The sequence below is a fragment of the Cetorhinus maximus genome, chromosome 24, assembly GCF_964194155.1.
Source record: "Cetorhinus maximus chromosome 24, sCetMax3.hap1.1, whole genome shotgun sequence".
NCBI classification, from domain to species: Eukaryota; Metazoa; Chordata; class Chondrichthyes; order Lamniformes; family Cetorhinidae; genus Cetorhinus; species Cetorhinus maximus.
The window spans coordinates 30000394-30239309 of NC_135902.1; the positions used below are offsets into that span (position 1 = coordinate 30000394).

Sequence of the window (238916 nt, forward strand, 5' to 3'; positions counted from 1 at the left end):
AATGAGTTTCACAATGGGCATCTCTCTATCCAATATGCCTGGAATAGGCAGGCTAATGGAGGGAGGCCAGGTTATTATGCTACATAAATTTGCTCTTTAGATCTCTCCAAATGGGTCTACAATCTGAGCAACATACTCTACAGTCTTGGTATAATTGTACTCCAAGTGCACCATTTTAATATTAAAAAGTTTGGTATTAGTATAGCTTCTGGCTCTTTAGCAGGCAATAATCTAATTAAATGCTGGAGAGAAACACTATCACAATGGAGAAAATTCTATTGATTATTCCCCAAGATCTTTCATTTTTGGCATTTGTTGCCTTCAACTAAAAATTAATGTTTATTAATCTTTTGTAAAAGCTTTTAAAATGTTAATGTCTTATTTTTAAAATAGTAGACAAATGGGTCCTACAAACGTATACTTCATAGAATCTATCCCAGGTCAAGAAGCCCTGCAGCCCAGCTGCTTCATGCTGGTGTTTATATTTCATACAGGTCTCTTATCCCATTTCCTCCCACATTGCCCCCATATTCTTCAAATTCCTTTTCCCTCGTGTATGGATCAAGCCTTTAAATATCTTAATCCTATCTACTTCATCCATTCCATGTGGCAGCAATTACCACATTCTCATCAGTTTCTGTGTAGAGAAATTTCTCCTACATAATGTTATTTTATTGGTTAGTGGTTATATTTATGCCTCTTGCTGTGGACCGGCCCACGAGTGGAAACAGAGGCCGGAATTTTCTGGCCCCCTTGGTGTCAGATGTCATGGCGGGCGGGGGGGGGAGGGGGTGCAATATGGCAAGAAGGCCAAAAGTCGATTTCGTGCCATTGTGAAACCAGTTTGCGATCATCCGTTCCACCCGTCAATGGCGGGCACCTAATTTCAATACTTTAGCATTTCGTTATAAGCCCTGCTCGCTGGAATCCCCCCACATCAAGTTTACTGCCCACATTGGCGTGACTTCAGAACAGCGTGTTTCACAACTGCCTTTAAAAGGTGTGCACCTGGCGACCTGAAATTCGAGGAGAACTCAGAGGTGAGTGCGCACAACTTTACACAGCACTCGTGAGCACAACCCATAGGACATCAAGGAAGAGGCGCCGCACATTCACAGAGGGCACAGGGAAGTGGCTTTTTCCCAGCTGGTTTACAATGTGGTGCTGGGGCAAAGGCTCCAGTGCGTGCCACACCGGTGGGGGTGGAGGGTGGGGGCAAGGCAGCACAGACTGAAGGAAGTACTCAAGCACATTCCAGGTGGGGAGAGGTGGGTGGTGAGGGAAATGGCCATGCACTTGGAAAACCCTTGTCAAAAGTGAATATTCTTCTGCAGCTGAGACCACTCAGCTGCAGCTCCATTGACACGCTTGGAGTCAGGCCTCTGAAGCTATTCTGCCCAGTCAAGCAACGCAAAAGCAAGAAAATGCCACCTAATGCTCCAGAAGTTATCGCTCCTCGAGCACAGACTGCAAATTAATGTGCGTTTTAGGGGGCAGCAGAGCAATTGGCCAACTGGGCAAGTTGTAGAATCCCTTTGTGAAAGGCCATGGTGCAGTCACTGGTGCAGTGCTCACTGCCCCTTGCAATGTCTTTATTAAGGATTGGGCCAGTGTCCATCATGGTTCAACCTAACAGCGCAGCCTTGCAGTGTGGGTTAGGAGAACCCACCTCCTGTCTCAGGCCTGCGCCTGAGCTGAGAGCACAGCATGCAGTCCAGTGGCTGAAGCTGCTGCCAATCGGTCAAGTGGGTGGGGTTTCGGACAGCCAATGAGCGCACTACACACTGGTCATCCAAGTGGTGCCCAGCACTCTCCTGTATACATGAAGGGGCCTTCAGACTTAACCAAGCGAGGTTCTTAGGACACATTTGTTAACCCACGCATCTCTCTCTTTGATTCTTCAGGAAGAGAACATCAAGATCATGGAACCTGGTGACCAAAACCGTATCTTACAGGTCTGCACATGATTCCCAGGGAGCATCCACAACTCTTGCATCCTTAACAGGTCTCAGATCTCTGGCATCTTCCTGGGTCCAGAGAGGCTGCAGGGTTGGCTCCTCGGGGACAAGGACTACTCACAGAGGACGTGGCTGGTGATGCCCATTTGGCAGCCTCAGACTGCAGCAGAGCAACAGTACAACGAGGCTCACACCGCAACCTGGACTTTGGTGGAGCAAACAATAGCCATTTTGAAAATGAGGTTTTGGTGCCTTGACGGGTCTTGTGGAGCACTGCAATACAATCCACAAAGGATGTTGTGCAACATTGTAGCTTGCTGTGCACTACACAACCAGGCGCTGCAACGGGGAGGACCTGGGTGAGGAGGAGATGGAGGAGCTACCAGTCTCCTCCAATGAGGAGGACATCAAAGGAGTTGACAATGATGAGGTTCTCAAAGGTGAGGATGCCAGTGATGAGGCCATCACCCTGGTCAGACGAGGCAGGTGTGCTCAGGAGGCTCTCATAGCCGCAAGATTCGTGGAGGATGATGACGAAATGCAGTGAGGACAATCCTTACATTCTCACCTTGCATCTGTGAACATTTGACTCCTGTGTGGCTGATGGCAGCTCACATACCCTCAGTGCTCAGGCTCATGTCATGGAGACACAGTGGAGGCCCTAATAGTCACTAGATTGCAGGAGGATGATGACAACATGCAGTGAGGACACTCCATAGATCTTCACATTGCCACTGTGAATGTCAGACCCCTGTCTGGCCGAGGGCAGCTTGTTTGCGCTCTGTGATCAGAGTCATATCATGGAGATACAGCTATGAAGCTTTAAAAGCACCTGATCCTTTGTCAGCCTTCAGCACCTGACCCCTTCTGGAGCACAGCCTTACCAAATACAGATGCTGAAGAGATGGGGGGGGTCAGCCCCGCTTCAAAGGTGCTGAGAGCACAAAGAGAGAATGACGGAACTCTGACGCCTGCCCACGACATTCTGGCAGCAATGACAAGCATCATCGAGGTGCAGGCATCACCAATTTGTCCAGTGAGTGTGAAGCAGGAGCATCACTTTGGTCTGAATGTTACACACTGAACAGGGAAGAGGCCCTGGACTGAGACACCTGCCTTTATCTTGTGCAGGAACCAAGGTTTCACTTCTGAGTGACACGAACACTGCTCACATAACAAGGAGCCATAGGCAAGGAGACATTCTTGAGAGTTTATCTACAATAGTGAACATTATGTACAAGTGATGAACACCCATGCTCAAGCTGTGCAACACTTTCTTGACATTCCTAACCCTACCGCTACATCTTGGTGCTCCCCCAACATCAACAGCGGAACTGGAGGCAGCCTGCTGACAGCTACACTTTGTCTGTCATGACCTCTGGAAGGCTGAGAACTGAAGAGGGCCCCTGCCTGCCCTGGGTCCTGCTGTGGGCCAGCTGCACCCTCCTCGGCCTGTTGAGCTGGAGCTGCAGGGGTCGTAGGAAGAGGGGATTTAGATTGGCCAGACATTCCCGAATCACCTGGGTGGATGGGCCCGGGGTGTCGAGCTGCTTGTTCTCCTCCCTATGAGTGTCCAACGGCCCTTGGCTGACTCGTTGAAGAGAATAGGAAGCTGGAGTGAGATCGAACTGCCCCAGAATCCCTCTCACATTGACACTATTGGAGGCCAACTATGGCGTCAGCGATGGTGTTCAGCCCATGCAGCAATGTAAGGCCGATGTCCTGGACCAAAGTCTCCATGGTGGTTGCCATCCTACCAGTGTTGCCCTCGGTGCATTGGCATGCTGGTGCTATCAGCTCAGACTGAAGGCGGACAGACTCCTCCATTGTGCCTTGCAAGTAAGGAGTGCAGTGGACATCCCTTCCTGATGTTCCCGAGCTTGCCTTTGCAGCTCCAGCAATTGAGGTATGACTGAGTCCAGAGGCTCCTCATCTAACTCGGACTCAGCAAATTTCTGGCCTCCAGTAGTCCTCCGATTGCTGGGGAGCTGGGAAGTCCCTGCCTCAGCCTGATGTGGATCTGCTCACCAGATTGTGACCCTGAGGCTACTCTAGAACTGGGTCCCACCAAGGTGTGTGAGCGCTGTGACGGGTATTTAATTCGGGTATCATCAGGTTCTTCTTCTGAGATGTCTTCAAGGCTTGAGTCGAGGACCTGGCTTGTTGACCCCTTCGGCTGCTTCCCAGATCTGCCTGCAAAAGCAAGGAGAGATAATTAGTGCATGGCAGGGGGACTGTGGAACAGGGGAAGTGACTCACAGCATGGTGGTCTGATGGATGTTGCACTGCTGGATCCTCACTTGGTTGAGCACCGGCAACCTCATTGTCTGGACAGACCAGGTCATCGCCGACCAGCTGGATGACTCTATTTTCAAAGTCTGTGAGGACCTTCATGTTGAACATTCCTCCACCAGTCTGCGCCCACTCCCTGTTGTTGTGTGCCAGCTTGTCCTGCATGAAAACAGATGGAGAGAGTGTAAGCAGGACGCCTGTCAGGCCAGAAGAGAAGGATGCCTGGCATGTGGGTGATGAGTGGTGCCATAGATGGGATGAGGACATGATCCACAGGGCAGATGAAGTGTGTGAGAGAAAATGAGTAGTAATGTCCCTTGAACTGGCAGTGAGTGAGATCCCTGTGGATGTGTGATGTGTTTGTGAGTGTGTGAGTTGAGAGTGATGAGAAGAGTGACTTACCCTGGCAGAACAGAGGAGACCATTCATCCTCTTTCGGCACTGGGTGGCTGTCCTCTTTTGCAGGGCGTTGGTGCTGACCACCACTGCCACTGCCTCGCATGCTGCATTGGTGACCTTGCTTGCTGGTCTTCACCCAGAGCTGGGGTAGAGGACTTCATAGCGGGCCTCGACTGTGTCCAGTAGGTGCCCACGGGAGGCGTCACTAAATTTAGGGACAGCATGTTTCCTCCCTTTTGCATCTTTGACATTGCAGCAGCTTTTGATCCCTTAGAGTGCTAGCTCTGTGCAGGGGTGTTCTCTAACTATGGCGCCTGGATTATTGAAGGCCTGAGGTGATGGCAGAGTGGGCAAATCAGAGGCTGCCCCACCATCGATCCGGAGTGTTTCCTGTGCGTACATTATTAATGAGATGGGACGCGCCAGGAATGGGACAGTACAACCCGCCATTGAGGCCAGTGGGTAAAACGACTTTTTTCACGTCCGCTACCCCACTTAGTGCAAATCAGGGATGATTCCGCCCAGTGTCTCCCCTGACACACTGTGAACGCCTTCATACATTACTGGTCTCTATCAAGTCACCTCTTGGTCTGTTTTCCAAAGCAAAGCACCCAGACTACTAAATCTTTCCTAATTGACATATTCTTTCAATTCTGGTGACCTCCTTGGCCAATCTTGTCTGCACTTCCTCCAATGCTTTAATATCCTGTTTGTAGTGCAGAGACAAGGGGCAAGATTTTTCGTTCGGCATGCGCTACACGCCCGACACACCCGAGTGTAAAATGGCGCACGATGATATCGGGCAAGCGTCTGATGTCATCGTGAACTTGCTAAAGTCAGCAGCGCGTCCACTGGCAATTAAGAGGTCGATTAAGACCGTTAACTAAGTGTGATTTTTCACTGCCCATCCAACCTTACTGTAGGTGGGTGGGCAAATCGGCCAGGCAGCCTTTGGGTTTTTGAGGAAACCTCATCCAAGGGTGGGATGAGGCTTCCAATATTAATTAAAAATAAATAAAAATGTTTGGGCGGAATTTTTATCATCAACATGTTTAGGTGAGTGATTCTTATGGGTGAAAATGTTTTCTGAGATTTTAAAATCTTTATTTAAAGGTTTAAAATACCTCAGCTCCCTGAGGCAGCTCTCCGCCTTCAGGGAGCTTTCATTGTGTGCTTCCCCCGTGCCCGCGCTGACTTCAGCGCTCGCCCTCCTCCCGCCCCCATCCTGGCAGCGCTGAGCCTTTCAGCGCGCCTTTCACACCGGCTGGCCATTAACTGGCCAGTCAGCAGGAAACCACGGTCGGGGGGCCAATCGCAGGCGGCATGCTGTTTCCCAGCTACTCCCAGGCCTGCGCGCCCAATGACCTCAAAATCCTGCTGAAGAACTCAGCCCAGTCATCCAAGTGCGTTCTAACCAAGATTCAATATAAATGGAACATTACCTCACTGCCTTCATACTCTATTACTCTAGAGGTGAACTGCAGTGCTTTGCTTGCAAACTTTATGGCTGTATCATGTTGCTACTTTTCATGATTCACATATGTATCTGAATTCCCAAATCTCTTTGCTCCTCTGCCCCACTTGGTTTCTTACCATCCAAGGACTAAATGGCCTCCTTGTTCCTCCTACCATAATGAACTACCTCACACTTTGCAATATTGAATTTCATTTGCCTTTTATCCACCCACCCTGCAAACCTGCTTCCTGTATTTTGCTACAGTCCTCCACATTATTAAACTTTACCCCCAATTTTGTATACAGGTAATCTTCATTTTTTATACCAAGCCTCCGATTCCTGAGTCCAAACCATTTACGTAAAATAGGAAACAAACAGCGATCCCAGCACGAATCCCTATGGAGACCACTTCCCACTTTCTGCCTGTATGAGATGCTTCCCTTGACACCTACCCTCTCTTACCTATTTTGTAGCCATCTTTCAATCCATGCTACATGACCCCAGAATCCACATGCTCCCTGACCCTTGCTGTTAGTCTCTTAAGTGGCACCTTATCAACATGCTTCTAAATGTCTGGTCCGAGTCGGGTGGAATGCCTGAGATGGCGGCTGCAGCGATGTGTCAAAGCAGTCGCTGAGTAAAGTCACCAAGAAGCCGCCCAGGAAGTAGAGGAAATTTCGCAAGCAGAGCTATTCCACTTATGTGTACAGGGTGATGACCCAGGCCCGCCCTTCCACCAGGATCTCGTCCAAGGCCATGAGTGTTATGAACTCATTGTTGACATTATCGAGCGCATCGCCTCCGAGGCTTCTCCCCTCATTCACTACAACAAGCGCTGCACCATCTCTGCCAGAGAGAGGCAGAGCCCCATCCGCCTCACGCTGCCAGGGGAACTGGCCAAACACGCCGTCTCCGAACGCACCAAAGCGGTCACCAAATACACCAACTCCGTTTAGGTCGATCATTCTAAAGATGATAAAAGTCTAAATTATATCACATGTACTGCATTCCCCATGTCTAGTTCTGTTACTTCTTCCAAGAATTTAATAATATTGATTAAACGTGACCCTCCTTTTAGAAATCCATGCCGATTATATTTTATTATAATTCCTGTCTTTAGATGTTTTGTGATCTCATCTTTTCGGAAAGATTTCAGCATTTTTCTGACATTAAGCCAGCTGGTTCACAGTTCCCTGAATTAGTTCTATCTCCCTTTTTGAAGTGATTAATTACATTTGCGATCTGTCAGTCCTCTGGCACTATTCATTTTTCCATTGAATTTTTACATATGGATACTAGTGCTTGTGCTAGCTCCTCCATAATCTATTTTAATATCTGTGGGTGCAATCCATCTGGACCCAAGTTTTATCAAAGCGAATGAGGGAAAATTAAAACTTGGGACTTGTCAAAATGAGGCATAAATTGATTTAATTGTCTGTTTGTATTTAATACACATAGACACACAGATTCACACATTCATTTCACTGTCATGTCCTTTCATAAATAATTGAAAATATATATAAATTGCTTGTGACATGGCTCACAGCCAGTTGCTGAGAGGAAGTTTTTTTTAAAAAAGCACAAGTCAATGAAATTAGGAGAGGGCACCATCTATTGGTCATTACAGGGAACTGTAGCACACAGGATTTCCAGTCCAAATATACAGTTTTGATATTAAACGTTGACATAAAAGAATGAGTAAAAATTGTGAGAACAGGAAATTAATGAATATACAGTTTCTTTGTATGTACATACACACACTTCCTGTTAAATTTCCTGTTGTCACAATCTTTGTTTATTTTATATATGTAGATACAATATCAGCAAGAAAGTCAGGGATATATTGCTTTGTATATGTAAGCTCGTTCATTTTTTCATAAATTTATAGATTCGATATACTTATCTTGTTACAAGTCTTATTTCCAGTACGTTCAGCTGAGGGTGATTGCGAGGTGAAAAAGTAGTCCCAAAAGATATATGGAGTAAAATGGTGGACTCCCAAATTTTGCTTTTTGTTAGCTTTTGTCATTGTGATGATTTTTGGCTGGTTGGTTCCATACATCTTCAGTGGTGTTTTTGGAAGTTTATGTATCCACTTTGCAGTCTTTTGATTGATGTTTTTCTTTCCAGTTAAATTGTCATTTGTTGCGATTTCATCCACTTGAAATTTTACTCATGCATTTGCAAGTACGATATAGAAATTTGCACATGAACAGGGGTGTACCCTGTTATACCCAAATACAAACTAGACATGATGAAGGAGATCTGGAAGCCTCCCATGCAGGAGGAGCAGGCCCAACCAAAGCTGTGATGCTGTCATATTTCTAAGGGCCTGCCACTGGGAGACAGGAGTGTCCATCTGAGCTGGGTGGTAGACCACCCCCTTTGATATGTCAATTGGGACCATATGATCTACAAAGGACCTTGATTGTCATTTTAGGACTCAGCTGGTTGGAATGCACTGTGCAAGCTCCACACAGTTTCAGTTGGTGTTCCAGACAAAGATGAGCCCAAAAAGGTGAGTTTTGATTTATTTCTCTGGGATCAGGAGGAGCTGGAGTCAAATCCACATCAGCCACTGGCACTTCCTTTGTCAAGGCACGATCCCTTCCCTCAAACCAACATTTCTCTGGCCCAGAGGCCAGCCAAATATTGCAGTGCACTGTTCTAAGACATTTGTCGGCAGTATATTAATGAGGCCTGATCCTCAAAATAGACCAGGTGCCCCATCGGGGTCCTTTGGGCAGTTGGTTGGCGCGCTCTGCCAACCCACACCCCAAACACTGAAGAAGAGTCATACAGACTCGAAACGTTAACTCTGTTGTTCTCTCCACGCATGCGGCCAGGCCTGTTGAGTTTTTCCAACATTTTCTGTTTTTACCCCAAACACTGCACTGGGGGAGAGAATCTAATGCAGTCCTTTTACGTAGACTTGCATCTCCAATCGCATTACTTGTGGTAAATCAAAGGATGTCCTGTTCTATATGAGCAGGAACATTATACAAGTAATCACAATTAATTATTCTGCTGCTAAAGTTTAAGCAGGTGCCCTTTAGGGTTGTTAATTCTAATTGATGCTAAGTAAATGCAACAAAGTTAATTCTAAGGTTAATTGCTTTTCATGTCACAGGCTAGAACCAATCCTTTGTTTTTGGAAGAGTCAATTACGAGCCAGGAGACATTAAGGCTTTGGAATTCACTGTTCCTGTTGATTTTTTTGTACATTGCAAACGATTACTTTTGTTTCTTTATATAATTTTGAAGTGTGACACAAGCGGCCGGTGCGTGGAATGTGACATGCGAGGCAGCCTAAATCATGATGGATAGGAAGTGTGTGCAAATGTAAAGCTTTCATGATATTAAAGATGGATCTTCACTCTCAAAATAATGCAGCTCTTCAAATGAAAACTACAGGTATGTTTATTTCTTCACAATTGACCTGTACTTGACTTAGTGGGGGTAACTTCCTGAGCATGTTCCTGGTGAGGAGATTCTCCAACTTAGGCATCTATTGGAAATTTGGGCATACGCTTCCCATTAGTAAACACAGTGCATTCCCTAATTTTCACTGGGACAAGGTCTTTGGCAGGAATGCAAGGTTGGGAAATTGCCCCTAATATCACCTCATTTCATCTTTGATTGGTCCTTTGGCCAATTTCCTCGGTAGTAATATCTTTCTGACAGACAAGTTAGATTGACTGGTAAACAAGCTGTGACAAAAGGGCTGATTTTAGCAGTTCTTACCAACCATTGAGGTGTATCAGGAAATCACAGATAAGCCACCAGAGATTTTCCAATACACGCTGGTGCAAATTAAAGTGCCCTACCACAGGTAAAAACTCTCAAAATCTACCCTCCAAGGTAGCATTTTTCCATAATCTATTTTTATATCTTTGGGTAAAAACAGTATTTGCTTAAATAAATAACCCAGTCTGAGAGCTGCACATCCAATTATGTCTGAGTGAGAGTTCTCTTCCTAAGTTTATCGTCAACTAATTGTGGAAATTTGTTTGTCAGTAAGATTAAATTAGCCCACTAACAGTGTGACACATTAGGAGAAGTATTATGAAACTGAAATTCACTGTAAAGATTATCCTCTACATTCACCTATTACATGTATCATTAACCGACTTGCTGCTTTGTCTCAGAAGAGTGTACATCAATCCACCTCGTGGAAGATAGGAGAAAAGTACATGGAGACATCTGTGTGATTACAGTATCCAGTTCACATAACCAGGGGTTTCACTGTTACAAACTCTGAGTCATACTATTATAGGAATAGATGACAAGCTATAACAGAAAATCCCCACAATTACCTTGACACAAAAAGTTTCTATTTTCTGACTGTACATCCAGGAAGTCATTGTAGAGTGAACCATTCAACCCTCTTAAGGAGGTAGTTGTAAATAAAGCGCATGAGTTGCGAGCAGAGATAATAGGAAAATAATTCTGACATAAGCTACCCATGATCTTCTATTTAAAAAATTCTGAAACAAACTTTAAACAACAGCAAATGCTTATATCCCTACAGTGTCTTTAACATAATAAAAAGTCCCAGGTCTCTTCACCGGAGCATTATTAAATAAAATTTAACTCCGAGACACATAAGGAGATATTTGGGCAGATGACCAAAGGACTGGTCAAAGAGGTAGGTTTTAGGGAATGTCATAAAGGAGGCAGAGAGACGGAGAGGTGTAGGCAGGGAATTCCAAGCTGCCGGGGTCCTAGAATAGAAAGCACCCCAGAAAAATGATCAATCTCCAAATATGTTTTGTCTTATCATTCTTGTAGCCTTTTACCTAAAGATGTTGTTCATGTCAGCAAAATGAATAAGCATACAGGCAAGTAAATTTACAACCTTTTGTGTGGATCAGTGTAAATAAGTATCTTTTTTTGAGAAGGGCTTTTTCTCTCAAGTTTCCGCTCAAACTCATTTGCATTTGAACATAAAATCTGCAGTGACCAGTGCAATTGGGTAGCGTTTAAGACATTTCTTTTGTTAATTGTTGATTTTAAAAATATTCCTGGGCCAGGATTTTGCCCTCATCGGGTGGGCTCAGCGGGGGCGGGCGGGAAGCTAACCGCTGCCTGCGATCGGCACCCGACCATGATTTCACGCTGGTGGGCCAATTAAAGCCCGCCCAGCGTGAAACACGCGCTGCCTGTGGGGAGGGGGTGGAGAGGAGGGCAAGAGTGCAAGTTCGCGCGTGCGGGCAGGTGTGCGCAGGAAAAGCTCCCTGAAGGCACAGGGCTGCCTCAGGGAGACGAAGATTTTTTAAATTAAAAATAAAGAACTTTAAAATGTCACAATTTGACCCTTGTCACAAGAGCAGGGACCTGTTGTTAATGAGATGTTAACATTTTTATTTCATTTTTAATTGCTGTTGGAAACCTCACCCCGTCCGTGGATGAGGTTTCCTAAAAAATCCAAAGGCCGCTTGGCTTTTTCGTCTGCCCGCCAAGCATAAGGTTGGACGGGCAGCGAAAAATTTAACTCGATTGTTACTTTAATGGCCTTAATAGGCCTTTTCGGTGTTAGTGGGCAGGCCTGCTGACCGAAATATCGCACGAGGGCACGATGACGTCAGGATGCTGAGCCGACATCGTCGCGCGTCATTTTACGCTCATTCGGATCAGGTGCACGTCCACCCAACGAGTGGAAAATGCTGCCCCTGATGTATTAAAGAGCGGTAGCTTGCTGCAGCTTTATAAATGCAGCTGAAAATTAATTTATTATTTTTTTAAAATAAGCATTTTTAACCAAGTTTATTGTGAGAGGAATTGAATACAAAAATAGGGAGGTTATGCTTCAGTTGTTGGTGAGACCACATCTGGAGTACTGTGTACAGTATTGGTCTCCTTATATAAGGAAAGATGTAAATGCATTAGAAACAGTTCTGAGAAGGTTGACTAGACTAATACCAGGAATGGGCAGGTTGTCTTATGAGGAAAGGTTGGACGGGTTAGGTTTGTACCCACTGGAGTTTAGAAGAGTAATAGGTGACTTGATCCAAACCTTTTAAGATCCTGAGAGGTCTTGACAGGGTGGATGTGAAGATGTTTCATGTTGTGGGAGAATAGAGAACTAGGGGTCACAGTTTAAAAATAAGGGGTCATTCATTTAAGACAGAGCTGAGGGAAATATTTTTCTCTCAGAGGGTTGTGAGTCTTTGGAACTCTCTTCCTCAAAAGGCAGCAGAAGCAGGGTCTTTGAATATTTTTAAAGCAGAGCTCGATAGATTCTTGGTTATCAAGGGGGTGAAAGGTTATTGGGGGTAGGCGAGAGGATACAATCAGATCAGCCATGATCTTATGGAATGGTGGAGTAGGCTTAAAGGGCTGAGTGGCCCACTCCTGCTCCTAGTTCGTAGATAAGTGTCTGGTTTCCCATCTGTGAGTAACCCAACTTTAAATAACTGAAAATGGCATGAAAAATCTATTTGGAACCATTTGCTAGTCACATTGGTATGCAGTAGTCAGTTTCTTAGTAAGTTAAATATATATATACATATCAAAAGCTTTTGCAATGTGCCCATTAGTATCCTTGCACCCAGAAGAACCAGTCTGATTTGAAGAGCCTCTTTGAAAGCCTGCAAACAGGTACAATTAGCGTAAACTCACAATGGTAATTAGTTTGGTTTAGACACGTTTCATGGGAGGGGTCAGCTTCTAGTGCAATGTTTTTTAAACTTTAATGCAAAGGACCAAGGAAACTCAATTTGTGCTGGATGTAATTTGTGCTGGAAAATCCGCAATCTTTTGCACTGCTTTGACCAAATTCAGGCAAGTTGTGCTGAAGAGAGAACAGCGCATCCTAGTGGAAACGCCAGGCCTGGGACTCTGGTTATTGTCAAATTTGCTGCAAAAGTAGTAAGTTGGAAACATTGAACTGACGTTTTATTTCGGACTGTGCAGCATGTAACATAAAAAAATACATCATTACAACAGAATAGGTCTTTTATTTTAAAAATTCTGAAACAAACTTTAAACAACAGCAGCTGCTTATATTCCTATAGTGTCTTTAACATAATAAGTCCCATTGTAGGCATAAAAATATATCCCCCTTCTCCTGCTGCTCCTATTTCAGAGAAGCAAAATGCAGATAAGTGACATATCACTCAAATGTTATACAGACCAATAATTGGACAATTGCTATAGAACGCTACTAGAATATGATAAAAGACTTTGATTCTTTCTGCAGTGAAAGTTTTGTCTGAAGCTTTCCGTAGAGCTGTCTCATGTATCATTTAACTATCAAACTTAGTTATCAACCTCAGTGCTCTTAACTGCAGACTGGAATTGTCCAGTGCGTACACAGAGTGAAAGTTTAATCATTTACTAGGTCGGTGTTGCTTACTAACCAAAAAAAGTCATTCTCTCTTTATGTAATTGTCTCTCAGCTTATTTTTTATTCTTTAATTCTTTGTTTCCTCACTCTCCCTATATTTCTGTTTGTATTCCGTTCTTCCTATCTCCACTGTTTTCTCACTATGTGTCTATGAGACACTAGTTTTGAGCTTCCACTCCTAGCCAACTGTTCTTTCATCATAAACAAGCGGTCAGGAGAGGAAAACAGACAGATGTTCCATTATGCTGGAACTCTGCCCCGCTTTCATCGCTACCTCTGTGTTGTTCTGCGAAAACTCACTCAATTTCTTTTATTTCACTAAAGAGTTCAGCTCACTGAATAGCACTTCCCAAAAAATATCCCTCCCACCCTCAATATGCCAACAATCCCCCAATCTTTACTGCGACCAACATTGTCCAGCTTAACGAACCTTACTCTCAATTCTCCACAAGTATAAACACCAGCATCAAATCCAGAGCATAAAAATATCAAACAATGTAATTTCATCCTTATCCAACAGTTAACTGATATAATTAGGAATTTTTTTTTGCAAACCCTTGGTGCCTATCTCATGTGTTTGTTTATCTATGCTATACTGTATCTCAGGTGTGAGGTCTGGGGAAGTGAGAGTTTCAATTAGTAATGAGAGCAGAGGGTGCGAAATAGAGGAGGAGATGGAGATGGCATGAAGTGTGTGGCAGTGATTGTAGGAAATGAGGAAAGTGGAGGAAGGGAGTATTATTATTAGTGTGGCCACAGGGGGTGCCAATGTGAGGAGGGAGTAATTGATGAGAGAATTATTGCCAGGTAATTTACACAGGAATATCAATGTCCTCTGAGCCCTCGCTCTCAGGAGCCTCTCCAGCACCTGCAAAATCAGCAACAAGCAGAACAAAATCTACTCCAAGGTGCTGTTCGACCTGGTAAACCAGCACCTACATATTTCTTCAGACAAGATGGATGTACATCGTCTTCCACAACCTGGAGGCTGCTAATGTTGGCTGGAATAGCAACACCTTCGCTTAGGTTCTGATCCAGAACATTCCTGAATGATCACTATATTAAACTTGTGGCTTGTGCCTTCATCAGTATTAATGGCCACTGAGCCAGAGAGAAGATTCGGGAAATTATGTCTCATCTCTGTTTTAACAATAAAGTAGATTCAACAAATGTCAAAAAAAGAAATAAACTCACCAATATTTTCTCAGCAAATTCTGGGCCAATAGGTGGTAAGAAATTACTTCTGCATCTCCCTTTGTGTTTTTTTTTTCCATCTATTAGTGAGGCATCGCGCAACCTGACGTGTAGGTTATATGCTTGACAGTGCCTGAGGTGAAATCATGTTGAACAATGATCAGGTATATCATAGAAAAGAATTGTAAATTTACACATTACTTACAGTACTTGAAGTTGAGATTGGCACGACCCAAACAATAGAATGCAAGACATGAGTGAACTGTCTACATTTAACCAGTGTGTAAAAAACAATGTATAGGCAGATTGTAATTTGACAAGGTTAAATAGCCTCATCCCTGTCTGGAGGTTTAGCTATAATAAACAAACAAACAAACAATCAATAGGTTTTCTGATATTAATGAGAAACAGTGTTGAATAGCATTTAGAATGTCATAAAATCAATGATCGGGTGCAATGGTTCAGGGTATCAGCTGTCAGACAGAAAGAGAGAGTTCTGACATTTTAAATATAATCTGAGCATTCACCCGAATTCAAGTGACATTTCTTCTGAGAGATAGCTTAAACTATATCTTACATTCTGTTAAATGCTGGACCAAACCAAATAAGGCATCAGTCAAGTAAAAAATAGCTACAAAGAGTAAAAATACTGCAGTACTTCTCTCTCAGGTCTGTGATTTAAATTCACGTAATGCATGAATATTTGATGCAGAAGTCATGTTACAGTTGGAACTTGTACAATTTACATTTCAGGTGCTTACTTTAAAAGAACTCATTCAACTGAGGTTTTTATGGTAATAGACCATAAAATCTATTTACTAGTTTTTAACCTCATTTTTCTTCTACGTTAGGTTACACTTTGGGAAGTGTTCACCATCTGCCCAGAATCTGCTTTATAAATTTGCATTTACAGCACTTCCTGTATATCATGGTTGCCCCCACCAGCCCCACAATTGGATCCTCTCCCATGATCAAACCCTTCCCCCCCTCCACCCGACTTCTAACCCACGCACACAGTCACTCCCACCCATTCACTATTCTCCCTGCCTGTTGGACCTATCAGCTCACAGCCCAGCTCAGCTGAAACCTGGTGGTGCAGCCTTTCCCACCGGACTAACAGACAATCCGTCAGGACTAATAGACAATCAGTCAGGGCTAGCAGAGAGTCTGGACTGGCAGACAATCAGTCCGGACTAGCAGACGTTCCAGGCTAGCAGACAACCCGGACTGGCAGACAATCAGTCAGGACTAACAGACAATCAGTCAGGGCTAGCAGAGAGTCTGGACCGGCAGACAATCAGTCTGGATGAGCAGACAGTCTAGACTGGCAGACAATCAGTCAGGCTGGCTATGGCTGGGAAACACACAGAAAAGTTTGAAGGTCTGCTGAACACTCATAAAAGCCAATGCTTCCATATTTCCCAACCTCCAAACAGCCATCCTCATAGAGACTCATGGAGGGGGTGGGCAAAGGAGACTGTGTTGTGATCAGTCATGAGGGACTAGGGGAGCTCATTGAAAGACAGTCATAGTCCCTAGTCTGGGGCCAACAGGTCATATTGAGAGATTAAAGGCAGTCATGGGGCTTTGCAGGCCATGCTACAGGACAATGCATGGCACGCATGTTGTACTCTGCTCCAGGGAGAGGCAAGGCCTGTGTGCTCAAACGAGATAAGGCACAACTTGGTTTCTGGGGCATGTTCATAGTCAGTGGTGATGGGTTTACCTGTTCGGTACTGGGCTGCAGATGGGATGGTCATGATTAGGGGAGGCATTTGCAGCCTGTAAATGGGGAAAGTGTAATAAATGCAGGATACACAAATCTCTCCAGGGGGTGCTCTTTGTATGTGACCATGCACACAGCCTCGAGATGGGGAGGGGTGAGGTCCATTCGGCACATGGGGACATCAACATTGATGGGTTCGGGGAGGGTGGGGTCGGAAGTCCACCACAACGACAATGGGATCCAGGGTTAATGGGTGAGGCTGGAGAATAACTGGACGGCTATCTACCTACACATCATGAGGTTCCAGGAAAATTGGAGGGACCCGAACACTGATAGGTAGAGGGTAGAAGCTGGTCTCAAAATAAAAATGGAGCACCACCATCTTGAAAGTACAAAGTAACAGCACAATTTGAAATCAAAACTGGAGAAGAATCTTCACAGGAGGGGTCTGAGGCAGTATGGGAGGAGTGCACGGCTGGACTAAGGGGCCCTTTCAGGGGCCACTCTCAAACTTCTTAAAGTCACAACATTGAAATAGAGTCAGAGCTGAGAGAAAAGAAGAAGACTTCCTTGAGAAGGTGCCTTTGGAACCAATTCCATTTTTTGCGATTAACGAGAGACTGAAAGAGTCATTGGCTTCACATAGAGTTGCTCCATTTGAGCATTAACAGAGAGGAATGTGACAATGGAAAATGTAGGCAACTGTTAAGGAAGTACAGCTGCTGCATATCTTCCGGATCATCAATGAAAGCCTCTAATGTGCTTTCTCCATTTGGCATGGATAACAGGCTAAAGGGCATCCGGTCATTGCCGAAGTGCAAGTTGAGCTTAATCAGTGTATACCAGATCAGAGATTGCAGGAGTGCCTATGGTAAGGTGGCACATTTCACGAATGCATCCAAACCTCTTCCAACCTCTGTGGGATTGAGATGTTAAGAATCAGGTTTGGTATCTTGGTCACCTAGACCTGTGAGTTTGCACCTCAGCTAAAAGGCTGTATCAGTGAAAAGCTAGTAGCACAGACGCAGCTCTAGGGCATGACAGCAACTTTCTGTTAGCGAGTGGGAGGTTGACTTTATTTGCCCAGTATTCATCAACCTGGTGGATCTATCTATCCACAGGGAGAAGGAGGCTTGAATAATGGAGCCTGCGCTCAATGCTGCCTTCTTGATGGCAGATCTGATTGAGGAAGAGGAGGGCCTGGCGCTGCCTAGTGCAGCTTCAAGAGGAGATCAGGCCTGGGGTCCATGGTCCAGGGGAGCCCCAGTAACACCCAGAGGATGAGGAGGTTAGACCCATCCCACAGAGGTGATGCGCATGACCAAGGGTCTATCGAAGAAGACTTTCTTATCTGGAGATGAGTGAAAGACAATGCTACGCATGTCTGCACATGTCCAGAGATGTGGTGGATCATATCTGCCACATTCTGTGGGAGGATCTAACACCCCGTGGACTGGGAGGACATCCCCTGCCAGTGCCCTGGAGGTCACCATCACGCTCAATTGTTTTTGCCTGTGGATTGTTACAGAGATCCACAGGTGACCCTATGCAGCATCTCACAGTCCTCCACACATAAATTTGTCAGGGAGATGATAGATGCCCTCTACATTAAGGCTCTTCATTATGTGAGGTTCACACTGGATGAAGCAAGCCAGGCAGCTAGATTCCTGGATTTTGTGGCTATCTCAGGCTTCCCTGGAGTACAGGGTGCAATTGATTGCACACATGTGGCTTTGAGAGCTCCATGGCACCAGCCCCTGATGTTCATTAACAGGAAAGGGTTCCCCTCCCTGAGCGTTCAACTGGTGTGTGGTCATCAGAAGTGCATCATGCACATTTGTGCCAGGTACCTTGGGAATTCCCATGACTCATACATCCTGAGTCACTGCTAGGTGCCTCACATATTCGTAGGGCCTCAGTGATTACAGGGCTGGCTGCTTGGGGATAAGGGACACCTGCTCAAACAATAGCTTGTGAAATATGTGCATTGAACTCAGAGTGCCTCAGAGGAGAATTAAAACGAGGCACATAGCTCCACACGATCCATCATCGAGCAGACCATTGGCATCTTGATGATACACTTCCAATGTTTGGGCCACTCAAGCGGGGCTCGGCAATACTCTTCACAGAGGGTGCCCTGCATAGTCGTGGTCTGTTGCATCCTTCACAACCTGGTGCTCCTAAGGGTGTGATCCTTTGCCAGAGGGAGCCTTGAGGGAGGCTGAGAGCACCTTGGATATGAAGAGCAGGAAGGGCAGGAACCTGAAGAGGGAGATGAGGGTCAGCTTCCACGTGAGGATGCCATTGAAGAAGCACGGCATGGATGACGTGCCCATGCCACACTGATAGCCACAAGATTCCAGGAGGAGTTAGATACAGGCAATGGGACAAGGCCATATTCTTTCTGTTCCTTAGTGCCATACCAGTGTAGTGAAAGGCCTTTACAACCAGTAACATCAAGGGCAAGTTCAGTATTCAGGCTTGTACCTTCAACCCTCATGATTCACCAGGCCCTAACCTTTGGAAAGATCAGCGGCGAACCCTGTATCTGTGCACTCAGGGAAGAAAAAGTTGGCACAACAGCGCAAACGGTGCACTTAAGGACTTGATGCAGTCGCTGCCATCTTAATGAGAAACTTTTAGCGGACACTGAGATGCGTGCATGGTTGGAGAGACCATCATGACTGCAGGTCTTGTGCTTTGGCACTGCCAATGAAGAGATACAATTACAGTTAACCCTCCAAGGCTATTAAGCAGGCCTAACTCCGTGTTGTCTTGTAAGGGGCAGAAGTTCCTAACGCATTTTGCAAACAATTCAATAAAGGGCTTGCCACATCTCCCTGACATAACACAAGGATCGAATAAATATCATAAGTCAGGTAGACATCACACCAATGTGAGGCTCACAAAGGGAAGCGATCACTGAGTGGAACCATGACTCACCCTCTCAATAAGAGGGCACATAGATGCACGTGCATGACACTTTCAAATGACGAAACCATTCTTATTAACAGGAAATGTATGTGTGATTGAACACCCATTACCCAGAAGTGATGTCAAAATTTCTTAATTTTTCTAAACCTACTGCTATGCCTGGGTGCAGCCCCGACACCCGCAGCAGAGGTGGAGGCAGCCTGCTGACTGCTACGTCCTGATGTCTGTGACAACCTTGGCAGACGTCCTCTGGAACCCCGAGGCCTGGAAGGCCCCAGCCTGAGAAGGGTTTCCTGCTCAGAGGCAGGTGCACCCTCCCTGGCCTGACCAGCTGGAGCTGATGGGGTCACAGGCAGAGGGGAGTCGGTGTCCTGTGTGAAGGCCCTTTGTGTCCTCCAGAAAGTGACCCAGAACCTAAACTAGAACTATAACCCACCAAGGTGTGTGTCCCTGCGCTGGTGGAGGCTGCAGGTGAACTGTGATGGATCTTCTTCAGATGGCTCCTCAGCATCCTCCCCCTGACGTGGGCTGAAGACTGGGGCTTATGTTGGCCCTGCTGGTGTGCCTGGACCTGCTGGTGCCTGTGAGAAAGAGAGGATAGATTTAGTTCATGAGAAGGCAAGATTGCATGTCACTCACTGTGAATGTGATCAATTCATGGAGGGATCATCATACTGGATTGCTGGGAGTGGCTGATCTCATCTTCCCCACAGGAGCGATCTCTGTCCTCCCCTGCCACATCGACAGCATCCTGCTTGAAGGGATTGAGCTCCTGGACGCTGGACTTTCCTCTTCCAATCTGGAATCCCCCCCTCTTGTTGTGGGCAAGCTTGGCCTGCATGAAGATAAATGGATGGAATGTGATGAGAAGGGATGGAGCAGAGGTTGGGAAGCATGGACGCCTTATTTTTTAAAAAACAAAATGGAGTTGAGAGCTCAGGTAACCTTCTTCCTTTATGTCAATGCACATGGAACTACACAAGGCCCTGGAAGCTAGATAGTATGCCTGGACAAATCAAATTTTTTGGCCTTCACATTTAGAAGTCATTAAAATGCAACAAAACTCTCCTGTGGATTAATGACTCCCCTTATCTAAATAATTGCAGAAACTGAATCACAATAGTCTTACAGACTTATCGGCTTCAGAGTGAACTTTCAAAGAATGGGTGTAGAATAGGTTTTTCTCCAACACAATGATACGTGAATGGGTGAAATTCAGACCGTATTGTGTTTCAATGGCCAGGTCATCTGAGATCATTTGTGAGGACCATGAAAAAACGGATACTATGGCCACACAACAGAAACCTAGTTTATGATAAGGCACATTTTTGGAGCAGGGAGAGAGAGAAAGTTCCAGGTCACCAAAGGAAAAGATCCATCAAAAGGCAGAGATTTGGGTTAGCCTTTTCTTACCTGTTTGAAGAACCAAGCCAGGTTTTCACTGCAGAAATTCGACTGCACCTCAGCTGGAATGAAGCCAGAGAAACCTGCTGCTGCAAGCAGTAAGCCACTGCAAATCTGTTTTCATAAGCCTCCAATGCCTGTTTCTTCAGTGAATCAAAAATGAATCATAGGTCTGCAGCCTTTCAAGACTTCATCTCTGGAGAAGCAAGTGTGACTGTGAATTTTTGGACTTCTAAGAACAAGTGCATGCTACCTCTCTTGTAATCACCATCTTTTCTTAAGTATGTGTATGTGTGTCAGTATGGATTTGTGAGTGGCTGTTGTGAATACGTTTCAGGTGCTGAATAATAAATGTTTATCCTTTTTAAAACTTGTGAGAAAACCTGTCATTTGTCTATTCTTAACAGTCACAGCACTCGGGGTCAAAACACTTTTGTTCTTTTTAATAATATATCTGTCTTCAGTCAGCCAAGAGATGAAAAGGGCGGGGGGGGGAGAACTATCCTACCATCTTGGCCCTGTCTGTTACGGCTTGCAATTTTTTCAAATGCTGAGAAAAACAAAACAAGTTAATTATTTTAACTTATTCCAAAATAAGTTAAAGCAGGTAATCATAATAGCTAGAGTTTGAAGGGGTCGTATACAGTCTAAGGGGGTACAAAATAACTTTGGAGCAAATGTTACTCCTGTTGGGATGGCAGATCAGTTTAATGGAGGACATGATAGTATTATATGCTCAACAATATGTACAATGACAATGATTTCTTCTACCTGAAGTTTTGCAAGGCTGGAAGCGCTCCACACTTTAGCCAAAATGGAGCCAGAGGCCCGATTCTGGAAGTCACAAGCCCCCCGCCCCTACCAACTCCAAACCCAGCACCCACCCATTTCACCGGGGTGGGGGGGAACGGGGGTGGGGTTGTAGTTTGCAGGTAAGTGCAAGTGTACATTCACATAAGTGTAAAAGTGCAGCTACCTTTAAACAGATGCAGTTTTTGTTACTGGGATGTCTAAAACACGACTCATGGGCTGTAACATTTGAGGAAATGGTCTAAAGCTGCTGGAGCTATTTGGAGAGGTAAGATATTCTTTTGGAGGAGTCTGGGTGCCCTTTAGAAGAAGTAAGATGCCCTTTTGGAGAGGTCTGGGTAAGATATCCTTTTGAAGGGTCTAAATACCCTTTGGGAGAAGTGAGGCACCCTTTGGAAGAGGTAAGGCCCCTTTGGAATTGTTGAGAGTAGACCTGAGAAAAGTAAAAAGTGGATAAGCTCAGTGGAACTGTCAGGCTGTCATCATTTAAATCCATAAGCTCTTTAATCTTTTGAGAAAGAAACAGCCTTCTGTGACTCTGCTTGCAGCTGTCTGTTGATATAAGCCTGAGGGTTATCATTATACAATTAGTGCTGTTTGACTACTTCTACAACCTATCATTATCACAGTGGGGGGGCCTGTTCACAGTTTGTCAGCTCAAAGTGCTACTAAAGAGATTTGCTGCCTTTAATGTGGAACAATAAATACAATTTTTTTTCATAAGGGAATAATTTCCTGAAGGAAATATTTGTTTTTAATCAGGGATTAAGTACTTAAAGGAGTCTAAATGTATTGAATATGTTTTTCTGAATTAGTGTTTTTCTAAAAATAGTGGTCTGTAACTTAGAACTTTTTTTTATTTTATCTCACCATAGCTCATGAGGTTCTCCCATAGCAGTTACTGGGTGAGTTGGCATGGAGGGTGTAAGGGCAAAGGGTGGTGGGCAGGGAAATGCATTGGCATGAGTTGGAACAAAGCTGCATGGGGCTATAAAGGGCCATTGAGGGTGGGTGTGGGGCATCAGATAGCATCAAGGCTATGAGGAGCTGTGGGGAGATTGGTGGGGGGCATGAGATGGCATAAGTTGGTATGCATGGGGCATAGGGAGTGTATGGGCAGTGAGAGAGTGTGAGGCTTGAGGACTGTTTTTGATCCTATTGCTTTTTTTTTACAATGGGGACGAAGTCCCATAGCACCAAGCTGGGCCTTTTAACCAGCCTACCTCGGCACCTGGCAGCTCCTGTAGTTGCCTCCAAACTCTCGCCCAAACCCCCCATCTCAAATGAAAATCAGGCCATGTGAGGCACTTTCTTCTGAGGTGGGTTAACAGTGTTGGGAACTTTCCAGAGTCTGCATTCCTGATTCGCGAGTGAAAGTTTGGCCCTTCGATTCAAATCAGGAGATTTCCAACAGGGGCTATTAATGTAGCACAATTGACATGGAGAAATATCCCAGGGCACATCAGAGTTATAATCAAAAAAATAGATGGATGTTGAGCCAAAAGAGGAGGTATAGAAAGGGTAGCTGAAAGTTTGCTCAAAGAAGCTGGGTTTAAAGAGGGTGATAAAGGAGCGGAGGGTGATAGAGAGACATGTAGGTTTAGGCACAGATTTTCTGAGTGTTGGATCGTGGAGACTAACAGCCCAGACCCAAATGGCATAGCAAAGGGAGGAGAGAATTCAAAAAATGTTAGAATTGGAGAAGGGGGGAGTTTTGGATTGTAGGTGTGGAAGAGATTACAGAAATAGAGAGGGATGAGACAATGAAGGGATTAAAATGAAATATTTATTGAGTAAAATAATATTAATTCACCTGGAATTTCCACTGGAATTTTCCAAATGTACTGCCATAATTTTTGTGAAAATGATTGTTTGCAATATTTCCCCAATACCCTCCCATTGGTCTTACTTGTTAACTGTAATTATTTAGGAGTGACAGGGGAAGGATTTCTCTGAGCACTTTATTCCTTTTCAGTAGATTTTGTTACACATAATGCATAGACAAAATCTTCTCACATGGTTGGTTAATTTTTGTATCCATTTGTGCACAAAAAGCTGTTCTTTAGCTTTCAAAACATACACTACCTTCCTCCAAAAGACATCTGCAAGGTGATTTTCTCTTAATGTCTGATTAATTTAACATTTAAACTGGAACTGCTTCCAGCAGCTTGGTTATTTGCACATTTGCTTGTAAGCCACATTCTCAGTTTCTATGTTTCTGGTTGCAGATTTGCATTCAGGACAACATTGCAAATATCCACATCACTGCCTACCTGAATGGGCCCAGAACCCAGTTCAGTCTACTCACATGTGTCGCTATATGCAAGATATTGCCAACAATTATGTTTGTCACCTAAGCAACTAGTGCTGCCCATTGTCTATTGTCGTCAGAGATGGACACACTTACAGTTGCCATACTGTACTGTAAATGCTGAACAAGTGAAATACGGCGAAGCAGAATTAGAGGAATGCAGCCAGGAAGTACTGGAGTTCATTAATGATCCTTTATTAAATTCACAATTTCATCCACTGGATGCCAGGCCTTGAAATTACATCCAGAACCACATGAAACTCCTCGGGTCAGTAATTTAATGCAGGCATCAACCCATTTATTTCATCCCATTATTTTAAAATTAAACTGGCAGACAGAAGAATTCCATAGAAAGGCACAAACTATTCATATGTCACAGTGTAATTTTAAGGTGCAAGTAACTGTCCAGAGGAAGGAAGGCAAAATGAGAAGAAGCACCATTCCTGAACTTTACCCTTGTGTGCACTCCAGGAAATACTTAAAGAACTATTTTTAAATGTATAGAATCAAACAAACTTTATTAATTCACTGTAACCATTCAGAAGGAGGCCATTCATCCCATCATGTATGTGCTGTCTCTCCACAAGAGCAATTCTCCCAATGCCACCCCCCTGCCTTTTCCCTGTGGCCCAACAAATATTTCCTTTTCTGAAAATCTTGGATTTAAACGTTCTCTGACCTTAGTTTGAAGAAACAGGTGGCAGTCCTACACCTGGCTTTTCACAACCTTTGACCAGCAGAATTCTCAGAACGTTTCAAGGGGCTGATAACCCTATTTATCAGAGAGTATTTCTTAAAGCATTTTTCAAAAGAAGGAAAACTAGGTAGACTTATCTTAATGTCATTGTAATAATTCATAGCATATCATCAATTCAATAGTTTATTTTATTGTCATTACCCAAGTTTGGTTTAAGAGAGCTATGAAAATAGCAACAATGACCACAAAATGTTTGAAAGTTGGAAGTGTTTGAGGTTTTAATACCTAAGTCCCACCACTAGAGGACCTCACTGATAGAGCTGGTATAATATAGACGTGTCAAGCCTTTACAGCTTTCTAGGTTACAAAGACGTGTACAATAGAGTCTCAGAAGTCCATATATGTCACTTACATTATTGGTCCTATTCATTTTCATATATATTAGAAATTAGAAAAAGAAAAAAGACTTACATTTATATAGCACCTTCTATGGTTTCAGAACTTCCCAAAATGCTTTTCAGCCAGTGAAGTACTTTTGAAGTGTAGCCACTGTGGTAAAGTTGGAAATACAGCAGCCAACTTGTGCACAAACAGCAATGTCATAGTGACCAGATTTTTTTTTTTCTCTCTGTGATGCCGGTTGAGGGGTAAATATTAACCAGGACACCGGGGGTCTCACCTCTGCTTCTTCAATCCAGGCATCTGGAGCCTGGGTTTAACGTCTGATCTGAAAGGTGACACTTCTGACAGTACAACACTCCCATAGTGCTGCACTGATGTGTCAGCCTTGATTCTGTGCTCAAATCTCTGGAATGAGACCTAAACCCCCAACCTTCTGACTCGGGGGGGTGAGAATACCATTGAGCCATCTCAGTTTTCTCATTTATAAACTCTTCACCATAAATTAATTGCATATACCAAACCTTCCAGCACATAGCATTTAAATAGGCCAAACCATCAAGATTGGCCTGGTGGTTAATAGTGAGGTTGAATGTCTTGGGCTACAGGAAGATATAGACGGAATGGTCAAATGGGCAGATAAGTGGCAGATGGAATTTAACCCTGAAAAGTGTGAGGTGATACACTTTGGAAGGAATAATTTGTCAAGGAAGTATTCAATGAACGGCATGACACTAGGAAGTTCTGAGGAACAAAGGGACCGTGGCGCGTGTGTCCATAGATCTCTGAAGGCGGAGGGGCACGTTAGTGGGGTGGTGAAAAAGGCATACGGGACACTTGCCTTTATCAATCGAGGCATAGATTACAGAAGTAGGGAGGTCATGTTGGAGTTGTATAGAACCTTGGTGAGGCCACAACTGGAGTACTGTGTGCAGTTCTGGTCGCCACATTATAGGAAGGATGTGATTGAACTGGAGATGGTGCAGAGGAGATGATTCATCAGGACGTTGCCTGGGATGAAACATTTAAGTTATGAAGAGAGGTTGGATAGACTTCGGTTGTTTTCGTTGGAGCAGAGAAGATTGAGGGGCGACTTGATCAAGGTGTACAAGATTATGAGGGGCATGGACAGGATGGATAGGAAGCAGCTGTTCCCCTTAGTTGAAGGGTCAGTCACGAGGGGACATAATTTCAAGGTAAGGGGCAGGAGGTTTAGGGGGGATGTGGGTAAAAACATTTTTACCCATAGGGTGGTGATGGTCTGGAATGCGCTGCCTGGGAGGGTGGTGGAGGCGGGTTGCCTCACATCCTTTAAAAATGTACCTGGATGAGCACTTGGCACATCATAACATTCAAGGCTATGGGCCAAGCGCTGGTTAATGGGATTAGGTAGGTAGGTCAGGTGTTTCTCACGTGTCGGTGCAGACTCAATGGGCCGAAGGGCCTCTTCTGCACTGTGTGATCCTGTGACTGCTGCCAGGAACCCAGAAACATTCCTGCTGCTTGTGCTGTCTGTGGTTTCAAACCAGCTCTACATTTAGGGAGTGGAATTCCTTTTGGTTAGGTTGATTAGCTAAGTTGGTAATCAGGTGCACGCAGGACAATGTAGGTGCAGCTTTTTTTATTCTTTAACAAGACGTTGGTGTCGCTGGCTAGGCCAGCATTTATTGCGCATCCCTAGTTGCCCTTGAGAAGGTGATGGTGAGCTGCCTTCTTGAACCGCTGCAGTCCATGTGGTGTAGGTGCACCCACAGTGCAGTTAGGGAGGGAGTTCCAGGGTTTTGACCCAGAGACAGTGAAGTATATGACACTTTGTGCCTTCGGGAAGCTTGTCATCTGGGCCAAGTTTGGTGCGCTCTCATCCTGCTTTGCTCTGCCCATGGGGAATGTGTTATAGATGTTTCTCGTGGTGTACAAGGACTCAGTGATCTCCCTGATACAGCAGTGACTGTGAAGTGTGATAAGTTGCTGATCTTACCAGCTGCAGCCTGAGCCCCTTAGGTTCACAGTCACAGGTTGTGCTGTCCATGCCCCTGGTGCAAGATTTGAGTTGTGGCTTTCGCAGGTGACATAGCTCTGTGACGCCTCCATGTGAGGTGAAGGTGCCTCATACATTGCTCCTTATTGGTGTTCATGTAGAAGCTCTCCCTAAATATATACATGGCCTCCTCAGCAGTACTCTCTTCCTCCCTCTTATTGCAGCCTCTCCTACTCTCTGGTGTCTCCCTCACTGGTCCCCATCCACCTTCAGCTTCAAAAGCAGCCCTAACAGGGCACACGAATAAAGTTAAACAATTTAGAACGCAGCCAAAAAATGCAACATCAACAAAATCTTCTGAGCAGTTAACTGTAACTTTCTGGGGCCAGGATTGAAGATTAAAAAATATGCCCAGAAGTCAACCAAAATGACAAACTAGAAATTACCTTTTAATTACTGCATGACCCCCCTAAACAGTGCGGCCTGTAAGGGCAATGAATTACTGCATGAGTTTAGCACGTGGCAAGTCAGGCACTGGGGGAGACCAAAATAGGAAAAGGTTCCTCCAGCAAGTGTAGCATCCTTATTTACATCACTCAGTCATTGAATTCAGTAATGTTGGTATATACTCTGGGTGCCTTGAGAAGCTCAATCCAATACGGTGGGCAACACACTTGCAGCTCAAAATGAACAGACCGCTCCTGTTTAGTGCATGAGAGATTAGCACAGCCCAATCAAATTTTTAGGCCAATACATTGCTCCATGCTGACATGCAGATATTCATTCACCTCTTACACCCGACATGTTGACTGCATATTGGCTGAGCCTTGTAAAATTACTAGTTGATGCTTTAATACTGGCGTAAATATTTCAGGCTGCTATTATTTTCACATCAGCCACAGGTCGGAATCCTCCCAGGTTTGCACTAAGTGCCGTAGCGGGTGTGAAAAAAGCTGTTTTACCCGCCAGCCACAATGGTGGGTTTTCGTGTTGTATCATCCCCTCCCAGCCTTATTAATACTGCATGCACGGGAGACTTGCTGGATCACTGGCAGGTCAGCCTCTAGTTTGCTTTCATCACAGGCCTTTAGTAATCCAGGCACCATATTTAAAGGGCGCCCCTGCACAGAGCTCTCTCTCTCTAAGGCATCGGAAGCTGCTGGAAAGTCATGGCTGCCAAAGGGAGGAAACATGCTCCCTCCAAATTTAGTGACTCCTCCCTCGAATGCCTAATGGACACAATGGAGGCCTGCCGTGAAGTCCTCTACCTCTGCTCTGCAAGGTCACCAATCCAGCGTGGGAGGTGGGTGGCAGCGGTGGTCAGCGCCAACGCCCTGCAAACAAGGACAGCCACCCAGTGCTGAAAGAGGATAAATGGTCTCCTCCATTCTGCCAGGGTAAGTCACTCTTCTCATCACTCTCAACTCACACACTCACAAACCCATCACATATCCACAGGGATCTCACTCACTGCCAGTTCAAGGGACATCGCCACTCACTCTCTCACACACACCTTCATCTGCCCTGTGGTTCATGTGGTCATCCCATCTATGGTACCACTCATCACCCACATGCCAGGCATCCTTCTCGTCTGGCCTGACAGGCGTCTTGCTTACACTCTCTCCATCTGTATTCATGCAGAGCAAGCTGGCACACCAAGAGGGAGAGGTCACAGACTGGTGGCGGAATGCCCAACATCAAGGTCCTCACAGACTTTGAAAATACAGCTATCCAGGTGGCCGGCAATGACCGGTACTGGTCCTGAGCTGACAGTGAGGTTGGCGAAGCTCAACCAAGTGAGGATCAAGCAGTGCAACATCCATCAGACAACCATGCCGTGAGTCAGTTTCCCTGTTCCACAGTCGCCTGCCATGCACTAATTATCTCTCCTTCTTTCACAGGCACATCTGAGAAGTAGCCGAGGGGGGTCCATCACCCAGCTCCTCGACTCAAGCCTTGAAGACACCTCAGAAGCAGAATCTGAAGACACCCTCATTAAAGACCTGTCACAGTGCTCACCCATACCCCCCCAGCGGCTCAGAGATACACACCTCAGTGGGGAGGGGGGGGGACCTAGTTCTAGAGTAGCCTTGGGGTCACAATCGCACTGTCTGATCCACAGCAGGCGGCAGCAGGGACTTCCCAGGTTTCCGGCACTTGGAGGACTGCTAGAGGCCATAAATCTGCTGAGTCCAAGTCAGATGACGAGCCTCTGGACTTGGCTATAGCTCAGTTGCTGGAGCTGCAAAGGCAAGCTCGGGAACATCAGGAAAGGGATGTCCGCTGCACTCCTCAGATTGCAAGGCATGTTGAGGAGTTCGTCCGCCTTCACTCTGAGATAATAGCGTCAGCATGACAATGCATCGAGGTCAACACTAGTAGGATGGCGGGCCCCATGGAGACCTTGGTCCAAGACATTGGTCCAGCATTGTTGCAGGAGCTGCACTCCACCGCTGAGGGCAGGCATCAATTAGTATCAACTCAAGAGGTGGGCGAGGCATCTTGAGCTTACTCCAGCTGCCCCTTTCTCAAGGAGTCAGCTGGGGCCCTCAGGCACCCATAAGGAGGAGGATCAGCAGGTGCACACCCTGGGGCCATCCACTCAGGTGACTCTAGGAGTGTCCGCCTATCTGAATCCCCTCTTCCTGTAACCCCAGCAGCTCCAGCTCCATAGGCCGAGGAGGGTGCCACTGCCACACAGTAGGACCCTGAAAGCAGGCCAGGACCCTCCAGGTCTCAGCCCTCCAGAAGACACCCACCAAGGCCCTCGCAGATAGGGCGTAGCAGTCAGCAGGCTACCTCCACCTACACTATGGATGTCGGGTGAGCACCAAGACGTAGCAACAGGGTTAGAAAGGTCAAGAAGATTTACTTGCATAACCTGGTCACAGGTGTTAATCACTTGTACTTAATGTTGATCATTGTAAATAAACTCCCAAGAATGTCTCCCTGCCTATGGCTCCTTGTTATGATAAGCAGTGTTCGTGTCACTCAGATGTGAAACCCTGGTTCCTGCACAAGATAAACACAGGCGTCTCAGTCCAGGGCCTCTCCCCTGTGCAGTGTGTAACCTTCAGACCAAAGTGATGGTCCAGCTTCACACTCACTGAACACATTACTGATGCCTGCACCTCAATGGTGCTTGTCATTGCTGCCAGAATGTCGTGGGCAGGCGTCACAGAGTTCCGTCATTCTCTCTGTGTGCTCTCAGCACCTTTATGGTGGAGCTGGCTCCCCATCTCTTCACCATCTGTGCCTGGTGAAGCTGTGCTCCTGAAGGGGTCAGGTGCTGAAAGCTGATAAAGGATCAAGGTACAGTTAAAGTTTCACGGCTGCGTCTCCATGATATGACCCTGATCACAGAGCACAAGCGAGCCGCCCTTGGCCAGACAGGGGTCAGATGTTCTCAGAGGCAATGTGAAGATCAATGGAGTGTCCTCACCACATGTCGTCATCATCCTCCTGGAATTTAATGACTATTAGGGCCTCCACTGCGTCTCCATGACATGAGCCTGAACACTGAGGCTATGTGCGCTACCCTCAGGCACACAGGAGTCAAACATTCACAGATGCAAAGTGAGGATGTCAGGAATGTCCTCATTGCATCTCGTCAGCAATCTCCATTAATCTAGCAACTGTGAGGGCCTCCTGAGTGCGCCTGCCTTGTCTGGCCAGTGCGATGGCCTCAATGACGATATCCTCGCCTTCGAGGACCTCATCATTGTCATCTCCTTCGACACTCTCCTCATCAGAGGAGACTGACAGCTCTTCCATCTCCTCCTCAGCCAGGTCCTCCCCCCATTACAGCACCAGATAGTGATGCAAGCAGAAGTGACGATGATGCATACCACCCTCTGGGTACTGTATTGCAGTGCTCCACCAGACCAGTCGAGGCACCGGAACCTCGTTATCAAAATGCCCATCATTTGTTCCACCAAAGCCCGGGTCAAAGCCTCAATACACCATCACTCGGCAGCAGTCTGAGGGTGCCACACGAGCGTCATCACCCACGTCCTCTCTGCGTAGCCCTCGGCCCCGAGGAGCCAACCCAGCCACTTCTGTGGACCCTGGAAGATGTCAGGGGTCTGAGACCTGCTAAGGATGCAGAAGCGGTGGACAGTCCCTGGGAGTCATGCGTAGACCTGTAGGATGCATTTTTGGTGGTCGCACACCAGCTGTACAGTCCCCTGCTTGTTGCCATGGAGATCTAAGCACCACGTGAGTGCAGTCGATGGCATCCTGCACCTGTGGAAAACCAGAGATCTGCGCAAAACCCAATGCTCTTGCTTCCTGGCTTTCCTGATCCCGATCGAAATGCAAAAGTTCTGTGCCTTTGCGGAGATGGCGTCTGTGACCTCCTGAATACACTGGTACATGGAGGCTTGTGAGATCCTGCACAGGTCACCTGTGGAGCCCTGGAAGGAGCCACTGGCATAAAAATTGAGTGACATAGTCACTTCCTCGGCCACTGGCAGTGGATGCCCTCCATGTCTCAATGGCATCAAATCCTGCAGCAGGTGGCATATGTGAGCAGCCAATTCCCCAGACATGCACAGTGTTCAGCAACACTGGTTCTTGGTAATCTACAGGAATGACAGGTGCCTTTTATAGACCCTGGATCTAGTGAGGCTCCTACGAGCGATGACTTGCTGTGGATCTTCAGCTGGGTGCACAGCAGGGCCTGCCACCCCTGCATCATGCGGGAGGTGCTGCTCCCTTTGACAAGCCAGGCACCTTCGCCTCACTCTTCTTCTTCTCTGCTCCCTGGAAGCCATGAGGCATACCGCTAAATCACCTGGCCCCATGATCCTGATGTTCTCCTCCTGCAGGATCAAAGAGAGAGACACGTGGGTTAGCATGGGAGTACTAAGAACCTCTCTTGGTTAAGTCTGAAGGCCCCTTCACACATGCAGGAGTGTGCTGGCCACCACTTGGATGGTCAGTGTGTAGTGCGCTTCATGGCTGTCCGAAACCCCACCCACCTCCGCCCCATATCACTTGACCGATTGGCAGCAGCTTCAGCCACTGGACTGCATGCTGTGCTCTCAGCTCAGGCACAGACATTCTCCTAACCCGCACTGCAAGGCTGCACTGTTAATTCGAACCATGGTGGATAATGATCCAAACCTTAATAAAGACATTGCAAGGGGCTGTGAGCACCTCCACCAGTGACTGTGCTATGGCTGCCTTTTGCACAACTTGCCCAGTTGGCCAATTGTTCTGCTGCCCCCCAAAATGCACATTAATTTGCAGACTCCGCCTGAGGGGTGAAAAGCTCTGGAGCATTTGATGGCACTTTCATGCTTTTGCATTGCTTGAGTGGGCAGAAAAGCTTCAGAGGCCGGACTCCAAGCATGTCAATGAAGCTGCTGCTGAGCGGTCTCAGCTGCAGAAGAATGCTCCCCATTGACACTGTTTTTCCAGGTGCGTGGCCACTTCCCTCACCCTCCCCCAACACCCCCACTCAGCACGTGCTTGTGTACTTCCTTCAGTCTGGACTGCAATGTGCATCCACCCCCCCCACACCCCGCAACCGGCCTCACCCGCACTGGGGCCCTTGCTCTGGCATCGCAGTGAATGCCAGCCGGAAAAAAGCAACTTGCCTGTGCCCCCCCAAATGCACGGCGCCTCTTCCTTGATGTCCTACGCGGATACTCATGAGGGCCTTGCAGGATTGTGTACACTCACTTTGAAGTTCAGGTCACCAGGTGTATGCCTTGAAAAGGCAGCTGTGAAGCACCTTGTGCTGAAGCCACGCCCTCTTGGGCGGTAAATTTGAGGTGGCAGGACGATTCCGGTGAGCAGGGCTTATAATGAGATCCTAAAGTATTGAAATGAGGTTCCCGGCATGCAGCAGCGGGAACGCAGCCCACCATTGATGGGCGGAGTGGACAATCGCAAATTGGTTTTGGCCTTCTCGCCATATTGCCCACTCATGCCCACCATGATGCCTGTTGCCAACGGGGCCAGACGATTCGACCCACTGTTGCGCGCACAAGTGATCTGGGTCTGACAAGATCTGCTCTTTAACAGCTGGAACCACATGGAGTATTGTTCACCTGCAAGGTCATAGTAGCTTTTATGGGGCCACAGATCCAGATGTTGACATAATTTGATTGTGGTACGGTGCACCTCCTCCTGCATTGCCTCTCCATCATCCCTTCCATCTGATGCCCTGCTCTACTGATCATCAGCATCCGGTACTCATATTTTACCCATTGGAAATGGCCTTGCAAAATGTCTGCTGAGCTAACTCTACATACGCTTAACATAGATTTCCTCCTTAACATGTCCTCTGCAAAGCTTGGGCAACATTAAGATACATTTTCAACCTGCTGTTCAAGTGTAAAAATGGATGTGGTGCAAAAGCAATTGAAACTGCCCAATTTTTGTTTCTGCATTCCACCGGAAGTAAAGATTTAAACTAAAGAAGTACAAATTGGATGATTTTGTAATGGGTAGCTGATACACAACGCCAGTTTTACTGGGTAACAAGTTGAAAAGTTCCCCCATTGCTTTATTTTATCTTGTACCCAGCAAAAATTCCAATGGGCCAGAATTTTCCGTCCCATGCTCGAGCTGATCGGGCCTAAAATAGCGCACGATGACGTCGGGCAAGCGTCCCGACACCATCACGCACTTGCGGTCTGGTCTCTGCCTTCAGGGAGCTTTCATTGCGCGCTCCCCTGGGCCTGCGCTGACTTCAGTGCTCGCCCTCCTCCTGCCCTCACCCCCTGCCCCCTGCCCACCCCTCCCCCCCCCACCCCACCCCCGGCACCGCTGAGCTTCTCAGCGCGTGTTTCATGCTGGCTCGCCGTTAATTGGCCAGCCAGTGTAAAAACAAAAAGCTAAAAGCTACTGCAGATGCTGGAAATCCAAAACAAAAACAGAATTACCTGGAAAAACTCAGCAGGTCTGGCAGCATCGGTGGAGAAGAAATCAGTTAACGTTTCAAGTCCTTTTGTTAATACCATTTTGGCCCTTTATTCCTTTGGGGAATTAATGAAATTTCTTTAAATGCTTTGTTTTCCTACATAACTTATGGTGTGGTATGGTATGTGTGTTCAGCCCAAAGACAGGTCCTTGGCTCATTGTCTGCTGATGCTTCATCCTGAGCTGATTTCTTGCCAGTATTTGTCAGTGGTGGTTTACATATACTGCGTTCAAAAGTATTTCCAAGCATTCTGAGAGCTGCAATGAGACATTATGTAAATGTAAGTCCTTCCTTCTACATTCTTAACATATGATGAATTTCCACAATGTTTAAGATTTTTTTTAAACTTCATGCATTAAAGAAAGTATTGGCTAATAACTGAAGATTCGGTTTCAAAACTATTTGAATAGAATCTATGCCACTGTGGTTTTATCACAGGAGTCAGGGAACTATGTCTATTGGGTACAAAAGGCATCCTTTTTTCCCCTTTCAGATAGTCAGCAAATTCTTGACCTCCAAGTCTTCCCAGTTGTCTTGATCCATCTTTTCAAAAGAAATGAAACATGTTACTCTGAAACACTGAACAACATGAGGGATTTTAGCAGAACAATATAACATGTGGGACTGCTAAACACTCAGGAATTAGTATTTCTAGGGATTACATGGTTTATGAATCAATGACAGAAAACAAAGATTAACGAGTGACCTAGTGTGCATTCCTTCCCCATCCTTTGAGTTCTGTCAATAATATAAATCTGCTTCAAAAACAGCAAGGAATGAGAAGTATAAACTGCAGGGCCAGAAAGAAAGAGAAAAATTGGTGAGATTTTTAAGATTTATTAATGGGAAGGTCACCACTTTTTAAGATACATTTTTTCAACTGAGTCAAGAAATGCTGTGTGATAGGGCTTCCAAATGTCAATACTTTTGCAAAGCACAAACGTTTTGCTGGCCAGCAGTAAGGGATAGTTAAATGGATTTTTTACTTGACTGCATTGTCTGGTAAGGCACCATTAACTCAAAAAAAAAACACGTGTCTAAAAAAAACAAATATAGATGGTATTACACCACTTGCACTCAACATAAAATGAGTCAGTCGACCTTGCTTTCAAATCTTATATAAAATTGGGTTTGTTGAAAGAAAAAAGGATTATTCCAGTGCAGTGGCATTCTTTATTTTCAAAGTATTTTTTTTTATCATGGGACAAACAAGTCTGCAGTACCTCAAAATAAGCTGCAACAATTAGCGTCCACGAAGAACTATCAGTACAGATAGCGTACCCCTACATATATCTGTGTAATCTTAAGGTTCTATTCAAAACTATAGAACTCAGCGGCATTAGCCAAACATTGATGATATCACATGAAAGGCAAACAGGAAAAATACCATCTATAATTTGTGTGCCTGCATGTGCTTGTGATTCTGCATATAGAGAGAGGGGATGGAGAGAAAGAGAAGTACCTCTAACTGTATTAGTAATCATATTATAAATCATATTTGTCATTTTTAATCTATAGACTCTGTCATTCCTAAAATCAAACCTAATTTGAATATACTTTCCAATCTATTTTTCAATGATCAACACTGATTAGCAAAACCAGTGAGGTTTTTGATACCTGGTCACTTTTTTTTATAAGAACATGAATTCTGATATTCTGCAATTTTATCAATCTGTGGATTGGCCTGACTTAATCTATCACCGTGCTTGGAATGTCAATCTTTATAAGATCATGGCGAGACAGAGTCATAGGAATTGCAAATACTTAAGCCTGACATCTGTGCTTCTGCAAGAATACTGCAGCTGTTGCAGCTGCATCTCACTATTCAGTGTCAACCCAAAACGTCTGCACAGAGCATCAACAGCATCAAAATTTCTCACATTTCTCCTGTCTGACAAGCTCACTCTCAGTCAGTCTCATCATCTAAATCTTTACCCCATGTGCGGAGGTTCCCAAGCCCAGTTCTAACCACCACTTGTTGATAGAAGAGCCCAAACTTTAACTCAGAGTGTGCAGGGGATGAAGCAGGTGGCAATCTGTCCCAACACGAGCCTTGCGATGTTTTAACTCTGCATGCATCCAGTCAGTTTCCCTAACAGGAAACAGCAGCTGGCTGGTGGGCCGGAGTACAGTGCCAGCTGGCAGGAGGTCGCTGCCAGGGAGGAAGAAACTGTCACTGGCATTCGGGCAAGATGCTGGGAGGGAACTACAGCAGAAGTTCATGATCATGCTGAGGAAGCTGGGGGGCCAGGGGAGGCCTAAACATTTCCCTGTGAGCCTCTTAGGATCACTCCTACACCCCTAGGCCCTGGAAGGAAAGTAAAATAAAAAGGCTTTCCTTTTTGGAGCTCCATGTCCCAACTGTTCCTCTCATTAGTTAGGCAAGGCAGGAAAGCCACCATAGCTTCCCCAAACTGCATATTTAAAGCAGGACCCCACTGGGTTGTCCTTCTTGCCTGCTCAGAAGATTAGGATAAAGTAAGATCCTGTAGGATATGTCCAGTTGAGTCCCACGGGCAATTTTATTTGCCCATTCATGCAGTTTCCATAGGATTTGTAGGGTTAAAATAAGCCTTAGGATTTCTAAGCAAAGCATCATGCCAGGATAAGGAGCAGGGTTAGTCCTTTGGCAGCACGCTGCTAATGTTTCCATATTGAGCAGTCATTAAAATCAAGTACACTTGCCATTGGCTGTCCTTTGTCCTTTCACCGCTTAATACATAAAGCATTATGTAAGATCTCAAGAGTAACAATGTTATTTCCAGTTTGTCAGGATCAGCTGGGATTTTCCGCTCCTGTTTGCGGTGAGCGTCATGGCGGGTGGCGGGGGGGAATTCGGCAGGAGGGACAGAAATCGGTTTCACACTAACGGGATCATCCGATGGTGTCCACCATGGCGGAATGCAAATCCCACTGGAGGCCAACATGAAACCGATTTGCATCCCACTAATGGGATGCAAAGTAAGGCCCAACCAGAATCATCCCCACCCATGCCAGATTTACCGTTATACTGGCCCAGAACACATCTGGGCAAACGTGACGTGCAAAGCTCGGAACTTACCTTTAGAGCCTGGCTCAGATCCACGGACATCCGAGGAGAAGATGCTGGAGGCCTACAGCTACCAGACCCTAGAGGAACACGTGCATCGCATGGTGGGTGGATCCTCATTCACATGGCTCCACTGCCAAGCAGCTCTTGCAAGGTGGGAGGTCTCCACACAGCAGCTTTGACTTCGTTGAGACTTTGGGACTTCACCACAGGCTTGCACCATCTTCCAGTGTCCTCACCCCACGGGCTCGCACCATCTTCCAGTGTCCTCACCCCACGGGCTCGCACCATCTTCCAGTGTCCTCACCCCACGGGCTCGCACCATCTTCCAGTGACCTCACCCCACGGGCTCGCACCATCTTCCAGTGTCCTCACCCCACGGGCTCGCACCATCTTCCAGTGTCCTCACCCCACGGGCTCGCACCATCTTCCAGTGACCTCACCCCACGGGCTCGCACCATCTTCCAGTGACCTCACCCCACGGGCTCGCACCATCTTCCAGTGTCCTCACCCCACGGGCTCGCACCATCTTCCAGTGTCCTCACCCCACGGGCTCGCACCATCTTCCAGTGACTTCACCCCACGGGCTCGCACCATCTTCCAGTGACTTCACCCCACGGGCTCGCACCATCTTCCAGTGACTTCATCCCACGGGCTCGCACCATCTTCCAGTGACTTCACCCCACGGGCTCGCACCATCTTCCAGTGACTTCACCCCACGGGCTCGCACCATCTTCCAGTGACTTCATCCCACGGGCTCGCACCATCTTCCAGTGACTTCACCCCACGGGCTCGCACCATCTTCCAGTGACTTCATCCCACGGGCTCGCACCATCTTCCAGTGACTTCACCCCACGGGCTCGCACCATCTTCCAGTGACTTCACCCCACGGGCTCGCACCATCTTCCAGTGACCTCACCCCACGGGCTCGCACCATCTTCCAGTGACTTCACCCCACGGGCTCGCACCATCTTCCAGTGACTTCACCCCACGGGCTCGCACCATCTTCCAGTGACCTCACCCCACGGGCTCGCACCATCTTCCAGTGACCTCACCCCACGGGCTCGCACCATCTTCCAGTGACCTCACCCCACGGGCTCGCACCATCTTCCAGTGACCTTACCCCACGGGCTCGCACCATCTTCCAGTGACCTCACCCCACGGGCTCACGATGATTTCTAAGAAGAAACCTCTTTTGTGAGAATATTGAATACAAGAATCATCCCTTCAAGGATTAAGGAATTTCATTCAAAATGCAGTTTATTCAATGATTAGCGATGAGAAAGTATGCTGAAGGGATTTCTATTTTACTATTTGCAGGGATGTTCATTTTTGATGTTGTGTATGGTCAGTTTTATAAAATAAACAATAGAAATTGAAGAACTTAAATTGTGGGACCCTGGAACCTGCATAAACATTGAAAAACATTAGCAGGGATCAGAGATAGAACTACAACATTCTAATCCCAAATCCATGCCTTCCTCCCCCATCCACTCAGATCTTCCAGGTTACATGCCAACAGTGGACCCTTGCAAGTTTTCCCAACTATTATGCAATAAGTGAATGATGGGATCATTAATCTACATGAAACCATTTGCTTTATCTTAATTTTGTCAGCAAATATTCCAGTCATTAAAATGAAAAATATCAATGCTGGACAGTAGAATATTTCTTCAAATTTTGCCATCCAAAGTTAGCATTAAACAGTCCTTGATCAACCTCTGGACATTCAGCTGCAGAGAACAGTGCCTGTTTAATCTGCTCCAACAATACAACTCCGGTCTAACTTCCTTCAAGCACCTTGACTTCACCAGTATGACTATTTCCAGCTTTTACGCCAGTGATGTATTTTTGCTCCCCTCTGTGAGTTTGCCAATTTAGCCACAAATTATAAAATAATGCCAAATGAGGGGTAATTTTGCACTGTAGGTCTATATCCATTGGGAACTGAGACTTAGAAATATAATTTCACACAGGATGTACAGCTAGCAGACAAACACTTCTATCCCATCAGCGCAGGCTGAACTTAAAGCCAGTGTCTAACCCAATGCACTATGCAATTCCTTTGCAAATATTTTCTTGTCATATACAGTACCAGGGATCAACAGCCTAATTTTTTCTTCAAACAGCACCCTGGATCATGTACATACTCCTGAGCAGGCAGCTAGGGCCTCATTTAATGTTTTATTTTAAGGAAATGTCACTATTTTGTCCTTCATTTTCCTGTTGTAACAGCCAAGGATGATTGGGCTGAGGACACTTCCTTGAGAACTGCTGCAAAAATGCCCTGGGCTGCAATGATTGGCCTCCAACAACCATGACCATCTTCCTTTGTGTCATATGTGACTTCAGCTACTGGGGATTTTTCCCTTTAACTCTCTTTCTGCAATAAACACATGATATAATTAGAAACTGTTGTTGTTGGTATAATAGATATTTAGCCAAGAATTATATGTCTGGTTCTAAACTAATAAAAACATCTCAAATTTTCTTCTGTATTTTCACACACATAATATGTAACTTTTTTCAAATACGTTGGGTTGCTATTGTCATTTTACAGAACAGACATCCTGGCCATTAAGGTTTATAATTCAATGAATTCTATAATAGCAAGTCTGAATGCTAAATAAACATAGTTTCATGTTCGCCCTCACAGAGTATTTCAGCAATCAAAATAAATAGTTATATAAAAGAAAAGTTACATTCAAGCTACCAGGATTGACCTTAGGTGTTGATGCAGAACCTGAAGCCAGTGGTTTACGTAACCCTGTGACCTGCTGAATAAAAGTTGATCTATCCCTCAGAATTCCGTGAAAGGATGTGAGCTTTTCGTGTGAGCTGGCAGAGTTTACAAAAATATCTCAGGACCTTACACCTGGCATATAGAGGTGCCAATTACTGCACATCACACTTTGAAGATAGAAGCTGAAGTAGATTTGTTCTCTTAAGCCACGTAGATTTTACTAAACAGCACATTTCCTTATTTGAGCTACAATAGGTTCCACTGAAAATTGTTGAACTTGTCAACAAACAAAATGCTTAACTCTTTAGGACTGTAGCACCAAACTCAGCTGTGAAGCTATCATATTTATTTGTTTTACAAGGATATGTTGCAATTAACAAATCATTGCTAGTTTATTATATCATCAAACTAAAAATCGTGCTGAATATAAGCATATATGGGTAGTGTACAACCATATTTGATCAGGAGTCAGCAGTGGTTCAGTGGTAGCATTCTCATCTCTGAGTCATGGGCATGCTCTGAGTTGTTTTCTCTGCTCGGTAAACCTGCACAAGCTCACTGTTGATTTAGTTACACAGAGTTTAGTTAGTTTCCAGTGTACTGACTTACCAAATGATGGAGCTGGGATCCACCTGGAATTCAGGTCTCTGTCATGGCCTGGACCCCCAAAGAGAAGACAACCTTTAAGATATTTCTGCCCCTTACATTGAGGGGTCAAGGGTGCAGCTGCCTCTTCTTTCTGGGGAGGGGAGCAGGACCATCCTTTAATCCCCTAACCCCCAGATTAGGCAGCTGCCTCTTATCTCTGTAGAAGAGAGAAAACAACAATCCATCCCCTGGACCAGGCAGCCCTAAAGAATTCCAAGGCTGCCAAGTGAGAAGTTTGAGAAGACACAACTAAAGAAAAAGGAAGAATAAAAACAAGAGAAGTACAAAAAAAGGAGTACAAGTTTGAAGTGTCACATTACAATTCTCAGTATGTTCCCTTCAGCTTAAATAAGTCGTGCGTTTTTGTGAATAAGAAAACATACATTATAAGGGCTTTAAGTGTGACTTAAAGATTTTTATTTCTGGATGACAACAATGCTTATTCATAGGAACACAAGAAATAGGAGCAGGAGTAGACCATTCAGCCCTTGAGCCTGTTCTGCCGTTCAACTAGATCACAGCTGATCTTCTACCTTAATGCCACTTTCCCACACTCCCACTATCGGGAGGTCTTGAGGTGCACTGGTAGCGTCCCTACCTCTGAGCCAGAATCTCCAAGTTCAAGTCTCACTCCAGGATTTGATGGCCACAGAAGGTGCATTCATAAAGTGGCCAAGCAGGTTGATTATCAGCCTGTAAATCCTTCCAATACGCCTGATGGCAGGTGGTAAAGGGTGAGAGAATTTCCTGGTCAGCCATACTGCAGAAGGCAACAGCAAACCACAGCAGTACTTTGTCAAGCATAATCATGGACCAGTACAATGGGAGTCCACAGTCGCCAATGCCCTCTTGGGGCATGGTATGAGGAGGAGGAGAATCCCCCCTTGATGTCTTTAATATCTAAAACTCCATCAATCTCTGTCTTGAATATAATCAATGACTGAGCCTCACCACCCTCTGAGTGAAAAAAATCCTCAACATCTCAGTCCTAAATGACCTACCCCTTATTCTGAGACTGTGCCTCTGGTTCTAGACCACCTGCCAGGGGAAAAATCCTTCCTATATTTACCCTCTCAAGCCATGTAAGAATTTTGTAAGTTTCAATGAGATCATCTGTTCTAAACTCTACAGAATACAGGCCCAGTCTCCTCAATCTCTCCTCATAGGACAATCTGGCCATCCCAGGGATCAGTCTGGTGTATCTTCGTTGCACTCCCTCTAAGGCAAGTATATCCTTCCTTAGGTAAGGAGACTAAAACTGTACACAATACCCCAGGTGCGGTCTCACCAAGGCTCCATACAATTCCAGCAAGACATCCTTACTCCTGTACTCAAATCCCCGTGCAATAAGGGCCAACATACCATTTGCCTTCCTAACTGCTTGCTGCACCTGCATGTTAGCTTTCACTGACTCATTAGGAAGGACACCCAGGTCTCTTTGGACATCAACACTTCCCAATCTCTCACCACTTTAAGAAATGCTCTGCATTTCTGTTTTTCCTACCAAAGTGGATAACTTCACATTTTTCCACATTATGATCCATCTGCCATGTTCTTGCCCACTCACTTAGCCTATCTAAATCCCCTTGAAACCTCTTTACATCATTCTCACAACTCATGTTCCCGCCTAGTTTTGTGTCATCAGCAAACTTGGAAATATTATATCTGGTTCCCACATCTAAATCATTGATATAGATTGTGAATAGCTGCAGCTCAAGCACTGATCCTTTCGACACCCCACTAGTCAGTCTACCAACCTGTGAATGACCTGTTCATTCATTCTCTGTTTTCTCTCCATTAACCGATTCCCAATCCATGCCAGTGTATTGCCCCCAGTCCTATGTGCTCTAATTTCATTTACTCGCCTCTTGTGTGGGACTTTAAATTCAAATGCGCAAAATCCACTGGTTCCCCCTTATCCTCAAAAACCTCTAACAGATTTATCAAACATGATTTTCCTTTCATAAATCAATATTTACTCTGCCCAATCCTACCATTATTTTCCAAGTGTCCAGCTATCACATCCTACTAAAATAGATTCTAAAATTTTCCCTACTATTGATGTTAGGCTAGCAGGCCTGTAGTTCCACATTTTCTCTCTCTTTCCTTTCTTAAATAGTGGGGTTACATTTGCTGCCTTCCAATCTGCAAGAACCATTCCAGAATCTATAGAATTCTGGAAGATGACCATCAGTGCATCCACCTCTTTCAGCACTGTGGGATGTAAGTCATCAGGTCCAGGGGATTTATTAACTTTCAGTTCCATTAATTTCTCCAGTGCTACTTTTTTACTAATACTACTTTCTTTCAGTTCCTCATTCACTCTAGTTCCTTGGTTCTTGAGTATTCTTGGGAGGTTTATTTTGTATCTTCTTCCATGAAGAAAGACACAAAGTATTTATTTAGTTTCTCTGCCATTTCCTTATTCCCCATGATAAATTATCCTGTCTCTGCCTGCAATGGGCCCACATTTGTCTTTGCTGAGCTTTTCCTTTTTACATACTTATAGAAGCTTTTATGGTCCATTTTTATGTTTCTCGTTAGTTTACTTCCATATTCTATTTTCTCTTTCTTTATCAGTTTCTTAGTCCTCGTTTGCTGAATCCTAAAATGCTCTCAATCCTCAGGCTTACTATTTTTTTGGCTATTTTATAAGCCTTTTCCTTTGATCTAATACAATCTTTAGCTCCTCTTGTTAGCCATGGTTGGAACACCTTTCCTGCTAGGTTTTTGTGCCTCAAATGTAAATTTGTTGTATTAATTCTTTAAATGTTAGCCATTGCCTGTCTACCATCATACTGCTTAATGTAGTTTCCCAATTTTCCCCTCATACATTCATAGTTGCTTTGTTCATATTTAAGACCCTGGTTTTGGATTGAACTATACCACCTTCAAAATTAAAGTAAAATTCCATCATATCTTTCATTCTTCCCTAGAGGCTCCTTTACAATGCGATTATTAATTAGCCCTTTCTCATTGCACAATACTAGATCTATAATAGCCTATTCTCTAGTTGGTTGCTTAACATGCTGTTCTAGAAAAGCTTGTGCACACATTCCAGGAATTCGTCCTCCACATCATTAGTGCTAATTAGGTTTACCCAGTCTAAATGTAGATTGAAGATCTCATGACAACTGTATGATTCTTGTTAAATGCACCTCTGAATTATGCCATACCCTACATTACCACGACTTTTTGGTGTCCTATAAACAACTCATACCAATGTTTGCTTCCTCTTGCTGTTTCTTAGCTCCACCCAAACTGATTCTACATCTTGACCTTCCAATCTAAGATCATCTCTCACTAATGTACTGATCTTATCCTTTATTGACAGCACTACCCCACCTGGATTAAAACCAGCTTGTCTGGGTGCTTTGATGTAAACTATTTTGCGATGTAAGAGAGGTAGAGTGTATTTGCATTTTGTTGAATAGAGCATTCAAAAAACAGGAGTGAAATCTGGCACATAGCTAGCAGAGACCAAGCAATGTTTATATTACTAATAAAATTGGCACTATGAAATGAGTTTTATTGTTTGAAGAGGTGGAGTCAAAGGGGCTGGTGATACAATGAGAATTTACAGTCAATGAGATGTGCTGGGTATAACCGAAAGCAATTTTGTCTATGCAGGGCAGAGGCAATGTAAGATCAAAGCCTGTAAGCCTACCACTGTGTCTGCAAAGGAACCAAAGTGAAAGGAACTTCATTTTGAACTTGTACAGTGAAAATGCTTCATCTGGTGTCTGCTTAAAGTCTATGGGTTGCTGTTGCCTTAGTGGAGATTAATTTGGGAATTTGTTAAAAGTTATGATAGTAGTAATTTGCAGCCATGTGTATATATTTAACTTGTGTAAATTAATAAACACCTCACGTAATCTAATATAAAAACCTCTCGAGAACTGGTGGTCTGATTCCTGAATTTAGAGCTGCAACTCAAAACACACCAATTGAAAATATAGGTTATGACAGTTGTTTAAAGTTTCCCTCTGGGATTTTTAAATAACTCAGCTTTACCAACTGCTGTGTCATAACAATTGGGGGCACTAGCGGGATAAAAATATTTCTAATTCCTTGATGGGTTTGGAATTGGTGAATCTTAGGGTTACGAGTACAAGAAGCACTTTGAATTCAGGAGTTGGTGAGACTACAAGATGACTTTGGCAATTGCTAAGACTTGTCTGGGAATAGAAGAGATAACTCTGATTGGGTTAGAAAAAATAACCAAAAGTAAGTTAACAGAGTTCTCAGATAAGTTAAAATTGGGGTTACCTGAGGAAGCTAGGAAATCCAATATGTTTAAAAGTATAGCACAGGATCTACAGATGGAAGTAAAGTCTGGTACTGGTGAATCACAGCTGGAGAGAGTGAGACTTCAGTTACAAATGAAGACGCTTGAATTTGAACAAGCAAAAGGATTGAAAAAGCTTGAATGAGTAGCAAAGGACAGAGGAATGGCTTTTAAAAGGGAATTAGAAATTGAGAAGATAGAGAAGGAGGAAATAGTAAAAAATGAGAGCGAGAATTCCAACTGAAAGTGTTGGCAGTTAAAAAAAGATGCCAATAGGTGAGGATTGACTTATCTGCAGAGTAGAGCCCAGTGGGGAGGTGTTTAAATTTTTACAAGCTCTTCCAAAGTTTGAGGTAAAAGATATTGAAGCATTCTTTATTTCAGTTGAGAAGCTAGCTAAACAGATGAAACGGCCACAGGAAAACTAGACATCATTATTATAGTCTAAGTTTGTTAGATAGGGCACATGAGGTATATGCTTCACTATCAAAAGAAATGTCAGTGAATTATGATGTGGTGAAAAAGGCTATTCTGAGTGCATATGAGTTTGTTCCTGGAGCATACAGGCAGAAATTTAGGAATATGAGAAAACAGTCTGGGCAAACTTATATTGAGTTTGAAAGAGTAAAGCAAAGTAATTTTGACTGGTGGATACGGGTGTTAAAAATAGAAACAACCTATGCAGCTCTTAGGGAAGTAATTCCTTTGAAAGAATTTAAAGATTCAATCCCTTCGGTAGTGAGAACTCATGTGGAGGAGCAGAGGGTTGATTCTGTAAGACAAGCAGCAGAAATAACTGATGATTATGAGTTAGTTCATAGAGCTAAACCTTTTTGTTTTGCCACCCTTTCAAATTGGAAAAGGATAAAAAAAGTGGGAATGTGAAAGGAAGGTAGGTAGTCAGGGAAGAGAAGGAGTAGCTGGAAGTTCCCAGGAAGTTTTTTCTCAGAATAAAAAGGAAGTTGCTGAAGGTAGAAGTGACATTCAGAAATTGAGGTGTTTTCATTGTAATAAAGTGGGGCACACAAAGTCAGTATGTTGGAGATTGCAGGAAAATTCTGCTGGAATTGTTGGGGCATGGGAAAGCTCTGGAAGTAAAAGTACTGTGTGTTCTGAAGTTCAGGAACAGGAGAAACCAATGGTTTGGTACAGGTGAAGCAGGGAGAATCAGTGATAGGTGAAGAAGTGGGAATGTGTTCACAGTTTACTCAAGAGAATTCCGAGGAGCAGGTTGCAAAAATGTTTAAAGACTTTGTGCACGAAGGGAAAGCCTTTCCATGTGTACAGGGTGGAGTACGTAAAGATGTTAAAATTTTAAGAGACACAGGGGATATTCAATCATTAATGTTGTGGGATAGTGATGTTTTTTGTTCAAAGGGAGTATTGCAGGAGCAGGTAATAATAAGTGGGGTTCATGGAGATGCTAAATTTTTTTCATTGTGGAAGGCAAATTTAAAGAACAAATGGAAGTCAGGTGAAATTATAGCTGGAGCAGTAGAAAAATTGACCATTGCAGTGGTTCAATTTATTCTGGGTAATGATCGCAAATGTGGGTGATGCCTATCATAGTTGAGCAGCGTGTAGAAGTGTTTTTAACAGAGGTGTTACAGAATGAACATCCTGGATTGTTTCCTGATTGTGCTGTAATGAAATCAAAGGCTCATAAGGAAGAACAAGGAAAACAAGATAAGCAGGCAGTTCAAAGACAAGAGAAGGTGTTGAAATCCAATTAGCTGGCACTGTATTTGATAATATTGTTCAGGAGGAAGGAATACAGGAAAATTCAGCTGAAGTGTTTAACTCAAAGAGTTAGTGGAGTTATAGAAAAATGATTTGCAAATTAAAACAATTATATCAGAAAGCTTATTCAGAAACAGAAGCAAAATGTATTCCAGTATGTTATTATCTTCAAGGGGATATCTTAATGAGAAAGTGGAGGTCGGATCATGTCTCAGCAAATGAAAGCTGGAGGGAGGTGCATCAGATTGTTATCCCAATAAGGTATAGAAAGGAGATTCTGAGGATTGTCCATGAAATTCTAATGGGGGGAATTAGGAAAACACAGGAAAAGACGCAGAGGTATTTTTTTGGCCAGGATTGCATTGTAGTCAAATTCTATAGAACCTGTTATACATGTCAAGTAACAGGAAAATCACAAGCAGCGATTAAGCCAGCACCCTTAATCCCAATACCAGCATTTGAAGAACCTTTTACCAGGGTCATGATTGATTGTGTAGGACCCCTCCCTAAGACTGAAAATGGAAATCAGCATTTACTGACAGTAATGGATGTGTCTACCAGGTTTCCTGAAGCGATATCTTTAAGAAATATTACAACTAAGAAGGTTGTGGAGGAGTTAATTAATTTTTTTTTTACAAAATATGGTTTACCTAAGGAAATATGATCAAACTTCATGTCACAGCTGTTTATGGAAGTAATGAACAGTTTGAGGATAAAACAGTTTAAGTCAACAGTTTATCATCCGGAGTCACAAGGAGCTTTGGAAAAATGGCATCAAACATTAAAAACTATGATGAGAGCATACTGTCAGGATTATCCACTGGATTGGGATACGGGAATTCCATTTTTGTTATTTACCATTAGAGAAGCTCCAAATGCATCGATTGGTTTTAGCCCTTTTGAACTAGTTTATGGTCATGAGGTAAGGGGGCCACTGAAATTGATTCATGAGAAATTGGTGGGTCAAAATTCAGAAACAATTCTCCTGGATTACGTATCAAATTTCAGGGAAAGATTGAACAGAGCATGTGAGTTGGCTAGGGAACATTTAAAGACACCACAGCAAGTGATGAAAGTGAAGGCAGATAAGAAAGCTAAAACTCACAGTTTTGATTCTGGAGAGAAAGTATGTGTTTTGGTACCAGTACTAGGTGATTCATTAAATGCAAGATTTAGTGGGCCTTACAGGATTGTAAAGAAATTGAGTGAAGTAAATTATTTAATAAATACCCCAGTTAGAAGAAAGAAGCAGAGGGTGTGTCATGTAAATATGCTTAAAAAGTACTTTGACAGGGAAGAGGAACAAAAAGAGGTATTAGTGATGGTGGATGATGAGAAAGAGGTAGAAGTGAACTCTGAAATTGATTTTCCTCTAATCAAATTGGATAATGAGGGGGTGCTTGAAAATTTAAATGAAAGAAGTGGGTATTTGTTCAGCTTTCTCAAGCGAATTCTGAGGAGCAGGTTGCAGAAATGTTTAAAGACTTTGTGTGTGAAGGGAAAGTCTTTCCATGTGTACAGGGTGGAGTAGGTAAAGATGTTAAAATAAGATGCAAAAGTCGGAAGCGTGCCCACAAAGTAAATTATTGCAAGTGCGCGATGACTTCAGGATGCTCGCCTGACATCATCTCGCGCAATTTTTCGCCTGATCGAGTCAGGCGCACACCCAACCGCGGGACATAAAATTCTGCCCTTGGAAATATATCCCGTTCCTTCTCTGTTGCTGGGTCAAAATCCTGGAACTCCCTCCCGAACAGCACTGTGGGTGTACCTACACCACATGGACTGCAGTGATTCAAGAAGGCAGCTCACCACCACCTTCCCAAGGGCAATTAAGGATGGGCAATGAATGCTGGCCTTGCCAGCGATGCCCATGCCCTGTGGAAGAACATTTTAAAAATACAGCCATGCAATTAATTCAGGTTCCCAATGGCTGAGTATTTACACTCTGGTGTGTTAGAGTTTGTAGTTGGTAAACATTTGGATGAATGTAGAACTTTGCAGTAGCTTTATGGTGCTTTTGTGTTTATGGAGATTTGCATAGGCGGTGGCAACTGCTTTGAGTGGAGCACACAATGTTGTGGAGGACATAGTAATGCAAAGACGCTGCTGCCATATAAATCACAGGTACTGAAATTGAAACTGATACAACTGCTGGTTTGGGGAGATGGGCATTTCGTTCGGTGGTCTCAGGATGAAGCGGCGGGAGAGTGGGCTTCATGAGAAAACAGCGTCGGACCCGAATTTGCTGAACCTCCACAAGTGTTTTTGAAGACTTCAATCCCTCCGTTTGTACACAAGTCACAATAAGCGACGCCCTCCTAATTAAAGAGTTGAGCATTTGTTCAGGGTCTGGAAAGGGATGTTAGAGACTGACGGGACGAAAGTTCTTTATATAAACCAGAACCGTTTCAAATTATATTGGATTCGTTGGGGTTCAAAGGAGCTTAAGACGTCGCCTAACGTAAAATTCTCTTTAGACCCTTTCCGCCTGTCTGTCTGGCTGTCTCTATTTCCATGCGTCGCAATTTTTTTTACCTTTTGGGCCAAGTTTTACGAAGCGAGTCACGGCTTAAAAGATAAATTGCCACTGCGCGACCAGCAGGAATTTTGCGCCCAACCATTTACATTAAAGTACACGCGTTGTTTAGAAATTCGTCCGTTTCAAAAATTGCTTTCACACCTTCAGAGAGAGAGAGATCGAAGAGAGATAGATTGGACACTGACACCTGGGTAAACACGGGGACTCGCACCTCCCTATTACTGGGCAATGGGATCAGAACCAAACACCAGCACAACTCTCAAGACCGCCTACTAACAAATATCACAGGCAGTGGAAAAGTAGGGAAACGCGTTTTATTGCAAAGCTTTTTTTTGTGGGCAATCGGTGTGTGAGATGTCTAAACAGATTATGAAAATGCCAGTGGTTTATTGATATGCCATTTACACAACGATATTAAACTGAAGGCTTGATCCCAGATTAGAGACACGGTTCCTTTCATAATAAGTATCAAAGTCAAAAAAGGACACAAAAAAGAGGAAAGGCTGCCTTTGTGTTGGTGCCAAGCCGCGGAGTGAATGGATTTGCACTCCTCTCCCCCCCGCCCCTCCAAACCCGCTCCATACCGCAGCCTAATGAGAATCTTTATAGAGAAAGGCAGCTTTCAGTCATACAACTGACACTCATCCAACCCCCAGCAATGACCTGCTACTAACTTTAAACACCGGCCCTGGATGGGAACTGGTTGATGGGTTGACCAGTTTCTCGCTCACGCTAACACCAAGTGATGCCTCAGCCTGGTTTCAGGACAGTTTAATCACCGAGGCCAGGAAAGGCGGGCAAAATGAGCGACATGTCAGAAGCATTTAGTCACACCTTTGACACTCTGCTGTGTGCACTGCGGTTAAAGATAAAGTGCCAAAAGATAAAACAAAATGAACTTTTGATCTTTCCTGTCCAACAACGAGTAGCTGTTTAAAAGTTTATTCTATAAACATGTCAGCATCTCACAAGCCGACATTCTCCGACTTAAACGGCAACGCTTTAGGGAGATCATCGAAGTAATGTGGCATTGGTGAGATATTCTACACACCACAGAGGCTGGACAGAACGAACCGTAACCTCAATGACTGTATCTCTGTCGCTGCGATTTGCTGATTTCAGATCTGGAAAGAATTTGCGGTTGTACTAAAATCATACAACCTTTAAAAAAATAATATTACATAAAATAATCCAGTTTGAAAATATCGGCTAGATTATCGCACCACAGATATCACTTTCCCGCTACGTAAATTGTAACTTTAGTCAACTCATAGGCTCAAGTTCCTTCTCTTGTTGATTTAGACATTACTATGTACCGAACTGGCTGTACAGATTTTAATGTCTTTAAACAATTTAATTTCAGAAACTGCACTAAAAGTTCTACATCTGCCCCCTTAACACCTCTGAGCTCGGTTATAATGTGTACTTTACCCTTACCAAATCGATTGTTTTCAACCATCCTTAACATTCCTGAAAAGTTGCGTTATTTTATTCTAATCTGTAATTCTCCCTTTCACTCAATGTGGCTCCAGTTTAAAGTATAACACACACACAAACTTCCCATCCGTTGTAACAACTTCGACTTATTTTAGTTTCTGTCCCTTCTCATGTCATTTCTTAGGACAATAAGGTTCCTTCCATAATTCATTATTAATACGGCTGAAGCCATGACTGTCGCTGTCCTCTAACCCTACTTCACTTTCTTTATCTGCACGTTTAATAGCTCATAATCCTCGATTTCGATGAAGTGTCACGTATACATGAACATACTGGTGTCTCCCTGTTCTGAAACATTTATTTCTGGACCAGCCTATAAGAATGGTAGAAATCTCGCTCGCTGGCTGAGAATCGAGTTATGGTGACTTCGTCCGGAGTTCAAGGAATGGATGTTTTCCTGTACTTGGGGACACCACTTCTTTTAGAAGAGTATCCGGTCTTAAATCGGGGCAGTTGGAATAAAATATCGAGGGCGCTATGAACTTTCAATGGAGTTTGCCTCAAAATGAGTTTTCACCTGGTCGGGTTTCTCCGTTTATTAGAAAGGGAGAGGCAAACAGTGCAATCCCTCCGAAAACATCGACTTTTTTTTCCCGGTTCACCAAGTTCCTGGTACTTTTGTCAAATTTTACCCATGTCTTTAGTTTCAGCTCTCAAAGAAACAGAGTGCTTGCTACGGACACTTTCCCCCCACCCCACAAATTAACCAAAAAATAACCCAGGTTATCAAAAAATGCAAACAAACTGGAACTGTTTTTAAGGGAAGCAGAACGAGCGTTCAGGTTCCACCCGTCCTGATTATACTGTTGCAAACGTTCACTTTTATTTCCTCCTTTTCGAACCTTTTGTTTGCTGTCCAGCTGGGGCTCAGGTCTGCGGTCAAACTAGTGTTGCCTTTAGTTAGGCTGAGGAACTAAAAACAAAACTGCATCCCTGCCGCTCTTCAGCACTGCTCAGAATGTAACTGAGTCCTTGCCTTTCAGAGGAGACTGACAATCTACAACACTGATTCCAGTTTATCCTGTCAGCCTGGACTGTCGCTCGTTGCTCTGTAAATGCGGTCCTCTTCCCTCACATGAAACTTATAGGAATGTCCCGTAAAGTCCTCAATTCATAAAGTGAGATTAGGGCATTAACCTTTCTTCTGCATGTCTACTGAAGTTCCTGAAACAAGCATTTCACTGCACAACCCCTTCTCAAATTTTCCCTCTTATTCATTTGGCCATATTTGTGAGGTACCTTTAGCTGAATCGCTTCGGGGACTAATCGAGTTTAGCAATAAAACTTCCTTGGGGGCAATATATTTAAAATCATGCTAATTGCTCTATGAACTTGTAAAAGACGGGATTGAAAATCCGACTGAAACTAATAAATGTCTCACTAGGTGGCGCCAATGTGTTCTGTAAACCCCGCAGTTTGGAAAGAATAACATTCCTTCCTTTTCAATATCTATATAGAAAAATACTTTTTCTTGCATACAATGCGTTGCATGTAACACATTTCCCTCATACTTAGTTGATCGTAAACTGAGCGTTTGTTATAAATAGGATATCTCCCCCCCTCATCCCTCCTCAACATGAGCAACGCCACGGGCGATGTGTCAGTTTGTAAACTACGAACGCGAAAGGTTTCCCCATTTTAACCTAAGCCTTCCACGAAATGCTTCAGAAATCGGGCAAATGTGTTTTGCTGCTACAGAAAAATATGTAAATTTAATAAGATTGGAAGGCGAAGCTGCTGCGGGGTTCTATATTATTAATTCGCACCTCCAAGTGTTTGTGGTTTAATCGCACATTAATATTTAAAATGCTTGGACAGAGGCTCCATGTGAAATGGTTTGCTTTGAAACCAATTTCCTTAAGTGTGCAGTTTTTATTGCACAGCATTAATAAACGCTGTTTGGTTATAGCTGAGATGGCACAGCAACGAGAGAACATGAATAAATTGAATTTAAAACTCAGGTTCCAGTCACCCGTATCGGGCCATATGAAACGTTGCTGGAAAAGCGACTCCTGATGAATCATCTTCTGGGACTAAAACTCAGCCAGACTTTGAGCCGCATCTCATACCTTCCATTTCTCTTGAGGTACAATTCCGCAGCAATCCGTGATAATTCTGATAGTGCAGCAGAAAATAGCAAGAATATAAACTTTTCAGGACAATGTGCACACGAAATGTTGGTACATTGTGTGTGATTATAGAATCGTTAACAGCATTAAAATCAGCTCAATGAAACAGCTGGCGAGAATGAGTGGCCCACTGAAATTGTGATTCGGATATTTCTGATCAAACATTTACGCCTATAGGTGCAAAATAAGTCCTGTTTTATCCATTGGCCTGTGGGTTCCCGCTTAAGATGGAAATTATTGGTAAGGACACGGAAGAAATTCGAGCCGCGCTGAAAAGCGACGAGTTCACACAGTTTTGGATTTCAATTTAAAGTCCCAGCGGAACAGAAGAAGGCCATTCGGCCCCTCGAGCTTGCTCCGGGCAACAGGCAACACAGTCAGTTTGTGCGGGGGGGAGGAAAAGGTTAACTGTTAACAGTTCAATCGCGGCTCAGTCTGAAAATAAATCTGGTTTACTGGCCTTTGGAGCCCACCTCCAAATCGAAGCCACATATTATACCTTGCTGTACACAGACTGCCGGATAATGGGACTGCCGGCTTTCGGGGTAGATGCTGAAAGCAAAAAGGGGGCGGATAAAACGGACGGAGTAAATAGGCCGAATCGGGACACGCTCTGTTCGGGGTTCTCCATTTCTTTTGTGGAGACGATGCCAATCTGACCCACTATAAGCATGTATCGATCTGAGCTGTGACTGTATTCTGATTCTCTACCCAAACCTCTTCAACCCTCTCCAAAATTCGCCCTTTCATGTTTTTTTTTCTGCTTCAGCTGCCCGCTCTCTACATTGTGTCAAAGAAAAACCTGGGTGACAGCTGATATTTCAATGCCGTTTGCAACTCTGTGTAATAACAACAGTAAAATCTCTACCTGGTGGAGCCCCAGAATGCATTTTGCAATTATCTGCTTAACTGTTTAAAAGCTGTGTGGCCAACACTAGCCTTGCCCACCCTGGGGTTCAATGACTGGTAACTGGACATGTCTTCTCGCACTTTAATATCGAGGTTGAGGATGCTTGCAGTTATTGAGTGAATCTATCTACAGCATTGCAAACCCATAACACTGCGCCTGTCTCGGCATGATTCCCCGGGCCTTCGCCCTGTTGGGGTTTTTAAAGGCTGAATTTATGCTTTTTTGCTAACTTGAGGTATTGTGTTACTTAACATCAGTTTTACTGTTCCTCAAAGACCGCAAACCAATGGCAGATTTTTGTTCCGGCGGAGCGGTTCCGAGGGTGAGACAGGAACCTTTAAACCTTCTTTTGAAAATGTAGCAGTTATTTCGTTAAACCAGTTTCACCAATGATTGTTTGCGAGTGACTGAAAATATAAATGAATCATTTTAATAAGATTCCCTTCAGTAACAATTGGAACGTGTATTTTCAGGGGATTGAGTTTCAACCCTTTCATTTAAAATCTTATCCCCGAAAAACAATGCGATACACGGACAAAACTCCATGTCCTTCCCCGCCAAAATGATAGGCATTTCCGAACTGTAAATGCGGTCCATGTCCATTGAAAAGTTCCTGCCTAAGTCGGTCACAAGGTGGAAATAGATGGGGTTACCAGTGATATTGTATCAAATAATATTAAATGTGTAAGTCAATTCAATGTTGAGAAAGTGAATAACAATTTCGTATTGTCATGTTCTGTATGACTTGTTTTAGGAGAGATCGTCGATCGATGCCAATCGTGGCAGTGACATTTGTAAAAGCAACGCAGCGCAACTCTGGCGTTGTGATTTCTGGATGTGCAGACACACATTACATAAGCTCAGACGGAAGAACAAGACTTGCATTTATATAGCGCCTTTTACGACCTGAAGAGGTCCCGAAGTGTTTTACAACCAATGAAGTACTGTTAAAGTGTAGTCACTAGTGCAGGGAAAAGGGCAGCCAATTTGCGCATAGCAAGCTCCTACAAACATCAGTATTACTGCTCCTACAAACAGTATGTCTGGTTTTCTGGTTTTTGATAGAGGGATAAATATTGGCCAGAGCGCTGGATAACTCCCCCGCTCTCCTTAAATCACACATACACAATTACACACACACATACACACACAAGTACCCACACACATACACACAATTACAAAGACACACACACAATTACACACACACGCATACACACACAATTACACAGATACATACACATAACACAATTACACACGCACAAACACACAATTACATACACACAATTACACAGATACACACACATACACAATTACACACGCACAAACACACAATTACACAGATACACACATATACACAATTACACACGCACAAACACACACAATTACATACACACATACAGTTAAACATACAATTACACACGCATACACAATTACACACCCAATTACATACACACACATATACACACACAATTACACATACAATTACATACATACACAATTACACATATACAAAATTACACACACACTTCTGTTAACACATATTTAACTCTTACTGGGGTCCAAACTCAGGATTCGTTCACCAGTTAGTTTGGCTTCCAGATGTTGATTTTTTTAATGCAGGTGTATATGGACTTAAAAGACCAAGAATCCCACTAACATGGCGTGAGTTGACTTTTTTGCCGCTTAAAGGGGACAAAGCAGTCTTCATTAGCCGTTATAACAAAAGGGGACACCAAGATTCCATCTGCTTCTGAAGTCATTGCAGCGGAGGTGAGGAGCCTGTCATGCTGTCACTAACCGGTCTCAATTCACCAGCAGCTATTTAAGCAGCAGTTAGGTTTATTTCTAAAGACTATTTTTAAAAAGTTGCGTACGGCAACATTCACACTCTTGAATTAAATCTAATTTTATAAAGACTAAACTTGTCGCCTTGCAACGTTACCTTTGTACAGTATCTGTCTCGGGAAGTTTCTGGGAAGGATAAAGCCTGAGGAAGTCGGACTGAAGTTTCGTTCCGGTTGATTTCAACTTGTTCCCCGGGATGCAGCCCCTCCCTTCTATTAAAATTAAATTATTAGTAAAAACATCGGCCTGTTGACTTTGGCAGGGTTTATAAAGGAGCTCGAAACCACACAAAGACTTGCTGCCAACCACGCTAAAGGAAGGCTCCCCTGGCTGTGTTTTTATTTCTCTGTCCAGGGACGATAGCTGTGGGATTATGTCCTGTGTGTAACTCTGGTGCTGGCTGTACATTTCAGGTCAGTAACGCGTCTGCTTTTCCATCCGTGGGAAGTAGAGTAGAGTTTTGCCAATGTAAAGTCAGTGCATTGGAAGGTATAAACTGGGAAATGCCGATGATCGGCAGCTTTTAGGGGTTTTTTTTTGTGTGGCCTGACCACAAGTTAACCATGTTTAATGTGTGAAGGGTTTGCAGCGATCAAAAGACAAGTCGAAAAAAGAATACAAAAGTGTGTACAATATTAAGCAGAATGTTAAATTATTCAAAGTGCTGAGGCTGTAATCTATGTACCGACTGGTATCTCGACAGCTTTGAAAGTTTAGTGGCTGTTCTGTTTTTTTTAGGGTGGTGGGGGCGTGTTTGTTTAAATCTTTCCCAAAACACATAATTTCACACCGAAGCGTCCTCGCAGAGACCCCTGCACAGAAGCAGTCCCTCGTAATTAATTTGGCATTTCAGAATAGAGACGGGGCTGCATAATGCCCGCATTCATCCCTACAGTCTCATCTGAAAAAATCTTTAAGAAAAGCTTTCAGAAAGCCAGAAAATACCATTCCGTTACTGTTCAAAGGAACTGTCAGTCCGCGGAATAAATCGCCGCCGATTACTCGCTGCTTATTTAAACAGGGCATTCGCGGATTTCCATAACCCTACAATTACTGAGCAGAACTTTTTTTTGTGTGTGTGGGGCAGGAGGGGAGGGGGTGGAGGGGAGGGGGTGGGGTGGTTGGATTTCACACAAGGGTGCATTGCCGTGTGCTCCAGATTGGTCTGCCGGCGAGATAGAATGGGAAACTGACTTTGCATCTGTATCTTAACTGCACCTCAACAGAGCGAACTATCCTGGTCCCAAGGGAGTGACAACATAGCTGGAGTGGTGAAAACATTTCCTGATGTCCCAAAGTGCACTCGACTCCACAACTTTCTGTTCTGCAAGAGTTCAGCGGTCTGTTCGATAGACCTCTGTAAAATGATGCCTGGGTTAAATTTCACCTCTTACCTATTTTTTTTTGCAGACTCCTGTTCAGTGTGTGAGAGAGGGGCCGCCCCGGCACAGAGTGAAATTCGGTTCTGACACGATCCATTGCGCATTTTCTGGGATCTAATTCTTAAAAGGGGGCTGTCAGCCTTTATCTTATTTACCGAATTGAAGTTCACTCTGTCAAGATCGGTTCTTGCTATCGAGGTCTATTGGACTGGAAGTTCGCGCTTCTGATAAAAAAAATGGAAGATAAAAGTTTGTCAAGAACGAAAAAAGAAATGATCATATCTTTTCTTAATTTCGCTTTTATTTTGCGCGCCCTATACTGATTTGTCAGACTTTCCAAAATCCGAGTTTGTTAAAGGGACGGGTCCATTTTTACTTGGCACCTGCTCCGAATCCAGAACACTGAGAAGGGAAGCAATAGAATGAGTGTAAAAGTTAAATATGGTTTATTGAATTGTTCGCTGATAGCTTCTGTAGCCTCTTCCCTGACCCGTGAAATGTGATCGCAGATTAAAGTTTCCATCAATAGTATCTCTTCAAACATCCTCAACAGTCTGACCACCATACTTACCAAATTTAGGTCAAATAATCTTTACAAGGTCACACCTGGATTCGAGTGAATGAAGACAATGAAAATTGTTAAAATATTGTTGGAAGCAATTAAATCAGCTGTGATCTGTTAATCAATTAATCAATAATGTTTATGACAGCGATCTGCAATGAACGCCTTTAGCTAATAAAACACTCTACTATTGTTTACTACACAGTTGCTATCTTGATAAAAGTAACAAAACAGTAAGTGATTTACAGATACAAACCGCCTATCCTAAAAGTGCCATAGATGGGAGGGGTATGTTTTAAAATAAGTCCCCCCCCTCAAGTACCTTTACAAAAATGTCGGCAGTTTGCAACGGGGGCTTGGGCTGCAGCCCAGCTGCCGTTCAGCGCGAGTAGATACAAGTGTTTCTCGGTTCTTCTAATGTCCCAAATGGATATGTGACTATTCCAGTCTCCTCCCACACTGGGAGCCAACACATTTTCAATCACTGCACCGGGAATAAAGCATTCGGAGGCCGAATTAATGGTTCAGGATTTAGTCTCGGCGTTAACTATTCGTTCTTATAGCCCAGGATGAAATGCAAAATGATCCCAAACATAAAGCAATTCCATCCCTACTTATTACAAATAAAAATGAAGAAAAGGCAAGCCGTTTCCTCAAAGTAGGCCGTCCTAATCACAAAACAAAGGTGATGTGCCCAGGGCGGCAGTAAACGCTCTCCAGTCTAAGGTCCCTCTCTGTATCAGTTTTAAGGAGCAATTGTTGAAGATTTCAAAGCTAAAGCCATCAGAATGAAAACCTTGGTTAGTGATAAGTTTGTTGGAAAGTCGTGCTTACTTCTAAAGAGCGGGTTGTGTGTTACAGAACAGGTACACAAAGATGGCCATGAGTTCGGTAGTAAACTGTCATTTTAACCAAGTGTAATAAAAGGAGAGGGGAATCTTATGATAAGACACGGTTGCAGTTTGGTACCAAGTCAATGAATGGAACGCTTTTTAGAATCCATATTACAATGAACTGAGCCTAACTGGGGACACGCCTGTTGTGCTCTGTTTTTGTACTGCAGAAGATTGGAAAATCTTTGAAACTCTTCAATGGTCTTATCATTTACATTAACTTTGTGCAGTTCCAGTTTTTTTAAAACAAGTTTGGCCCGCTTTCCCCAGCAGAACAAACGTTTTGCTGATTGTCTGCAGTTGCAGTGAAGTGCGAGGCTGGAATACACCGTTCAACCAATTCAGTGTTTGGACAAGACAAACATTGTTCTTGCCATCAACAAACTGGAGAGGGGTCATCTGGCTCGTCCCCGAGCTATATTCACTCTCTGCCCCTGAGACCAGACACAGCTGATGTGAGAATCATCCGCTTTGACCGAAGGGACAAAGTAATAGACACTAGATCACATCAGCATGACATGTGCTACCACATCATTGGGACAGAATTGCCTGAATTCCAACGGTGTAGTAGAGTGACTTTTTTAATCGTCTGAAAAGATGCTCAGAACGTTTCCAGACTATTCGCAATTCTGCCTTAATTAATCCAATAATACCAAACTGCTATACCCCTTGACTATAGCAGCCAACTTAATACAGGCGCTTAGGCCCTTTGTTGAATTGCAGTTAGATTTTTTTTCCATTTTCACTTGGAGAAGAGAACTATTTGTTTGGCAGTGTTGCTTTTAGCCCGGAGGTTCAGTGGGTGTTCAATGAATAAACACAAGTTCGATTCGTTCTATCGTGGGCTGAGTTTCTACCGAGGGTAGGAACAAATCATTCATAAAGAATTAATTTGTAAAACCTGAGGAACGTGAGCCATTCAAAACAAAATTAATCGACAACTTGCTCAGTCGTCAGATGCTGAAAGATGGGGACAAGTTGGAGGACAGTCTCTAAACCCCTCAGCTGTTCACACTGGAGCAAAGGGATAAAACTAGTTCGAAATAATTGTAGAGCCCTCTTTTTAAAATCACACTATAGACCAGGTTAAACATGTAACCCCTCGCCACCGAACGGCTTACGTTCTGAAACATGTGCCTAAGGGTTTATTTTTAAATAATGACTTTAAAGTTCGTTCGAAATATATGTATTTGACCCGCTAGCTAGCCAGTGAGTTGCAACAATTGGAAAATGACCTTGTGCTAAAATATGTGCGAGATTGTAATATACTTTAAATCGCTTCAACCTTTAACAGAATTACAAATTTATTATACAAGTGCGTAAGTTTAAAACGACGGAATTCCACCAAATGTAAATAAAGAACAGTGCTCTGAAAAGAGAGCAGTTCATTTCAAATAAGAATTTTTTAATGTTTCATGTGGTCCAGGAGCTGTCAGTTTTCATCTTTGAGGGATAGTGTGTAGTTATTTTGAAGCAATTACCGAAGGCTGAATTCGATGTAAATGATTGCATTGTATTCACAACAAACTATTCGATTATTGTCACAGTAATGTTTTTCAGGTTGGCACAATTAAATTTATATTCTTTAAAAATATTTTAACTGATTACCAAATAACGGCCGGTTTAGAAGTTGCTAATGAAGATATTCAAGAAAAGATAGATTGTTTAAATAGTTAATTGTCGAAACTTTCCATCTGAACTATTTTTTTTCCAGAAGTCAAATCCAGAAGAGCCTCAGAAACAGTTTGACCCGCAGTTTAAACTGGGCTAATCTGTTTAATGAAATAAATAATTTGATCAGATTGACATTACATTGTTCCAAACTATCACCTAATTTATTCCGTACAAAATTCTATCCTTTAATTGTGATGTGAGATAGTGATCTTCAAATATACAGAGATATTGAACTGGTTAAACTTATAGCACGCACAAGTTTGGCTGGAAAAAAAACTTTTAAAAGATCAATAGAATGGACGTGTTTATCATGCAAAGCAAATCAAACTCTTCCTCTCTTTTGCTAAAATGCTCCCTAGTCACAGGTTACTATTATTAGTGTAATGATTTGTCTGCCTCCTAATTGGGATCTAGGTAACGACCCCAATGAGTCCGGGGTGATCGTGTTGTAAAAACGATTTGGGTAAGGTATTATGGGCTATTTCACGGTGAACAGTTAACAAATCCTACAGCATGCTGACAGGGGACAGGCCAGGCTGCTGAGCCGGGGCTTTCCTGCCGGGCCAACGGCTGGAATCCCAAAGCCACCCCACTGAGAGAGCAGGACTGAGGCGAGATTAATCAGGGACTAATTCAATTTACAACAGCCCATTTATTCAGCCTCCCTTTTCAAGCAGAGCCTTGCAGAAGCATTGTGGAAGCAAATTTGCATAGTCTAAATCTGTAGTTGTGTTGAACTGTGATTGCCACTATAACAGGTTTTTGATTTTCTCCCCCTTACTTTGCAACCACGATCATTAGGTTGACAACAATATACATTCAGGACGGGTTGGCTTGGTTTATGTCGATACAGAAAAGCTGCTACTTTTCACACACACACACACACACAAAATTTTCAAGCTTCAAAGTAAAAGCTGGAATCGCCCAACAGATAATTTCTGACACCCTTTTTGGAGCTTTTTTTTTAGGACTGTCTGCACACAGAAAGATGTCCCTCTAGAAACTCGTTTCTTCTTATTTTTGGTCTGGGTTAGCACTTTTTATCCAGCAACCTTTTCTTGGACTGTGGCAGGAAGCGACCCTGCACTGGCTCTAAGTGTCTACAATTTCATTTCGGTCTCAGTCATGGTTTACATGTGAATTTGTGGCAGTCCGTTGTGTTGTCACATAACTGGTGCCGAGTGTCTTCCTCGACCAGTCCAACACCCATTAACATTTTAATTGCACTTTTTGGAGGTGTGCCTTAGTATCCGTTTAAATTCTACACCAACAAATTGTGTTTATAAATCACATCAGGTGGCTTTGGCTATTTTGGCTATTGGGAGCGGGCGATCCCCAGGAAATATTACAGCATTCTTTGAGCGCTGCTTGTTATGTTTCAGGGTGAGGACAGTTAAAGCAGCGACAGGTGTCTGCCGGAATCAAACCATTTGTGGGATTTTTCTGCAAGGTGCTGTTTCCGTGCCCCTCCACCACCCCCACACTCATACACACTATTGCACAGATAATCTGAATATATGTCGTCTCGCCCTTTGTAAAACCATTAAACTGTTGCAAATAAGGACAAATTCCAGTTTTCACAAAGTGGAAAAGGATGGGGCAGCTGAAACAGCAAAATATACACCCAGCAAATGCTGAAGTTTAATGGTGCCTTGCCCCTAATTTTATACAACCCCCAATGTTTGTAACTTTAGCATCTGCAGTATTCTGTTTTTCATTGTCTTACCGCCACAGATTATGTTCGTGAATGTGAACATGCTAATAAAATGTAAATTATGAATTGATCGCCGCGTTGATGGAAAAATAATATACAACTCCCTCGCTAAAGATGAACTTCAAATACAGCCTAACACCACACTGAACCCAATGGGAGCAGAGCGACATGATAGCGTTTATTACACAGTAACTACCTGCCAATGTACTGTTATTTGCGATCACACCTATCATTTTCACTGCACAGGAGTTTGCACACATTTGGGAATGTAATTGCACGGCAGTTTTTTAAATATTTATTTCATTTCGTCCTTGCAATCCCTATTGTTATACATATTGAAGTTCTTTCCTCAACGATCTCTCCTCTGTGAACCCCACACTATAGAATCAAGCTACAACAGTTTGAAGGGGACGTGTTAAATGATTGCAGAGGCTGTAAACAGTCTAATTGGGCTCGTTCTGTGGCTGGAGCTCTATGTGAAAGGATTCCTGCTTGCTATTGATAAACTACCAGTGGATGTCGTTGTTTTGCTCCCTGTGTGTGTGGAATGACACTCTCCGTCAGGGCACAGGATGACCTCGAGCTAGCAAGAGTTGTGCACGTCATTCAGTTTCTATGCAGACACAAGGCGCAGAGACAGAGTCCCAAAGGAAAGGGAGACTCCGCGCTTCTGGGGCACAGGAATGACTGATGCACAGTGTAGAGAGCGGTCTCCTAGCTAAAGAAAGGGGCATCGGTTTTAGCATTGTTCAGCTTTCAATCAAAGCGTTTTTTTACAGGTAACGCTCTCCACAGAATAGTCACCGAAAGAATGCAAAGACATCCGAAAACTTTATGTAGACCAGGTTTGCTGAAGGACTTTTCTTCTGCTATTTTCGTTTATGATAACTGATCTTTCCGTCTATTGTTTTTTTTTGAAAACTAGGATCTTTCGTGGCGAGAACCGAGGCTGCATTGTGAAGGCAGGACAAAATGCTGTTGAGTTTCTGGGAGTTTGTGTGCGTTTTTGTGGGTTTTGGCTGCCTGGTGGAAGGAGTCCGCGGGGGTTATGGCATGAGCATGTTTGCAGCCCAGCAGACCCCCCCAGACCCCTGCTACGACGAGAACAGCAACCCGAGGCGCTGCATCCCCGACTTCGTCAACTCCGCATTCGGCAAGGAAGTGAAAGTGTCCAGCACTTGTGGCAAAGCCCCGACCAGGTACTGCGTGGTGAGCGAAAAGGGAGACGAGCGCTTCAGGAACTGCCACATTTGCGACAGCATGGAGTCCAGAAAGGCTCATCCGCCAGCCTACCTCACCGACCTCAACAACCCCCACAACCTGACCTGCTGGCAATCGGAGAACTATATCCAGTACCCTCAAAATGTTACCCTCACTCTGTCCCTGGGCAAGAAATTCGAAGTCACGTACGTCAGCCTCCAGTTCTGTTCCCCGCGGCCAGAATCCATGGTCATCTACAAATCGATGGACTACGGCAAATCCTGGGTCCCCTTCCAGTTCTACTCTACCCAGTGTCGAAAAATGTACAACAAACCCAACAAGGCTGTGATCACTAAACAGAACGAGCAAGAGGCCATCTGCACGGACTCGCACACCGACATGCATCCACTCACTGGGGGCTTGATCGCTTTCAGCACCTTGGACGGTCGCCCCTCGGCTCACGATTTCGACAACAGCCCTGTCCTCCAAGACTGGGTCACTGCTACAGATATCAAAGTGGCCTTCAGCCGCCTCCACACCTTCGGGGATGAGAACGAAGACGATTCGGAACTAGCCCGGGAGTCCTATTATTATGCAGTCTCCGATCTGCAGGTCGGGGGCCGCTGCAAGTGCAATGGTCACGCGTCCAGGTGCATCAAGGACCGGGATAGTAACCTGGTTTGTGACTGTAAACACAACACCGCTGGCCCGGAGTGTGACAGATGTAAACCTTTCCACTACGATCGACCCTGGCAAAGAGCCACGGCCAGAGAGTCCAACGAGTGTGTGGGTAAGAGAAAATTTCCATTTTTTTTTTACAAAGTGAGATCTAATGTAGCGTGTAGAAAAAAAAAGGTTAATCTAGCTGGGAAACGCAGAGGCTCTGTGAGCAAGGGGAAGCTTTGAGCTCAAGAAGCACCGCAAAACCTGTACTGGAAACTTACCCTAGCCAGGAAGACCTGCGAGTATGCGGGTCATAGTGACCCCTTTCAGTCTCCCAGTAACATCCAGCTATGCTCCCTTAACCCATCCAGGCATAGATTTCTACTATTTAAAATACAAATCTATTCCTTTATGTGCTTGCACATTGTCGCGCTGCCTTGTATGCATTGCAGCAACAGTTTCCGAGTGCATCGTGTTAATTATCTACTCAAAGCTTGACAAACGCTTCTGTTTGATCTTTGTTTTGTATTCATTGACTTTATTATAGGCGAGATATTTTATAAACCAAAGGAGCACCGAGCCTCCATTACCTTATGCACACGGCCCAATGCCTGAGCAGCCACCGTCTGCTGCTCATTTTTCCCAACAGGTTAACAAGAGTTGTTGAGATTCAGACACTGCAGATGTTCAATCGCATTGATTTTCAGGTGGAGGCTGGCAATATAAATGATTTGCGATCTGCAACAACAAGAAATATTAACGATTAGTGCAGAGAGTGGCAAATTGATAATAAATCTCATTACAAATACTCCACAAAGAAAACTGGAAACTAGTCTAGTTTAGCTCAATGCCAATAAGATTCATAGATTCAAAGGCGAAGAAGCTAAATAATCAATATCTAACTATCTATACTAAATCTAATTCCGTACAGTCTCGCTCATTTCAATAAATCTGCCCGTCCCAAAAATCGACCTGAGATCCAATGTTACTATTTATGGATTTATATTCACATTGCATCGAGCCAAATGTTCAGAGGTGAAACCTACAATGATAAAATCTAACACTCTTTATAAACAGGGCAACCATTTCGCTGCAGTGCGACGTAATTGCGTTGAGAGTTATTTCTAAAACTGCTGTGAAACCCGGACCAACAATAACTGGAGAAATTGTTGGTACAGATCACAAATTCGCCAAGTGTATCACTGAAAATTCAACTCCCAATATTCAACATGTGTGGAGCTGAAGCGCTAGATTCTGAAGGTGTGTTGTGTGTGGTGCAGGTTCAAAGGAAAACTCAGCCAAAGTTCAATGCAAGTTACCACAATGATGTAGAAGTTTCAGTTTCAACTGTAATCCAGGGAGGCTGGAGAGATTCTAGCATTGAATAATAATCCCGGTCTGCTTCAAACTCTGTCATCCAGAGAGAGATTCAGACCCACCCTGCCATTTACTAGCGGTCACTATCATGAAAGGATTTATAATTTTACTGCTACTATACAATAAACCGTGTGCCTTTGATGTCTCTTTAGAGTTGATAGGTTTTATTGCCCCCAGCGCAATAAAACCGCGCAATCGAGCTGTTGTTTTCATGTGATATTATTTACTTGTTTATTTTTGTGTAGGGAGTTGCTCATTAAACTGGAGTTTCGATCTGAAACTCTTGTTAGTCTGCCAAACCAGCTCGGCTGTATTTTACTCCATTGATGCTTGTGTGGATTTATCTCTCCGAGTAAAAAGCTAAAGCAAGGCGGTAAAGTTTAAAAGCTGGGCGGGTGGAGAGCCGCTGTTTCGGGCCCTCTTCAGTGATCCCTCGGGAATCTCCGGGGAAGAGAACAATCTAAATGCAACACGTCCTTCAATGTCATGAAGCGGGAAATAGTTATGGAAATATATCCAGAAGACAGCTTCTAACTTTTCTGACATTAAATCATTGGAAATAACTAATAGATAGCCAGTCACTCAGTGCCCCATGACAAAACTGGCAGGCAGCACAGAAGATTCCTGTCTGTTAGAGAGTGCAGCAATGATGATAAGTGTGCTCCCCAAACTGACCTCACTACACTCCGCGCGCTGAAGGGAACTTCCCCCAAAGCGCCTGGCTATTCGTTTTAAATCGTGTGGGGCCATGCGGTCGCAATGTGTCGAGCGATTCGATGTCATGAAGAGCAGAACGAACAGAGTGCGTGGAGCAATGGGGTAGGGGAGAGGTAAAACACAGAAATACTTAAAGACGCCGTTCTTCGCTGACGCTGCCAAATCTACTGAGCATTTCCAGCACTTGCTGTTTTGATTTCAGATTTCCAGCACTCTCAGCGTTTTGCTTTTATTAAAGGGCGAGGGGAACAAAGTGACGAGGGAAACGCATGGATGTGTTTAAGGATAAAGGTGTCTGCTGAGTGCTGACGTCCTGACCAGTGACTAGTCTTGGGGATATTGTGGAGCTGTTCCGTTTCTGTGTAATGTCCTTCCTTCGCACTAATGCTCAGCCGCATGTTTCAGACAAGGGGCGGGGGGGACGGGGGGGGGGGCTCGCTTCTCTGTGGAAAATACAGGCATCAGCTTCATCGATCGCGTTCACTTCAGCAGCAGCAGCAGCAGCCAGGCCGCTTTATACTTACACACACCTTTGCACTTTTACATCACTTTGCAGTCAGGAATAGTGGTGTCTCTTCCTACGCCACGTTATTGATCTGAGATTCAGAAGCAACCCACATTATGAGACTCTATGTGAGTTGTGTAGTTCAACTTTCGCTGGTTCTGGCAGGGAATCGCTTACAAACAAATCCCCAACCGCTCGCTTCTCAATGGTTCCCCAACCGTTGTTAAACGATACCTACCTATAATTGAAACGAGCCGTAAAAGGACGAAATCCATTATTCAATCATTTATGTGGACTGTAACATTTACTATTTCATTTTTATTCTGATTTCAGTTTGGTAATGTTTTGGAAAAATGTTCAGCCGTCCGTTTACGACATAATGTTTTTTAGCGACTGCAGTAAACAAAGCTCCTTTTAACCAGATTTAAACGGCGATGGTGTTTGCTGGGGACTTGTTAACCGTTTGGATCTGTTAGTGTGTCCATTCTGCCTTCCTGAAATCCAGCTGCAAAAAAAAAGACCGGTTACCCCGCCCCAGTGGACGACAGCCTAGTCACAGGCACAGAGAGAGACCTTGCTGGCTTCATACTAACAACTCCAGCCTGGGTAGGAAAGGTGAGTGGGATCTGGTAGTATCCAGTGTCCCGGCCAATGACCAGCGGCTGAAATGACAGCCTGAAATAGACAGGAGCTGACCGGGACACGGGCAGGGGTCTGAGGCTGGCCACAGTTTCGCAGTTCCCGGCGCTGGGCACATAAAGCCACTGCTTTGTAACAATAACAGTGACGCGCAGAAAATAGCTTCAGCTAAAAGGACACTGGCGCACAGAGTGGGTGGAGGTGAGGGGTCATTTTTTAATGCTTGCCCTCGCTCCTTTCGTGGCTCTGACAAAGTTGCGCACGGCCCACGGGTGTGTCGATCAAACTTGAGAATGGAGCGGGGTGGTGGTGGTGCAAGGAGTGCGAGAGATCTGTAAACCGCCTTGAGTTTGCAGCTCCTTCAGTCCTTTTAAAAAGAAACGTACTGGCAGTGTCTCTCCAATAGTCAGGGTGAGAGTGGTTGGAGCAGGTGCCGTCGGCACATCAGCATGTAACGAATGTTTGTGGTTTCACCAGAATCTGTGAATAGACAAACAATCAGATCTGGGTAAACATTGCCTCTCAGCACCACCTTCTCCCGATTTAAACACATATCTCTCCTTTTAAATGTTGTAGAACAAGTGAGCAGTAAAAACAAATAAGATTAGCCAGCTGGTTCACTGTGCTATATTGCTTTTAGGGATCAATGCTTTTATCTCCATATTCCACATTTCTATTTGTCTTTTCACGAGTCAGAGTAACAGCCAGCGCAGAAGGTAATTATAGCCTTTTTTCATTCTCTGGTGGGATGTGGGTGTCCCTGCTAAGGCCAGCATTTGTTACCCATCCCTAATTGCCCTTGAGTGGCTTACAAGGCCATTTCAGAGGGCAGTTAAGAGTCAGCCACATTGCTGTGGATCTGAAGTCACATGTAGGCCAGACCACGTAAGGAGGCAGATTTCCTTCCCTAAGGGGCATTAGTTTTTGTGACAATCGATGATAGTTTCATAGTCGCTATTACTGAGACTAGCTTTCAATTCCATATTTTAAAAAATTAATTGAAGTTAAATGGCAGTTGTTATGGTGGGATTTGAATCCATATCCACACAGTGTTAACCTACCTCTCTGCATTATTAAGCCAGTGACAGTCCCACTACACCACCATCTTCCCCTTAGTGGGGCATATATAAACATAACAGACATTATATAAACACAATGTCATCACCAAGTTCCATTGCACCCAGATTTAATGAAAAGGAATTAGTTAGATTAAATACGGTTTATTTTAGGCCTTCCAGAATGTGGTTCTGGGCAGCTAACCTTACAGTTCCAAAATGTACTGCCCCCATGGAGTTTGATCATTGAGATACAAATGGAGTGGTATGGTTCCCTTCCAATCAACATTCATGTTGATCTAATTCCAATAATGTGGAACATTGGCATCTTCACCGTAAAGATTGTTATTTTTTCTAGAATTTTACTGGCGTTGGCAAATTGAGAAAATCTTGTTTCTAACTGTTTCAACCAAAACAATTAGTAGCTCTTACATTCCATGAACAGCACATTTACTTTACATGCTGCCTTCTGAAAAATGTACCATTTTAATACAGTTGCTACAATAATAGAGGGACCTTTCAATATAGATAGCATCTTATCAGGTCCCTTGAGGCATTCCACAGATAATTGATGACTTTGATCTGCAGTCTCTGCTGTTAGTTGAGAAAATTCAACAGTCATATTGCACATAGAGGATCGCAACAAAACTGAAACACAGATCTAGTTAATTTTTTTTGGGTGGGAAGTCGTTCAAGGATGAGGGAAAAAGTATCTCCTCATGTCACCTCTGGTTCTTCTGCCAGTCATTTTAAATCTGTGTGCTCTGGTTACCGATATTTCTGCCACTGGAATCTGTTCCTCCTTATTTATTTTACCAAAATTGTTCATGATTTTGTACACCTCTATCAAAGCTCCTCTTTCCCTTCTCAGCTCTAAGGAAAAGAATGGCCAGCTCCTCTAGTCTCTCCACATACCTGAAGGTCCATTCTAGCAAACCTCTTCTGCACCTTCTGCAAGGCCTTCAATACCTCCCTAAAGTTATAATTCAGCACAATATTCCAGCTGAGGTCGAACCAGTATTTTACGGTTTTAGCATAACCTACTTGCTTTTGCACACTATGCCTGTGTTAAAATAGCCAAAGATCCCATATGTTTTTTAAAGTAGATTTCTCGACTTGTCCTGCCACCTTCAAAGTTTTTGTATACATGCACCCAAGTTCCCTCCATTTCCACACTCCATTAACATTGTACAATTTAGTTTATATTGATTCTCCTCATTCTTCCTGCCAAAGTGTATCACTTTATGCTTTTGCATTAAATTTCATGAGCTGAATTTTGCCCTTGATGGGTGGGCAGGCCCGACCGACTTGGCGGCGGGCAGCCAATCACCGCTGCCGAAACAGGCCCTTCTGCCATTTTACGTGGGCGGCCAATTAAGGCCCATCCAGCGTGACGCCCGACGGAAAGTGCTAAGCGCTTCCTGTGCGGGTGGGTGGGGGGGATTCCCCAACTGCGAGAGTGCGCTCTTTCACACATGTGCACGAAAGAGCGCACTGCTCCCTGAGGCTAAGTGCTGCCTCAGGGAGATCACTGAAAGGCTGTGAAAGATTAAAAATAGAACAATAAAAAAATCATTAACATGTCCCCCTCATGTGAAAATGTCACACGAGATGGGACATGTTAATGAAGTACACAAAAACTTTATTAAACTTTTTAAAATCCGATATCAAACCTCACCCCGCCACTGGATGAGGTTTGTTAAAAAATCACTTACCCGCCTGCCCATTGGGCCCATGCGCTGAGCTGAAGTTCGCACAGGCTCCTCAAAATCCTCATTAGTTGGAGACTTAATGGCCTTAACAAGGCCTTTAATTAATGGTGGGCATGTGTCGCGCTGCATAGCGCGCCTGCCGACCTAAACATCGCGATGCCGCGTGCTGACGTCGGGACGCTCACGTGACATTTTAAGCGCTGACGTGCAGGCTCCGCCACCCACACGTCAGCCAGAAAATTCAGCCCCATCTGCTTTGTGTCCATCCATTTCAGTCTATGTCCTCCTGAAGTCTATTATTGTCCTCCTTATTGTTTACTACTTTTCCAAGTTTTTTGTCATTTGAAAACATTTAAATTATACCTTGCATGGATCCAAGTCCAGATCATAACTCAAATGTTTGGATGGTGGGTGATGCTGTCTTCACCGTAACATGTACATATGCACATTTACCAACAGAGATTACCAGAGAGCAATCAGGAGTAGATGCCATGGGTGATTGTTCTCCTCCTTCGCCCATGAATGCTCAGGCTAATCCTACACTGGCCTATTAAAATAAGCTTGGTCAGCACTGGTGAGGGATAACATCTGGGACTCTGCTGATATGAATGGGTTGGCACAATAGTAGCTATTGCATTTACCTACAGAGAACCAAATGCACTGCTTTCGTAGTTAGATAAGTTATGCTAGAACAATTGCAATGACAAACTAAAGAATCTTGTCAGGTGCATAACCTGAAATGTGTTTTGTGATGCAATTAGCCAGTTTTAGTTTACTTCCCTATGTCTGCCTGACAAATTACTGACAGCTATATCCAAATCCCATGAATAGGTGAACATTTACCTTGTATATTGAAAGCACCAATCATTTAAACAAGCTTGAAAAATATAGATGAGATAGTATATGATTTGGCGTATATTACCTTTAAAACTAGGGACTGCATTTAATGTCCCCACCCGTAGACCTGTCCACTGGCCGAAGAGGCAGTGGCAACTCAGTCACAGTCCTTTCCACGAGTCCCAATACAATTGAAATTGCAAGCAGATGCTTACCTGCCTACCATCGGGAATCCCGGGATTCAAGACAAGAATCCCGCCTCCAGTCAGAGGAACAGATCTTCAGTCCCAGCAGTACCACTGGGAGTGGTGGTCACTGCAGGAACTGCAGCAGGCCCTAGTCCAGGAGCACGCTGGAAGCCCTGAAACCCGGGTAAGAGGGAGGTGCTGGATGGGTTAGTCAGCAGGCCCTGGCCAGGGGGTTGGTCAGTTAAAGCGTAGGAAGGATCTTGTACCGCGGCGTGGCCCTTGCCACTGGCTGGCCTTCCATTGGGCACAGGTGCCCAAACAGGGAGGACACCTCCTCCTGGGCACTGACAGGCCCACCAGATGGTATCTGGTGCCTGCTCACATGGTGTGGCCCATCCCCTGCAGCAGCAAGAAAAGGCTCTTTAGTGACCATTAATTGGCCACTGAAGGCCTCAATTGGCCTAGGGTCAGGAAGGCAACATCAGCCTTCCCCCTCACCTGAACTTAATCAAGGGGGTGTCGGGAAGGCAACAGGCTCTCCACATCACCCCTGCCTCACCATCCTGACTCCTCACCCTGCCTCCCAGGTCACTCCTAGGGGCCACAGAGGGCCTTAAACTCTGTCCAATCAATGCATATTAACAGAATGGTGAAACCATCTGGCAGTTATACTGATCCTGAAAGCAAATCAGATCTGCTAGAGATTGGCTTGGATTGTATCACAGCCCAGTCAGGTTTTACTTTACTTCAAAAAATGACTGTAAAAAGGTGCTGTTTCGGTTTTGACCCAATACCATTTGGATAATAAAATAAAATAAATTGTATTTTGGTTACAGCATTTCAGAAATGGGCTTGTTCACAACAGAAGAAAACATCTAACTCAGAAATGGGAAGGAGTAAAAATTATTATTCTAGATCTAATTGACCTATCTTTTCTTCCTTGTGAAACTTCAAGTATAATATCTATGAAGAATAATGTGGTCACTATCAAATATTGTAGAGTTATTGTTTCTCGTGCAGTGTAACAGTGGCTTTGAATACTATTATAATGAAAAGACAAGTGATCATAATTAGATTTTTGATTGCATTGCCCCGGTTTCATAGTTGAGTACATGATGGGTTGTTTAGTTTAGCTGTTCTTACATTATTAGCTCAATCCTGCGTTCTGAGATGAGCCAAGGGATTGATAATAAACTGTCCGAAGTTGAGTTATGTCATTGAGATATATGAAGAATAGGAACACTCTTATTTAGTGGCACCCAGAAGTGAGGAGATGGATAATTCAGGGAGAATACAGTTTTGGGAAGTAAGCGGTTACTCTGTGGAGCACTGGTGGCCTCATTAATTCACTCTCATTGTAAATGTGATACAATTGACTAGGATCTTCTCAAATATCTACAAATTTGTTTCAAGTATATGTAGTATGATAGAAGGCACAGTGCTGATGAATATCAAGTCTGTATTCTTCTCATGGGGCAGAATTTTGCCCTCATCAGGCGGGCACAGTGGGCGGGCACAGCGGGCGGGCCCAGGAGCCGTTCATGATGCTGCCCACCGCCCGCAATCGGGCCCTGTCATGGATTTCACGCTCCCACATCCCAGTTAACGGCCAGCCAGCATGAAACACTGGGGTGGGAGCAGGAAGAGCGCAAGCGCAGAAGTGTGCGCACACGTGAGGATGTGCGCAGTAAAAACTCCCTGAGGCACAGAGCTGCCTCAGGGAGCTGAAGATTTTCTAAATAAAAAGTAAAGATATTAAAAATGTTGAAAAAAAAGTCCCCTCATGTGACTCTGTTAGTGATGAGTGCAAAAATGTTTTTTTAAAATCACTGGCCGAAACCTCATCCCACCCATGGGTGAAGTTTCACCAGAAATGCAAAGGCCCCTTGGCCCTTTCGCCCACCCGCCAACTGAACGGTTGGATGGGCAGTGAAAAATTTGAATCAATTACTTCATTAAGGGCCTTAATAAGCTGCTTAAGTGTCGGCGGGTGCACTGCCAACTCCCACACACACCCACTGATCGACATATTGCACAAGTGCACAATGACGTCAGGATGCACGCCTGGCATCATCGTGCATCATTTTACGCTTGGTCGGGTCAGGCGCACGCCTGCCTGACGAGCGCAATATTCTGCCCACGATTAATGAGAATCCAGAACTAGGGGGCACTGTTTTAAAATTAAGGGTCGCCCTTTTAGGGCAGGGATGAGGAGAAATTTTTTCTCTCAGAGGGTTGTGCGACTTTGGAACTCTCAGCCTCAGAAGGCGGTGGAGTGGAGTCATTCAATATTTTTAAGACAGAGGTAGATAGATTCTTGATAGGCAAGGGAATCAAAGGTTATCAGAGGTAGATGAGAATGTGGAAGTCAAAACACAAGAAGATCAGCCATGATCTTATTGAATGGTGGAGCAGGCTTGAGGGGCCAAATGGTCTACTCCTGTTCCTATTTCTTATGTTCTTATGTAATCATAAATCTTCATTTAATGGAAATGAATGTCATTTTACAGTGAGGTTTAAAATGACATTTTACCGTCTCAATTATTTCTTTATCAAAATGGCTATTTTAATGTTATGACAGTTTTCTATTGATACATAAAGTAGCTTTTCCACCTCCAGGTGGAACAGAATCTGATGACCATTTGTTTAGATGCTCACAACATAAGCAGAATTTGTAATGAATATATTTGTATTTCACATGCACCTTCACGATTAACTCATAAATCTGCTAATGGTCAAATCTAAGTCCATCGTCATCAATAAAATATAAATCGCTATTTCAGTGTTTTCTTGCATATCCTCTTTATGACCACCCTGACCTAATGGGGAATAAAGCCATGACCTTGCCGCACTTTTCTGAAAATGCTAATTAGCTACAAGCTCTCAGGAAGGTTAGGTGACTATACATAATTCAGATTTTAATGGTTATCTTGCTTGGGCTATGAATAGAATATGTAAAACATAGCAAGCTTAATGATCAATCATAATGACAGATAGTGATGTACTAAGGCAAGAAATTATCCCAATAGTTTACAAATTGAAAAGTTCGCTGAATGATTGCTAATTATTGCAGAAGTTGCTGAAATTATTTCAGTGGTCCTGAATAGGTCCTTGTGACAAAGTTCATCACTCATTGCATCCATCATGTTGTCATTGCAGTTGCCTTTGCTATGCATTCCTTTCATGTTATGTGAGCAATGTTACCACACACACACCACAAAACATTTGCTTGCTTTGCTTTCCAAAGTAAACAGTGATCTAAAGAAGCCCAGTTTAGACTGATTTAATGAGACACTTTATATGTTTATCAAAGGGCGACATTAATGCTTTACCTGTATTAATCTCGCAGTAAGATTTGAATTTGTAGTAGATCATTTTTTTCAGTGTTTGGCTTCAGTCCTGCAATTGGTGTCAGTGTGAAGCGTTTGATGACAGGGTTTCTAAAAGACAGAGTGCGAACATATTTTGTCATCAAAATAGAGGCAACGATTTTAACAGCTGTTAGTATTTACTAATTGATAGCTGTTTATAATCCTAATTATTTCTCGGATAATTTTCTTCAAGGGGTTTGATTTGCTTGAAATTGTGGGGAAGCCAGAACTCATTTTTCAAAGTCTGCCTTTTGAAAGAATATCGCAGCTTTATTCAGCGGCTATTTCAAATGTGGACTAATTGGACCAACATCAAAGACTGCAGCAAAAACACAAAGTGCTGGAAAAACTCAGCAGGCCTAGCAGCATCTGTGGAGAGAGAAACAGAGTTAATGTTTTGAGTCCCTATGAAGAATCATGCGGACTTGAAGCACTAACTCTGTTTCTCTCTCCACAGATGCTGCCAGGCCTGCTGAGGTTTTCCAGCACTTTCTGTTTCTGTTTCAGATTTCCAGCACCCACAGTATTTTGCTTTTATCAAAGACTGCAGGATCTTAGATAACTACATCCATGATAACTACAGCTGCTTCAAGAGACTATTAGCATAATTGTCCACATTAATACAGGACAAAGAACTATCCACTGCCAATCATCAACAGTTGCCATTTTTAGACAAGATGCTTACTGATGGTGGGTTACCAAAATGGTTGCACTGGTTTCAAATGGAAAGTTTTGCATATTTTTGAAATATAAATTACTTGAAATGTTACCTCAGTAACTCAAATTGAATTACATTGTGTAATTGAAGGCTGGATTTGGATGGATTTCATTAAGATCATAACAGAGTCAGACTGGCTCACCAAAAGTGCCTGGGATTCTTTGGGATTCTCATGGAGAAAGGGATTGGCCAATAATCCAGCATTAGGGAATTTTTCATGGTGGGGGGGTGCCCTTGGAGAAATCTGCACCAATTGTTACCAGCAAGAACATGAAACATCACAACACTCAATTTATTTGGTCAAAATGATTACAGTTTCCATTTTGTTTAATCCTACTGAATATGCAGTGTAAAAAAAACATTTCTGATGTAATACGTTATGATGGAGGTTTCAGCTTGGACCTATGGCAGCAATCTTGCTGCTGAGTCCAATGGTCATGGGTTCAAACTCCACCCCACTCTGTACAGAGATGTGAGCTTCTAATCTAGGCTGACATTTCAATATTCCACCTTTGGAGATGCTGCCTGTTGAATTGATATGTTCAGCCAAGATTTTATCTGCTGGTTGTGAGGTTCTTGGGACTCGAAGCAACCAGAGTTAAAAATGCATGAAGAACATGGTTGCATTTATTACAACAGCTTCTTTGGACTCTTCTTCTGCTTGCAGACTCCCTCTGCTGGTACAATTCTGTATGGTATCTTCAAGTGATCAATATGCACATGCATTTTTCAAAACACTAATACACCACATTAGTGGTCCAGGTGGATATAAAGGATCCCATGGCATAACTGAAAGAAGAGCAGGAAAGTTCTTCAGGTGTCAAGTAAGAATGTTATGCTTCAGTTGCACAGGGCATTGGAGAGACCATCTCGAATACTGTGTGCAGTTTTGGTCTCCTTATTTAAGGAACGGTGTAAATACATTGGAGGCAGTTCGGAGGAGAGTTACTAGATTGATACCTGGAATGAAAGGATTGTCTTATGAGGATAGGTTGGACAGGCTGCGATTGTTTCCACTGGAGTTTAGAAGAGTGAGGAATGACTTGATTGATGTATATAAGATCCTGAATAGTCTTGACAAGATGGACATGGAAAGTATGTTTCCTGTTGTGGCTGAGTCCAGAACATGGGGGCATGGTTTTAAAATTATGGGTCGCCCTTATGGGACAGAGATGAGGAGAATTTTTTTCTTTAAGAGGGTTGTGTGACTTTGGAACTCTCTGCTTCAGAAGGCAGTAGAAGTGGGGTCACTGGACATTTTTAAGGCAGAGGTGGATAGATTCTTGTTAGGCAAGGGAATCAAAGGTTATCGGGTTAGATGGGAATGTAGAGCTCGAAACACAAACAGATCAACAATGATCTTATTGAATGGCTGAGCAGGCTCGAGGGGCCAAATGGCCTACTTCTGCTCCTATTTCATATGTTCGTATGTTCAGGTCCTGGGCAGCATTTACCCTCAAGCAACACCACAGCAACAACAAATTTTTCTGGCCACCTCTCTCATTACTGTTTAAGGGACCTTCCTTTGTGCAGATTAGCTGCTCTGTTTACCCACATTACAGCAGTGACTACACTTCACAGTACTTCACTGATTATGGAGCACTTTGGGACACCCTGAGGATGTGAAAGGTGCTATACAAATATAAGTTCTTTCTTTCAAGCACATGAAAAATTAAATATTTCTGCTTAAAACCTCATAACTTGGTCATGGAGTTACCTGTGCGGTATTCCTCAGTCATACATTATTTTTCCAGAGGCCTAGCTTGGGGGTCTGGGACTCAGCTTTTCTAATCCCCTACAGATTTGCTTTTTCCCTGGGCTTTGTTGCCTCACTGTTAGGTTAGATTGCACATGCAGGCCCTGGGACCCTATTCTCGGCGCATACATACCCTTTCACAGATTCATTTCCCTTCTCACAACTCCTGGTATTTAAACACATGCCCACTCAATGAGGTACAATGTATTTTCTCAGTAACATCTTGAAGTGATCAGATGATATCTGACTTGAAGCACACTGTTGGCAAATACATCCTTTTACTCAAAACCATCCCATCGACAGCTGAGGCAAGAAATGGCAAGGGCAAATGCGGCTTCTCTCACTATAGGGTCCAGCAGCTCCTCCCACCGACAATCCTGCTGGGAGAATCCATGAAAAGGTAATTCTCCACACCCTGTATTCCACCATGGTTAACTGCTTTACTGGCAACTTTTCCCCATCTGGAAACTCTCTACTTCAGCATCATCCCGTGACATCTCCCTTCAAAATCTCCTTAAGATGATCTTTCTTGGCAGTATTTGTGCACCCTCCTACTCTCTTCCTTCCAATATAAGTTAATCATGTACTCCCAAATCAACCTGCAGCTTACTATTAAACAATACTCTGAACGGAGGGGAAAATATGTTAAATAAGTTAAGTAAAAGTCTTCAGTCACAATTCGTTTTTGTTCCCTCTAAGCTTTGCCACTTGTAGTCATCTAAAATATATCTATATTTTAGTTTATTTATACTAACTGTTCAAAATAGTATTGATAAGAGTGGAGCTGACTTCATGAGTGGCAAAGTCACAGGTTCATTGTGCTGCTTGTATTGACTGAATAGTACAATCCCACATCAGTCACCAGAGTGTTCTGATCATTAGCACAGCTTTTTAATGTTTTAATGAACTGCAGGAGTAGTTTGCAGTTAACAAGTTTCATGCCTGATGAAGTGATGCCATGTCATGAAATGTTTTTGTCCTTGATGAAGGTGGTGTTATCACACTGAGGGTAGATTTGCACAACTCGGTATTTGTAGCAAAATTGTGTGTTTTTTATACACCTGCATATGCTGTTGCTGCAAAAAATATTGCCAGAAAAATGTCTTAAATAGCGACGACTTCATTTATTGCCCAATAATAATCGATCATGTAGTATACCTTAGTCACATATAGACTAAGTAGAGGTGGTAAGTTCCTGAAGGACAATCCAGCAGCCTTTAGTAATCAGTTTTGTTCTACAGCAACATGTACTTTTATAGTACCTTAAATAATAAAACATCCCAAGATGCTTCACAGGAGCATTTTAGAACTAGATTTGACACCAAGCCACATGAGGAGACATCAGGGCAGATGACCAAAGGCTTGGTCAGAGAGATGTCTTAAAGAGTGTCTTAAAGGAGGAAAGAGAGGTAGGGAGGCAGAGAGGTGTATGGAGGGAATGCCAGAGCTTAGATCCTCGGCAGCAGAAGGTACAGCAACTAATGGTGGAGCAATTAAAATTGGTATTGCTGAAGAGACCAGTATTGGAGGAGAGTAGATATTTCAGAGGGTTTCAGGGATGGGGGAGCTTGTAAAGATGAGGAAGGTGAGGACATGGAGGCATTTGAAAACAAAAAAAATTAAAATTGAGGTGGTGCACCTTGGAACCTATGTAGGTCAGCAAGCACAGGGGTCCTTGAATGTGTTGGCACTTTCCAAATTTGTACCCATCTTGTCCGGAACTCCATGTTTGAATCCCTCCAAATAGTTTTCTGCCCCTGCCACAGCACCAAAAGAGCTCTTATCAAAATCACAAATGACATCCAGTGCAACTGTGACAAAGGCAAATTATCCCCTCTCAAAGTTTTGCATGACCTCAAGTTTATAAAAGGTAGAATTTGGGAGGCTGGCCAGGGAGGCACTGGAATAGTCAATTGTGGAGATAACATGGATGAGCTGAGATGAGGTTGGGGGGGCGGTGGGGGGGAGCAGGTGGAGTCAGTCATTGTTACAGAAGTGGGAGTAGGCAACCTTAGTGACGGTGTGCATATGTGGTCAGAAACTCAGCTTGGGGTCAGATAGGACACCAAGGTTTTGAGCAGTCTGGTTCAGTCTCAGACAGTTATCAGGATAAGGGATGGAGGGGTGACTAGGGAACAGGGTTTATGGCAGAAAACAAAATCAACGGCCTGGATTTTTGCCGAGTCAGGCCAACTCGGGAACCCTTTAAAAATGGTTGACAGGACCTGGTTTGTGGATTTCCGCCCCCATTCCTGTTTCGGGAATTTTTCGCCGGTGTAAAATAAGAATGCAGGTAGCCTGCCTGTACACAGAACTCCCACCCTTGCTGGCTCCACTGCAGGGGTGGGTAGTCCAACCCCCTCAACCCCTGGCGAAATACAATTTTTGTGGAATTGGGCCATTTCTCTAAGAATATGTCGTTCACAGCTCATCAGATAAGTCATGAATGATGGGGGATCCCCAGTCCCAAGTAGGGAAACCAAAAAAAGTCACCTGATCCTGGAATTCTTTCATTGACATACTATGAAATACAAAAAAAAACCTGTTCTTTCAGTTTCAATAGTTAGATGCTGTATTGTAAGTTAGATGTGTTTTTACTCCAATGATAGATTATAGGGCTCTGCATGCAAACATAAGTTGATCGGTGTTGTGCAAATGTTGAGATGCATTATAGTACTTCTCCCATTTGGGAAAAGTGTTGTTATGCACTCAAAACTGAAGAAAACAGTGCCTTGGGACTCAACATGTCATGATCTGAAGTGATTGAAATGTTCACAACTCTTTAAAATTGAAGAAGAAAACTGCTCCGCAGCCTTACCTTAAATAATAAACACAGATACCGGCTGCCAGAGTGGATTGATTGATAGACTATCTGGTGTAGCTTAAAAAGACATAGCCACCTGTTTTTGCAATTTCAATAGGCTCCATTTTCTGTAAGGTGAAATGGTTTGTTGTGACAACTGATCCCATTATAAATGCTTGGCTGAGTTTCAAAAGCTACAGAACCACTAATCTCAGCAGGGAGCTGATTTAAAGGTTTGATCAGCAGCTTTAAGAGGCTATTAAAAGATTATCTGGCTTTGATGTGGGTTCTGAATAGGTGTTTGTTTTTATAACATTGATATTTGAGGGGATTTAAGTTTTTTGAATGTTTTTTTAATGAGCATGTTTTCGGTATGAAGTATGGTTGAATGACAGTTCTATTAGATTGTTAGAAGTTTAATTTTTTTAAATGTCAATTTCAAAGACATAACTCCTGATCTGTACATGGTGGATACTGGGTGAGTGGCTTTGGAGGATACATAGGACATGGAGGGGGCATAGGAGTATGAGGAGGCATGTAGGGAGAATGGTAGGGTACGAGAGGGCATGGGTGTATGGAAGAGGCATAAGGGGGTATGGAGGGGGCAGGGGCATGTGGGTGGGTGGGGAGTTAAGGGTGAAGGTTTGAAGGCCTGACATTCATCATTGCAACAAGGCCGATGTCCCATTAAATGGAGGCAGGTGTTCTAGCCTGCCATCCTCTCCATCCGCCCACCTGTGTTGCCACCTCAGGTTTGCCTCCAGAGAGCTGGCAGTGAGGTAGAGCTGGGTGTCTTCAGCATACCTGTGGAAACTTACAATATGCCTTTGGATGATGTGGCTGCATGGGAAATAGGAGGGGTCCAAGGATAGATCCTTAGGGGACAGCAGAGATAACATTGCCCGATTTGATGGAAATCACAATTCACCATGAGATTATGAACTTCCAAACTTTGAATTGCTAGTCCAGAACCAGAAGCATTGCACAGTTCTAGCCTTGTACATAAAATACAATTGTGTGAAGCCAATCTATACCTGTGAAAAGCTGCTAGACACAACAAAGATCAAGGCTTACCATGACATTTATTCAATGCCACTGTGACATCGCACAACTCCGATGATCTCATCAGAGCTATGCACAAGGGCTTCATGGTTTAAAATGGAGGCATCAAGATATGAGAACTAAAGAGTAGTGAGACATAACATAAACTACAACAAGTATAAAACCAAAGCAAATGTATCACCAAGCTTCTAGAAATCCATCCTTAAGGGTTTAAAGACCCATTTCAGTGAGGCCCAGTAAAAAAAAAGATGCACAACCAATAAAATTCATTGATGCCCATATTTGGAGACTTAATTTTAACAAACCCTTCAATTAACTTGAAATGACTTGTAGATGATGTTTTCCTGAACCAGAACTTTATTTCAATGGTTATAAAATTGTTGAAACAATTCTGACATATCTAAACTTATCATTGACCTTGACTTCTTCCCCCTGAATTTCATTCCTTAGTCATACATGACAAGCTCAATGTGATAACAGAAAATGTTCCGGGGAATTCACTGCACAAAAATTATAGCAAAAGCAAAAATGGAATAACTTCATTTTTAAAAGGGCAGCATTTGAAATGTTTTGCTGCAGTTGTGTACATCCTTATTGCTGCTTATATGGGGGATTGGCAGACACTGAACGAAGGGGAATTGAGATAGCCTGGAGGAAGTACCTTTATTCCACTTTGTTCTGACATCAGATTTACACTCCAAGTTTAATATGGTGAAACAGGTAGTGTGAGACCACCATTAAAGGTCAATGAACAACACAGTTAAAAAAAGCTACATCAATCATTCAAATCAGTACCCAAAGGGTTTACGGTTTTTGTTAGTCATGTATTGCTGTAATTGAATTTATATGCCATGTTTTTAGTGACATGTCTTAATCTATAATGGGAGTCATATAATTAATAAAAGCAGTCTGCTATGCCTGACTGGCAATATGTAATTTGCTAAACAATAAAAGCCAGGATAATTGGATAACATATTATTGGATCAGGAACTCTACACAATGAGGGTTAAAGGAAAGTGATTTGGTACATGGGGATTAAATGGTAGTTTTATATATGCCTTTATCTGGAATTAACTATATCGCCCAATAAAAGATTCCAAATATCTTTGAATCTTGTCCTTAGAAATGCTTCTAATTGTCTGTATAACCGTCCAATCTAATATTGCATTAACATTACATTTCACAAGGGACCATTATTGGTGCATAATGTAGAAGAGAGCTATGGAAACAGTTTGACAAGCTGAGCTTCTGGGGTTAATGAGTTAACATGTCTATTTACTTTGTTTACACGGTGGAATAAATGTTGTACAAGCTGGTTAAAATGATCTAATTCAACTGCTGATTTTTTAATGGTGTTTTTGTAAAATATATTGAAGTTATGTCATGTGAAAGGGGCAGTGTAATCATTGTTGCACTCTGAGAATTTAATCTTGATTGTGTATTTTAAAAAACGGTGCACAAAGGTCTGGTTCTTTAACACAAGATAACATAGAAACCAGAACATGTATTACATCTGATTAATTTACTGATAAATAGTTTCGCTGGTGGTGCGGTTGTAAATAAAACTCTGAGTGTCACAAAATCAAACAGGGGATTCTTAATCCAGATGATTTCTCAGATTGTGGATATTTGTGTTTTGTGGATCTCAATTTCCCTGTTGAAGAGACTCAAATGGAAGTCAACATAGAAAGGAAGTAATAAGAATAAAAGCAAAGACCTTTGAAATGGCACCGTGTGAATATGAGCATACAAGCACTTCACACATCCATATGACTTCTTGTTGTCTGCCACTTTAATGGACGTGCTAACTCCTTTTAAATAAAATAGTGAACAAAGGAATTTCATAGGAATGTGTTAAACATTCATGTATATTTGCACAGCGTAATTTCAATGTTAAAAAGCAATAAAAGGAGCAGGTAGTTAATAGAGCCTACATTCATGTTTTTGGATGTTTTAATCCAGTTTTGTAAATTAATATTTCTTCCGCACCTTTTTACAAGATGTGACAGGCAACCATCAACAGCTTGTATTTATGTTGCGGTTTTATGCAGTAAATGTCCCAAGATGCTTAAGGAACCTATTTCCAGGCCATAGGGATTCAAAGACAAATACAGATGAAAACGCCATTTAGCATATCTTAACTCATCCGTCCAAGAAGCTCCTACTAATCACAATCCCTCCCTGTGCCTGACGCCACCCCCACCTCCAATCATGGCACCACGTTCTTAAATAATTCCAGGTCATTTATTTCTACTCATTCTCTCCAGAAGTCACTCTGTCCAAAGAAGAAAATTATGACAAAAGTCCTAAAATGTACCTCTACCTTCTCCTTAGAGATCATCTGTGATCATCTGTCAGCCACTTCAGTATGAAGCTGAGGAGCCCAGTTGCTGCTCACACTTCAGTCTTCCGAAACTGAGAATCAACCCTGTCTTGAACTATCTCCATGCACTAAATGTTTTCTTTGTACTTTGGTGCCCAGAACTGAACACAGTACTACTCAAGTGACCAGAACACTCCACGCTTTCGGCATGATGTCCTCTGACTTGTTTTCCACTGTGTTGGATGTATAGTTTGGCACTGTATTTTTTTTGCTGATTGCTACTCAAACTGGGAAATGTGCATGAGAGTATGGAGTGGATCTTCATTCAAATTTCCCTTTTTCCCTTGACGGAGGTTTCTCTTCTTGATGCTTTAGACAGAAAGTTTATATAATCTTGAAGTTCCTGTGTTGCAAGTTATGAGAATAATCTATCTCTGTGGCAGAACATGCTAGCATGTCAAAATTCTCATCTGTGCCATTGGAAGATGAGCTGTACTTTATCAAAAAGCACTAATCATATACATCTAACATTATTGAAGTTTCAGTGCACTGTCATTCAACATATTGAGATTTTGTTTATTGTTCTACATATTCCCTTTCCCATTTCATCAGACACATTTATTGAGTACAAATGCATACGTTGTCTCAGCAAAAGCCTAAAACTGCACATTGTTGATTAGAAACACTGTATTTTGTTATAAGTTAGAGGTACCATTTCTGAGATATTAATTATTGATCTGCTAGAAGATCCCAGAAAATTATGTTTATTAGATGAAACATGGTCAGAAAGTTAAACCAGGAGGCGGTTAGCATTAACAATGATCACTGGTACCTCCCAGATCGTTCATGTTCTAAAGGAATGAGGTGATAATTAAATCTCCCTGTGCCTCATTGGTGCATAATGATTTTGGGTGATGGCACTAACATTGATGAGCAAGGACAGGAATCTTTTTAGCGAGTTCCTCCACAAGGAAATAGAAGCCATTTAAAAGATGAAGAGAAGGAAATCGTTTTTTAAAGTCATCCCGATATGCACTGGCAGCAAATTTGGAGCCTCTAAAAATACCTGCTCACAGAAATATTGGTCTATAAATATTTACTTCCAGCATGCTTGGTACAATCAAAGCCCTGAAAACAAAGATAATGCCTCTGTTACACTCTTGTAACCTGTTTTAGTAAAATTGCTTAACAGGAACATTAAAATGTTGGTAATTTGTTTTCAGGAATAAATCCCCAGTCTGTATATCAACAAAAAAGCTATTATCTGTATTTTTGGGATGAATTTCAAATATTCCAAGATTGTTATCAAAGGATGTAGAAGAATACAGCTGTCAAGGGAAAAACGGCAATGAGTTGTTGTCTAATTCCTTTGTCTGACAATCTATTAGGGACTGAATTCTGAATTTTATTCTCATGTGTGTCTAGGCTTGGATGTTGGCATAAGCTGCCTAAGTCTCTGTGATGTGGATTTCCGCTTTCTTAATGTTAATTTGAGTTTGCTGACAAGTCAAGGGGATCTCCTGGAGTCCAGCAACAATTAAACAGCATTTGCCTTTAGCTCACTAGCAGGAACTGATCACTGCTGCCTTGAATTTGCCCCATCTTTGAAACAAAGGGAACTCTTTTTCTCTCTCTACCTCTGGTTTTATGTCAAAGGGCAATTTTATATCCATGATTTTGCAGCATGAATTTCACATTTGTAAAGAGCACTGTGGTACGACACACAATAAGGATAACAATTTTGTCCAGAGCATTGTTAGTATGTGGAATAATTGTTTCCTGTGGCCAATTATAAGGTATTACAGTAATTTAATTTTGTTGTTGGGAGGGGTGATTCAAATAATATCACAAAGCACGTGAATGATCTTGTGTAGGCTATAACCGCATAAAGCTCATGATTATAGTTTTGAAATCTGTATTTTCATATCAATGATTTAAACATTTTATTTGTGGTCATTTCAGACAATTGATTTGATTTTCCCAGTGTTCCCCTGACTGTCAATATATCACCTTGTCTGTATATCCCACCTGACTTTCATGGTCAGTTAAGTTCTCTGGTACACCACCTGTTATTCAGACCGACAGTGATTATCAACTGACCTCTGTAGGGGGAAATGTGGAGCTTTTCATTTCAGTGTGTTGCTGAGTAGCTGTTTCCATATATGAGTTCTTCACCTGACCAACTCTTTTTTTAAAAACCCCTTCAACTTTGAGTAGGTCTTAATACATTTTCGCTTTCATTGATGCCTGGGATTCTCCAATGTCCCCTGGCATTACAGGCATAACTTTAAGGTAGAATAATTCTAATGACGAGAGATTCATCTGTGTATTCATTATGAGGTTAATGGCACAATTCAATAAATATGTATCCCTCTTTATCCCTCACTATAATCCTCTTTGTCACAAATTGAAGACTCTTGCATTCATTAAACCTTGCCATATTTGGGATTGCATCTTTACTATCATTTAAGACATCCTGCAACATTATACTAAGCAGTTATATGGAAAAGAAAGAACTTGCATTTCTATTGTTGTTTTCACAAACTCAGGAAAGCATTCGTATGTTTGTATGGTCCATCTAACTTATCTATCTGTAGCATTCCTGTGGTGCATTTATTAATAACCTGGAATTCTATTTGTTAACAAGAGCACATTATCTAGGCTGATACAATACTGAAGGAGTGCTGCCCTGTCAGAGGTGCTGTCTTTCAGGTAAGACGTTAAACTAAAGCACTGTCTGCCCTCTCAGGTGAATATAGAAGATCCCATAAAACTTTTTTGAAGAGTAGAAAAGTTCTCCTGGTGCCTTAGCAACGTTCATCCCTTCAGCAACACCACCAAAAACATTATTTGGTCATTTATTTCACTGTTTGTGGAACTTTACTATGCACAAAGTGGCTGCAGCGTCTCTCCACATTGCAGCAATGGCCATGATGCACTTTGGTGCAGGACGGTGGGGGATGTTACATACATACGTACAATACATGCATACAATACGTAGATACAAATTAGGAACAGGAATAGGCCACTCAGCCCCTTGAGCTTGTCCCATCATTCAATAAGATCATGGTTGATCTGATAGTCACCTCAACTCCACATTCCTACCTACCCCCAATAACCTTTCACCCCCTTGTGAATCAAGAATCTATCTAGCTCTGCCTTAAAAATATTCAAAAACTCTGCTTCCACTGCCTTTTGAGAAAGAGTTCCAAAGACTTAAAATCCTTTGAGAGAAACAATTTCTCCTCATCTCTGTCTTAAATGGGTGACCCCTAATTTTTAAACAGTGACCCCAACTTTGAGATTCCCTCAGAAGAGAAAACATCTTCTCCACATCCAACCTTTCCTCATAAAATAATCCTTCCATTTCAGTTATTAGTCTAATAAAACTTCTCTGAACTGCTTCTCATGCATTTACATCCTCCCTTAAATAAGGAGACCAACACTGTACACAGTACTCCAGGTGTGGTCTCACCAATGCCCCGTATAACTGAAGCATAATGTCTCTACTTTTGTATTTAATTCCCCTCACAATAAATGGTAACATTCTATTAGCTTTTCTAATTACTTGCTGTGCTTGCATACTAGGCTTTTGCAATTAATGTACTCAGACACCCAGGTCACTCTGCATCTCAGAGCTCTGCAATCTCTCACCATTCAGATAATCTGCTTTTGTTTTATTCTTCTTGCCAAAATGGAATGTTTCACATTTTCCCACATTATATTCCATTTGCCAGATCTTTGCCTACTTCATTAACTTGTCCATAATCCCTTTGTAGGTTCTCTACCACCTCTTCGCAACTTACTTTCCTACCTATCTTTGTATTGTCAGCAAATTTAACAACTATTCCTTTGATCCTTTGATCCAAGTCATTTATATAAATGGTAAAAAGCTGAGGCCCCGGCACTGATCCCTGTGGCACACCACTCGTCACATCTTGCCAAATAGAAAATGTCCCATTTATGCCTACTCTCTGTCCCCTGTTAGTTAGCCAATCTTACATCCATGGAAATATTTTGCCTCCTACACCGACATTTTATTTTCTGCAATAGCTTTGATGTGGCATCTTATTAGATGCCTTCTGGAAATCCAAGTACAGTATATCCACCAGTTCCCCTTTATCCACAAAGAACTCCAATAAATGGGTTAAACATGATTTTCAAGAGCCTTCTACCTGAAGTGTTACACCATAAGTCTCTGGAATAGGCCTTAGACCCACAATCTCCTGACTTAAAGCCAAGAGTGCTACCACCAAGCTAAGTCTGACACCTGCACATGTGCTTTCCTTAGATAAGTAATTTCATTCTAATGTCACGGACAGAATGGGCAGAATTTTACTGCAGCAGGAGTTTTATTATTATAAAGTCTGTCAGTTTCTTCCCCTTTCTGTCCTGCATGCTTTGGTACTCACCCGTAAGAAACAGTTACCCTTCAGTACCCTTCCTAAGTAACTATTCTTTATTTGATCCCACCAAAATCAATGGAGTTTAGAATGGCATGCCCTGTCCCTGCCGCGATGGGACCATAAAATTCCAGCCAATGTGTGTGTTCCCTTTACCGCCCATATTTGGTATGTTTTGTATGAAGCTGGTGTGCATTTTCCAACCCCTTGGAGTGTGTATATCAATGAAATAACAACTCACAAAAACTTGCTGTTTTTAAATTAAAGAAGGTTATTTATTCTCCCACACTTACCCTGAATTAAACGCAATGTCTCACATGCTCGTTCTCATACAAAAAGTAGATACAGATAACGTAATGCAATTTTACAGATTATACTTATCTCAGTCCAAGTTTTACAATTTATGGCTCCCATGTGGCAGGCATACAGTTTCTTGAATGGTTTTGGTGCTTTAAACTTGAAGCGAGGGTCTTGTAAAAACAAAGGATTCTCAGCAGGCTGGGAGGTTTCCTGTGGTTGAATTCTCAGGAATTTGGTTCTCAGATGAACTTTAATTGGAACAGGTTACACACTCAGGGTGCCAGGTGTCTTGCAGCTTACTTCCGCTCTGATTCACAGACAGGCTAAACTGATGGTTTTGATGGCTTCGGTGGTTCTACCTGCAAACAGCTTGTGCTGTTTTTCCAAAAGCAGACAGAAAGCATAGCTGTCTCATCATGTGACTTTCTACAATTCCAAGCCCTTCCAAAATTAGGGCGGTGTTCATGTTGATTCCAATATCCTGTGTTGTGGTTTAACATTTGAGGGTTTGAGATGATCAGTGTCTTTGCTTTTGATTGACCCATTCGATTTGATAATGCCATTTTGGATTGGTTTCAGGAAAATGCATTGATTCACATTGATCTAGAATGTTCCTTTTGTTCCCTCTTGAGACAGGGGAGTGGTTTCAATCCACAAAATAAGTCAGGTGGTCCTCGGGCAGCCATCTTTTCAGCTTTTTGAGTCCGGTTTTAAAATACAAAAATCAGTTTGAAATTCAGAATAGGACATGCTCCTACTGGACATGACACCTTATGGACCATTTTATTTCTTATATAGCAAGTAATGGAATAATTGTGCCACTACGCACCAGTCCAGTTCTATGCAACTAATTTTTTTCTGTTTCACTCTATGGTATAAAAGATAATTCTAGTGGAATCTATAAGCATCTATGAGGAGTACAAAATTGTTTTGTTTCAGTCTAGGCACTTTCTTTCTACATAGTAAGATATGCAAACTGTCAGAAATACTTTAGCACTTAATGAAGCAAAGTAAGCTGGAGTGCATATTTATGGGAGTTTTATTTTTATAAAATCTGTCAGTGTCTTCCCCTTTCTGTCCTGTATGCTTTGGTGCTCACCCCTAAGAAACAGTTACCCTTCAGTGCCCTTCCCAAGTTATTATTCTTTAGTTGTGAGCCCCGATCCTGAGTGACTTTAAGGACAACACATGATCCTGTCCTCATCTGATACACAATAGCAGCAGTCACTGGGTCATGATTTTAAGGACGGACTCATTCTTGCCTCCCTCCCAAAAATAGGGCTACAAAGACTAAAGGTAATGTTTCTATTGGTGCCTGGGGTATTCCTCTATACACAAAGAAAAATGCTTTAGTTTTGCTAGCAGCCAGACAAGAAGTGGGTTTTGTTTTGTATGCTGGTTGCATGGCCTATCTTATCTTGAGTCACTGTGGTCTGACTCAGGTAGTTACATCCAACTGATTTAATAACTCCATATACAAAACCGGTTACAGAGTAGATATGTCTCTCATAAGTACAGACTGTTCCATCTGCTCCACAGAGTCTCTAGCACATGACTACTGATGTCACTGTTACATCATGATCTACATCACCAACTCATTAGCATAACTATTCTGTTAACCTATTATACTACACTTCCTCCCAAGTATAGTATCAATTTTTTTAACAACAATGTCAAACTGTTTACATCGCATTTCCATAACTTGCTTTTACTGTTACAGATTCTATCCAATTCTATCCAACTCCTACTCCTACACTTCCCCGCCACCTACTAGGCTACTGATATAAGGGATTTAACCTGTCACAGTGTTCTTGGCTCTCTGGGAGCCATCTTGGAGATGTAGACGCTCCTCTGATCCCTGGATGACATCACCGTGGTGAAATGGGACAGCAGCTTTCCACAGCTGCTGGTACTCTGGATGTAATCTACAGGACTGCTGAACTGTAAGGGCCATGGAACTTTTTCAAAGAAAGACTGATCCAAGAGAGAAGACTGAAGGACATCAACACTTGAACTCTTTTGAACTAGAAGAGAAGAAATTAGGACTCTCTCAGGGATCTTCTGCACCCTCGAAACACAGGGGGAAAAGACCTGAGGAGACGAAGGATCTTCAACTCTAATGAAGACTTTCACAGCTGTATCATTCATTGCTGCATTGAGAACGAAACAGGTATTGAAGATCTGAGATTCGAATGAATCTGGACGGTGAGAAGAAGAATGATAAAATTCCTGTCAGCATTGCAAGAAATGAAAAAGAGATGATTTTCCGGTGACATTTTGGAAACGATTTTCTCTTTCTGTTGGCAGTGGTAACATTGTCACTTTCAATGCGAGGCTGCTCCGCCACGGGCAATGGGAAGACTTTGTGAGGTTAAGATAAGACAACACCATTTTCAGCAATGGGATGGATCTCTAAGATGATATCAAGACAAAATTCTTGTACTGGATATTGAAGCTGTAGAAGTTCTGAAGATTTGGCTTCAGTTTCTGCGCTGAAGGACAGCTTTAGTGGGAGGATGAGTTTCCGATGTGATTGAATTGTGGGCGTCACTTACTTTCACCCAAGCTAATACTGTAGGCTGTAGGAACACTCTGACAGTGTGATCCTCTGTGGATCAAGCATTTTGTTCTCCGTTGATGTTCTCTTCATTCTTCAAGGCATTGCATTGTTGGGTTCAGTGGGACTAAGATCTGAATATTGCTCTTCTGCAATAAACACAGCTGACTCCTCAAAAAAGAAACCAGAGACTTCAGCTGCTTCAGCAGTAGATTGGAATTTCGTACCAGCCTCTAGGATCTCTTCTTCCAATGGATCAGTCGGTGCTACAACAGCTTCTTTCTCATTACCTTCACCTATAAAGAGCCACCAAAGGTCCAAAAGGTCTTCTTGGGGATGGCCGCTGTCTGCTGCAGGTTCCTCTGTGTCACATCCTCTGGCTGAGCTTCAAAAAGAACTGAGAGATCCACAATCTCAGTATCCGCTGGGGTCTAGTGGATGGTGCCCCTGTGCACCACAGCTCAATGATTAAACCTCATCAGCAGCTATAAGATGAAAATCCCACTGGTTCTACACATGACTTTTGAAATTCGTCCATGAAAGGCATCCAGTTGACCCATTATAGGTTGTCATCTGCTTTTTCCAGAATGCCCAGTTGTATACAGACATCTCTACTCAATAAGGATATACATTGATTATAGACTAAATAAAAGGACTCAACTGTCTGTCACCCTTTTTAGCGAAGAGGGGTAATTAGCCAACCTTTTACTAGAAGGTTTGCGCCACCTGGACCTTGCAGCTTAATGTCTGATGGATAGAAGGGTATTGACTGGACCCAGTCCAGATGATCAGCTAATATGGTAACACCAGCCTCAGTGTCAATTTTAAAGTCTGTATCAAAGCCTTTAACTTTCAATGTAACTGACCAATAGTCCTGATCAAGACTATTTATTTCTCCCAGGAACTCTGTAATTTCGTGTCAGTTGTTATTTCCAATTTCTAGGATAGTTTGCATTCATAGATATTCTCCTGTCTTCTTCCTCTGTTCTCCTATTAAAGTTGTTAGAATTACAGAAGCGCTTCAAATGTCCTGCCTCTCTGCGCTGGAAACACTCAGTGCCCCCTGCTGGGTAATCTTGGCATCTGTGCTGCTTCTTTGTGCTGCAGCATAAGCATCTTAAGATGGCTGCTGTAGAGTTTCCTGCCCTTTCGCCCATTTTGACGGGCTTTTGAGTGGGTGGAGCTGCTGCCCTTGGGCTTACCCAGATAACAGAGTCATCTAGAGCCTCAGTGTCACGATGATTAGAGCCCGGTTTATCTCTCTGAGTTCGGCCTGCCTAGGGTACTGAGCTACTTGGTCAAGAGTGAGATTGTCTTTCATCTGTAAGTGGTCTGAGAGCTTTTCATCACGGTTTCCGACAACCATGTGACGTGAATAAGTTCATCTTTCGATGCACTGTACTCACAAGAACTAGTTAGGTGATATCAATCAGTAAGAAATAATTCAATGGATTCTGCTGGTCTTTGGGACTTTTGATTAAACACACTCGCTCAATCACAAGCTTTCATTTCGGACTGAAATGTTGAAGGCTTTTCGGACAGTCTCAAAGTCTGCGGAGGTCTCTTCCAACTCGTATATCAAGAGGATATTGCTGGTGATTGGCTGTAGAGTGTAAAGAAATGAATTATCCTGGTTCTTCTATTCTGGCATGCAGGCCTGATGCTGCCCGATGCTGGAGGAAGTGTGTCTTCCACAACTCCCATTTTTGGCCTCTCTGGTGTCCTCGAGACTTTTGAATGGGCGGGGTAGGGACAATGACTGGGCTAGGGACAAAACTTTCCAGTTTTCTTCCTTCTTCGGTAGTTTTGCAGTTTCTTGCCTGGATCAGATTTTCTTCCAGTTTCATGCCGCAGATGTTCCAATCCATGACACCAAATCTTCGTTAGATTGATATCACCACCGCTGCTACCGTGTTTATGCTGGCTGTGTGTCCTATCTTATCTTGAGTCACTGTGGCCTGACTCAGGTAGTTGCATCCAACTGGTTTATTAACACTATATACAAGATAGGATACAGAGTAGGTATGTCTCTCATGCATACAGACTGTTCCAATCTCTCTACAGACTCTCTAGCACATGACCACTGATGTCACTGTTACATCATGATCTACATCACTAACTCATTAGGATAACAATTCTACTAACCCATTATGTTACAAGTTTGTTCCCAAGATTTGGTCCTACATTGTCCTTGAAATGCTCACTATGGCCTGGGGTTAGGCAGAAGAAACCCACTCACCATTTTATTTCCCCCCTGTGCTCTTGTTGTTATACTTTAATGGTACAGCTGGGATCAAGAATTTATGTGCAAATTTACAGCCTCAAGCTCAACTGTAACATTGGCAATGTGCTGATCCATGTACAGGCACTTTACTTAATACACTTTTATATATGAAAAATGAAATCTACAAGTCAAGTAAGTTCAAGGTGTTTTGTTTATACCACTGCCTGCATCACTAATTTAAGGTTAATGTTAGTTTAATTATATACAGTGACGTGTTTTATGTATTATGCTGTTTTATTAAGAGTGCCACAGTTAACCAGTTAGGCACCAAAATAATTTGATTCATTTCATTAATTAAAAAAATGGATTGTAGTGTGACTATAGTATCAAGTATCTTCTTCTGCATCCCTTTATTTGTTCCCACCCCACTCCCCTTCCCCATTTGGTTGCTATCTTATGCCCCATCTCACACTGGTCACTAACTTGTGGCAGATACCACACTGACTGCCCTTCATTGACCAGGATCAGGACTGTAGTGTTCAATTTTTTTGTGTTTGATTATGTCTGTTTACTATTGAGGCTCACTGTGTTCGATTGCTTGAACCTGAGCGTGGACTCAAAAAAAAAGTGAACAAAGCTGTTGAAAGAACTGGAAACCAGAGATGAAGCATGGAGTAGACATTTTAAAAAGCACTCTAAATTTAAAAAACTAGTGTCATCACTGCATAGATCCAACATATAAAATATACAGCAAATACCATCTTGACAATAAGTTACATGATTCTATGTGGTCGCTTACAATTCCTTCACGAAACACATTTATAATAGTAAATGGTGACTACATGTCAAAGATATTTCATTGGCTTTGGGACATCCCAAGGCCATGAAAAACACCACATAAATACACACGGCAACCAAGAGGCTAAAAGCAAAGCATGTATATTAAATTCCTCTGGTTGTTTTAACGGAGGTGCTAACATGTTAAAAAATGTTCCATTAAATAGCAAACAAAAGAAACTTCATGCAACTGTACTAATATCACACAGTGCAATTGTATTTCAATGTATTAATTTGAGCATTGCTTAAAAAAGAGACATGCTGTTGAAGATTTTCATCCTGCACTTATCAAGGCAGATGCAAATATGCCAAATTTCAAAATGAACACCAATTTATACTGCATGAGAAAAAGGGAGAGAAAAGGTCATTGTTTGGCAAGTTGGCTCTGATTGGTCAAGACATTGCAATGGTGAATGCACCAGGGAGCTATTGTACCCCATTCTTTTGTTTATTCAAAAAAGATGCAATGTCTGGACATATTCCTTTTGCCTACAGTGAACAGGTCCATGCACATGAATATATGTAGCTTCCAGTAAGCATACATAAACTACATTGTGAGACTGACTGATAATCTTAAATTGGCCCCCCAACAGGGCCATCTGTCACTTGTTCATATGTTTTGCTTCCACAGAGCGCTGACCTTTGTTCTGCTATTAACACATTCTGCTACCTTACCTTTGTGCTACTATCAGCACCTTCTTTAGTCTTTAACACTACTATTAACACCCCCTTTGTCCTGTGTCCATGACATCTTTGTCAAATTTCTCCTTAGCCCCGACCTATCCCTGACATCCTATTTTGCTCCACTTGCTCCACCCCCTCTTAAACAGTATAAAATCCATCACATTTTTGCAGCACCTGCAGTATTTTGCTTTTATCTTAAATTGGTTGTTAGTGTAATTCTTAGCACACTTAGGATTGTTCAGCAACTGGTGCCCAATTGTGGAATCACATTGAACGTTCAACATTTGTTCTGAGTTTTGCAAGCATGGGTTTGTTGAGTATGGTCAGAACTCTGTCTGTTTGAACAGGTGAAGGGATGTGTTGTTTGATACGATCCACCAGTCATTAGGTTGTACAGGCTGCGTACCCTGGTATCACCCCAATATTGAAATTCATACACCACATTACTCGTTTGTGTGGTAGGCAGAACATCTTTTTGTTTGATGGCAGCATCCTGCTGGATGAGAATAGCACCTGTGCTGCTTCACCCGTTGCTCAAATTTTTGAGATATTTTACTCTTTCAGGCTAATTTGAGGTAACCTGGGCACTTTTCAAGTCTGAAAGTGACAGCCTTAGGACCATTCATGAGTGCATGATACACAGTGAGCAATGACCTGTTCGGCGTAGCCATTATCCTACAGGATAGCTTTGCTGTGTCCTATTTCAGCATCAAGCTTGCACAGTGCGCAAATTGCGCGAGCCCCATTTATTGCCGACAAGGCCATTCTTGAAGCGCGTGTAGCTCTAGAAATCCCAACATGCATATTGACTAGTGAAGGTAGGTTTGTTGTAGACAGTAGCAGAGATCACATTAGCAGGTTCCTCAACTAACATGTCAAGGAATGCAGTATAAATTGTTGTTCCCTTTGAAATTTGGCATCCTTGCAACTGTCCTGATGAGTGCAAGACGAAAAGCTTTGACAGCAAGTCTCTTTTCTCAGAAATACGCCAGTTCTGTACTACCAAGTGGCTAAAAGATTAATTGTTCACTATTATGTAAAAATTAGGTAAAATGTTAAGTTTTGACTTTTAAATCCTGGTGGATATAAATGCACCCTAAATCCTTCATAGGAGGAAAAAAGATTATTCCACCCACATAGAAATGTTATGCTTTGTTGATAACAGTTGCTAATATATGAACATTTATTGACAGAAAAAGTATTTGTGTCTAAAGTTGCCATGATGGTAACTCAATTATTCATTGCTTTCTTAAAGTAGTTCTCCCAAAAAGCATTGTTTGCTCACACAATCTATAATATTTCACATATGCCACATGTTGCCTATACGTCAACAACAACCTGCATTTATATAATACCATTTAACATAATAAAACATCCCAAGATGCTTTACAGGAGTGTTACTAAGCAGAATTTGGCATTGAGCCTCATAAGGAGTTATACAAACAAGTGATAAAATGCATGATTAAAAAGGAAAGTTTTAAAGAAAATCTTAAAGTGGGGAGAGTTGGTGAGGATTAGGGAGAGAATTCCAGACAACTGAAGCCATGGTCACCAATGAATCAGGTCTGCACAAGAGGCTATAATTTGATGAATGCAGAGTCCTTGGGGAGGACTGGACTGTAGAGCTGGAGAAGGTTCCAGAGATTGGAAGATGAGGCCATGGAGTGATTTGGACAAAAGGTTAAAGTTTCTAAATTTGAAGTGTTGCTGGACTGGCCAGTGTAGGTCAGCGAATACAGAGGTGGTGAGTGAATAGGACTTGGTACGAGTTAGGGATCAATCATTAACACAGAAATCTTGGACTATAACACACCAATGCCATAGCAAGCTTTATGTTATCAATTACAAAGAGGCTGAAATGGATTATCCTCTCATTTCATTCCTATTTACCTCCACTTGACTTTCTTCAGCTGGAAGACTGGAAAGCTGTGAATTTTTCCTTAATGCTATCAATACATCTGCTTTGTGTTCAGTCAGCAAGATCCAGTTTAATAACAAGTACAATGACCCCTGTTAATTGTCCCGATCACTTTCTAAAAGTGAGAAGCCTGGCTGTCATTAGTTATTTCATGAAGTAACCTGGCAAAGAACTGACTAGTTTGATCATGAACACAATTGTAATTGTCTGACAGCTCTCTGTCTTAAAATAGCAACCAGGGGCCTTTCTTAGCCTCCGCATTACTGGGCAGACAGAGAGAGCCAATAGCATTGATTCTGTAAACAACACAGAGTAAGTTCAAACTTACGAGAGTTTACAGTATCAACAGCTTATCAACAATGACTATTTAAGCAGCAATAAATTAGAAAGTGCATTATCATCATTTTATCTTTACATGAATAACTTGGCACAAGATGAAGAAATGCAACTCCATGACCAGGCAATTTTGCTTTTTTTTTATTGCAGAGATTGCCTCAGCATTCATAGGTCATCTCTTTCATGTACTCAAGATTTAAAATGAAGTTTAAACAAATACAAATGTGGAGTCTTTAAATAGGTTTCGCATAAAGCTACCAAAGAAAGAAAATCAAAAACCGTGTCCTCGAGTCAAGTCAACAAGGCTGAAAGGCTCCAACAAGATGTTGAGTTTAACAATTTTATCAGTGTAGGAAAAGGGAGGAAAATGAGTCACCAACAGAACTCCCTGTCTCAACAGTATTCCTGTGGAAGTGCGTGCTCAGTTGACCACAAATAAATGGTAGTAATCACTGAATGCTTTTCTCTCTTTGGTTCGCGTTAATGCACATTCTTGCTATGATATGAACTGAGCTTGAGTCAGATCAAACTGACAAAAAGAATGACAAAGGAAAAAACAAGAAATGAATTCCCTGGAAGCACAAGCAGCTGGAGCATTCTAATCATTCAACTCTAACAGGGGTACATTATTTTGCCTGAGATCTGAATGGCTGTGTTTATGGAAGTTAGCCAGAGATGTCACACATAGGTCAGGTTGCTCTGCCTGCTATTGAACACAAGACGTGTCTGGTGGTGCCTGGAGGTTGTCGGATGAGGGTAATGCTCAGTGTGCTTCCCACAGGTAGCCACTGCGCTACCTTTTTGCTGTTACTGCTTTTGGTTAGATCTTTTTCTCTCTGGTTGCATTTGCAACCTCCATAGTTTGGTGGAGTGGAGGAAGAGATGATGCCAAGTGACATCTTCACCCTTATCCTCAGCTTGAAAAGTCTAGGAATGGCATTGGGCAGGGATGGGTATTTGGGGAGTGCAGTTGGAATACAGAGGAGTGCCCCGGAATACATCAGTGACCTGGTTTCATTGCGTTGCCATGATTTTCCAATTGGTCTTGTATGGCATGCAACTTTACTTAAAAGGCCAATGAGACTGTAGTGTGAAGGAGCAGCCCTGAACAACAGATTAAAATAAAAATCCTGATTGGTTTGCGTATACCGGGACCAAAAGGCAGATCGTGAGGTCTTAGGGTTTGGGGGTGGCGGTGGTGGTGGGAGGCATTGGTCGTGGAAGTAGGTGAAAAATTTTCCATTTGCAGGTAGACAGGCACTGGAGATAGACACAGGTGCTCAATGGCCCAAGGCAACTAGATACCTTCCCACTAGCCCAGCAAAATCCAGCAAGTCAGTACTGGAGGGCATCAGCGAGCATGATCCATGAGTAACCTCCAGGCTCATGTCCCATGGGTCTATATAATTAGAATAAAAACTACCAATAGGATATCTTAGAATACAATGGTAGATGTCTCATAGTTCCAGCTTTTACCAGTGGTATTTCATAGCACTTTTTCTGTAAATGCTATCAGCTTTTTATATGTGTTTTGCTGTGTTTATTGAAGCAAGTTCAATTCTTTGAGCACTGAACTGGAGGCCAATAGATCCTGGAATTGAATTCTGGTGCAGTTCAGTCTTTCATGGTGAATAATACATCTTGGAATGGGGCCGAGAATAGGACACTGGAGGAACTGTGTATGGTGCTTTTCATTCTGTCACAAGTACTGTTTTCTGACCCCCCGCTCCCCCCACCAACAATTGCAGTAGAAACAGCTATCAGCACCATTTCAAGCCCAAGGCTAAATTTCCTACCCCTTGCCGGAACAGGGTTGGAATGGAACTTGTGCCCTGCTGCCCAAACACCACCTTGATCTGAGTTTCCTGGGTTGTGGGGGGAGGTGGTGGGGGGTGGCGGGGGGGGAGGGGGGCGGGCAGGGTCATTATCTATGGAGGGCAAGCTCCTGATGGGCAGAACCCACCAATGCCAAAGGTGGTGCAACAGGACATGCTTTATACCACCAGAAGAGAGAGCATTGAGCTGAGGCCTGAAATCATTAGTTTTGATGTTTGTGAAGGAGCCTTCTCACCAGGCCTTCTCCCTCTAAAAAAGGCCTTGGCAGTCCTTAATGGACTACTGCACCCCTCTCTTACTGGTCATAAGAACATAAGAACATAAGAAATAGGAACAGGAGTAGACCATTCGGCCCCTCGAGCCTGCTCCGCCATTCAATAAAATCATGGCTGGATCTTTTTGTGTTTTGATTTCCACATTCTAACCTCAATAACCTTTGATTCCCTTGCCTAACAAGAATCTATCTACCTCTGCCTTAAAAATAATCAATGACCCCCCCCTCCATCACCTTCTAAGGCAGAGAATTCCAAAGTCGCACAACCCTCTGAGAGAAAAAATTTCTCCTCATCTCTGTCCTAAAAGGGTGACTCCTAATTTTAAAACAGTGCCCCCTAGTTCTCGACTCACCCACAAGAGGAAACATCTTTTCGACATCCACCTTGTCAAGGCCGTTCAGGATCTTGTATACTTCAATCAAATCACCCCTCAGTCTTCTAAACTCCAGAGGATACAAGCCCAGTCTGTCCATCCTTTCCCCATAAGACAATTCATTGCCACAGAGGGCTGTGGAGGCCAGGTCATTGAGTGTATTTCAGACCGAGATGGATAGGTTTTTGATTGGTAAGGGGATCAAAGGTTACGGGGAGAAGGCCGGAGAATGGGGTTGAGAAACTTATCAGCCATGATTGAATGGTGGAGCAGACTTGATGGGCCGAATGGCCTAATTTCTGCTCCTATGTCTTATGGTCTTATAACCCACTCATTTCAAGTATCAGTGTAATAAAACTCCTTTGTACTGCCTCCAATGTATTTACATCCTTCCTTAAATAAGGAGATCAAAACTGCACACAGTATTCGAAGTGCAGTCTCACCAATGCCCTGTATAACTGAAGCATAACATCCTTACTTTTATGTTCAATCCCTCTCGTAATAAAGGATAGCATTCCATTAGCCTTCTTAATTACTTGCTGTACCTGCACACTAACTTTTTGTGACTCATGTACTAGAACACCTAGATCCCTCTGCACCTCAGAATTATGCAGCCATTCTCCATTTAAGTAATACTCTGCTTTTGTGTTCTTCCTGCCAAAGTGAGCAACTTCTCATTTTCCCACATTAAACTCCATTTGCCAGATCTTTGCCCACTCACTCAACCTATCTATATCCATCTGCAACCTCCTTAGGTCCTCTTCACAACACACTTTCCTACCTATCTTTGTGTCATCTGCAAATTTAGCTACCATGCTTTCACTCCCCTCATCTAAGTCATTGATGTAAATTATAAAAAGTTGAGGCCCTTGTGGGACTCCACTCGTCACATCCTGCCAATCTGAAAAAGACCCATTTATGCATACTCTCTGCTTTCTGCCAGCCAGCCAATCTTCTATCCATGCTAATATGTTACCCACTACACTATGCTCTTCTATTTTCCACAATAATCTTTGATGTGGCACCTTATCAAATGCCTTCTGGAAATCCAAGTACCGTAGGTCTACAGGCTTCCCTTTATCCACTACACATGTTACTCCTTCAAAAAATTCCAATAAATTGGTCAAACATGATTTTCCTTTCACAAAACCATGCTGACTCTTCCCTATTGCCTTGAGCTCTTCCAAGTGCCCAGCTATAACCTCCTTAATGATCGATTCTAATAACTTCCCCACAACAGACGTCAAGCTAACTGGCCTATAGTTTCCTGTTTTCTGCCTCCCTCCTTCTTGAATAGAGGGGTTATATGTGCTACTTTCCAATCTGATGGAGCCTTTCCAGAATCTAGCGAATTTTGGAAAATTAACTCCAGCGCATCGACCACCTCATTAGCCACCTCTTTTAAGACCCTAGGATGTAGTCCATCAGGACCCGGAGACTTGCCAACCTGCAGCTCCATCAATTTGCTTCGTACCGTTTCCCTAGTGATTTCAATTTCACCAAGTTCCTTTCTCCCATTCACCTCCTGATTTGCAGCTGGAGGGCAACAGCAACAGAATGCAGAGAAATCAGATGGATTCCTGGGCTCTGCTTCCTCGCCATGATTTACTGGTGGCTAAGGGGTGAAGCAGTGCCCAGCGAACCTATAAGGTAGGATGGGAAATTGCAAATCTAGGTCAGGGTGGAGACATGGTGATAACCTTCTCTAACCAATTCTTCACCACTGTAACCATCATATTTCAGGCAGTATATGGGAGACATGTCCGGCCCTCAGTGTCAAAATCAGGTTGTCTCTGTATCAGATTTGCTGTAATTACCTGAATTGGCATTGCCTTTCATTCACTTTATTGAATTAATTTCATTCTTAAGAAGACTTCTCCAAGTATGTACATCATTGATAACATTGACAAAGTGGTCTTTTTATGTTCAAGTCAACCTCTAAATTTGAACAACCTGAGCTTATTAGACATGGATTTGTATAATATTTTGTAAAATCAATGGTTCCCATTTCTTTTGCTAGGCCAAGTTTCAAGCATGCAGAGGGATAATATTATGTTGTATCAATTATTGAACAGTGCAATTTATGTGCGAGTGTGAAACAATTCCTCTGCAGACTATTTTGAGAAAGTTTGCATTCACAATTTATTTCCTTGACTAGCGGATTTACGTTGTGAACTCCCTGCATTAATTTGTAAAATATATGCTTTCCTATCAATGAGTGGTCTTTTAACTGGAACAAAAATTCTAGACAGTATTTCATGTACTCCATGATCACTCGCAGTTAGGTCTTACTAGGATAAAGCTGACAGCAAGAGTGCAATTCAGGTTGCTGAACCTGAGTTTGTTTTACAGCATAGATCAGGGAGGTCATTACTCACATCACACCTAAAGCTACTGCATTGCTTCAGCCAGAGTTACACTGATCTTTGGAAAATGTGAGACTGTTTCAGGACTGACTAGAAACAATTATCTAGCTTTTCAAATGTTTAAAAATATATTCTTTCATGGGTTGTGGGCGTCACTGGAAGGCCAGCATTTGTTGCCTTTCCTGAATTGCCCTTGAATTGAATGGCTTACTAGGTCATTGCAGAGGGCAGTTAAAATTCAGCCACATTACTGTGGGTCTGGAGTCATATGTAGGCCAGACCAGGTAGGAATGGTACATTTCCTTCCATAAATGACATTAGTGAATGTCTCTCTCTCTCCCCTCAGCTTGGCTATCCCTAGAAGTCTGAGTCACCCATTAGGAGATGTTGCCCACACTCAGCTTGTTCTAAAGCTAAAAGCTAAAATCTAAGACCCTGCTTGAGACCTGAGCCGCACCCACAATCTACTCACCGCTATAAGTAACTTCTGGTTGACCTCTTCTTCTATTGTTTATCCCCCAGGCAACTTGGTCATATGTTCCATTCCTGGAAGTCAGGTACTTTACCAGTAATCATCACTTCGAGAAACCTAGGGCAGGAGTTTTCATCCCGCAGACGGACGCACGCCCGACCTGAACAGGAGTGAAATAGTGCGCAATGACGTCGGGCAAGCATCCCGACATCATTGCGCACTCTCACAATCTTTTGGTTGGTGGGCATGCGCAAGAGGCAGCAGCGCACCTGCCAACTATTAAGAGGCCTATTAAGGCCCTTAAACAAGTGATTAATTTGTATTTTTCACTGCCCGCTCAACTGTTCGGTTGGCAAGCGAGCGAATAGGCCAGGCGGCCTTTGCATTTTTTACGAAACCTCATCCACGGGTGGGATGAAGTTTCTAACAGTTACTAAAAAAACAATAAAAATGTTTTAACATCATTTTTAACGTGTCCCTCTTAGTGTGACTGAGTCACATGTGGGGACATGTTTATATCATTGTAAAATGTTCATTTATCATTTTAAAATTCTTCAGCTGCCTGAGACAGCTCTATGCCTTCAGGGAGCTTTCAGTGCGTGCTCCCCCGTGCATGCACACACTTCAGCGCTCGCACTCCTCCCGCCCCCCACCCCGGCAGCACGAAGGCTCTTAGCGTGTGTTTCATGCTGGCTGGCCACTAATTGGCCGACCAATGTGAAATTGCGATCGGCGCCCAATCACGGGAGGCGGTCAGTCACGCGGCCATTCCCGGGCCCGCCCGCTGCACCCGCCCGACGAGGGGAAATTCCTGCCCCTAGTTCTTAAAGGGACCATCAACCCAACATAACATATAGGTTTTTCCCTAGAAGCACATGTGTCATCACATATGTTTCTCTCCATCTGACTTCAGCAGCCCATTAACAAGTCCCTCTCCAGAGTTTTTTCCTGCTGCTTTCATAAATTACTGTTTCGCTCAAAGTAAAGTGAATTATGTATTTGGGAGAAAACTACATTACTCAAGCTTACACGCTTTTCCATTTCTATTCCATGAGAAAAACATACAACCTTAAAGCTAAAGGTCCCAAGTTTCCTTCAGATGCAATCCTGACAATTATGTAGGGATCTTGCCTACTGATGCCTCTGACCCCATTTCCATCAGAGTTGATGGGGTCAGTGGGAGAGTACTGCTCTTGCATGGAGCAGGGAGGTTAAAGTGCAGCTATGGGCATATCTCTGGCACCCACTTCTACCACCCAGGCAGAAACTCTGGCAACTACCTACAAATGAGAGTGAGTTGCCCAGGATCCCCCACCACATCAATCATGTCCTCCTCATGTGTGTCCCTTCCCCGTGTGAGGAGGTTGATATGCTATAAAAATAAAAGAAAATGTTCCTATTTCATCAGAGTTCAAAGCCATTTCCCAGATTCGAACACCACCCCACTGCTCCCCAACTGCAGAAGCCTACATCCACCCCCAACTGTAGGCTGGTGCATTGGAACTCACTCAGTATAACTCCTGATATGCAGCAGATCCTGACTGAACCAGTGGAGTGGGAACTGTTGGCACAGGGAGCCCTAGCTCTCTGTCCCTCGACAGCATTAGCCTTTTATGGGCAGATGGGGTTCCATCCCCAACTTAGTTAGATACTTCTAGAAATGGAAGAGATCTGGCACAACTAGTGTGCCGCCATTTTGTCTCCCATGTGTCAGCCATGCTTTAATAGGTAGCACACTCACCTCTGAATCACAAAGGTTCAAGTCCCACTCCAGGATTTGAACACAAAAACCAAGACTGACACTCCAGTGCAATACTGTGGGAATATTGCACTGTTGGAGTGTTGTCTTTCAGATGAGACTTTAAACTGAGGCCCCATCTGGCTACTTAGGTGGATGTAAAAGGTCCTATGGTACTATTTCCCAAGAACAGTAGGGGAGATATCCCTGGTGTTCCTAGCCAATATTTATCCCTCAATCAATATCATCAAAAAACAAATTATCTGGTCATTATCACATTGCTGTTTGTGGGATTTTGCTGTGCGCAAATTTGGCTGTTGCATTTCCTACATTATGACAGTGACTGACCTTCAAAATGTAATCCTGAATAGTGATGAATGGTGGTTCTGAACAGCACTATGTAAACACAAGTTTCTTTTTCCCCTCTGGAAATGTTACATGAAACACTGTGTCCCCTGCCAGTGCAAGATGGCCGAGCAAAATGGCCACCGATATCCGTCTGCAAGTGCACACAGGTCGGCGCATGCGCAGAAATGCAATGATGTCACTCCGCTGCACCCTGATATGTTCCTGAGACGTTATTCCCCGTGGTAGCAATTCATTCTATCGCCTTAGTCATTACACTAATGTAAGTATACTAGATTGCTTTCTACGTACAGATCCACAAATCAAGGTGCAGGACCAGTTAAAGCTGTACAGTTTTTTTATTGCTTCATATAAGTTGCAAATCTCTGGCAAACATAACTCAAAATTCGCATAAATGTTTCAAAAAATTAAAATTTTTCAAAGTCATTTTTTACTGTCACCGAGGAAAAATGGCAGTCAATGGAGCTCCACTGTTTATCCCCTTTTAGGGAATGCTCTTCCACTGTTCCAAAAATACTTCTAAACCTGTACAGGTTAGCCCACTGCCTACTCTGTCACTCACAATGACGTCATGGAGTAACCCGCTAGAACTGCACATGCACGGCATTGGCAACAAACACGGACTTCAAGAAATCACGGAACTTCCAACAAATAATTTGAGAGTTCAAATCCCACTACCCTCATTTGAGAATTTGAATTCAGCTTTAAAAATCTAGAAATTAGAAGCTGGTTTTAGTAAAAGTGACTGTGAGGCTGCCAGATTGACACAAAAGCGTAGCTGGTTCACCAACTTGCTTTAAGGGCAGAAACTTGCCATCCTTACCTAGTCTGGTCTATATGGGAATTAAGTCCCACACCAACATGATTGATTCTTAACTACTTGCTGAAATGGTCTAGCAAACTACTTAGATGTACCAAACTAGTAGTTCAAGCAGGTGGCCCGTGACTACCATTTTAGGGCATCAAGGATGGGTATTAAATGGCCACATCCTTAGCATTCACTTATTAAAAATTCAACCCCTCAGTTTTACAAAATGTTGTTCAAATATAATGAAAAGCAAAGGATAAGTACTGTGTGAAACTGGTTAGCAGAATCCACTTTTCAAATTTTTAATCTTTTCCATCTGACAACATTTCTGTTTTAGTTTGGACAATGTGCATTTAGGTCACACCAGACTTCCCTTGGGTTCATTTTTGTACCGCCATCTATAATATCATTCACATTGACATTCACCAACAGTTAGAAATGTCAGTCTTTGGCAAAAACAAAAGTGAAAATTGGAGGTAAAGTCCAGTTCAATTTAGTCTCCTGAGCATAAACTTAAGAAAACATGGTTGTGCATGAAGGCAGTAACACCTGCCAAGCTGTCAAAATATCTGACTACAAACTGGATCTTTCAACAGCTTCATAGCATTCATTGGGATTAAGGCCATTATAAAAACCTACATTGATTTAATGCAAAGAAAATGTATTCTGTGATGTCCCAACTTAGAAATATGTTCATAAAGGCTTTCAATCATTACCAAGGCTTGAACAATTTAAGATTCCACCAAGCCCCCTTTGGATCTGGAAGGCAATTATTGCTACTAAAGTGTCAACCTTGGCTCATGGTGGCAATCTTGCCTCTTGAGGTAATTGTTGAGGAAATTGAGGTAATTGGTTGAGGAAATTCATGGCAACAGCCCCACTCCAGGGGTGGAATTTAATGCCCATGGTGGTGAGTTTGGAGGCGGGGGACATTTAACTGGGCAGGGAGGGGCCCTGCCGCCTTCCCACCTCTGCCTGATTAAGACTCATGGCTGACCTTCTCAACCAGAGACTAATTAAAGCCCTTAAGTGGGCACTAGAGGCAGACAGGGGTGTCACCCATGCGGGGAACCCTATCAGGCTTGTTGTGGGCGTCTGGTGGGGTGGGTCGTCCTTCAAAGGCCCTCAGTGCCTGCTTGTGGGACCCAGCATCGGGAAGGGGGGGCGAGGAGGCGGGGGCCTGGTGCAAGCCAGCCTCTGTCCTCTCTTCCAACATCCTTCCCCCTCAGCCAGCAAACTCCTCCCCATGACCCCATCCCGCCCTCACTCCACCTCAGTGAACCTAGGCTTCTGGTTGGTGCATAACCAGCAGCAGCCAGCGCTCCCGGTGACACTGATGACCTCTGATTGGCCGGCAGCTCTCGGGGAATGAGATTTCCTCCCCGGGTCCGAAATCCTGAGGAAGGCCCAATGCTGGCCAGTTAAGTGCTTGACGGGCACTTAATCCTGGCAGGCCTTCTCCAACGGAAGAGATGCGGGGGCTCTCACCCGTCCTCCAGCTGGCGGCGAGACCCCCATTGCCAACACTAAATTCCACCCCAGGGATTTGAGAATTTAATCCAGGTTGAGACTTCAGTGCAATGCTGAAGAAGTGTTGCACTGCCAGAGGTAACGTCTTTTGGATGAAAACTTAAACTGAAGTCCTGTGTGGCCACTCAGGTGGACATAAAAAAATTTCATGGCACAATTTGAAAAAGATCAGGTAAATTGTCTGAGCCAAAAATTATCTCTCAACTAATATCACTTAAAACAGATTCTGTGGTGATTTATTGAATAGCTGTTTGTGGAACCTTGCTGCCATGTTCCACTATTATAACCAGGGAACTAAGCAAAGCTCAGAAGTAATTAATTGACTGGGAAGTACTTTGGGATGTCCTGAGGATGTAGTGCCATGTAAATGCAAGCTTCCTAAAACAATTGTTTGCATTTGACGGTTGCTCCGGTGCCCATACTACTGAGGCTTTGTCTCAAGTGCATATTATAATTCATATTGGGGAAACCTGAATTGAACTAAATCTAAATATCACCTCGAAAGGATTTCTCCAAATGCATTGACCCACTTGAAGAAATAATGGAATGGTTGGATTTCATGGTCAACAGCAAAGCAACGATATTCCCTGTTGACCTTGAAGATAACTGCCCAAAAAGAGCCAGCGATCTCCATGGCTTGGACTTCCCCTTTCCCATCGGCAGTTTAAATCCGGAGCCTGGTTAAGGAGATCTCCAGCCACCAAGCAGCAGTGATGTCAGCAAGCAGGGTAAGCAGCCAGTCACACTGGAGCATTCACAAACACCAAAACAAGAGGTTAAAATCACTGATAATCCTTCACTTTTAAATGTTAGATAGCAAAATGCATGAACGTGATCGGATTAAGGTAGAAGCTACAATATCATAAACTAACTTTGAAAAAAATACTTTAAAAATGTGGATTTCTTTTTCATAATGGAGAAATTTGACATTCCACAATTTCAAAATTAGCTTTTTAGGGCCACAGAGGGTGTTTAGCAGCAATTATGAAGTTAGTATGCTGTTTCAAAACCCAGTTACACCTTTTTCAAAAAGGTGAAACTTTTTCAAGGGTTTTCACAACCAGACTAGTAGTGTAAAAGCGGAAGTCTTCATCATTTCACTCATTGCTTCGTGATTGCACCCTGGGGAGAACTCTGAATCCTCTGGATGAGCATTATTCTGTGTATCCGTGAACTCCTGGGCCTGAATTTTATCCTTGGCGGGCGTGTGCAATCAATGGGCCCGGGAGTGGTGGAGAAACGGAGCCCTAATCGCGATTTCACGCTGGCCGTTAATTGGCCAGCCAGCGTGAAACACACACTGACAAGCACAGCGCTGCCAGGGTGGGAGCAGGTAGAGCGGGTGCCAATGAGCACTGCGAGAGAGCTTCCTGAAGGCAGACAGCTGCCTCAGGGCCCTGCAGACCTGCAAATTATGAAATAAAAGCGTAAAAAGCCGCAAAAAAACCTATGCATCACAATCAAGCACCTGAAAGCATACCTCATAAAAATTCTGTCCACAGATATTTATTTTCATTTGATTTCGTAACAGAGGTTTCATCCCGTCCTTGGATGAGGTTTGATGAAAAATGTAAAGGCCACCTGTCCAATTTGCCCGTCCATCAACTGTAAGGTTGGATGGGCCATGAAAAATCGGAGACAATTGGACCTTTAATAGGCTTAATTACCCTCTTAGTTGTCGGCGGGCACACTTCCAACTTTTGCGTGTGCCCACCAAGCGAAAAATTGCGCGAGTGTGCGATGATGTCAGGACACTCGCCTGACGTCATCTTGTGCAATTTTACACCCGATCAAGTCAGGTGCACGTCCATCCGCGGGATGTAAAATTCTGCCCCTGAAATCACTGTCAGTTTCAGTGGAGTAATGATGGTGATCGCTGACAGTTTTGCTGTCATTACCAACAAGAGGAAGAAGAGAAATTAGTGATGCCTTGCAGCACCAATGATCAGTCTGAATTGAAATTATTACAAGTACAGGTTGGCATTTTAACTGGGATGAAAAAAATAAACCATGGATGCACTGGCAGAGTAATTACAGCTCAGATTTTATTTTGGAATCACGCTGTAATATCTTCATCAATGAAGTGTACAATAGAAATTCAGTAGCTTTTAGAGCTTCCTTACAGACATGTGACACACTGGTGATAAGCATAAACTCAGTTTCACCAAAAAGCATATTGTCTGAACAGAATGATTTTGATTATTAAATGTTGTTCACTGGAATTAAAGAGGTCCTGGAACAGTTTTGTAGAGTTGATCATAAAAGGAAAGGGATTTTATCACAAAGAATATTGGACCTCTACCTTGGATCATATTAGTTGTTCTGCATTTTTACTTAGACTTCTCTTTTGCCGTTAAATAAATTACTATATTCACATGCCTACATCAGACTTTGTATTCAGATTAAAGGAAAACAAAAAGCTAACCCTAGAGCTGAAATTAAAGAAGTTGAAAATAAACGGGAAGTCAATCAGTACTTTAAAAGTGAATCAATGTTTACGGTGAGAATTCCACCTCAAGTGTTAACCTATCTTTCAGATGCTGACTGACCTGCTGTGTTTCCATCATTTGCTGTTTTATTTTAAGTTTCAGCGATCTTCATTTTGACAGCTGAGGGAGCACTATTAGAAGCCAAGTGTTCAAAAGTTCACAGTCGTAATTTACACCTAAAATATTATTCCCCCAATTATGCTGCTCGCCTTCATTTCATGTGTCACAACTTGTATAAATAATTATGCCTGGCTGCAATTCAGTCATTAGATCATCGGTGGGCCAGTCCGTTGGGAACAGGGTAAAACAATGTAACAAAGGATATATTCAGGAATTTAAACCACTGAACATTATAATTTTAATAAAGAATTTTTCACTTGTCAGAATGAGACCTGCCATTAAGAGCTTGGATTGAGGATTTATTTCAGTATCCATATGAAATGCATTTAAAATTTCAAGCGTTCTAAGATTCAGGTTAATAATGATTTAATAAAATTAATATTTTGTCAAATAAATAATAACAATTGAAATATGATGTCAGGTACAAAAAACGTTTGTGCTATACAGATGGCTTTTCAATTACTATAATATACAGGAGGAATACAGAACCACATAATACCATTTTTGGCTTTGCCATCATTATTACAAGATAAATCAGCATTTACATTTCACTTGGTAGTCATCCATCTAAAATCAATTGCTTTCATCACAATTTTCCTCTCACATTATTTGCTTTTGTCCATACAATGCCATTCAGTATGGTTAACTAATAGGATAAAATACTTGTACATTTCTTCCACTGTTTTGACATCCAGCAAATCACGCTTTGGGCTGCTTCCTTCGTGAAGAAACATTTCTTTTATATGGCCAAGTCATTAGCATGAGCAGGAGAACTGGCTAGATGCAACTGGGGCGGTGGGACCACTCCACTCTCATTGGAATTGAGTAACCCTCTGGATGCCAACCCAGTACTCTGAGTTCAAATCGGGGGTCTGCACTTGCCGTGGGTGTCCTTTGCGAGTGATGTGTGTTATCTTGTACATCAAATGTGTGAACTGCGATTATCATTATAAATCTTATGCATGCATTTAAATTGATGATAATCATTGCTCCAAAAATGTGCAATAATGATTGTCAAATGCACTAAAAATCTGCCTTTCAATTTCTTCCAGACTCAGATTAAGTGGAGCAGTAGCCAAGTGGCACAGTGCCACCACACAGGCCTCAACAGCTTGATATATTACCTATTGCAATTTATGGCTAGGGATGTGTTGCAAGGTTCAAATATTCTTAGGACTCAGGCAACTATAATATAATCCCCCGATTGCTGCATCTTAACATGCTCCCTGCTATTTACCATTGTGTATGTATTGTTCGGAGTCAGAATTCAGTTCACAAGCATTTGGGTCACTTGAGAATGAAGTGTACATAGCACAAAATGGACTAAAAATATGTTTACTGATAAGAATATTATAGTCATCGTGCTTGAAGAATATATGGAAAAATAGTTCCTCAATATCACATTAATGTAGTTTCTGGAACTTGGACCAAATATCCTCAACTGGCAAGTTCAGTTTGGAGATTTTATGTTGGCATAAACACTGCATTTTTTATACCCACCATGTAAGCTAACTATATGACAATAACCTGTTACAAAATTTATAATCACAGGTTCAGGTCAGAATTCTTAACAAAGCAGGTCATGATCTTAGACAAGCTGTCAGAAGAAGGTGTCAGACAGTGACCATGCAGACACGCAACAGGAAAGGAAATAAATTTGGAAGGTGACTCTCTCCGCTTCGCTCATGGACCTTCCAGTAGCAGATTTAGGACTGACATTAAGAAGTAGAAGTGGTGTGTGGCATGGAGAGTGGAGGAAACAACAGAAATTGAAACCTTAGGTGATGGCAGCATTATGGTACAGCATGTGGAGCTGTTGAAACCGGCTGGAGTGGACAGATGGGGGCTAGTAGGGGGACTGTGCCGAAACATATTTGGCCTTCCTAGTCACTCCACTGGCTTCCCACGTTTAGCCGCACCACTGAGCGGTGGCATTTCCTATGGTAGGAGAAAGAGGAAATCAGCCAGCAAGTCAATGCTAGCTAGTTTTATGGAGCACTTTGCTGCATTGGCACAAGGGAACCTCTTATATTCTCCCTCTCAACCAGAGGGTGTGAGTGGCCTGGCAATGATATGTACATGGGGAGAGAATAGAAAACACCAGTGGCATAACCAGGCATTCTGTTTCAACCAAAGATATTAAACACCCAGAGCACTCCGTTTGCATTTAGCTGTGTTTGCTAGAAAGCAGATGCAGAGCACATTTTAGACAGGATGTACGCTTTTTCCATTTTCTGGTTAGGGAACTTTTTTTTAATCCTGCCCCTAAGTCACCCATTAAAACCTCACTGTTTTCCTTTCACACATACAAGTGTTATTCTGCCTTGTTTAATTTTCCAGCTGTACTGCTGCACTGTAAACATGCTGGTTTCAAGGGAATTCAGGTTGAACATCTGGAGAAATGCTCCATGTACCAGTTTAAATCGAAAATTCAAATCAATTTTTAATCCATTTGTATTATTATGTGTGCTATATTGTTGTTCTCAATACTAAAATGTGTTATTGTGTCTAGTAGCGGCAATACTTTTAAAAGAGTAAATCTTAGGGGGTGGCGGTGGGGTGGGTGGGTGTATTGCCCACCGACTTTAAAAAGGGCTGCCCCACAGCGATAATACCCTGGGGGGTGGTCTTGGCAAGGTGGGAGTGGGACAGGAAGTCCAGCCACCGCGAGCTGCCGGCCAATCGCATTGGCTGCCAGCTGACTCGTCCCAGCAGTGCCAGAACAAAGTAGTGGCCACTGCTGGGACTACAAGCAACGCAGAGAAGAAGATCGATGGATGCTGAACGTACAGGTAAGTTTGGTGCTTTTGGTTGGGGAAAGGATCGGGGATCCTGAGGGGGGATGGTGGCGTGGGGAGGATTTTCAAGGCCAGGGAGGCACAAAGAAGGGGAATGATCTTGAGGGGTCCCCCCTCTCCCCGCCCCCCACCCCACTTCATTCGTGCCTTTTAGCCTGAGTTGCAAAAGTAGTGGGCTGGCCTCTTGCATTGTGCCTTTCCCAGCTGCTGTGTCATTGCAGTGCAGGCAGAATGAGGCCCTTACCTGGAGATTAATTAGTTGGTTAAAGGCCTCAATTGGCCTAAGGGTGGGCTGACGCCTTACCTGCCCACCATACTATGGGGGACAGCTCAGGGTGGGCGGCAATGCGGTGGGCTAGTCACCTGTTTATTTTTGTGCCATCTTTGTCTGTAAATACGCCAGCCGGGAAAGGGGGGGGAGTAAGATTCTATCATAGGTTTACTGTAAGTTAGAAGATTAATATGCAGCACAATTTGTCTAGTGAAAATTATAAGAACGTAAGAAATAGGAGCAGGAGTAGGCCATTCAGCCCCTCAAGCCTGCCGCACCATTCAATAAGATAATGGCTGATCTGCCCCAGGCCTCAACTCCCCTTTCGTGCCAGCTCCTCATAGCCCTCAACTCCCCGATATTTCGAAATTCTATCTTACTCCTCTTTAAATACTTTCAGTGATCTAGCCTCCACAACTCTCCGGGGTAGAGAATTCCAGACATTCACTACTCTCTGAGAGAAGAAATTCTTCCGCATCTCAGTTTTAAATGAGAGTCGCCTTATTCTGTAACTATGTCCCCTAGTTCGAGATTCCCCCGCTAGTGGAAACATCTTCTCAACATCTACCCTGTCAAGCCCCCTCAGAATCTTGTACATTTCAATAAGATCACCCCTCATTCTTCTAAACTCTAATGAATAATGGTCTAACCTGTTTAGCCATTCTTGATAAGTCAACCCCTTCATCCCAGGAATCAATCAGCCTAGTGAATCTCTTCTGAACTGCCTCCAATGCCAGTATATCCTTTCTTAAATACGAGGACCAAAACTATTAACAGTACTCCAGGTCTCACAGTTGTAACAAGACTTCCCTATTTTTAAACTCCAACCCCCTAGCAATACAGGCCAAAATTCCATTTGCCTTCTTAATTACTTGCTGCTTATCCAATAAGATAACATCCCACTGAAGGAAACAGTGAAAGATTGTTCATTCTGTCAAAATTTTATAATTAACAACCAGGAAACAACTCAAAAAAAATAAAGAAAAAACAGTGCAGAAAAAATAATTCCCCTGAATATTTCTTCATATAAAAGAGGTATAGGTTAAACAAGCAAAAGGAAAATTTAGGACCAAAATCAAGAAATTTTTAATTGTGCAAATAGTTCACAGCAGCATGTGAAATGGGCTGTTGGGTAGATTGGTGGAGTGAGAAATGCTGGATCATTTAAGAAACGGTGAGATACCGTGAGAGTGAGGTTGGATTTTTCTTCTGGATGAGTTGAATGGCCATCCACACCCATATCATCTGATCTCGTCACATACTGGATGCAGCTGCACATAGGGGGAAATGAATCACTTTGCTTCCATATTGAAGCGTACACCATAGGAACAAGAGTTTGCCACTCAGTCCCTCAAGCCTGTTCTGCCATTCTAATTAGATCATGGCTGATCTGTATCTTAACTCCATTGATCTACCTTGGTCCCTTAAACCTTAACTAACACTCTTACCTAATAAAAATCTGTCACTCCTGAACAGCCTAGCTCTAATTTTAACATTAAGCTCCTTTGCTCAGGACTAACCCAAATGTGGAAACAGTTTTTTCCTATCTATCCTGTCAAATTCTTTAATCATCTTAAACACCTCAACTAGATACCTCTTAATCATTTACATTCAAGGGAATACAAGCTTAATCTGTGCAACCTGGCCTCTTACTTAAACCCTTTTAGACTGCTGAATTCTGGTGGGCCTCAGCTGCGCCCCCATTAAAGCCAATATAACCTTCCTGCAATGTGATGCCCAGAACTGAATGCAGTTCTCCGGATGTGGTCTAACCAGAGCTCTGTACAGCTGTAGCATAACTTCCAGTCCAGATAATTAGTGATTTGACAGTGTCTGGTACAAAATCCGAAGCAGTCAGTTTTTACACCACTTTCATAGGATTCTGGCTGCCTTGATCACAGTTTCATAGCCACAATTATGGAAGTTTAAGTGGGCACTAGAGCAAAAAGAACAGTTGGTTTTGCTAAAGACCCTGTGGGACTAACTGATTCCAGTGATTTAGAACAGGGCCAAAGTATGATTGTATCTGGAGGTCATAATATACAAACACTCATAACCAGCAGTAAGTTCTTTCTCAAAGACATGGGGGTAAATCTTGCAATCATTTATGCCTGATCAGGAATATAGGCTGAGCCATCTAATTTCCAAGAGGCCCTGGTGACATCAATTAGGTGTTCACACAATTCCTTAAAAGATTGTGACCAGGTGGTTTGAGTCATAAACCTGCCTATTTAAAATAGCTATTCAGTGTTGCACTTAGAAAGAGCTATAAGAAGATTTACTGATATATTTTGAAGCTGTCTTCAGATTTTTTGGCAATTTCTGTTCTTATTTTTTCTGTCACTATTTAATTGTGCAGGAGACTTAATGCCAAGTGTTTTTTTTTCCCATTTTTTTGGATCATCCACGATATTGGCACAATATATTATGTTTTTTGGAGGTAGAAAGGGAAGATCAACAGTAGGCTGCCAGCCAGGCTAGGCTGTACCAGAGGCAGACTGCACCCTCCCACATTAGCCTCGTGCTCGCATTTACTGGCAGAGACGCAAATATCTGAATATGCTGGAAGAGCACAGGCCACAGATAGTCAAAATCACATTGAAGGCAATGGCAGGGTTGTGCTATCTGCTGCAAGGACATCATATTTGTTACCGTGCTCTGTAGGGCTGAGTGCTGGCAAGTGATTGGCTGTGCCCTCTAGTTCCTTGCTCCACCTTCTTCCAGGTCATGCCGTTCTATCAGGAGGATACCCCAGAACACGGGTCCTCAAACTTGTTGCTTTTGATGCCGCCTCTTGTATTATAAAAATTCCACACAGCACTTTTCGCCCAAGTTCCCAGTCAAACGCCCACTTATTTCCCAGTCAAACGCCAGTTATATAATTTTACATATATATTTATCTTTATTTCCATTTAAACTTAATGTGAAAATTGATGTTTTCAAACTGTTCATTGGTGTTGCCCCTCCCTATCTCTGTAACCACCTTCAGCCCCTACAACCCTCAAGATCTTTGCCCCCCTCCAATTCTGGCCTCTTGTGCACCCTGGATTTTCATCTCTCTACTGTTGGTGTCTGTGGCTTTAGCTGGCTAGTGGCAAAGCTCTGAAAATCTCTCCCTAAACCTCTCTCTGTCTCTACCCCTCCCATCTCCTGTAAAACAGTCCTTAACCTCCTCAATTAGTCTTTTGGTTACTCAGACTAATATCTCCTTTTGTGGCTCGGTGTCAAATTTTGGTTGATAATGGGCCTTAGGACATTTTACTATCTTAAAGGTACTATATAAATGCAAGTTGTTGCAGGTGTGGGCATTGCCTGGATTCTGCCGCCTGTGTGGGAGAAGATTGGTTCAGTGACGATAGCAGAAGCACCCAAGGATAGTCAAAACAATCGGTCTAAAACAGTTGTGAATCACTTGGCAGGTGTCATTGGCTTTTTTGAGCATTTGTGAACTGACACACAATATAATCTCTCACATTCAGAAATGTCGGCCCATCTTTTGTTCCGTCTGTTGCTAAAACTTTGAAACCTTCTCAGATGGTATTTAAATTCTCTTGAATTTATCCCAGGTTTTTCTCATTGGTTTTAGAAATTCCCCTTCTTGTTTCCTGAGATCTCTGATTAAACGCCATGTCATTCTCAGTGAGAATCTGGGGACTCTGAGTGACAGGCACTCCAACTTCTCTTCAACAGGAGTTCCTCAAAGGATCAGAAACTGTTCTGGAATGCACTGACTGTAGGCAGGTTCAATCGGGGCATTCAAGACAGAATGGGATTATTACCTGGAAAGGAAGCATGTGCAGGACTACACAGAGAAGGCAGGGGAATGGCACTAGGTGAATTGTCCATTTGGAGAGCTGGCACAGGCAAGTCAGGCCAAATGGTCTCCTGTGTGGTAACAATTCTGTGCTGTGATTATGACCAATCAACGCCACTGAAAGGCAGGGTTTCATTTATTCTTTCATGGGATGTGGGCGCCACTGGCTAGGCCAATATGTATTGCCCTTGAGAAGGTGGTGGTTAGCCACCTTCTTGAACCGCTGTAGTTTGTGTAGTGTAGGTACACCCACAGTGCTGTTAGGGAGCGACTTCCAGGATTTTGACCCAATGACAGTGAAGGAACGACGATACAGTTCCAAGTCAGAATGGTGTGTGACTCAGAGGGGAACTTGCAAGTGGTGATGTTCCCATGTGTCTGCTGCCCTTGTCCTTCTAGGTGGTAGAGGTCACAGGTTTGGAAGGTGCTGTCAAAGGAGCCTTGGTGATTTGCTGCAGCACATCTTGCATATGTACACACTGCTGCCAGTGTGTGTAGTTGGTAGAGGGAGTGAATGTTTAAGATGGTGGATGGGGTGCCAATCAAGCAGGGTGCTTTATCCTGGATGGTGTCAAGCTTCTTGAGTGTTGTTGGAGCTGCACTCATCCAGGCAAGTGGGGAGTATTCCATCACACTCCTGACCTGTGCCTTGTAGATGGTGGACAGGATTGGGGAGTCAGGAGGTGAGTTACTCGCCGCAGAATTCCCAGCCTCTGACCTGCTCTTGTAGCCACAGTATTTACATAGCTGGTCCAGTTAAATTTCTGGTCAATGGTAACCCTCAGGTTGTTGATAGTGGGGGATTCAGCGGTGCTAATGCCATTGAATATCATGAGGAGATGGTTAGATTCTCTCTTGTTGGAGATGGTCTTTGTCTGGCACTTCTGTGACGCTAATGTTACTTGCCACTTATCAGCCCAAGCCTGAATGTTGTCCAGGTCTTGCTGCATCTGGACACAGACTGCTTCAGTATCTGAGGAGTTGCGAATGGTGCTGAACACTGTGCAATCATCAGTGAACATCCCCACTTCTGACCTTATGATGGAAGGAAGGTCATTGATGAATCAGCTGAAGATGGTTGGGACTAGGAGACTACTCTGAGGAACTCCTACAGCGATATCCCAGGACTGAGATGATTGACCTCTAACAACCACATCCATATTCCTTAGTGCTAAGCTAAGCTGCAGCCGATGAAGAGTTTTCCCCCTGGCTTCCATTGACTCCAGTTTTGCTCGTGCTGCTTGATGCCACACTATTACTGTCTAAGCGCCACTTGACAGCACTGTCAATGACACCTTTCACCACTTTACTGATGATCGAGCGTAGATCAATGGGCAGTAACTGGTCGGGTTGGATTTGTCCTGCTTCTTGTGTACAGGACATACCTGGGAAATTTTCCATATTGCTGGGTAGACGCCAGTGTTGTAGCTGTACTGGAGCAGCTTGGCTAAGGATGCGGCAAGCTCTGGAGCACAGGTCTTCAGTAGTATTGCCAGAATGTTGTCGGGGCTCTCGGACCTTGCAGGATTGAGTGCCTTCAGCTGTGTCTTGATATCACGTGGAGTGAATCGAATTGGCTGAAGACTGGCATCTATGATTCTGAGGACCTCGGGAGGAAACCAAGATGGATATTCCACTTGGCACTTCTGGCTGAACATGGTTGCAAATGCTTCAGCCTTCTCTTTTGCACTGATATGCTGGGCTTCCCCATCATTGAGGGTGGGGATATTTGTGCAGCCTCCTCCTCCAGTTAGTTATTCAATTGTCCACCAATTTTGGAGCAAAATAGATGGTAAGGGATAGGTGGGAGCTCAGGAGAGATGATGGATAAGAACAAAGGGAGTGTTACTGGTGTTGTTAAATACAAAAGAAGGTGCTGATAGCACTATAAAGGTAAGAGAGCAGAATGTGTTAATAGTCTTTAACACTACCGTTAACACTCCCTTTTTTCTTATGTCCATGGCGTCCTTGTCAAATTTTTTCTTAACTCCCACCTATCACCGACCTTCTATTTTCCCCACCTGCTCCACCCCACCCCTCTTAAACAATATAAAATCCATCACATTTCTAGTTCTCTTTAGCTCTGAAGAAGGGTCATACAGACTCGAAACATTAACTCTGTTTCTCTCTCCACAGATACTGCCAGACCTGCTGAGTTTTTCCAGCATTTTCTGTTTTTATTGCGAAAACACATTGCCTTGTCAGAAGGACAGAGATTACTGCCAATTAAAAAAAATATAAAACGAACAAGCGACCTCTGAGTGTGAGTCTCTTTCAACTGAAACAATCACAGTTCGTGGGGAGGTGGTAGCATAGTGGTAATGTCACTGGACCAGCATTCAAAAGGCCCAGGCTAATCCTCTGGGAGCATGGGTTCAAATCCCACCATGGCTGCTGGTGGAATTAAAATCTAGCCTCAGTAATGGTGACAATGAATCAATTGCCATTTAGGGAAGGAAATCTGTGATCCTTACCTGGTCTACATTTGACTCTAGATCCACAGTAATATAGCTGACTCTTAAATACCCCTCTGAAATGGCCTAGCAAAACCACTTAGTTGCTACAAAGCCTAGAAGGAATGGAACTGGGTAGCCCACCTGGCATTGACCGAGGCACTGGAAATGACAATGGCAAACTGAGGCCTGTTGACCCTACAAAGTTCTCCTTACTAATGTCTGTGGGTAAAAATTGGGAGACTGTCCTGCGTACTAGTCAAGCAACACCATGTTATAGTCCTATTCACTGAATCATACCTTACACACACTGTCCCAGATACCACCATCCATGGATATTTCCTGTTCCACCAGAGGTGCAGTGGTATACAGTCAGAAGGAAGTTGCCCTGGGAGTCGTCAACTTGGGCATCAGGTCAAATGTGGGCAAGGAAGCATCCTGCTGATTATCACCCACACCCCTCCTTCATCTCCCCAGCTGATGAATCAGTATGCCTCCATATTGAACACCACTGGAGGATGCACTGAGGGTACAGAATATATTCTGGTTGGGTGACTTCAATGTCCATCACCAAAAGTGGCTCGGTGGTACCATTACTGGCAGGACATAACTGTGGCAGATGGTGGGAAAAACCTATTTGACCTCATCCTCACCAACCTAACTGTTGCAGGTGCATCTGTCCATGACAGCATTGGTAGGAGTGACCACTGTTTCATCATGTGTTTGGGGTCTAATCAGGGTTCTTTGGGGCTTGTCTATACTCCCAAAGTAAGCTGTTTGAGACTGTAATCTGTTAAAACCATTACTCTTTTTACAGCTACTATATACATATTGGGAACTCTGCGCTAGGTTCCAACTTCTGCTCTCTCCAGCTCTCTATTACTCATTCGTGTGGTGTTACATCATCATTACATCAGCATCATGTGCTTCTATGTTAACCCTTTACTACACAAGCACTGCACAGTCCTTGTGGAGAAGCAGTTCCATCTTCACATTGAGGATAGCTTCCATCGTGTTGTGTGGCATTACCACCATGCTAAATGGGACAGGTTTCGAATAAAGCTAGCAATTCAAAACTGGACATCCATGAGGCACTGTGGGCCATCAGCAGAATTGTATACAGCCACAATATGTAACCTCATGGCCCAGCATTTCCTTCACTCTAGCACTACCACCAAGCTGGGGGATCAACCTTGGTTCAATGAAGAGAGCAGGTGAGCATGCCAAGAGCAGCACCAGGCATACCTAAAAATGAGGGACCAACCTGGTGAAGCTATAACATAGGACTACTTGCATGCCAAATAGCAGAAGCAGCAAGAGATAGACAAAGCTTTGTGATCCCACAAACATCAGGTCAGATCTAAGCTCTGCAGTCTTGCCACATCGAGTCGTGAATGGTGGTGGACAATTGACCAACTAACAGGAGGAGGAGGCTCCACAAATATCCTCATCTTCTAAGATGGGGGAGCCCAGAACATCAGTGCAAAAAATAAAGCTGAAGCATTTGCAGCCATCTTCAACCAGCTGTGCCAAATGGATGATCCATCTAGGCCTCCTCCCAAGGTTCCCAGCATCACAGATGTTAGTCTTCAGCCAATTCGTTTCACTCCACACGATATCAAGAAACAGCTGAAGGCACTGGATAGTGCAAAGGCTATGGGCCCTGACAATATTCTGGCAATAGTACTGAAGGCTTGTGCTCCAGATCTAGCCAAACTCTTCTGGGACAGCTACAACACTGGCATCTATCAGGCTATGTGGAAAATTTCCCAGATTTCTCCAGTCCAAAAAAAGCAGGACAAAACCAATCCGGCCAATTACTGTCCCACTCTTAATCATCAATAAAGCGATGAAAAGTGGCATCGATAGTGTTATCGAGCGGCACTTAAACATCAATAGCCTGCTCACTGTTGCTTAGTTTGGGTTTTGCCAGGGCCACTCAACTCCCTCATTACAGCATTGGCCTAAACATGGACAAAAGAGCTGAACTCAATATGTGAACTGAGAATGACATCAAGGCAACATTTGACAGAGGAGCCTGAGCAAAACTGGAGTCAAAAGGAATCAGGGGGAAAACCCCCCTGGTTGGAGTCACATCTAGCACAAAGGAAGATGGTTGTGGTTGTAGGAGGTCAATCATCTCAGACCCTGGATATTACTGCAGGAGTTCCTCAGGGTAGTGTCCTAGGCCCAACCATCTTCAGCTGCCAGTGTCAGAAGTGGGGATATTTGCTGATGATTGCACAATATTCAGCACCATTCATGACTCCATAGTTGCTGGAGCAGACCGTGTCCATATGCAGCAAGACCTGGACAACATTCAGGCTTGGGCTGATAAGTGGCAAGTAACATTTGCGCCACACAAGTGCCAGGCAATGACAGGAGAGAATCTAACCATCTCCCCTTGAGACTCAATGGCGTTACCATTGTTGAATCTTCTACCATCAACATCCTGGTGGTTACCATTGATCATAAACTGAACTGGACTAGCCATATAAATACTATAGCTACAAGAACAGGTCGGAGGTTGGGAATTCTGGTGAGTAACTCACCTCCTGACTCCCCAAGGTCTGTCCACCATCTACAAGGCACAAGTCAGGAGTGTGATGGAATACTCTCCACTTGCCTGGATGAGTACAGCTCTTACAACACTCAAGAAGCTTGACGCCATCCACGATAAAGCAGCCCGCTTGATTGGCATCCCAAACACCACCTTAAACATTAACTCCCACCATGACCAGTGGCACAGTAGCAGCAGTGTGTACCATCTACAAGGTGCACTGCAGCAACTCTTCAAGCCTTCTTCAACAGAACCTTCCAAACCTGCAACATCTGGCATCTAGAAGGACAAGGGCAGCAGAAGCATTGGAACACCTCCGCCTGCAAGTTCCCCTTCAACCACACACCATCCTGACTTGGAAATTTATCACCGTTCCTTCACTGTCACTGGGTCAAAATCCTGGAACTCTCTTCCTAACAGCACTGTGGGTGTATATACATCACATGGACTGCAGCAGTTCAAGAAGGCAGCCCACCGCCACCTTCTCAAGGGCAATTAGGGATGGGTAATAAATGCTAGCCCAGCAGCGATGCCCACATCCCGTGAAAAGAAATAGAGTTCCTATGGCACTATTTCAACTAAGAGCAGGAGTGTGATGCACTTTAGCTCCTTCCTCTTTCCTGGTGCCCTGGCCAATGTCCTTCAAACTACACAACTAAAACACATTATCTGGTCATTTATTTTATTGGCTGTTTGTGGGGCCTTGCTGTGTGCAAATTGGCTGCCATGTTTCCTATGTTATGCGTGACTACACTTCAAAAATACTTCATTAGCTGTAAAGCACTTTGGGACATCATGTGGTTGTGAAAGGCAAGATAAAAACGCAAGTTCTTTTCTCTTTTTTCCATGTTTACAAAGTTATTACTAGGTCCTCAGGTGAATTTTTTCTCTTTTTTTTGTTATCCTAAAAGCATTGCTAATGAAATGGCTTTCTTCACTACTGGGCTTCACTCAGAGTTTTAAATTTAAAGCTGAGTTATTTAGGTAGGAACAAAGCTGCCCTGCTGATTTCGCAAACCAGTGTAAACTCTGCACTTGCACTGAGAAACCCTGTTCAGTTTGTTCCCAGTCAATGGGTGAATACAGTTCCATTACCCTTAAGAGGAAACAATTAAAAAGGGAGAGTCAAACTCACTGTGAGTGCTGCCTCCTTTGTTTGAACAATACTACCAATTAATCAGAAGATATGATTGCTTTGAAGTGAAAGCCTAATAAATTTCAGTTAATCTAGCTAATGCATTCTTGGGGGGGGGGGGGGGGGGACTGTGGATTCTGTCGTGGAAGAGGTAAGGAGACCGAGCAGGATTATCTACTGGGGAGTTGTCAAAAGCAGTGACAGCAAACAGTCACCAAGGACACCAAACCCTCATCACAGAGCATACATACTGCACTCAGTGTTGCAGTTGGCAGCCCACAGGAAGTCATTCAGTTTATTTTGTTTCCCTCAGTCCCTGAAACTGGGCAGTCCTTTCCCTACAGGAAAAACACAGCCTTTTCCTCCCTGGCCCAGTTGTATTTGTTTAGATGGAGATCTTCCAGTTTCTTAGTGCTTTGTGCAGTCATGCCCTATTTCTCACAGTGTCACAGTTGACTTTGTACACAGAGCCTATTGTTGTTCTCAGCACACTGGCCTGGATGAGGCACAAAATCAACTGGAATTTTTCAAACTCAGAAGAATTTTCTTTTCCAAATTAAGTCATAACCTCAAGGCAGGGACTGACGTCTGGAACTTGATTTCTATGCTATTTGTTTGGTATTTGGACTCTCAGCAATTGTATTGAACACAAACAACAGGTTGAATCAGGTCCAAATTGTAACTCAATCAGCCCAAACCACAGCCTTAGGTAAATATGCAGTCAGTGGAAAGGAAACACAGAATTTCTATCTCGAGGTTTTGTCGAGCCACGATAGCCAAAACTCTGAATAATTAGCCATTTACTAGTTACCCTAACATTCACCTGTCAATCTCTTTTTTTTGGCCAGTGTTCTTCCATCTTCCACACTCGCAGGTGTTGACGCCTGTAGCGGATGCAGTGCCACAAATGCCAGTTGCCCTCTGGTGGCTGTTGTTCCTGTATGAGCTTAGAAATAGCTATTCAGTGACGTCTGGGATTTTCCACCCGATTTAGTGGCACTAATCTGGCAGGGGGTGGGGGGACAGGGTTCGTTATGGTCAACCTCCGCTCACTTTTGCAAGTGCCCATTCTCTAGGACTAATAAATGAGATGCTTCCTTGCATTAGCTAGATTAACTGAATATTGCCCATTGCAACCTACATCGCATTAATGATGCACATGAATGAGATACTGCACAGAGATAGCAGCTAGGGGGGAGGAATTTACAACTTGGTAATCCACTGTGAGAGATCAGACACTGCTTCATTCTTATGAGTTATTCATATATTTTATCTCAGCTTTTAAATGCAATGATTTTATTTGTCCTTTCATACAAAGTAAATGTTTGTTATTATTTTCTGATGCATTTGCACTGTTTAGACTGAAATTTGAAGTTGCAAGGAGTATGACATAAGGCCAAGTAATTAATGTGGACGTCTTGTGGCGCAGCGGTAGTGTCCCTACTGCTGGGTCCGAAGTGGCAGGTTCAAATCCCATTGTTGGCTATAGAAGGACTGTGCATGACATGATTCAATGGTCTGATGATTATCCTAGGAATACTTCCACTCTTCACTATTCCTCAAAGAAGAAAAAATGTGTGTGATGAAATGCTTTAAAAAAAGTACTCCACTGAAGAGCCCTAATGAAAGTAACTGCTGAGGAGAAAAGTGTCTCTGCCTTGTAATTAATTTCTCATTCTGTTGCAAAGGCCAGTTTGTGATTATCATCTGAATGCGTTTTGCTGTTGGTTTTAATAAGTTCCTGTGATAAGTTTTATATATTTCCACAACATAGTTATAGGTTCCCAATGGCTCAATGGGAAAATATAATTTGTGATCTGCAGATCTTTTTTTATCCATTTATGAGATGTGGGTGTTGCTGGCTGGGCCAGCACTTATTAACCTTCCCTAATTGCCCTTGAGACTGTGGTGATGAGCTACCTTTTTGAACTACTGCAGTCCTTGTGGTGTAGATACACCCACAGTGCTGTTAGCGAGGGGGTTCCAGATCCAAATCCAGATGATCAAAGTCCCAAGTTCATCACTGTGATTTTTGCTGGCTGGCTAACCTCAGCTAGTACATGAGCTAGAATTAGCTCAAATTGCTTATAAATGGATAGGAAAATGATTTGGCATGTTAGTAGCAATAGAATGGTCTTGAAGGAACCATTTTCTGGCATAAGCATATTTTGTTCTCAAATTCAGCATCCTCCATGAATCGACTGTAACTGTGACCTTTTCCGCCTTCCCCTCCACTCTTGAAGGAAGGTTCTGACTCAACCTAGTGTATGTTTCCACAGGAAATAGCAGCTCTTTAATACTTTGCCCTTCAGTGCACTACCCAATAATCATTCTTCTTGTATGAACCTAAGCAATGAGTGGGGGGGCAGCTTTTATACCAGATAAAATGTCTCCACAGCTAAACTGGATCCTGTCTTAACCTGGCATGCATATATACCCAGGTTTCAGTCCAGGGGCTTTGGTATTTTGCCTACAATATATCATGCTATTGCTTTGTTTCCTTTTGTTGCCATACATGTAAAATTGAATCCAAAATATAGATCTTATGGCTGTGAAAAGTGCAAGGAAGGAAGCCAACTCATTCAATTCAAAATCAAACATTTTGTAGGTTTTATTGGTATTTGACAGCCTTTATGGAGCTTATAAACTTTAACATTTCCTTTACCATAATCATCTTTTCAAAGTTTATTCCTCAGCCTGACTTCTCAAAGCTGAAAATTCAGTTGAGACAATAAGAAAGAGTTGTATAGGCAACAACCAACAGCCATGTCAAGATTAATATTCAGGAACTTTATATGCACCATCATTTATATTATAGTTCAGTCTAGTCAATGCTATTGCTATTTCCAATCTTCTGAAGAGGTACAATTAAGTCTGTGTCTGCTGTAATTTTACCAAACATTATTGTTATTGTTCAATTATTCTATTATTATTTAATTAGACTGGTTGTTTTGTGCCCAAGCCACTGTTTAGCAAACAGTTTATTGCAAAGTCAAGGAAGATCCTGTTGAAAGTATGTAATATAATCAGTACAAAAACAAAAATTGCTGGAAAAACCCAGCAGGTCTGACAGCATCTGTGAAGAGGAAGACAAGAGTTAATGTTTCAAGTCCATATGACTCTTCATCAAATCTTCATCTTCATTTTGATGAAGAGTCATGCGGACTCGAAACGTTAACTTTTGCCTTCCTCTCCACAGATGCTGTCAGATCTGCTGAGTTTTTCTAGCAATTTTTGTTTTTGTTTCAGATTTCCATCATCCACAGTATTTTGCTTTTATAATATAATCAATAAGCTGAAATACAGTGTTCAATTCCTGGGCTCATTACAAGTGATCTAAAAATTAGGCTGACTTCAGGTTATAGGGAGTGCGGGCTTATATGGATCAGTCTGAGACTTTAAGCTCAATATCTAAAATGAAGATTGAGCCGTCAGAGGAACTTAACTGTGACAATTAATCTTAAATCTTACAGTATCCTAAGCAAGATAGTGTGGCTTGACACAGTTCCCATTTTAGCAACGTTTTGCAGAATGTAAAGTGCACACTGTAATAGTTATCAATGTACATTTTCTCTCAAACTCTTGAAGTGGCATCACTGGTATGATTGCCGTTTATTGTTTATCCCTAGCTGCCTTATTGTAGCAACTTGATACAACTGAGTAGCTTGCTAGACCTCTAGACTTCAGAGTCTGGAGTCAACCATGTTGGTGTGGGACTGGAGTCACATATAGACTGGATAAGGACGGCAAGTTCCCTTCCTGCAAAGATATTAGCGAAGCATTTGAGGTTTTTGCAACAAACTGGCAGTTCTGTGTTAATTGTTATTGATACCAGTTTTATATGCTTGCTGCATTACTCGTCCAGGCTTCTGGATTACTAGCCCAGTAAAGTAACCACAAAACTACCATGCCCAGCATAAAACACCAGAAATACTGTTCAGTCAGTTCATAACACGATTTTTAACAAACTAATGCAAAGATCCTCACAGAGAAAGCATGAAAATGAAAGGATTACTTGTGTCTGGGAACATATTAATATATCTCAGAAAAGAAATGTTACAGTCAAGTATTCATATTATTCATATAACATTCTATATAACTATCATTAAGTTTAACAAAAATTTTCCTGGCAAGTATCCAACAATAATTGGCAGTGTGGTGCAAGGAGAGAGTGCACTGTGTGCCTGCTCAAAAATAACATTCTAGCTCTTAACGGCTAACCCTCAAAATCCCACTAGTGTACAGACTCTCAACATCCCCATCATTAATTACATGCCTTAAGACTCAAATAGAGCAATTTTCTGGGTGTCAGCTATACTTCTGATGGCCCAATAGCACTTGGAAACAGTAGTGTTATGTATCACAAAATGGCCATCCATGTGGAAGTTACCAGTTTCTGACTTGAGTTTATGATGTTGGGAGTCTGTTGGCTTGCATGTTAGGTAAGAGATGGATCTAATTAAAACGGATTATATTGTCCTTCCTGATCATTTCAAAAGCACATGTCGTAAATAAATCCAGGCTGAAACTGTCAAGGGTGAGATAAATACCTAACTCAGAGAAATGGTTGTACTGGCAAGATTTTGCTTCTATCATGGATGATGTTTTGAATGCTTTTAACACTGACTCATTCCAATCAGCTGAGGAAGATTTCACAGGCATTTGCCAGAGTGCATTGTCCATACATTTAAGATATGTGTAATGCATTGTTCCAGAGGAGTTCCTGGCGCGTATATTCCCAGACAAGTACACCAGCAGTTGGAGCAACTGTTGCCTTTCCCAAGTGTGTGATACACACGTGAAAAGCACAGTGGCCACAGTTAATCCAAGGCAAAGGCTCCTGTTCAGTCACTGTGTAGGTGGTCCATGATGCATAACAAAGATTCTTGCATGTGAATGCCCAGCATTTGGGATCAGTGCATGACTCATTCATCCCAGCAGAGGCTTCTAGCTGAGGAATTTGCATATAATAAGTAACTGCAAACCTAATTATTGGGTCACTTGAGATATGGATTCTGGCTGTGAATCAATTCCCTGGTGCACAACTTGGAGGTAACATAGAACAAAATAAGTGCATTCAGGGGTACAAGATGACATGCTCCAACACTGGACAATCATCAGGTTTAGGGTAAGGAGGCTATGATGCAAGACAACCAAAGTATACATAATGATTTGGATATTTGGATATATAGTCTCCCCATTGAGGAGAGGCTTGAATTGGAACTGAATAAACTACTTGGAGCTGTCAGTGGTCATAGAGGACCATGGACCGCAGATGTTGGCACCAGTGGAAGAGCGTGGGAGCTTAGGAACAATCTTGGTTACTACCTTAATTTGGCTAAGGAATTCTGCACTGTACTGTTTAGAAATTTCTTAAACTTGTTTGATTAATAGCTGACACATAAATAAACAGCATATTAGCCTTGCACTTACTGGAAACAAATATAAATTGCTGAACCAGGTGTCAAAATGAAGCTTGTCATTTTCCTATTACAGTAGCAACCATTCTTACTACTCGTGTGTGTCTTCAGCCAATGCAAAGCAGAGACAAAGTCAAAGATTGTGTTTTTAAGTCAATGTTTTGTTTGTTTTGTATGGATGTGTAATTTGTGTACTTTGGCTTTGCTGGTTGAAAGACAGTCTTTCCATATTGTGGAAATATTTACTCATCCCAGGCAAGGTTTCGGCTGAGACAAAATAACATCCTTACCTGTAAGTCACAGGCGTAGAGATGTAACAATTTTTAATTCCTTGGATTTTTTTTCCTCACCATCACTATGAGTTCTGAGTTCTGTTTTCGTATCTTGTTCGAAGCTATCAAGGAGGCAATCTCTATGAAATAGTGCACTTGTTACTGGTTGTGTGGCTTCTTTGCAGTAAACCCCAGCTGGTGTTTTAATGCTATTTGCTGATTCGTTTATGGAAAGAAATATATGAAAATTGACCCTATTAGTCATCTCCTTGTTTTGTGGCATGTGGGTTACTGGAGTATGAGTATACACCTGAGCTGAATATTACTGCCCTCCTGTCCAGTACCTCTAATACAATGTTTGACACGTCAGTGTCAGTGAAGCAGGCTTTCCAAACTGTTTATGATCTACAAACATGCAGTTTCCAATAAACACACATGGTCGAGTGACGCAGTTCTGTTTTTTAATGAGGTGTTTATATTAGAAAACTGCTTTCAAAAATGGTTCAAAATTGTCATGTTGGATCAAATCTGAATGCTTGTGCATGCCCAGTTGTTTAATTAGCAGTTTTCTGCTATATGTTTGACTGCTGTACTCTTTTCAGTGTTGGGAAAGATCTGTGGAGGCCAGCAAGTGCAAAAAATGTGTGGTCTATAAATGGCAAATTCAGCTCCAATTATATTATTGTGGGGAAACTGCTTCATTTGATGTTATCGGCAGCAGTGTCAGTGCTTATTTTATCATGTATTTAGAGGGACCAAAAGGCTCCCTTCCCATATTGTTAAAGTGCAGCAGTGATTATCATTGTTCTGCAGTAATTGGTTCATTAAACTTCACAAGCAGTTAGTATCATAGGGGGGCTGTGCAGGGAAAGTTTCCACATGTTCAGAAGTGTTTTGATTTTCACAAGCAATTCTTCAGTTAAAGGCTCTAATAGCGACACCAAGAAAATCATTTGTCGTGTCATTCGATTTCAAATGGCAAGAGGTTTTCATTCACACTTTTTCATAGCATATAAATCTTGTATGTTAAGGGCCCTCCATCAACTCTAATAACTCCCCATAACATAATTTTATAACACAGTCCACAATCTTGGGGAGTGATGGACTATTTCCAGTTGCAAAATAGGCATAAATTCATTTTAAACTAATTTTGTACGACTCTGGCTGCTGTTGCTTATTAAAATGAAAACATTGAAGCAAAACATGCAAAAAAGAGACACATAGTGCTTAAATTACAACATCCTGCTTTAGCCCCACTGGTCTACCCCATTACCCCATAATTCACTATTTCCTTCATCCATATTCTCACTTGGGCATGTTCCCCAGACTGAAGTGTTAGTTTGGTCGCATGGTAACCATTAATTCACAAGGGTCTAGAAGTTTATTACCAAGGGTTTCAAGTCCCAGCCCAGACTTGAGCATGTGAGCCTTGCTGATATCTCGGTTCACTACTGCCTTTTAGATGAGATATCTGCCCTTTCAGGTCAATGTAAATTATCCATAAAGCAATTCTGATAGTTATGTTGAGTAAAAACAAAACTCCAAAATAATTGGGAGCTCCAGTTTTATTTACAGCTTAGATGAAGTATCAGGAAGAATGCTGGTTAAAGTAAATGTAACACAATTGGACTGTCATATTTTAACAGAACTTCTAACTTAAATTACACAATTACAGTCCGCCCTTTCCTTAAAGATGAAACAGCTGTCAGTTCAAAGCTTTTGAGTGGGATATTGTGGTGTGCCCTAATTATGTTACTGCTTTGAATCTATTTATAAATTCTTTCTGAGGTTAATGTTTGTGGCTTTAATTACCTAGATTGGACAAATACTGCAGCCTTCCAGTAATATTGCCTTGAAGTGTTAATAGGTTTTAATTCAAAACACTCTTTGCAGGATGCACAAAGGGATCATGCAAAGTTGTTAAGCTTCTCTATGAAATGTAAAGTTAAACTGCACATGTTGAAGGAAGTGAAACAACACTGGAGCTTAATTGCAAAGTCTGTGTTTGTACAAAATTAGAAGCTATTACTTTTGTCTTGTCATTATGGTATATGACAATATTGCATTCACAAAAGAAAGAAAAAGCCTTCACTGGCCTTGGCTGCATTGGGTGCATGAAGGAGGGGAAGCAGGCTGTTAACTCCCTTCCTGCAGTTTAAAGCCACCTCCTGGTAGGTTGACCAAGACGTTGTTTTTATGACATCTGTGGAGATGTCAGTGGGCTGGCTCTTGTCAGACTCCTAACTGAGCATGATAATGTGCAATGTGAAGCGGGAAGCGGAAGGATGGAAAAAAAAACGTAGTATTCCAGGCATAAGAATGTCATTCCATTCTCAATGTAATCACAGGTGGGAAGCTCTGACCACTATGGTCAGACTCATAGTGACTTTTTCCTTTATCACACCAACCACACAGGATAAATGACTGGGTGATTCACCAAAAGTAAGCCACTGACTAACATTGCACCATATGAACCATTGGTCACACTGAGGAGTCATGGCAGAGAGCAGTAGCATATGTAAAATTAGACATGGACTTGAGTAAGTGATGAGGGTCAAGTCATGAGTTGTGTGTTTTTGCATAACCAGAGTCTCTCCTGAAATCATATACTCAGTTTCTTCCACTTGGTTTTGTCCTGTTTTATTTTGTTGTTAAGCAGTAAAACAGCAGACTGTACTTGTGGTAAAGTGGGCCCCGTTTTGTTTGAGAATACATTTTACATAAAACCATTTAACATCTCATTCCAAATCCATGGTGATAGCACTCATGCTAGAGAGAGAGGGGCATATTTGCAAGTCTGCAGTTTCATCATGGCTGTCAGGTAGAAAATAGGTTTCCATTTGCAAAGCAAGATCCTGGTGCCACGAGCAGATAAATCTTACTGATCTACTTCAATTACCATCAGACCAAAGTTATGTCTGAGATACAAACTATTTCCTGTGCTTGCAGACTCCAAAATCTGGAAATATTTACATTTGCCAGTGTTACCCTGAAATTGAAATCATATTTCAGTACATAATAAGTAAAATAGATTTATCTATTAAAATTATCTAGCGAGATTTAGTGTATTTATCTTCCTGATTTAAATGCAATGATTTAAGAATTAAAGAGTCAGGATCACTTTTTGGCCGAACTGTATAGCATTACACAAGATTCTGAAACCATATTCATAGCACAGCAATTTGCATACTTCAATCTTTTCTGAAAGGCTTTGTGTAATCTTCTTAAAGGAATTAATCTGAAAACAATTATCATTTTTTATTAATTGACTGAGCCACACACACTTTCTTCACCATCTTATTTGATTAATGTATTTGTAATAGCATTAATCAAATGAGAAGCTCAAGATAGGCAAAATAAAAGAATGTTCACTGGATTGTAAAATAATTGTTGATGATGAAGTCCATTTGGCCCAGTTTAATTAATCAATCATGAAAGCCCATGCAGTTGCCCCTTTCAGCATCTAATTGTATCTTGAATCATTCTCGGGTTTTCGCCTCTTTCTGAATGTCCATTTCAGGTGTGTTTCAAAGTACTGCCAGACATCAGTCCTAAATCTACCTTTCACTCATTTGAACCTGTCCATTTGTTCAGCTCCCTCAATTTAATTTAAAGCAATATTCCCAATTTACCTTTTCCATTCCCTTACCTATCTTCTAGAAATAACACACAGGTAATTTCAACCCTACATGCCCAGTGGAAATCAGATGTGTGGACAGTTAAAATGCCCCGGGTTAGTTACTTACCAAAAAGCCACTCAGATCCAGTTGACCACGATTTTCACTTAGGCTCCTGGCAAGAAGATTAGGCCTCCCATCTAGAGTTGGTGCAGTCTTGCTTTAAATGTGCAGATCAGGGTCCGATGATATAATCTAGCCTCAACTACAATTTTAACTTTGGATGGGCAGAAAGCTGCTGCAATCTTCCTAACAGATGGAGGCCAATCAGGACCTGTGGGGAAGGGGAGGCCAGTAAAAGCAAATCTTACATTTTCCTTTGTAGGGCAAGGGGGAACAACAGTGCTCCTCTCAGCCCCAGAAGGAAAATTTGGACCTCCCTTCACCCAGACATTCCACAACCCCCTCCCTCCCACCCAAAAGAAATCCCCAACTTTCCAGCTCGCAACACTTAGCCAAGTGCAAGACCTAGGGACACCCAATTTTACAGAGCCCATTAGATATTTCAAGCTAATTTCCTGCCTGCTCTGGGTGGGAAGTAGACTCGGGCATGCTAATGAGGTGCAGGAGTTAAAATAACCCAGCTCTCAAATTTTCTCCCAATTGGTGTGATTCGTACTAGGATCAGGATCACTATGTTCCCACACAGCATAGTATCATTGCAGTTTCAAAATCACTCACACCTGCATATAAGTCCTATCAACCGAAAGGGTTAAACCTTGAGATCTGTGATTTTGCACTGATATTTGTTTGGAGTATTCAGATGCCAGTGCAATGTCAAAAATCTTAGGCTTCTTACCATACAAAAGAAGATTTCAGAGCTATAGAGGATCACTTGGGCTCATGTTTTCATCAGCTTTGTAGAGAATTAGTGTAACACCTTGAATTATGTTAAACCTGCTTCCTTTGTAGACTAAGCATTCCAGCAAAAACTGCCACAAACTAGAGACACTTCAAGCCCTTCAGTAAAAGGAATAGGTGCTGCAGATGCAGCTGTAGTTTTTTTTTACACCCAGTCAAATAGGTTACAAATTACATCAATGAATGGAGCTGTGGAATGACAAAAAGATAAAGAGAAAGGTTCTGATGATAGTATTGACAAGATACTGATTGACTGAGAGGGTCTCAGTGCATGTGCATTGCATTAAACCAGGGCATGTTCTGTGCTAAGTGCTGCACCTTGGGCGCTAACCAAGATCTTATCAGCATAATTTAATTAGTTTATCACAGACAATTAGCTCTGTCATTTAAACTCCCTCAGGGCGTACACTACACCAACAGCAGGGTTGATGGTCTATACGAGCTGCTTGTTTCCAGTGTCAACACTAATTTGAATCAATACTTCAAAAAATATAAAACAAGCTACTAAGGCCTATTAAAATGAACAATGCAGCGGCTGGTGCAATTAAGTTTAAGAAAGATCCAAGTCCTTATGCTTATAAATGGACCATTATTGGAATAATATGTACAGGTAGCTGTCACATCCAGTTGCTTTGCTGTCTGTAAGATATTGTTAATACAATTCTGACCTTGACAATTGATCATCTAAATAAATGATTAACATTTTAATAAAAAGCATTCAGTTTGCTTTGAATGCTTGTCAATGAAAGTTCATATAAGGAGCCATGGAAGATTAATTGAGGGACTTTTAATCACAAATGCAACTGAATTAACCGACAGCTAATAAGTATGATTCTCCTGTGGAAGGAATGGCATATTTGAATCTCAAATTATAAATGATAATTTAAAAGTAAAATAAGATTATCAAAATAAATGAAGTCTGTACATAAATAGCACATACATTTGAGTGTCAATTGTGGCTCAGTTGGTGGCGCACACACTTCTGAATCACAAGGTTTAAGAACTACTCCATGACTTGAGAACAAAAATCAAGGCTGAGACTCCGGTGCAGTACTAAGGGAGTGCTGCATTGTTGGCGGTAATGTCTTTCAGATGAGATGTTAAACCAAGGCCCCTTCTACTTGCTTGACTGGATGTAAAAAGATAAGAACAGGAGAGTTATCCCCATGTCCTGGCCAATACTTTTGTCCCTTAATCACAAAAGCAGATTACCTGGTCATTATCACATAGCTGTCTGTGGGAGTTTGCTGTGCGCAAATTAGCTGTCATCTTTCCTGCATTATAATAGTAACTACACTTTTAAAAAAGTACTTCATTGGCTGTAAAGCACTTTGAGACATCCAGTGGTCATGAAAGGTGTTATCTAAATGTAAATTTTCTTTTATGCATGCAAGATTCAAAGCAACATATCTGCAGCTTGGTACCTGACTATCTGCAGGTTTGTAGAAGTTCAATGTTTCCATTTTATGGATAAACTTTGGATCACTTTACCCTGGAGGAGAGAGTATCATAATGTAACAGCCAACCATTTTACAAAATCTGGATGCAGCACAGGTCTGAGATATGAAGAAAGACTGGAGAAACAGGGGCTAGTGAGTGTGGAAAGGAGGTGTCAGAGAGGTGGTCTTATTGATGTACACCAGGTAATAAATAAATGGAAAAGGTAAATCTGGAATATTATTTTAAATTAAATTGTAAAATTAGGACACAATGACTTAAATTCAAACTAGTAAAAGCCATCTTTAGAGCTGATGTCAGAAAATTATTCCTTATGGAGAGCGGGATCAACACTTGATATGGATTTCTGGGCAGAATTGAAGAGGCAAAATCCATGGAATGGTTTAAGAAACAGCTCAGTGCAGTGGTGCATGGTGTGGGGGTTAGAGGAGAGGTGACTGCGATGGGGCTGTTCTGGATGGATGAACTAATATAGGTTGAAGTATCCTCCTCATCTGTAATTATCTTGTGAATTGAGCCAAAATATTACATGCTGTTGGAATGTCACTACAGTTTATCAGAAAATTAGTTATTAAGCATTGAGTTCCATGTATGAAAAGTGGCTACATTCTGTATTGTGCTCTCAGACATTGTATTTAGCATATCTATTCTGTGCAAGTACTGCAAAAAAGACTAATAAGTTTAGTTGCAGCAATATGAGATCAGAGCTGGAGAAAGTCAGTATTTATCTTTCTGATGTGATCTCAGGTGCACTTTATTAACATTCTTTGCATGTTAGAAATCTGTGACAACCCATAAATGTATACCAGAAAACACTCAATTCCACAATTTCATTAAGACTGGAGGAAGGTTTATAGTGGGGTACCCAGGGATTGGTGTTAGGACCCTTACTCTTCCTGATATATATTAATGACATAGTTCTTAGTGTACAGGGCTCAATTTCAAAATTTGTGGATGATACAAAACTTGGAAGTGTTGTGAACCATGAGGAGGATAGTGATTAGAAAGGTTGGCGAAATGGGAGGACAAGTGGCAGGTGAAATTTAATGCAGAGAAGTGTGGTGATTCACTCTGCTAGGAAGAACGCAGAGAGACAATATAACGTAAAGGGTACAACTCTAAAGGGGTGCGGGAGCAGAGAAACCTGGTGTTTATGGGCAGAATATTTCGCTCAGCGTGGGGGCATGCGCCTGACATGCCCGAGCGTGAAATAAAGTGCGTTGACATCGGCCGAGTCAACGTGCACTCTCGCGATAGTTCAGTCGGCGGGCTGGATGAGGTTTCCTAAAGCAAATAAACATAAAATAAAAATTTTGCACTTGAGTTAAAAACATGTCACTGCTCATGTGACAGAGTCACATGAGGGGACATGTTTTATGACATTTTTATTTTGTTCATTACTTTTTTAAACAGCGCCTCATCTCCCTGAAGCAGCTCCATGCCTCAGGAAGATTGAAGTGTTCTTTCGCACGCATGTGCGATGCTTACGCTAGGCCTGCTCACCCTCCTCCCCGCTCCTGCACAGACTGTGCTGAGCGCTGCCGCTCATGTTCCACGCTGGGCAGGCCTTAATTGGCCCGCCCATGTAAAACTGCGGCATGGTGCCAATCGCAGGTGGTGGCCGGCTTCCCGCCTGCCTCCGCCAAGCACCCCCGCTAAGGGCAAAATTCTGCCCTATGCGTATAAATCATTGAAGGTGGCAGGACAGGTTGAGAGAGTGGATAATAAAATGTACAGCATCCTGGGCTTAATTAATAGGGTTATAGAGTACAACAGCAAGGAAGTTATGTCAAACCTGCATAAACCACTGGTTTGGCCTCAACTGGAGTATGCATCCAGTCCTGGGCACCACACTTTAGGAAGAATGTGAAGGCATTGGGGAGCGTGCAGAAAAGATTCACTAGAATGGTTCCAGGGATTAGGAACTTCAGTTATGTAGAAAGATTGGAGAAGTTGGGTCTGTTCTCCTTGGAGAAGCAAAGGCTGAGGAGATTTTATAGAAGTATTCAACATCATGAGGGGTCTGGACAGAGTAGATAGGGAGAAAGTGTTCCCATTGATGTAAGGACTGAGAGCAGAGGGCACAAATTTAAGGCAATTGGCAAAAGTAGCACTGGCAACATGAGGAAAAACTTTTTCATGCAGCAAGTGGTCAGGATCTGGAATGTACTGCCCAAGAGTGTGGTGGAGGCAGGTTCAACTGAGGCTTTCAAAAGGGAATTGGTTCATTATCTGAAAAGGAAAATGTATCAGGTGTACAGGGAAAAGACAGATGGGTGGTACTAGGTGAACTGCTCCTTGAGAGGGCCAGCACAGATGTGACAGGCTGAATGGCCTCCTTCTGTGCTGTAACCATTCTATGATTCTAAGGGAAAGCAGTATTCAGTCCAGTCACTTTAAGTTAATGTTAATTGATGGCCCCTTTCATATTACTTCTTCAGCAAGCAATTCTGTTTATCTAAATTTCACCACCATTGATGTTAAAATCAATTGCTTACATTAGCTGATGACATTCAGAGGAGCCAGGATGGTAAAGGTGACAAGCAAACATGGCCATTGTGAGACAGATTATCTGAAAAGCTCCCATTCCTCCCTATTTGAGGAACAAACCAGTTTCATTACCATTCACCAGCATAGAATTTGGGACATTATTGGGCAAGGTTCCAGACATTCATCAAACTGTATCTTATCAAGGAGTTAACAATTCAGGAGGGGGGAGGGGATCTGTAAAAATTGTGGGAGGAGGATGAGGGGAAATCAATAACCTTATGAAGGCAGCTTTGTGGTGCAAAATGTTAAATTGCAAATAAATTAAAGAGAGAAAATTGGAAGTTACTAACAGACATCAAAACAAACTGATGTAAACTTGACTGTGAGATATATTAATGCTGTTGACAAAAACTTTTTAACTTGTGAAATGGAAAAGATCATTGCAGTCCATCACTGCTTGTCCCAAAGTTCAAACAAGATCTTGCTATACTCAGTCACCACATTCAGTTTAATGTAAATTACTGTCCTTCTTCTGATCTTAAACTATAACCCCTTTCTTCTCCACTCCCCATATTGAGGTTGTGATTAGGTCAAACAATTTATTGTAATTCAGTTAATCTGCAGCCCTTAGAATTTGAAAACTTGGATATGGTCTTTCAAACTTTCTCCTGTCTCCTCTACATTGGAGAGACCAAACGCAGACTGGGTGACTGCTTTGCGGAATGCCTTCGGTCTGTCCGCAAGCATGACCCAGACCTTCCTGTTGCTTGCCATTTCAACACACCATCCTGCTCTCATGCCCACATGTCCGTCCTTGGCCTGCTGCAATGTTCCAGTGAAGCTCAACGCAAACTGGAGGAACAGCACCTCATCTTCCGATTAGGCAATTTACAGCCTTCTGGACTTAACACTGAGTTCAACAACTTCAGATCACGAACTCTCTCCTCTTTTTGATCCCCTTTTTTCAAATATTTTAAAATTTTTATATATACATTTTTCCCCCACCTATTTCTACTATTATTTTTTTAAAATTTATTTCCATTCATTGTTTTATCCCCACCTTATAGCCTATTTTGATCTTTTCTCCCACACCATCCTCTCCACCCACCCCACCCCCACCAGGGCCATCTGTCACTTGCTCATCCTGCTTTCTACTCTTAATGTCACCATTAGCACCTCCTTTAGCCAGTATCACCACCATCAACACCCCTTCCACCTTTTATTTATGACATCTTTTGCAATCTCTCCTTTGCCTCCACCTATCACTGGTCCTCTATCCAGCTTCACCTGCCCCACCCCCCCTTAAACAGTATATATTTCACCACATTTCTACTTCTCTTTAGTTCCGAAGAAGAGCCATACGGACTCGAAACATTAACTTTGTCTTTCTCTTCACAGATGCTGTCAGACCTGCTGAGTTTTTCCAGCAATTTTTGTTTTTGTTTCAGATTTCCAGCATCCGCAGTATTTTGCTCTTATCCTTCAATATTTAGTTTGCTTGTTCCTTGTCGCTTGTAGCTCCCACCCACTTTTGCATCCTTGGCAAACTTTTAACAGTTTTATTTCTGTCTGCAAATCACTTCCAGATCACTTATGTACAATGTAAACAATAATGGCCTTAGTCCTAATCCCTGAGGCACCATATAATCACCTTTTCCATTCTGATGCAGCTTCATGTACTCTTTGCTTCCTCTAATTCAGCTAATTTCTGGATGTCCAGATGCTTCCCCTATCCTCTGCTTGCTGACCTTGTGTATATCAGTCTGTAATGGTGCGAAGTGTGTTTTATAATTCATTGTTCAAGTGAGGATTTATTAAACTATAAGAAAGGCTACAGCAGGGGTGGGCATCCTGTAACAAATTAGCATTTTTGTTACAAATTTGCACTTAAAAATATGAAAATCTGACATTTTTAAAAAGCAACAATTCTTTTCACTTTGGCCACTTAGTGAATCGTGAAAGACAACACTGGCAGAAATTTCAAGGGCAGAATTTTTTGTCCCATGGACGGACGCACGCCCGACCTGAACAAGAGTGAAATAGTGCATGATGATGTTGGGTGAGTGCCCGACGTCATCGCACACTTGCGCGATATTTCGCTCGGTGGGTGCCAAAGCGGCACCCGCCATTAATTAAGCAGCCACTTAAGGCCCTCAATAGTCCAATTCACTGTGATTTTTCCCTGCCCGGGCGACTTTCTGCTCGTTGCACGGGCAAAATGGGCAGGTGACATTTTCACAAACCTCATCCAAGATTGAGATAAAAAGGGTCAGCAGCATTGCCAGTGTGATTAGTGAGGAGTTGTGGAGATAATTTGCAGCTGGTTGCTTATTGGTACTTGGCAGCTTCATCTCTGTTTGGGGCTTCATTTTTAGCATTTCCAGGCTTCATTGCAGGACTCATTGCTGTCTGCCAGGCCCCCGGAGGATTCAGACCATGTGGACCCTGCCAGGTATCAGACAGCCTTGTAATGGCGATTGTGGCCTCTGCTGTAGGCACCTCTCTGAGGAGGAAGAGAGGGGCAGAAGGGAGAGGAGGCCAGGTGTCCCAATGCAACTTCCAGGGGAAGGACCAATGGGAGGAGACGCACAGGCACAAGGGGCACAGGGCCAGCAGGTAGTCTAAGGTGGAAGGGGCCATAGAAGATGCCACTATCCTGCTGCCAGGGTTTACAGGCAACGATGCAGCTACCTCAATATGTCTGAGGTGCAATGCTGAAAGAGGCTCCACCTCTCAAGGGAGACTGTGACTTCCATTTGTCAGATGATTGGGCCTGAGATCAGTTCTGACTGTGTGGGTGGACACCTCATGCCAGTGGCTCTGAAGGTCACAGTGGCCCTCAACTTCCAAGCCAGCAGCTCTTTCCAGGAGTCAGTGGGGTATCTGTGTGGAATCTCCCAATCAGCTACCCACAGTTGCGTAAAGCTGGTGACAGAAGCTCTGTTCAGGTGGGTACTGACCTTTATTCTTTATTGTACAGGCGAGGCCAGCCAGGCTGAGCAAGGCAGAGGCTTTGCAGCGATTGCTGGGTTCCCCAGCATCCAGGGTGCTATCGACTGCACACATGTGGCCATCAAGGCGCCAGCGGGTGAGCCGGGTGCCTTCGTCAACAGGAAGGGATTCCACTCCATGAACGTGCAGATAGTGTGTGACCACAGGATGCTGATTCTGCAAGTCTGTGCCAGGTACCCTGGCAGCTCCCATGACGCTTACATCCTGAGACACTCCCAGGTGGAGAGGCTCTTCAGTGCTCCAGCCCGACTGGATGGATGGCTGCTGGGTGACAAGGGCTATCCCTTGAAAAGGTGGCTCATGACGCCTCTCCAACACACAAGAACAGAGGCAGAGAAACATTACAATACGAGTCATGCCTCCACAAGGGCAGTGGTAAAGAGGACTATAGGTCTCTTCAAAATGCGCTTCCGATGCCTGGACCATTCAGGGAGAGCACTACAATACCCCCCAGAGCGGGTGTCACTGATCGTGGTTGCATGCTGTGCTCTCCACAATCTGGCACTGGCAAGTGGTTCCCACTGGAGGAAGGAGATCTTGATGCAGCTGCACAGGCCACAGGTAATGAGTCCAGTGGTGAGTCATAAGAGGAGCATGATGAGGAGAGCGCTGAGGGCGTGGTTACCTTGGTAACCTCCAGGGAGGCAGGGACACCAGGGATGCCTTGATCCAACGCTCCTTCAGCTAGGCTGCCAAAGATCAGCTTCAAACACATGTCAGGGCTGCCTCCCCCAACCCGGATGTCTGAAAGGAGCCTTTCATTGAACACACAGAACACTCAGTGCCTGTGCAATAAAGTTCAGAGACACTTACATCCAGCATTACATACAAGCGTACCCTGCACCAATAAAATAAAAAGATGAAGCATACTCAAGCCACGATGACAAAAACAAAATTTATCTCATGTGGACAATTCCAAACTATTTACGTAGACGCCTCTGGTCTTCATTCCCAGACCAGTATAGATAAAGTAAACATAAATGAACACAAAATCACTCATGACCTGTCTGTCTTGTGCTCATGATGCCTTTAAATTACGTTTGCAAGTGCTACGTCTAGGTGTTCCCCCTCAGGGCACTGGCATTGGAGACAGCCTGCTGACTCTGCTGTCTTGTTGGCCTTGATGACCTTGGCGGTCGTCCTCTGGCCAGTGGAGCCTGTGCTGGCCCCGCCTGGGAGCGATCAGCCAGTGCCAGGGCTGGCATCTCCCCAGTCACCGCAGCCTCATCAGATGCCACAGTCACCGGCGGAGGGGCGGAGGAGCTGCTGCCGTCATCCAGAGCGCCCTGAGAGGAGCCCGCAAAGATGGCAGGCAGCTCATGCACAAACTTGAGGTCGCTCTAGACATCCCTGCTCACCATTGATGGACGGGCACCTAGCTGGGGTACTGGGTGCCTCATCCATCTCCCACATTGACACTGACCACCTGAGGTTATTGCCTGTGTGAGGGTTTGCAGGTCCAAGCGCAATCCCAGGAACCCCTGATTCTGTTCCTGGAGCTGCCTCTCCATGAGAGTCGCCACTTGCTCAATGGAGGAGGCAGTGCGCTCGGCCATGAGGGTCATTGCAGTGCTCACGCTCTGTTTGGGCTCCTCCATCATGGAGACCATGGCATGCGCACCCTCATGGATCTCTGCCAGATCCTCCCACACATCTCGCTGGACATCCAGCAACTACCGACTAATGGACAACTCCAGAGGCTCATCATCAGCCTTTGATTGAGCATCGTCCTGGTCCCCCACAGTCCTCTGACTGCTGGTGCCCTGGGCACTCTCTGCTTCCACCTGCACCTCAAGTGATTGTGAAGTGCTCTCACCAATGTGCACCGAGATACTAGCCGCTGCTTTAATGCCCACCGAGATATTGGTATCTGCGCTGGTGCCTGCTTCAGAGAGTGGGTGTGAAGCAGGTGAAATGATGGTGGTTCCTGGTGTCAGGGGCGGCCCTTCGGGATCCGGAGAGTGAACGCCTGCTGGTGAACCTAAAAGAGAGAAGGACATGTCATTAGTTAAAGTCATCACTCTGTCACTGTGCATACCAGGCACCCTGGTGAGACAACAGAGATCTGCATCATGGTGCCCTCATCTTCCAGTGATCAATGGGAACGCCAGATTCGAGGCTCCCATCAATGAGGAGGCTACACTAGAATGGTTGCACAATCTGATAGTCTCACCTCTATGCACTGCACTCTTACCTTCATCTGGCACCCCCGCCTCTCCACAACTAGTTGCATGGGGAGCGTGCCAGCTGTCGAGCTTTAAGGCGTCCTGCTCGAACCTGGTGACTAGCAGCAGGTTGGGCAGGCCTCCGCCTGTAAGTGCCCTCTCTGCTTGGCTATGGCTCGTTTTCTCCTGAAAGGACAGAGGAGCATTGATTAGTCCACTGTCTGCCTGCAGCGCCATTGCAACCTGGCCAACCCCAGCTGAGGAAAACCTCACAGGGCACATCCGAGTCGTGGCCCTCAAGCCGCAAGGCACTCAGGCCAAGCAGCCAGGGCTCACCCCCTTGGCCAACTCCGGCGTGATTGACAGTCAGCACTCAGACTCTAGGACCCCTGAGGCCCACAGGGGGACGGCCACACCTTAACACTTCTGCACACTGACCCATGCCAGCGAGGTAATCACCCTTCCTGTGCGCAGCAGGTCATTGAACCTCTTCCGGCACTGCACCCATGTGTGCCGCACCACGTCATGGCTGCTCACCAGTGCTGTCACCTCCTCCCATGCCCTCTTGGTGAGGTGCGGTGGCTCTGGGGACAAGGGTGTCCCTCCTGGCAGTCACCTCCTCCAGGAGAACAACAAGGCACTCATTAGAAAAGCGGGAGGCCGAGTGCCCACCCAACCTGCCCTCTCGTCAGGCATTTGCTTCCGCACTCGACTCCATCATTGCAACAGCAGACAGACGTCCTTCCCTGGCAGCCTTTCTGGGGCTGCCTGGGCTGTTTTTAAACTGGCCGCCAGGTTGCCATTGGACCCGGCAGCCAACAGGTCCCCACCCCCGCTCAGCCCTTCCTGGTCAGTGTGGAGCCGCGTTTCACAGCCTGAAGTCGGGGCCTGATCGTGGGCAGCAGTTGGTTTTGCAGCCGCTCCCAGGCCCACCCACCGTGCCCGCCCATCCAAGAAGTGAAGTGCGTGCACTTGGAGTCACCTGTAGCAATAACTGGCTTGCTGTTCAGCTGGAATGTCTCCTGGGTCAAGAGACATGAGGTGAAAAGGGGATTTGCTAAAGTAATTAATGTGGAGGAATTAGAACAACTGTCCTTGTAGAAATGTTGAAAACTTGTATTCCATTAAGTTTTTGAACATTGAACTGTAACAATCACAAGTGTATTTGAAATCAATGGTGTTTCCGAAGAGATATCACAGAAAGGGTGTCTTGTGACTTTCTGATGCTAAACATCAGTGACAGAAAGGACCAAAAGCCTCAGTTTAAACAAAGCTAGGACAAGTTTTATGTTGATGAGTTCAAGAATTTCTGTCATATGATCTCTGTCATATATGTGTTGCTCAATTTCTTTGATATATTGCATAGTTTGAGATTTGATACTATAAACCAATATCACCCACATGATGTCCCAATGCAGGTCACAGCCAATGAAATACATATGGTTCAGTAATCATGTGATAAACCAAGTCATACAACATGCATTACGATGTGACAGATGTCCAGAGACACACAATTTGTTTCAGTGAAAGTAAACAGTGTTCACAATATCAATTGAAGCTACTAAGATTAAAACCTACATTTGTTTTTTCAAATGCTGGAAAATTTGACAGCAATGAAATATAATTCACTTTACAACAGTCAACTGTATGTCAAACTAAAGAAAACTATTCACTGTTTGGATTATTGAACGATCTGCAAGAATAACATACGGTAGAATAATTTGACATAATGCATTATCACTTGGCAAAGCATGACAATTCAATACAATCCTCAGTGTGCAACACCTGCAAAGAGAAGTTTCAGATGCATTTTTAAAGGAATATCAGGTTTTAAGATCATAAATTAATATCGAGCTGACAGCACCTTCACATAAAAAGCCTGCATGCATAATAGTGACATGATAGGACCGTGACTAACAGCCACCCTCCAGCAACATTTCATTGCTTTCAATCAGTCCAAGGCTCCCACCTGGGAGTAATTTGTCCAGTTAATTGGGAGCACTAGCAAGTGCTGTTTGCCTCAGTACGGGTGCAAATTGCTATGTTGGGAATGTATTGGGAGATACTGGCAACCCTTGGTGGCCAGCAGCAGTCAGTTACACTGTTTGATGTGCCTCACAAACAGTCACTTGACAGATTATGGCAATACATTGCTCAGTTTGCCTCCTAGCAGTGCACGAGGGCCAGAGTTGCTTGAGGAAATGATTGTCAAATTGCGCTGCTTGTTTTTATCAAATGGAGCAGATGAAGTGTTTGTACTGTCAGAAGGAGTTTGGCCTTGAGGTTAGATCTTTATCTTGGCTCTCTCCAGCATAGTTCCTTCTCCATGTTGTCAACGGTTTAATCTTGTACCTACACTACTCAGTACAAGCTACTGTCATACATACTCAGTGTCAACAACTCTAGAATTATTTACTTTTACAAGGATAGGCATCCTTCCTTCATCTATTAAAAGTGGTTCCCATTGAGGATTTCACATGCAGTACCTCCTTTGTTAATCTGAATATCCCAAATTAAATGTAAATTTACATGCTGTTCACTGGCTTTTTTCTACAGCCCTGTTTAGTTTAGTCAGCATAGCACTCTCCAAATAACCCATTTACAGGCCTGATCAAATTCTGTTCATAATTATTGATCGGAACTCAATTCAATTGCTTTCAGCATTACCGCAAAGTACAGGATGATATCATAACTTTCCAACACAGTTACAGTACAGTACTGTATGGGGAACAAAACTGGAGGGGGGCTGACAGAATTTGAATGTATTTATATTGTACTGTACCGTACTGCTTCAAGTAGAAATGGTTCAATAATAGCCTTAAGCCCCCAGTGATGTGCAGCCTGCCTTACCTATAATGATCTCTGTCACTGTTTTAACATCACAGTTTATCCCTTTATTATCTTGCCACCAAAGGAGGTTCATAGAAGCTAACAATAAACAAACATTAGTGGTGTGCATGGTTAGAGCGATTGCAGAGAGAAAAAAAATCACAATCACATTGCTGCTTTGCCCATGTTGTCTCCAGAAACCCAGAGACGATGGTGGTGGGAGTGAGAGTGGCGGGTTGGGGGTGGGGGGGGGGGGGGGGGGGTAGTAAATCCATACTCAGCCAGATCTTCACATCTCCAGAGACTGCAGTGTTCATTCACATTACAGTGCTGCAGCTCTGTATCATAAGTGTAGTATTAGATTAAGTTGATTTCAATCATTGTAGCTTACAGCACTTTTAAAATCAGTACAGTAAGATATGAACATCTGCAAACTAAAGATAGCATCAAATGGTTCATTCTGGGCATTTTAGGAGCATGTGTGAAGGCATTTGAGCCTCAGCTCATGGTTTATGACCATCGATGCAAATTTATCTTGATCTTAAAGAATAATGCTGTGTTACTGGAAATGCATGAGTTGTTCTGCTCCATTGCAAGCAGTTTCAATAGTGCATTAATACAGGATTGTCTGCATAGATTACTGACATTATTTAGTCGATAACTGAATTTTGCAGTCTGGGAGATCTCAGTCTATGTTGAGTTCTCAGATTTCAGCTGGGAAGAGAGAAGGATGGTTAGAATTGACTTTAGTGCTCCTGGATTAAGGAGTGGAAAGGCAGGTTGGGTTCTGCATCTGATTGTCATTCAGCTGGATTTGTGTGTGTGACCATCAGGTAGAAACAGTTTGCGATTGGTTGTAATTCCTCCATAGCTGAATCATCTTGCAATTCTCAGCATCAAGGCTCATCATGAATAGACTTGGGTGAGTTGCTTGAGGGTCACTTGTGCCCCAGGAAGGAGCCAGTGTTTTCAGGAGAGCTGGTGCAGAGGAAAAAATATTGACTAAAAAGAAACAAATTTCAGTCATTCAGGAAACAAAAATTTTGCAAGTGAAATCACAATACATCTTCAGCATCGGCGTACCAGGTACTTCACCTCAATGCTAAAGTTTCCGTACACATCCAGAGTCAGGAGAAGTGGGGTGAGATCACTGGAGGGTATGGAATCACCCACTAGGATTTGACACTAAATGAAATGTAGCTCAATTTGAGTTTTACAAACTGCCCATGAAGCTTCTCCATGTCCCTCTCCTCCTTTCAGACTTTGCATTACAGTAAACTTGCTGTATAAATGCTGTTATTCTCATTGTCTTTTTTTTGGTCTTAGATTTATTATGATGTCTGTGTTTTTACTGGGTTTTCCTGAATGCCACCTTTATACACAATACCGCAGCGTTTCACTGGGGATGCTGCTGGCTGCATGAGGCACACCCTTCAGGATCTGACAGAGCTTCCACCCACTAACATCAATAGAGAGGCAATTTAAATGAGTTTTGAATTAACTTAGTTGCTGAGACAGGGTGGATGCTGGTACCCATACTGTAAATATGTGCAAAACTCTCCTGGGCAGAAGAATTGAAACTCCAAACAAACAGTATAAGCAAGGTGTTGATTGGCTGAAACACTTCAAACTATTTAAATTTCAGGTCCCTTGAGAACAAAGGTCTTTGCTGTTTGAGAGTAAAGATGGATACAGGAGAACATGTCTGTTTTAATGAGATCCCAAAACTGCTGTAATTATTGCATTGTTGTTTTGAACAGTCCTAAGCAATGAGATCTTTTGGGAAAAGCCCATTGGTATGATGGCCATACTATTGCAACTGCCCTAAAAGAGAATTTCTTTGTATTTGGTCATCTTTGCTTCTACTAAACAATCTGCTGTGTGAGCAATGAGAACCCTTGAGTGAATGGGCACGTACAGTTGCAAGTAAAACAAAACTGCAAAGGGATTTAAAATTCTTCCAGATTAATTTAATATTAAAAGCAGCTTTTATTTCCAAAAGAAGACTTGACTGTAAGGTGACAACAGTGTCAATCCCTGTAAGTGGAACAGCAAGGCCATACTGGAGAGACAGGGCAGTGCTGTGACACTGCAGAAGTCATTCGATCAGTCAGTATCTGTAGTTTGGGTCTACAATCTGTTGCAGTGAGGCAGGACATAGAGCAAAGAAAACTAGACATATATGGCTCTGTATTGGTTGATTTGCTCTTATCAACAACTTCCAGGTATTGTGATAAGCTACTCAATTGTTAAATGTCACTCTTAGTTAATTGGAGACATTTAATATGTGCACAAAAGCAGCATGAAACAGCTTTGAAAGCAACATCATCTTCCAAAGAAATGTCACAAGAGCAAAACCTGATCCCAATCAACAGGGATCTTCACTGTGGCTTGAATATGAAATTTGCCATCAACTTCACAGAAGCAAAATCATGGTGGAATTCAACCATCCCTTCCAAATCACATTGGGGAAAGCATTAACTCTTCAAAGTTCTGTGAGATTTACCAGTTCAATTGATTGAAAACTTTGTCAGAATTTTGTCACACAATACCATGTCTGCCTTTTGTTAAGTAAATTACCATAGATTCCTATATGTATTTCAGTATAAATACTGTGTATTTTCTCCCTGTAAAAGGTACAATGTTTCCACCAAATTTGTATAAAAGAAGCTGTTTACAAATCAGGAGTAGCTGAGAGAGGCAGATTTGTCTTACAGGTGCACTTCCAGTTAAAGAGAACTGGGAGACAGCTAATGGTCTGCCTGACTTCTAGGCTAGAGTATTGTAGCAAATGAACCCGGGGGAAAGAGATTAGAAACAGAAATTGCATAACATCCAAGAACCAGAATATTTTACATCAGTCACATAAAGAAAACCAGTTTGGATGGTTTTGAATTACATGTCAAATAAGTCAATAACAAGGTATTATTTTAAATTTGCAATGCAGAAAAGATGAAAATCGATGTGATTATCTTATGTTATAGTCACATGCATGCCTCCGATAGTTTTTTTGGAGACAACAACAAATTGCATTTATATAGCACCTTTAATGTGGTAAAACGTCTCAAGGCATTTCACATCATCGTTATCAAACAGAATTTGACACCAGGCCACGTAGGAGATATTAGAACTGTTGACCAAAAGCTTGGTGGAAAAGGTAGATTTTAAGGAGTATCTTAAAGGAAGAGTTAATGATGGCAAGGTGAAAAGGTTTAGGGAGGAAATTCCAGAACCAAGGGGGTAGGCAGCTGATGGATGCCAATGATGGATTAATGGAAATCAAGAATGGGGCAAAAGGCCAGAATAGGAGTGCAGAGATTTTGAAGGGTTATAGAACTAGAGGAGATTATAGAGATACCGGGGTCATTGGGGGGTGGGGGGAGCGGTGGTTGGGGGCGGGGGGTGGATGGCAGGGTGCACTTGGACCTGAAATATCTTGAGATATTTTACTATATTAAATACATGGAGCATAAAAGTGATGAATGAAAAGAGTTTGACGTGAGGTAAGAGACAGGAAACAGAGTTTTAGATAAGCTCAAGGTTACAGGTGGTGTGAGGTGGGAGCCAGTTATAAGAGCATTGGAATAGTCAAATCTATAGGTAACAAAGTGATGGATGAGGGTTTCAGCAGCAGATATGATGAGCCATGGGCAGAGATAGGCAATGTTACGGAGGTGGAAGTGGGCAGTCTTAGTGATGGAGAGGATATGGGATCAGAGCTCAGGTCCTGGTCAAATAGAGACAGTAGAACAGGTGACCAATTGCTAGACCAGTGAGAAGTCTGGTATGTAATGTGATATACACTTCAGGTGTTTCAAATTTTGTTGTGTGGTTATTTGGCATGGACACTAATGTGGTGATTTGTAGTCTGGACATTCACAGGAAAATGTTCCCTCCTGTTTTAGCCCAGGGCTTTACTGACACTGTCTAGACTGGTATCTTACTTTCATGGAACTCATGAACAGAGGAATGACTTTCCTTATGATTGCTGTAGTGAGCGTTCAGACTGCCGAGTTCATTCCCCAGAAAATTCTGCTCCAGATTCACTGCAGTCTGAACCTACCAATGTGAAAGGAGTATGAAACATACAAAAAGTACAAGAAACCCAGATAAAATACAAACCTGTTCCTTTTAGCATATACCTGCAGTGAAATGTAAACTGAATAATAATTGTAGTATGACTAGTACAAACATCAAGTACTTATCTATAAATATAAGCTTGGTTGCACATTATCTCATTAAAAGTCCTTCGGTTATAATACTGAATTGTTTATGATTTCAATGATCCTAAACTCCTGAGGTTTTCATATTATTTCAGAATTATGGGTGCCCTGTCAAACATTCAGTGCAGCGCACATGCAGTATTGTGCATAAAATGAGGAGCATAAAGGTGCAGAGTAATTGTACAGTTGTTTGCAGATCGACTGATTCCATTTTCATTGTATATTATTTTTCAGCTTGCAACTGTAACCTGCACGCACGACGGTGCCGTTTTAACATGGAACTCTTCAAACTTTCTGGTCGGAAGAGTGGAGGAGTCTGCCTGAACTGCCGTCACAACACGGCAGGCCGTCACTGCCACTACTGCAAGGAAGGCTACTATCGTGATATGACAAAGCCCATCACTCACAGAAAGGCATGCAAAGGTATGTGGGAAGAGCCTGTGCTCTCACCTGGCAAGAGGATTATTTTCCTTTTGTCTGCCATCACTGTGGAGCTTCCGCTGGTGGGAGCTCCCTTGTTTGCAGAAACCTTAGCCCATCAGTTTGGCACAGAGGGCTTTTGAGGAGAAGTTCTTTTGGAACACGTGTGACAGGAGAAGGAAAATAAACAAAAGCTGACAACAGAGAACGACAAAGGTGTGAAAGGATTCTTAGATTTAGTCGTATGACTGAGCAGGACTCACGGATCAAAACATTAGCACAACACAGGTGTGCACACCAGCACACACACAGCAGTAACATTCAACAGGATCAGCCACAAGACAAAGACAGCCTCACACAGACACATTGCTCAAAGCAGCATTCTAATCTCCTAACAAACTGCTCTAACACCCCCGAAAACAAATTCAGTTCTTTGAAATGGGTCCCCATGCCTTACTTTTCGTAAAGTTTTTTTTTCCCTTCATTCAGAGGATAAACATAAGATTTTCAGCATTATCTTGTTGTCCTTGACTTAATACTCATAGTTAGAAGGAATGTTTAAAGGTAGAATGAAAGAGGCTTGTTTTTACACTTCAGATTAATCCAGAGTCTAAATGGTAATTACACCTGCTTGTGGAACCCAAAAATGACATTATATTAACAAAGAAACTATGCTTCTTGGAACGGCTAACAATACAGTACCAATTCCTAGCATTTGCACAATTCCAAATTTACAAATTTCAGTTCAGAAATTATCACTTATTTAATCAGCTTGGAATTTATTTAGTTTCATGCCATTTGTAAAATGACTAAAGTTTAAAAACCTGAATTAAGATTAAATGCTTTTATTTTCAAAATTGAATGAAAGTGCAGCAATTTTTTTAAAATTAGTTAATGGGGGAATATCAAGTCTCAGGTACCTGCAACGATAAAAGAGAAGCTGATGCTAGTTGAATCAGAATGGAGCGTTTCCAGAGTTAATTAAAGTCTAGCTTCTGTTTTCCATGAAGTGTAACATTTTTATTGATACATGCAAAGGAGGAGTAGAATTGTTACTGTTATGAAAAGTTATTCCTATTTCAGGAAAGATAAACAGGGAATTCTGCATCATATTCTGCTGCATTTTCACTGGAATTAATGTATAATCTATTTGTGTGCATTATAAAATTCCTTAATCATCTTGACATGTATTGAATGCTTTCATTTTAAACATAATTAGTCTATATATACTAGAAATAATTGTTTACAACTATTAAGATGCGACATACATTAATGAGAAATTACCATCCATCTACCTATTAAATTCATTTAATGTTAGAGATTCTTTTGTAATGTAAACTGCATAGTTGTTGAACTAGTTGCTTTTTTTTATATACAAAGACATTTTGAGAGTTTTAGCTTTTGTTCAAAAAGGCTATTAATCGAACTAACATAGGCTTCTCCAGAATAAACAAATGTAACATGTATCCAACACCATTGCAGCAAACTTCAACACGTAAATTCAGACTCTGCTGACAAAAATGCCACCCAAAATAAACACATATGTGATACAATAAAAACAAATTTGAACCCATCCAACAAAGACATTTTGTCAGGTAGAAAATAACTTTAAAAAGTAAAGAAACCTAATTTATGGCACATTTTGGCACCTCAAAACTTTTAAATGAAGAATATATGGTTGACTCTATTTAAGTGAATATTACAATTAAAAGCAGGTAAGAGTTTGCATAAGAACATTCTTACTAATATTATCACATAATTTTTAATAACATTTTGAAGTATGTAAGTGTTAAGGTAGCAGGAATTGACTGGGAAGAATTAGAACCATTGAAAGGTTACGGTGCAGAAAGAGGCCATTCAGCCCATCATGTCTACACTGGCCAAAAAAGAGAAAAAAAGAAACTGGCCACTCATTTTTAATCCCACTTTCCAGCAACTGGTCCGTAACCTTGCAGGTTACAGCACTTCAGGTGCAGATCCAGGTGCCTTTTAAATGAATTGAGTGTTTCAGCCTCGACCAACAATTTAGGCAGCGAATTCCAGACACCCACCAGCCTCTGGGTGAAAATGTTTTTCCTCGTGTCTCCTCTAGTCCTTCTACCAATCACCTTAAATCTATATTCCATGGTAATTGACCCTTTAGCTAGGAGAAACAGGTCCTTCCTGTCTACCTTATCTCGGCCCCTCATAATTTTGTACACCTCAATTAAGTTACCCCTCAGCCTGCTCTCTTCTGAGGAAAACAACCCTAGCCTATCCAATCTCCCCTCATAGCTGCAATTTTCCAGCCCTGGCAACATTCTTGTAAATCTCCTCTGTACTCTCTCCAGAACAATTATGTCCTTCCTGTAATGCGGTGACCAGAACTGTACACAAAATTCCAGCTGTGGCCTAACCAGCGTTTTATACAATTCTGTCATTATATCCCTGCTTTTGTATTCAATATCTCATCTAATAAAGGTAAGCATTCCATATGCTTTCTATACCACCTTATCCACCTGCCCTGCCACCTTCAGAGACCTGTGGACATGCACTCCAAGGTCTCTCACTTCCTCAACCCCTCTCAATATCCTTCCAAATTATTGGTGATCAACATGAGCAATCAAACTGACCTCTAGACAGAACTCAAATATTGAGTCAAAGTGAATTAGGGATTCCTGAACGTGTAGGAGCACAAATGCACATAAATACTCAAGCGCACATTCATAAACATACAACCCACATTAGCTAATAGGTTAACATGAAGTGCAGACAATTATAACAAACAAAAAATTGCAGGTTTCAAGCCAGCCAAATTCTGTCCCATATGAAAGAGAGAATATGGATAGAACACACTTCAGTGTAAGTTACATTACTGTGTTAATTAATCTTACTGTTTAACCAATAATACAATAGGTTCATAAAGAATGAGAGGTGTGACTTTCAAAACGTTGCTGCACCAGCAGGCACTGGATTTCACCTAAAGGTATTTTAGAATTATATAAATAATGATAATATCTTTGAAACCAGAAGTTGAATTTTACTTCTTCCATCCTTATATCAGATAATAAAGTAGGAGAATAATTAGTATTTCTTATCAATAAGACAGCTACATATTTGCAGAAAACTTGCATAGTGAGCCCAAACAGGTGCACCACTAACTCCGCAGTTTACATTTTAATCTTAACAAAAGACACAATGGCTCACATTACTTAAAACATTCCTGGATTTTTTTCACCCACAAAGAATGTTTAAAATGTTAACACTTTTGAAGCTGAAGCAAGTTGGAGTGAAATCCTGGATCGTCTTTGCTTTGAATCAGAACTAAAAGTGAGACATCAAAACAGGTTAATCCAAATAATTGTCAGAATAAATCTTTTTTTTAAGCAACGATGCAGAGAAACTATTATAAATATATGTACCAAATTCTAGAAATGCCTTGACTTTCATACATACACACAATAATATAATGTTTCATGATCACCCTTAGCAAAATGCATCCAGGGTATTGTACCACCAGGTTCATTCATGGAGATTTTAATTTTGATGTCGTAATGAATCCACAAAATTCACATTAAATGAAACCTCAGTAAAAATTAATTCAACCCATTCGTAAAAGAGTGTTCAGCATCCAAAAATTAATTCAATTAAACCCCAAGGGATATGACTGTTTTGAAAACCAAATCTTCAGGAAGTGGAAGGTTCTTACAACAATTTATCATTAAATACAGTTTTACAAGTTAAAGTATAATAGTTAAGTAAAATCAGAGAGATTCCCATATGAGCTGTTTCAGAATGTGTACATTTATCTTGTTTTAACTCTGAGTTTGATCATTGATTCTTCTTTTGAAAGTTTAACAGGAATCAAGGAGCATGTTAATGGAGAGCTGCACTTACTGCATGGTGGGTGTATTGGAACCCAGGTGGTGTAAAATGATGGCAATTTGAGTTACATGGGTTGTTTCACCAATATCATTCATTTCTAATTACTCATGATCACCACATCAGTGTTTAACCTTACCAAACGCAAACTAAGGAATCCTAACAATTCATTAACTTTGAATTTGTTATAATATTTCATTATTCCATCAGGTCTTGTTCATCATAGTTTCACCTTTTCATGTGCTTGTCACCGATTGGTTAAGTAAATAAAATTGACATGGCCTATTCGGACTAATGTTATGCAGCATCTAACAGTCACTGGCACCTATGAACTGCAGTGTTTGTAACCATTTTATAAAAAAAGACTTGATTCTTTCACTCATTCCACTTGCATTTTAATCTGATCATCTAGTTCAACTTTAACATATACTTCAAGTTGTTTTCTATGTTCTCAGAAGTCTGATATTAACCATAGCATCAACTTTCTTTGTGCATTATTTACCTAACATTATAATTTCTATTTTTCACCCAGATCAGAATGTAGGCTCCCTCTGGACCAAAAGGTCCTAGCTTTGAGTCCTGGTGTGTGTTAAGTTAGCGTATCTCAGTTGGCGTTGTAGTATTGTCTGCAATGACCCGGAATAGTGAAAGGACATGTCAAGCAATGTTTGCTATTGCAAATCTTCGAACCTCATTGGAAAATACATGTGTGAATATTGAATGAGAGAAGGATCAGAGGTTATGACACTTGCTCATTTCTCCTCTCCACCCATTAGTGTCACTGTCTGTGGCTCACAAATGGAGAATGACAATTTGGATAAGGTATCTCAGAAGGGTTTTAATTTCTTTTAAAATCACCCCCCTTTCCCAGAAGATAAATAAGGCCATTGGAAAGTTCGTGGTGGGGCGGATGTGTGGACACTAGAATTGCTGGCACAAATGGGCAAGCTGGTGCCAGAGTTATGCCCACAGGCAGCTTGCAGGCATCTAACCTATACAAATGAGGTGCCTTCCCGGTGGTCCCACAAACACCGACTGGACCAGTGCTAAAGGGCATTGTTGGCATCACAACCCGAGGAATTTTGAAGGCAGTGTGCTTACAAATAAGCAGTCATGAGCTGAAATTCTTTGAAGGAACCTCGAAATCAAACTTTGCATCTGCAAATATGAGACTGTGGGCTGAATTTTCCCCCCGTTGGTGGGGGGGATGTTGATGGGTGGGCGCGTACGGGGGCGCACTTCCGATCGGCGTCCCCGATCGGAGGCACGGCTCCATTGTACGTAGGTGGGCCAATTAAGGCCCACCCAACGTGATGACTGCACAGAAGCACTATGCGCTTCCTGTGCAGGCAGGGGGGATTCCCAAAATCGAGAGTGCGCTCTTTCGCGTATGCGCACGAAAGAGCGCACTCATCTCCCTGAGGCTAAGTTCTGCCTCAGAGAGATCGCCTCTACTTTCAAAAATATTAAAAATAGAAATAAAAAAACTTCCCTTACATGTCCCCTCATGTGACAAAGTCACATGAGTTGGGAGATGTCCATAATTTTTACAAAATCTTTATTAAAATTTTTTAAAGCCTACATGAAACCTCATCCCGCCGGTGGATGAGGTTTCATGTTTCTTCTACTTCCCGCCGGGGCTCCTGGCCTGCCCGCCAACCTTAAGGTTGGACGGGCAGGTCCTTTAATTACTTAATTGATCCTGTCAATGTCCTCAATTGGCCATTGACAGGTCGGCGGGCGCGCAGCTGATTTTGCTGCACTCCCGCCTTCCTGAAAATTTAAATCGGGTGCAGTGACGTCGGGAGCTCCCCCAGATGTCACCGCGCGTCATTTTATGGTTTGGTGAGTGGGCCCAGCCCCCACTCGCCGACTCGTAAAATTCTGCCCTGTTGCTGTGCCGTTTTCAGTAGGAAAGTGTCATAGGCATGCTGAACAAAATTGTTGTACACTTTACGGTCCTGTCCACTGTTAATCAGTGCTCATTTATTCATTATTACCTTATCTGGCGTAAACAGCTGTGTGGCAAATTAATTGAAGCTCAGCTCCCGCAAACAAAACCATATATTATTCCTACAAAATTGGAGCACAGTGAGTTACAAGGCAGCAATTCAATTGGAGCATGCTGATGCCGAGAATGGGATTACAAATGGTTTCAAAAAAACAGTTCAATTTATTAGCTTAAACTCAATTTCAAGTATTTCCTATTCTTTATATTCTACTAGTAAATCTCTGGTGGCATTAATGGTGGCAGATCTTCAAGGTGGAGATACTTTGGGTACAAACCATGGATATTCCCATAAGGAGGACAGAAAGGTCATCCAAAGCTAGGAGCCCCTGAATGACAAAGGAAGTTGAGGTTAAAATAAAACAGGAAAAGGTGTTTTATGACAAATGTCAGGTACAGAATATATTAAAAATGGAGAAATACAGAGCATGCCAGAGAAATTGAAAAAGGACATGTGAAAAGCAAATAGAGAAAAAATGTGAGAAAATATTAGCAGGTAACATAAAAGGGAAGCCTAAAATCTTTTATGAAGGTATAAAAGGTGAAAGGATAATTAAAGGAATGGTGGGGCTGATTATGGACAAAAAGGAAAATCTTCTTGTGAAGGCAGAGGGCATGAGGAAGATACTAATTGAGTACTGTGTATATGCCTTTATAAAAGAAGAGGATGAAGTTAATGCTGGACCAGAGGATGTGGGAGGAGGGATATTTGATAGGATAATAATAGGTAGAAAGTATTACTAAATAGGTTGGTACTACTCAAAGTTAACATGCCACCCAATCCATATGGCATCTTTCCTAGGTTGCTGAAGAAATATAGGATGGGGATAGAAGCAGCTCTGGTCACAGCTTTTTAATTCCCCTTATAAATTAGGAGCAGGAGTAGGCCACTCGGCCCCTCGAGCCTGCTCCACCATTCAATAAGAACATGGTTGATCTGATTGTAACCTCAACTCTACATTCTTGCCTACCCCCAATAACCTTTCACCCCCTTGCTTATCAATAATCTATCCACCTCTGCCTTAAAAATAATCAAAGATTTTGCCTCCACCGCCTTTTGAGGAAGCAAGTTCCAAAGACTCAGAACCCTCTGAGGGAAAAAATTTCTCCTCATCTCTGTCTTAAATGAGTGACCCCTTATTTTTAAACAGTGACCCCTAGTTCTAGACTCTCCCACAAGATGAAACATCCTCTCCACATCCACCCTGTCAAGACCCCTCAGGATCTTGTATGTTTTAATCAAGTCACTTCTTACTCTTCTAAACTCCAGCAGATTCAAGCCTAATCTGTCCAGCCTATCCTCATAAGACAACCTGCCCATTCCAGGTATTAGTCTAGTAAACCTTCTCTCACAGCTTCCAATGCATTTACATCCTTCCTTAAATAAGGAGACTAATATTGTACACAGTACTCTAGATGTGGTCTCACCAATGCCCTGTACAACTGAAGCATAAATTCCCTACTCTTGCATTGAGAATTCCCCTTGCAATAAGCAATAACATTCTATTAGCTTTCCTAATAACTTGCTGTACCTGCATATTAACCTTTTGTGATTCATGCACTAAGATACCCAGATCCCTCTGAATCTCAGAGCTCTGCAATCTCTCACCATTCAGATAATATGCTTCTTTTTATTCTTCCAGCCAAAATAGACAGTTTCACATTTTCCCACATTATATTCCATTTGCCAGATCTTTGCCCACTCACTTAACCTATCTATATAATTTTGTGGCCTCCTTATATCCTCTTCAAAACTTACTTTCCTACCTATCTTTTTATCATCAGCAAATTTAGCAACCATACCTTTGGTCCCTTCATTCAAACCATTTATATAAACTGTAAAGTGTTGAGGCCCCAGCACTGATCCCTGTGGCACACCACTTGTCAGCCAGAAAATGACCCATTTATGCATATGTTTCCTGTTAGCTAGCCAATTTTCTAGCCATGCCAATATGTTACCCCTCCCACTCCATGAGCTTTTATTTTCCACAATAACTTTTGATGTGGTACCTTATCTGAAAATTTAACTAAAGTACACCAACTGGTTCCTCTTTTTCCACAGCACATGTCACTTCTTCAAAGAATTCCAATAAATTGGTTAAACATGATTTCCCTTTCACAAAACCATGTGACTCTGCCCGATTACCTTGAATTTATCTAAGTGCCCTGCTATAATGTCTTAATAATAGCTTCTAACATTTTCCCTATGACAGATGTAAAGCTAATTGGCCTATAGTTTTCTGCTTCCTGTCTCTCTCCCTTTTTGAATAAAGGAGTTACATTAGCTATTTTCCAATCTAATGGGACCTTCCTCGAATATAATGAATTTTGGAAAATTAAAGCCAACACATCAACTATCTCACTAGTTGCTTCTTTTAAGACCCTAGGATGAAGTCCATCCGGACACAGGGACGTATCAACTCAGAGTTCCATCAATTTGCTAAGTACTACTTCCCTAGTGATTGTTATTTTTTTGAGTTCCTCCTTCCCTTCCAATTCCTGATTTACAGCTATTTCTGGGATGTTACTTGTATCCTTCATAATGAAGACTGACATAAAATACTGGTTCAATTCATCTGCCATCTCCTTATTTTCCATTATTAATTCCCCAGACTTATTTTCTCTTGGGCCAACACTCACTTTCTTAACTTTTTTCTTTTTTAAATATCTGTAGAAATTCTTACCATCGGCCTTTGTATTTCTAGCTCCTTTCTCTCATACTCTAATTTTTCTCTTCTTATTAATATTTTAGTCATCTTTTTTGCTGGATATGGAAGTGTTGCCAGAGGACTAGAGGAGTGCAAATGTTAACTCCCTCTTCAAAAAAAAGGAGAGGTATAAACCCGGTGACTACTGGTCAATCAGCCTATTATCAATGGTGGGAAAATTAATAAACACCATTGTCAGGGCAGAATTAATTCTCATTTGGAGTATTGTGGGTTAATGAGGGGTAGCCAGCAAGGCTTTGTTAAAAACAAATTGTATGTAACTAACCTAATTAAGTTCCTTCATGAAGTAACAAAGAGTGTCGATGAAGGTAGTGCAGTAGATATTGTGTATATGGACTTTCAAGGTCATTTGATAAAGCATCATAGACTTAATTGGAAAATAGAAGTACATGATGTTAAAGGGATGTTGGTACCTTAGGTACAAAATTAGCCAAGGAATCGGAAGCAGATAGTAGTGATTAACAGATGCTCTTTTAACTAGAGAGAAGTAAATACTGGTTTAGCCTCCACTGGAGTATTGTGCCAAGTTCTGGGCAATACAGTTGAGGAAGGATGTGAAAGGCATTAAAGAGGATGCAGAAAAGATTTATGAGAATGGTTCCAGGCATGAGGGACTTTGGGTACGTGGATAGATTGGAGAAGCTGAGTTGTTCTCCTTAGACAAGAGAAGGTTGAGAGGGGATTTGATGGAGGTGTTCGAAATCATGAGGGGCCTGGGCAGAGTAAATAGGGAGAAACTGTTCCCATTGGCGGAAGGCTCAAGACTAGAATACACCAATTTAAGGTGAATGGCAAAAGAATTGAAGGTGGCACAACAAAAACATTTTTTTACGCAGTGTGTGATTAGGATCTGGAATGCAGTGCCTGAAAGTGTGGTGAAAGCAGATTCAATCATGGCTTTCAGAAAGGGATTGAATAATTATCTGAAGAGAAAAAAATAGCAGGGCTACAGGGAAAGGGTGGGTAAGTGGGACTAGCTAGCTGAGCTGCTCTTGCAGAGATCCCACATGAAGACAATAGGCTGAATGGCCTCCTTCTGTACTGTAGCTATTCTATGATTTTAAGGCCGGAATTTTCCGCTCCCGTTGGCGTCAGACATCATGGCATGTGTGAGTGTAAAATACGGTGAGAAGGCCAAAAATCAGTTTTACTTCGTTGTGAAATCAGTTTGCGATCGTCCACTCTGCCCGTCAATAGTGGGCTGCGTTTCCTGCCACTGGACATCAGGAATGTCACTTAAATACATTTGCATCTAATTATAGGCCCTGCTCACCTGAATCATCCCCTCACACTGGATCATCCAGGCAAGTCAGCGTGATTGCGCGCCAATGTGTTTCATAACTGTACATAAGCGTTGTGCATCTGGCGAGCTGCACTTTGCTCAGGATTTCGAGGTTTGTTTGGTTACCTTGCTTCGGGCAGCACTCGCAGTCATCAGCGCCAGGCTTCACAGGCAGCACCACATCACTTTTAGTGGGGCTCACGGGCAGGTCTCTACCGACCAGACCAGCGGTAAGGCCGGGGTGGCTTTTCAATAGCTGCAGGGCTAGGGCTTGCTTGAGGAAGATAGAGAAGTAGCCTCAGGCAAGGGAAGAGGCTGCAGGGTGAGGACTGTACTGGGGAAGGGGATTATCCCAAGTTGTGTGTGGGGGTACATGTTGATCTGTGGAAGTGGCCTCAAGATGGTGAAGGCTGAGGAGACAGTCTCCAGAGGAGATGAAGACAGTTGGTGATGTGAGAATGTGTGTGAGAGAGTGAGTGGTGATGTCCCTTGATCTGGCAGTGAGTGAGATACCAGTGAATGTGTGATGGCCTTGTGAGTGTTAGAGTTTAGAGTGATGAGATGGTTGACTTACCCTGGCAGCACGGATGACGTCATTCATCCGTTTTCTGCACTGGATGGCTGACCTCTTGTGTGAAGCATTGGCACTGACCACCTCTGCCACTGCCTCCCAAGCTACAGTGGTGAAACTAATGGGCTACCTACAGCCAGAGCGAGTGTAGAGGACATCATGGTGGGCCTCCATGGTGTCCATAAGGTGTCCCAGGGGTGCGTCACTGAATTGGGGGGACTGCACTTTTCTTGGCTTTTGGGACCACATCTTCACCAATGCCCTCCTGGGCTGTAAGCATTGAAAAGTGTGCGCGCAGCTGCAGTTTAAATATGGTGCCCTGTGTGAGGAAGTGGCGAGGTAACAGCATGGCGGGCAAATCGGAGGCTGCCTGCCAGCAAGATGGCATGTTCCCTGTGGCTGCATAATTAATGAGGCGGGAGTGGGACGATGCGGTGTGAAAAGCCACCATTGCGTCAGGCAGGTATAACGTCCTTTTTCCCACCCGCTACCGCACTTAGTGCAAACCTGGAACAATTCCACCCTAACTATGCGGAGGGGTCCCACACGGTTCAGACTAAAACCATTGCTTTTCTTGTTATGTATAAATGACTTGGATTTGGCATTGAGTCACAATTTCAAAGTTTGTGGGTGATGGAAAAGCTGGCAACACAGTCAATAGTCAACGGGATTATAATGGACTTCAGGAGGACATAGATTGGTGAAGTGGCCAGGAAACATGGCAGATGCAATTGCAAGTGGTAAGTGTAAGGTGATGAAGTCAGAAAGAAACAACATAGAGAGGTAATATCTAAATATCTTGACAGGGGTACGAAAGCAGGGGAATCTGGGGTTGTATATTCACAAATCCTTGATGATGGGAGTGCAAGTTGATAAGACATTTAAGAAAGGGTGTGGGATATTTGACTTTGTAAGTAGAGCAAAGACAAGGAGGACATTCTAAACTTTTACAAATCATTGGTAAGGCCTCCCCAGAAGTATTGTGTACAGTTCCGGGCACCATCCTTTAGGAAGGGTGTCAAGGCCCTAGAAAGGATACAGGAGAGGCTTTTCAGGATGTTACCAAGGATAAAGGAGTTCAGTCATGTGGAGAGATTGGAGAAGCTGGGATTGTTCTCCTTAGAGCAGGGAAGGTTTAGGAGAAATCTAATAGAGGTCTTCAAAATTATGAAGGGCGGGGGAGGGGGTTGGGAAGTTGGCACAATGTCGATACAGCAAGCAAGGTGAAACTATTTTATTTGGCAAGTGGGTCAGTAACTCACATCTTCAGTGGCAATTAGGGATTGGCAACAAATGCTGGCCTTGCCAGAGATGCCCACGTCCCATGAAGGAATAAAAGGAATGAAGGGGATCAACCCTGGTTCAACGAAGAGTGCAGGAGGGCATGCCAAGAGCAGCACCAGGCATACCTAAAAATGAGATGTCAACCTGGTGAAGCTATAACAGGACTACTTGAGTGCCAAACAGCATAAGCAGCAAGTGATTGACAGAGCTAAGCGATCCCACAACCAACGGATCTAAACTCTGCAGTCCTGCCACATCCAGTCGTGAATGGTGGTGGACAATTAAACAACTCACCGGAGAAGGAGGCTCCACAAATATCCCCATCTTCAATGATGGAGGAGCCCAGCACAGCAGTACAAAAGACAAGGCTGAAGCATTTGCTACAATCTTCAGCCAGAAGTGCCAAATGGATGATCCATCGGGACCTCCTCCGGAAGTCCCCAGCATCACAGATGCCAGTCTTCAGCCAATTCAATTCACTGCACGTGATATCAAGAAATGACTGAAGGCACTGGATACTGCTAAGACTATGGGCCCTGACAATATTCTGGTAATAGTACTGAAGACTTGTGCTCCAGAACTTGCCGTGCCCCTAGCTAAGCTGTTCCAGTACAGCTACAACACTGGCATCTACCCGGCTATGTGGAAAATTGCCCAGGTATGTCCTGTACACAAAAAGCAGGACAAATCCAACCCAGCCAATTACCGCCCTTCAGTCTACTCTCCATCATCAGTAAAGTAATGGAAGGGGTCATCAAAAGTGCTATCAAGCAGCACTTGCTTAGCAATAACCTGCTCACTGAAGCCCAGTTTGGGTTCTGGCAGGGCCACTCAGCTCCTGACCCCATTACAGTCTTGGTTCAAACATGGACAAAAGAGCTGAACTCCCGAGGTGAGGTGAGAGTGACTGCCCTTGACATCAAGGCCGCATTTGACAGAGGGTGGTATCAAGGAGCCCTAGCAAAACTGGAGTCAATGGGAATCAGGAGGAATACTCTCCGCTGGTTGGAGTCATACCTAGCACAAAGGAAGATGGTTGTGGTTGTTGGATATCAGTCATCTCAGCTCCAGGACATCACCGCAGGAGTTCCTCAGGATAGTGTCCTCGGCTCAACCATCTTCAGCTGCTTCCATCAGAAGGTCAGAAGTGGGGATGTTCGCTGAAGATTGCACAATTCAGTACAATTCACGACTCCTCAGATACTGAAGCAGTCCATGTCCAAATGCCGCAAGACCTGGACAATATTCAGGCTTGGGCTGACAAGTGGCAAGTAACATTCACACCACACAAGTGTCAGGCAATGACCATCTCCCACAAGACAGAATCCAACCATGGCCCCTTGAAGTTCATTGATACTACTACCACTGAATCCTCCACTATCAACATCCTGGGGGTTACCATTGACCAGAAACTGAACTGGACTAGCCATATAAATACTGCGGCTACAAGAGCAGGTCAGAGGCTAGGATTTGTGCGACAAGTAACCCACCTCCTGACTCCCCAAAGCCTGACGACCATCTACAAGGCACAAGTCAGGAATATGATGGAATACTCCCCACTTGCCTAGATGAGTGCAGCTCCCACAACACTCATGAAGCTTGACACTGCCCAGGACAAAGCAGCCCAGTTGATTGGCACCACATCCACAAACATTCACTCCCTCCATCACCGATGCACAGTGGCAGCAGTGTGTACCACCTACAAGATGCACTGCAGGAATTCACCAAAGCTCCTTCTACAGCACCTTCCAAACCTACGACCACTGCCACCTAGAAGGACAAGGGCAGCTGATAGATGAGAACACCACCACCTGGAAATTCCCCTCCAAGTAACTCACCATCCTGATTTGGAAATATATCGCCGTTCCTTCACTGTCATTGGGTCAAAATCCTGGAACTCCCTTCCTAACAGCACTGTGGGTGTACCTACGCCACATGGACTGCAGCAGTTCAAGAAGGCAGCTCACCACCACCTTCTCAAGGGCAATTAGGGATGGGAAATAAATGCTGGCCCAGCCAGTGAAGCCCACATTCCTGAATTGATTTTTTTTTAAATTGGCAAAAAGATTGAAGGAGAAATGAGAAGTAATTTCTTCACACGGGTTAAAATCTGGCCCAGCCAGTGAAGCCACATTCCTGAATTGATTTTTTTTAAAATTGACAAAAAGATTGAAGGAGAAATGAGAAGTAATTTCTTCACACAGGTTAAAATCTGGAAGGCACTATCTGAAATTGTGGTGGAATCAGGTTCCAAAGTAACTTTCAAAAGACAATTGGACATGTACTTGAGGATGACTAATTTTCAGGGTTATGAAGAGGAAGCTGAGGTGTGGAACTAAATTGGACAGCTCTTCAAAGAGCTAGCACAGGCATCGTGGATCAAATGGCCTCCATCTGTGCTGTGAAGTTCTATGGTTTTATTACATTGCTCTGAGTATTGAAAAGAATTAAGTGACTTTTTATGATGCAAAAGAAGATAATAGTGAGGGTGAAAGGGAAATAAAGATAACAGTTACTCATATCAATTACTCTACATTGACATTTTTTATATCTTCCACAACTGCAGCACAATATGGTATCACTAGTTTTGGGTAGCAGATTACAATACTGACTGAAAATATTTTTTGTCCTATATATTGAAATACACATTTCTTTTTATTTTAAGTTGCTAAACACAGTGTTTTGAGTCAAATTGGAAAGGAAAGTGTGGCACCAATTTTAAAAGGCCATTCTCACTTTATTGAGAAACAGTCATTAAAGTTACATTTCTGAACACCCAGCAATAACCCATGAATGAAGACTCTGTCATGATAATCTCATGTTGCAGCTGTTATTATACATGCTTTAATAAATTTTTGCAATCCATTTCCTTTATACCCCTTCCCCGAGTTTTACCTTGAAGATTAAACATTTTGAAGGGATGATGCAATTGCTGGGTACGATCTTGTTTTTGGCAAGACTCTTACAATGTAATAACACTCCTTCAAAATGTCCTTCAGTTGATAAATGCAAAGCATGGCACTAAGCTATATTGTTCAAAAAGATCCAATGTTTTACCTCCCTGTGATTATTAAAGGCTGTAATTGACCTCATTGCCCTGGGATATAGTGGGGATAAAAAATCAGTGTTCCTTCTACTGATCACTATCCAGTAACCTGCACTGGAAAGTATACATTTGCTAAAAGCAAGTGATCTGACTTATATCAAAACACAGTAAGACGAGCATTTCCAAAAGGAGATTTGCTATTAAGATTTTTAACACACCTCAAGTCTTAACAAGTAATTCCCCATTCACATATTTATCAAACTTTTCAGTGTGTCTCTACAGTGCCTGGAGTGAATGGAATGTCTGTGGTTAGTGTTTTTACTCCTGCCAATGTAGAAAGCTAAGCCACTGAGTCTGTGTCATGTTTATAGTTTAAATATCAAAACCAGCTGACCCATTAAGTGTCAGTTTAGAGGAATCCTGCAATTTGGTACTGTAAGCATGAGGTGTTTTGGCATTCAAAAAATGCTTACTTCAGAAAGCATACTCTGTCTAAATGATCAGTTAGTTAAACCAATGCAATTAATCTGACAGATAATTAATAGTGTCCTTTGTGGTATTACTCATAATGAAAGTTACTGACTTAGCAATTCTGCCAACATCACCTAAAAATATGTAACCAGAAAACTATTTTCCCTCAACTCTGTATGCTGGTAGCAGCTACATGAGGTTTCCTATTAAAATAATATTTCTCGTGCCTTCAAATATTAAGTGTTTGAAGTGTCCACCAAGGGTTAGCTTCAGTATTTGTGTTCTTGAGCCAGGAGATATCTGCCCTTTGCCTCTGTTTCTTGCACTGTAAATGACAGAAATTTGGACAGGAGCATAAGAAAATAACAGTATGAGTACTCACATCAGGGACTTTCTAGCTCTCCAGAGCTGGTCTTCTTTATGAAAACTTGAATGTCTTGCACACCCTTTATATTGTGATTCTAAAACGTAACGAACGTTGTTAGTAATAGTTAGGAAGCTTACAGCCTGTGGTTGTTTCTGGATCAGGGGGATAGATAATTTTGTGCATTGTAGTTTTATATTTTCACCACCTCTAATTTAATGGTGTTTATTAAAATAGAATAACATTTAAAACAGATGTGCATGCTACACAGTTACATCGTGCAGAGCATGCTAGCACAGAAGAAGGTAAAACCATGAAGAGAGCAGATAAATAATTAATATATTCAATTAGCTATCAATTATGACTCATCAGGAAATTTGCAGCTAAAGTGGCAGCAGAAAGCGTCACATCTTAAATGTGAACATTTCAGTCATTGCTGGAATACAGTGCTGTATAATCATCTAATTGCGTCTCTCCAGAGTTAACAGTGATTGTGTTACAGCCTCCATTTACACAGAATTCTATTATAGAGGCTCCTGGTTTTGCAAATGTTCAAATTAATGACAAGAGTGAGAGCATTGTGTAAATGAATATGGACCTGTGAGAGCGACAAAGGTGAATTAATGAATCATTTATACAGTTGATTAACAAGCTACATCAATTTCAACAAGCATCTAGCTGGTTGACTTATATTCACACAAAATACTGAACCTATTTAAAATTTCATCTTCATTAATATGCTAGACCTAAATATTTATCACAGATATTTTAGTTTTTGTTCTTCTAACATCATACTTTCCTTGAATTGGCTTAGTTATTAGTATCTTTGTCTCTCACTTGCTTTACTGTAGTTCCTACCCCACACAGGCGTTGGCTGAATATTACAGGGCGGATGGCGCACACTCCCCAGAAGCAAAGTCGGCATGGAGCTGACCCTTTCCACGCCAGCCCGCCTTCCAGCCATAAAGCGCTGAGGGTGGGCTAAACAGGGCCAGTGTGGGACTTGTGCTGCAGGAATTCACCAAGGCTCCTTAGACAGCACTTTCCAAACCCATGGCCACTACCATCTAGAAGGACAAGGGCAGCAGATAGATGGGAACACCACCACCACCTGCAAGTTCCCCTCCAAGTCACTCACCATCCTGACTTGGAAATATGGCGCCTTCATTGTCACTGGGTCAAAACCCTGGAACTCCCTCCATAACAGGACTGTGCGTGTACCTACACCACATGGACTGCAGCGGTTCAAGAAGGCAGCTCACCACCACCTTCTCAAGGGCAATTAGGGATGGGCAATAAATGCTGGCCCAACCAGCGAAGCCCACGTCCCATGAATCAATAAAAAAAAGTCCTGCCCTTGGGAGCTGCCAGTCAATCCAGGCAGCGCCAAGAGCACATTAGTGGCTGCTGCTGGGACTGCAACAAGGAAGCAGAAGAAGACCCAATGGACCTCCCAGAAACAGCTAAGTCCACGATCTTGGGCAGGGAGGGAATGGGCAGGGGTGGTGGGGGTTGTTGGTTTAAGGCAGCAGGCAGGTAGGAAGAAAGGGGAGATTCTATCTTAGGAGGAACCACCCCACCTGATCTCCAAAGGGCAGCCTCCGAAGATAGAACCCTGCCCCTTCCCTCCTGCCCTTTCAAGAATTTATTTTTAAAAAACCAGGCCGCCCACTACCACCTGACTGCCCACACCAAACATTTTATGGCATGGGCAGCGTATTATCAGGATCAATTGGCTTGGTAACAAGCCCAATTGACCCTTGATTATCTATTTAAAAGTGAAAGGTGGGCTGCCGATTTCGGCGCCTGCCCACTCCCCATATTATGGAGATGAGATTGTGCATGGGTGGGAAGGTGGTGGGGTGGGCACCTGCCATATTTTACATGTCCCCCCATGCCGAAAACAGTGAGGGCACATAAAATGCAGCCCCTTGAGTGCTGCATTGAAGGTCTACTCCATTGTTAAATTAACTGTTCTTTGCTTAACATGTTATTCCAAGGCCCCGCATGCCAGGTTTGAGGGATATTAAAGATCCTTTTCTCTTTGCTTTGCCCCTTGATGTGGAGTGGTGTCCCTCAAGCAATATAACCAATTATCTCTCTCTAATGGAGAGGGATATCTATGGTCCTTCATGGACTATGCCTAATTCCATTACATACCTAGATTTGAAGAGCAGGGAGTGCCAACATTTCTGATTCAACCAACTGCACTCAGCACTGGTGATTCTTCTCACTGATGTTTGTGCGATCTTGCTGTGTACAAATTGGCAGCTCTGTTTTGCCTAAACAACAACAGCTATTGGACTTCAAAGTAATTCATTGTGTGTGAAACTCTGAGACACTTAAAACAAGATAAGGCATAACCAATCTCCTTCCATGCTGCGCATACTCAATTTAATCACAAGGGTTAAAAGACGAGCAATTATCATGTTATCAATAACAATGATAGCTGAATGATTGTGATCTCACTATAGAAAAACCAAGAGCTTGAGTTGGAAAAACGTACATTGTCAAACTCTTTCTTGGTGGCCATGTCTTGTTAATGTTATTTTAATTAAAAGTGATTTCTCTTCTTCTGGTATTTAATTATATGCTGGTAGACTCCAGACCAACTTAATTTCATGTAAAATTTTCCTGAAAAGCACAATGACTCACAGTTAAAGCATAAATCTTTTTGTCATATTTTTAACCAAATTGGAATTAATGGGAAAGTCAATCCCCATTCCAAAAATGGTACATTTTAGTTCATTAGTCACACAATGGTTATCTGCCAAGTGTTCTGCGGCACATGCTGCTGACTAACAGAAATCCAGCTCATAATTGTGCTCTTAAACAGCTCCATTACTTGTCCTTCCTGCAAAATTTCATTCTGGGCAAGGTGACGTCACAGCTGACTTACTGCATGTGGCTGTTGCTGTTGTGTTATGCAACTTTAAACAGAATGTTGGATTTTGGAAATTAACCCTTTTGAAATAAAGCAAACGTTTATAGTTGATGAATAATGCTAATTGGTGCTATTCTTAAGTTTGATTTTTGAGCAGAGTAAAGGGAGCTTCATACTGTGTTAGGCTATATCATGCCTAACCTGATAATGTTGATGTTGATACTGGCTGCCTGAACTGAGAAGAGCTCCTTTCCCTAGCACTTTGCATTAATGAGTGTATCTTTATAATGGAGCGTCATCGAACAGGCAGCATTTGGTTCAGAATTGTAAAATGTCAGAAAGTTGCATTTGCGAGTAAAACATTAAAACGGTAGCTTTCTTTTCATTCTTCTGAAAGAAATTGGCTTTGGGCAATGCAATAATACAGAGAACTAGAACTCCAAATTGTAGTCCTGAAGCTGATGGGACCGAGATTCCCCATCACCTTAAAAGTGGCATCATTGAGAGACACTCTGTGAGGCTTAGATACTTCCCTAAGGGTGGAAAGTAAAATCAGACCAGGTTCCTGTGTCACATTCATGCATTTTGTAAAAGAATGCAATCTACTGTGATCTGATTCAATTCATTCCTTTGGCTAGGGAAGGTACACACCACAAGGAGACTAGAAAAAAGGAAAGCGTAGAAAACAAATTACCTCTCCCTCAACCCTAATAATGGGCTCTAAACATCTGAAAAGATCTGAAAATAAAACCGCATCAATAGCACAGATTTAAACTTTTTACTGCTCAAAATAACTTCTAAGCAACAGCGCCAGAACTTAATTATTTCACCTGAGGCATTTGTTTAAAAGATGACTATTGCGCTCAAGTATGGAGGTTTGTTAAGCTTCACTGGCAACGAAAACATCTTTTTAAAAAATATGTTTGGTGCACGTGCAGACAGACCATCTGATTCTCACATAAGGACATAAACTATTTGTACAACATGGTATCTGTTAACAATGAACAAGATCGTTTCTATATGGAACTGAAAAACAAACTCCTTTTGGGAGGTGAAAAGGAATTTGAGTTTGAATGTTTTGTGAGCAAGCTAAATGGTCACGGCCTATCACTTCAGAAATGACTGACATAATTTAATATTACACTGTGAAAATTGGACTGTAACACCTTCATTTTTAGGAATGAATTTTAAATTTCCTTGCATTTTTAGCACCCCCCAAACCCCCGCATCTTTAATGTTTCTTCACTGAAGGTGAGTCGTCTTGTAACTTTGAGTATTCTTCTTCGCCAGGAGCCTAGACTCTCCAATGCATGGACATAACAATGAACGTCATTAATTTTGCTTTTCTGATGTCCTTGTAGAAGATGCCCTTGTTAGTGGGAGAAGAACCTTTCCACGTCCCAACCCTTTCCCCTCCCTCGTGTAGATGACCCAAAGAACTGGGAAGCTAAGGGTGGAAGTCTTCCTGACATTAACTTTGGTGGAAGAAGTTGGCATGAGTATAAAACAGGGTTTGCTTTTGGTCTATACTGACATGTTCAGTAAATTTGTTGACTAGAGGAATGTCATCCCATTTGTCTTTAAGGCATACTCTGAGTATAGGAGACTGTAAAGACTAGATTTCGAATTCCCCAATCAACAGTCCATCACCCTAGCAATGAATCCAACAATTGGTTACATTTCAAACATATTGAATGTTCACAGTACCTCAGAGAACTGGAGAATTTTATATATGGATCATGTTATGAAATCAAGAGCACTTACATCTGAAATGTCGTGTGGCCAGTTATATTTATTGATTGATTGCAGAGTACAGGATTCATTTTATCCAGAGAACATGTTAAAATGAGTTAATGCTTTACAGAAGGGGGCTATTAGTGATGTGTTTAGTCAGACTGTAGCTATCTGTAGGGTTTTAGGGAGTGGCAACATGTAGTAAAGACAATGGAAAGACTGCGTAGAAACTGTTCTACTTTTAGTTTGTTTCTTTGCAGGCTCTCAATTTGTTTCAACATCTGTTTTAAATTGAATGTTCTTTTGTTATTTATTATAAATCTAAATTTTATGTCAAAATATATGTTTCTTAAGGAACACAGTGTAAATATACTCCACCCTTTTTGTAACAGACTACTTGGAAACCCAATATTTTGCCCTGTTATACTGAAGGCCCTGGTATGGGAATTGCCCCATAATTTAGCACAAATTGGGGAAGAAAAATTGGTATCCCAAGCCCAATAATCTTAGGAGTTGTCTTCCTGACCAAGAGGCTTAGAATGAAGTAAGGCTTCTGTGGTGTTCATTCTGTTTCATATGCTGAAGCAGCACTTATTGCCTGGTGGGTTCAAGCACTGGCCGCTGTATTAGTCACAAATACCAGCCAACTTAGAAAATGCAGTTTATCTCAAATTTCTTCAGCTAGTCTCTTGGTTGTATGAACAATCCAGAAGCATCTCTCTGGGACCTAGACAGTAAATATCAGCTGGACATATGAAGATGGAGAGCAACATAGCCAAACCTCATAGCAACTGAAATGCATAGAAGTGTACATTCCAGCATCAGTAATCATGAACAGAATGATTTCCCTGCACCCGCCCCCACCCCTTTATCCAAGATTGTTGAAACCAATTTTCTTTGCTACAAATCCCCAGACACCAATTCCAACTGAGATCAGCTAATTCAGCACAGACTGGGAATCAAATCACTAAAGAGGTTTGAGAAAACATGATGTTTTCTAAGTCCTGAGCTAACTTTCTACCATTTCTTTTATAAATAACTCATCTTATTTCCATGTCGCATGACATGTAGGGCTATCATCATTTCAATAAAGTCATGTACAGGTCATGTTGAATGAAATATAGGTAAATACTGTTTATGTCCACGTGTATTATCAGTTGGTATTGCACTACATCCAAGTTTATGGATGGAAGAAACCATTCCAGTTGTACTTGTTTTCATCAGAAACCCACAAGGCACTTACTTTCCCTTCACAGATTCACTTAGCGTAAAGTAAAAAGAAATAACAATCTTTTTTGGAAAAGGTAAAATTCAATTAGAAATCAAATGGCAGAACCATAACAATCAAGCTAAGAATTGGCCAAATTGGTCTTTATGCAAGAAGCATACCAAAAGCTGAAATGCATTTTAAATTTTTTAAAAAACCATAAAGCAATCCTGCCCAATTACTCTGCCTTCTATTTAAATGTTAATTTCTATAGCCATCTTTTTCGACAGTAGATGAGAGTACTAGTTCTGAATCTATCTATGCTAGAGAGCCTGTTTAATCGTAAAGGGTTTCTAATATGCTGGTTAATACACTAATGTAAAATTCCAGCGGCCTTATTTTGACAAAGTCATTCAGCCATTTACTTTAAACTTGTTCACCAGTTTATTTGAATCAGGTAAACAACTTTATTAAAACAGTGCACACAAGAATTTAACACAAATGTGCTAATCAGTATACCAAAATACAACACAAAGAAGAACTTCTGGTCATGAGAATGCTCCAGGTTTGATTTAGTGCTGATCTCAACTGGGGAACAGAATGGTTACTACAGTTGGTGTCTGTGCCCCTTTAGGAGGAAGGAGAAAATTAGCCAGGGCCCTCCAGTGGTGTGTGTCTGTGTGTGTGTGTCTGTGCGTGTGTCTGTCTGTGTGAATGTGTCTGTGTGTGTGTATGTGTCTGTGTATGTGTCTGTGTCTGTGTGTGTGTGTGTGTGTGTGTCTGTGTTTGTGTGTCTCTGTGTCTGTGTGTCTATGTGTGTGTGTGTGTGTGTGTGTGTCTGTGTGTGTGGTGAAAGTCCCATTAAGGTTAAGACACCAACGAATCAGTCTCTAGACTTGCACATGGATAATTACCACTAGTGGGTGGCACCAGAAGGCTGCTGGCATCAGTGGAACAGAAATTCATCTCAAATGATAGATCCAAAAGGACACTTTCACATTGGCTGACTGTTACATTGCCTCTCCAATACACCATTCCACTGATAATCCAATCCCACACGACTGCCCATGACATATTTCCCTAATGAGTCCCTCCATTCTCTCTAACATAACTCCCTAATATGATAAGTTCCTTATGCTTCCAAAAGACAGTATTATTGAGAGTATCTACACCATTTAATTGGAGTTTAAATATAAATTATGCCATATTAATATTTTTGCTAGCTGATGTTGAGCACAGCATTGAACTCTGACTTCACGTAACAAACTCCTGCCTACCAATAAATTTCAATCTCTGCAAATATTTAATCTAGATCTTTCTATTTTATGTTTTAGCCTCTTATGTATACAGCTTTTGGTATAAAACAATCAGATGAATCAGTGATGATGATTTACAAAACAATAAACCATATACCATGAACTCGAGTAGTTTGTCCACAGTGAACTTGCTGCTTTCCCCCATTTATTTTCTGTAAAATTAAACAATTCAAGATTTTCATCCTGGGGTTAACTGAACAAAACCTGGTTGTGGGTTGAAATCACTGAAACCATCACAGATAGTTCCAACATTTGACTAATGCGCACAGATTATTTTTGATTTCCCCAGATATTTTCAGCTACATTGTGTTCTGATGATGAATGCAGTCTATTTCCACACCAGCCCCTCTCACCCCATGACTGACAACAAAGGTAAAGCAGAATTGCCTCAGCAGTCCATTTCTGCAGCACAATCAATGATTTTGAATTGATGAAGAGATTTTCCAATTGCAGCATACACAAATTAAGAAGATAAACTACAACATTACTTCCCAAAAATTGTTTGTGTAGACTGAACAGCACAGCTAGAGCAAACTGGAAATGCAAACATTTATATGCAGGCACATTTCAAAGCACGTTATTAAAGCTGTATAGTAGTGTTCCCATTGAATTTCCTGATCCAAACTAAATGTTTTATAGTTACAGCTGCCCAAGTCCACTTCATGAGGCTGCTAGTATGCAATTGCCAGTTCAACACAAGTTACGAAGGCATCCTTTCCTATAAAGGTGCATTTGTCTGTTTGTTAACCATTCTGATAGGAATCTTTTGCTTCACAGCTCCATTTATTTAGGGGAAGGCTTTTTGTTCCAGTTTACAATAACTTTTCTTCAGTAGTAATTGAGCATATTTACTCTAAATAAGCTATAAAATTGCAATAAGTTAGAATCTGAAGCTGTAACGTAATTCAGGTTTAATATCTAATTGGCTTTTGAAGTACAAGCACTTAAATGATAGTGACAGCAGTACAGCAGCCTGCACCACATTGGAATTTGCAATCACCTGTTTTTTGTCCCTAAGACTCCTTCTTTGTCACTACGGCTTTTGCTGTGCTTCTGTGAAGATGCAAATGCTTTTCAGTCCTGTTAAAGGTTTTCGTCTAATGAAGGCCATGATTTATTACCACAGTATAAAGCTGAGACCTGCAATGGTTCCCATAGTGAAAAGCTATTGATCAGAAACCTCCCCCACTCACCCACACCAACCCCCTCCCCACCCCACCCACAACCCCTCAACAAAGTGTGCTGAACCTAAAATATAAAAAACATGGGAGTGACTCATTCACTAAGCACTTGTTCAAACACTCAATCATTGAGTTATAATTAATTCTGTACAATGCTCAACTATATGTGTAGTAATGAGGCTTCAAGTATACCCACCCAAGACTGTAGCACTGAAAGGAAGGAGTAAGACAAGAGCCAGATCTGGAGATAAGTGACAAAGTGGCTTGGATGCTTTGAAGTACCAGGTGACAAAAACATTTCAGCCATAGACCGACCTGATTCATGGAGTAACTGATACCTGCTCGACAAAGGGGGTTACAGCATGAGTAAAAGCATCCTTGCTTATTTCAGTTATGCAAAAAGCAAGAAAATAATCAACTTAAGAAGCAAAGGGTGTTGTAATTACACAGAGGGGCCATTGACCACAACAACTTATATTTATTCATTTAGTACCTTTAACATAATAAAATGCCCCAAGGAGCAGAAGCACTACCAAACAAAATTAGACACTAAGCCACATATGGTGATATTAGATCAGGTGGCCAAAAGCTTCATCAAAGAGGTCGGCTTTAAGGAGAGTTCTAAAGGAAGAAAGAGAGATATCAAGGTGCAGAGGTTTGAGGAGGGAATTCCAGGTCTGAAAAGAGGGAAAGAAACAGGTTAATATTTCAGGTGGAGCTCTTTCAGCATGATTAGAAAATAACTCAAAAATCCTAACTCTTGCTTCAGTTTACTAAAAGGGTAATTTATAAATGGAAGAATTGGCATCTATACAAACAGAATCACCATCCAAACTCTTTTGGCTTATGATGGTCAGATGCTTGGCATGTGTACCTAATCATTCTGTAGAGTTCTGTAGGCACATTTAAAGCTGTTGCTATATAAAAACTAATTTGGAAACAAAGAAACAGAATTTTCCCACCCAGAGCCCACAAGCCATCAATCTGAATCCCTGCCGTCTTCCACTTTCAATCTGAATTTCTATTCTACACAGGAGAGTAACCCATGGCCCCTACCCCTCCTGTAGCCATCTTTCTTGTACTCCCTTCCCCCCAACAAAATTGGTACATTTCAGTATTTCATCAGTGTAATCACTTGCATATTGCATGCACTAGGACTTTTCCAGCTGTCATATCATGTCAAAGCCAAAGATAAAATGAAAACCAGCAGATTCAGTCAGAATAGATTAAGATTAAGTTAACAAAAGAAAAGCACCGTATTGAAAAATTCACTTCGTAATGTCAGGCTCAATAATGGAGCAATACACAATATTGTTTTAATTATACATGGAGATATTAGTCTTTGAAGGATTTTCTGATTATACAATAAAACAATGCTAGTTGTTTTATAAAGGCGCACTGTAGGTTGGGTCCCAAGATTAAGCCCAATGTGTATACAATTTTCAATTAAATAAAACCAGCTGTTGGAATAATTACCATTGCTTCATGATGTGTTATGACCATTATAACAATCTGATAAATACTATTCCAATCAGATAGCATGGTCATTTTCTAGTGAAAGTCTAAGGAACTATGTTGTTTTTAATGATACAAATCACCAGCAGTGTCCACTGATAACAGAGAAAGGGCTTCAGGCAAAACCATGAGAGACATGAGCACTGCTCAGAGCTCGACATCATTCTTACTTTCTGTCCCAAAAAAACAGATTCCATCTTTTTTTAATACTCACTTTTAATGTCCCTGTTAAAAAAATTAACAAGCTGTTTGGATTATTGGAAAAGCTTCAGACCGTTGATGTGGTGGAGGATTTTTTCCTAATGATTTCTTTCATGTTCTGTAAATCTTGGTTTTAATTATAATAATTGAGCAAGGCTGTTGCCAAGATTAAGCATATTGTTTTGTTTATAAAGGTATGCTTCTTTCATGAAAAACTATGCAGGGATAAATAACCAAGAGACGTTATTGTAATTGTTGTTGACTTCACCTTTGTGTGAAGCACTTTTGGGACAAGTTGATGGAGTATTTGTCTGCACCACCCATCATCTGATGGTAAAGACATAAGGGATTCTAAAGAACACTACAGTAGTATTAAAACATAGGAGGAAGTCTTTGAACCCTTTGACCACTGAAAGGTTTCTTCAACTTTCAAAGTGTGCACCTCCCTTCTTTCAATAACATCTGCAAAACAAATTCCCTGCAAATGTTGTATACTGGGTGTTAAGATAAATTAGAGAAATGTACCAAAGCTGTGATTGTTACCCATTTGTATTACTCTTAGAGTTGAGCAAACATAATATATTTTCCAGATCTAAATTTTGTGCAAAATCGTCACAACAATTCTCAAAACATTTAAAGTAACAGAACATTTGCCTGCTTTTTTGTTTTCTTACATTTTGTATTGGTATCTCCTGTCACCATACTTTCTCCTCCTAGCACAGTCCACGTTACATGTTTGCAATCACCATTTGCTCCATAATCAGATGAAAGAGATTGGTTTCTGATTGTCTTTGCTTCTTTACTTGGTTCTGGTTGATTTTCTGCATAATATAATTGAAGAGCTTAAAATTCACCACTAGAAAACCTCAGAGAAAGGATTATGCCCTGTTTCAGCTCATCTACAAAAATGCTGCAAAGGAAAAGTTAATAGACTTGTGGTTATCAAAACTTTGGAAGCTCCTTCACACACTTTCAAAATACCCACAAATCTCATTACATTACCAGAAGTCAGATAGCATGAGAATTGAGCCAAATCCATGGTAATTTACAAATCTGTTCTTACTTTCAAAGGGTAAACAATTCTACATCTCCATTAAAATAATACAGAGGAATGTTATATGAATGCATCAAACATTGGTCACTATCGTCTAGTCTTTTCTAGCCACAGTATACTGCACTCACTCCAATTGTTCAGATGCAGTGTTCCATTGCAAAAGGGGAAAACAAAATTAGAAACTTGAGGCTGTTAAATATTCAATTCATAAACTATATCAAAATGTAAAAGGAAGTATTTACAAATGTACAAAAATGACAAACAGGAAAGTACAAATTGGTCCATCGAACCTGCACCATTGCAGTGTATTGCAACTAGACAACAGGATCCCAATATTCTTTGTCCACTAGCAGCCGTGTAATTTCCTGGGAGACAAAACAGCAGATTTTCAAAAAACACCGTATGTCAATTCTGGGAATTAAGAATTTTCGGAAATTCCTTTCTGACCCTCAAAGAAAATCAAAGCAAATTTCAAAGGATAACAATGGCCATTTGGTATATTGCTAATCATTCAACAATTTCAGTCTCCTCCAAGGATCTGTCCCTTTTGAATGTTGTAGTGAATTTGCACTCACTGCATGAGCTAGCATTTATTTACAAGGTAAAAAACACCCTTTGGGGAAAGGAAAACCTTTTGAGATCTAACCTAGTTTTATGTTTAAGTAATTTATACGCATGTCTCATCACTTTAGTTTATTTAATTCAAATAATCTGTTCACATATATGCAATCTAGTTCCTTCATCCTTTTAGCTACTTCAATCGTCTCCCTGGAGTCTATGCTTTTCTAGAGTAAAAGATTCAGCTTCCTGAGTTTATCATGATAACAAAGGGCCATTAAATTATATATTAATCTTCTGAACCTTTTTCAGGACTGCTATATCTCCCTGATCCTTCCCAAAGAAAACAAGCACAAACTATAAGTTTGGGCCAGGAAATGGCAAAACAGCTAGCAGTCCACGTTCGTAATGCCATATCTGAAATTGTCTCTCATATATTTCCAATGAGATAAAGTTTCCTTCAACTCCATTCTATGTTTTGACTCCTCGGTTGCTGTTATTCTATGTTCAGTTAACATACGTTCCACATTGTCTGAGGAAACAGCTCTTATTTGGTTGTCAGTTTTTGTTTTGTCTTCAAAAGCTCACAGGCACAAACGGCAATGGGATCTGTCCACCAAACATCATTTTTGACTTCCAAAAGCTTTGTGAACTGGATAGGTTCTCAGCCCACAGGGTCTTTCAGGAGTAAGCTATCACCAATTTGATGGAATGTCTTGGAAGACAACCAATGGGGGAACTACTGATGCTGCTTAATAATCTGTCCAGGAATCTTGTTCATTTCTAACTTTTGCAAAACATCTGGGAGACTCAGATAAGCCGATCAAATTTAATTACATAATTTTCTGTACTTTAAAAGAGACTGGAAACATAATATGCAAAATAAATAAGATCAGATGCTTGTTTTAATGTATGGAGTGTGACTGTAGCCTTTTCAATACAGCTTGAATGCAATTCGAGCTCATGTAAGATACCAGAATGTCCATATCAATAGTAGGGATGTTGCATATTTCAGAATAAAAGTAACAAAATGGGAGAGGCTTTGTAGTGCTAGATTGGACCTTCAATATGCTCTGCCAAGGAGTGCAACTCCCCACATGGTGAGTAATTATCATGCTGGCAGTGCTAAGTGGGTGCCAGGAGCTTCTCCATAATGTATGAGACAAAATCAGTTCTTAATCTTGGAACTTACTCTTCTTTCAGGTTATATTTGTACCAATGGAATGGGAAATGGAGCATAGAATTGAGGCATTAAAAGTCTCCACTTTAGCACCCACAAAACTTCCTACTGTTATTTCTGGCAGATGGTGAAAGCAATTTCCCTAAAATAGTGAGATGTATTTAGTGGAGAATCTCCCCTACCTTGACCTTCTAGAAGAGGTGGTGGAACACAGGGAGGCCAGAAGAGGCTGCGCTAAAAGCACATGGCACCTACCTGCTATTGCCCCTATGCCTGTGGATATGGGAAAGCTTTTTCTAATTGCAGTTTCCCAAGGAGCAGCAACTTAAAGAGGAGGAGAGAAACCTTTTCCTGGCTGAATGGCCACATTCATGCCACACTGATTTGTGACTTCCCTTGACTGCGATATGCAAATTATCATGTCTCCCCTTCCCATCATATTATCCTCAGAATCATCCATGCACACACCAACTCACACCATTACCCTTCATGTCAACTTATTAAAGACAAATCCAAATCTTGCCAAGAATAATATCTGCACATGCACCATTGGTGCAACAATAATTTCAATCAAAACCCATTGTGAGTGTGAATGTGAATACTTCTATAATGCTATTCCTTGATCTCAATGTTTGAACTCTTAAGCCTAACCTAGTGTTCCTCCTAGGTGAGTAACAGGGAGGTGTGAGGTAGCTATTGATATTTTGGAATTAGAGTCTTTTGGGACTGAGGACTCCATTGCATGCAAACAACTATGGCTGCATCTGATTACTATGCCTGGCAAACCAGTGCTGCCTCATTCCTGCCACTTGTGCAGGCATCAAAGAGAGGTGGTGGAGGGTATGCATGTGCTGCTATCATGTAAGACAACACAAACATAAGAACACATTCCTGCCATGTCACTGATACCAGGCATTGGTTTTATATTGCCATTGATCTGTGACAAAGCAGTTTTAATGGTATCAAAGGAGATTCATGTAATACTTGATAGTATCCCACTCCCAATCATTAGCAGGGTAGAAGAGACAACCTTACCAAGACCACTAGAGCAGTAGTCTAAACCATCCAAGAAAGAAGTGCCTACTGCCCTTGGGCCTCCGTCATGTGTCAGACCCCACAGTTGTCCCTCGAGATGCCATTGCTCCAGGATGGGTGGCAGTGTTGCAAAGCCATTCATGAGGGCATCAAAATGATTCATTGAATTTGCTTGTCAATCTGTTGCACAGTTTTGGGCACAACCTGAATGCCTGCACTTATGTTTAATTCTTTGAAAGTGCTGTTCCTTTAAATGCAGTCCTCATGAGATCTGGATCCTCAGACTCTTAAATGGGGAAGTAAAATAATGCTGCTCACTCATGCTCACTTACACTCTGTGTATCATCCAGATGACTCCCCTCACCCTCATCCTCTAATTCCACTCAAATGGATATCGCTGGGCTGATCTTTGAAGGGAGAGAGTGATTGATATCCCATATTCTGAAGTTCTGACAGGGATGAATGTGCTTCGTCATTGCTTATCTGTTTCAGAAACATCAAGAGACATAAAATAGGAAAAGTAAGAATGGTTTTCCTCAGAACAGAGCTCACACAATATAAGAAGTGACATGAGACTTTCAATGGCAGGGAGTGCAGTGTGTAATAGGAAGAGAAGCAGAATGCTATAATGAATTCTTTATTGGCACATGCCGTCCTACTTTGTCACCTCTGACATCATCCTTGTCCTCCCTCCCTGGGATTTGCATGACTTCCTTCTCAGAAAGGTGAGAAGTGGCAGCTTTGGGTGTCCACCACATGTTGTCATTCTCTTCCATCTGTTGTAGGCTGTCTCCTGCTTGAAGAATAAATACACACAAATGACGATGACATTTCATTTCTATGGTACAGATAAACCCAGGTATCAGCATGCAGACCAAATAGGTATTTTTAAATATGCATCAACAAGCAATTGCATTCCAAACAAGGCATTTGTGGGAAGTATGCATGTAAGAATGTGAATGACAGAACACCTCATTGTCTCATGGACAATGATGGTAAGCCAGTCAAGCAATTTATCATACTGGGATAAGATGCTTAGTTGAGTGGATGTTTGGAAACTGTGCTATCTCTTGTTACCTTGACTGACTTGGTACAGTCAATAAACCTTTTACCACATTGACTGAAAGGACATGCAGCCGATTGTTGAATTGGCACCATTGCTGGCCAGTTCCATTCACTTACCTATTGTAGCTGTCCTTTGTCAGTTCCAAAAGGTTTCTCCAAAGTGTGACCTCCTGAAGGACCATTTCAGCATCACGAATCAGTGGTGCTGCGCACTGCTGCATTGCGTACTGCCGCATTGAGCTCCAACATTTTTCCATGAAGGCACTTCTCAGTTTCATTCAAAGCTAAGTTTTATGTGGTGGCCCTTTGAGCTGCTGCAGGGCTTTAATGCTTGCAAGGTTTTTGACTGCCAGAAGTGCAAACTCGCAATCTGTGGTGTTTACAATTCCCCAAAAAATATTCTACAATATTTAACTTAAAGAAAAACAAGGAGGATCGCTCTAATGCTAAAGGGTGGGTGGGTGTTGCACCCCACTATATTTCTGGTGGCAATTGCAAGGCAAAGGAAAATTCAAACTCTAATCACTGAAGATCCCTCTTTCACGGTCCTTATGTTCTAATAGTCAGTTTTATCATTATTCATAAGTACTCTGGACTAAATCTCTCACCTGCCCTCTGAAACTATTACGTGGGACAGTAAAAAAGGAGGGAAATATATAAGGTGATTTTAATGATGATATTCAGAAATGTTCTTATAGTATTTCCATTAGCCTTGGATCAACAATATGTAATAGATTAGCAACAATCTGAAGACTGCTCAGTCACACTTACACTACTGACCTACTCAGCTCTCAAACTTGCAAGTCAAAAAAACTACAGCATTACAAAATCCTGATTCACTAAACATCCAGAAAAGAGTGGTGGAAGAATAACACCATTGACTCGACTGCCCTGGGCTTCCTTTCCCACAATCCTTTTGTTACATTGCTCCCTCCATTTATCATTTTTATTGCAAAGTTGTAATTCAATAACAATTGATCGTTTCAACTGTTCTCATTAAGTAACTTTAAACGTAAGTTAATATCAAATACTTCCATGCATGAGCATTATTTTAAATGGAAATTAATTTGAGTGAAAAGCCCATATATTACATGACAATTTGTCTTCATTTCAATTATATAGTATATTGCTAATAAATGTAGGTTTATATTGAAAATACCATTACATCTACTTTACCATGAAATACTTTTATTGGATATCCCATACTTAAGAAGACTGTTTATTGCAGCAAGCATTTTTGTAATGTAGAATTCAATATCTAAAAGTGAATAGTAATCTAGTAGAATGCATTTCTAGAGGTCATAGCCTTATACATATATAATGTATGGCAAATACTGTTCAGAAATTAAAAATGAAGGTTCACTTCTAGAATGCAAAGCTATAAATCCAGACATTTTGCCATGGGAACAGCAAGTTCACATCAAAGTTGTCTGTTCACTATTTAATGGAGGTATTAATGTCTTTAAAATAAACAGATTAATGCTTCCATTTAAATAAAGGACAGCGATATTTGATATGTGTTAATTGGTAGTATTGTAGCTATCATTTCCAAACTATTGTCAAAGTCCTGTTCATCATAAGTTTCTCTGAATTTTTAGTAAAATAAAAGTATATTTAATTAATAATAAGTGAAGCATCATCAGTATAGTCTTAAATTATACGATACTGCAATGAGAAATAAAGGATATACAAAGAATTTAAATTCTAATATCAATTCATTGGAGAGTTTTGGTGTTTGGCACACTTACAACTAATCACAGAAGTGATGCTTATTTCATTGTGATTTAGTGTGCCACATTTTCATGGCATATCTAATCTTGATCAATTACGCATTAAGGATTATTTAAATCTAATTGCAGTGACTGGCTTTCTTGCCCAATGACCAGAACCTTTTTGAACTTGCATTGAATGAGTTAGACAAATAAATCACTGAATAAATGATACCATGTAGCTTTAATTACTTTGCGTTTGTGCCAATGATGACTTTAGGAGATTTTCGTCGATTAAATAGTTCACAGAACATCAAATCATGTTCTCTGAGTGAAGATTTGAGGCAGGTGGCGTGATTTAAAAACAAAAGATTATGAGCAGCAACTGTAGAGGCTGCATCGCTATCTCTGTGAATCTCTGTTCTTTATTCTCCCTGTTTTGTATTCTTATTTACTCTGAAGCTCTATTATTGTTGGTTTATGTTGCCTTTCCTTACCCATTGTTATATGTTCCTCACAGCATGCGATTGCCATCCGGTGGGTGCAGCTGGCAAAACCTGTAACCAAACAACAGGTCAATGTCCCTGTAAAGATGGTGTGACTGGCATCACGTGCAACAGATGCGCGAAAGGTTATCAGCAAAGCCGATCTCCCATTGCCCCTTGCATAAGTACGTGGACTAATCTTTTTGTCCCTCTAGTTTTTTTAGTATGGTCTGAATTGAAATTTGTTCCAGTCTGACAACGAGCTTGGAATGATCAGGTCCAAATAAGCAGCCTTCATTTTCCTAAAGGATCCAGAGAAAGCTGGTCTCTCCTCAGAAGCAAAAATCATAGATAGAGCAAAGCTTCTAGAGGCCGACAGCTATAATGCTTCATAGATACTATGACTGCATACTTCTCTGGACTAGTTCAGACAGCCACTAAACATTCAAGGATACGACAATAATTCAGATGTAGCAGTAAGTTCATGCTGCATTGTCCTTACTATGCACTTTTCCCTAACCTCAAAAATATGCATCATGACAATTTTACTTGGACTGTTGGTTCCCTCAGAGCTGAATGACTGCTGAATTAACCACAAATGTCTGGAAAATTTTCTGTAAGGACAAAACATGGACTACAACTCCCAAGGCTAGTGGCTTGAAAGTGAAGGGCAGCTTTACTCTTCACCCCCTCCTCACTCACCACCTTGGCAGCGCTGGCTAGAAGGCAGAACACTCCCAGCTATGCCACAACTACCTTAATTGCCATTGTGTGATTAGTTAGCAGGAGACAGAACACCTAACTTCAAACGGTGCTGTATCGAGTAGATCAGCTATGAATTGAGGAAGCTCCCCATTCAGACCCCACCACAATTGCTCAGTTGGTGAATACACTTCCTGGTGTGTAACACTGAACCATACAAAATGGAAAAGTCATCAGGAAGGTATTAGTTTTGGTGGGAGTAGGCTCAGTGCAGTTAGTTGCAACATCCTGATGGTGTTCCAATTGCTCCTCCAGGAAATGCGCATTTGTGGACATTGGGCAAGGGCAGATTTAGACTCAGCTTTATGACCCTAAATGAATAACTAGCTGGAAGCCACTGTCTGAGCTCAGACACAAAAACTGGCCATTTGATTGCAGGACCACATTTGCCACACAAAAATTAAACCCAATACAGGTCTATCTTCGAAGACTAAATGAATAAGCAAAATACTGGATAGAGATAAAGTTTCCCCAAATGAAGCAGGCTAGCCTGAGTGAATGGGCATTGGACCCTAAAACCATGAATTTCTAGTTGGAACCTCAAATGTTCGAAAGCCAGAACTCCAAGGCTGCCTCCAAATTAACTCCCTTTATTACCTTTGAAAGGGGAGATCCTCATTTCTTTTCCCTGTGTTGGATTTACCCAAGTTTGATAAAGCTGCTGATATTGACCCTGATATTGTATTTCAAATTGAAAATGTTTCAAATTTTTAATAAATTTTAGCTCATCTGAATTGCTTTAGATCCTAGACCCTGCAAGAAATTCATTTAGACCATATCAACTTTACTCAGCTTCAGAATAGGATTGGATATAAATCAATTGAAATGCACTTCTGCCGAAGATGCGTATAGTTCAAATAATTATGATTGATTGAAATTAGCTTAAAAGCACAAGTGCATTCAGGGTCAGACAGTGGCAATCATAATGTGACACTTGTTTCTATAAGACTTGATTCTTTACTCTCACCTTTCAAACAGCCTTGCTTTATTTTTTTGGTGAATGGCGTTATCTGACTGACTTATAATTCTGTGTTTGTCCTGATCTGCTGTGTGCGTCTGACAGAGTCAGAATTTGATCTTTTAACTTTAGGAATTTTATGTGACCATGTCTTTGGTACTTTACAGTGTCTACTTGCCTTCAAATCTAGAAATGCTCAGCTAGAACAAAATGGATCTTGGAGTTTAATCTCCACTTTTGAGATGAAAGTATTCCTTCATGCATGGCCAATCTCAGTGCTGACTTTCTGCCAGAAAGGTGTAGGATTGAAAGAATCAAGTCTTGCTGGAGACAATATCAAAATTTCTTGCTATTCAGTAGAAACTCCTGAGAATGAAGGAGGCAAAATACAACACTTATTATAAATAAACATTTCAGATGAACAATGCAGATGTGCTCTTTGAAGTTGTGGAAAAAGCTCATTGACAAAACGAGTTATTTTTAAAGACATTGAAATGTTTTGTACACTTGTGAATGGTATATTAATGTTTCATTGCTGTTGCTTTCCCTCCTTTCCCACAGAGATTCCAGTGGTCCCGCCAACCACTGCAGCTAGCAGCACAGAGGAATCTGCCGGTAAGATCAGACATTATCTTTCTCACATGTAGTCTTCCCAGCTGGACAAACACCCTTGGTTTTGATACCTCCTCTTTTTAAACTGAACGCTAACAAACCACAACAGGTGGCTACATGACTATATTTTTCTGCCAGCTAACTGCTGGCTGTTTAATCTTGGATATTGTGGGGTTTTTTTAAGTCTCACTGTGTTTGCAACAGTTTGATATATCTGGCTAAGAAAAAACTTAGAGCAAGTATCGATTTGAAACAGTGCAAGGTCACTTGGAATAAAAATGTATTCTCTCCACTATTTCCAGCTTAACTTTGACAAACGTTCTAAATGAGGACATGTGTTTGGAACCGAACAAATCTAAATTCAGTAGCCAACGTGTAGGGGATGATTTTCATCATCACCATCTAGGCTATGAAGGTTAAATTATGAGAACAGATTGCATAAATTTAGATAGTGAAAAACAGAAAGTGCTGGAAAATCTCAGCAAATCTGGCAGCATCTGTGGAGAGGGAAACAGAGTTAATGTTTCAAGTCGAACTGAGTTTTTCCAGCACTTTCTGTTTTTATTTCAGATTTACAACATCTGCAGTATTCTGCTTTTATATTATAGTGCAAACTTAGCTTGTAACCCCTTGACTGTGGAAGATTGAAAGGTCATCTGATCGAGGTCTTTAAAAATGATTTGATGTGATATATTCAGAGAAACTAGTGCCTTTAGTTGGGGGAATCAAGAACAAGGGGACGTAACCTTAAAAGTAAAGCTGGGCCATTCAGGAGAAAGTTCAAGAGCTCTTTTTCACGCAAAGGTTAGTAGAAATCTAGAACACCCTTCTTCCCAAAGGATGCTGAGACAATTAGAGCTTTCAAAAGTGAGGTTGATAGATTTTTGTGAGGTAAGTGTATGAAGGAATATGGAGTTAAGGTGGATTAATGGAGTTGAGACACTGATCAGCCATGATCTAGTTAAATGGCAGTGTAGGTTTGAGGAGCTGACTGCTGATATATAGAACACCATGGGACAGAATGCAGAAAGGACAATTGTGTTGGGGTTAATGAATGCTACTTATGAAGCCTGCTCTTCATTAATTGGAATGGAAGAAAGATTACAGTCTCTGATTGCAATGTGTGATACCCCTGACTCAGCTTTCCGTCTTGTGCTGAACATCCAGGCATTTGGGAAAAATCTACCTCATTATTTAAAAACATCCCTAACTGTAGGTGTAAAAAAAAAAAATTGTAACTGGCTCAACAACTTAAATAGATTATGATATAACTCAATTTACGGCTGGATAGCAGAAACTATTAACGTGGGAAATGTCAGCACTTCTTATTTCTGGGAATAAGATAAAGCAATATCTTCTTCACAGATTTCATGTTCCATGAGAGTACTCCCTAAATCTTGGGCATTGAATGTCCTTGCAAAGTGCAACAAGTTTCATCCCCCTCGTTACATTTGTGATATTTGCGAAATAATATATAATAGCACTATCAGTATCCCAGTCGTGTATGGTCAGGACCCTAGTTGCGCAGACCTGTAGTTACGATGCTCAATTGTAGCTGAAGCTGAAAGTACAATCTATTTAATAATGTGCCAGATGCCTTTTTTTTCTTGTTTTCACACTGAGTAATGCTTTCTATTATGAGTCAAAAATTGACACTCTGTGGGGAATACCACCAAAAGAAGTAAAATAGACACCAACATCTCAGCCAATGGACATTGTTTCCCTAGTTCTATGAGAGAAAGTATAAGGATTGGAAGCCAGCTGGAGGATAGCACACTGTGCGGGGAAGAGGAGGCAGAAGAGGGAAATGGTGAGGGGGAAAAAGCTGGAAGGCAGTGCAAGTCAATCCATTAGTGAATCTCCTGAGTGAGACACCCTCTACAACACTGTGTCCCATATAGATCACATGCTCTGTCTCTCGCTCTCACTCTCCCTCCCTCCCTCAATTGCTGCTTCCTTTACAGACATTTTCCACTCTCAGTAACACTTTACAGCAGTGTCTCCTTAACTGACACATGTGTGCTGTAGATCTACTCTTACTGTTGGGAAAAAGAACTGTATTTCAAACATAGCTGTATGGAAATAAACTGTACTAACCAAATTCAGTCATCTGATCTTAGTGCCATTACATACATTTCAGCACTGTTCAGAGTTATTCAGTTCATCTGATAAAACACCGGAACTTAGAAATTGCTCTGTACAATGTTGGAGTTAATGTGTTCATACGAAATCACATTGATCGCTACAGAGGCCTTATCCCATTTGTTAACATAACAAAGGAATTCATACAAACTTATTAAGGGTTCATGTAATTATATCTAATCATTTCTAGGCTTATTATATTAACATTAATCAGTGACTTTATTAATTAACCTCCATTGCAGGAGACTGACAGAACATACAGAACTTATAGAACATTTATAATAATCACATTAGACAAACTTATTGCACAATTCTAACTTTCTGGAAGTTAGGCAGGGGTTAACCTGGATGAAGGTTCAATTTCATAGCTTCCATTCAAGCACAGACTGCTATAAATGGAAATTACCTCTTACACCATATAAAACACTGCTGTATTTATTATGTAATTACTAGATGAATTCATACATTATGAAACAGCTAATCTCAGTAGAAACACTGAGTGATTCTCACGGTCCCTTCTCATAATATCCAGAGGCTAATACAAGTCTCAGCAGACTGTGCAACCAGATACTGAACACTAGAAACAGACATTGACTACTCAAAGAACCATTTAGAAGAAAGTTGTATGATTAACATTTGCGGGAATAATCGTACTTCTTCCCTCTCCCTACCCCTCTCAATACATTACCATTTGCACTCAATGTGATTCTTGTTCCCAATGAGTTATGGGATCACTCTGAGGTGGGGCAGGATTGTCAATTTACACCCAATGAGGGCATTCGATGCCTGGGGTCAACAAACTGGATTGGGACAGTGGTCAGGGATCAAAATAGAAAGAATCAACAGTGGGAGTGAGAGAAAGAAATAGAATTTTCTGGAATCATGATGCAAAAATGTTGCAATGATGAAGGGATAATTGAGTATTAATTCTCTGTCTAATCAACCAATCCCAACAATAGAGCCCAAATTTCTCCTTTGTAAGGATAGTTCTCAAAAAACTTGGGCAAATGGAGATGACTCCACAATATTGGCTTCAGTGTAAATCAAATTGCTGGCATGTATGATATTACACAGTTGTTGCAGATGCATTCCGGATCTTGCACAGTTCTCTACATTAAGATTCAGAAGTGAATTGGATACTGTGTGTTACATAGAAGGTGCTGCAGCAGAACTCATTCTAGTTGATCTGAAGCAGGACCGTCCAGTCCTGGAGACCAGTCACATTGTCTTCCAAGCCTATCTGCCAGGAAAAGAGAATGGACATCTTTATGTATTGGGCCAGGGAAAAAAAGAATGAAAATAAATAGTAATACAGGGAAAATGAAATGGAAACTTTCTCGTGTAGATATGCAGTAAATTAAGAACAGAAAGCAGAGAATGATATAGCAAAGCCTGAGGAAAGAAACAAATAAAAGCAGCATCTTAACATTTGAGAATATAACATCAGTCTCCAGTCTCCAACCTAGACCTGAAATATACTGCTAACATTTTCAGAAAATGTTCTTTGTACATTCTTCAGATTTTAGGTGTGAGGTGACTACGTCAGAACACCGAGCCAATTACAATGTGAATCCACTTAACTGAGGACCCCATTATTTTCCAGGCTGTGGAAAATAGGACCACATGCTGTGCCATGCTCAGCTCAAACACTAGGCTTTCCAGAGGAAGGATTTTCAAATTAGTTGCAATGGGATCTGGCTTTCATCTGGGATTTAACTAACCTAATACAATTCTAGGCGTTCGCTCCTAGTACGACTTTCACATTATCCAGCAATTGGCCAAATTCAAATGTGGGTCTTCAACAGGAAAATCTATGATGTGATAGTATCTATTACATTCAGTGTGCAGACATGAAAGTCTAGACTCATTTTAAAATATTAGGATTTACTTCAATTTTACCCTTCAACTATTCTTTATTACTAGAAATCAGTCTTTTTCATTCAATGTTATCACATCAATGAGCCTTTGAATGTAAAATTAAACTTACTTTCATTTAACAGTAAATGATATTGATACATTGCTCCTCATGCAATAGAAAAACTCTGAGTACTTTACAGGTAGAGAGGTCGCCATCAAGCAAGAAAGAAGAGGGTTTAGGAGAAAGGGAAGGAACCGAAGATAGATTGAAGAGTGGATTTGTGGGAGAATTTTGAAGAGAGTGGGGCCACAAAATGTTCCTCCGCTGCTGCCAGCACTACAGGAGCCTAGACTCCCAAAAATGACCATAGCTGGAGCAGCCCATATGGAGAGCCATGTTTGGAAGGACATTGTCACGGGAGTGCCGTGTGTGCACTGCAAGCATGTAGAGTCGTAGATTGTGACTTCACTCAGCGTCAAATGATGATTTTCTGCATTTTAGACCTCACAGGTCCTGTTAATGCCCTCTCTTAAAAACTGGGCATGTGCTCAGCTGCGCATGGGAACGCCACCCCCCTAGTATTAACGCTATTTAAAGGGATCAGCATGGGACTTCCAGGTGATTTTCTCTTGCTCTGCAGAGTGCAAGTCCTGTGTTCAGTGTTATTAAAGGAGTTTGGAGAAGTTGTTGACGTCAGAATGCGAAGGGAACCAATGGCTGCACACGCATGGCTCTGCGGACGGCACAGCTCACCCGGAACAGCAAGGGGGTCTCACTCCCTTAACGTGCAGTTCGTATGTATTCATGCATAGAACATGTCGGTGAATACCCACTTTCCTGGCAGGAGCCACAATGCTTTTATCCTGTGCCAGCCAGTCATTGCCATGTTTCAGCCACTATGACTAACCAGAGGATGACTGTTTGGTGATGAGAGCTGCACTCTACACATAGCTCATGAATCCCTTCCGCCACCTAAAAAACATATGGACAGCGCCTGTACATCATGGGCCATGCTGCTACCAGGAATGTGTGGAGAAAACCATCAGCATTCTAAACCCATAGCTCCACTGCCTGGGCTGCTCGCCAGAGCATGTCTCCAAATTTGTGATGATTGCCTGCCTGCTACACACCTGACTCCCATGAGGATGCAACCCTTGGCACGAGGCTTTTGGCAAGGATCTTGGGAGAGGGAAGAAAAGAAAGGAGAGGAAAGGAGGAGGCATTTGGAACCCCTTTTGCTGCAAACAGGCTGTGGGTGAACAGTTAATCAGGCTCTAATTCCCGTAGAATCGCCCCCACATCACCAATGTTCCACAATACTCCACCCCAAAGTCCATCATTGTGTCCCCTTGACCAAAATCCTGAAAAAGAGATGCTGCAAAGAGACCTTTCCATAATAACTTTATCTGGTGACATTTCCAATAATATGTACAAAATTAAACTAATTGTCCTTGTGCATTCCCTTGGTCCTACAGGGGCGTTTGCCTTTCCTAGTGCTCTTACACAGAGACTGCAGCATGGCTGGTGGAAGGCTGCAGACTTTCAGTGGGAGAGACTGCAGATGGCCTTGCGAGATGGCCTCGAGTAACTCTGGGCCTTGATGTCTCAACTTCAGACTGCAACACCTCAGGACAGGCAGCGGCAGTCAGGGTTAGTTGCCTAACAGGCAAGGGTCTTGGCGGAGTCCAGTAGTAGGAGGACAAATGCTGCCATTGTGAGAGAGAAAAGCGCCATTCCCCCAGAGCAGCAACTCAGTAATCCCAGTTACCTGTTAGAGGACAGATTGCTGGACTGCAGTGAACCTATTTTCCCCTTTACATACTGGTATCCACAGACATGATGGCAGCAGTCTGAACCTGCACGGCACCAAGCTGCACTTGCATGGTGACTAACATGGATCTCAAACTTCAGCCGGACTTTCCATGGCAGCATTAAGACATTGGATGACTTCTGCCTGATCTGCAATGGAAGCTGAGGATATTGGCCACCAGATACTGCATCACAGCTGAATCTACCAGCGCTATCATAGAGTTGGCCAACATCCACAATTAGAAAGACTGGGCTCCAAGCTCTGTGCAAAGCCCTGTGCTAAATTGGAACCAGCCCTGTGGCAGGCTTCCCAATGCACCAAGCATCTCAGTGTGTGTACTCATCAACCTTCTCCTATCCGCCACATCGTTAAAGTCCTCATCTGAGTCCTTTGCAGCAGAACTCATCAGCGCTGGCACACTCTTTCCTTTGGCTTTGCTGCCAGCCATTCATGTCCAGTGACTCACCACATGCTAATACCACCTCTACACTACTCTTTAATGTATGCCCTTTGCCAGTATCTGAGCTGGTAGCTGCCAGTGTCAGATCGAAAGACAATGCTGCTTTATCACACTCTTGCTCACACCCTTCATTGTCAAGTTGCGCTGGCAGGTCAGGCACCAGCTCTTGGGTATCTGAAAGCAGAAATACAGAGTGTAAGGGAAGCAAGAAGTCCATGGTCACACCATCCGCAGCTTGCAAGTCATTCTGATGATGAGAATGAGGTGGGATTTGAGAAGGTGCTTAAGGCAGGAACACACCTCATCCTGCATGTTCTCAGTGATGCTGGTTGCAACAGCATCAATGACTGCCGCCGCAGTAACTCACAGCACTGTCTGCTCCAAAGGACAGAGGAGAGGCAGGTGTGTCGTGTCTGTTCAATGCTAGTTTTCTACTGTTCCCTCCTGTTTTCTTTGACCTTGTCCTGCAAGAGACAAGGAAGAATGTCAGTGAGCATGTTGCAATGTGATTGGATGATGTGCCTGTAATAGTTAATAGCTGAAGGTATGTGGAAGTTGCAAGCGTGAGGCTTGCAGCAGTGGTAACTGTGTGAGAGTTGAATGTTAGGAATGAGCACTGACTGTTGATGGGTGAGTGATGGGTGAGTGTTGCATTCAGCAGTGTAGGAGATAGGTGGGGAGATGTAATTTGAAGATCCGGTCACGGACCTCAGTGAGGTCATTGAACCTTTTTGTGGCACTAAAGCCAGGTCCTTGGGGCCAGACCCCTTGGATTGAGGCTGCGTGACTCTAGCCACAGGCTCCCGTTCCCTTCACAGTGTGTGCCTGGAGGCCTTCCTGGCCCCCTGCAGAAACATGACCTCTCTCCTTTCTGTCTTAGGGACTAAAGCCACTAGTAAGGCATCAGAGAACCTGGGAGCGCCCTCTCTGGCCTGCTGCTCCATTGGTAGTCTATTTCCTTCTCTGAAATGGTTTGGAGACAGTTCTACCAGCTGTTGCATCCTGAAAGCACCTCCTATTTAAGAAGTGCAGGCTAGCTTTAACTCATGTGGGCTGCCAATGCATATGGATCCCCTGCTGAGTATGCAGCCGGTCAGCAACATGCTTCATCTGGGCAGTACACTAGGATCATTTAAATGAGCAGGTAGCACAGAGTTTACATGCTGGACATGGGGCACTTGTGCATCCAATCCCTATGCCAGCTAACAGACTTAATTGAACTTTTAGCCCTGGAAGAAGTAGCAAATGTGGAGATTTTGAGGAAGAATTCACAAAACTATATCACAGTGATTGAAAAATTGGCATTTGATATTAGAACTAATAGAGCAGGAACAAACTGTGGTCCAGAGGCAGAAGAGTGGAGGATGCAGGTAGGTACTTAATGCTGAAAATAGATGACTCAGACTGGTTGGACTGTGGCTATGGAAGGATTTTTAATTAAGCTAAGTTCATGAAATCAATTCACTTTACAAGCATTGGGGCGATAGGTGTGTTGGACCTGGTTTTGGATTCGTTGAATTGAGCAAAGGATGAAAGCAGGGACAATGACAGGGACGGCATTTGAGAAATGGATTCTCAAGGCGATGAAGGCACAGAATGAGATTTCAGTAGTAATGGATGGGAGGTAGGGATATAGCAGGTCGCATCCAGAGGCGTATGAGTATCCCACCAGATGTGGGATTAAAAGGATCAGCTCAGGGTTAGAAAGAGTTTGCACACCAGATTCATTCTGAGTGCATAGTGTGATTTTGGGTATTGGGAGAAAAGCAATTGAAATTTTGTCAGTGGTGCGTGGAAGGAAATGTTTTCACTCTTGGTGTTGGGCACACGGTCAGAAAATACAGCAATTGACTTAGAGTAGATGTTGGTGCCAGAGCTGTAGAATTGCGTGTTATTGCCACATGTGGCAGCTGAGTCTGTGCTTGCAGATCATACCCCAAGAGTAGCATGTAAATAGTAAATCAAAGTAGAACAAGGATAGATCCCTGAGACACACCAAAAGGTGACCATGCAGATATGGGAGGAGAAACTATTCGAAGAGATCTCAGGCTAGAAATTGATCCATGCCAATTTTAGGTTGAGGGGTCATGATTTGCAACCTGCCCACCCCCATTGCCATGGAAGTTGACAGCACACAAATCCTCATTTACCTGATTGTAGCGTTGGTTCAAGTAGGGCTTGCGCTGCTGACTGCACAAGAACTCAGCAGGGGCATGAACAGGGTGCACTGTTCTGCCGAAGGGCCATGAAGGCTCGAAACGTTAACTGATTTCTTCTCCGCCGATGCTGCCAGACCTGCTGAGTTTTTCCAGGTAATTCTGTTTTTGCACTGGTGCTATATGGTACAGCCAGTCTACTCTTAAAGGCATTCTGTTCCCTTAAAGAGAAGCTGTGCTGAATCACAAGAGGGCTGCTGCTGAATGCTATTGCTGCAATTTTGAATAAGGCAAACAGAGCAGGAGTAAAAAGAGTTCTAGGTTCACAGATGTAGTGCTGAAGGCCTTAGCCATGGAGGTGTACAGGAGGAGAGATAGTGGAGGGACAGGAGGCCCAAAGGATCATCCTCAGAAGGGAATGGGAGCTGTTAGTCAGGAGGATCAATTCCAAGAGTCCAGCCCCAAGGTCCAGGCAGCATGCCACAAGGAATCTCATGGCCTCATTGGGTGGTCATTGTCAGTGAATGCATCTTCACATGACATCTCCTACCCAGTACACCAACCCATGTGCTGCTCAATGCACCACACCCCATCATTGACCCATCAGCTGTTCCTGGCACTCAGGCCATTGGCCTAACATTCATATACTCCACCTCACCCTCAAACACATTCCAATGATGCCAGCCTCACATCTAGCTCTTGCTGCTTCCTCATATCTCCAGCTATTCAGCTGTAGCAGGCACATCACCCAAACACTGTGCAATACAATCATTGACATTCTGCCCTGCCTCTTGCAGGACAGGATGGTCCACAACAGAAGACAGCAGAACTGGTGGTGTACAAGAGATACCTGCATCTCCTGAACCCTATGGAGGAAACTGTCCTCAGCATCATGAAGCCAACTGAAACAGAGCCTGTTGAATCCAGAGTCACTGAAGATATTGAGGGTGGCAATATGTTTGTGCCTTATGCTCCTTCTCAACTTCCAGTTCACCCTCATCCTGCATTCTGGCATGACATATAAGCTACTGATGTTGTGACCATGGGCCTCTTGCTTTCCACCTCACCCCACTGCCTTTGCCCCAACCTTTGGTTTCCTGCTTTCAGATACCCAAGATCTGCTGCCTGCTCAGCCATGGCATGGAAGTGAGAGACAAACACCACAGCACTGATGAAGAGGCCCCATTGCTTTGTTTGACACTTGCAGCCACCAGCTCAGATACTGGCACTGCACACACCCTAGAGGTGGGATCAGCACATGAGTCTCTGGGCCCGAGTAGGCTGCAGCCAGGCCAGGGGAAAGGGTGGTTCATGTACCAGCTCACCAAGGGCACGGTCACAGATGTGCTGTCCTACAGGGGACCTGGACAGGTGGCATAGAGGAGAACACAGAATCACAGATTCACAAAATTGTTACAGCACAGAAGAAGGCCATTTGGCCCATCATGTCTGCACCAGCTCTCTGAATGAGCAATTCACTTAGTGCCACTCTTCCATCTTCTCCCTGTAACCCTGCACATTCTTCCTTTTCAGACAACAGTCTAATTCCCTTTTGAATGCTTCAATTGAACCTGCCTCCACCACACTCTCAGGCAGTGCATTCTGGATCTTAACTACTTGCTGCGTGAAAAAGTCTTTTCTCATATCGCTTTTGCTTCTTTTTGCCAATTACTTTAAATCTGTGCCACCTTGTTCTCGATCCTTTCGCAAGGTTTTTTAAATATATTCTTTCATGGGATGTGGATGTCGCTGGTAAGGCCAGTATTTGTTGCCCATTCCTAATTGCCCTTGAATTAAGTGGCTGAGTTTCTCCCTATCTACTCAGTCCAGACCCTTCATGATTTTTGAATACCTGTCAAATCTCATCTCAGCCATCTTTTCTCTAAGGAAAATAGTCCTGACTTCTCCAATCTATCTTCATCAATGGAGTTCCTCATCCCTGGAACCATTCTCATGACTCTTTTCTACTCTGTCTCCAGTGCCTTCACGTCCTTCCTAAAGTGTGATGCCCAGAGCTGGACGCAATACTCCAGCTGAGGCTGAATTAGTGTCTTACACAAGCTCAACACTACCTCTTTGCTCTTGTACTCTCTGCCCCTATTAATAAAGGCCTAGGATATTGTACGTTTTATTAACCACTTTGTCAATCTGTCCTGCCATCTTCAATGACTTATGCACATATACATCCAGGTCCCTCTGCTCCTGCACCCCCTTTGGAATTGTACCCTTTATTTTATATTGTTTTTCCATGTTCTTCCTACCATAATGAATCACTTCACATTTCTTTGCATTAAACTTCATCTGCCACCTGTCTGCCCATTCCACCAACTCGTCCTTGTCTATGTCCTTTTGAAGTTTTAATGGCATGAACAGCAAGATGCTGGGTACATTGGCTGACCTGACAGATAGCCTCCTGTTACATGGAGGATTCCAGCTCCAAGTTGGCAGAGGGCACGGCGTAGAGCTTGCCCTCTCCACAGCCTTTGCTCCATCTCCCTGTCATGTTGCTGACCCAGAGGCACTGCAACTACTGTCCCCATACCTGTTGCAGCCTTTGTGCGGACAGGACACGAAATCCTGCCCACCCAGTGAGGATGCAGCAACACTCCCTGACAAATCCAGGAACTCACTACAACACCTCCAAAAACATTCCACAGTACCTCCAGAAACTTTGCAATAGCAGAAGTTACTCTGAAAGACCTTAGCTGCCAGCTGGGTGCCTGGTCCTTTAAGTAATGCTCCTGTTGGGCTCTCATGCAGCTGAACGCATGTTCTTTAATAAATGACAAGCGAATACGGTGAATGGACCTGTGTGGTCCAAGTTTGTAAATGGAGCATAAAATCATCAGGGCTGTATGAGGTGACAACAGCACCAGTTCAGAGATTTCTGGTGCACAAAGGGGATGCCCATATGATTGCCCTTCCAGCATTGGGCAGTGCCCGGGCCATGCTGGAAGCAGCCGAAGATGCAGCACTCTATGGGCCTCTGGCCTCCTTAGTTCTGCCTGTAGATTTACAGCTAAGTTCAGATTTCTTTAAGTGTTAAACCACAATCTACAAATGAAGAAAATAAACTATGTGCAGCTGACATTAAGCTTTCCACGTTCACCCTCAAAGTGGCAAAGGTTACACTACAACGGTGGAAAAGGTCAAACAGGCGACTACAACTTCCTATGACCCTCATTCACACAAAACATCATTTGCATTATTTTGCATATTGTTACTGATGGATTGATGTGACTTTCACCACCCACACAGACTTAACTTTCATAGTCAAAAGGGACTGATATGTATTCAGTTAAACAATTTTTAAAATCCTACCTAGATTAAGTATTTCACCAACAAGTGACTCTGCTGTCAGCAAAAAACACACCGACGGTGTTAAGAACAAGGCCTCTGCTGATAAAATCAGGTTCAATTAAATTGCTTTTAAATATATATTTTGCCTATCTACTTTTCTCTCTTCCTCTCCTGACAACACTGACGCACTGGGGTATGGTACTATGGGTGACAGCTATAAACTAATGGGGAATAGAAATCTGAGAAATCGGCACTGGAAACTGAGCCCTCCCCTGGTACAATAAAGAGGAAATTGTCCCCTTCACATTTTTTTATTTATCTGGCATTTATCTTTACAGAAATGAAATCCCATATCTTTCCTACTTTTACTCACATTCCTGCAATCCAGAATGAAACCCAAATGACATCCCCTTCTGAACCTCAAACATTCCTTTCCCAATTTTCTCACCTCCCAGAAATGCTAAAATTTACTGATCTGTAACTCAGACCAAATCTGTAGTTTTCAGCTCACTGTAGATAAGTTAGGGAAATGGGCCTGTTTGTGATCTTTAAACGTGGACAAATGTATCATCCGTTTGAGGGCTTAAGGAACACCAGGCTGGAGTACCCATTAAAGATAACTGATTAACTATTTACACAAGAGTAACTGAAGGTGCAGAAGCACTGTCAGGTTGTAGGTAAAATAAATAGGGGTTTAGATTGCATTGTTTGGACCATTGAGTACAAAGTACTATACTTGGGTAAATAAAGCCTTTGTCCTTCTGCACTGAGTCCAGTTTTGGTTCTCACTCATGGTGAAGGACATTGATGCTCCAGAAAAGGTGCAGAAGAGGGTGAAAAAGATGATATCTAACCTTTGAGCTCTAATTATGAGTGCAGGTTTCACGAGTTAGTGTTACTTACTGTGGAGAAATATAGGCTAAGGGTGGGAGGGTGGAGATTAGTAAAACAAGGAAGGGGTTGGACTGGGGAGCTCGCATGCAAGAACTTTTGGCAAAGCGTTAGGTTAGGTGCCAGGAAATACTTATTTTTGCAGAAAGTCATCTCCCTCTGGAACAGTTTACCAAAATATGTGCTGGGCAAGGAGTTGTTACAGTCCTTTGAAGGCGAGCTGAGCAAATTCCTAAGGGAAGAGCAGATTTTGCTTATATATGTAAGTTGTTAGCTGTCATTATGGTCTTCCATTCGCCTGGCACCTTGTGTTAGAAAGCGGAAGGTAGAATTTCCCCGTTTTTCCTGAATTGACAGTAAGATTTCTTTCCAGCAATTTTTTCTTTGTCTCTCCCAGGAGGCATAATTAGAGGCTGACAATCGTGTATGGGTCTACACCGTTGTCAGGCAGAGTTGACTTGATAGCAGTGATCATACTTTTGGGGGTTTTCTTTGGTAGGTTTGGCACTTAGAATGGGATGTGGTATCTCATGTTAATTTGACTTTGAAACCAGGGACAGAATTTTCCGGTTGGCGTGCGGGGGCGGGCCCTGCACACCCGCGTGTAAAATGAGGCATGGTGACGCAAGCATCCCGACGTCACAGCGTGCCATCGTAATATTTCATTGGGCAGGCATGCGATGATGTCCGATGTGCGCCCACCATTAATTAACGAGCCACTTAAGGCCCTTGACTCACCAATCGACGCTGATTTTTCGGCGACCGTGCAATCTTCGGGTCGGCGCACGGGTGCAATGGGCAGGCGGGTAGGACACATTTGTATAAACCTCATCCACGGGTGAGATAAGAGGGCTCACTGGGGTCACGAGTGTACACTGTCAAGTATTTAATTTTCAAAGTTACTGAAACTTGCCTGTGTGATCTGCAGTACTTCAAAACGCATACCAGCTGCTTTGTCTGGACTCTTAACCTTCAGGTCAGCACTCTGCAGTGACGAATCTTTTCTGGACCTGCAGGTTTCAGGAAGCCTTCCCTTAGCCTGGGAATGGGAGCTGAACTGTCCACTGGAGGCAGCTCCTCTGAGGAGGATGGGAGGGCTAGAAGGGGGAGGAGGCCAGGAGTGGACAATCAGCCTCCAGGGGGGCCACCTTTGGGAGGCCAGGTGCAGGCGCAAGGGGTGCAGGGCCAAGAGGTGGACCAAGGTGGAAGGGGCCACAGAAGATGCCACTATCCTGCTGCCAGGGTTTACAGGCGGCGAAGCAGCTACCTCAATATGTCTGAGGTGCAGTGCCGAAGGAGGCTCCGTCTGTCAAGGGAGACAGTCGTCTATATCTGTCAGATGATTGGGCCTGAGATCTCCGCTAACTGTGTGGGTGGGCACCCAATGCCAGTGGCTCTAAAGGTCACAGCTGCCCTCAACTTCTATGCCTCTGGCTCCTTCCAGGGCTCGGTGGGTGATCTTTGCGGTGTCTCCCAATCAGCTGTCCACACTTGTGTCAAGCAGGTCACAGACACTCTGTTCAGGCGTGCATTGACCTTCATCCACTTCCGTTGGGACCAGGCAAGCCAGACACAGAGAACCAGAGGCTTCGCGGCCATTGCTAGCTTCCCCCACATCCAGGGTGCAATATGCTGTACACACGTGGCCATCAAGGCGCCAGCAGGTGAGCCCGGTGCCTTCATCAACAGGAAGGGCTTCCACTCCATGAACGTGCAGATAGTGTGTGATCACAGGATGAAAATTTTACAAGTCTGTGCAAGGTACCCAGGCTGCTCCCACAACGCCTACATCCTCAGACACTCCCAGGTGCCGGGGCTCTTCAGTGCTCCAGCCCGGCTGGATGGATGGCTGCTGGGTGACAAGGGCTATCCCCTCAGAAGGTGGCTCATGACGCCTCTCCGCCATCTAAGAACAGAAGCTGAGCAGCGCTACAATAGGAACCACACCTCCACAAGGGCTGTGGTGGAGACAGCCATTGGTCTTCTCAAGATGCGCTTCCGGTGCCTGGACTGCTCAGGGGGCGCACTCCAGTATCCCCCAGATCGCGTCTCGGTGATAGTGGTTGCATGCTGCGCTCTCCATAATCTTGCGATGGAAACGGGGGACGCTGTGGACGATGAAGACGTTGACGCAGTGGCTGCAGCTACACACAATGAGTCCAGTAGTGAGTCTGAGGATGAGCACGCACAGGGAAATGCTGAGAGGGTAGATGCTGACCCGGGCATACTCCAGGGAGGCAGGGACACCCGGGAGGCTTTAATCCAACGAACCTTCAGCTAGCTCACCACAGATGGACCTCCAGGACAAGCCTGGGCTGTAGCCTCCATACTCAACACCTAAGTGCAAAATCTGCCAGATTAGAAACAGTAACTAAGGGCCTTGTTAATAAAGCTGAATGTCCAATAAAGCACGCATTACATTTTTGGAAACCATCCACCTGCAGAAGAAAAGAGTCACCCTCAGCCATGGTGACATATCCGAATTTAATATGTCAAGCAAACAAACTTATGCAAAAAAAAAGACAATAGTGTTACAAATCAGAACAAACCATCAGGACCTCATCTTGGGCCAACACAAAAGCACCAGTGAAAAACCTGTGGTGTGCCTAAGGTGCCTTATGTTTTCGTTTCCGGGTGCTACGTCTTGGTGCTGCCCCATCGCTCGGAGTGGCATCTGAGACAGCCTGCTCACTCTGCTGTGCTGTTGGACTTGATGACCTTGGCGGTCATCCTCTGGCCCGTGGAGCCTGTTCCATAGCTGGTATCTCCCCAGTTGTCGCAGCCTTACCGGATGATACGGTCACTGGGAGAGAGGTGGAGGAGCTGCTGCCCTCGTCCGGAGCACCCTGAGTGGTGCCCACAGAGACAACAGGCACTGCTGCGCCGACGTGATGTCACTTCGGACCTACCTGCTCACCATGGATGGATGGGCTCCGAGCTGGGAAACTTGATGCCCAGTCCATCTCCCACACTGGCAATGACCAGCTGAGGTCAATGCCGATGTGAGGGCTTGCTGGTCTGAGTGCATTTCCAGGAAGTCCTGACGGGTCTTCCGTAGGAGTCCCTCCACGAGAGTCGCCACTCTCTCCATGGAGGATGCATGGCACTCGGACATGTGGCTCATTGCTTCGGCGATCGTCCACGTATACTCCTCCACCACAGAGACCAAGCCAAGCATAGTCTCATGTACCTCCCCCAGATGCTCCCACACACCCGGCCGCATTTCCTGCAGCTGCTGCATCGTGGACGACTCCAGAGGCACATCATCAGGCACCGACTGAGCATATGCCTGGTCCCCTGCAGTCCTCCGACTGCTGGCGCCATGGGCACTCTCTGTCTCTGCCAGCTCCTCCAGCAACTGTGAAGTGCCCTCACCACTGTGCCCCAGGACACTAGCCAATGTTCGAATTCCCACCAAGGTCCTAGTATCTGCGCTGGTGCCTGCCTGACAGAGATGGTGTGAAGCTGGTGAGTCCGAGACTTCAGGGCCCTCAGGTATGAGAGGGGGCCTCTGCTGCTCCTCCTCCTGGCCCTGCTCCAATGATGCTGAAAGGAAAAACAAGGATATTGGATCAGTTAATGTGAGACAATGTCAATGTGCATCCCTATCCCCCAGATCATTATGCGCTCATCCTTCCATAAGCAATGGTCAAGCCATGTCACAAACTTCAATCACTGAACATTCAGCACTGCCATGGCTGTTGATAGAACAGAGGTGGCCTCACTGCTGGGCATAAATACCTGCCCATGGCACCCGAGCCTCACCGACACCAGTGGACCTGGGCGCATGGCGCCTCTCCAGATTGAGGGCCTCCTGCCCGACCCAGCTAAGAATGGTGATCTGCGCATGCTGTGCCGCGTTATGAGCATTTTTCTCCTGAAAATGAGAGACAAGCATTGATTAGTGCAAATTAAACATGGACTCTCTTTGCGCACGACCCACCCCAACCAGAGTGGGACATATCAGTGCTCCAGTGCCTCCTCACCCCACTGCTGCTGAACACTCACACAAAGATGCTAGGCTTGCTCCCCACCCCACCCCCACCCCACCTTGGACACGTGCTGCCTACATCACATTAGGCACCACACGGTATATCCTTCCATAGCAAGGAGGCACAAGCATGTGCAGCGTAGAGGGCAGCAGATGGTTCGTTGCCACGCCACCTTGAAGCTCCCCTCCCAGCATATCTTCACCCTGACTTTGACATGTCCTGGAGTTCAAACACAGCGCCTAGGTGCAGCTCCTCCAATATGTCCCCAAACCAGTCACACGGGACTCAGTGTAACACATGCTGCGGGGGCAAAGCACATCTCTTCATCACCTCCTCAGCCTGACCTCAGCATGGGCAGTATCTGCTGGCCCACCCAGCAAAGGACACATGCAGTCAATGATTCAATGCAGTCACTACACTCAGACTTGGTGGAGGGGTGGGGGGGTGGGGGGAGAGGGGAGGGGGCAGAAGGGGGGTAAGCTGACCTGCTGAGTTAAATGACCAATGCCAACATGGTATTCACCCTGCCAGAGCTCAACAAGTCATTGAAGCGCTTGCGACACTGGATCCAGGTGCGCCGCACTACATTGCAGGAGTTCACCAACTCCGCCACCTCCTCCCAGGCATGTTTCATCATGTGGGGGGGGCCTCCTCCTCCCATCCTGGGGGATCAACATCTCCCATCGTGCTACCACCTCCTCGAGGAGGGCAGCAAGGCAGTCATCTGAAAAACGAGGGGCACACAGGTCCCCCACCCTACCCTCTGGCCTGGCCTGCCCCGATGGCCTACCCTCTGGACTTGCATGAACTTCATTGCCCCTCTGCACAGCCCTTCACCCGGCCATTGTGAGAAGCCTTTCCGAGGGTGCCAGGGCCTTCCTTTATACAGGCCGCTGGGTCGCCATTGGACCCGGCGGGCTGAGTGCACCCGCTGCTGCCTGCCCACTCCCGCTATGCACGGGAGCCGTGAAGTACTCTGGGCGAGCCTTAATTGGCCCGCCCGGGTAAAATGGCAGCGCGGACCTGATCGTGAGCAGCGATCGAGTCCGTGCCCACTCCTGCTCCACCACCCCCCCGCCAACCAGAAAATTCATCCCCAGATTATTCAAAGAGATACATTTGCTCCTGCATTCATAAAAGTGGGAAAGAAGAAATAGTCTGGTTTCCATTTTTATCAACAATGAGTGAATTGGCTTCAGATCAGCTCCTAGATTAAGTAAGACACAAACTAATCAAGCCTCTCCATGCTGGGGCCAGATCCAAACCATTAAAATTGCTTATAGTCAATAAAACAGATGAAAAACTTGCCTGAACTCCACATTTTTATGGATTCAGATGCAGATGTCTTGTAATGGAAGGTTTTGGTATTTTGGGTTTCTTTTATTTGTCTCTCCTTTACTTTCAAATCTTTGTCATATGTTCAAGAGAAAAGAACATTTCTGTAGCACCTTTCACAGCCTCCGGATACCCCAAAAGGCTTTACTATACCCAGTTTAACACTGTCAGGGAGTTATCCTCTTCAAGCCGCTTGTTGCCAGAGACAGTTTGGGCTGTGGCTCTGGATTTACAGCACAATCCTTACTTTCTTATGATGGCAAAAAAGGGGTTGAGCTGTCCTTTGGCACAGGTTTGTCTGCATTTACAGCTAACAGAACAAATTACTCTGAATTTCACAAAGAAAGCCCTTCTCCCTGCTTTGAAAACACTACAGGAAATGCATAGCTTATCAAGGGATATTTGCTTATAGTTCAGTTTTCTGGGGAGTGGTGCTCAGTGAAATTGCTACTTTGGATGCTGAAGGGTTGAAGGTCCTGCAACGGGAAATGCGCCAATGGAGGTTGGCCCTTTCTGGGGTACATGCATCAAGACAATTTCATTTCCTGGCCACAATCTACTCATTGGAAAGTAAGCATTGTTAATTGTATATTGATTCAATGTCAAATTGTGTTCAGGTGGTGATTATTAAGTGGGGATGCACTTTTGCTCTTACGTATAGAAGCAGACTGCAACTGTGATCGTTGGGGTTTGGAGGTGCATGTTTGTAATGTGTCTCTGTAAATAAAAGCTTATAAATGTGTAAAGATTAGCCTCCAGTTCTATCCTTCACCACCGGCTATCTGAATTGTAACCACTGACAAAAAGAATTGCAGAACATTAATTCACATTTTAAGACTTTTACTGTGACAAACAAAATCAACATAAGTCAAACATTACTTAACAGGCAACAACTACACCAAACTAAAGAAAAGGTACCTCCGCATTAACTAATTAACTCAATTAAGATTCTTCTTTCAACTTCATTTACTGTGTACCGCATGTCGGATACATGGGTAGCAATTCAAGACTAAGTACCAAGGTACTCCCAGCTTCCAGCAGGCTTACTTTTCCTAGACATGTCAGGTCGAGTCCACTGATGTCCTTCAAAAATTGTTCCACTCAGCTGGAGTATTTCAGCACTGACTTTCACCAGCAAGGCCCACCTCGCTGACTCCTTGTTCCTTAAATCTCAAAGTCCTGTCAGCCCTGTTCCCTTCCTTTTGAACAGAAAACCAATTTTTACAAGCATTTTGCTTAGTTGTTAACACATAAACAGTTCACCTTGCGCTTCACAGCAGTAGCTGTTACTTCTCTCACAGCAGTAGTTCCTTTTGTCTCTCTCTCTTCATCAATGTGTCTCTGTGTTCACAAAGCAGCTGTACCTCTTTTTGTCAAGGTGTGAAAACTGTCACTTGGTTTTTGATAGGTTTTGGTTTGAGTTTCTTTCCCCATGCCAACCAGATCACACGGCCCTGTCTCTGGGCAGAGTTAATATGTCTTCATACCCCTATCCAGAGCATTCCATTTCACCTTAAATTAAAGGAAGCATTTTAAAACAGAATTGTCTTGTAAAGTTCAAGATTTGTTACACAAGCATGACATGAGGCATGTAGGTGAGGTCAGGAGTGGATTTTCTGACTTACTCCTGCTGCCAGAAAGGCCCTGCAGACTTAGAAGATTGGGGCCAAAATCTTTAGTGATGCTCAATTCACCAATGGATTGCAAAAGATCTACATAAATGCATTAAACACTGCAGTTATCATGTCTTCCCTCAGGCGAGTGCCTGCTAGAAAGCTTTAGCTGAGATTGAGAGTAGTTTCTATAGAGAACAACAGGGGAAAAGAAACACATGCACTTCCACTGCACTGCATGTTTTCTCCCCATCTGTGCCCAACTTGCCACTGATTGATCGGCAACCTCTTCCCCAGCCCCATTACTAGATACTCTGTAACCAGACCCTGGAGGAATTTTAGATTGAAGCAATTTGACTGACACAATTATTTCTTATCTCTAGGGAACTATTTCACATTCACCTGATAGCTTCTAGGAAGTTCTGGTTGATTTTGTTTTACAGCAAATCACAAAAAAAGATCTACTTTTGTTTAGCCATTATAAATATGATTATAATTAAGGAACCTGAACACAAAAAATGCAGCAAAAGGAAAGGAACATTGTGAGCATTAATAATGTTTTCTGCTTAATACATTGTACTTTTCATCTAGGGACACAATATTTTATGTAAAAATTTAGTTATGATTGTTGATGCAAGTGATTTAACTCAGTACAGGGTCCCATAGGAGGTCCTATGAATGTCCATGCTGTTCCATGTAGCCCAATTTGCTGTCCAAGTACTGTAATTTTAGAAGACAATGAAGTGAAAAATGCTAATTTCTTAGTGATGGCAGTGTTACCAAATCACTGGCCCTAGGGGTGCCCAAAATGCCCATACAATACAATCTATTTTCAGTAGTAATGAACTTATTTGTTGAAATTTACTTGGTTGTCAAGCTGCAGCCTTTATGATCAGGTGCCTCCAAAATAAACCTCTTTAAACATCCTGTGATACAAACAACCTGGAAAGGAATGCACAGCAGCTGTGTAACAGGTGGGAGAAGCTGGGTCTGATAAATGTCCTGATGTCTTTGCCACCCCCTCTGGGGAACAGCACACAGAGTTATGAGGGTAGTTAAATAATTCAGTTATATATAAAATTTGAAGTCATTTGTTCGGGACAAAACAGACATTGTTATCTTTCATGAATGATGGCATGCGACCCTCTATTCTTTACAGCTGTACTATTATTCACAAGGAACTTCCTGGCAAAAAGAGGCCAGTGTTTGTATTTTCACTTCATAACTGAACTATCACAAGATGCCTAATATTTAATCAACATAGATAGTGCCTTCATTTTAAAGTTATCCCTTTGCTACTTAATCAAATTCCTCAAGGATTTACTTCAGAGAATACATTTCTTTATGTCTTCAGCTTGTGCAGAATGTTCCAGAAGTTGCTTCATACTGTCTGCAAAGAGCAAAGGACAAAAAAATGCAAATTGGACCTTGCCTCCTCAAATGCCAACCATTTGGTTTCAGTCCTGGTAACTTGGGCGAGGGCTTTAATCTAATTACATGCTTTATTTGCAGCAATTTGTTTTTCAATCAATCTTGTTGAACAAGAAGAAAACTCTGCTACTGTGCACTCATTTGCGCTCAATTGTCCACAGATAGAGGTTTATGCCCGAGTTCCAGTCTGCACTGCCCCATCTGCATCTGTTAAATGTAATTTTCGAATGAGAAGCAAGTAAGGAACCAGGGAAATCTTGGTGCTTTTTAAAAACTTAATTGTAAACAGAGTGGAGTTAGCATAGTCTTCACTTCCATTTGGGTTGGGATTTAGCTTTGTTCGGGGCTAATTCTGTATTACTTGCAATGTTTCTACTTTTTTCTTTTTTCCCCCTGTTGCCAGGGCAATCGCTTTCACTCAAAACATAAAAGAAAATAAAGCCCTGGCTGAGCTAAGAGAAAAACAATGAAGTTTGTTCATATTCTAGCCCTAAAAAGCTCCAAAAAGAGTTATAACAATGCATTGGTTGACGCTATGAGTGAAGTATAACTGTTTTTCTAATGAATTTAATTTAGAAGATAAAATGAATCATTTTGTTTCTTTGGTGAAATTTTATTTTTAAAATGCTGAAGTTAATTTTAAGTTTCCAGTGAGTCATCTATTTCTTTAATACAAAATTTTGCATTGTTGCAATATGGCTATGTCCAAACCAATCTTTTCTAAAAGGAATATTATCTCATTCTTGCTGGTGAAAACACTACCGTCAGGTTTCTTTCCTAAGTTGCTTAAATTTCATTCCCTGACTTTTAAGTTAGCTCAAGCAGGCAAATTGCTGGTTGGCTGATTTTCAATAAAGTGACTGATGCCTCAACCGCTACATTTAGGTCAATTTAACCAACTGAAAGCCAATGATGTGGATGTATGTGTGTGTGTGCACGTGCATGTGTGTGTGTGTGTATGTGTATGTGTGTGTGCATGAACTGTGTATGCTGCAGGAACTATCTTGAAAATAGATCACCACAGTACAGGTCAAGACAGTTTGGAAGACAGTTATGTGGAATGAGGAGACTGTAAAAAGTTAAAGGGGGGCGACAAGGCTACTTGATGGCTCAGTTGATAAGCTGATAAAATCAGTGTAAAACTGAGCCATCGAGACCAGAAGGTCCCAGGGTAAATTCTTGATCGGTGCTAAGTTACCTGATCTCAGCTGAGGGTGTTAGAATTGGACTCGTCACCCTTGGATTAAGGGAGAATCAGCCATCATTTACACTTAAAGCCTGGCTGGAAATGCATGTGCATAGATGACAGGATTGGACTTGGATGAGATGTGCCACCCCCTTGCCAGAATAGTTTAATACAGTGATCAGTGCATAAACCCAGGTGCAAAAAAAGGCTATTTGGATGAAGAACTAGAGGGGGATTCTTATATGAGTAAATATACGCCAGCAAGGATGTGATAGCTGGAAATTTCCTCAGAGCTGCACCTGTACTGCTGCCTAATTTTGCCAGAAGTGCAGCGGAAACCCCAATCTTTATATTATAGTGACAGAGCAAGAGCAGTTCTGAGTACATGCATGGACAGTTCCTTTTGAGGGGTAGGACCGAGAAGAGAGGTGCATTCCATTTTTATTTTGTTATGTACTTAAATATATATCAGTGGAGTGGCTGTCACAGGGTACTACATGACTTTAACAATCTTGGAAGTCTCTGGATCCAGTCCCAACAATAGGTTTTATTTGGATGTAATCACTTATGTGTATGTTAACAGATATATCAAATGTGTCTTATCATTACAGCCAAGTAGGGGAAAGGCAGGAGCAACAGGCTCAATATAAATTAAAAGTGCTTTGTGGAACATTTATTTGTTCACCTATCTTGAGAGGACACCAAAAGCATTGCTAATGCCCAATGGGTTCCTCATTTCCTGCCTGACCTTCTGTTGTTTGAGAATGACCTGTAGTTAGAATCTCCATGGAAAGAAAGCGAAGTTTGACACAAGCCTGAGTTGAGGTGACAATGAGGTATCCATGGGCCTTAATCAGGGGCCAGTGCCACTTTGACAGGAGGGGAATCTGTAGCTTAAAGGAGACCTGGGTGGTGTAAATAGGGGAGGCCTAAAGATCTCAAATAAGGCAAAGACTGCCTGCAGACAGCAAAGTATTTACCAGACAGAGCTCTTTGTGTGACTTTTTCTATAGAAATTAAGGCGTTATGAATGCTCTATAAGACCTATTAGACAACACAATTGGCAGCAGCAGATGGATTCCGTAAGGACTCAGCTATTCTGAGCAATGCTGTTTTTACCACGTCTTTTTGTAGTCTAATGTGTGTGTTTTTACTTCTCCATCCCACAACAGACTGTGACTCATACTGCAAGGCTTCCAAGGGAAAACTGAAAATAAATATGAAAAAGTACTGCAAAAAAGATTATGGTGAGTAGAATATTTACGACAGTTCTATTTAAGTAGGATCATAATTCTGCTTTTGTGATAAGTTCGGGAGAGCCAGCAGCAGATTGTCTATTGTCTTTTTTGATGTGTCATCTATTTTGGGAATTAAATTATTGAAAAGGAACTAAATTAGTTATTTCTGTTATGTATATGTCAGATCCATTGAAAATACAAATCTACAGTTCAAAGCTTTAAATATCCTCTCCCCAATGTGCAAGTTTATTTGTAAAAATAGTCAAGAAAAGGCGGGAAACATAACAGGCCATAAGATAAATTCGGTGGAGTAAATATTAATAAATGCTTCAAAGTTAAGATTGGACACAGAATGCGGGCCCCTGCTTCTTCCATTCAAAACCCTAGATATTAGGGCTAAGAAATAATTTACTCACTATCTACACTCATTTAAGACTTTATTTGTGAATTTAGTTCCTTTCCCCAATGACCTGCTTAAATTTTTAGGTGTGTCTCTTATTATTTCATCATCTTGGTTAAACATATTGCTATTCACAATATAATTATGGGTGAGAACAATCCATCATATCAGAGATCAGCATTGAATCATTTCCTCGAAGATTCCAGCATTTTCACCTCTATTACCCGCCCTGGAAGTCTATTCCGTATGTAGATCGCTTTCTCTGGAGAAGATTTTCCTAGCATGAATGCTAATTTTACCTTTTAGGAGTTTGAACCCGCATCTGCTCTCACAATTTAATTTAAAGTATGTTATACACCTCACCTGATCACAGTTAAGATTAATCCTGTTGTCTCACCTGATACCTACGCATATACACTTTGCAAAATACATTACAGGTCACGAGTGGCAACCTTGGCAAGAGTGCCAAGGTCAATGATAATATACCAACTGCAGTTTCAATGAAATCCCTGTCTTGTGGTAATTGATACTGCCTATGCATAATTCAGTTTGTTATCCTTTTAAGCCTACAACCTATTAAGTGTACATCTCTTAACGATATAGTTTTAAAAGTATATCAAAGTCACATTGATATTCTCAGATGTATATTCCTATTTAAGCATTTAACTTTTTTTCAAAAAAGCTACATGTTTCTCAAATTACTTTTGCAAGCCTGGCATCTCAAAAGCACCTATACTTTTGTCATTTATTCCTTCCCACATCATTATCTATGTTAACTTGTTACCAGATTATTGCTCTACTAATGTAAAGTAACCTAAACTTTAAACTGTTGTCAATATCCCTAATCTGAACGTCATACAAATGTTTCTAACCAACTTTGGTATAGCACTGCAGCAAGCTACAGATGTATTTCTGTTAAGAATATGCCATGGACTAGCATGTTGGAGGTGGTGGGAAATGAGTTAGCAAGTTAATAGGAATGTTCTGAATTGCTTCACATGTCTTTAGGCTGCTCCCAGTTAAGCTGTTGAGTGGTGTGTTCCCCTACATGGAAAAACTGATTACCCTATCCATGCCATCCCAATTCTGCATGCCTTCTCCCACCACAGCATGCAGCAGCCAAAGAATTTGGATTCGGTCACACTATTGGCCTGAACAATATGGCCTGAAGCAAGCATTTAGAGATCGATAGGGTAGAAAGCGTTACAGAAAATTGCTAAGTACTGTGTACAAGTTTCTATGAACTGTGCCCTATTTCCACTTATAAATATGTGACCATTAACGTTTTCAGGAATCATTAGTCAATAAATCCTTAGAGAAAAAAACTGAATGCGTATCCCCTTTATCATATAACTCATTTCTTGCATTTTTGACATCTTGCATTTAAGCTTTGTCTGATAACACTTTGGGATCATTTAGAGTGTTAGTGCTGTGCTGACAGATAAGCAGCCAACAGCACAAAATCATCCACTCTTATCAGTCACAGTTGCCATGCATGACAGATAAAATTTATACTGTTGGTTCCAGCATGAAATTTAATCAGCAGATGCAGGATTATTGATGGATGGTTACTAAGAAATTAAAACAGGTTTTTGAAATTATTATTATGATTATGTCAACAGGCAACTAATGAGCCAGTTTCTCTTTCTGAAAGCTGACACAGACAGGACTGATTATGCTGTTTGGAAAAAAAAAATTTTGTTAGGCAGGACATGAGTTTCTGAAAAACAAAATTTCAGATACTAATGGTGCTTTTATGCTCCAGCTATGTGTCTAAGCATTTAAAATAATGGGTTAAATTGAAAAAGAGCTGAGAAATCCTTTGGATCCCATGAGTACCAGGTTTAACACCATGTGATGTTAAACCAAGTGCTCTCAGACTGCCTCCATCGAGTGGGAGTCTCACATCACTTGTATCTGGAATTGGGCTGGGATTCAGCTCTGGAGTTATGCGGCAAATTTAGCATCATGGTAATTACAGTATAAATGCACACTTAAAATGTTGCACAAATGCTGCCAGTTTTTAAATTGCCATCTTAAGGATACTTTGTGAAAAAAAATCATATGTATTAATAAATACATATTATTAAATAACTCTCCCAAACTCATTAAATTTGTCCAGTGAGAAGTCAGGAAGGTTGAATGTTTTCTGTTCAGTCTACGCTATGTTAGATCCTAGATAGGGCAGTGATGGAATTTCCAACCACTGGCTTTAGAGTCTCTGCCTTAGATACCAATCACTATCTAGAAATCTCTGCTGGAAGTGCATGGCTGTGAGGTTTGGGTGAGGGAAGGATTGGGCATGGTTATGGCAGTACTCCCGTTCAAAGAGTTTGTGGGTGCTCACAGTCAAGGCTGACACATGAATGTATACCAGTTAGATGAGGTAACAGAGGATATGCAGCATCTTTAAAAACATATCTGAAGAATCAAATGGCTTCAGAAGAGAGAGGGAAAAAATTGACAAGCGCAACAAATATAATAAAATGAAAGCTGCCAATTTGTTCCCCTCCTCTCCTGAAATTGCTTTCCTGAGATAGCAGTAGTTATTCTCCAGTACTGTGTATAAGTGGCCACTATTTATGTTTCAGCTTCAATAGTGAGTATAGGCTACATCAAAGGCAGCATTGCCACCAAGTCTTATTCTGTCCTCTCTCAACTTCCTCAGGTGTGTACTACTAGCGAGGGTTTGCAAAATAGTCTTCAAGCATAATTTAAGGTTTGGGCGAGAGATGCAGGCTGGATGTGGGGAAGAATTTATTTACACAGTGAGTGGTAATAATGTGGAACTCACTGCCTGCGAGGGCGGTGAAAGTGGAGGCAGTGAATGATTTCAGAAGGAAACTGGATGGGCACTTGAGGGAAATAAACATACAGGGATAGGGAGGGGGAATGGGATAGATTGGAATGCTCTACAGAGAGCCAGCTTGGACTTGATGGGCCGACTGACCCCTTTCTGCACTGCAATGTCTCTATGACGCTAAGAACTCTGGCCAATTTTCCCCAAATTTACCAAGGGGCCAATTGCAGCACATTGACCAAAGCTCCACTAAAATTGGCAGAAGCAGCATTGAGCACGGGTCCAACCTGACCCTGGCCTGTGTGGTTCAGTTGTTTACAGGTTGAATCCATTTTTTTCAATCAACAGTTTTTTCTGAATGCTTAATTTGCAAAAGGAGTGAAAGTTGTTTTAAAATGCTGAAAATCCCCTAATTTGGAGACAGTATTTATCTCATGTTACAGTATTTCTGTCTGTTTAAAGAGTGCAGCAATTTACCAGCTACAGTTCCCTCCTCAGATTAGTGCAGCATTTATGATGGGCTTGGTGAAATCTCAGTACCATTAGTGTATAATGCTGACAGAATGCAGTCCACTCAGCAGCAGTTACTTCAAAACAATACATTTGGACTCATTCAACTTGAGTTGACTCTATTGATTTAATAATCCACCAAAATTAAATTCCCTGGAAAAATAGTAAGTTTTTCAATGATTTAGCTTTAGATGAAAGTAATGTCAAATGAAACAGAAACCAGAACAGGTAAAAATCTATGAAAGTAAAGCAATTGTCAGAGGAGTCACTAACTTTAAGAGGAGGTCTTGTGGTGCAGTGGTAGCATCCCTACCTCTAAGCCAGAAACTCTGGGTTCAGGTCCCATGCCAGGAGTTTATGCGACATGGTTTAATAGGCTGATAATCAGCCTGGGAATCCTTCCCCTCTATTCTCTAAAGGGGGAGAAAAGTATGTGTGAAGATATGTTTTAAAAAACTGACTTTAAGCACATTTTGTTTTAAAATTTCACCTAGGTTGATTCTGTGCAACAAGGAAACTGAAAAACAAGTTGATCAACCTCTTTTCTACCCATTATTGGTGCTAAATTTGCATCAAATGTTGATGTGCATTCTCAATGCAAAAACAAATTTCCCAACTTTTGTGCATTTCATGTACAACTTGCACTTTGTCTCAACGGCTCCATTATTTCCATGGAGGCATTTCCTAAGACTGGTTGTCACTTATATAAAATATGTCTTTGTGGTTGGAAACTATAGTTGGTGCTCTTCAGAGAGGTAGTTAAAGGGCACTGTACTGAACTACTCTCGTAGTTGGTTTGTGTTGATAGACATGGGAAGAATTCCTTCATGCGCTATTTGGAATAACTGATAAGTCTGTTTATAAAGAAACTGTTTCCAATTTTCCTACAATTAGTGAACAGAGGAACTCATTCCCCCAAATACCCTCTTTGAAAGGCTGTTTGATTCTGTAATCATTCATGGGGCCTTTTATTCTTTTATTTACCACAGTTGAAGATTGTTATGCACCATGTGATATTTTCAAAGTGCAATTTTTGATGTAGCTCAGCACACATCGGATCTAGAATCAGTAAATTATTGCTGTTTGTGTAACCAACACTGCTTCATGGAGGTGTATCACCAAGAAACCAAAGTAGGCCAAAATTTGCTCAATTTTCCCAAATACTTGAACATTTGCCAAATCTAGAGCATTGTGGTTTACGAATCAGCTTTAGTACTCGTGCAGAATTGGAGTTAACACAGAATTTGATCTTAAGTTATTATGGATTCAAACTGCCACATGGACTGCAGTGCCACCTTCTCAAGGGCAATTCGGGATGGACAATAAATGCTGGCCTTACCCATGATGCTCACAACCCACAAATGAATTTAAAATAGTTGTGGTTTAGAAATACTGGGCCAAATCTTCAGGCCTCCAGATCACCGGAGACCGGACGTACTACTGAAGATGCGTGTCAGTACCCTATGGGAGTCCTGACCTGTGGACCTACGCGGGAACTGCCAAGGAAGTTTGAAGTCTCCTGCTCCCTGGGAACCTCCATGAATGTCTCCGACTCTTAAGTTAGTCGAGTCAGAGACTTTGGACAATTCCATGGTACTTTAGCCTTTAAACTCAACAGACAGCAGCTAGTGTTATAAAAAGGGGACGTGTCCTGTCTTCCCCTGACTCTACTCTGCTCCGACAGAGTTGCCCGAGGGATTCTGCACTGCACATTTCTGTGACAGCCAAGATCTGAAGGTCTTGGAAGAAATGTGTAGCAGTGTTGGGTTGGAAGAATTAATGAGTACAGCGGCAATCTGACCATCATTGCCGCTGCTTGGAATATCCGGCCCAATGTCTTGGTTACTATCTAATGCCATTAAGAATTATCCAACACAATATTGAAGCAAGTGGAAATGAATTTGTTTTAGAGGGTAACACTCTGACCTTAAATGGGCTCCTCCTTAAAACAGTACAGTCCCATCTGACGCATCAAGCAGAAGAAACCTAAGGTGCTGGTGTCTTTTATTGCATGCAAGTATTTTTTTATTTTTAAAAATTTTTTGTAACAAATTGTCTGAAGGCTATGCTGTGGTTATAGCAAGAAATTGTTACTGTTCACAGTGGGGTTTCATGGATACAATAGTTAACAAACAGTCCAACACACTCAAGGAGAATGACCAATTGGCTTTTTCATTTTTTAACCAACAATAATGATGGAGCAGATGGTGTCCATTAACTGATTATTAATGCATGCCAGTAGCAGTCTGTGATCAGGGCCAGTTTGATTACACAACCCGGAATGGCTATAAATGGCCATCATGCAAAAAAAAACAGCCTGAGATGGCATCCGACAGTCACCCCTGCCAACATTCTTTTGGAGGTTTTTAAAGCAACTGTATAAGTTTGAACCGTATGTTCCTGTGAAGTACAGATTCGTAGCAGTTGTTAAAGCAGACATTTCAGGAATTCTTATCCTCTGGATCCCTCTAGTCTCCATTAACCATTGAAATTCCTTTGGGGTGAAATCGCACTTTCCAATATTAGTGCACAAAAGCAGTTGTTTTGAAATCCCTTTCTCTGCGTTTCAGTGCAGGCATCACCCATGGTAAAACGCCTTCCTTAGAACTGTGAACAAAGCAATTTTGTTTCCAACATGTTAAGTGATTGTAAAGAAATTGTACAGTTTGATTTCATCCCATATTAGTTTAGGAAGAAATGTTTAAGAGCATTCATTTAGAAGATGGTTAAACTTATTTTGAATCCTTTGTTCCATCACTAATTGAAATCAAATGGAAGAGAATGGGCAAAAGCCGAATGGTTGAAGGGTTATCTATGGGAAAGCCAGTTCAAATGGCTAACATCTTCAACCCCAAGTGAATGTTGTTGCTGTTACTCCAACTCTGCTTTAACCTCCTGACAGCAGTTGCATGTTTACATTTCAACAAATTATATGTTGCAGGAATGCGCTGAATGAAGGAACCTAACTGCTTCCTCAGAAATTTTGCAAATGATCTACTCTATATGTTTTGAATTGTCGAAATAGTAAAGTCTTTTCAGTCATCAAATGGTTAACAGAAGTAATGAGAAAAAAACCCTAAAATCATGCTTTTTATATTTGCTCTTGCCACTTGCCTTCTAGTACTATTAAAATGAAAGCAAATACGAATATTAATGTAACAAATATTTGATTGGTGTGTAACATTGTGATATCACCAAAAAACATATGGATAGTGAATAGAGCTGGAATCAGCTGAGGCCACTAATCCCCATACTGATCTTGGAGTTTATAGACCACAATTTACGACCAGACTTTACATTTGAGAGATGCAGCATAGAGCTGTGTTTGAAAATTGGCATCTTCAGGTCCCTTGATGATTTTGCAAGTTTATCCAGAGAGTAGCTGGAGCGTGCAGACCAGGTTTCATTCCCCAATTGAACATGCCCTTGCAGTCCAATAGTCTGTGAACAATCATTGAATGAGGAATAGTCACTTGAGTAAAGTAGCGGAGAGTGACGGATGTATATAGAACCATACTCCAGCAAGGAGTCAATGCCATCAGGACAGGAAATTGGTGGATTATGAAATTAAATAGTCCTTTGAGAAGATATTCAAATGGTTTATCCAGATTTTACTGAAATAGAAATTAAATGTTATAACTATTAGCCTAAGTTTTCCAATCATAACGCCGACAGCAGCCCATTCATTTTGATGGGTTATCGTTGGCAATATGATTGGAAAAACTAGGCCATAGTTTTCTTTGCCTCACAACCAAGGGAGAAGTGCACATCAATATGGAAGTTAAAATTCAAATAATTTTTTGCTCTTGAGAATCCAGTTGTATGCAATTTCCTTTAAGTTGGCAAATGCATCTCCTTTCAAACTTCCATAATAAATAACCTTTACTAAATTATATTCCCATTCTAGTAAAGCAAACTCTGAAGTGAACCATTCTAAAGTAATCCTAATGGGCCTACCATTAAACAAGCTGGCACACTGTATTTGGGCTAAAGACATAAAATAATAAAGTATGTGTGAGATTACCATATTGGATTGCTGTGATGCTGTCACATTGTCATTCACTATAGATTGGAGTCTGTGTACATAATTCAGTGTTAATGTAATACTGAAAACACTATTATAAATCTTAATTGTAATATATGTCCCATAGACAGGAATATCAGGGGAAACGCAGAATTGCCACCCCCATCCCCCACATAGATACCTCTAGCTTTGGAACTGTTAAGTGTTAACATATGCACTTGCAAAAGATACAGTGCAGCAGGAAACTTCAAGAGTATGCTGAAGTGAATGGCAATAGAGCGATTGGGTATGAGTTCCAGGCAATTGATGCAAGACTTCTGGCGCAGTTCCAAAAAAAAAATATTGAAGAGCATTTCAAGGTTGAGACATTTGCAAGTGTTCTTTAATTTTAGTTTCTGCGTAATACTTTCCTCCCAACTTACTTTTGAATATATATTTTTCGGTGGGGAAAGAAGTTTTGAAATTGTGATAAAATTTGAGTAGTAACAGCCCAAACTAAGAGTGGATTAGAAAACAGCTTTGCCCTTCGATCTACTCTTATTATTCAATCCGTCTTCAGATCTCCTCCTCTTCTCAGGTTTTATTCAGGAATGTGGGGAGTATAAAATAAACTGACATACAATTTTCAGTGGATTCTTGCTAGCTTCAACCTGCTGGCCATAGGTGAGAAACGACAGTGACTGGTTTCACTTCTGTATAATGTCTTCCCCAGAGAAGTATTAAATGTAACACTGTAATCACATAGAAACAAGCATTCTTATTTAGGCTGCTGTAGGTTTGTACAGATGCTGATCCCACCGGCAGTTTAAAGGGAGTTGCAAACGCTTACACTTGACTGAAAATTAAAATACACCATTATTAGATGCAAGAACATTTTTGTGCTAAAGAAATTATATTTTCAGGTACAGAAATGAACAGGGAGTTGCTGAAGGGATGTGATGTTTTAAAGAACAATTACTAGAGGTAGAAAGTCGCAATAGAAGAGATGACAGGATGTTAACTGCACTCTCACACGGAGTTTGATGACTGATTGGGAATTAGTCACTTGACAACAGTATCGTTTTACTTTGTGAGTTTGTGTGATCAACAAAGTGAACACTTCCAATTTTAGGAACCTAGGATCAGCATCAAACATCCACGGATCAAGTGTAATAGTAGATGCTGAATAAACTTGCACCTAGCTCACCCAACAATGTGACTCAAATATAGTCTTAGAAGAGCATTGCCCGTGAAGATAGAGTGATAGCTGTCCATGGCCAATACCAACCTTCTTATGACCCTCTGAGTGAGATTTCTAATTTGGAATCAGATAGGAGATAGGCTGCGAGATTGTCTAAATTCATTTCACTTACAACCCAGGCATTGAAGAAACTCTCATCGCGTCAGTCTGGTCTAAATTAAGACCCATATTGCAGAGAGACAAGGCCACTGTCTAACCCATTTGTGTCTCACAGTCTCCAAGTTCGCAATATTTAATCAAGATAACTTGATAAACCTAAATGATAGAAGATATTGAAACTTATATAATCTTGAGGTAATGGCCCAGATATTCACTGGGGTTGGATTTTAAAGAGGTTATAGGGGTGAGGGTGCGGAGGGGGAAGGAATGGAGTAATCCAAAAGTCTGGATTCCCTGAATGCTGAGATCTGATTGCCAGGCTTGTTCCCCTGTGGGTGGAGAACACTACAGAAGAGGTTCCAGCCCTGGAGCCTGTGGGTATCCTGCTGCCATGGTAAAGCTCTCAAATCAAGGGAGGGGTTGGGTGCAGTGTGTCTCGTAGGATCGGGGTATTATCATGGAGGGTTGGAGACATATTAGGGGCAAAGATTGGGGGCAGTGATCACTGGGGATGGGGAGGTCCAATCATGAGGGAATTCAATCATGAAGGAGGTCAGTAATTGCAGCGGAAGTTGGTGATCACAGGGGTGGGAGCAATAGTGAAAGGCGCTTGATGACAGTGTGGGGGGGATTTGGTGATCATGAGGTCCGTAATCGTGGGGAAGGGGTCAGTGATCACTACAGTGAGGCCAGATTGCAGGGTGGTCGGTGATCATGAGGGAAGTAGCTTAACTTGAGGAGGGGGTGGCGGAAGCACTCTCGCTCCTCTTGTCCCACAAGCAGTTCTGGAACAGCACTTAGCTCTTCCATGCAACAGTCCTCACCTTCCTTTAGCTGCCGGGTTAAACCTGAAAGAGAGAGGAAATCGGAGGCATGTAGCTGTGTTAAAATATTTAAATAAGCAACCGATCTCTTGGCAGCTGATCGTTGTCAGCCCCTCCATCCCACCTCTGTCAAAATTGGAATTGGGCGGGTTTGAGGTGGATTTGGTGCGGGCTTGAGGTTTTAAATTTTTTTACATGCCTGACCTGACCAAAACCCTGGCATTTTTGGGGTTTAAAACTCCCCCCTCCATCACTGCTTGAAAATCAGTTCTTGAACTTAAATAAACAAGTTCAATTCACTGTATGGGTTAAATTATGATCATTTTTTGCATTGGTTGAGCTGTCATTGTGAGTTAAGTGTGCTTCACATCCCTGACAGATAATTACATCCATAGAGGAATGATAATCCAACATTGTTGCTGCAATTTATTAGTCACCAGCTGATTACTGGCAAAGGCTGTATCCCCAACAATCTTATGAAACTACAGTGGACAGTTTCAATGACTAACCTTTGATTTAATCTTTGACCCACAGAGTGTTCATACTCAGGTTTGGGATGTGGTCTGGCGGAGCTCAGATGAATTTCATAACTTCAAATATCAATATAAAGCTGTTTTAGGTTTAGAAATAACTCAAACTACAGAGATTGGAAGTTATAAAGAATAACAATTTCCTTTATATCAAGTCTTTGAGCTAATGTTAAGAGAATTCTAAAATTAGCAGTCACTTATTCATAGAGAGGGGCAAGAAGCAACTCGTAGAGAATGTTAACGCTTTTGTAAGATTTTTCAGTACTGTAACTAATCACATTTTTTTGAGTGGAGAGTATAAAATAAAGGATGTATACAGTCATAAGGAAGGGGCTGATAACTCACAAGTGACCAGCACTTAAAATGAGCAAATACTTGCATCTCATGGGATGGAATTTCTATTTTGCAACTAAATATGTCTGAGTGGCCATTACACATGTAATCTTAAGATATAAAATGAAAATACTTGGAATCGGCCAAGTTAAACTTCTCTTCTGGATGTACTTAGAGAAATACTTCTTTCCCATGTGAAAAGTTAAAAGTGTTCCTCTAAATCGTGATAATTATTACAAATTATCCTTGGGATGTGGATGCCTCTGGATAACTATGTACATCTGCAGTAAATAAGACCACAGTCTATAAAACCCACATTTCACAGAGATCAGACTTTACTGATAATTTTGATTCAATTAGTGTATCAACTTAAATGGCAACATTGGATGTATTGTGTCTGTGTCAAATGATATTCTTGAAATGAACAGCAGCCTACTGCCATCGGACCTCATTATTTCAACACTCACCCTAGAATCACAAGACCAGCTGTAATACTGACTGATGGGAAATGGGAACGCTTCCAGTGCTTAAAAATATACTGCCGTTGATATATTTTCTGTACTTGCCACATATATAAGATGTAGGATTACTTAGCTATTCTGTACAAGAGATAGGCAAGTTATAATTCTGCAATTAAAACTGTCAGGCAATTTTTTAAAACGGTGATTGGAGAAAGGCAGAATTTCTACTTGCCCCCAATTGCCCAACATTGCGACAATTCGCAGAGACTTGCATTATTTTACTCATTTTTTTTTTACAGATGCAAGTAAATTAGTGGAGTCCTAGATGTATAATCTTTTAAAACTACCGCAAAATCCCTCACAAGAAAGGAGGTCGCTGATTGGGTAAGGGGCAAGCCTTGCCGATGATTGGTATCATCACAAGTTACTAAGCATCCAACAGAAATTCAGTGAAAGCTGTGACTCATTTGATTTTCTGCCTCCTCAGGGGGTATTGCTGAAATGTAGATGTGTCACATGGCTATACAAGGGCTCCTGCTGCTCACTTTAGCAGCTCCCCTCAATTACAAATTACAGGCAATTTCCTCCAATCAGCTCAGCTAGGTTTTGACTGCCACGGCTTAAAAACTAATCCACTTTGCCTGTGATCATCAGGAGGGCTTTTTGGATTACAGTGAAAGCTTTTCTGCCAATAAACTGGGTTGATGTCTGTTACAGGAAGTGTCTCTCCCCTGCTGAAAGAGGCAAGTGGACAATCTAGTAGCTGCCTCATAGATTACACACTGTAGAGCTAAATATAGGCATCGGAATTTCCCTGTTACAGATCTGGAATAGCACAGGTTAGAAATCAGCCCTAAACCGGCATTTTATACACCTGTCCAATATCACAAGCCTCAGTGTGTTCCTGTGAAAAGTTAAAAATGTTCCTCTAAGTTGTTATAATTATTACAAATTATCCTTGGAATGTTAGGTGGATGAATGCTAATTCTAAAACTTTAATCTAAATTGTGCTGATTGACATCCTTTGCAAGAATTGAAATCTTGCTGATTCCACACCAGCATTGCTGGCTCAATCTGCGGTTTTAAGAAAAAGTAGTGGTATTGGTGCAGAGGTACAATGCCTCTCAGTACACTTCTGGCTGTAGCTTTGTTCATAGAAATTCATAGCATCAAAGGCAGCCATTTGGTCCATTGCACCTTTGTCAGCTCTTTGAAAGAGCTGTCCACTTAGTCCAATTTCACTGTCCTTTTCCCATATCCCAGAAACTTCTTCTTGCTCCTGTTATTTGTGTACATTATTTTACGACCCTTATCGCCACTCCTTGATCCATTCGCAATGACCCATAAAGTGTTAACATAAAATTATTTTTTTTAGTGTATTTGTGTCTTTCCTTTGTTCTGTTGCTTTTTAAATGTCATTCATCTGTAATATCCTCTCTCTTTCTTTAATGTTTTAATACTGCTATTCTGCACTTGGTGGAAATTATCTGTTACACCATTCCAGTCATGATTCCTCCCTGGGATTGTCTGGTTTTCTCCTATATTTTGTGTGCGTATATATACATATACATATATATATATTTATATTTATATATATTATTTATAGGTTTGTCCACATTATTTTTCAGCTTTGAAAATGATCCCCACCCCACATTAGCGTGTCTGTTCTCTCCACAGATGATACTTGACTTGCTGTGTGTTTTCAACATTTGCTGTTTTTGTTTCTAATTTCTGACATCTGCATGCTTTTGCATTTTTTAAATGCAATTTAATGAATAATAAAATTAAGTCAAAAAGCCTGGCAAATAACTTGGAAAGAACACACGAACAATTGAAAAGAACGACTGTAGTATCCATTTTGGACTCTTTCCCAAACTCTCTTCCTTTGCCACTCAAGTTTCAACTGATTCATTATCACTGATTTTCTGTCACCATGTTTCAGAAATTGTAACTCACTCTATGTTTCTGAGGGCCTCTCTCAGCTCCTCAGGCCTTCTGACAAAAAAATTAAAGCCTCCCCAATGTCTCGCTAATTTTATTTAGTGTGTAGCTGAATTGTACTAACTAAGAAGGTTCCAAAGTTGATCTTCAATCAATGTTGAGTTAGTTGTGGTATGCTAGGTGGTGTTAGAGGTACTTACAATTGGCCTCAGCATCTTTGGGTTAAGATGGGAAAATTGACCAGAGTTCTTGCTCCTACTCACTATCCAATGACCCCTTCTGTAAGTGTGCATGTTGATGTGAATGAAGACACAACCATGCTCAGCAATCAAGGCTGGCAGTCTGATGCAGAAATGAGGGAGTGCTACAATGTGAGAGGTGCTGTCAAATTGAGGTTCCACCTGTCCTTTCAGGTGTAAGTAAAAGATCCCATGACACTGTTTGAGGAAGAGCAGGAGACTTATCCCCGGTAGCCAATAGCTACCCTTAAATCAACATTACAAAATCAGATTATCTGGTCATTATCACATTATGCTATGATTTTCCAAAATTCCTTAGATTCTAGAATGGTCTCAGGGGTTGGAAGTTAGTAAATGTAACACCGCTATTCTAAAAAGGAGGCAGAGAGAAACCAGGGATTTATGGACTAGTTAGCCTGACATCAGTCATCAAGGAAATGCCATTATTAATGCCAATCTATTATTAAGGAAGTCCTAACAATGCACTTAGAAAATCATAGTACGACCAGACAGAATCAATAGTTTTACAAAAGGGAAATCATGTTTGACAAATTTATTCGCGCTTTTGTAAGGGTGTAACTAGTTGGTAGATAAAGAAGAAATAGTAGATGTAGTATACTTGGATTTCTAAAAGGCATTTGATAAGGTGCCACACAAAAGGCTAATGTGCAAGGGCCCATGGAGTTGGATGGAGGATTGGTTAATGAACAGGAGCTGAGAGTAGGGGTAAACAGGCATTTTCAAGTTGCTATGCTGTAATTAATTGAGTGCCACAAGGATTAGTGCTGGAGCTTTAGTGATTTACAATTTATATTAATGACTTAGATGAAAAGACAGAGGGTAATGTATCTAAGTTTTCTGATGATACAAAATTAAGTAGAAATGTAAGCTGTGAGGAGAACACAAAGAGGCTGCAAAGAGATATAGACAGGTTAAGTGAGAAGGCAGCAAAGTGGCAGATGGGAATATAATGTGGGAAGTATGAGGTTATTCACTTTGGTACTAAGACTAGAAAAACAATATTTTTTAAAAGGCATGAAACTTTTAAACAGTGATGTTCAGAGACATTTAGGTATACTTATACAAGAAACACAGAAAGTTAGCATGCAGGTACAGCAAGCAATTAGGAAGGCAAATTGCAAGTTGGCCTTTATTGAAGGGGATTGGAGCACAATAATAAGGAAGTCTTGCTACAATTGTATAGGGCTTTGGTGAGACCACACCTGGAGTGCTGTGTCCATATCTGAGGAAGGATATGTTTGCCTCACAGGCAGTACAGCAAACATTCACTAGATTGGTTCCTGGGATGAGACGGTAGTTGTCAGATGACAGCCTGAGTAAATTGGGCCTTTATTGTCAGAGGTTTAGAAGAATGAGAGGTGATCTCATTGGAACATTCAAGAAATTGAAAGGGCTTGTCAGGGTGGATGTTAAGTGGTTGTTTCTTCAGGCTGGGGAATCTAGAAGACGTGGCACAGCCTCAGGAGGAGGGGTCAATCACGTAAAATGAACAGAAATTTCTTCACTTAGAGGGTTGTTAACCTTTGGAATTGTCTACCCCAGCGAGTTGGGGATTCTCCATTGTTGAGTATATTCAAGACTGAGATTGATAGATTCTTGATCTCTCAGAGAATCAAGGGATTATGGGTAGGGCAGGTGGGAAAGCGGAGTTGAGGTAGAAAATCACCCATGGTCTTACTGAATGTCAGAGAAGGCTAGAGGGGCTATATGGTCTACTCTTTCTTATATTCCTATTTCTTATATTCTTATGTCAGTAAGCTTAGCAGTCTGTTCAACCCTTGGAACCAGAAAGGCCAAGCCTGATCTTATTGTTACCCATTGTCCACAAACGCAGTTATACTTTCCTACTGAAATCATTAGTCTGTAATCAGGGCCAGGAAATTTGGTTGAATTTCCGTTCCCTTGACCAAAGACAATTCAAGAGTTATAGATCGGGGATTAACCCTGATCTCTTTAGCTGAGTAATATGAGTACTCTATGTAGTAAGCAGTGAGACAGTTCAAATAATTCTAATGAAGGGTCACAGTTGAAACCTTAATCTGTTATTGATTTTCAGATGCTGACCGATCTGCTATGTTTATCTCTACCAGCAAAAGAAATTAACTTGGAGATTATTAAGGCGTTTTCACTTCTGATGTAACTTCACAGTTGTTATGAAAGTACAAGATAATCACAGTAATTGGACAACTATAATCTAAGTAGTTTTATTTAATATGATCAGATTTCAGGGTACTTTTGTACCACTGCCTTTCAGCTTTACTGAATACAACAGAGCTGATAAAAAAATTCCTGCTAATTTCAGAGGTAATTGAAGATGTGTGGATATGTTGAACAAATAATTTAATACCTCCTGATGCAGCAATCTGTATAAAGTTTAGGGGTCCTGACCCAAGCTGAAGGTGATTCAAAGGGAATAAAGGTATAAGCAGGGTTTAAGTAAAATGTTCCTTTGTAATGCACTGTTTTTTTGCATAAAGCTCATGTATAATGCTGCGTTCAGTTCTCAGAGCTCCCCTTTGTAATGCAGTGCTTACTTTATACTGGCCTGCAGCTGAAACCCTACTGTGGGCAGCTGAAGGCATTCAAACAGAGACAAAAAACCAATGCTTAAGGTCACTTCAGTGGAAAGACTAGAAGATAACTGAGGGTGATTGAAACTGCCTTTGTTTGACGGTGTTTTCTTCAATGGGGGACTTCATTAGACTAGACTGGGATAGTAACAGTGTAAAGGGCAAAGAGGGGGAGGAATTCCTGAAATGCATACAAGACAATTTTTTCCTGATCTGTGCATTTCCAACCCAGTGAGGAAGAAAGCAATACTGGACCTTGTTTTGGTAAGGAAGTGAGGCAAGTGGAGCATGTTTCAATGGGAGAACATTTGGGGAGCAGACATCATTATATCAGGTTTCAAATAGTTATAGAAAAGGATAAACATCTCTGGTGTCTATGACACATCCTCGGCATCACAATCACCAATGAAGCAGTCCTTTCACATCAAGCATCCTAGTGCTAATCAAGCAAAGAAGGCTTTGCTGACTTGGGCGTGTGCACAGGATGGAAGATGCCCGCAATCCCAATGATGTACTATACGGGGAGGCAGCCTACGCCAAGAGACTGGCAGGTGCCCAAAGCTCTGTTCCAAGGATGTCAAAAGAGACAAGAAAGCCCTCAACATCAATTATGACAAATGGGAAACTCTGGCTGACGATCGTGCAAGTGGCAACATCAACTCTGGAATTCGCCAACACAACGACATATGGTTTCAGAAACTCCAAAGCAGACGTCAACCCTGGCCTGGAATCAACATGTCAGCAGCAATCATCCTGCACCACTGGCAAGGGACAACTTCATGTGTGGCACCTGTGGCTGACTTTGCCTTTCCAGAATCCGCTTGTTCAGCCATCAAAGGAAATGTAGCAGATGATCTCATCTGACCTCACCAAAGTTCTGAGGCTGCATTCCCATCATCCCTCAAAGATATTAGAATGTCAAAAACAATCAAGCATAAAAATACTTAACTGGAGGAGGGCTAACTTCAGTGAGGCCAACAGCTGATGCAAGAGGATTGGAGGATTGCAAATGTTCTGCTCCTATTTAAAAAAGGTGAGAGGGATACAATACAGCTGACAAATACAGGTCAATCAGCCTGGCGGCGATGGTGAGGAATTTTTAGAGACTATCATCAGTGACAAAATTAATTAGAATTTGGAAAATTATGAGCTGATAAATGAAAGTCAGCACTGATTTGTTAAATCTAAATTGTGTTGACTAAGTTGATTGAGTTGTTTCATGAAGGAACGGTTGAGGGTACTGTGGTTGATGTTGTGTATATGGGCCTTCAAAGGGTATTTAACAAAGTACCACATATAATTGACCTGTTAGCGAAATAAAACCCATGGAATTACAGGGACAGTGGCAGCATGGATGCAAAATTGGCTAAAGAGCAGAAAGGAGAAGGTAGTGGTGAATGGTTGTTTTTCAGACTGCAGTGAGTGAAGTATACAGTGGTGTTCCCCAGAGGTTGGTATTGGGATCAATGCTCTTTTTGATATATATTAATAAAACATGCTGAACTTGAGTACAGAGGGCCGAATTTCAAAATTTGCAATGATAGAAAATTCAAATGTAGCAAACAATGAAGAGGATAGTAACAGAATTCAGGAGGACATAGACAGACTAGTACAGATTGTTTCTGGCCTTAGCAGTGTCATTGGCAGAAGACTTCAACTGCTTGCCTACAGAGAGTTATTCTGGGTTATTCACAAACATCACAATCATCTCCTCTGAGCATTATTGGCAGAGGCATTTGAGCAGGACCCCATGCTGGATGAATAAATAACAGACTATTCGTTGTAGTTAAAGTGGGCAAAAACAGTTTTTTGGTTCTTAAGTGGTTTTGTAAACCATCAGATAACTTTTGCTTAAGAACCAGGGTGTTACTTCAACCCACTCTAACAGACACAGTATGTTTAAAGACTTTTTATAATACACCACGTTGTTACTCATTGGTACTGACCAAATGGGAAGTTATTTAGGGACATGGAAAGGACATTGATAGTATGCAAGAGTGGAAAACCATGCAGGATGAGAAAAAAAGAAACAAGATGGACAACAGGATAGGTTCTGAGAAACAAAGACAATTGTCACCATGATCAGTTGAAGAGGGGGAAATTAGGCTGAGGGAATGGAAATGATAGTCAGCGAGAAGGGAGCTGAGGAAGCAACTCAGGAATTTGAGAAATAAAGTGAAATAAAAGTGGTGCAAGATCTAGATATAAGGTAGGTGGTGTGCAGGAAGTTTAAGGAAAAAAATATAGAGAATCAAACGATTGGTAAGGCAAAAAGCAATTGCTTTTGAAAGAGGCAGGATAAAAGCTAGATGAGCTGTTACATTGGGATATGAATATAATGGTTGTGTTGAAAGGTATTTTTAATAGTACAGTGAAACAGTTTCACGAGAGGGAACCAAATGTGGTGTTAACCTAATTTCCTGAGAATGATTCTCAACAAGTGTTTGAGGCAATGATACAGTAAGCAAGGAAAGGGTTTCATTAATAACTGGGTTATATTTTGGGGTAATCATAATCTTGTCAGGCAATTGCTTTGAAACTAGGTGGCAGTGACTAAACAGCAATTTTAACTGACAGTGCAAGGAGAAGCAGGTAAGAAAAGAACTTGACTCAAAATAAACTGAACTAACTGGATTGTACAATGCTTCAAACATAAAGAATCACAGTACTGATTTTTGAATGTAAATCAGGATGATTTCCCAGGGAAGAAATAAATGAGAGAATTGCTGAAAACATATTTTTAAACTATCCTTTATGATAAGTGTTGGTAATTTTTAAGTCTTGGAAGTTACATTTCAGTTTTGGATCTTAATTTTCTTGGCAAATTCAAAGTAATACATATTAGTGAGCATAATGTTAAATTTTGATTACAATATTTTTGTAGAATAATGTCTCAAACAATAAAGCAGGCAAAGTTTGAAATGTAGACTGGCCTTTAAAGAAAAAACTCCCCTTCAATGTGAAACGTTAGACCTGACAACAGTTTAATATCAAACACCACCACCTGCAAGTTCCCCTTCAAGCCACGCGCCTTGGAAATATATCGCTGTTCCTTCACTGTCCCTGGGTTAAAATCCTGGAACTCCCTCCCTTAACAGCACTGTGGGTGTACCTACACCACATGGACTGCAGCGGTTCAAGAAGACAGCTCACCACCACCTTCTCAAGGGCAATTAGGGATGGGCAATAAATGCTGGCTTAGCCAGCGACACCCATATCCTGTGAAATAATTTTTAAAATGACATTAGTGTGCACTGATTCACCTGGGGCGGAATTTTACGGCTCCTCCCTCTGGTGGGATTTTCCGGTCCTGCCTAAGTCAAGGGAGTTTTGAATGGCCCACCATGACAGGGCCGTAAAATTCTGCCCTTGGCTCTTCAGTAGTCAGTAGCTGATCCATTAGTCCATTGTCCAAAATCTAAATTAACAAATTGCTTTAGCTTTGCCTTTCCAAAATGATACAATCTTCCATTATATTATATAGAACCATAGCAAGTGCACTGAACACTGGTGCTATGATTGATAGCCGCAAGATTTTGTAATACACTTAATTGCTATTATATACCACTGGGGAGAGTACTCAGCAACAAACCCACATTTGATTTTATATAGATTTTATTAACTTAAAAAATAATGCTCTTATACAGGTTGGACATTACTCAGTGGAAATATAGGATATTTTTGGTAAAACAGTAGCTTGTTTCTATGTTACTATATTGTATTAGTCTTGTCCTTTTAATAAGTTTTGTCTACCTCATTCTTACTTCACATCCTCTTTTCCCGATCTACTTTTAGCTCATTTATTTTCTATCTCCAAGCACCATTAATGAAAGGTTTTAGAATTTATATATTTACTTTTATGCTTCTTTTTTCTGTCATAGGCATAGGACATTCTGGGTCACATACCCCTGCATCATTGTCATTGGTATCACTTGATGATCAGATGGTAGGAAGTGCACAAGGTCAAATCTTCCCTGCTAAGATCAGGCAGGCAACCACTGCACCGTGGCAGAAATCCATGCACTAAGAATATAAAATGGTTACAACACAGGAGAAGGCCAATTGGCCTATTGTATCTGTGCTGGCCCTCTGAAGCAGTAATTCATCCAGTGCCTCGCCCCTGCATTTTCCCCATAATCCTGCAAATTTTTCTTTTTCAAATAATAATCCAATTCCCTTTCGAAAACCTCAATTGATGCTGTCTTCACCAAACCCTTCAGCAGTGCAATCCAGATCCTAACCGTTCACTGTGTGAAAATATTTTTCCTCATGTCTGCATTGCTTCTTGGTTAATTAGCTTCAATCTGTGCCCTCTGGTTCTCATTCCTTCCATCAATGGGAACAGTTTCTCCTATCTACTCTGTCGAGGCCACTCATAGAACCATAGAAAAGTTACAGCACAGAAGGAGGCCATTCGGCCTATCTTGTCCACGCCAGCCCGAGCACACCCAGGTGCCCTTTTTAATCCCTCCTTCCTGCACCCGGCCCATAGCCCTGCAGCTTACAGCAATTAAGGTGCAGATCCAGGTACTTTTTAAAAGAGTTTAGAGTTTCTGCCTCTACCACCACTTGGGCAGCGAATTCCAGACACCCACTACCCTCTGCGTAAAAAAGTTCTTCCTCATGTCCCCCCTATACCTTCTGCCACTTATCTTGAATCTATGTCCCCTGGTTCTAGAATTCTCCACCAAGAGAAACAAATTTATCCTGTTCACTCTATCTGTTCCCCTCATAATTTTGTACACCTCAATTAAGTCACCTCTCAACCTTCTTTGTTCTAAGGAAAATAACCCCAACCTATCCAATCTCTCCTCATAGCTACACTTTTCTAACCCTGGCAACATTCTTGCAATATAAAAGCAAAAAAACTACAGATGCTGGAAATCCAAAACAAAGACAAAAATAAAAATACCTGGAAACACTCAGCAGGTCTGACAGCATCTGCGGAGAGGAATACAGTTAACGTTTCGAGTCCGTATGACTCTTCAACAGAACTTGTAAACCTCCTCTGCACTCTCTCCAGAGCTATTACGTCCTTCCTGTAATGTGGTGACCAGAACTGCACACAATACTCCAGTTGTGGCCTCACCAGTGTTTTATACAATTCAAACATTATATCCTTACTTTTATATTCTATACCTCTGCCAATGAAGGAGAGCATTCCATATGCCTTCTTTACAACCTTGTCTACTTGAACTGCTGCCTTCAGGGACCTGTGTACTTGTACACCAAGATCTCTCACTTCATCTACCCCTCTTAGCATATTCCCATTTATTGTGTAATCCCTGCAACTGTTTGACCTCCCTAAATGTATGACCTCACACTTCTCTTTGTTAAAATCCATCTGCCACTTTACCGCCCACTCCACCAACCCATCTATATCATTTTGGAGATTATGGCTATCCTCTACTCAGCAAATCTTTGTGTCATCTGCAAATTTCCCAATGATGCCCCCCATGTTCACTTCCAAATCGTTAATATATAACACAAACAGCAAGGGTCCCAACACCAAGCCCTGTGGAACACCACTTGAGGCAACTTTCCATTCGCAAGGGCATCCATCGACCATCGCCCCTTGATCTTCAATGGCATTACCATCACTGAATCCCATGATTTTGAATATCTCTATCAAATCTCCTCTCAACCTTCTCTTCTCCAAGGAGAAAATTCACACTTCTCTGCATCAAATTTCAACTCCTTCTCCGCTCTGAAGAAGAATCATACGGACTCGAAATGTTAACTCTGTCTTTCTCTCCACAGATGCTGTCAGACCTGCTGAGTTTTTCCAGCATTTTTTGTTTTTGTTTCAGATTTCCAGCATATGCAGCATTTTGCCTTTATTCAACTCCTACTTGTCTGCCCATTTCACTAATGATGCCCTCTCGACACTAAATTTTCACACTTGCAATTGACCATTTTCTTCAATGTTGTTAACCGGTTTCTTTTGTCTTTCATTATACTTGGTACTTTCCACAGAGCTCCTGCCTGTACATCTTTGTAAGATGAGAAAATATTTTAACTACAGATTAGAACAGCAATAATATAGCATCTTGAAAGTTATCCAGATTGTAGTACTTTTCACGAGGCTGAAAATTACTATTAGCCATGGATGAAACCATAACATGCTTAAGTCAAATTCAAATCTACTAACAACTTAAAAGTTAACTCTTGTTCTATTTCCCACTCGGAATCCAAGGGCGGAATCTTCGGCTCGGTGAGCGGGGGCGGTGCCCACTTGCCGAGGTGTAAACTGACGTGTGGCGATGTTAGGCATTCATCCCAACGTCACGGCACCTCATTCAGACTTTTCAGTTCTGCAGGCGCGCAGCTGACTCGGGTGTGCGCCCGCCGAACTGTCAAAGGCCTGTTGAGGCCATTTAACTGTCAATTTTAATAATTAATGGAGCTGCCCATCCAACCTTAAGGTTGGCGGGGCAGACGAAGAGCCCAGGCGGCCTTTGCACTTTTCATGGAACCTCATCCACGGGCGGGATGAGATTTCATGAATGATTTTAAATTTTGAAATTTTTTTTATATTGACATTAATGCACATGTCTCAGCTCATGAGACAGTTTCACATGAGGGCACATGTCCAAATATTTTTTAAAAATCTTTTTTTCAGTTTTTCACACTCTAATTAATCTCCCTGAGGCAGCTCCGTGCCTCGGGGAGGTTTCTGTGCTCTTTCACGATTGGGTTCACGCCCACCCGCCCACCCACACTGCCGCACCACCTGCCCGACAGGCAGAAAATTCTGCCCTAAGAATACTTCCACTGACAACTCATTCTGCTGAGTTACATTATAGATACAGAGTGAGGGTTGAGTTGTAATTACATCAGATGCTTCCTACAGCTGTGAAAGTCATGGCTGAGTTATCGTTTGGTGGTTAACTTCCTTTCTCAATAATAGATCGAGGGTGTGATGAAGGGGGTGAACCATCAGAATCTAAACGTTCAGAGTGTGACTTGACTTGTGGATGGTTCCATCATCATATTTTATAGGATCCTTTTCCTCCAAAGTGCCAAAGAGCAACTTAGGTCAAACAACTCAGCCTTGTTTTCAGAAAAGAACGGTAATAAGGGATGTCTAGAAACTTTCCTCTTGATAAGAAATATTCTTATTTTCATAACAGAATGTTATTCATTCCTGTACCCTGACACTGAATACTTACAGATCGATGAACTTTCCAAACAGACTTGTAGAAAATGATATTGCTTCTGCTGTTTCAGTTCTGCCAAATGCATTTTCCCAGCTTCCTCTGCTCCTTGGTCGCCGCCTGCATTAGGCAGATTTCCTTTTCTTCTCAGTAGAAAAAGGTCAATTGTTTGAGGAACTGCTTCCTCGCTGCTTTCCACAACAATGAGTCAAACACTGAGGCACAATTGAATCAGTCAGAAGCAGTTCTGTTTTCATGATGCCACATATCATAATTAAAAACAGTGGAAGGGCTCACAGTACTCTTTCAGAAGGATGGCATGTACACTGGTGTGTGGTAGGCTTTTACAGCACCAGAGAAACATTCAGGCGTGAATTAACAAAAGCAGTTGGAATGATCTCAAACTCTCAGCATTAACCCTCTGAGTGCAGTCCATTCCTCCTAGTAGTGACTGGGATTTCCCAACACGAATTTCTCAAATCAGTGCTGGGGTAAGCTGCACCTATCACAATTTGTCTTGACTAGAAATTTCCTTCATAGACGGTAATATAAATGACAAAAAGAAAATGGGAAAAGACTATTAGGTCTGCTCCACCCGGTCATGATGTATCCACACATCTTGACCCACTCCCCAAACAACAGTTTGGTGGAGTCACAGTCAACAGGGAAGGTGCACTGATTTTTGGCTGGATTACTCAAGAAGAGTGCTTAATTTTACTGCCACAAACTTCTGATGTCTGACATTAGGGCAGATTTGTACAGAAGACCATGCAAATTTCTTTGTCCTTACCTTAAATTTTTTGAAGAAGAAAACATACTCTAGCTGTCTCATTCTACTTATCTTAAAGCAAAGACCCATACAGTTTGATTATGTAGCTATTGAAAAATATGAAATTCTACCTTGTGTTTAATGTATTTAACCAGCAAGCACAGCTTGTGTAATGAAATACACCCATATTTTAAAAGGAAAAATTACAACCTTATTATTTGTATTTCTAATTTTTATGTGAACATCATTTCAGAAACTGTTTTGAATGAATTGCTACACTAAACAGAAGAATGCTGAAGCAAAGTGGGTTGTTACCGTTTCCACTGATGTTAAATCACTGCATTTTATCCTTGGGTTCTGAAACTCCTCAAGAACAGCCCTCTGATGAAGACATTGCTGTTAATTATTTGACATAAAAATGATGAAAATTCAACAAAAGTAGCCAGAAAAAACTGAAGTCAACAGAAAATAATCAGAATTATTTGTACATGTAATTTTTAAACACACTGCTTCAGAAAATCTCTAAATGAGCAGAATGATATTAAAAATTCAGCACAGTGCATTGACATGTCATGAGTACTCTAGGTACAAGGTAGAAGTACTCACTAGGTTGGTGCTAAGCCAGAAACTATTTACAGCAGTTGCAAAGAATGGACTTAACATTAGATGCTTCTGGCTGGACTAAGCAGTCTATGAAGTTTTAATTTAATCATAAAATATAGTTAAACATGTTTCACAGCAACAAGGAACACTGCATGGCAATCTATAAAGTTTTTATTTAATATTAATGTTCACTTGCCATAACTCAATGTGAGTGGAATACTCTTAGCTGGTATTGTTTAGAAGGGAAGAAAAGCGAGTTTAGAATGTTGAACGACATGCAGAGAGAGTAAGAATGTGTGACACAAAGGCAAATGACCAGGGCAGCAGAGAGCACGGACAGTGACAAACTGCCATTGAAATCTGCTTTATGGTTCTCACATGTGCAGCTAAAGGAATGTAAGCGCATTATGAACTACTGTTTGACAACTAACAGCACACAGTAAATTTTCTTAGATATAAACAATCACTTATTCTAGGCTTTCTAATTAGCTTCCAGTTTAACAGTTCTTAACCTTTGGAGCAGAGGCATTGCAGATATTCTGAAGTACGATCAGTTTTCTCCCCTTTCTTTCCTTGTTTCACCATTTTTACTGTGTTGATCAAGAATGATTCACTACCATGTCGGATTAAACTTCTTGTACTTGGACTAGGGAAGAAAATTGGTTTCTAAGGTTTCAATTATATCCTCTGTCAAACATTAATCAGTTTCCCTTGTCAAGTTTATTTCACAGCCCCGAGACTCGCTGCATCTTCCCTGTCCCATATACTATGGAAAGTGTAACTATGATAATAATGAGTAGTCATCTAAATAACTGGGGTTAAAGCTCAGGGCTTTTAGCTGCATGTGAGGTGTGAAGAATTTACTCAATGTAATTTTTAATGTGTAGGAGAGCTTAAATATTTTTCTGTTCCTTTCTTTGTTATTACAGCTGTTCAAGCCCACATCTTGAAGGCAGAGAAAGCTGGTGAATGGTGGAAGTTTACTGTGAATATCATATCGGTCTACAAACAAGGGGTAAAACGGATAAGGCGTGGAGACCAATTCCTCTGGGTCCGCTCAAAGGATGTTGCCTGCAAATGCCCAAAAATAAAAACGGGGAAGAAGTACCTGCTCTTGGGCAACGATGAGGACTCTCCTGACCAGAATGGGGTTGTAGCAAACAAAACCAGCTTGGTGATACAATGGAGAGACACGTGGGCAAGGAGGCTGCGAAAGTTCCAACAGAGGGAGAAGAAAGGCAAGTGCAAGAAGGCATAAAGAGAGACTGTGCTGCTTGATTGTGAGCAGGAACCGATGTTAGGATAAAATTAGGAACTTGTGAAGGAACTCATCTAGCAGTTTGGGATTTTGGAATTGCCAAGTTTGCACCTAATGCTGATTTCAAATTCAAAAATAAACAAGAATATAAAAAAAGATGGACTACTCTTTACATAACAGCTCCAAATGTTCTGAAATGAAGGACATTTGTTTCACAACCAAAATCCTTTCACAGTTGCTCTTCTCTGCATAAAGCAGTATGAGTTTTGTTAAAGGGGCACAACATCTCAAACTGATGATATTGGACAATTGCTGGGAGTCATGCCAAGACTGGTTTGATCCCAACTTAAGCTGTTAACTTTTTAGCTGTGTAGTTAACCCAAAATGTTTCAGTTGGAATCTTCCTCCCCAGCCCAGTTTACATCCGGCACAATACTTAGTGCTACATTGTAAGCAGATCTGCCAAGACTGCAGCCTTTGGCAATCAATGTGGAAATTATATTCCGTACTATAACATTTTCAGAGACAGAGAAAAAAATACTTAAAAAGCCTTCAAAGTGCCATAACAACACCTTGTTTGCTTTCACTTCATACCGACATTCATCTCACACTTGTTAAGTTCACTGGTGTTTCCTCAATTCTTGGCTGGTGATTGCTCTGCTTACTACACAGGATACAACATTCTTCTCCCAAGATTAACGGATTACGCCCCTCTGATAAATTCTCCAAGCTTGTTGTGCACCTATTTTATAGATGAATTGTGGTAAGTTGAATTCACTCACGATCTCCAGAAAGACCGGCAGCAAAACAGCCTCAAATCAAATTAATGCATAAAAATAAATCTTTAAATAGAAAAAAACCCTTTCAGTATAAAGTTACTGAAATAAAGCTATATTTTCTTTTCAAATGAATTCTGTTACAGGTTCACAGAATCACTGCACAAGAACAGAAAAAAAAAGTAAATTCACTGACACTTGGTTCTTGTATCCCTCTTCAAAACCTTAACATATAGTCAAATTCATTCAAGTTTCTATTTGTATAGTTAGTACTTCATTAAAAGCCTTGGATAGATTTGAAAGTACTCTCGACTGGAAATATAACTTTTTTGTTAAAACTGCAACTAGGGGATGTACCTGATTCCTCTTCCCACACCCGACAGGCCTCTTGGTTCAGATCCATCACCTACACAGCAAACTTCACACCTACATCTCTTTGTAACTGTGTAGATGATTACACGCAATGATTTACTGCTTGTTCCAGTGACCAATTTCAGTTCCATTGGGGCAAGGTGACATCTCAACCTTGCTGATCAGTATCTCCATCAAGCAACCAACTCAGGTCGCACATATGACCCTTGCCTTTGCTGTGACCCTGTTAACAAGTGTGCACAGCTCATTCTCTAATCAATCACAGCAGCTGACTAAAAAATATAAGGTAGAAGAAACTAACATTAAACCAGTCACATATTACCACTTTAAGATACTGCATAAAATTGATTTCTTAGTCTAAAAATAAGAGGTACTAAAGAAATGAATAAGTTTTGTAACAGGGTAAACATCATCAAGGTACCTCAGTTGCAGTTAGCGTATGATGACTATAAGACTGACATAATTGGAAGTGTGTTTATATTGATGTAATGTAGTTCTGGATAAAGACTTTTATATCAGTTCAGCCATACTCCAGCTAACTTAGACTTTATTATGACTCTTTCCCCTGTTACACAGACCTGTCGGGCTCTGCTTTTACCTGTTAATAAGTTGAACTGTAAATGTTGTTTAGTTATGGTCATTGCATAGTTTGCAATGTTTTCCTACAATGCATACTAATATATTATCATTATTATATATGAATATATTTAATTACACATAAAATTTGTGGATTTTTTTTGGTTGTTAGATGGCTGTAATTGAACCAGATGTGAACATGTACTATAACTGCTGAACACCCACACTTGATAGAATTAAATTCAGAATTCAGTTGAATAAAGTCTTGTAAACAATACCACACCGTACTTGCTGTGGATTATTCTTGATGTGAATTTTGGATATACAAAAGGTGAAAACCACTCTGAAAAAAGTGAAAGAAATGGAAACCTGTGAGCAACAGAACTAGGCTGCACAATCTAGGTCTTTCGAAAGATTAAAATTCTCTCTGTGCTATGTTCATAAGACAACTGATACTCCAGAGTGTGTTAAAATGCAGTGATACGTGAAAAGGTTCAAATGACATCAAAGACCAAGTGCAGCTTGAGTAATTCATGAATACTGTCTGAACCCAGAGATGTGTTGTCATTCTGTAACACATCCCTGTACAATTCATAAAGGACAGCACTAGGCAGAATTTTCAGTTTTTTAAAAATAAAATTCAGATGAAGCATTAAGCACCACATTTACAGAAATGTTACCTGGGTCATATAGTGATATTATTTAATATTATTAGAAATAAATATTAACTGGAAGCAATTTTTTTGGACACAATCTATTCTGCTGAGAGATACAGAGGTCTATGGCGGATATTCGTAGAAGGCTTGACCTACAATTGCTGCTTTTACACCGAGATATATAGTATTGCATTTGTCAATGAAAGAACATGGGATGCATGTCCATTAACAGATGACGGGGGGGTGGGGGGCGGTGGTGTTGTACTCTGTTAAAGCTGCCACCACCTGGTGGATTAACAGGTGTTAAAAAAACCCTCCTGTTTCAATTCCTGGTCTGAGCTGAGTTAGCTGTTTTCAGCTGGGAAAATTATGCCCTTCACAAACGAGTAGCCCACTGACCATGTCGAGTTCAAAAGTTAAGATTAGCCAGTTGAGATTCTGGGTTGCTGATAGATCAATAGACAAGCAGTCGCAAACATTTAAGGGGGTATTTCAGAGTATTCAGAATAAGTACATTCCTATTATAAAGAAAAATTTTAAGGGGAGGGCCTACCATCTGTGGTTAACTAAAGGAGTTAAGGAAAGCATCAAAAGTATGGAAAAAGTATACAACTCCACAAAGATGAGTAGCAGGACAGATGATTGGACAGAATATAAAGAACAGCAGAGAATGACTAAAAGGTTAATCAGGTGAAAGAAATTAGAGTATGGGGGGAAGCTAGCTAGAAATGTAAAAACGGATGGCAAGAGTTTCTGCAGGTATTTAAAAAAGAGAAGAATAAGTAAAGTGAGTGTTGGTCCTCTAGAGAGTGACTGTGGGGAGTTAATAGTAGATAATAAGAAAATGGCAGAAGAAATGAACAAATATTTTGCTTATGTTCACGATACAGGATACAAAAAACATTCCAGTAATAGCTGCGAATCAGGAGGTGAAAGGGAGAGAGGAGCCTGGTGAAATTGAAATCACTAGGGAAATGGTACTGAGCAAATTGATGGAGCTGCAGGCTGGCAAGTCTCCGGGTCCCAATGGACCACATCCTAGGGTCTTATAAGAGGTGGCAAATGAGGTAGTCAATGCACTGGTGTTAATTTTCCAAAATTCGCTAGATTCTAGAAAGGTTCCATCCGATTGGAAAGTAGCAAATATAACCCCTCTATTCAAGAAGGGAGGGAGGCAGAAAACAGGAAACTATAGGCCCAGTTAGCTTGGCGTCTGCTGTGGGGAAGTTGTTAGAATCGATCATTAAGGAGGTTATAGCTGGTCACTCAGAAGAGCTCAAGGCAATCAGAAACAGTCAGCATGGTTTTGTGAAATGAAAATCATGTTTAACCAATTTATTGGAGTTTTTTGAAGGAGTGACATGCACAGTGGATAAAGGGGAGCCTATAGACGTACTGTACTTGGATTTCCAGAAGGCATTTGATAAGATTATTACGGAAAATAGAAGCGCATAGTGTAGTGGGTAACATATTAGCATGGATAGAAGATTGGCTGGCTTGGCAGAATGCAGAGAGTATGCATAAATGGGTCTTTTTTAAATACCTGCAGGATGTGATGAGTGGAGTCCCACAGGGGTCTGTGCTGGAGCCTCAGTTTTTTATGATTTACATCAATTACTTAGATGAGGGGAGTGAAGATATGGTAGCTAAATTTACAGATGACACAAAGATAGGTAGGAAAGTATGTTGTGAAGAGGACATGAGGAGGTTGCAGATGGATATAGATAGGTTGAGTGAGTGGGCAAAGATTTGGCAAATGGAGTTTAATGTGAGAAAGTGTGAAGTTGTTCGCCTTGGCAGGAAGAACAAAAAAGTAGAGTATTACTTAAATGGAGAATGGCTGCATAATTCTGAGGTGCAGAGGGATCTAGGGCCTGAATTTTACCTTTGGCATGCAGGCGCACACCCGACACGATGGAACATAATATGACGCGCGATGACGTCGGGCGTGCATCCCGATGTCATCGCACACTCACATGATATTTCGTTCGGCAGGCGTGCACCAGAGTCGGCTGCGTGTCCGCCGATAATTGAAGGGCCTATTAAGGCCATTAAGGATCTAATTAACTTGAAATTTGCCTTTACATTTTTTAGGAAACCACATCCACGAGCGAGATAAGGTTTCCTAAAGCTATTACAAATTAAATAAAAACTTTTTTTTAAAATTAAAAGCATATCCCATCTCATGTGACACAGTCATGTGAGGGGACATGTATCATTAAGTTTTTAATGTCTTTATTTTTTTAAAAAGCGCTTCATGCCTCAGGGTGATTGAAGCGCTCTCTCACGCGCATGCGCAAACTGCATGCCAGACCCGCTCTCCCTCCCCCTCCCCTTCCCCTCTGCCTGCACAGGTAGCGCTCAATGCTACCGCTCATCATCCACGCAGGGCAGGCCTTAATAGGCCCGCCTGCGTGAAATCATGGTGCGGAGCCAAGTGCGGGCAGTGGTCAGCTCTCTGACCACCTCCCCCACCCCTCCCACCGAGCCCGCCTAACACGGGAAAAATTCAGGCCTAGGTGTTCTAGTACATGAGTCACAAAAAGTTAGTGTACAGTAAGTAATTAAGGCTAATGGAATGCTATCCTTTATTACGAGAGGGATTGAACATAAAAGTAAGGATGTTAGTCTTCAGTTATACAGGGCATTGGTGAGACCGCAACTCAAATACTGTGTGCAGTTTTGGTCTCCTTATTTAAGGGAGGATGTAAATGCATTGGAGGCGGTTCAAAGGGTGGTTTACTAGATTGATACCTGGAATGGGTGGGTTATCTTATGAAGAAAGGTTGGACAGACTGGGCTTGTTTCCATTGGAGTTTAGAAGAGTGAGGGGTGATTTGATCGAAGTATACAAGATCCTGAATGGCCTTGACAAGATCGATGTCGAAAGGATGTTTCCTTTTGTGGGTGAGTCCAGAACTCGGGGGCACTGTTTTAAAAATAGGGGTCACCCTTTTAGGACAGAGATGAGGAGAATTTTTTTCCCTCAGAGGGTTGTGCGACTTTGGAACTGCCTGCCTCAGAAGGTGGTGGAAGCGGGGTCATTGAATATTTTTAAGGCAGAGGTAGATAGATTCTTGTTAGGCAAGGGAATCAAAGGTTATCGGGGTTAGATGGGAATGTGGAAACCGAAACACAAGAAGATCAGCCATGATCTTATTGAATGATGGAGCAGGTTCGAGGGGCCGAATGGTCTACTCCTGTTCCTATTTCTTATGTTCTTAGGGTGCTATATCCCAGCAAAAGTCAATGCCTGTAATAAAAGTTGAGTAAAATGGGAAGAAAATTGGAAAAAATTAAGAGATCCTAAAGAGAATTTTGAACGGCTTACAAAACATTACTTGAATCGTAAAATTCCATTATAGTCTCAAACAAATCCTGCAAAATCCATTACTTCACAAAATATACAACACATAAAAGACTGTACAGCTGACATTTTATTAATTGAAGTATTTAGACTTTTTAACTGTCTGGTCCTAGACCTCACACTCTACAATTCCCTTCCTAAACCTTCCATCTCCCGTCCTCCTTTAAGATTGACTAAGAATTTGTATAGCCCTCCTTACTTTGGCTTAGCATCCGTTTTTTCTTCTTAATGCCTCTGTGAAATGCTGCAGGATGTTTTTTACATTAAAGGTCCCATACAAATGGTGGTTCTTGGTGGTGGGGGTGGTGTTGTTGACATCCAGTAGCCCCTACTGGAAAGGCATGTGTGTGGGCCAGATTGGGCTCTTATGGTCCACATGATCATAAAACACAGTAACACTTTGGGGGAGAATTTTTTTGTTTGCTTTGTATAATGACATCATGACTGCATTCAAACATAACATGGTTACTATGCTGCTACAAACTGTGACCACAACAATTCTCCCTTTCAGTCTTTGGTATCAAGCCTTCCTTATGATCATTGGTTATTTGGCTAAGCTACTGGAGAGCCACCATTGTTTATGGAATTCTAGCATGAGTTGTTAGCTTCCAGAATAGGTTATTTAGAGGGAAGAAAATTAGAAGGATGCACTTAAAAAACACTGCTTCCTGGTAATCTGAAACAACAGAAAACGCTGGAAAAACTTAGAAGGTCTAACAGCATCTGTGGAGAGAAAGACAGAGTTAACGTTTCGAGTCCATATGACTTCTTCAGAGCTAAAGTAAAAATGTGATGAAATTTATTCTGTTTAAGGGGGGTGGAGCAGGTGAAATTGGATAGAAGACCAGCGATAGGTGGAGGCAAAGGAGAGATTGACAAAGATGTCATGAAGAAAAGGACAAAGGGCTGTTACTGGTAGTGGTGCTGGCTAATGGAGGTGCTGATGGTGGCATTAAGGTTGGAAAGCAGAATGTGGTAACAGCAGGACAAGGTTAAGCACTCTGGAAAGAACAACATGAACAAGTGACAGATGG

The 238916-nt window shown here is 42.3% G+C and overlaps 1 protein-coding gene across 2 annotated transcripts; it reads left to right on the forward strand.

Annotated features, from left to right (window-relative positions):
• The first annotated feature begins 62021 nt into the window (after nucleotides 1-62021).
• LOC144699742 (netrin-1) lies at nucleotides 62022-232663 on the forward strand. 2 transcript variants are annotated; one of them, XM_078570932.1, is made up of 7 exons: nucleotides 62022-62235; nucleotides 62382-63446; nucleotides 147687-147875; nucleotides 180648-180797; nucleotides 182894-182947; nucleotides 206291-206365; nucleotides 231807-232663. In XM_078570932.1, the coding sequence occupies exons 2-7, from the start codon at nucleotides 62429-62431 to the stop codon at nucleotides 232133-232135; spliced, it is 1815 nt and encodes a 604-aa protein (XP_078427058.1). In that variant the 5' UTR covers nucleotides 62022-62235; nucleotides 62382-62428; the 3' UTR covers nucleotides 232136-232663. The 2 variants fall into 2 exon arrangements, with proteins under 2 accessions (XP_078427058.1, XP_078427059.1); XM_078570933.1 differs by lacking the exon at nucleotides 62022-62235 and having other exon boundaries at nucleotides 62281-63446.
• Nucleotides 232664-238916: the final 6253 nt, after the last annotated feature.

What these genes read in the sequence shown, in the direction of transcription:
- LOC144699742 (XM_078570932.1), top strand. Translation starts at nt 62,429, where the DNA reads ATGCTGTTGAGTTTCTGGGAGTTTGTGTGCGTTTTTGTGGGTTTTGGC. An exon ending in AGAGTCCAACGAGTGTGTGG is followed by an intron (nt 63,447 to 147,686) that starts GTAAGAGAAAAT and finishes ATTATTTTTCAG; the next exon opens with CTTGCAACTGTAACCTGCAC. An exon ending in GTACTGCAAAAAAGATTATG is followed by an intron (nt 206,366 to 231,806) that starts GTGAGTAGAATA and finishes TTGTTATTACAG; the next exon opens with CTGTTCAAGCCCACATCTTG.